Here is a 288,358-nt window from a genome sequence, read left to right on the forward strand (position 1 = left end):
CCGCGGCATGTGGGATCCTCCCAGACCAGGGCTCGATCACGTGTTCCCTGCACCGGCAGGCGGATTCTCAACCACTGCGCCACCCGGGAAGCCCCTGGGCTCCCTTTTGTTAGTTGTCAAATCTGAGTTAATATGGCCCAAAATGGGGATGTTAGGCCAGAGTTATGAGGCTTCTATGGGTCAGGTGTTTAGTTTCAGCAGTAGCTCTGTAGTAGCCTAACAGCTGTCCACCTTTTTAAAAGGAGGTACTTGGTGCCTGCAAAGTACACTGCTGTACTGGGAAATGGCCTGAGTACTCCAGCAGTCACCAGGTTTTCAACTAAATCTGTGGCTTTCATCTTTCCTCTTAGAATTCTATATTATTTTTGTTAGACTACCCAAGAGGAGACAGGGGTCCCTTCTCTCTATGCAGTAGTAGCCCCAGAATGGGAGACTTAAGAGCATTCACAGTTCAATCAAACATCCAACTGCTCTCAATAACACATTGATGTGAAATCCATAAAACATTAGTACATTGAATCCGTTTAGAGGCTCCCTCTACGGGTCGTTTTGATTTTCCTTTCCCATTGCAAACTGCGTCCAAACCTCACCAGTTGAATTCAGGTACTTTCCCCCGATCACGGGAACCCAAACCAAGTAGTGTAAAATAGGTATGTTGCAGGTCATAGCCACAGCCACCAAGAGACTCTGCTCTCTCCCAGCCAAGAGTGTGGGGACATCACAGGAGTGGGAGAGGCTAACCTACAGGGGGAAGGCTGGGTCCGTGAGAACTTTGCTCCTGACTCCTCCTCCAGGGTCAGTGCTGCCTCTTCCCTTGTGTACCTCTTGGCTCCGATAAGCACCTGCAGCTCAGGGACTGTTATTTGGGGTTTTTTGCCCCCCTGCACACCACTGTGCCTCTGCCTCACAGTCCTTGGCACTTTTGACCATTCCTGTGCCCAGGGCTCCCTGTCCCCATGGGGCGAAGTAGGATGGTGACTTAGATACTTATATTCAACAGAGCTAGAAAAGAGGAATCCCTCCCCTCCTCAAAGATCCCCCAGCATACACAGCTTCTTTCCTTAAAGTAGGAGAGGGAGCAAGAGGGATCAGGTCATGTACTACGTTTGCTTCAAGTGGTTACCTGCTTGGACTCCTAATATTTTGGGTCCACTCAAAGCTCTACATCCTTATTGCTGACACCACTTATTTCACCTTTGGGGAAGCCTTTACTCATCAGCCAGCCATACTGCCTTCAGCTGGGGCCACAGGCTTGCTGCCTCACTGTCAAAACATCCTTTCCTCCTCCTGCCCCAGAGAGAATGAGCAACAACCTAAGTACCAAGTGGACAATGTGTTTCAATCCTACCTCTCACTGCTCAGCCTCAAAACATTCATTAACACGTAGGACAACTAGGGACCCTTATTCCTCTCCTCGCTCAGCAACATGTGCTACCAGACCCCAGGTTATCTTCTCATATCCTCACCTGGCCCATGACCTTTCTCTTCTGGAAAGCCTTGTCTGTCAGGATCCCATCCTTGTTACCAAACTGTCAAGAGTAGCCTATGAAGGGTCTCAAATCTTATCCTATTTGCAAACTAACAAGTTAACCTATTATTTTTTCATGGATACTGGCAGATGACATGAGACTCCTGGATCAAAGAACTTTATTACTTATAGTGCAGCAAGCAGCAATGCCAGTTCCCCCTACCCCCTCCCCCAACAAAAGTGACGCAGATAGGCCTTGATGGATGCCTACACGTGCAGTGGGTTGTACATTGGGAAAAGAACCCTGAGCTTGGGGGAGTCAACACTTATAGTGAACAGTGGGCAAACTTGCTCCCAGGGAAGAGACACTACCTCCTCTCTCAAGATGGCTCACGATCAACAGAACACTGAGATACAGCCCAGGAAAACAGTGGTCAGGGTCTTGCATTCATATGAAGCAAGAACGTGCAGGGATGCTCAGGGCTCATGGCAGATTGCCTCTCCCAACACTTTCTCATTCTCCAGTGGGTCACCTTTGACAGCATTATAAACCAAATCCAGGGCACTAAGAGCCTGAATACTGATACCGAATACTATTCAATACTAATCAGCAGTTTCCCAGAGGAGTTTGTCAGTCACAGGGAAATCTCCCCCAAAGAGCCAAAGCTCCCTTACAGCAGCCAAGACCTACTGCAAAACATTTTGAGACCTTTACTGTTGTCTCTGAATGGATCTAAGGTTGGCACGATAAACTGCAGGAGGGGGCTGGCTGCCAGACAATCTAACAGCTGCCATCCCTCCTCACCCAAGCAAACCAGCCAAAGTTCTAACAATTCACCTGGTTTCTGTTCACAGAAGCAGGGAACTTCCCTCCTTTCATGCTTGTGTAGGTGTGTGTCTCTGTAACTGCTGTCTGAAAGGAAGAGGAATCTGCTGCCCGCCAGGGATGAATACTAGTGTCAGCAGTTATAATGGGGCAAATCCGAAGGTGACTGCCAGATTAGTCAGGAAGTCCTCCTGCTCAGAGGAAAGTGAGCACCAACCAGCACACCTTCTGAGCAACTGTCTTTGAACCTACTTCCCAGTACTAAGAGCCTACAACCACCTCCCTAATCCTCATTAGCAGGCAATAATATATTTAAAACATTATTCTGAGAAGGGGGTCATAGACAACACCAGACTGTCATAAAAGATCCATGGCATAAAAAGAGGTTAATTATCCTCATCAATTATTCTTGAATAATTGTGGATATCAGAGGAGTCACCTGAGCACATGTGCTTTCAGGCTGGATTAAGAATATTCTATTTAATAACATTAGAGGCTGTCCGTGGGGACAGGATATTTTACAAAAAATATTGTGGTATTAGCAGTTTCCCCAGATAACTTCATCAGGGAGACAAGGTTTGGGTCAGGGAAGGGGTGTCTAGCCAGGAGTGGTAATATGACAGAGAGTTGGTGAGAGAAAGCTCTAAATTGAGTGGGAACTTGGACCCAGCGAAAAATACAACTTGTGTGTATTCAAAGGACCTTTTGCATTTTCTTCCATTCCATTCGCTTGTTCTGAAGCAAAAAGATTGTTTCTAAAAATACATGCAGCACCAATTGTCAAATATACATTAGCAGCTCAAATTTGCAAATAATGAAAAACACAGCTGTCTTTCCCCACTCTACTCAGCAGTCTTAAATACTTGGAAGACCTAAGTTCTTCCTCGGCAGGTGTGAGGAGTTGAGTCAAGAGGAAAATGTGATGGATGTCAGGGGGAGAGGAAACTAGAAGCTCAGAGAATTACACGGCCTACCCAAGGTATATGGAAACAGAGTATAGAATCCAAGGCTTCAACTCCCTGTCTAGTGATGTTCTGCAGTCCCCTACTGCGTGGTGCTAAATAGGGCAACATTCCCAAGTAAAAGAGGAAAATGTGATAACTGGGATTTCTTATAAGCTGATTACAGTTTTAGGTACCAGGCTCAGCTGGAATTGTATTTATGTAAGACTAGAGGGACAATATTCCTATAGGTCACAGGATCTGGGCAACTGCCCAGTTCTTCTCTGACCATAATGGGAAAATACTAGAAACGGTGCTGCTCACAACTCTGGAGCCAGACACAACAGGTTCAAATCCCAGCTCTAACGTTAGCCATGTGACAAATTATTCAATTTTTGTGCCTCTGTTTCCTCATCTATAAAATGGGGATAATATCAGTACCTACTTTCTTGGGACAGTTGTGAGCACTAGTGAGTTAATACATGTAAAGTACCTGGAACACTACCTGGCACAAAGTAAGTACTGAGTGTCATTACTGTTATCACTGGAAAGCTAGCAGTTCCTCACCTACAGGTTCTCAGGGGCCTCTGACCAGTGAAACAGCCTAGAAACAAAAGGAACCTATAGCAGTAAGACTGTTAACATGCGCTGCTCTGTTCCTTCCATTAAGACTATGACTCCATTTTTTCACATCTTCTTTCCTTTTATTGAAAAAAATTTTAGAAAATGGCAGTTGATAAAAGGCACAAACAAATCAACAGGGATATACTAGTGGAAAACATAGACAAAATAAAACTAAAAATGCCATTGGCTTCTTTAATTGGTTAAGAGCACAAAATGTAACAGGCAGAAAGTCTCTTTTAAACAAATTAAAAAGCTGTGGGTTTTTTCCCCCAATTCTCCCCAAGTCAGATATATACACACCCACAAAAATGGTGTGTGAAGGAAAACTGTCATACACAAGAAGTTGTATCCTGAATTAAGGGAAACAGCTGTTGAAATGGGAATTAACACAATAAAGTCAGCAACAGGTTAACAATTTAAAAAACTGAGTCTTCAAATGCTGCATGGCACAAAGCTATACTATATAAAGTACTGCTAGGTATGAAGGAGGAAGTCTGTACGGTTTTTAGCAAAAATGCTTTTCCAGAAAAGCAAATCAAAACAATGCAATCAGCAGACCAAAGAGGCTACAGCTAGATATCAGAGCTACAACTTCTCATATCTGAGCTAGAAAATTCTATTTATACAGAATGGACTAAAATTTCAAGACAAAACGGACATTTTTTACATTTCTTACTTTATCCATATTAAGTTCTCTGTTTCTTTCTCCCTCACCCCTCAATTCAGCATGATCCAGCCAAAAGATGGCTGCTTTTAGAAGTGGCTATTTTATTTTTCTTTCTGTGGCAAGACTGTCATGAAGCCTGGATATCTCAGGCTCATATGCATCCATGACCAGGGTCCCGCTGTGGTCAAAAAACTTCGCAATGGACTTGGTGAACTCGGCTTCCCGTTGCTGCTTTGTTCTTCCACTGATGAAGGTCAGCTTCAGAGTGTATTTGTCATCGAACCTAAGCAAAGATAACAAATCAAAAACCAAACACAGACATTCAGCCAGTAACAACAGAGCACCAAGTGTTTTTGAAAAATAGGGCTGAGCTGGCTACCAGTGATATAGGGAACATACAGCATTATCCTTTCCAGAAAAAAAAAAAAAATTCCAGGGCACCTTCAGGATAGAAGTTCTGGTTCATAGGCGTTGCCATGTCTTCCCTGATTTAATTACTGTGTGCCTCCTTTACCTTGTCATAGATTGTTAAACCACACGGACCATCTTCTCTTCACTGCTGGCCTTTGCTTCGTTGTTATGCTAGAAGGGTATTCCTAGTAGACACTTTTCTCCAGTCTCACCTGATTAGTGAGACTAATTTGTCTATAGCAAACGTTCCCATTTGTTAAGTTCATACTTGGGCATGAACTTTTCTGGGAAAACCTTCCCAAACTGGGTTAGATGTCTTGCCTTTGTCATCCATGCACCATCAATTAATAGTCAACCCGAATACTGAGTGCCTATCATCTGCTAGGTCTAATGACAGGCTCCTTTGCTGTCAGTGAAATTACCTATTGAAATGATAATTACGTATTTTTGTTCTTCACTAGTCTCAGGGATTCTTTTTTTTTTTTTTAATTTTCACGTATCACTTGTGAAATTTATTTTTTAAATTTTTTGGCTGCACCATGCAGCATGCGAGATCTTCCCTGACCAGGGATCAAACCTGTACCCCCTACATCGGAAACACGGAGTCTTAACCACTGGACCAACAGGGAAGTCCCTGTCTCAGAGATTTTTGAGGGCAAGGATTTTGTCTTATTTTCTATTCTTAGCTTGGAGTTTGTTGGGCAATCAAATTTTTATTGATAAATGAAGAACCCTTGTTTTCACAGATGTTCCCCAATTCCAGGCTGCTCAGTCCTTGTTCCCTGTAATCAATCTAGCTCCAGGTTCTACCCTGATCCCAGGCCAGGGATATCTTTTACTACATGAACTCCAGAGATCCCTTAGCTACCTACACCTTAAGGTATCTAGAAGGCTTTTACTATCTCTACTCATTCAAGAGGGTTTATAACATCAACCCCTGGCAGGCTGACATTTCTCCCCGCAACTCCACCTGTTTCTGTCTCCATTTAATTAGGGCATATTCGGTGGACTGTCAGGCTGGTATTATCTTCAGAGGAAGCAGAGGCTTGAGCTTCTGCTTTTTTCTGCATGTTTAAAACAGGAAAAGCACCATCTACTTTTCAGGATCACTGTTATGGTTATAACAGTGCCTATCATTAACCAGTGCTCAAAAAAATCATAGCTCAATAAATTGTTGTCTAGCCAGTTACTTCCAACCTGGATAGCCAGGAGTAAAGGTCCCTGAATATTTTCGACACCTCAAAAATTTTTCTCAAGCTCTGATCAACTGCTGCTAACTGATATCACAGTAATTTTTGGACTTTCGAGCCCAGTTCCATGGCTCTGATAGCAGGACACGATCTAATGCATTTTTTAAAAGTTACTCATTAATTCAACAAATATTTATTCAGGACCAACCATATATGTCAGGCAGTTTTGGATGCTAAGGATATACATCAGTGAACACAACAGACAAATCTGTCTTTGAGACTTTTATTTTGCTGTGTGAGGGAACCAACAATAAAATAAAAATTATGATATTCTTTTAAATATGGAAAGTCTTCACTAAGCAGATGTTTGAGCAGAGCCTAAAGAGGTAAGAGAACAAGCTATCTGGAAAAAGAATATTCCAGGCAGAGGACACAGTAAATGCAAAGGCCCTGAAGCAAGCACGTGCCCAGAATGTCTGAAGAACAGAAAGGAGGCCAATGCAAACAGAATGGAGAGGGAGAGGATAAAAGCCACAGGAGATGCGGAGTGTGTGTCCATGGGTGTGGGGCTGCAGAGAACAGATAAGCATGGACTTCTAAGCTATGCTTAGGATTTCGGTCTTTCTCTACGTGAGAGGATTTTGCGCTGAGGATTGAGTTGATCTGCCTGACGTTTTAAAAGGATCATTCTGCCCACTGTACTGGAAAGAGACTGTGGGCAGGGAGGGCAGCTGCAGAGGTCCATTAGGACATTATTACAGTAACCTAATTGAGAGATGATGGCCGCAGTGGAGACAGTAAGTGGTTAGAATGAATATAATTAGAAGGTAGAGCTGACAGAATTTGCTGACAACCTATTCAAAGGATTGAGATAGAGGAGTCAAAATGATTCCAGAGTTCTGGTCTGAGTAACTGTAAGGATGGAGCTGCCATCTATTTAGATGGGGAAAAGCAGGTTTAGGTAGGGGATAGCAGAGTTTGGTTTTGGATATGTTAATTTTGAGATGCTTTTTAGGATCCAATGTCAAACAGAAAGCTGGGACATAGCTGGAGTTTGGAGAAGGTCTAGGATGAAAATACAGATTTAGAGATCTTCATCATTATAGATGGTATTTAAAGACCTGAAAGTCTGGGTAAAATTACACATAGTAAGTGAATATAGACAGAGAAGAGCTGCTAGGAACGAGCACTAGTGGCATTTCAAATTCAGAGACAGGGGATAATGAAGACTCACAGAGGACTCTAAGGAACAGAGACACTAAGATAAGAAGAAAATCAGAAGATTACGGTATCCTACAAGCCTAGTTTTAAAAAAAAAAGTTTAACAAGGAGAGAGTGATCCACTGTTCAAATGCTGCTGACAGGTCAAATACAATGAGGAAAGAGAAGTGAAGATAAGCAAATCCAAGAGATGATGGGAGAAGAAAAAAGGGGAGCAGAGAAATGAGAAGACCATGTGAGGAGAATATGTGAAAAGAAAAACAACTTTTTCAGGTGGGAGAAATTACAACATATTTGTATGCCAGAAAGAATAACCAAGCAGAGAGGGAAACATCAAGTAAATGAGAAGGGACAGAATCTACTGGACAAATGGAGAGGAGGCTTCAGATAGGAACTGAGAAGGAAGGCAGAGTATGATGAGCACTGTGAGTGGGTAACGATGGGAGAATTCTGACTGCTGCTATCTTCCTGGAAACAAAAGAAGCTGAGAGTGAAATGGGGGAGGAGGGCAAGAGGTTTGAGGATAGAGAAGAAGGTATGAAAGATCCTCTAGGACAGTGAGAGAGTAACTGCACTACAGAAATGCCACGGAATCTAAGCTAGGTAAGGAGGAAGTGAGACAATGAAGAGAAGAGGATCAGGGGAAAGGTGGCAGGCTCAATGGATTATGGATGCCACTGGGGCTGAAGAACTGTTCGGACAAGAGAACAAGAAGGAGATAAACTAGAAAAATATAAAACAATGGTCAAAGAGTGGGATGCTTAAAAATGAAATTATTGAAGGTAATTAGTTATCAGTAATAGCAAGATCTAGGGTATGTCCAGGGAAATAAGTATTTAAGACATGGCAGAAAACAAGATAATCAGAGGAGAGGAAGTAAAACTAAGAGGCCAGAGTACTGAAATAATCATCTACTTGGATACTGAAATCATCAATCAAGCCTTCTGAAAGGAGCTATGTTAAAGAGAGTGCCAATGAGCCAGGAGCCATCTCTAAGGAAAGAGGAGTGAGCCTGTATTTCACTACAACAAGAAGGAACAGAGGTGGCATATTTCCTTTCCACAGGCAACAACAATATGGCAGTTGGTAAAAGTGAGCAGTGAATGTGAAAAAAATCAGAACCCTCATATACTGCTAGTGGAATTGTAAAATGGTGCAGTTGTTTTGGAAAACAGTCTGGCAGTTCCTCAAGCAATTAAAAAAGAGTTACCATATGATCCAGCAATTCCTCTCCTAGGTATATTATATGAGAATTTGTCCACACAAAAACTTGTACATGCATGTTCATAGCAGCATTATTCTTAAAGGCCAAAAGGTGGAAATGACTCAAAGGTCCCTCAACTAATAAACGGATAAACAAAATGTGGTATATCCATGCAATGGAATATTATTTGGCATAAAAAGGCATGAAATATTGATAAGATGGCTGAACCTTGAAAACATTATGCTAAGTGAAAGAAGCCAGTTACAAAAGATCACATATTACACGTTGATTCCATTCATATGAAATAAACGGAACAGGGAAATGTATAGAGTAGACTAGTGGTTACTTCAGGTTGGGAGAATGAGGGGATAGGGAGATGATTGTTAAAGGGTACAGAGTTTCTTTTGGAGAGGATAAAAATGTTGTAAAGTTGACTGTGGGGGACTTCCCTAATGGCGCAGTGGTTAAGAATCCGCCTGCCAATGCAGGGGACACGGGTTCAAGCCCTGGTCCGGGAAGATCCCACGTGCTGCAGAGCGACTAAGCCTGTGCGCCACAACTACTGAGCCTGTGCTCTAGAGCCCACAAGCCACAACTACTGAGCCCGCGAGCCACAACTACTAAAGCCCACGCGCCTAGAGCCCGTGTTCTGCAACAAGAGAAGCCACCTCAATGAGAAGCCTGTGCACCGCAATGTAGGGTAGCCCCCGCTCTCTGCAACTAGAAAAAGCCTGCGCACAGCAACGAAGACCCAACGCAGCCATAAATAAATAAATAAATAAATAAAAGTTGACTGTGGTGATGGTTGTAAACATCTTTAAAAACACTAGAAACCACTGAACTACTTTAAATAGGTTAACTATGGTATGGGAACTATATTTCAATAAAGCTGTTTAAAAAATACTTAAGTCAGAATGTAAATAATGAAATCAAGATGTTGCTAGGGTCTAGAATTCTGTAACTCTGCTTTAGGGGCCTGGCACAGGGTGCAGATTTATGACAGCTGAGACCAAAATGGCAGCTATGAGTCCTGCCAGGAGATAAGAACTCAGGTGCAACATCAGAATGAAGGTCTGCTTCTCCTTACAGATATCTCCACAAGTTGGTAATGAGAGGCTGTTTGGCGTTGATGCTATACTTACCTTCATATATGTGAGTAACTGTACTTAAAATTTGAGAGCCTACTATGTGCTAGGAACTATACCATGTGTTTTTAGGATAGTGACTGAGAGCATGAGTTCAGATGTGGGCTAAATTCACTTTTGGGCTCTATAACCCTGGAATAATTCATTAAACCCTTTGGGCCTGGGTTCTTATCTTTAAAATGGGTTGTTCTAAGGTTTAAATGAGACAGTGCAGTTGCCACAATACCTAGTATATAGTAAATGCTCAACAGATGCCATCTCTCATAATACTTGGTATACAGTTGACCCTTGAACACTATGGGGCGGGGGGAGGGTGTTAGAGGGTATTAGGGGTGCTGATGCTCTGCGCAGTTGAATATCCATGTGTAACTCATAGTCACTCCTCCATATAGGTGGTTCCTCTGTGTCCACAGTTCCGAATCTGCAGATTCAACCAACTGCAGATTGTGCAGTACTTCAGTATTTACTATTGGGAAAAAAAAGCCCATGTATAAGTGGACCCACATAGTTCAAACCCCTGTTGTTCAAGAGTCAACTATATATACCAGTTGGCATCCTCACAAAAACTGTATGAGTCATTTTTTACTCTATTAAAGCTCAAATAGTTTACCTGTATACCAAAAGTCACACAGCTAGAAAGAGACAAGCTGGAATTTGAACCCAGTTCTAGATACCTAGAAAGACCTGAGGTGTCAGCTGCACAAAGTTACACCCATTGCTGACTGAATTGTGCTTCTCTGAGTTGCCCAGTGCATTGTTTCAGAGATTCCTGATTGCACAGACTGCAGTCAGGATCACAGAAGACATAGAAGCTAATAGGGTTCTTCAAAGACAACTGACTTCATACCTTTGGCCTTTACAGTTACATATATAGTTTATAGTTCTGCTCTCTAATTGGCTCAGTTTATTGGCCACAAGGAAAAAGAGAATCATTCTTTATTCTTCCACCAACGTACTTTCTCCCACAGTTTATCCTCAGAGCACTTCTGTGATAATGGAATCTCAGAAGTGCAATACTAAGGAAAACCTTCTAGTTCACAATCCTTTCTTCATTTTATATGACTAGCACTATGATCTGCAAAGAGTAGGCATACAATAGTCTGTTGATAATGACTAACACGCAGAGAAAACCCAACATCAGGATTTAAGAATCTGTGAGGATAGTCATACCTTTTGAGACTGGATGACAGCTGCCAAATATCATCAGGATCCATCCCTGTGGGATCTTTCCTGTGGGCCACGAGAAAGATGCTCTTCTCCTTATATGAGGTATAAATGGTCAGGATCCCCATCATCACAAAATAGGTTCAGATAAAGTTAAGGGGAAAATACACAAACATACACACAAAAGAGAAATAACACAAACTGACAAGCAAGGGCTACAAAAACTTTCATAATGATAGTCCTAAAGAAGACAGTTTTGTCTTGCTATAGAAACACTGAAAATTTAACTATTTCATTTTCATCCTTATGTTTATGCAAGAGAAGCAAGGCTCTCTCTGGTTAGTTCTGCAAAGAACATCTCAAAAAAGAAGAAAGGAAAAAGGTACAGGGCATAAATCAGCTCTCATCTTTTCTGTTCAAGGACAACATATATAAAGAGATCCTCCAACCTAGTTTGTCAAGACTTGTGCTTATTTCTCTATACAATACAAAACCAATAATCACAGTGGATTTGACCACACTCAACCAATTCCAAGGGTCATTAAAAGAGGAAAACTGACTTCAAATTAGTTTACTATAAGAGTCTCATTCTCTACCAAATGAGCTAGCTGGGTGACTACCATAATTTAGTTTACTATAAGGACAATTACTTCCTCCATACATGCAGGCTTATTATTATACTCAGTTTTTGACAGTATTAACTATCATACTTGAGTACCTGTGTGCCAGAAACTGGCATAAGAGCTTTGTGTACATGTGTCATTTAAATTTTATGAAAGGGACAGGCAGGAAAGTACAGTACAAAGTGTATGAGCTTTGGAGTAAAGCAGTCCTAGATTTGAACTCTGGCTTTTAACCAATGTAACCTTGACAAATTACTCCTTATCCCAAGGCTTAATATTGTCACCTCTAAAATGGGGATAAAACTGACTTTTTAGAATTGTCATGAGATTTAGTGATGGTATATATATTTTTAGTGTACACCACACAGAAGACACTTATAATGGTACTATTATTATGTATAAAAATGACGTGATTATAAAAATGGCAAGATCTTGTTTTGTTTTAAACAAATATAATCAAACAAATGAAATTCCATCAAGGCCATTCTCTTGGGAGGCCATATAACTATAATAAGGTTGCTGTCATTGTTCAAACATCTTTGGAACTCTTTTGAGAACTGTCTCTAGAACCTATGGCATATTCTTTTGAACTGCCTTAATAGTGAAAAAGTTCATACTGGGATGATTTATCTGATACTGTAAGCAGTCAAGGTGCAAATTCTGTGACTATGATTTGAGATCAATTTGGATAATACCACTTTTGATCAGAACCTGCTTCATTCAATGGCTTTCTAACTGCCTCTGAAGAAAAATCCCCGAAGTGGAATTTTTAGAAATATTTCAGGTAGTGGTAAGATTGTTATGAAAAGTAAACTGCCTACCAAAATGATCTGTTTTCAACAACTAGTACATAGCAGTACATAGCAGACATGCAATAGCACGAGGTGGCTATTTAGAATGAGGTAGTCCTATTTAGAATGAGGTAGTCCTATATATACTAATATGGAAAGACATTCAATATATTTTTTAAGTTAAAAAGAAAAGTTCAGTATGTATAGATTGACTTGGGGAGGAAGGAGTGGGGGCCACAAGAAAACTATCAACATATTTAACTTTATATTCTAAATATAGTATAAAATCTCTCATTTGATCTTTATAATAATTCTAAGTGTGTACTACTCATATTTATAAGTAAGCAGCATTCAAACAGTCTCCAAAAAGTAATTATCACGAAAACAACTTGAAATTTCAAACCCAGGTTCTCTAGCTGTTACACAAGCCACACCTATACCTCATGCTCAGTAACTCCCAGTCTAGCCCCTCAGCTTCAAGGAAACCTGACACAGATCTGAACCTCCAAAATCTGATCCTTTCCTAAAACAGGTATACCTTGGAGACATTGCGGGTTTGGTTCCAGACCACCACAATAAAGGAGTGTCACAATAAACTGAATCACACAAATTTTTTGGTTTCCCAGGGCATATGAAAGTTATGTTTACATATACTGTAGTCTATTAAGTGTGTAGTAGCATTATGTCTAAAAAAAACTATGTACATACCTTAATTTAAAAAGACTTTATTGCTAAAAAATGCTAACCATCATCTGAGCCTTCAGCGAGTAGTAATCTTCTTGCTGGTGGAGGGTCTTGCCTCAATGTTCAGATGGCTGCTGACTGAGCAGGGTGGTGGTTGCTGAAGGCTGGGGTGGCCGTGGCAGTTTCTTAAAATAAGACAATGAAGTTTGCTGCATTCATTGACTCTGCCTCTCATGAACGACTTCTCTGTAGCATGCAGTGCTATTTCATAGCATTTCACCCACAGAACTTCTTTCAAAATTAGAATCAATCTTCTCTCAAACCCTGCTGCTTTATCAACTAAGTTAATGTAATATTCTAAATCCTTTGTTGTCATTTCAAAAATCTTCACATCTTCACCAGAAGTAGATTCCAGCTCAAGAAACTACTTTCTTTACTCATCCACAAGAAGCAACTCCTCATCTGTCAAAGTTTGATCATGAGATTGCAACAATTCAGTCACACCTTCAGGCTCCACTTCCAATTCCAGTTCTCTTGCTGTTTCCACATCTGCAGTGTCTTCCTCCACTGAAGTACTGAACCCCTCAAAGTCATCCATGAGGGATGGAATCAACTTCTTCCAAACTCCCGTTAATGTTTGATATTTTGTCTGCTTCCCATGAGTCACAAATGTTCTTAATGGCATCTAGAATTGTGAATCCTTTCCAGAAGGTTTCAATTTACTTTGCCCAGATCCATCAGAGGAATCACTATTTATGGCAGCTACAGCATTACAAAGTGTATTTCTTAAATAATAAAACCTGAAAGTTGAAATTACTCCTTGATCCATGGGCTGCAAAATGGATGTCATGTAGCATGCATGAAAACAACATTAATATTGGTGTACATGTCCATCAGAGCTCTTGGATGACCAAGTGCATTGTCAATGAGTAGTAATATCTTGAAAGGAATCTTTTTTTCTGAGTAGTAGATCTCAGCAGTGGACTTAAAATATTCAGTAAACTATGTTGTAAGCAGATGTGCTGTCATCCAGGTGTGCTGTTGCCCAGACTTTGTTGTTCCATTTATAGAGCACAGGCAGAGAAGATACAACATAATTCTTAAGGGCCCTAGGATTTTCAGAATAGTAAATGAGCAAGGACTTCAATTTAAAGTCACCAGCTGCATTAGCCTCTAACAAGTGAGTCAGCCTGTCCTTTGAAGCTTCTCTCTAGCTATGAAAGTCCTAGATGGCACCTTCTTTCAATATAAATCTGTTTCACCTACATTGAAAATCTGTTGTTTAGTATATATAGGCACCTTCATTAATTATCTTAGTCAGATCTTCTGGGTAACTTGCTGCAGCTTCTACATCAGCACTTGCTGTTTCACCTTGCACTTTTATGTTATGGAGATGGCTTCTTCCCTTAAACCTCATAAGCCACCCCATGTTAGCTTCAAACTTTTCTTCTGCAGCTTCCTCACCTCTCTCAGCCTTCTTGGTATTGAAGAGAGATGGCACCTTATTCTGGATTAGACTTTGGCTTAAGGGAATCTTGTAGCTGGCTTGATCTTCTATTCAGACCACTAAAACTTTCTCCATATCAGGATTAAGGCTGTTTCATTTTCTTATCATTCATGTGTTCACTGGAGTAGCACTTTCAATTTCCTTCAAGAACTTCTGCTTTGCATTCACAACTTGGGTAACCGGCACAAGAGTCCTAGCTTTTGGCCTATATTGGCTTTCAACACACCTTCCTCACTAAGCTTAATCATTTCTAAGCTTTTGATTTAAAGTGAGAGACATATAACTCTTCCTTTCACTTAAACTCTTAGAAGCCACCGAAGGGTTATTAATTGGCCTAATTTCAATATTGCTGTGTCTCAGGGAATAGGGAAGGCCCAGAGGAGAGAGAGATGGAGAGATGGCTGGTCTGGAGCAGTCAGAACACACACAACATGTATCAATTAAAATGTTAGTTGTCTTACATGGGTGTGGTTTGTGGTGCCTCAAAAAACAATTACAATAGTAAAATCAATGATCACTGATCACAGATCACCATAACAAATATAAGGATCATGAAAAAGTTTGAAACATTGTGAGAATTACCAAAATGTGACAGAGATACAAAGTGAGCAAATGCTGTTGGAAAAATGGCGCCGACAGACCTGCTCAACACACAGGGTTGCCAAAAACCTTCAATTTGTAAAAAAAAAAATAATGTACTATCTACGAAGCACAATAAAGCAAAGTGCAATCAAGTGAGGTATACCTATACCCTGGAATGAGTGGCTTGAAGCAACCTGGTCTAATGGGTTAAGTTCTAGGCTAGAAATGAGAAAAGCTGGGTCTCACTATTCCTTTGTGTTTTCCTATTAGGTGCTCACACTTGGATTATAACCTCTACATTAATAACTAAACAGAATCAAAGATAAAATAACTGCATTGAATCTAAAATATCAATGATAATTATGACATAAATTTACAGATGCTCACATTTCATAATGTTAAATCCTAACATGAGCAGGCCCCAAGATGAAAGTTTGTTTTTTGTAAGGAGCAGAGAAGAGTACCAGTAGGGATTTTAAAAAACTGTCAGTCGAAAACAAACCCGAGCTTAAAGGATATGATATAACGCACAAAGCCAAAACAGGTTTGGACTCTGGAAAGGGGTGCATATAATCCCAAATCAAAGCCACTATGGCGAAGAAACAGGAGATGGTACAGATGGTGAGGCGACCGTCAATTAGACCAAAATTCTCCACATACTTGTACTTTTCCAGAAGTACCTAGTGAGAAGAAGAAGGAAGCAAGCTAATAGGAATACCTCCCTCTTTGTATCTGCTTTTATTCTTAATTTCCATGATGAAAGTTATGTTAATCATATAAATGACCAAGTTGTTATCTCCAATCAGAACTTTGCCACTCCGAGCAAAAAAAGATTCAACCTGTTTACAAAGATCCCAGAGAAAAAGTTCATCAACTTCTCATACATTTTTTTTTTTAAATCCTCATCTTCTTCCCTAGAATGAAGCTAAACTTTTCTTTTCCCTTTTAAAATACAGAGATGACCCATCATGGCTGAATGTCCTATATTCCCTCAACCCTCTTGCCTCTAGGCTAATTAACCTCAAAAATGATAGATTACCAGCTTTCTGGAATTCAAAAATTAGAGACTCTGAAGAGAAATTTGAGGTAACTAACAATTATATTTTAACACCTGTTCCCCTATATACAGTGTAAGGATTTTAGAAAATGCTTTCTGGTTCAATTCCTAACACTGAAAACTAAAGTCATTCTAAGTCACAGAAGGAAAAAACCCCGCAAGAGATGTGCCATCAGCTGTATACATACTAACAGGCTCCCCGCTCCCCACCCCCAAAGAAAGTACCTTTTTGGCAGAATCATCCAAAGAATTTTTCACAGCTGATCCATCCCATTTGTCAATTTTTACAGGCTTATCATCAATCTTCCACTGTAAAACAAACAGATAAGTTGTGCGTTAAGAGATATGGCATCTTACTAAAAGTAAAATGAACTACTTCCTTAAGAGCATTCTCAAGTATATATAACATTTATTCTCTCTTCTGATGTTGGACAGCTAAAAGACAAGACACTTGAAAATGAAGTTGAAGGAGACTAGGTCACTAGAATCAGGTGGTACTCGTATGATGTTGCCAGTCTCCATGCTAGAAAGTCAAATGTACAAGGCCAAAACCAGAACACTTACATAGGCTGCAGAGACTACAGTGTGAACTCAAATATCCCATCCCCATTTTACTAAAATGTGGGAATAGAAAGGAATTGCACTTGTTCATCCTTTCATTCTGTGACCACAAAACCCAGACAATATACATCCATGAACTTTCGGATGCTAACAAAATGACGAAGGTCTCCTTTAATACATTTTTGTCTGCTAACAACTTTTATATTTTATCAGCATGTCTTAACTGTAGGAAAACAGCAAATCCAGTGTAGTCTGTTGGAAAGAACATTTTGAACTGAGTCCTATCACCAGTTAGGTACATGACTTTGTTCTGACTGAGAACAAGTTCAGAGATGCTGCATACGAGAAATAAAGATGGAACAAACATCTGTAGAACGTGAGAAGATTTTAAAGGCGTGTAGAAATATAATTCATCAAACTTAATTTTGTGATTCTATATACTATTACACAAAAAAGAAAAACTATTCTGTGAAGTTTGTTGGGGGAAAAAACATGAACTAAAACAGTCATACCTCAAGTGATTAAAACTCAAGCAAGGCCTTTCCCCTTTGTGTCTCATAAAAACAAGAATTTTCTTTGAGAAAATTACTAGTGGAAGCATGTTGTAATAATGATTCTCATAGCCTGCCAGCCTACAAATCAAACATGACACTTAATTTTAAAAATACAAATTGAACCAAGAAGAAATTCACAGGCTATCTAGCTAAATAGCTCACTTACACTTAGTTTAGTAAATCCCATTTTGACAATAGCAAGCAAAAGAAAGAACTTGTACAGCCAGAATCCATAACAGAATTTGAATTATTTGTGAATCAAAGTCATTAAAATTTTTTGGCTCGTTCCAAAAAAAAAAAAAATTATGTTCTCATAGAAACCCAGCCACACATCACTACCTGCAGTGCATCACAGAAAAGAAACTTGCCTCTACAATTCAGAGGATAACTTCTTGGCAATTTTGGGGGATAAAACACAGAAGAAGCCATTACAACATATGCTAAAATAGTCTCAGCTCTAACTCCACTGGTACCTAGAAGGATCTTCAGTAAGTGGTACAGGAACATTTCCAGTGAATTACATAAACAAGAAAGTTTATAATTGATTTCTGAAGAGATAGGAGCATCATCCATTCTGTGTATATGAAAAACCTTAGCCTGTATCAAAGCAAATACCACCTCTGCTGTAGTACAGAGACACATCTGGAAAAAAGGCAGGAGGATGGACATTTTCTATCATTCTCAAAAACTGCCCATCAACTGAAATGTACGATACTGGTCATGTACCCTCTATTGCTATTCAGGGTATTTTAAAAACCATCTTCTCTTCCTCACTCTTCTCTTCCTCAACCCTAAGTGCAAATTACCTTCCTTTTGTAAGGATGTGGTAACTCTGCACACAATTCTTCTTCCCCTCATTCCCTCCTGTGTATTATAGATATGTGTATATTGAGCACAATCAACAATCACAAGTATTGACTTATTTAGTTATTATTTGCACCAACATCATATACACACACACACACACACACACACGGTTTAAAGAGTTCTGTAAGTTATAAAAAAAAAAACAGCAGTCCTGCTTCCCCTCCCCTTAAGACTCTTTCTATTGTCATTTTCTACTCCCCAGAGACAGGCAATAATTTCAACTCCTTTGGCTGATTTTTTGGGTATCCACATCTCTGGGGGGAAAAAAAAAGTTTATATTATTATTTTCAGTTCTCAGCATTAAGTGTACTGACTTTTCACCATGAAAGATGAGATTTAACCACTTCATCCCCTGCCACTTTCACATTTATTTTTCCTGCTCCTCCCTCACCATCTTTTTAATATAGTTATAGTAGATCAATATTGATTTGGTCTTATACCTTAGTTTTTGCTAGATCATTATTTGGAGTTTACAATATGACCATAAATGCTATTCACAGATGAGTCATGTATATTAGGATTATTTTTTCTTTCCTGCATAGCTTTTTGCTTTTCTTGGAGCTACTATTGTTTTTGTTGCTGTTTTTAATCATACAACGTATTTCTCACCAATATATTCTCAAATTCTCCCTCAATTGTTTAACTCTCCTTTCAATATTTGCAATCATATTCAGCATTCTGTGAATTTCATCTTCCTGGAGAAATCTCTCTTGGAGCCTTCGGGACTGCTTCAATCTGGGTGGATTTCTTTCCAGTCCTGCTGTATTAACTGTCATCCTGGAATCTCCCTTTACTATGACCAGGGGGTTCCCTTAACCTCCTCTTGGGCTAATTCTCCTTTTCTTAGATACCATGTCTTACTCTTTTCTTGGTTTACTTATTCCAGCCTCTGTCCATCATCTCCACCCTCCTCCCGCCACCCAAATTCATAAGTTGAAATCCTAAACCACAATGTGATGATATTAGGAGGTGGTGCCTCTGGGAAGTAATTAGGTCATGAGGGTAGAGCCTTTGTGAAAGGGATTAGTGCCCTGATAAAAAGACATGAGAGAACTTGCTTTTACTCTATTTTAACCATGTGAGGATACAAGAAAGTTGTCTGTAACCAGTTAAGAGGGCTGTCACTAGACCCAACCATTCTGGCACCCTGATCTCAGACCTCCCACCCTCCAAAACTGTGAGAAATAAATTTTGGTTGTTTAAGCTATCTAGTCTATGGTATTTTTGTTAGAGCAGCCCAAACTGACTAGCATCCTCCTTTTACAGATAACACTAAGGGTTTAAGAAATTTGCCCAAGGTGAAAGCTAGGAAAAAGCTGGGACTCAATCAAGTTTTCATAATTTCAAAACCTGTGCTCTTTCATTATTCTACACTGCTTCCCACAAAATATAAGGAAAGGAATTATTAGCCATAAAAACAAAAGGACACAGACCCTTGAAATGACAGCCATACAAAGTATCTTGATTCTTATCTAATAAGTTATAGTTAATAACAAAAAAAATCTTAAAAAGATTTTAATCTTGAATATGCCAACAAAACCTGCAGGATACAAAATATTTGGAATTTTCCATTTTCCTCCATTTAAAACCAACTGCTATTTGACTGAAAATATAGTTCAAAAAAAGGCTTATCTTAAAGAAATTACTTCCCTGCCACTATCAACATAAAACACTTTATCAAACCAGCACGCTGATGCCAGACCTGGATGACAAACCATACACAAAGATTATGCATTTCATGGCTTTGATAGAACGTGAGAAAGACTTACTTCAGTTATTCTCCACTGCAAATTTGAATAAAAAGATTTTAGTAGCAGTGAAAACAGAAGTAGAGTTATGCAGTGATAAAGATCTCAGTGGATTGGTTCATAAAGTTCCTTAGCTTGACAACTGGGCAGTAAGACTCAAAGGATTCCTCAATTCACGCTGAAGAGATGAAGGATTCCAGAAGTGAGCTGTGCCAATGGAAGGGCCCTGCTCTGATTTTAAAAGAACTGAACATGGCTCTAAGAAAAATTAATAAACCTTTTTTCTCTCTTCTTTGGTCTCTCTCAGTTTACAAAGTGGATGTAGGCTGCAAAGGGGGAAGGTAGTAGGAGATGAGGCACATGACAGAGGGAGCATATTCTAGATGGCCTTATTTACTAGGCTAGGGGACTTGGGACCTTATTCTGAAACAAGCAGTGGAGAATATTTTAAGCAGGTGAACAACACAATCAAACTTATGTTTTTTAAAAAAGTCATTTTTAGTGGCAACCTAGCAGATGGTCTGGAGGGGAGTAAGACTGGAGATAAACACATCAGATGGGGTCTGATTTAGATGCAGGGCCTGAATTAGAGCAGCAGCAAGGGGATGAAAGGGGATTATTTATGAGGTAGAATTGGCAAGACTTAACATCAGACTAGTTACAAGAAACATGAAAGAGAGAAGATAGAGATGACCATTCTACTAGAATTCTGGCTTAGATAACTCTCTGAGCTGTCATATTGTTTTCCAAGAGAAGGAACAGAGGAGGAAAAAGGATAAATACCCATTTGTATATGATGAGTTTGAGATGTTTAAGCTCTACAGTTACATTGATTTCAGAATTTTCTAAACCAAAATAAGATTATGAAAACTGATGGCAGACTCAGAAGCTGAGATACTTCTTGAGTTGGAAATACGCACCCCTACCTCCCATATGCACTTATTTGGGAAAAGATCAGAAAGCAGTAAGTTTAAAATAAGGAAAAAATGTTCAATTTGGGGAGCAAACGATGTCTGTCTTGAGAATGCTTACTATCATCTAATTTAGATTCCAATTCAGAAATACCAGGATATCTCAAAGAGAGATATTATAGCTCCTGGCAACATACTTAATCTTCAATTTCCATCTATTTTTTATAAAAATGGGCAAGAAATACTGCAAAGAAAATTACTTGCTTAATAGTGGCTTATTATTGGCTACAGTTATCACTGGAGTTAAGCTGGAAGTTAGAAATGACCACACGATAATTATGAGCATGAGTATTAGTGGCAACACCAGAGTAACTGGAGGTAAGTAGACTGGCTCTGGCTACTTAAGTCTAATACACCTAACAGATATCAAAGTGGAGATGACAAGTAAGCATTTAGACATATAAATCTGGGCTCAGAGGAGACGTCCAGGTTGTAAATATAAATGTGGAAGTCATCAACTTAAAGATGGAATTTAAGCCATGACACTGTTTATCTCCTTGGGATGAGTGTACATGGAGAGGGCCAGGGGCTTGCTGATATTTACAAGTCAGAAGAAAAAATAACAACAGTAAAGACAGATAAGTGGAGAAGGAGGAAAACCAGGGCACATGGTGTTCTAGAAGCCACATAAAGATAATATTTCAAGAAAGAAGTGATCGATGAGTCAAATACTCAAGGCCAGGTAATAAGAAAAACCACTACTGAGATTTGACAAGACGGAGGTCAGTACAGAGAAATGGTGCAGGCAACAGCTAAAGAAGGGACTTGGGCTGACAGAGGTTGTTAAAACCTTTGATACCACTGTGTATATAGTGGTAAATAGTTTAAAAAAATAATAGTTTGAAGCTTTAAAGGTTACTCAATAAACCCTGTAAAAATAAAAAGAATGTTTTTAAAATTGAGATCTAATTCACATATAAAACGCACCATTTAAAAACGTACAATTCTGGCCTTCCCTGGTGGCACAGTGGTTAAGAATCTGCCTGCCAATGCAGGGGACACGGGTTCGAGCCCTGGTCTGGGAAGATCCCACATGCCACGGAGCAACTAAGCCCGTGCACCACAACTACTGAGCCCACGCGCCTAGAGCCCGTGTTTTGCAACAAGAGAAGCCACCACAATGAGAAGCCCGCGCACTGCAACAAAGAGTAGCTCCCGCTCACTGCAACTAGAGAAAGCCCGCACAGCAACGAAGACCCAACGCAGCCAAAAATAAATAAATTTATTTAAAAAATAAATAAAAATGTACAATTCAGTGGTTTTTATTATAGTCACAAGGTTGTGCAATCATCACCATCTAACTCCAGAACATTTTCATCACCCCCAAAAGAGACCCTATTCCCATAAGCAGTCACTCCAATTACCACCACCCCACCCCCAGCCTTGGCAACCACTAATCTACTTTCTGTTTGCATGGATCTGCCTATTCTGGACATTTCATATCTATGGAATCATATAATATGTGGCCTTTTGTGACTGGCTTTTCTCACTTAGTATAACATCTTCAAGGTTCATCCATGTTGTAACGTGTGTCAATATTTCATTCCTTTTTATGGCCAAATAATGTTCTACTGCATGGATATACCACACTTTTATGGGTTGCTTCCACCCTTTGGCTATTGTGAATAATGCTGCTACGATCATGTGTACAAGTTTTTGTGTAGACACACATTTTCAATTCTCTTGAGTTTATAACTAGGAGTGGGATATACTGAGTCATATGGTAACTCTTCTTAACTTTCATCATTTTACATTTCCATCAGAAATGTAGGATTCCAATATCACCACATCTTCACCAATAATGGTTATTTTTCTTATTTTATTATAGCCATACTACTGGTATCTCATTGTGTTTTTTTTTTTAATTTTGAACAATTTACCAGCCATTATTGTAATCTTTTTTTTTTAATGATAGTATTTTTTTTAATTAATTAATTTATTTATTTTTGGCTGTGTTGGGTCTTCGTTTCTGTGCAAGGGCTTTCTCTAGTTGCAGCAAGCGGGGGCCACTCTTCATCGCGGTGCGCGGGCCTCTCACTATCGCGGCCTCTCTTGTTGCAGAGCACGGGCTCCAGACGCGCAGGCTCAGTAGTTGTGGCTCATGGGCCCAGTTGCTCTGCAGCATGTGGGATCTTCCCAGACCAGGGCTCAAACCCGTGTCCCCTGCATTGGCAGGCGGACTCTCAACCACTGCACCACCAGGGAAGCCCCTCATTGTGGTTTTGATTTGCATTCTCTAATAGCTAATGGTGTTGAGCATCTTTTCATGTGCTTGCTGGCCATCTGTATATCTTCTATGGAGAAATGTCTATTCACATCCTTTATCGTTTTTTTTGCTTTTTTTAAAATCAACGTTGGGGAAGCAATGACAGGTTCTTTTTTTTTTTAAAAATTATTTATTTATTTATTTATTTTTGGCTGCACTGGGTCTTCATTGCTGCACGTGGGCTTTCTCTAGTTGCAATGAGTGGGGGCTACTCTTTGTTGCAGTGTGCAGGCTTCTAATGGCAGTGGCTTCTCTTGTTGTGGAGCACAGGCTCTAGTAGTGCAGCCTTCAGTAGTTGTGGTGCATGGGCTCAGTAGTCGTGGCTCGTGGGCTCTAGAGCGCAGGCTTGGTAGTTGTGGCACATGGGCCTAGATGCTCCGCGCCATGTGGGATTTTCCCGGACCAGGGATAGAACCCATGTCCCCTGCGTTGGCAGGTGGACTCTTAAACACTGCGCCACCAGGGAAGTCCGACATCCTTTATTCTTTTAAAAACTGGTTTGTCTTTTTATTATCGAGTTGTAAGATTCTTTATATAGTTTAGATACTAGACCCTTACCAGATATGATTTGCAAACATTTTCTCTCATGCTGTGGACTGTCTTTCCACTTTCTTGATAATGTCCTTTGACACGAAAAGGTTTTTAATTTTGATGAAGTCAAAAATAATGAGTTTTGAGATGCTTTTAAAGTTTAGTTTGCAAAACAGTATTAAAAGCCTGCATCTTGTTTCTTTAAACACAAACACACATATCACAGTACTGCCATAAGACTGTTCACCCTCTTTGTCAGAGCTGGGTTAGGGTACAGGCATACTACCCTGTTCGAGTCTGGCAAGCTAAGATCCCATCGAAGAGAGCAAAAGAGTATATATGACCTGTCTAAGGACACACGTTGGTGGGTGACAAAGCCAAGGCTTCAGCCTAGGTCTTCCAACCTCAAAAACAGATGCTCTTTCCACTACTACATTAGCTAGCACATGGTCTGCTCCAGTATGAGAGGCAATGTACTAAGTAAGGTAAGAGTACTGGATTAAGAGCTGGGAAGCCAGGTTCTGGAATTGTAACTAACTCGCTGTGTGCTCTTGGACAAGTTGCTTCATCTTCCCCTCTCCAACTGTGTCCATGTCTATAAAATGAGGAGGCTGAACACATGAACTTCAAGGTCTCCTCATTATAAACATTTTAGAGAAATCACTATTGATTAAGCAGAATAGTTAAAAACCAAACAAGAAAAAAACCCCTTAGTTCTCAACCTGGATGTAACTGTTAAAATGTAGAGGAAATAAATAAATAAACAGCTATGTGTGAAAACATGCAGCTGTCCAGGCCCCACCCCCAGAGAATCTGATTCAGGTCTGGGATGAGGTCCAGAAATCTGTATTTTTAACTAAAACCCCAAGAGTGTCTGATGTAGACAGTCTTCATATGTTATAAAAAATATTATCTAAGGAAGCTGAAATCCAGAGTAACAAGCTAGTTAGTGGCAGCTATACATGTTTTGCTGAGTGCTTACTATGTGCCAGAAACCACTTTTTAAGGTAAATACTATTATTATCGCCACTTTACAGATGAGGAAACTGAGATACAAAGAGATTTATTAACTTGCCCAAGAACATATATCTGTTAAGTGGCAGAGCAAGGATTCAAAGCCAGCCAGCCAGCCTGGCTCCAGAACCTATGTTCTCAGCTACTAAGGTATAAAAGCTGTACTTTAAGATCAGGTTGACAGTTCAGCCAGGAGACAGAAATCCATGTATGAAGTTAAAAGGGCCTGGATATAACTTCTAGAAAGCATGGTTTAATACCACATGTCAATTTTAATAGCCAAAACAATTTTAATAGCCAAAAGAAATCCAGCCAGGAGACAGAAATCCAACTATGAGGTTAAAAGAATTTGGATATAGTTCTGGAAAGCATGCTTTAATGCCACATGTCAATTTTAATAGCCAAAACAAATAAAGCAAACAATTTTTATAGCCTGCTACGGTAGAACAAAATGCTTTGATGTATTTTGGGAAAAATAACTTACTGCAATGATCTAAGTTATTCTGTGATGGAAGCTGGAAGGTTATATTTGCATACCTATCTTTAAGATCAGGAAACTAAAATTGCTTTGTTCTCAAAGTCAGTTTCATAGAAGCAGAAACTCACATCTGCTTAGGGAAAACTACAAGCACATTTGCATCTGTTACATTTCTTCATGGCAAGTAAAACCAAAGCTGCAAGAAATAAAATAAAAACCCTCCAAAAAATCAAGACAAATCAAATTAAAGAAACTGTAAGGTAACAGCCTCTCATTCCCACAGAGCAAAAGCTTCTCTATTCATTCAGCTCCTGCTCCACTGAGAGTAACATTTTTTCCCCATTTTCTCTTCCACAGTACCCTCAGTTTTCAGACAAATAGAGGCATCATCCTCTAAGGCAGTTTCTGAAGACTGGGGTGGCAGATCTGAAGTTTTTTCTCTGCTAAATTCAATGCTGCAAGTATTTATTCTGTGTTGATCACTATAGAGAACGTCTCATGGGAAACCGGACAAATTGGTAGAACAATATAAAACAGTATGTCATATTAAGTGACAGCTTAATTCCCATGTGCAATAAATGCCATAGAGACTTCGTAGGAAAAACAACTCAATGTAAGGCTGAAATGAAGCTCTCCAAGAAAAAGCACCTAAACAGCTCCTGACTTATTTTCTCTCTCCTCGGCCCCTCACTTCTTAGTTAATTCTGCCAAGTGCTCCTTTCTGAGGCGTTTTATATATCTCTGCTACTCAAGTTAGGGGTCCCCTCACCTTATCATTCTATTTTTATAGCCCTGTACAAAGAACATTTACCAATATTATGACTTAATATTTACAACAAGCCTGCAATATGTATGGGCATCCACAATGTACACATAAGGAAATTTAAGTTCAGTGATATCATAACTTATCCAAGACCGTGTAGTTTTTAACATGCTGCACTAAAACTCAAACTTGTCTTTCTTTTTATATTAAACCCCATATACTAGTATGGTATGAGGCCTTATTAGAAGACTTCTAATTTCTACCACTCCAAACTATTCGAATAACTTTTCTAAAACCACTCTTTATATTAGGCTCAAAAACCTTCAACAGGCTTCCTTCTTACTTCTACTTCAAGCAATCCATGCCCTTCTTCATCTGATTCCACCTATTTGTCATTACAGGTCTCTTAGAGCAGCGGTGCCCAACCTTTTTGGCACCAGGGACCAGTTTCGTGGAAGACAATTCTTCCACAGACTGTGGTGGGTGCACGGGGAAGGTTCAGGCAGTAATGCGACCAATGGGGAGCGACAGATGAAGCCTTGCTCGCTGGCACCCCATTCACCTCCTGCTGTGCGGCCCAGTTCCTAACAGGACCTGGGGGTTGGGGACCCCTGTCTTAGAGAACAGTCAGTCAACTCAGTACCTGAGAAACATCAGGCACCGTGTACCTTTGTTCAAGGACATTCTTAACTGGTATGCCGTCTGTCTCTGTCTCTCTCTCAAAATAAGGTCCCAGTTCCACTCTCAAACATGAGGTCTTTCCCTAGGGCTCTCATCCCCTTATCAGTTAGATCTCAGGGATCATTCTCTCACTTTAACTTCTGTAAAAAGTACACATGTGAATACCAAATAGTTTTATGTTTAATATTTTGGGTACCTCATGTCCTATACTCAGCTATACTGAGTACTTTCTGACAGTAGGATTCTTGATTTTTTTCCTCTGCCATCACACCTCTGTATTAGATACTATAGGTTACAGAGATCATTAACGTATATCATCTCATTTGATTCTCCCCAAAACCCTAATATTTCAGTTGAAGAAAGGGAAGCTTGGTGAGGTTAACTGACTTGCCAGTCTTCATACAGTTTGAAACTAGCAGATCTACGTCCAAGCGCAAATCTTATGACCCCCAAACACAGGTTCTTCCAAAACACACTGATGCCATACACTTTTCAGTAATCACTGCCTTAGCAGACTGTCCATGCTTAATGTTTGCTGGTGATGATCCAAGTGGAGCAAAGAGCAAGAGCACTCAATGGGACAGAATGAACATAGGCCATGAGGTGTTCACCCAGCAGGAAGGCAGGATCTGTGTATGAAAATGACCATCAATTCTCAACACTTTCACATACCTTGGAGCGATTTACCATCCCAACTCCCAGAACATGTTCCTATCTCTTAAGAAGGGTTAAGAGTGTGAGAACCATGTAATTCAAAACCAATGACACCCAAAGAGAAGCAAAAAGATCTGGATCCAAACCCCTCGATATGATCATGTATTCATTTCTTAAGCACCTACCATGTGTTAAGCACAGAGAAGTCTGAAAGCTGTTTCCAATTAAAGTAAACAATCCTGACTATTTACTATGTTAAAGACCCCATGCTTAACATTTCTCATCAAACTGGCTTAGGGCACTACAATGAGAAAACTGGAAGGAACCTTAGGGTAAAGGCTAAGTCCCTCATTTTACAGATGAGGAAACAAAACACAGGGAGAACAAGCACATTTCAAGGTCACACAGCTAATTAGAGGCAGAACCAGTACTAGGACCCAGACCTACACGCAATTGTTTCTCTCAAGATGCTATGCAAAGGGCAAGAAGGGCCAACCCAGGAAAAGAATCTTCCTTTTTTTCTTTTCTTTTAAGCCCTTGTTGTTAGGACCACATTAACACAAACAAACAAAAAACAAAACAAAAAAACACAACTGGATGGGTGGAGGGGGAGAAGAGGTAAGCCTGAGCAGGCAGCAAGCTCATGAATACGATTCACCTAGGGCACTTGGTGGCAGGCGTGAGGGGGGAGGGAAGGATGGGGGAGGGTGAAGAAGGAGAGAGGAAAAAAAGATAAATCTTAAAGGCTTCCTGTCAGCGCGTAGGGGAAGTCAATACTCGAAGCTCTGTATTCACAAGTGTGGCGGTCGTGATGGGGAGACTGGAGACTACTGACTTCGAACAGCGGCTTTCATTCAGTCAGGATTCACATTTCCCTGTCGGTAAAATGGGCACATTCAACAGTGGTCCCCAGCACCACCAAGGAAAAGCGATGGCCGCACTGAAATGTGAGAATAATCGAATATTCCTAAGAAGCTGTAGTGGCCGGCATTAAGGACCGAACACTTCCGAAAAGAAAAGAAGTCCTAAAAAGGAGAGAGCCCGGGTTTGAGGTGTGTAGGGAGCGGACTACAAGCGCCCGTAGGGCTCCCACGGTGGGCCAGACGAGAACTCCCCCTGGGAAGCCGCAGAAGGGGGGCCAGGATGGGAAGGGGGGCGAGGATGGGAAAGGGGGCTCGCCGCCTCCCGGGCGTCCCCAGGCCTCGCCTGCCCCCAAGAACCGACTTCTCACCTTGTCCAGCAAGCCGCTGCGGCTACTGCCTGTCCCACAGCTAGAACCACTGCCAGCCCCACTACTGCCTCCGCCACCACCGGTTCTCCCTCCCTGAGCAGCCGCCGCCGCCATCTTGCTTGCTTCTGCGTCTCTCTCCCCTCCTACTTGTCCGAAGCCGATTGGCTGGAGCTGACGGCGTGACGTGCCGCGCGGAGTCAATCGGGATCCGTAGTTGGGGCTGGCTGACGCGAGATTGCCAGCGGAAGTGGCCGCGGGGCTTGCCGGAACTTGTAGTAATTAGAAGCTCCAGTCATCAGTTGCGGCCTACTCGGGCAGCCGCCGCGTCGTGGTTACTAAGGGGTGGAGAAGGTAGTGGCAGGCGCCACCGTGGAGCGGCTCCGAGTTCCCCGGGAGGCTCGCAGGCGCGCATCCCGCCAGACCGGGCCGTCACCCCCGCGGACGTCTCGGAGGCGGAAGCGACGCCGGAGGCAGGTGCGGCTGGAAACTGGAAACTTAGTTTGCGTGACGGGTTAGAGTCTCCCCCGCCCCAGATGTAGCGTTTGGCAAGGAGGGGGCAGGAGCTCGTCTTTCATCCTTCTCTAGCCCTGTAACTGTACGTACTGGTTCTTTGGTGACTGTCATCTTAGCTGTTAGCGTTGTTTTCGTGTTACAGAGAACTCACATTCGCTGAGTGCCTACTGCCTGCCAGGCGCTGCCTGCCAGGCACTGTCTTAAGTGCATATATATCCATCCTCTCATTTAGTCCCCAAACGGACCAGTCAGATGAGGAAACTAAGGAACTTAACCAAGGCCAGATAGCATGTATCAGAACCTAGTTTAGCAGCCAAATTTTAAAAAAAATAAATTTATTTATTTTATTTATTTATTATTTTTGGCTGCGTTGGGTCTTCGTTGCTGCACACGGTCTTTCTCTAGTTGCGGCGAGCGGGGGCTGCTCTTCGTTGTGGTGCGCGGGCTTCTCATTGCGGTGGCTTCTTTTGTTGCAGAGCACGGGCTCTAGGCGCGCGGGCTTCAGTAGTTGGGGCTCGCGGGCTCTAGAGCGCAGGCTCAGTAGTTGTGGCGCACTGGCTTAGTTGCTCCGCGGCATGTGGGATCCTCCCCGACCAGGGCTCGAACCCGTGTCCCCTGCACTTGCAGGCGGATTCTTAACCACTGCGCCGCCAGGGAAGCCTCCAGATGTTTTTTTTTTGACATTAAACCAGTGTCATGCTCCCTTTGTTACCACCTGGGGTCCTTGGACTCTTTAATCAATAGAAATTGGTAAGAGGCCAGGTGGGGAATTCAGGCAAGGCTTTATTTGGGACTCGTCCTGCAGCAGGAGGGAGCAAAACAAGAAACAGGTGGGGGTGGAGGGGTGAGGGGTGGCGGGTGAGCTGGTCCCTTAAATGGAGTGAGGGTGGGGGGGATGGGGGGTGAGGTGGGAGGGGTGCCTTAGGTGGTCTGCCACCCCCTTGGTGATGCTGTGTGCAGGGGTCATGTGCAGCACCCTGCTTTTGCTCCTAACACCTCAGAAGTGGCAGTTGGCTTTTGGCCTTTTTGTGTCTTACTGTTCATAATTTGCCCCAACTGTGCATGCATGCAGTTACTTTTAGTCCCTTCGAGTTTCTTTGTATTTTGTTGTTCAAGGAGATGTTTGTCCAGGTGCAAGCACTCTAGTAAAGGATCACAGGTCTCAGCCTATCTCACCTTTGCCACTCCGCCTTTACAGTTTTAGGATGTAATAATATTCCAGATTTTTATTAATTCTTTTTTTTTACACAAATATTTATTGAGCACCAGCATTGCTTGGAACTGTACTAAGGGATACTAGGGGATCAGAAAAGACCTGTTCCCTACTTTCATGGAACTCCTACTCTAATGACTTAGAGTTATCACATAACAGGACTTAATACACTGTGATCTACTACACTGCTTCATTTTTTTTTAACTCCCCATGAATTCCTCGTATAAGTGTCCAAATGATTGAACAAACTGAGTACCTACTATGGAGCGGTCACTGTTCTGGTCACTGGGCACATACCCCTGAATAACAGGCAAAACACCCGTCTTGATAAAGCTAACACTCACATGACCATAATTATTACTAAAAACTATTAGATGCAGTTTCTTCACCTATGTGAAACAACCCAGTCAGATGCCCCTGTAGCTTTTTATCTTTTTATAACTTATGTTTCAAGACCCAGCTCTAATGTCACCTGCTCTGTGAAACCTTCCCTGATCCTTCTTCCTTCTTTGCAGACAGAATGAAGAACTCCATAGTATTGTGTTCGTGGTTCCATTTAGTTCAGTAAGCACTCAGTTGAGCCTCTTCAATGGACCAGACCCTGTTTGAGGCGCTGGGGATAAAGATATAGGTAGGACCCAGGCCTGGCCTTAGAGAGGCTCACTGAGGTTAGTGTGTGAGGAGTGGGGAACAGACAGGTAAGCAGGCCATTATAATACAGTGTGGCACGGTGCCTTCATTAAGAGGTAGGCTGAGGTGGTAACACAGATAAGGGTCAACCTGAGGAGGGGGATATACAGGAAATTTTTCTGTATGCGTCAGGCAAAGAAGAGGGGCAGAAGTGTGATAGACCAAAGGAATGGAAAAAGCAACTGCATGCAGATGAGAAGCATTATTCTGTGTTTGCATGTGTGTGTGTGTGTGTGTGTGTGTGTCTTACCTTTCAACTTTGTCTTTGCTGGTTTTATCATGCACATGCATAAGTTTATTTTGTGTAAATGGTCATATAAATGATCCTTTCCTTTCTAATTTGTGATTTGCACTTCCTATTAAGCACTCTAGGCCCACCCCATTGTCATAAAATTATTCTCTTGTTCCACCCCCCTGTCTATGTCTCTGTCGCTATTTCTTTTCTATCTGTTTCTGGGATCTTTAGTCCTGTGGTATTTTTCTAGGCTCCAGGTGAGACACATTTTGGAGCAAAGGGTCACAGTAGGATATAATTAATGAGAAAGTTCAAGAGCTCTAAATGGCAAACTAAGAAGGAGTGCAATATCTATTTTACAGGTGAAGAAAAAAAAAAAAAGGAAGTCAAGAGGTCTTTCCCAAGATCAGAGATCAAGTAAGTACTATGCAAATCAGAGCCAAGGTCCCCATATTCTGTAAGTTACTGGAGTTTTCTCCAGAAGTCATCTTCTCTAACATTTTCCAGGCAGCTATTTACTCATTCATTCATTCATTCATTCACCCATCTAGCAGATAGGTGTGATTGGTCACAAGAGGGATTTCCTGAAAGACAGATTGACTGGATGACTGTCTTCCCCATCCAACCATCCATCCATCCCTTCATCTTCCCAGCACATTTTTAATGTGTTCTAGGCTCTATGCTAGGCTCTGGGATTATATAGGTCACTAGGTATTATAGGCCCTATAGCAGGTGGGAAGTTGGTAAGGGGAGAAAACAATTATAATAAAGTGATAAGTGTTATACTAGGAGAAGTATGGAGTATCGTGGAAGCACATAGAAAGGGCCCCCAACCCTTTTCAGGGTGGTCAGGGATCAGGAAATTCACAGTGCCCTGTGTTGAACCAAAGGAGATGTCAAGATCACTCATTCATTCCACAGGTACTGATGGAATCTATTATGTGCCAGGTGTTAGGTACTGGGAGTGAAGAGATGAACACCATAGATGCTGTCCTTCTCCTGGAGGCGCTCAAAGTCTACTTAGGGAGATTAGAAATATGTATAAAAACTCTTGGGCCCTGGGAGTACCATTGTACCCTTCATTTGGCTCACATATGTTTATTGGGTGTTTCCTATGAGCTTTCCAAGAGTGGAAGAGAGACAGTGAATTGGACATGTTTCCAGACTTGGAGGTTCAGAGACCATTGAAACAGCCCCCTCATGATTGTTAGTAATCTTATGAGGTAGGAAGGGGTCTGGCCATGAAAGACTTACAGAAGAAAAACTCCAGAGTTTAGCTAAAACAGCAGTTATGTCCCTCTGGTTGGTTCAGTGAGGACTTTATGGAAGGGATGGCATCTGGACTGGGTCTAGAAAGAAGCTTGTTTTTTCTATTACCTCATTTAATTCTCACAACAATTCTCTGAGGCACAGGTTTTAATCCTCATTTTATATGTGAGAAATCTGAGGCACAAAGAGGTAAAGTGATTTGCAGAAGGTCACTCAGCTTAGTAGTAGAAACTAGTCTCAAATTTAAGTCTCTTGTCTCTAAAATTGTTGCCGCCTCCTACTGCACCCCTCTACTTTTCATATTTGTCACTTCCAGGAAACATTTTCTCAGGACACTTGATCCCAGCTCTCCACTCTGCTCCTTCTTTGTACTGAATCTCTTCCCAGATCCTCCATCTCAGGGTTCCACATTCTTGCCCGGGTCTCCCTTTCCCTGGCCAGGTTCCCAAACCTCTGCTACCCAAATTGTCTGAAGCTATCCCAAAACAGATTAGGGAATGACTGGATCCTTTTAAAGAAAAATCTCAATCTCTAAGAGCTTAAGGTTCAAAAAATTTAGATCTTTGATAAGAGATTTTTTGCCTAAAGGAAGTGGCATTTGAGCTGAATCTTAACGCATGAGATCAGCCAGATGAACAAGGTGGAAAGAGCTATTTTAGGCCAAAGGAACACTAAGAACAAAGGCATGGAAGACCGAATGTGTTTGGGGGAATAGAAAATGATTCTGTGAGCCTCTTGGACAGAATGACTGGAGCTGGAAAGTTAGGACATAGGTCTCCAGGGGCCTTCAAGACCAGGCTCAAGCTTGCTCAGTGGGAATCCAGTCAGAAGACTGTTGCAGTGTTCTAGGTGGGAGACGATGAAAGATTTAATGAAAGCAGTGAGTGTACTTCTGAGCTGGAATTTTCGTGACTCCTGACCAATGGAATCCCATTTCACCAGGCATTATATTTGTCAGACCTCTCTTTCTAAAGCACAGCTTGGGTCATGGCTCTCCCCAACTTAGATACCATCCATGTCTCTCCGTTACCTGCAATGTGGAGCCTGGGCTCCTAGCCTGGCACTGAAGGCCTTCAAGAAGCAGGCACCATCCTTCCCATTCAGCCTTATTGTCCAAGACTCCCAAACACACCTCCTTCCCCTTCCTGGGTCAGGTTCTTTCTTTACTGTGCCAGATGTACCCACCACCGTGCCCTTAATCCTGTGGCCCTTTCTATTAATGCTTATCCTTCTCTCTATCAGAAAACTCAGTTCATCTCTCAAACCCCATTTATCCAGTTCACATCTCATTATTTGCACATCATCTTGCCTAAAGTATGAGAGCCCTCTTCCCTGAACTCAAAACAAAGAACATAGCTAGTGAACACTTAATAAGTACCAGGCACTACCTTACCAACTTGATCTTCTCCTTTGTCTATTAAGGTAGACATTTTACAGGCGAGGAAACTGAGGCTTAGAGGGGTAGAGAATTTTCCCGGTCAGTGAGTCAGGCAAGAGCCAAGATTCAAACCAGGTCTGTCTGAGCCCAAAAGTGATGCTTTTTCTAGTGTTTCACTGAGCTACGGTTGATTTGAACCGAAAAACCCAGGGCCTATCTCCCTTGTTATCTAAAGGGCCGGCCCATTTCTGAAGCAGGACAGTGGGCCTCTAGGGCCTCGGAGCTAGGGTGTGTGTTAGGGGTGGTCCTGGTGGGCTCACAGACTGTGTTGGGGTGAGGGAGCAGCCCTGTCCCTTCTCACTCCTTACTTTCTTGCTTTCCTTGCTTGGCTCTCAGGGACATGGCCTCCTCAGGAGTCTACAAACTGGATGATGGGAAGCCTTATCTGAGCAACTGCTTTCCGGCCAAAAATCTGCTTCGGATGCCAGAGGAAGGTCAGGTGACTTCTCAGATCAGTACGTTTGCCTCACACCCAGCTCCTGCTTCAGAATGTCCCTGACACCCATTTCTTCCTCTTCAGCCCCTTCCCTGCTGTTCCCTGCCCTTACACAATCCCTTCCCTTCCAATCCATCTCCCCCAAGCAGTCTCAGGCAGCCTTATTTTTTTTTAAATTTTATTTATTTATTAGAATTTTTAAATTTTTATACAGTTTTTCCAGGTTACTTTCCATTTACAGATATTGGCTATATTCTCCGCGTTGTACAGTACATCCTTGAGCCTAACTTACACCCAGCAGTTGGTACCTCCCACTCTCTCAGACCCATATTGCCCCTTCACCACCCCCCCACCCACTGGTCACCACTAGTTTGTTCTCTGTATCTGTGGCTCTGCTTCTTTTATGTTATATTCACTAGTTCGTTGTATTGTTTAAATTCCACATAGAAGCAATATCATGCAGTATTTATCTTTCTCTGAGTTATTTCACTTAGCATAATGCCCTCCAAGCCCATCCATGTTGTTGCAAATGGCAAAATTTCATTCTTTTTTATGGCTGAGTAGTATTCCATTGTATATATGTACCACAGCTTCTTTATCCATTCCTCTGTTGATGGACGCTTGGCTTGTTTCCATGTCTTGGCTGTTGTAAATAATGCTGCTGTGAACATTGGGGTGCATGTATGTTTTCGAATTAGTGACTTTGTTTTTTTCGGATATATACCCAGGAGTGGAATTGCTGGATCATATGGTAGTTCTGTTTTTAGTTTTTCGAGGAACCTCCACAGTGTTTTCCACAGTGGCTGCACCAATTTACATTCCCACCAATAGTGCACAAGAGTTCTCAGGGAACCTTCTAAAGTGCACATCTAACCATAGTGTTCCCTTCTGTTTAGTGACTTCTCACTGCTGGTTCCTTTACCTTCTGCTCTAACCCCCCTTATCCTGTTTTACAACCCTTTTCCTTGATTTATGCCCTGTTCCATAGTGTTTCTAATATTTTCACATAGCTTTTTAACATTCGCCCAGAATGTTCCAGCCCTCATCCCAGTTATCCAAACTCCTCCCATCCCACAAGGCCCAGCCTTTCTCCCACTTCTTCCAGTAAGCCGTGTCCAGCTACTCCATCCCTCAGTGCCCATCCTCTCTTGTCAGCCATCTTCCTTTCTGTGTTTCTTACTTGCTGTGTAATTATAGTCTGCCCAGGTCCTAAATAAAATGGCTTAAAGTTGACTCTGCTAAGTAGTTTTTCAAACATTTATCTAGTTAAAGACTCCCCTGGGGCAGGGACTCCTCCTCAGGCTGAGCAGAGTCCTGCTGATGGAACACTGCCGAGAAGTGTGGGTTCACTGGATTGGATTTGCTGCTTTGAAAGGGTAGAGCCAGGGAGAAGTACCCCTAGCTTACCCTAGATGAAATGACGTGCTGGTCACTCTGTACATGGAACAGTAGAAGAACCTTCTCCTCCATTCTGTGCTCCCCACTTCTCTTGAGTGATTTCATTTTTCACACAGAGACCTTCTTTGGCCACCTATCTGTTGAAAACCCTCCCATGGAGCTCTCAGTATGCACTCATGATTTCACATCCACACCCCCTCACACACACATAGATGGACAGATAGAGAAATAAATATAGCCGTATGTATCTGCATGTGTTAGTATATGTACCTGTATTTCCTGGGCCACTGAGGGCAATGACACCTCAGTCGCAAAGAGCATGCCTGCCGCCTAGATGTTGATTTCTAAATACCATTCTGCAGTAAACAAAGCCAGGGCTCCTCAGACAAAAACCTGTTTCTAGGGCTGAGGCAAGAAAAATACATATTGAGCCTGGAACATTATGTGGTGCCAGAACATAAAGCAGTGCTCAGAAAAATGATGGGGGCAATTTGAAAGGACATAGGTGCCAAACTGAAGGAGCGCCCAATGGCCAAAGCTGGAACAATATGAGCAGCAAAATAAATAAAGGTAGAATTGGGTTGTAATCCGTAGAATAAGTAAATAGTCATGATCCCATGCTGATATAATTAAATTGAGAATACATAAATAAGTGGGGGAGAAGGAAGAGTCCTTCCTTACAATAGAATTACAGTTAATAAATGTAGAAGGAATGAAGGAAATAGAAAATTACTTTTTTGGGGGAAAATCACTATTAAAACATCACAATAATAACTTTTACAGGCAAGGAACTTCTATGGATGCTGTATCAGTCAGGGTTCTTCAGAGAAATAGAATCAATAAGATGTGTGTATGTATGTCCGTGTGTGTGTGTGTGTGTGTATCTCCTACAAGTTTTGTTTTCATATACGTATATGTGTATATACATATGGACCAACACACATATATAAATTATGTATTTTTAAGGAATTGGCTTATGAAATGTGGAGGCTGGCAAGTCTGAAATCTATAGGACAGGCAAGCTGAAAACTCAGGGAAGAGCTGATGCTGCAGTCTTAAGGCAAAATTTCTTATTTCTTTGGGAAGCCTGTATTTGCTTTTAAGGTCTTTCAAGTGAGTGGGTGAGACCCACACATCATCAAGGATAGTCTCCTTTACTTCAAGTCAACTGGTTGTGGATGTTAGCCACACCTACAATATACCTTCACAGCAACACCCAGTTAGTGTTTGATTGACTAACTGCTTATCATAGTCTAGCCAAGTTGACACAAAATTAATCATCACAGATGCTAGGATTAGTGGGTCAAAGTATGATGAGAAACAGGATATTTGTATAGTCTTGAGCTATCTTTATTAATTACAAAGGGACTTCTTAGTAACTAAGAAAAACTAAGAGAAACTAAGCCAGTACCACTTTGGCCGAGTGATCAAAATAAACATCACCAGTAATGAGACATATTGACATCATGTATGCCCTGACATTTTGTGCTGAGGAGGGCACAGCATCACTTCTTGCCAAACTGCAAGGCCTTAGTCTAATTATGGGAAAACATGAAACAAACTCAAATTGAGGGACATTTGATAAAGCAGTTGACTAGTACTCTTCAAAAGTGTCAAGATCACACAAGAAAAATAGAGACTACAGAACTGTCACAGTTTGGGGGAAACTAAGGAGACGTGACAACTAAATGAAATGTGAAATCTTGGATTGGATCCTGGAACAGAAAGAGGGCATTAGTGAGAAAACTGACAAAAATCAAAGAAGGACTATAGATTCATTACTAATATTATGCCAGTGTTAATTTCTTGGTTTTAACCATTGTATTATGATTATATAAGATGTTAACATTAGGGAACCTGGGTGAAAGCTGTACAGGAACTCTGTATTATTTTTACAGCTTTTCTGGAAGTCTGAAATTATCTCAAAATGAAAATTTACAGGGGAAAAAAACCTTCCCATGAATACTCTTCCTGCTAAAAGCCTACCCCATTAAAACCCAAACTCCTTATTCTGGTCCTCAAGACCTTTGAGATCTGACTCTGCTGACCTCTGCAGCCTCATCTCTTTTCCCTCAGGTCTATCTCCCCACACACTCCAGGCCTTCCTTCCTGGCTCTGTTGGCGGTTTTGGCACCAACTCAGGCTGGAGGCTCTAGGAGTTTGGGCTATTGGGATAGGACAAAGGTCCATGGCCCAGATGGGGGCAGCCCTGGGAAATGAGTGCCTGGGCTGTCAGACCCAGGATGGGAATAGGAACTGGCTCACCTCAGACGTAGGATGGGAGCTGCATCCAAGAGGCAGGATTAGCAGCAGTGGTCAGGTGAGCGAAGGCGAGCCCTTGAGGCAGGGGTAGCGGGCTATGCAGGCAGAGAGCCAGTGGTCAGGGGCACCAGGCTGGTTCCCACAGCTCTGTGCTGTTCTTCTGTGCAGTCCCAATCTTTCATACATCTGAGTACTGCTTGTGCTCTCCCCTCTGCCTGTGCTCTTCCATCTTTCATACATCTGAGTACTGCTTGTGCTCTTCCCTCTGCCCAGGCTGCTTGGTTTTTCCATCTGCACCTAGTCAACTTTCAACATACAAGATCTAGCTCATGCCCTATGCTGGTAGCTCCCCGCTCTGGGCTTCACAGAACCCTTTACATTATTGAGCTCCTTCGAATCCTCCGTTGTATTCTTCTCCATAGCCCCAACTCCTGGCACAAAGTAGATGCTCAGAAAAGGTCTGAATGGATGATTGTGGGTGAGAGCTGTGGCTCAGGGTAAGTTCAGCAACACTCAGAGTGTGGTAAGCTCTGTGCAGGCCTTGGGAATACTGAGATGAATGAATCAAAGTCTGTGCTCTCATGGAGCTTCCACTCTAGAGGGCAAGACAGACAATAAACAAGCGAACAAATACAATAATTACAGATTACAATGAATAAACTAGTGATGAAGGAGAGAACAGATTCCAGAATGTTGTCATGATTTTTGTTAGGCAGGCTTACTAGTAAACCTCATATTCTTCTTTTTACTTAACATACATTTTCTAGTTCGTTCTACAGCGAGCATGTATTATTGGGTCTTTAAAAAATGCCTGAGCTCCTAATGCAACTTTTGCCCTATAATGATAGAATCCAGGGTATGTTCTGGGAAGATGTAGCCCATTGAGTTGGTGTCACACAATGGGCTTTACCTTTACCCAAGAGATGACAAATGGGGCAATAACTAGCTGGCCCAGGAAAAAATGATCAGCTCTGCTGAGGAGAGTCAGGGAAGGCTTCACAGAATAGGAAATACCTGACCTACAATCTTGAAGGAACAATTAGAGTTTGGAGGCAAAAATGTGAAGGAAGGAATTGGGCAAGTCATTCTACACTTTGAGTCTTAGCCTTTTTGTCTGTAAAATGGGAGCAGTAGCATGTCTTCACTGGGTTTGGGGTTGGGGGCCAATTAAATAAGACAGGTATATAGCCGCTCCCCCTCCCCAGCTGCAGCACGGTATCTGGTGCATATTAGGTAATGAGGAGCTAATTTTTGTTTTAGTATTAAAGATAAACATTCTGTAAGTGCACGAGTTGTGGCTTTGGGGGAGTTTGCTCCTTGTCACTGTTCTGATCTTCTCAACAGGCCGAGGACACTGGTTAGTGGCTCGGAAATGTAGCCTCAAGAAGAAGCCCAGGGGTGTGGTTGAAGCACGAGCTGAAGGTCAGGAAAGCCAGAAGGTTTCTTTTGAGGTTGGAGGAAAGAAAGGGTCTCGACAGGAAAACCAAGTGGACACTCCAGGACACGTGCTGGACCAGGCTTTTCTGGTGAGAGTAAATGCATCCTGAAAGGCTGGCAGCACCAGCTGACGACTGTCTTGGTGGGGGGCAAGGACTTGCCCTGCTTCCCTCTGGTACAGTTACCCCCAATCCACCCCAAACCATTAGAGTGATCTTGGCAAATTGAGTATAGCCAGGATGATGAAGGGACCCAGAGCTTTCTTTATATGTAAAGCTTTCTTTACATCCACCTTATGAGATAGGTATTATCATCCCTATTATGTTGTTGCCATTGTGCAGATGAGAAAACTGAGGGCCCAAGAAGTAATTTGCCTTGGCCAAGGTCCCTCAGCTAGTAATTAGGACTCTGGTTTACCCAGGATTAGAACTACTCAGAATTAGAACTCTGGTCTACCGACTGCAAAGGCTGTGCCTTTATATTTTATCAAGTAAAAAGTCTTAATTGAGCCAGAGAGGCAAAGCAGTAGGTCAGGTGGAACAGTAAATTGAAAAATCGTATTCTAGCACCTAGTAGAGTGTAAAGATTCCTGCTCTGCTCTGGGGAGATCTCTCTAGGAGCAGGGGAACTGGGGAGGTCCCACATACCACAACCTTTGTCCTTTGGGTTTAGTGTCTGGCTGAAAGCCAGGGATGCCAACTAGATATACCCAGTGTCTGGGGCAGGCTTTACAAAGGGGACTGGGGTGGCTGTGTTAGAGACCAGCCAGGTAATTTCACATCTGCTCTGTGCAGTGCTTCAGTGGCTTTGCAAAGCCAATATTCATGTGCAGTCCAGTGCTCATAGCTCCCTAGGAAGAACTCCCTGGCAGCCTACTTTGTTCCCAGGCTTTGCTTATGGTTCCCAAGAGATAAGTTTCTGCACAGATCAGATGTTGAAAGAGAGCTTCAAGGAGGCAGCTGGTTACATCTCCCCTCAAGGTGGATAGTATAAGCTTTTTGCAGAGTCCTGTGGAATTTCTTTGATTATTAGGTCCACTTCTCACTGGGAATGAGGAAGACTGAAGCAGCAGTACTGAGGAGGGGCAGAAGCACTTCCCATAGGACTCTTCTTTTCCCCTTTGTTTTCAACATATACATCCCCCATTAATTGAGATAGCTCGTTACCCATGTTGCCACTTTGGATAGCAGAAGCATCAAGGATGTTTTTCAGAGTAATGGGGTACCTACCCGCCTATTGGATATGAATGTTTCACTGGCACTTCATATTGACCTACTGCACCAGTCCCCTTACTCCAAGTCCCCAAAACACCTCTTTTCTAGTGTTTAATATATGGTCTCAATGATGGTCTCAATACTATCTACCCAGTCACCAAGCAAGTAACTTAGGGTTATCTTTGACACGTGCCTCTCCCTCACCACCCTCATCCCTGCCATTACCAAGCCCTGGTACTTTCATTAGTTGTCAAATCTGTATTCTTCTCTTCATCTGCCCTGCCACCACCCTAATCTGGGCTACCATCATCTTTTATTGGACTAATTCAGTAACTTCCTAACTATTATAGTTTGAACCAACTAGCATGCTTTTGTTTCACATAAAAAGAAGCCAGAGGCATTGTTCTTCTAGGGTAGGTTAATTCATTGGTTTAATGACTTCTTCCAAGTCCCAGGTTCCTCCATCTCTCTGCTCTTATATCCTCGGCACATTAGCTTGTCCTCTTGGGTTGATTGCCTTCATGATCCTGAGATGGCTGCTGAACTCTGGTCATCACATTTAAAGGATAATGTCCAGAGGTAGAAAAGGGATTGTCACTGTCTTATATCGATTTTTAAAGGTAAGAACTTCCCAGAACTGGCCTCCCACCCCCAGCAGCCAGCGTCTCCTTGGCCAAACCTATATCACAAATCCCAACAGTCAATGGTTAGGGGAACATGACCACCATGACTGGATTAGACAAAGTCAAGACTTAGCCTATGGAGCTGGAGTTGAAGGATATATCCACTCAGAGAAATGTGAATGATATTGGGGTTCTTTAACAAGGAAGAAGTAGAGAAGTGGCTCTAGAGAAGCCAGTTAACAATGTCTAGTACAGTGGTCTCTCACCACCCTTTCCTGTCTTATCATCCTTTCTGTGTGTGTCAGACATAGCAATTTTTATAAAATTTCTATTAGCCCCCTGCCAAAAAACCTCTGACAGATTTCCATTGACTATAGGATAAAATCCACACTCCTTTACAGAGCCAACGTGGACACAAATGATCTAATGACTGCCTCCCTAGCCTTACCTTGTTTTTCATCCTCTCAAAAGCACCTTGCTTTCACCTGCCTTGATAATTTTCACGACCCCTGCTACCCACTTTCATGGGACCAGCTCCTACTTAGCACTTAGGTATCAGCTGAAATATTACTTCCTCAAGTGAGTATTTCCTCACTTCCACGCTGAGGTTAGGACCTCCTGTTACTGTCTCCCATAGCATCTTGAATTTCTCCTTTAAAATGTTTATCACATTTATAAATACTTGCTTGCTCCTTGGCTTCCATGCAGTTTTAAGCTTTCAGAAGGCATGGAATATTTCTGCTTCTTATTCATTGTCTTTTAAATTCCTAGTTCCATGCCTAAACATAAAAGGTACCATAACTAAATGACTAACTGAAAAAAAGAATGGGGTTTGATTAAACAGAAATAGAAACTCCAAAGCTGAGATTTTCTTCTAACTTTTTAATTGTGAAGGGCAACATATGGTAGTCCTAAGAGCATAGTGTTTAGTGATTACAGATTTGGATTCAAATCATAGACCTATCACTTACTGGCTGTGGGACCTTAGGGAAGTCACTTTATCTCTTTTAGCCTTGCTTTTCTCATTTATGAAGAGACAATCATACTTATGTCAAAGAGTTCAGTTAGGATTAGGAGAAAGTTTGTTGATATATTTAGCACAAAACATGGCCCAAAGTAGTGCTTAGTAAATATTTGGTGAATAAATGAATGAATGAACAAGCACACAAATTATGACAAATGTATGAGATTAGTAAAGCCCCAGAAATACAGATTTTTTTAAGAGCCAAGTAGAGGAAGTGGGGCCCAGCAAAGACAGAGAAGGAACAAAGAGGCAGGAATCCTCCTAAGAACCACGTAAAGTCAATGTTTCCATCCCCACCTTACAGGTGGGAAACAGAGGTGGGAGAGCTGAGGTGGCAGCTTGATTCTGAGCAGCTCCAAAGCCCATGCTCTTTCCACTGTGCCAGGCTGCCCTCCTCAACAGGGAGTCATTTGTTGTCTTGGCCAATTACATAAGTTTTGTTGGGGCCTTGACGCTGATTGTCTGCACTGTGTTCCAGCTGAAGCACCACTGTGTAAAGAATCCGTCCGACCTATGCAACATTAACGTGAGCGGCCTGAAGTTCTCCAAGGTAAGGCCAGCCAGCAGAGATGTGATTGGGGTGAGCCAGACCTGAGGTAGCTCCTGGCTGTTTGACCATTGTACTTCCAGAGTCCTTGGGGACTGGGAATCTGGTCATAGGGAGGGGGAGGGTCAGACAGGGACTCACTGGGCAGAAACAACATTCACAGACACAATCTTTTGCTATAAATTTGGTGTTGCCATTATCCCATGTGAAGTGAGTTAAAGGAAATAAATAGCCTTATGGAAGTGGTTTGAATGTGCATAGAATTTTACTGGGGTGTGATTCATTGTATGACCCTGAGTTCCCATCAGAAGAGCCTACAGGAGAAATGTCTCTCAGGTTTCAGTGCCAGGAGTGGTAGTGGTTCTCCCAAGATGCTGGTTTGTTCTCAACTCGCAGACTCTGTGACTTACGTAATGAGTCATGTTTCTTTCTTTGCACTGGCTAATAGGTAGCTTGGAGCTAGATTTGTGGCCTACCATTAGCCAGTGTACTGCTGTATACCACATAGGGCATATATTTTCGGTTTGTAGGCTTTCCATGGCATATAAAGAGAGATGCTTATATAATGCCACATAGCAGTTAAAATGTATCAACATAAATAAATCTAAAAAGATCTATGTGTCTCAACACAAGTAAATCTCAAACACATAGTGTTGAGTGAAGAAGGCAGGTTGCCGAATGATAACTACAGTATGATGGCATTTGATACAAAGTTTTAAAACATGTAAATAACACTGTATAAATGGTTTATGAATACACATACATGTAATACAAGTATAAAACAGGTATGGGAGTGATAATCACCAATTCAGGATAGCTGTTATCTGTGGGAGAGAGGGAGAAGAGTACGATTGGGGATGGATACGTTATGGGGAGTGGTGGTGGTCAACTCTCTGTAGTGTTCTGTTTCTTTAAGGAAATTTGAAGCAAAGACAGCAAAATACTAGGATTTATTAAAGCTGGATAGTGGTTACACGGGCCTTCAGGGTAACATTCACTATACTTTTCTGAACATTTGAATTATTTCATAAGAGAAAAAAAAAAAGAAGCAGAAAAGACTTTCCTGCCTTCAACAAGTATCTGCTCTTGTTCTTACCCCTTGAGGTCTTTGCTCCTTCTGACAGCAGCTCTGGAGCTTCAGCAAGGCCTGCAGGCAGGGAACTAATCTTGTGTTCTTTGAAATGCCTTCTCACAGGCTAAGGAAAAGGACTTCAAGCATTTTAATTCTGTGATTTACATCAATGCCTCAGAAAACCTACTGCCTCTAGGTAAGTTTTCTTCCTGAAAACTACCGTCTGCCTCTTGGCTGTCACAGCCAGTCTCTCGTGTTAGAACTGGCCTGTCAGTCCACCTGTGACTGGCCATGCATCCCTTTTTTTGGAGTGCAGTAGGCTGGGTGAGGGAGAACACACAGACCTGATTCCAGCCCGGAGCTGGCACTGCATACTCAGAACATTCCTCTGTGAGCTCCTGCTTCTCTAACTGTAAATGGAGATAATGCCCTTCCTTTTTTCCTCCCCAAGGCAGGATACCTTGTAGACTCAGATGAGATAAGTACAGTCAGCCCTCCATATCTGTGGATTCCACATCCACAGATTCAACCAAATATGGATGGAAAATATTTGAAAAAAAATTCCAGAGAGTTCCAAAAAGCAAAACTTGATTTTGCCATGCACTGGCAACTACTTACATAGCATATACATTGTATTTACAACTATTTACAGAGCATTTACATTATGTTAGGTAGCATTGGTAACCTAGAGATGATTTAAAGTATACAGGAGGCTGGGCACAGGTTATATGCAAACAATGCATCATTTTATACAGGGGACTTGAGCATCCACGATTTTGGTGTCCATGGTGGATGGTGGTGAAGGTGGGGGTTAGGGTGGGAGCGGTGGACCCAATCCCCTGCAGATACCAAGGGACTGCATGTAAGAAATTGTTAAGTCCTTGAAAGCTCCTGTAGGACTGTAAAGCCTTCTTGTTTATTCAGCAGATCCACAGCGACCCCTGCTGGGTGTCAGGACTATATTGACTGCTTGGCTTTTAGAAATCAGTGTGTCCAGTTCCTGTTCTGGTGAGCTCAGTTATAGCAGGGTATGGTCAGTGCAATGATAGAGGGAATCAGAAAATCAACCAGGCCATCAACCGGGCCTAGAGTGTCAGAGGAAACTTCTGAGAAGAAGAGTACATAGGCTGAGACCTAAAACACGAATAGGAATGACTCAGGAATTAGAAGGTGAGAAGGCATTTCAGGCCAACGGAGCAGATGTGGGCTGGCAGTGCCTGATCAGGGGCCCTGAAGAAGCTTTGTATGTGTGCAGGGTATATAGGTAGGGGAGAATGGAGACTAGAAAGGTGGGCAAGGACTATATTATCAGGGGCCCTGGGTGACTTGGACTTAATCCTGCAGGCAAAAGAGAGCCTTGGAAGGCTTCGAAATAGAGAGGCTCAGTGGTGGCTGTGAGGAGCGTGGATTATAAGATGGAAGCCAGGAAACCTGGAAGATGGTTTCATTTTTCCAGGAGAGAGGAAGTGAGACCTCAACCAGGGCTGTGGCAATAAGCGTGGAGGGGATTGAGAGAGTGAGAGAGATTCAAGAGGAGGTAGAATAACCAGACTTGGTAACTAATGGGCATGTAGAGAAAGGGAGGAACCAAGAGGATTTACTGAGACAGACAGCACTACAGGAGAGGCAGGTTTAGGGAGAAGTAAGATGAATTCAGTTTCGAATGCATTGAGGTTGAGGGGTGTTTTTAAAGAAGGATGTGACGAAGTCCTTGCCCTTGAGGAAACAGCATGGTCTGTCAGGAGCATGGGCTTGAAAAACAGGCAGCAGGCATATGAAAAGATGCTCAACCTCACTAGTAAATAAAACAGCATCAAAGTACTATTTTCTGCCTATCAAACATTGACAAAAATGAGAAGGACTGATGACTGCCAGCATTGGTAGGGAAATGGGTACTCTCATAATCAAGTGTAATAAATTGGTGCAACATCTTTGGAAGGTAGTTTGGCGATGTCTCTTAACACAGTCTAGTAGTTCCACTCCCAGGAATTTATTCTACAGAAACACACTTGTACAAGGATGTTCATTGGAAACATCCCGAAAGCACATCTTTCTATTAGGCTCTACAGAACATTCCAACTCACAAAACCGCCATAGGCCACACTTGACACCAGGTTCGCTTAGAAGACTCTGAGTAATTCCACACAGTATGCCAGCGGCACAGCGTCAGCAGTTCCTCTTCAGTGGACTCCTCACTGCAGTTCATGAGCAGTTCACGTAGCTGTTCACGTAGTCATCCATGAGCCATTCTCTGTGGCCCCTAGCTCAGCTCCAAATCAGTGAAACTCTCATTGGGTGGATGCAGGAGCCACTCTGGCTTCGACACCTTGTTCCCCATAGGATCAGGTAGCTGTTGTAACACTCCGTAGACATGGCTCCCAGAGTTCCTGCAGAGGCCATGTCCAGTTATAGGCGTCAGCACACACAGCGAAGCCCAAAGTTACGGTGCCCCCTTAAGATAGTTACAGTTCATTTACAGTTTCTCCTAGTCCAGATGTGGTTTACTAACCTGGGGTCATTTTTACCATAGCAATGTTGCCTAATAACACAGTGACCATACCGTTTGTTTCATGTTACCAAGGGAAGAAGGCTAGAAAGTTAACCCAAGGTCCAGTTCTCGAGCAGAAGGGGAAGAGTGTTCTTAACCTTTTATCCAGATAGTCTAGCGACTATCACTAGGGGAATAGTTAACTAAAATAGGGTATGTCTATACAACAGAACATAATTCAGACATGATGCAGATCTATATGTTTTGACTTGGAACAATCTTTCAGTCATATTGTTAAGGGAAAAAAGCAAGTCACAGTACAATGTGTGTAGTATGATTCCCTTTTTGTAAAAAGCTGTGTGTGTGTGTATGTGTGTGTGTGTGTGTGTGTGTCAGTAGACACATGAGAAAAAGTCGGGTATTATACATGAAGCTTTGAATAGTTACCTCTAGGTGTTGAGATTAAAGGGAACTTTTATGTTTCTATGTTTTTTAAAGCTTTTTGGTGGGAATGTTTCACTTTTATAACCAGAAATAATAAAGATCATTTTTAAAATGGGCTTTGGAATTAGGCTTAGATTCAGTTCTTGGCCCTTCCACTTACCAGCAATTCTATTTCTAGCAAATCACTTAGCCTAGCTAAGCCTTGGTTTCTTCAGCAGTGGAATGGAAGTAGTAATCCCTATTTTTCAGGGTTTTTAGAGATTTAGTGTCCATGTATATAAAGCTCTTTACACAGTGTCTGGCCTAACGCAGTGGGAACCCAGTAAATGACCACTGTTAATATCTTTCTCTTACGTCCTTCACAAGCTACCGTTTCTCTCTTTCTCCTCCCCCTTAGAGGCATTTCACACATTTCCAGTCTTAAAGGAACTGGAGCTCGCATTTAATGGCATCAAAACAGTCTACGTGAAGTATGGAGACTTTAAGTCCTTGGAAGTAAGTTGGAGGTAGGGAGTTTTTGGTGCCCACCTGTATCCCTGTAAGGAATGGGTGTAAGGAGTCTACTGATTAAAACTGTTGGGAAGGGGCTCTCTGGGCCTTTATAGCCACCTTGCTTCAGGGTGTTCCTCTGGGGAGGGTGGTGGAGTTGGTGGTGGTGATAAGGGAGTGGGGTTTGTGGAGGTGGTGGCCAGTGGGTGAGAATATATTATACTTATGGCCACAGGGCATGGTCTTGGAAAATAAATGCCAAAGGTCATGTCCAAAGGAGTCTGTGCAGAGGAGTGGTTTTGAATAGAGTACTATAGAAAGGAGAATTTGAGGGGAGATCTGGATCCAGTGGGGGTTGAGCCATGGAGGTTAAGTGCTAGGCACAGCAAATTAGACCTGCTGAACTAGAGGCGTTATGGACCGATTCCAGAGACCCATCCTGGTATGAGTGAGCCAGATTGGTTCTAATGAGCTCAGATAAGGTTATGGGCCATAGGCCCAGGGATGAGTGTGAAATAAAGTAGAGCTGCTATAAGTTCTATAGCAGACTCTTGACATTTGTACATCCACAGCTGTTTTGTATTCACAAATACAAAAAACTTTGTTTGCACTCTTGGCTTTCTCCTAAATTAAATTTCCCATCGTCACGCATTTTCTATACATGTTCTCATACTTCAAGTTAATCACCTCTTCAACATCCATGAAAACTTTAAGACCATTTTTCGCAGAGAAACAAAGCTTTTGTCACCACCCGAGAGTCTGCATACGTGGAGAGTAGAGAACAGTAGAGCTGGCTTGAGGTGTGGGGTGGGCATCTGGCCAGGCTCACTCACTGAGTAATGGGCTCTTCCCCACATGTTGGCTTTCTAGAAGAGCTTCAGAGTCACACCTCAGCAAAATGTCTGCATGTCATGAGCCTTGGGGTTTACCCCAAAGAGCTGGTAATTTAAATTATTTAATCTACAAACATCAAGAGTCGGCCATTCTTCATAAAAACCTCATTTAACCTGGTCTGGCCAGAGAGAGACCTTCCACAACACTGAACTTTTAAGAGTTGATGCCTTTTACATGCCAAAGTTTTAAGAAGTTTTAACCGCTTGGGATGGTGATCTTCCTAAAATGGATTATAAGTCGTTGCATTTTTAAAGCATGCTATACTGAATGTAATGGTACCTTTTCTCTGTGGTTTCCAGCCATATTGAGGATAACAGTGCTTTACTATGATTTCTGACAGGAGTGGCCCTCATGCTTATCCAGGAAGCAAAGCTCTTGAAAGTCCAATAATACAGGGAGAGGGAGAAAGTAAATCTACAGCAACTGATGCAATTTTGTGCTAGGCTAAAAACATTTTATACCAGAGTTTATTATAGACAGTGGGAAACTGGTTCCAGATGCTCTAGAGATACAGGGAGCCACTTCCCTCACCTACAGGCCTGGGAGCTTATTATAAGCTTCCATCAATTTTTTATTTTGCCTTTTTAAAAAGTAGTTATTGAGCTTCTGTATATCATGCATTGTGCCAGGCATCCTACCTTCCTCACCTTTACCATTTGAAACCCCTACTTCAAGTGCCAGTGGGCCGCAGGGAGGGGACATGACTACAGGCTCTGACCCCACAGCTGACTTACTGGTTGATCATAGTTGACTTTTGGGAGGCCCTACTTCATAGTTTGATAGCAACTGATGAAGATTATTTATCCAGCAGACCAGCCCTACCCAAGGGAATTTATTTACATAAGAGAGCAGACCAAAGTCAAGATGCAGAACATAAATGAGAAGAGGAAATCTGGCCAATCGTTTGTTTTCATCTCTCTGTGGTTTGAAAGGGCTCTCTAAGAAAAAGGATAAACCTGTCAACTGTCCTGAATTTGCAGCTCATGGCAGCGAATACTTTGATGTGTAATAAAACTTGATGTGACTCAGCAGATGCAGCATCCAAGTTAGGGATCTTCTGTCCTTGTTTGCCAGAAAGGCTGTCACCCAGAGTAGAACTCTTCAGGAGTCAGTTTAGAAAAACAGCTTTGTCATGATTTGATTCTCTGCATACGGGCCTGAAAAAGAGTCAGCTGGACCTCTGCCCTGAAAGTCAGGAGACCTCGTTTCTAGTCTTGGTCTGCCACTACTTTGCCATACCTCCTCAGCCAAATAACTTACCTCTCTGGAACTTAAGTTTCCCCCTCTGTAAATTCTGGGCCAGCTGTGAAATTCTGCGACCTGCAGCTCTAAGACTATTCGTTTCTTTGAGCTGCCCTTACTTCCATAGAAAGCAGATTTGGACCCGACATGAAATAGCCAAAGCAGCCAGAGCAAGGGTCAGCAAACTTTTTTGGTAGGAGGCCAGACGGTGAATATTCTAGACTTTGCGGTCCATATGGTCATAACTAGTCATAACTGTCATAACTAATCCACTCTGCTGTTGTAGAAGGAAAGCAATTGTAGACAATATGTAAGCAAAGGGGCAGGGCTGTGTTCCCATAAAACTTTATGATGCTGAAATTTGAATTTTACATAATTTTCATACAATGTTATTCTTTCTGTGTTTTTTTCCTAACCATTTAAAAATGTACAAAGCATTCTTAGCTCACAGGCCATACAAAACAGTCAGCAGGCAGGATTTGGCTTACAGGCCTTTGTTGGCCAATTTCTGAGCTAGAACACTGGTGGAACAGCTCAGTGTGGTTGGAATGGAGTGAGACACCATAGAGTGTGGCGATAGAGGAGCCTGGCGAGGTAACGGAAGAGAGACTGTAGAGAGCCTTAGAAGGACTTTGAATCTTATCCTATGGATAACAGGGATCCATTGAAGGATTTGGAACTGAGGAGTAACAGGGTCTGAACTGTATTTTAGAAAAACCACTGTGGCGTGGCTGCTGTATAAAGAATGGATTGGAAGGAACAAGTATGAGAGATACTAAGGAGGTAGAATCCATTGCTGACTGTCCACATATGTGTATGAAGGAGACAATGATCCCCATCTTTATCTATGTTTATCCAAGCCAGCTTTCCATGTCTTCATCCTTGAAGGCTTCTCTCTGTGCTCCTGCCAAGTGGGATCACCCGTTTGTGTGAACTCTCAAAACTTGGAATTTACTGATGGCAGCATGAACTCGGCATTCCTTTGGTGCTGGGCATCTTTCATGGCCTGTGCAGTCCTATCAAGCTCTCTGTATACCATGGACACTAGTCATACCCAAACCATTTGCAGTTCTCAGAATAAGCAAGGCTGCCTCCTGGCTTCTATACATGCCACTTGCTGTGCTGTATGTCTTTTTGCCCTTAACAATTTGGTGAATACCGACTAGTCTCTGAGGACAGCTTAAGCATCACCTGCTCTGTGAAGCCCGTCTAGACCCCCTGGTAGAGCTCAAACATCTATCCCAGCAGCATTGCTACTTAACAGACACATATATGTATCTAGCTGCCCAACTAGGCTGTGAGCTCACACAGGGTAGGGACTGGTTCAAAGTAAGCCTTCAGTATAGGGGCCTTGAATGAAGGGATTGTGATGACCATGACAGCCAACATTAAGCATTTACTGTGCACTAGGCTTCATGCTAAAGGCTTTACCTACATAATTCCTCATAAAAATCCATTATTATTTCTACTTTATAGATAAGGAAGCTCGGTTAAGTATTGATAATTTGCCCAAGATCACACAGTTAGCCAGGATTTAAACCCAGGTCTACAGAGCCTGTCAATTAAGTACTAAAGTGGAGTACCAAACCCAGTCCTCCTCCAGCAATGACCTGCAGTCATTTGTGTATGTGTGACTGACTGTGTTTCACTGAAGTGGCAGACCAGAAACCTTGTCCCTGCACCAGTGGGATAAGATGCGGAAACTGGCCCCATTCAGTAGGCGTCTATGGGTGTGTGTTGGTGGAGGTATTACTGAGTACTGCTTGCCACACAGCAGGCCAGTAAATTGAGAGATGAGGTGTTGGGGCAAGGAATAGCGACTTTATTTGGAAAGCCAGCAGACCAAGAAGATGGTGGACTAGTGTCCCAAAGAACCATCTTACCTGAGTTAGAATTCAGGCTTCTTTTATACTAAAAGAGGAGGGAGTAAAGTCTAACATTTCCTGGTTCTGGTCAGCCTCCGGAGGGGAGGTGTTAATTCCTTCCTTCCTGCAGTCATTCACAGGTGGGCCTGGTCAGGATGTTTTCCGTGAGATAAAGGTATTTTAGCTTAATGCTCATTACCTGGGAGACAGGGTTCCCAGAGATGGGCCATTACGTATAATTTAAGCTTATAGGCAACATTCCTTTAGTGATTAACTTGTAATAGAGTACAAAGTTTCTTCCCTATTACAGAGGGAGAGGGAAGGGAGCAGACTTGTACATAAGAGCTAAAGTGAGTGTCCAGAGAGGCTCTTCTAGAAGAGGGAGACCAGAGACTGGGATGATATAATTTATCACAATTGCCTTTGTCTTTGCAGAGAGAAACTCAGTTTCCTGACTGGTCTCCTAACTCAAGTCAACTATCTCATGAATCTAGGTGGCTAGTTAGAAGGTGCTTTATGATGAGGTGTCAGTTTGGGTCATTGTCCTCATAAGCCAGTTCATTTCAGCCGGTTTTTTAATGTGCACCTACTATGTGCCAGGTGCTATGCTAGATTATAAGGATACATCGATACAGTGACAAGGTGCTTCACCTCAGAGAGTTTATAGCCTAGTCCACCACTGTGTGCCAGGACCTGCTCAGCACATCCATGTACCAGTACCCTATTCCTCAGGCTTATATCCAGTCATCACAGTTACCTGGCTGACTGTGAGAAATAACCTCAGAACAGTCTAGATAAAGCACCCAAAGTCAGAGGAGGGAGAGATTCCATCTGGCTGGGGAATTAAGAAAGGTTTTATAAGGAGGCAGCTTTTGAGCTGGCCTTTTAGGGCTTGGATTCAGATACATGGAGAAAGGGCATTCCTGAGTGAAAAGCTCAAGCAAAGATCTCTAGGTGGGGTGCGGCAAGGAATGGGGAGCGGTCACTTTGGCCAGTACCACGGGGTAAACAAAGGCTTGCAGTGTGGGGGCTGAGGCTGGCAAATAGGTTGGACATAGTAGAATGACTCTAGTAGACCTTGAAAGTTCATCCTGAGAGTCAGGAGGGTTTTAGCCTGTGGGCGATGAGCCCTCCTGGAAGGTTAAAAAAAAAAAAAAAACTAGCCAGCTCCCACCTCCTGTATGAGCATCATTGTCACGAGTAGTGCTTCTGTTTCCCCATCTTATATCTTTGCGCCATAGTTCCTGGACCTTTCCTTCAACAGCCTGACTGCGGAGGCCATCTGTGATCTGGGGATTCTGCCACACCTCCGTGTCCTGCTCCTCACAGGCAATGGGCTCACCTCCCTGCCACCCAATTTGGCTGTCGCAGAGCAGTAAGTTCTACATCCCAGAGTCTGTCCCATGTGTTTCCCTCCTGAGCCTTTGTCTGGGTACATGTGTCCAAAGAAATAGTCCAAAGCAGCTCAAAGGTCTGTAAGGACAGGCTGTGAGTGCTCAAAGCAGGTAGAATGCCACCTACTGAAGCTCCCAGAAAAGGCACTGGTGGGAACAGAGCCCCAGAGGTTCGGGAGGCCTCAGCTGGGTGTCCCACACTCCTCTGTGCTATTAGGAGAGACGCCGGTGTCTGGAGAGTCACTTTCCCTCCCTCTGATTTGTCACTGGTAAGTTGTGGCTATTGCTCTTGCCAGACTATTCCCCTTCAGGAACCCTCTAAATAAGCTTTGCATATTCCCATTCTGCACATTTGCTGAGCCATGCCTTTTGGCCAGAATGTACTGGTCCTTCCTCGCTTAATAATAGCGATGAGTCTGTCATACAGAGTGAAGTAAGTCAGAAAGAGAAAAACAAATACTGTATGCTAACACATATGTATGGAATCTAAAAAAAAAAAAAAAATGGTTCTGAAGAACATAGGGGCAGGACAAGAATAAAGACACAGACGTAGAGAATGGACTTGAGGACACGGGGAGGGGGAAGGGTAAGCTGGGATGAAGAGAGAGAGTGGCATGGACATGTATAACAAAATATAAAATACCAAATATAAAATAGATAGCTAGTGGGAAGCAGCCACATAGCACAGGGAGATCAGCTCAGTGCTTTGTGTCCACCTAGAGGGGTGGGGTAGGGAGGGTGAGAGGGAGACGCAAGAGGGAAGAGATATGGGGATGTATGTATATGCATAGCTGATTCACTTTGTTATACAGCAGAAACTAACACAACATTGTAAAGCATTATACTCCAGTAAAGATGTAAACAAAAACAAAAACAAATAAGATATAAGTATATAATGTACAGCACAGAGAAAATAGCCAATATTGTATAATAACTTTATGTGGAGTATAATTTATAAAAATATCAAATCACTGTGTTGTACACCTGAAATTAATACAATATTGTAGCTACACTAAAAATTAGTATTAAAAAATTAACGATACGTGTGTAATGCTTACTATGTGTCAGACACTCTTCTGTCACACTAAACATATACTAACTCATTTAATCCTCACAACCCTATGAGGTAAGTGCCCTATTATTATCCCCATTTTATAGATGAGGAAATTGAGGCACAGATAGGTTACATAACTCAACCAGAGTTACAAAGCTAATAAGTGGCAGAGCCAGAATTTGAACCAAGTCCGTCTGACTCCAGAGACCCTGCTTACGACCATTACATTCTCTTCTTATGTAGATTCTGTACATATTCCGAGGGCTATCTCAGACTGTCCTCTTTTCCCTATGAGAAGCCTTCCCATATTAACCATTTTTAAGTGTACAGTTCAGTGACATTAAGTACATTCACATTGTTGTGCAACCACCACCATCATCCTGCTCCAAAACTCTGTTCATCTTGCAAAAATTCCATCAACTTTGACTGATGGTTATGAGCCTTTTAAGAAGAACACCAGAGAAGCAAGAAGAACTACAATCCTGCAGCCTGTGGAACAAAAACCACATTCACAGAAAGATAGACAAGATGAAAAGGCAGAGGGCTATGTACCAGATGAAGGAACAAGATAAAACCCCAGAAAAACAACTAAATGAAGTGGAGATAGGCAACCTTCCAGAAAAAGAATTCAGAATAATGATAGTGAAGATGATCCAAGACCTCGGAAAAAGAATGGAGGCGAAGATCTAGAAGATGTAAGAAATGTTTAAAAAAGACCTAGAAGTATTAAAGAACAAACAAACAGAGATGAACAATACAATAAGTGAAATGAAAACTACACTAGAAGGAATCAATAGCAGAATAACTGAGACAGAAGAACAGATAAGTGACCTGGAAGACAGAATGGTGGAATTCACTGCTGCAGAACAGAATAAAGAAAAAAGAATGAAAAGAAATGAAGACAGCCTAAGAGACCTCTGGGACAACATTAAACGCAACAACATTCACATTATAGGAATCTCAGAAGGAGAAGAGAGAGAGAAAGGACCAGAGAAAATATTTGAGGAGATTATAGTCAGAAACTTCCCTAACATGGGAAAGGAAATAGCCACCCAAGTCCAGGAAGCGTAGAGAGTCCCATACAGGATAAACCCAAGGAGAAACACGCCGAGACACATAGTAATCAAAGTGGCAAAAATTAAAGACAAAGAAAAATTATTGAAAGCAGCAAGGGAAAAACGACAAATAACATACAAGGGAACTCCCATAAGGTTAACAGCTGATTTCTCAGCAGAAACTCTACAAACCAGAAGGGAGTGGCATGATATACTTAAAGTGATGAAAGGCCAGAACCTACAATCAAGATTACTGTACCCGGCAAGGATCTCATTCAGATTCGATGGAGAAATCAAAAGCTTTACAGACAAGCAAAAGCTAAGAGAATTCACCACCACCAAACCAGCTCTACAACAAATGCTAAAGGAACTTCTCTAAGTGGGAAACACAAGAGAAGAAAAGGACCTACAAAAACAAACCCAAAACAATTAAGAAAATGGTCATAGGAACATACATATCGATAATTACCTTAAACGTGAATGGATTAAATGCTCCAACCAAAAGACACAGGCTTGCTGAATGGATACAAAAACAAGACCCATATATATGCTGTCTAAAAGAGACCCACTTCAGACGTAGGGCCACATACAGACTGAAAGTGAGGGGATGGAAAAAGATATTCCATGCAAATGGAAATCAAAAGAAAGCTGGAGTAGCAATACTCATATCAGATAAAATAGACTTTAAAATAAAGACTGTTACAAGAGACAAGGAAGGACACTATATTATGATGAAGGGATCAATCCAAGAAGAAGATATAACAATTATAAATATATATGCACCCAACATAGGAGCACCTCAATACGTACGGCAACTGCTAACAGCTATAAAAGGAAATCGACAGTAACACAATAATACTGGGGGACTTTAACACCTCACTTACACCAATGGACAGATCATCCAAAATGAAAATAAATAAGGAAACAAGCTTTAAATGACACAATAGACCAGATAGATTTAATTGATATTTCTGGACATTCCATCCAAAAACAGCAGATTACACGTTCTTCTCAAGTGCTCATGGAACATTCTCCAGGATAGATCACATCTTGGGTCACAAATCAAGCCTCAGTAAATTTAAGAAAATTGACATCATATCAAGCATCTTTTCTGACCACAACAATATGAGATTAGAAATGAATTACAGGGAAAAAAACATAAAAAACACAAACACATGGAGGCTAAACAATACGTTACTAAATAACCAGAGATCACTGAAGAAATCAAAGAGTAAATCAAAAAATACCTAGAGACAAATGACAATGAAAACACGACGATCCAAAACCTATGGGATGCGGCAAAAGCAGTTCTAAGAGGGAAGTTTATAGCTATACAAGCATACCTCAAGAAACAAGAAAAATCTCAAATAAACAATCTAACCTTACACCTAAAGGAACTAGAGAAAGAAGAACAAACAAAACCCAAAGTTAGCAGAAGGAAAGAAATCATAAAGATCAAAGCAGAAATAAATGAAATAGAAACAAAGAAAACAGTAGCAAAGATCAATAAAACTGAAAGCTGGTTCTTTGAGAAGGTAAACAAAATTGATAAACCATTAGCCAGACTCATCAAGAAAAAGAGGGAGAGGACTCAATAAAATTAGAAATGAAAGAGGAGAAGTTACAACAGACACTGCAGAAATACAAAGCATCCTAAGAGACTACTACAAGCAACTCTATGCCAACAAAATGGACAACCTGGAAGAAATGGACAAATTCTTAGAAAGGTATAACCTTCCAAGACTGAACCAGGAAGAAGTAGAAAATATGAACAGACCAGTCACAAGTAATGAAATTGAAACTGTGATTAAAAGTCTTCCAACAAACAAAAGTCCAGGACCAGATGGCTTCACAGGTGAATTCTATCAAACATTTAGAGAAGAGCTAACACCCATCTTTCTCAAACTCTTCCAAGAAATTGCAGAGGAAGGAACACTCCCAAACTCATTCTGTGAGGCCACGATCACCCTGATACCAAAACCAGACAAAGATACTACAAAAAAAGAAAATTACAGACCAATATCCCTGATGAATATAGATGCAAAAATGCTCAACAAAATACTAGCAAACAGAATCCAACAACACATTAAAAGGATCATACACCATGATCAAGTGGGATTTATCCCAGGGATGCAAGGATTCTTCAATATACGCAAATCAATCAATGTGATGCACCATATTAAGAAATTGAAGAAGAAAAACTATATGATCATCTCAATAGATGCAGAAAAAGCTTTTGATAAAATTCAACACTGATTTATGATAAAAACTCTCCAGAAAGTGGGCATAGAGAGAACCTACCTCAACATAATAAAGGCCATATATGACAAACCCACAGCAAACATCATTCTCAATGGTGAAAAGCTGAAAGCATTTCCTCTAAGATCAAGAACAAGACACGGATGTCCACTCTCACCACTGTTATTCAATATAGTTTTGGAAGTCCTAGCCATGGCAATCAGAGAAGAAAAAGAAATAAAAGGAATACAAATTGGAAAAGAAGAAGTAAAATTGTCACTATTTGCAAATGACATGATACTATACATAGAGAATCCTGAAGATGCCACCTGAAAACTACTAGAGCTAATCAATGAATTTGGTAAAGTTGCAGGATACAAAATTAATGCACAGAAATCTCTTGCATTCCTATACACGAATGATGAAAAATCTGAAAGAGAAATTAAGGAAACACTGCCATTTACCATTGCAACAAAAAGAATAAAATACCTAGGAATAAACCTACCTAGGGAGACAAAAGACCTGTATGCAGACAACTATAAGACACTGATGAAAGATATTAAAGATGATTAAAAAAAAAGAAGAACACCAGATAATTCCCTGGATTCCAAACATATTCCTTTTTGCCCTCAAGGTATAGCAGCAGTCATACCTGTTGTTGGTAATATCAGTCACCTAGCCAATATAATAAACCCCTGTTTTCCTGCCTGTTGATTCAGTGGAATGAGGAGCCTAAGTGGCCACTAGTAAACTTAACTTCCCGTTAAGTGGAACTATTCTTGTGTCCCCTGTAAAAGTGTTCCTCCCTAGGAAACTAAGACCTCTAACTCAAGAGCTCAAAGCTGCAGGAATTACAAGCTGCAAGTGGATTGTTGTGTATAATTATAAGAGGAGCTGCTTTCATTTTCATTCATTCATTCCTAGGCCCTTATGCTCTGGTTGTGAGAAAAACAGCATCAGTCTTGGTTGCTAGTTTGTGTGACACTCCATTCTGTAAGTCCGCACCCCAACCTCACAGTGGGTAGTCTGCTAGGTAGTGCAATAAATAAGTTGTCAAAAGACTATCTTGCCATTCTGTTAGGTCAGCTACTTCTGCATGATGGAGTACATGGTAAAAAATTAAACTCCATGTCTGTGAGCCCATTGTTGTACTTCTTTGCCATGAAATGTGTTCCATGGTTAGAAGCAATGTTATGTGCGCTACCAGAATAATGAATAAGACATTCTCGAAGTCCACAGATTGTGATGCTTGCAGAATATTGTGGTCAGGGATGGAAAATCCATATCTCAAATACATATTTATTTCAGTAAGAGAAAAATCACTGCTCCTTTTATGAAGGCAGGTGTGCACTGTAGTCATCCTGCTACTGGGTGACTGGCTAATCCTCCCAGAAATGGTGCCATGTTAGGGTTTCAGCATTGGCCTCTGCAGGTGCTCGGCAGGGGTGGTAGGCAGATATGCTTTGTTGAGGGGCAGTGTGTAGCCTCCTTCCCTGCTGCCAAGGCCATTTTGCAAGCACCAGGGTATCCAGCTGACATTCATGGAATGGGTCATCTCATCCACCTGATCACTGAGAGTCCCCTCTGCAGTGGAAGTCTTTGGGAGCATTCACATGGGATAGAAATAGTCCTTACACATCCTATTCATCCTGAGAGGTCTGTTCATATGACTTCCCCTCAGACCTCCCTGTCAGCAGTTTTACATTATTTTTTCCAAACTTTGACTCTTCAGCTAAACCACTGCCCGTGAATCAGCATAGACCTGTACTTCTGGCTATCTCGCCAACCAAGGAAAATGAGCAATCAGATATGTTGCTATAGGTTTTACATATTGGGAGGATTTCCCCTCCCCTGTCTTTCAGAGCCACCTTTGTATGGACTTATAATCCTGCAACAGTCTGGTTTTGGTTAGTATCAGCATATCATGCAAAATCATTTGTTAACCTAGCTGCAGATTTTTCTCCTACACCTGATGGTCATAGGACATTTGTTATGGGTTGATGGAGAAGTAACAGTACAGCAGGAGTAGGTATCACAGGAATCTAAGCAATATTAGTTCATGCAACTTTTCCAGATTTGCTTGAGCCTGATCTCCAATGTTGCTTTCATTTGATGAGGGAGTTCTGCACATTCAGTTCATGTTGAACAGCTCAGGAGGCATGGTCACCTTGGTGTCCCATGGTCAGGTGTTCAGTCTCTACCAACATGCAGTAGTAAGCCAGAAACTGTTTTTCATAAGGAAAATAGTTGTCTGCAGAATAGAGCATAACTTTGCTCAAAAATGTTTCTGTAATTGGTGCCTTTAAAAGGTTCTATTCATCGAATGAGCAACCATTAATTTATCATCCAAACCAAGACATAGTTGAGAGGGAAAAGTACCACTATTAATTATTTTGGGATAACAGGTGAAAACTCAGACTGTCCTTGAAAACCAGGGTGTATGGTAACCCTATCTATGCAGCCTTAGACATTTAGAGCACAACTGGACCTACCGAGTAATAACACCCAATGCCCTTGGCCAAAGACATAATGGCCAAAGACATAATGCCCAAAGAGCAGCTTGTGTGGCAGTTGGACTTGTTGCAGAGCCTTGCCTTTCTCTGGATCCCACACAAAACTGGCAGCCTCAGTAAATGGATCAGAATAGCACAAATGTTTTATGCGTAGCTGCCCAAATCAAAAAAGGCCAACAAAACTTTGTGCCTTTTTCTTAGTAGCAGGTGGTGAAAGGTGTCTTTCACATTGGAGGTATATTCCAACATGCTTCAGATACCTGGACATAAAGAAAATTAATCAGGGTGTCAGTTCCTTGAATTTTTACAAGGTTTACCTGCATCCTGTGGTACACTCCATACTGAGGCATCTGAGGTATTTGAATTTCCTGCCCATCAGCTCCAATCAACATGGTGTTCTGTGGAATACCAAAATAATCAAGATCCCTGTGCAATAGATTATAATAGGGCTAAAGAGTTGATGTAGCCCCCAGAGGAGAGGACAAAGATATACTGCTGTCCCTGTCAGGCGAAAGCATACGGCTTCTGGTAGTTCTTGTTCATTGATAAAGAGAAAGAAACATCTGGCACGTCCTTAGCTGTATCACAAGTGCTAGGGGATGTGCTACAGTAAGAAGAGTCTACATATGGAACAGCAGCTGAAATTGGAATCACCACTTGATTGAGTTGATAGTAATCTACAGTAATTACTCAAGACCCATCTTCTGCACAAGCCAAATAAGTTTAACAGGGATGTCATAGGACTCATTATCCTTCTACCTTTCCAGTCTTTAGTGTTTGCAGTAATCTCTGCAATTACCTCAGGGTTGTGGAATTATTTTTGGTTTACTGTTTTGGAAGCAAAATTCCTAGGGCTTCCATTTGGCCCCTCCTATTGTAATAGCCCTCGCTTTGTTGGTCAGTAAAAAAAGTGTGGTTATTCTGTCAGTTGCTTAGTATGTCTATTTATACATTCAGGAACTGGGGATATAACCACACAGTAGGTTTGTGACTTCACTGGGTCCATTCACAGGCTAAATTTCCATTTTCCCATCAGATCTTCACAATCCCCCACTTTGCATGGTGGGCCACCCATGCCTTTCATATCCCCAGGCATTAACACCAATTTGCAGATATTTTCTAGTAACTAGTAATCCTTGAAAGCAGTGTTCATTAGAACTTTCTGTAATGTTGGAAATGTTCTATATCTGCATTGTCCAGTATGGTAGCCACTAGTCATATTGAGCACTTGAAATGTGGTTAGTGTGACTGAGGAGCTGAATATTTCATTTTATTAAGTTTAATTAGTTTTAATTTAAATGTAAATAGTCAGGAACTGAATGAGAGACCATGACTCTCCCTTCGGGCAACTCAAATCACTTTTTTTTTCTCACCAGATCTAGAGTTTTTGGTTATATAGATCACCAATAATTCCAAATCATCTTAATTCATTAACAGAAATTGAAGTTGTTTGAAGCTAGTCTTCAATCCCTGCAAGGAACACACTGTTTCTAGTTCACACTTCCTCCTAGGATTTAGGCCTCCACTGCCCTAACTTAAAACAGGGGCAGTTGATCAGGGCTCCCTTTCTGTAGCACACCCTGGACTCCAGTTTTTGGCCTCCTGGGCTAACAAGGTTGTCAGAATCTCTGCTCAGCTTCTTAGCCTCTCACCCACTTCCATAGTTAGCGGGGAGCCGTAGGGTAAAAGTGGCCCCAAATGGCACATGAATCCCTTTGGGTTTCCTCCTTCTTCTAAATCTTGGTCCCCCAACTTTTCACAGCTTGTTAGTTCCCAGATGTCTTAAAGAAGATTATTTTTAATGTATATATTTTGTCTGGATTTTATAGTTTATACTTAGGGGAGAGTTGCCTCACGTTATTTAGTCTGCAGGACCCAAAGCCTTTCCATTTATTTTGGCTAGGTGCCTGGTATGGAACCATTTTAAACTAAACTTAACTAGTTGGATATTTTATGAACCACTCTGACAATCCAAATTTGGGCTAGAGTTTTCAAGAGGACCAGCCTGCCCTCGCCCCTCCCCTTCTCTGTTCACTCCAAGGTAGTTCTCCCCTGCTCGTGGGATGAGGGGAATGGGTTTAGTTCTGGTTCACTCTGTTCTGAGGGTACCTGTCTTTAGGATCCCAGATTCACGTGGGGGGTTCTCCAATTACATGCCTGCCTTCTCTTTGTATAAGATAGCAAATATCCTTAAGGCAAAAGTGGCTTCTTGTGCTCAGTTTCTGTCTCTGGAGTTTTAGATTGTGGCACACTACTTCCTGACTGTCTTTGCATCTCTTACATGGTTTTATTTATTTATTTTTAAAATTTTTATTGGAGTATAGTTGATTTACAATGTTGTGTTAGTTTCAGGTGTACAGCAAAGTGAATCAGTTATACGTATACACGTATCCACTCTTTTTTAGATTCTTTTCCCATATAGGTCATTACAGAGTATTGAGTAGAGTTCCCTGTGCTATACAGTGGTAGGGCCTTATTAGTTATCTATTTTACATATAGTAGTGTGTATATGTCAAGCCCAATCTCCCAATTTATCCCTCCCCCCTCCTTTCCCCCTTGGAAACCATAAGTTTGTTTTCTCCATCTGTGACTCTGTTTCTGTTTTGTAAATAAGTTTATTTGTACTCTTTTTTTAGATTCCACATATAAGTGATATCATATGATATTTGTCTTTCTCTGACGTACTTCACTCAGTATGGTAACCTCTAGGTCCATCCATGTTGCTGCAAATGGCATTATTTCGTTCTTTTATATGGCTGAGTAATATTCCATTGTATATATGTACCACATCTTCTTTATCCATTCATCTGTCGATGGATATTTAGGTTGCTTCCATGTCCTGGCTGTTATAAATAGTGCTGCAATGAACATTGGGGTGCATGTATCTTTCCAAAGTATGGTTTTTCTCTGGATATATGCCCAGGAGCAGGATTACTGGATCATATGGTAGCTCTAAATGATGGGTCTTTTTTTCTTTTTATACTTTATTCATCATTCTAGTTGTTTTCAAGTGGAAAGTCTTATTACATAAAGTAAGGCAAGTCTCCACCACTCTGCACTTCCTAGTTCTTTACATATAAGAAAAGGAGAATAAATGTACTCCTGCTTACTCCTGCTTACATCAGGAGAATAAATGTACTCCTGCTTACAACTGAAATAATTATTCTTTGAAAGCGATGAGACTCCAGACAACTGCTATGGTCATTTCCTCCCTGCACATCTGTCCACACTCAATATGCTCTATGGATTCCCCTTTTCTGCCAGTCTCTTAAATCTTGGTGGTCCCCCATTGTCCACTCTCAACCCACTGTTTTTCTTAATCTTTACAGTCTTTCTTAGTGGTCTCATCCCTTCCCAAGTCTTAGTTATTTCTCTACTTCACTTCTGTCTTCTGAGCTGTACGCCCATGTATCCTGCTTATCATACCAAACTCATCAGACACATGCCCATGCCAACATCTCCTCCTCCTGCGTCCCTGTCCTCAGTGGTGGGCACTGCTCTTCATCTGCTGTGCAGTTGTGCAGGCTAGAAACACGGTCAGCAGCCTGAATTCTTTCCTTCCTCACCTTGCACATCCATTCAGTCGCCGGATTCTGTGCATTGTACTTCCTAAATTTTTCTTAAACTTGCCCTTTTCTGTTATCCTCCTGTTTGGTTTTAGTCTCCAGTTTCTCACCTCCCAGTCCATCCTCCTCACCATCAGCCAGAGTGATGTTTCTAAAATGCACATCTGATTCTATCACCGCCCTGCTTAAAGTCCTTCCGCAGCTTCCCAACATTCTAAACTCCATTAACATTGATTACAAGGCTTTTCAGGACTTGACTCTGCCTATTTCTCCATCCTCTGTTCTCCTTCCTTTTTTCCATTTCACAACATACCTCATCTATTCTGAACTATTTATATCTCCATTTCCGGGTAGATCACAGTCTGTCTGGGTGAGTTAGGGGAATCATATTTGACCTACTCCATCTTTAGACTGCTCTCTTACTTGTTTTGACTGACAGCTGATACTTTGCCTCTCCCATTAGGCCTATTCCCTTTCCCCCTTGGACCTCAAGAGTCGGCTCTTGGGCTTGACCAGCACAGAGCAGAGGGGCATTGTGACCTCCTTTTTTCTCATCACTATATGCCTAATAATGCCACTTGAAAGAGCACTAGCTTTTAGCAGCCACATCATAAGTCCTTTCTTACACAAACAAGCTGTTAAGCCATGTCTCCCTCATCCTGTGTTTGCGTGGGGGGTTTTCTGTATCTTATCACAGAAGCTGAACTGAATTTGAACAAACATTAGTGTTTGCTAAATTTTGTCTCGTTTGCTATAGTCCTTGGTCTAGTCTGTTGAACAATAATTTTAGCCTAATACAAAGTCTTACAATGTAAAGTAAAAGAAATCCTCTTCCATCATATAGATAGAGGGAGGAACTGACTGGGCCCAGAGATGCTTGGCACCAACTAGAAATCACACAGCAAGCAAAGCAGCAGCACCACCAGAACCAGAGCCCAGGGCTCCTGATCCCCACTCCCATGCTTTTTCTAATATGGGGCACGAGTTCCCATTCCTGAATGGGAATCCAACCACTGGGGCATACTTCTACCTGCTAAAAAATTCCATTAAAACCATCAGATTTTAAATCGTATCAATTCCTTTTGCCAAGAGAAGGTATAATAAAAATAGCACTACTCTGAACAGCTGGAAACCTCGGTTTCTCCGTTACTGACAGACTCCTGCCACTTCAAAAAGCTCTTCTCCCAAAACTGCCACGGGAAGGGCTCACTGGGGGAGTCTGATGCTTTCCTGTGAAGCTTTGCATCTTGTCTTCCTCACCTACCTATTGATGGCCCCCCCTATTTTAAGACATCTATTTTAGAGACAGAATGAAACTTCTCTATGTTACAATTAGAGTTGAACTTTAAGAAGGTTTGTTAGGGGGCTTAAGAGGAATTTTTTGAAGGCTTATTTCTTAGCTGTTTCATATTCCACTGGAGCAAAATAAAGATTGGCCAGTTATTTATAAATCAACAGAGCTTCTGGGCACCGTCCTGTAATTGCTTTCAGGTAGATTAAAACATCAGTGTAGGAAAGTTGGCCCTTTCAGGAAGAGGCAAAGAGTCATCCATGACCCTGAAGAGTACCATGAACTAAAGGCTTCTTTCCTTCTCTGTTGAGTTTCTCTGGTCTTTGGACTTCAAGCCTCTTCCCCCACACCTTGCCAGGGCTCTTTTGGAAACCATATCTGACCTGTGCCTTTTTTTTAGTCAGAACTATCATGGCTATAATCTACAGAAATCCATCAATATTAGAGTAACAGAAAAGGAGGAATTTACTATAAGAACAACGGGGCATCTAACAGCCATGCCTTAGGGACGTACTGAATGTAGGTCCTGAGCATTGTGGAACAGCCCAGAAGTTCTGTCTCTCAGCTTTCACATATGCTCGTCCCTGTGACTCGCTCCATTTGTCTTTACGGGTGAGCACCTGTCTCTCTCTGGGCCCCGTGATGGGCCACACATGACCGCCCAGAGCTCCTAAAAATATTACAGCTCCAGCCACAAAGCAATGATTTTTCTGCTGTTCCTCTCCCTCTCTCGCAGTTCTTAAGAACATGGCAAATTCCCTCTCCATTCTTTTTTTTTTTTTGGCCACGCCATGCAGCTTAAGGGATTTTAGTTTCCCAGCCAGAGATCAAACCCGGGCCCTCAGCAGTGAGAGCATGGAGTCTTAACCCTTAACCGCTGGGCTGCCAGGGAATTCCCTCCCTCCCCATTCTTCATGGTTTCGCTTAAACACTGCCTTCCCTGGGTCCTCCCCACCGGGGTGGGTGACTCCCATCACGCGTCACGCCTGCCTCTGCGGAGCATTTGTCTCACTGTGTGCTGTGCATCCGTCTCCTCCACGAGACTCTAATAAGCACCTTGAGAGGGAGATGTGTTCTTTTTCTCTTTGTATTCCCAGTCCCTGGCTCCACAAATACGTGTTGAAGAAATTCATGAGTGTGAATGAATGAATGAATGAATGAATGAACGACTACACGGCTGGATATATGCTTTCTCTAAATTCATCTTTGAAATATTCCTGCCTTTAGGTGTACTCTTACAATCCTTTTGGACTTTTGAACTCATTGCCTACCTTTGTCAAGTTCTCTCCAGCCCAGCCAACAGCTACCCTTCCACTTCCCCACCCTTTAATCCACAGAGAGCTTGAAGATGTGATGTGAGAGGCGGGTGCTGCAGTGGAAAGGGCCTGGGGTTTGGAGTCTAGTTTGAGCTCTACAACTTTCTGGCTGTGAGATTTTGGGCAAGTGACACTGAGTTTGAATTTCTTCATCTGAACAGGAGATGGATAACACCAGTCCTTCTCAGTGCTATTCTAAGATGACATGTATAAAACAGCTAACAATTCCAGGAATGCAGTAGGCTCGGAAGAAAGGCTGCTTTCCTGTCCTCTTATTGTAGGCACGTCTGTGATTTACATATGTGTATGTGTGTTTTGTGACTGGATATCCCTATGTGTTTGTTTTCGTGTATACAGAGGATGGAGTTGGAGGGAGGAATGAAAACACGATGTGAGTCGTCTGCCTTTTGTGTGCTTAAAAGTAAATACCTAGGCCTCATCCACCTGGGGACACAAATGAGGTCACATCATTGATGGTAGTACCACCATCAATGATGCCACCACTTCCTGCCCCACCTGTGTGATTCAGGACTTCAGCCTGTTAAATCCCACTCTCAAGTGTTTCTGGGAATCCTCAGAGAGTTTGAATTTAAGAAAAGACTTCCCAATTCCATACTGATGTGTGCACTTTACAAAGTCACTTTAGAGGAGAGCCTCACTGCGGCTAGGGATGGTGCCCTTCATCCTACCTTACCCCACTTAATCTCTGCCAAGGGCATTGTCTCCTGGTACTTCCGTGGTTACCACTTCTTGGGGTGACACAGCATACTTGGGAGTCTGCCCTGACCCAAAATTGTGTAGTGTTGTTCCTACAGAATGCTTCCCCTAACTCTGTCACCCTGGTGTTTTCCGTGAACATTACTAGTGCCCCTCCATCCTGCTGCAAACTGGTCTCACTGAGTCCATCAGTGAATATGTGCAACCTTTCTCCATACAAAAGATTGTATGTGTGAGTGGGGTTTGGGGAAGGGGGTCAGTTGAAGAGGGAATTACACCTTTTGGTCCCTCACTGCGGAGACCACTCTTGGGCACTAGAGAAGTTCCCAAGCTGGTTAGGCCTCTTGATTGATTTCCTATCCTCCATTTCTTCCTGGGAATGGTAGCGCTTGTCCCCTGCCCTTGTTCATTACCCAAGGTCTTTGCACCCACAGGGAGGCGTATGTAACATCGCTGACCAGCAAGAGGTACATCCTGAGGTTCCCGGCGCTAGAGACCCTGATGCTGGATGACAACAAACTCTCCAACCCCAATTGCTTTGCCAGCCTGGCCGGGCTCAGGAGGTAAAGCTACAAGCCTCTCTCTGCAGGGCCCTCTATAACCCCCAGCCTTGCTCACACCTTGAGTGCTGCTCTGGAAGCCAAAATGCCTGGGTTTAAATCCCAGCTCCATCATTTATCTCTGCTGTGTGGCCATGGGTAAGTCATCTCCCCTCTGAGCTTTAGCTCAAGCCAAAAAAGTGAGGCATCAGTAAAGATATTTCTGATCATGTGACTGGATTAGAAGCAGTAAAGAGAAAGGAGGGTAGGAGGTGATATGGGATCCTGACCCTAAGAGAGGAGCCAAAAAAAAAAAAAGAATCAGAATCAGAAAGGTAAGTTAAACTCTGAGCTCTACCTGTAGTTGGCCCTCTGTATCTGGGTTTTGTGTCCACAGATTCAACCAACGTAGAACCCACAGATATGGAGGGCTGACTATATTTGGTTAAAGTAATGAAATGCTGGCATTTAAATGGTTAAGTTTTAGATCCCTGGAAAATTTACTTTGGATTCAAATACCATTTACTGAACACTACTTTGTGGCACCGTTTACATATTGTCTCATTTAATCTTCACAAGACCCTTGAAAGGTTAATAAATACTATCCCCATTTTAGAGATAGGGACATTGAGGCCCAGAGAGGGTAAGTCACTGGCTCAAGGTCACGCAAGAGGAGTAACTGTCGAAGCCTGATTCCATGTTCTTTCCCTAAAGTTGCTTGGTAAATGTCCCTGAGGTATCATTACTGCTGTGATTCTATGTTCACTTTCCTTAATTGAAGACTGAAGAAGTTAAGCCTGGACCAAAACAAGATTTTCCGGATCCCGTACCTACAGCAGGTTCAGCTCCGAGATGGGTCTGGAGACTGGGTTGGAGGCAGGGGGAGTCCCAGGAAAGAGCCCCAATCCATGCTGCAGCCCAAGTCGTGGATATTTGAGGCCTCGGATGACCAACCGGATTATACTGTACTGCCCATGAAAAAGGATGTTGACCGGACAGGTTAGTGATACCACTTGTTGCAGATGCTAGCCCCATGGTGTGAATAAGCTTCCAAGAGTTTATTCTGAGAGTCTGTGGCTCCCTGGGGAGCTGCTGCTTTTCAACTGCTGGGCCAGGGGAGATCGCGGTCCTACATGAACTATTTCTATGACTTCCTAACTGGTTCTGTCAGTGAAGATGCTTTTACAACCCAGTTACAAGTGGATTTTTTCCTTTTTATCTCAAATAACGAGAAACTGAGAAGTAAGGCTTTCCAGAGATGGTTAATTCTGGGGTGCATTGATATCCTCAAGGGGCTCAGGCTCTTTCCATCCTCTCCTCTCCATCCTTGGCCTGCTTGCTTGTCCTTCTTGCTTGTCCTTTTAGGCTGGTTCCCATTGAGGTCTCAAGGTTGCTACCACAGTCCCAAGAATCACATCCAGATGGCAACATTTGGAGGCAGAAAATGAAAGAAACGTTACCTTTATTATAAACCAAAATCCCTTTAATGCATGAGTGTATTTGTGGATTACATATTCTGCTCCATTGATCTAATTCTCTATTACTGTGCCAATACCACACTGTTTTTCCTTAACATTTATTTTAAATTGAGGAATAATTTACATAGAGTAAAATACAGAAATCTTGTGCAGAGCTTGAGTTTTTACATATATATACTCTTTTAACTATCACCCATATTACAATATAGAACGTTTTCAGCATCCCATGTGGTACCTTCCCAATCAGTATCTCCTCTAAGAATAACCACTGTTCTGACTTCTGTCACCACAGATGAGTTTTGCCTGATTTGAAATTCATGTATCACTCAACGTTAAATCTGTGGGATTCATTCATGTTGTTGCCTATGTCAGTGGTTCACTCTTTTTTTTTTTCTCTTTTTTATTCCATTTATGCCACAATTTATTTACACTTTTTACTGTTGATAGACATTTTGGTTATTTCTATTTGGGAGCTATTATGGATAAAGCTGCTGTTAACATTTTTTTACACATCTTTTGGTGGACATAAGCACTTGCTTCTGTTGGGTATATACCCAGGAGTGGAATTGCTGAGCCGCAGAGTGTAAAAGTTTGTTTAGCATTAGTGGATACTGCCAAATACTTTTCCAATGGGGTTGTAGCAATTTTCAATCCCATATTAATGTAAGAGATTTCCAGTTATTCCATATCCTCACAAATACTTGGTACCATCAGTCTTTTTCATTTTACTGGTTTTGGTAGATAGGTAGTTATATCTCATTGTGGTTTCGATTTGCATTTCTCAAGTGACTAATGATGTTGAGTACCTTTTTATATGTTTATTGGTCACTTTGATATCCTCTTTTGGAAGTGCTTACTCGCCTCTTGCCTGTATTTAAATTGGGTTGTGTATCCTTTTTGTTGTTGTTGTTGTTGATTTGAGTCCTTTATATATCCTGGATACAAGTTCCTGGTAGATCTGTACATCACAAAAATCTTTTCTCAGTCTGTGGCTTGCTTTTTCATATTACTGGTGAATTTTGGTGAACAGAAGTTCTTAATTTTAATGAAGTTCAATTCATCAATCTTTATATATAGTTAGTGCTTTCTATTTCCTGATCAAGACTTTTTTGCGTGTCTCAAGCCATGAAGATGTTTTTCTATATTTCCTTCTAGAAGCTTGATTATTTTAGTTTTTACATTTGGTCTATGATCTATCTAGAATTAATTTTTGTATATAGTGTGAGGTAGAGTCAAAGTTAACTCTTTTATATGGATATCTGATTGACCCAGCACCATTTGTTGAAAAGACTATATCATTTTCCCTACTGAGTTGTTGGGGAGGCATTGTGGTAAGGTGGGTGACAGTGTATGTATCTAAACGACTGTAGCTTTGTAACAAGTTTCGACAACTGATGGTGAAATTCTACAGCTGTGATGTTATTCTTCAAAATTGCTGCAGGTATTGTAAGACCTTTGCATACAAACAATATGCAAATTCTATGCAAATTTTAGAATCAGCTTATCAACTTCCAAACAAAATCCTGCTGGGATTTTGATTGGAATTGCATTGAACCTACAGACCAATTTGGAGAGAATTGCCTCATTAAAATAATATATCCTACCATTTTTTAGATCTTTTAAAATTCTTCTCAACAATGCTTTGTAGGCTTCAATGGCAAGGTTATGCATATCTTTCATTAGATTTATTCCTAGGTATTTGGTCTTCTTTATGCTATCATCAATGCTATTGCTTTTTATATTTCATTTCCAATATTGAACATGTATCCAGTAACCTTTCTAAATTCACTTATCACTTTTAGTCATTTGCAGGTTCTTTCAGATTATCTATGTTCATGATCATGACGTTTACAGATAATGACCATTTCATTTATTCTCTACCAATCTTATGCCTCTTATGCCTTTTTATTTCTTTATTTCACTGGCTAAGACTTTAGTACGATGTTGAGAGAAGTGGTGATAGTGAACATCCTTATGTTGTTCCCAACCTCAGGGGGAAACTGTTCAGTATTTCAAAACTATGAGTTAGCTGTAGATATTTTTGTAAATGCCTTTTATCAGATTAAAGAAATTTCTTTGTTTACCTAGTTTGCTGACAGTTTTTATTATGCATAGGTATTGAATTTTGTCAAATGCTTTTTCTGCATCTATTGAGACAATCATGTGATTTTTCTTTAATCTATTAATATGGTTCATTACATTGATTTTTTTTAAGTTCAGTTGGTATCTGTCACCATACCTAGTTACAAAAAAATTTTTTTCATGTAATGAGAACTTTCAAGATCCACTCTCCTAGCTACTTTCAAATGCACAATACAGTATTGTTAACTCTAGACATCGTGCTACATTCATTACATTCCCATATATAACTGGGAATTTGTACCTTTTCACCCCCTTCACCCATTTCGCCCACCCCCAACCCCCTGCCTCAGGCAGCCACCAGTCTGATCTTTATATCCATGAGCTCAATTTTTTTGTTTTGGTTTGGGTTGGTTTTTGTGTTTTTCTTTAGATTCCACATTTAAGGGAGATAATATGGTATTTATCTTTTTCTGTCTGGCTTATTTCACTTTACATAATGCCTTCAGGGCCTAACCATGTTGTTGCAGATGGCAAGGTATCATTCTTTTTTACGGCTGAATAATTTACTTATGTGTGTGTGTGTACATATATATAAAATCACATTTTCCTTATCCATTCATCCATCGATGGACATTTAGGTTGTTTCCATGTCTTGGCTATTGTAAATGATGCTGCAGTGAACATAAGGGTGCATTTTATTTTCTTTGGGTAGGTACCAGGAAGTGGAACTTCGGATCATATTGTAGTTCTGTTTTCAGTTTTTTTGATGAACCTCCATACTGTTTTCCATAATAGCTGCACCAATTTACATTCCCACCAACAGTGCACAACAGTTCCCTTTTCTCCACATCCTCGCCAACACTTGTTATTTCTTTTCTTTTTGATAACAGCCATTCTAACAGGTGTGAGGTAATATCTCATTGTGGTTTTGATTTGCTTCTCCTTGATGATTAGTGATGTTGAGCATATTTTCATGTACCTGTTGGCCATTTGCATGTCTTCTTTGGAAAGATGTCTATTCATATCGTCTTGATTGTTTGTTTTTTTGCTATTGAGTTTTCTGAGTTTTTTAAAAACATATTTTTGGATAGTAACCCCTTGTCCAGATATAGAATTTAAAAATATGTTCTCCCATTCAGTAGGTTGTCTTTTCATTTTGTTGATGGTTCCCTTTGCTGTGCAAAAGCTTTTTAGTTTGATATAATCCCACCTGTTTATTTTATATCAATTTTTGAATGTTGAACCAGCCTTGCATTCTCAGGATAAACCCCACTTGGTCATGATTTAACTTGCTGATTGATATTTTGTCAAGGATTTAAAAATCTATGTTCAGGAGATATGTGGGTATATTATTTTCTTTTGTTATAATGTTCTTGTCAGGATTTACAATCAAAGTTATGTGTGCCTCATAAAATGTGTTTGGAGAAATATTCACTGTTTTTCTGTTGCTTGGGAAAGTTTGTATAAGATTGAGATTATATCTTCCTTAAATTTTGGAAGAATTCACCATGAAGCCATCTGAGCTTGGGCTTTCCTTTGTGGGAAGAGGTTGGAATTATTAAAATTCAGAAGCTTGGAAGAGAAGCCCTTTAGAGCTTGGCTGCTGGTGTCTCTGAGCTCAGACGGACCTCATGGAGCTGAGACCCCAAATCTCTGCAAGGAGGAGACTGACTGCCTGGTGCTGGTATCCCTGAAGCTGGTTTATAAAGGTTGGAAAACTGCAAACTGGATTCAGCTGCTGCTGGGGAGAGACTTGCTGAAGCTGGGATGAAGTGACATTACTCCAGCGACATTCATATCACAAGCAGTCGGGAAACCCATGGGAAGCAGACTGGTGGAAGCAAGCCTCTTCTTCCTCTTCCAGCTTTGCAGTCTCCCTCTAGCCCCAACCCCTATTGTCAGAGTCTAACAGGAAAGCAGCTGGCAAAGCAGAAAAGTGGTTTTCAGAACCCCAGCTCCAACATTCCAAAGCAGAATAGAGAAGGGTGGGTTTGGAAGTAAAAAATAATAGCTTAATAATTGGCACAATTATGTTATTCAGATTTTCCCCAAGATTATTTTTGTGTCTACTTGGTTTGCTAACTTTGGAAACAGGTATATTAAAGTCTCTTACCACTATTTTGGGTTTGTCAGTATCTCCTATGTTTCTGGCACTTTTTATTATTAAATTGGTTCAGTTCCATTATGAGGATCATGACTATTACCTAGTACATTGTATCTTTTAATCACTGTAAAATACTCCACCTTATCTTAATACTTTTGGCCTCAGCCTGGGCCTCCGTTTTGTTTGATATGAACACTTATTTTGGAATATCTCAAAAACAATATAACCCTCCTATTTTCCCCAATATGGGTCTTTTACTTTTAATAGAAGAATTTAACTCACTCACATTGTGATTATTGATGTTTTGATTTATTTCTATCATCAGTAGTGTATATTTTCTTTTTTTAAACGTTTAATATATATTTTTTTCCCTTTTTTAAATTAAAATATAGTTGATTTACAATATTGTATTAGTTTCAGTTGTACCTCAGAGTGATTCAGTTATACATATATATGTATATATCTATATTCTTTTTTCCCGATTATTTTCCATTTTAGTTTATTACAAGATAGTGAAAATAGTTCCCTGTGTTATACAGTAAATCCTTGTTGTTTATCTACTTTATATATAGTGGTATGCATCTGTTAATCCCATACTCCCAATTATGCCTCTCCCTTCTTCCCCTTTGGTAACCATGAGTTTGTTTTCTATATCTTTGTGTCTGTTTCTGTTTTGTAAATAAGTTCATTTGTACTATTTCTTAGGTTCCACATATGAGTGATATCATATATTTGTCTTTCTCTGTCTGACTTCCTTCACTTAGTATAATCTGTAGGTCCGTGCGTGTTGCTGCAAATGGCATTATTTCATTCTTTTATATGGCTGAGTAGTATTCTATTTGTGTGTATCACATCTTCTTTATCCATTCATCTGTTTATGGACACTTAGGTTGCTTCCATGCCATGGCTATTGTAAATAGTGCTGCTGTGAACATTGAGGGTGCATGTTTCACTTTGAATTAGAGTTTTCATCTTTTCTGGATATATGCCCAAGAGTGGGATTGCTGGATCATATGGAAACTCCATTTTTAGTTTTTTAAGGAACCTCCATACTGTTTTCCACAGTGGCTGCACCAATTTACATTCCCACCAACAGTGTACAAGGGTTCCCTTTTCTCCACACCTGCTCCAGCATTTATTATTTGTAGACTTTTAGATGATGGCCGTTCTGATTGGTGTGAGGTGATACCTCATTGTAGTTTCGATTTGCATTTCTCTAATAATTAGCAATGTTGAACATCTTTTCATGTGCCTGTTGGCCACCTGTATGTCCTCTGCTTTTTCATTTTTCTTGTATATCTCAGACTCTATGAATTCAGGAGAAACAGTTATCTACCGTGGTCTTCAAGGGCTGTTTTCACGTGGGAGCATCCCTGTGTAGCCTGCTCGTGCCCAGTGTTTTTGGTACGAGGCCTGTGTTTAGTATGGATGCCTGCCACGTCTTTCCTAAAGGTCTGCTGGCCTTTGTCCCCTTGATAGAGGGGGTGCGTGTGGTGTTGTGGTGACCAGAGCCTGCACTGGGTATTAGGCGGGGCCTCCTCTTTGCTCTTTGGTTGTCTCAGCCCTGTTGGGGGCAGGGTCTGCTCCCCAGCTGTTCGAGTAGAAGCCCCCAGATCCAGTTCTAAGCTTTGGTGTGAGGTAGGTGGGACTGGAGTGCTCCTACTGGGAAAAGAGCCACTGAGTGTTCTTCCCTAGGAGCTGTCTGCCAGAACGTGTGATTCTATGATGCCACCTGCCACCCGGTGTGAGTGCCCACAGAGATCACTGTTGCTGGCATTGTCCTGGGTGGTCGCCTCTGCTTAGGAGCTCCGGTATTCAGCTCAGAGGTCCCTCAGGCACGCATGTGCTCTCACAAAGCCGCTGGCGCATAAACCTGCAGGAACTGTGTCCCCTAAGCCCACAGATAGTCAGCTCAGATCGCCCTCGGGCCTGTGTGTGCAGTCCTGGCCCCCAAATCCTCCAGTGAGAACCCACCACAGCTGCATCCCGGGCGCCAGCAGTGGGATTGCCGGTAATCAGCTCAGACGTCCCTCAGGCGTGCATCTGCCCGTGGGGCCACCAAGTGCACAGAACCTGCGGCGACCAGAGCCACACCTGCTGTGAGCACGCTGACAATAAGGCTGCTGTGGTGGACCCATGCCCCTCCTTTCCCGTGTTGACAGTGGGGCTCCTCTGCTGGACTCACGCTCTGTCCTGCATGTGCCCCCAGTTGCGGGCTGGGCCACGCTCCAGGTGCTTCGGGCTGTCTCCGCACAGCCAAACCTAGTCCTTTCCCGGGGTCTGTTCTCTGAAGCCCAAGTTTCAGCACCCAATACGCACACACCAGCAGGCGCGTGTCTCGGTCTGGGAAATGCAGCAGCGTGGCCAGGACCATCTGTGCTGGTCAGTCTCTACACTGTGGGGCTGCAGGCCAGCTCCCACACTCTCCTCTCGGGCCTCTGAATCTCCTTGTCTGTCCTGGCGGACCTCCCAACTGGTGAAGGAGGTTCCCAGGGTAAGGGAAGCTTTCCTCTTTCACAGCTCCCTCCCAAGCATGCAGGTCCCATCCCAAGTCCTCTTCTTCTCCCTTTTCCCTTGCTCCTACCTGGTTACATGGGGATCTTTCTTGCAGTTTTGGTTGTATGAGATCTTCTGCCAGCTTTTAGTAGGTATTCTGTGAGAACTGTCGTGGGAGGAGGTGAGCTCCACGTCCCTCTGCTGCACCATCTTGATTTCCTTCTCCATATGTTTTCTATTTACCATGTTCTTGTCCTTCTTTTGTGCCTCCTGTGAGCACTGAGTGTTTTCTTTTAATTCTACTTTTTCTCTAGCTGTTTAAAGTTATACATCTCATTTCTATTTCAATAGTTACGCTAGACCTTTTAATCCACATATTTAAACTCACCTTTGTCTATCAATACCTAGAATCAACCAAATCCAAGTGTTATTCTTTAATAAGAAAAAAATCTTAATATGTGTTTACCTACTCCGCCCTACCCCATCACTTCCCATAAAGTAATAAACACTAATAATGATTTGAGTGGTTTTAATTTTTTTAACTTATGCATCAACAATTACACTGAGAGACTGAACTTTCAGTTTTACTTACTTCTGTACTCACCACGGCTGCTCAGGTCTCAGATCTTCCTCCTTCTTACATTCCCTGTTGTGTGTCTATGTATAACTTAGGAGCAGAGAGTTGATTTAATAATAAAACTCAGGTTATTAGCACTTTAACCATTAGTCTTTATAAAGCTCCTCTTGCCCTATTTTATTTTTTCTCCTTCATTCTTAATCCCTACCCTCATTTCCCATTTTCATGTAAGTATCTGTTTTTTTTTGCTGGGTATATTTTCCTGGATATATGGATGTATCTTGTAAAATATATATTATTTTGTGTGTAATGTGTTTTTAGTTTATATAATGGTAATAATGCTGTTGAGCTCATTCTGTTACTTAAGTTTTTTCACTCAGCACTGTTTTTAAGATTGTTCTTATTGCCGTATGCCCATCCAGTTCTTTCCTTTTATCTAATGCGTACTATTCCACACTATGCTCTAACCACACTTTAATTCATCTATTCCCTTGCTAATGGACACCTAGGTCACCTACCTTGCGTATGTTTCTTGCATGTACCTCTGTGCCAGAGTTTTTCTGGAATATTTACCTAGGAGTGGTTTTGTTGGATCACAGAAGATATGCGTATGTAGTTTAAAGAAGTGCCACCTGATTGTTCTTCAAAATGGTGGCTCTAGTGTACGCTCACACCAGTAGTACATCAGGGTTCCTGTTTCCTTACAACCTTGCCTGCACTTGATATTCCCCAACTTTTTAATTGTTCTAAGTTCTGTTATTTTGTAGGTATAAAGTGATATTTCATTGTTTTAATTTCAATTTTTCTAAATATTTGTGATGTTAAGTATTTCTTCATTTACTTAGCCATTTGGTTTTCAACTTTTATGAATTTCTATTTCATCTCCCTTGATAATTTTAATATTTTCAATTTCTTCTTTTATTCTGTCATCACCTGTCTGTTTACTTCATCTGTAATGGTAGAGATGACATTTTGAAGAGAAGTTCTTAATTTTGATTTAACTAAATGTATTAGTTTGCTAAGACTGCCGTAACAGAGTACCATAGGCTGTTTGTTTTAAACAACACATATTTATTTTCTCACGGTTCTGGAGGCTGGAAGTCCAAGATCAAGGTGTTGTCAGATTTGGTTTCTTTTGAGGGCTTTCTTCTTGGCTTATAGAAGGCTACCTTCTAGCTGTATCCTCATTTGGTCATCCCTCTGTCTGAATTGTCTATGTCCTAATCTCCTCTTCTTACAAGGAGACCTTTCATATTGAATTAGGGCTATCCTAATGACCTTATTAACCTTAATTACCTCCTTAAAGGCACTGTTTCCAAATACAGTCACATTCTGTGGTACTAGGGTTTAGGACTTCAACATATGAATTGGGGTGGGGGGGAACGACACAGTTCAGTCCATCACACCAAATCTATACAATTTTATCTTATGGTTTATGCCTTTGGGTTCTTGTTTGAGAAGTATCTCCCTTTCTCATAGTCACAAAGATAGTTTCCTATTCTGTATTGCTTTTCATTTTGCTTTTTGAATGATTCTTTCAAAGAGGGTTTACATAGAGTAGATTTTTCTCAGCCCATAAAATATCCAAAATTACCTTTATTTTGTTATCATACTTGAATGCTAGTTTGCTGAATAGAGAACTCTAGCCTTAAAATAATTTTTACTGAAAACTTTGAAGATATTACTCCATTGCCTTCTAAATCCATTGCTGCCAATGAGAAGTCTGGCACCAATCTGATTCCCATCCCTTTGTAGGAAACCTATTTTTGCTCCCTGGAATCTCTTAAGATTTCCCTTTTTTCCTTTGGAAATTTGACTAAGATGCATCTGGGTGTGCAGTTCTTTTTTGTTTATCCTGTTAGATACTTTGTATTCTTTCCAAGATGGTTTCCGTCATCTTGGAAAAATTTTCTTTCTTATCCCCTTTCCATTCTCCATTTTATGAATTGGCTCTTCAAATGGGTCTTTTCTTCTGTACAACATATTTATTAAATATTTTATTTGATTATCATACTTTAAAATTACAAAATTATTAATAGTTTCTCTTCCATAATGACTGATTTTGTTCTAGAATGAAATAGCCTTTTGAATTCCTTAGAGGACATCAATTATTCTATTTAAAGTTTTTATTCTTTTGGTTAAATTTTGTTTTTTTCAGATGCTAGTTCTTCTTTTATATTTCATAACTTTCTTTCATATTGTTAATTTTCCTCAGACATTAGGAAGTGCTTGATTGTGCATCTTTCTCTTGAACAGTCTCCAGTCTGAAATTTAGAATGCATGTTCTGGTTTCTGGAGTTGCTTCCTGTAATTTTGGGGAGGGCCAGGACATGAGTTTGGATAGAGTGCACCTCAGTTCATCTTTCTAGATATGGGGGCTCTCTATCTTCCCAGAAGATCACTGCTTAGCACCTACACTTGTGACCACGGCCCATCTTTCAGCTAACTCCTACTTTGTTCCTTGCACAAACCTTTCCCAAATTCCTTTCAGACCCTTGTCATAGGAGTTGTTTATGCCATGTGATGTTCCACCCATACTATTGCTTATTTCATTTTAATGTAACCTTCTCAGCATAATATCATTAACATGTGGAAGGGATCCCATTAGTCAGGGCAAAGGTGAGCGGTCCCTGCACAGGATCCAGTCCCAGCAGAAGCTTTGCTTTATTAGGTTGAACTGAGCTCTTTATTGGCTCATCTTAGTCTGATGATCCCAAGAAGGAAATCACTCTGCAGCCTCCTCCTTAGTTACTTATCTCTCCTGAATTCACTGTCTTAACACACTCTATTTGTACTAATATAACAAATAGTATTTTCAAATCCTCTGATAGACTATCTTTTATATACATTTTTCTCTTCTAAGACAGTTGGTTTGCCTTCTGATCAATACTGACTGCCCAATAGTTCTGAGGCTCAAAAGAGTGTGCATGTTGCAAAGTCAGGAAGAAGGTCAGTGTGGCTGAAATATAGTGAGTGAGGGGCAGGATAGCATGAGATAAGATTAGAGAAGTAGGCAGGGGCCAGATTAGGCAGGACCTCAAAAGCCTGGCCAAGGAGTTTGAATTTTTTTCTAAGCGCAAAGGGCTTATTACCTGACACATGTCACAGCTGTTCCTCTTCCCATTTAGCACTGAACCTCAGGACCAATGAGTACTCCCTCTAGGAGGTACCCTGCTGCATACAGTGGGTGGTAGACCCAGACCCTGGCCTCTCCGGGGGTCAGTTAGTGCTCTCACCAACCTTCATTCTGTTTCTCTTTTATTTCAGAGGTTGTGTTCTCATCTCATCCTGGATTTTCAACCTCAGAGGTAGGAACTGCCTACTTTATATTTGCATCCTTGAGTCAGAACATTAATTTTAATAAACAAAAATAGGTTAATGGAGCCATGAGAGGCATTTACATATATAACACTGAGGAGGCCCATTCACTGAACCGACCATGTTCCAGGCACTATGCTGGCCTATGGAGATGCAACAGCGGACTCAACAGACAGGTCCCAGACCTCACACTGCCCACAGACTAGCTTCCACTGTTCTCAGATGCTGTTCAGTAGTAATGGTTGCTGCCTCAAGTGATCAAGCTGGCATTGAAGTGAGGCTGCCACCAGGATGAAGCCCAATAGCTCCCTAACAAGAGCCCCCGCCCCAAAGCTAGAGTGAAAAAGAAAAACAAAAAAAAAACCCAAAGCTAGAGTGATCCTGGCCAAACACACCACCATCCGGGGTCTAATCCTTGGTGTCACAGGCCTAGACACTTGATTTTTGTCAGCACAGAAAATTGTCTTTTCTCTCAGGGTAGATGCTCACTAAGCAAGCTCACGAAGACTGACACGGTAACTGAAAATTTATTTATTTATTCATTTATTCATTCATTCATTTATAGTAAGAAGTACCACTATACAGTTAGCCAACCTGCATCCTTGGGACGCAACTCAGTATACCTCCTCCCCACACATACAACTGGGTGAGAAATTATATCAATTGCTATATTATTGCCACTTAACAAACCAACACAATTGTTGACTTCAAACAATAGCAATTTATTATTTCTCACAATTATTTGGGTTGGTTAGGTGGTTCTATTGGTGTTTAGCCAGGGCACATGCCTGCAGCTGGCTGGTTAGCTGGGAGCTGGACTCATGGACAGCTGGCACGGCTTGGCATCCTTTGTTGTCTTTTCATCCTGGACTTCTTTACAGCCTGGTGGCATCAGGGTTCCAAGAGAGCAAGGCTCTGAAATTCAAACAATGGCATTTTCTGTTGATCAAAGCGAGTCATAAGGCCAGTATACTCCTGCAGTACAATTCTGATGCTAGTCACCTGGAATTAGCATGCGTCCCACAAGTTAAAGGCACAGTCCCCAATAAGACTGCCCTCACTTTAGACACTAGCTGCAAGTTTGGGGGCCCCCAGGCTACTTGACCTACTGGCAATAAATTCTAAAGTTCCAGTGATCCCCTCTGGTTCAATAATTTGCTAGAACGACTCATAGAACTCAGGAGAGCACTATACTTACAATCACAGTTTGGCTATAAAGGATACAAATCAGGACGAGCCAAATAAAAAGGCACATAATGAGGGCTGGGAGGGTTCGGAACGCAAAGCCTCTTTGCCCTCTTACTGTGGAATGAGAGTGTGTCACCCTCCCAGCACATCTGATGTGTTCACCAACCAGGAAGCTCACTTGAGCCGCAGTGTCCAGAGCTTTCATTGGAGTTTCATTACATAGCCACGATTGATCGAACCATTGGCCACATGATTGAACTCAGTTTCTAGCCCCTCTCCCTTCCCCAGAGGTCAGGCTGGCTCAACTCCAATCCTCTGATCACGTGGTTGTCTTTATAGTATGACCAGCCGCCATCCTAAGTCATCTCATTAGCGTGAACTCAGGTATGATCCAAGGGTCATGCATAACAAAGACATTCCTATCACTCAGGAGATTCCAGGGGTTTTAGAAGGTCAGTGCCAAGAACCCAGGACAAAGACCAGACAAATTCTTTATTATACAGCAGCCAGTCTAGTTTCAAGGGGTTAGAGATACAGACTCCACGTCTGAATGGGAGGAGCAGCAAGGTCACACAAGGGCATGCATAAGGGATAGAGGGGCTTGTGGCCACAGAATTAGGTTGCTTAGCGCTCAGATCCCAACTGTGTGGCATCTGAGAATGTAGAGAGTGAGTTGAATGGTTGAAACTTTTAGCGGCCTCTCTATCAATGTCAGATACATCCCCCTCTAAGACAGGGCCCTTTCTGTCCCCAGCAGAGCCAGTCATGCCCTCAGATCAGGACATTCCTGCCCCTGGACAGGGCTAGATAACCCCCAAGCCTGTCTGGCTTTTTCTTCTCTGTGCTCCAGTCTGACTTGCCCCCTTTGGCTCACACAGCCTCGCTCCAGGTAGGAAATTGCACAGTTGAGGAGATACCTTACCAGACTACCACCACATTCCACTCAGCCTCTTGGAGATTGCATTCAGATTTTCTTGAGAGGAGAGTTCCCAAGCACCATCACTGGTTTCTGTTTTACTGTCACCCATGATTCATCCGTCTCACTTGTGGCTGTACAAGTTGGACCCCAGGAGGGGACAAAAATACTTGGCCAATAGTAGGTGCTCCAGGGACTTCCCCAGCGGTCCAGTGGTTAAGACTCTGCCTTCCAGTGCAGGAGGCGTGGGTTCGATATCTGGTCGGGGAACTAAGATCCCACATGCCGTGGGGTGCAGCCAAAAACTTAATAAATAAATAAATAAATAAAAAATAAAAAGGGATTGCTGTAAAAAAAAAAAAAAAAAAAAGTAGGTGCTCCACAAATGGTCATTGAATGAGCAAAGGAAATTTAAGTGACTTGCTCGAGACTACACAGCAATTAATGGAGCTTCGATGAATCTAGTTCATCTGAACCCAGTCGTTAGCCCAGCATCTGCCCTGTGATGTCCTTTGGCTCCATCTAACTCAAGGAATCAGTGAGTGAACTGAGTTTGGCATGGTTAATCCAGCGACTTCCATTTTCTACTTGATCAAACATGTTGACCCTAAGGCAGGCTGAGTTGTGCTGAGAGACCATGACGCTGCAAGTGAGCTAGATGCACTGGCTACACCCAGGCCCCACAGCCTGCCTGAAATCGCCCAGGACTTAGCTGTTGTTTTATCTCGGAACGAAGAGCCTCCACTGTAGGATGTGGACTAGCCCGTCAGAGCAGGTGTTCAAGGCTCAGGTCACTCCTGCTCCGTCTCCTCACTAGGAAAAGTCCCCTTAACAATGCAAGCCCTGCCCTTTCACCTTCTGGAGAAACTTTAACCCAACTGTATAGAGGGGCAAGTTCAGGATAAGCCGCTGTAGGGCAGAAAGTGGGAGGTGAGAGCAAAGAGCCTCAGCAGCGGTACACTGCTGTATTGTACGTTGGCTTCAGAGAACTTGAAACTGGAACTTTGGGTGCCAGAGAACTAGCTCACCATGTGACAGGAAGCTTGGAGCCAGAACTCTGGGCCCTTGGTGACATCCCCCCTTATGACCCTGGATGTCTCTTTTGACCCAGCCTCTCTAGAGTGGTCACTCTTTCCACCACACTCCCTAGGAAGGGTCTGTTGGCCCACTTCTTATCACCAGGGCACTTTGACTTTGACTTTCTTTTCCTTCTAAGACAACCAAGGTATGTGCACTTCCTCCCATATTTGAGACTCTTCCCGTGAAGTCACTGAAGGCGAGGAACCAGACGCTGGCCCTGCCCTTCCCAGAGCTGAGGCACCTTAGCCTGGCCTACAACAAGGTGACCCTCTGCTTCTCTACCTCTTTCCTCAGGGGCACAGACGGGAGGGTGGGGTGTGAGCTGCTCTGGCCTGAAAGCCAACCCTCCCGTTCCCTGCATCAACAGTATGCAGGCTCAGGAACTCTCAGGGTAGGGGGAAGCAGAGGGCATGCAGGCCAAGGCAGGAGTCCATCCATTCAGTCACAGATATTGATTTAGCACTTAACATGTGCCAGGCTCTGTGCTAGGCACTGGGGATACAGCTGTGCAAAGAAAGGTTCAGCCTCTGAATCTGAAGACTGATACTGGACAAATAATCACAGTATAAGACTGCTCAGTGTTATGAAGACATTCACAGTGCTATGAAGTAAGTGACAGGGCAGGGGGTCTCACCTAATATTTGGGATCAGGGAAGGTTCTCCACAGAGTGGTGTTTAAGCTGAGATGGGAATCAGTGAGTTTAGTGAGGTGAAGAGTGAGGGTAGAGTGAAGTGAGGAATGTTCTAGCCTAAGGGAACAGCAGATGTAAAGTCCATGGGACAGATTTAACATGTGTTTCCTTAACATGTTTTATGTTAACATATTTTTCCAACAGCCATGTCCTATAAAACTTCCAGTAAACCCTACTAATTGAGCCCTACTCAGGTGTGAAATGCAGGCAACTTTTAAGGTACTCTGCTTACATTCCTTCTGAGGCAAGTGATTAGTACAGCCAAACTTCCCGAGTGTTTTCTTCTAAGAGTTATAATTTTAGCTGTAACATTTAGGTCTTTGATCCATTTTGAGTTAATCTTTATATATGGTGTGAGATAGGGGTCCGGCTTCATTCTTTTGTATGTGGATATGCAGTTTTCTCAACACCATTTATTTATTTTTTTAAATAAATTTATTTATATTTGGCTGCATTGGATCTTTGTTGCTGTGTGCGGGCTTTCTCTAGTGGCAGCGAGCAGGGGCTACTCTTTGTTGTGGCGCGCGGGCTTCTCATTGCAGTGGCTTCTCTTGTTGCAGAGCATGGGTTCTAGGCACGCGGGCTTCAGCAGTTGTGGCTCGCAGGCTCTAGAGTGCGGGCTCAGTAGTTGTGGCGCACGGGGTTAGTTGCTCCACAGCATGTGGGATCTTCCTGGACCAGGGCTCAAACCCGTGTCCCTTGCATTGACAGGCAGATTCTTAACCACTGCACCACCAGGGAAGTCCTTCAACACCATTTATTGAAAAGACTGTTCTTTCCCCATTGAGTGGTCTGCTCACCCTTGTGGAAAATCAGTGGGTCATAGATGTATTATGGGTCCTCCTTTCATTCTTGAAACTGGTAATTTGTGTCTTTTATTTAATTGATCCAAAATAGTTAGAAGTTATCCCTTTTATTGACTCTTTTTAGAAAAACCACTAAGCTAGGTGCTGGTTTCTTTGGATTTCTCTATAGTCTGTTTTTCCATTTCATTGATTTCTGCTCATAACTTTATTTCTGTCCTACTCACAATGAGCTTAATTGGCTCTTCTTTTTCTAGATTCATAAATAGTATAATATTAGATCATTGATTTAGACCTTTCTTCTTTTTAATATAAGCATGTACAGCTATAAATACCTTCTTTAAGCACTGTTGGAGCTGCGTCCTATAAATTGTGTTTTGATTTTCATTCAATTAAAATATTTTTATTTTTTTGTGATTTCTTCTTTGACCCTTGGGTTGTTTAGAAGTGAGTTGTTTTATTTCCAAATACATGGGGATCTTCTAGATAACTTATATTTGTTGAGTTCTAATTTAATTCTGTTGTAGTCAGATAACATAATCTGTAAGATTTCATTCTTCTGAAATTTATTTAAACTTATTTTATGGTCCACCCTATATTCTAGCTTGGTGAACATTCTGTGTGCACTTAGGAAAAAAATGTATATTCTGCGGTTTTGGGGGATAGTGTTCTATAAATATCAACTAAGTTAAGGTGGTCGGTGGTGTCACTCAGATCTTTTATGTACTATTGTTTTATTTGTTCTGTTAATTATTGAGAGCAGTATGCTAAAATCTCCAGCCATGATTGTGGATTTGTTTATTTCTCGCTTTAGTTCTGTCAGTTTTTGCTGCATGTATTTTGAAGCTCTACTCTCGGGTACATATTCCTTTAGAATTTTTATATCTATTTGATGTGTTTATCCTTTTGTTATTATGACTTGTCTTCCTTTGCCTCTAATAATACTCCTTGTTTTAATGTCTGTTTTGTCTGATTTTAGTATAGATGCACAGCTCTCTTATGCTTACTCTCTGCATGGTGTATCGTTCTTTCCTTTTACTCTCAACCTATTTATAGCTTTGTATTTAAAGTGTATCTCACTGAGACAGCATATAGTTGGTTCTTGCTGGGATGCTGCAGCATTTTCTCAGCATTCCTGCTCTATCCTCATCTTGCAGCCTTTTCTGTGTTCCTACACCTCAGAGGGTTTATCTCCACACTCTTGTTCTTCCCCCAGCAGTGACTGCTTTTGCTTGTTACTTAGTGCTTGCTAGTCTGGTGGTAGGGTGCCAGTGGGAGGCCCCTGTCTTAAGTAGGCCCTGGGTTCCTGTGTCTCAAGGATGGACCCTTCTCAGTGGTCCTACCCCTGTCCCAGCAGTAGGTGACTTCTAATGTAATGGGCCAGGTTGAATTCCTCCCCTACCCCAGGAGTAGCAGGTTTTAATTTTTTCCCTCCCCAGATGCAGGGCCCTGGGCCCAACAGGGTTTGCTGACCTTCCTCAGCAACTTAAGGCTTTTGTTCACTAGGGAGCAGGGTTGGCAGGACTTCCTGCCTTTCCTACAATGGCAGCTGCTCTCCTCCTCCAGGCCTACACCCCAAGGAAGGCTTTCTCCAGTCTCCCTCACTGTGTCCAGTCTTTTGCCTACAAGTGGGCGTGAATTCCCCTTGTGTCTGCAGCTCTCAGGAGTTCTATTCTCCTACTGTAGCCCACACTTGGCCTTTAGCAATTCATTAAAAATTTTAGCTGACTTCTTCTTAAATACTTAAATGGCACTCATCATCTCTTCCTCCCACGTTCTGCCACAGGTGAGCCAGGGTCCGTGTCCCATCCCTCCTTGGAGGTGCCCTACTTTCCTTATATTTCAGGCCACTTGATTGCCCTGAGACCTTAGCTCTCTGTTGGACTCAAGAAAAGTTGTGCAGGTGTAGGTTATTCAGTTTTTATATTGTTGTTAGGAGACGAGCAGCAGTCTTTCCTTTTTTCTACATTTCACTTGAGTTTTTAAACATTTTTCCCCTTACATATATCTTTTTGTCTGTGATCAGTTGTCTACTGCCAGAATGTAGGTTCTTTTGAGAGCTGTGACTTTGTTTTGTTTACAACTATTTCATCATCTTTTCAAATAGCACCTGATACATGTTAGGTGCTCAGTATGTTTGTGAGATGAATGAGTGATGTTCTGATCATGTCAAGGAGTACTCAGGCAACCTGTGTTGAAATTAATATTCAATTTATTAAAGTTAAAAATTTTAAAACCAGTTATGCCTTCAAAAAGAACTTATATACATCTAGAATATGCACTTAGAAATCTAGTAATTTTTGTGCCAAAAGTAAAATAATCACTTTCACTCCACCTTTAACTAATATTTACTTACTTCGTAAGTTTGACTATTAAGTTATATTCACCCTAACCCAATGAAAAATTGGGCAGAAATTTCAAGGTGTCATTGGAATCTGAATTTATTTCCAGGGGCATTTAACTCACCTTATGAGGAACAGGCTAACCTGATGGTCAAATTCTGCTTAAAATAATCAGCCAGAATCCTAAGCCCGTATCTTTCAGCTGGGACTTAATTTCACAGAAAATATGACACACGTGCCCTGAATATCTTTCAACTTTCCACCAGTTTTTTTTTTTATATAAATTTATTTATTTATATTTTTGGCTGCATTGGGTCGTCCTTGCTGCCTGCGGTAGTTGTGGCAAGTGGGGGCTACTCTTTGTTGCGGTGCATGGGCTTCTCATTGTGGTGGCTTCTTCTCTTGTTGTGGAGCACGGGCTCTAGGCATGTGGGTTTCAGTAGTTGTGGCACGTGGGCTCAGTAGTTTTGGCTCACGGGCTCTAGAGCGCAGGCTCAGTAGTTGTGGCGCACAGGCTTAGTTGCTCCGCGGCATGTGGGATCTTCCCAGACCAGGGCTCGAACCTGTGTCCCCTGCGTTGGCAGGTGGATTCTTAACCACTTCACCATGAGGGAAGTCCCTCCACCAGTTTTAATTGTAACTTGCTTCAACTTTTTAGCTACCTGATTTGGATGGATGTAATTTTGCATCCTGACAAAATTAAATTCTCCATCCCCCATTTTGTGGTGACTGCTTCTTGACTACTTGATTTGCACAAAAGCGACTCTGCACCCTCTTTAACCATCATTATATAGTCATTTATCAACACATATGAGGTTTATTCGTAGATTCATCTTCCTTCCCTCTTTTTCTACAGTCTAGATAAGAAGTCAGCAAAACTTTTTCTGTAAAAGAGCCAGATAGTAAATATATTACTCTGTCACAACTAGTCAACTCTGCCCTTGTAGCACAAAAGGCAATACATAAGTGAATGAGCATGGCAGTGTTCTAATGAAACCTTATTAAACAGATAGGGACCTATATTTTGGCCCACAGGCTATATCTGCTGACCCTGGTTTTTGTATATTCTTTGGCTAAGAGTGATTCTTAACATTTTTAAATGGTTGAAAAAATCAAAAGAAGAATAATACTTCATGACCCATGAAAATTATGTGAAATTCACATTTCAGAGTCCATAAATAAAGTTTTGTTGGAAGAGTCACCACACTTATTTACTTATGAATTGTCTATGGCTGTTTTTGTGCTACAACAGCGAAGTTGAGTAGTTGCAACAGAGACCGTATGGCCTGCAAAGCCTAAAACATTTATTATCTGGCCTTTGACAGAAAAGGTTTGCTGACCCCTGGTCTAGATGATCAAATGTCAAAGTCCTTCAAGGCCTACTTTGAGTCCCTTTTCTCCTCTTACTCTGTGTTTTCTCCCGAGGCTGGCTTCACATACCCATTGCCCATGACCAATGCCTCACAAACTTATAACTCCTTTGTACCCGAGACCAGTGTATCTACTGTCTACTTGAATTTCTACTTGGAGGTCTAAAAGGCACCTCCAAAAACACATATCCAAAGTGAATTAATGATCTTATCAATTCAAAAATGGATGTCCTTCCATGATTCCATATCGTAGTCAATAGCTGAGTTACTTGAGCTATTGACTCCGTTCAGGTACTTGAGCCAAAACCTGGTTGTCGTCTTTGATACTTCTCTCTCCTGTACATCCCTCCTCCCCACCCATATCTAATCCAAGTCTTGTCAAATTTAAGTCTCCATATTTCTTTTTTTTATGGAATTATAGTTGATTTACAATATTGTGTTAGTTTCAGGTGTATAGCATAGTGATTCAATATTTTTGCAGATTATATTCCATTACAGGTTATTACAAGACTGAGTATAATTCCCTGTGCTATACAGTATATCCTTGTTGCTTATCTATTTTATATATAATAGTTTATATTTCTTAATCCCATACCCCTAATTTGTCCTTCCCTGCTTCACTCTCTCCTTTGGTAACCACAAGTTTGTTTTCTGTATCTGTGAGTCTGTTTCTGTTTTGTATATACATTCATTTATATTATTTTTTAGATTCCAATATAAGTGATATCATACAGCATTTGTCTTTCTCTGTCTAACTTATTTCACTAAACGTAATATTTTCTAGGTCTATCCATGTTGCTGCAAATGGCATTATTTCATTTTTTTTATAGCTGAGTAACACCGTCAGTTTACATTCCCACCAATAGTATACGAGGGTTCCCTTTTCTCCACATCTTCTCCAACATTTGTTATTGGTAGACTTTTTTTTTTTAATATTTGTAAAAATTTATTTATTTATTTACTTTTGGCTGTGTTGGGTCTTCGTTGCTGCATGCAGGCTTTCTCTAGTTGCAGCGAGCAGGGGCTACTGTTCGTTGTGGTGCGTGGGCTTCTCATTGTGGTGGCTTCTCTTTTTGCAGAGCATGGGCTCTAGGCATGCGGGCTTCAGTAGTTGTGGCTCACTGGCTCTAGAGTGCAGGCTTAGTAGTTGTGGCGCACGGGCTTAGTTGCTCCGCAGCATGTGGGGTCTTCCCAGACCAGGCTCGAACCTATGTCCCCTGCATTGGCGGGCAAATTCTTAACCACTGTGCCACCAGGGAAGTCCCATGGTAGACTTTTTGATGATAGCCATTCTGACAGATGTAAGGTGATATCTCATTGTGGTTTTGATTTGCATTACTCTATTAGCGATGTTGAGCATATTTCATGTGACTGTTGGCCATCTGTATGTCTTTGGAAAATTGTCTATTCAAATCTTCTGCCCACTTTTCAATTGTATTATTTTGGTTTTCTTGATAATGAGTTGTATGAGCTGTTTGTATGTTTTAGATATTAACCCCTTGTTAGTTGCATCATTTGCAAATATTTTCCCCCATTCCACAGATTGCCTTTTTGTTTTGTCAGTGGTTTCCTTTGCTATGCAGAAGCTTTTAAGTTTAATTAGGTCCCATCTGTTTATTTTTGCTCTTATTTCTTTTGCCTTAGGAAAGTGATGCAAGAAAATATTGCTATAATTTATGTCAAAGAGTGTTCTATGTTCTCTTCTAGGACTTTTATGATTTCAGGTCTTACATTTAGGTGATTAAACCATTTTGAGTTTATTTTTGTATATGGTGTAAGAGAATGTTCTTTTTTTTTTTTTTTTTTGGCCGTGCTGCGCAGCTTGTGGGATCTTAGTTCCCCAACCAGGGATTGAACCTGGGCTCTTGGCAGTGAAAGCATGGAGTCCTAAACACTGGACTGCCAGGGAGTTCCCAAGAGAATATTCTAATTTTTTTTTTTTTACATGTAGCTGTCCAGTTTTCCCAGCACCACTTACTGAGGAGACTGTCTTTTTTCCATTTATATTCTTGCCTCCTTTGTCGTAGATTAATTGACCGTAGGTGTGTGGCTTTATTTCTTAGCTTTTTATTCTGTTCCATTGATGTATGTGTCTGTTTTTGTGTCAACACCATGCTGTTTTTGATTACTATAGCTTTATAGTATAGTTTGAAGTCTGGGAGGGTTATACCTCCAGCTTTGTTCTTTTTCCTCGGGACTGCTTTGGCAATTCTGGGTCTTTTGTGATTCCATATAAATTTTAGTATTATTTCTTCTAGTTCTCTGAAAAAAGTAATGGGTATTTTGATAGGGATTGCATTAAATGTGTAGATTGCTTTGGGTAATATGGCCATTTTAACAATATTAAAATCTTCCTATCCTCCAGCATGGGATATCTTTCCATTTCATTGAATCATCTTTAATTTCCTTCATCGATGTTTTACAGTTTTCCAAATACAGGCTTTCACTTCCTTGGATAAGTTTATTCCTAGGTATTTTTCGGATGCAATTAAAAAAATTTTTTTAATTGAAATATAGTTGCTGTACAATATTATATAAGTTACAGGTGTACCATAGTGATTCATAGTTTTTAAAGGTTGTACTCCATTTATAATTACTGTAAAGTAATGTCTATATTCCCTGTGTTGTACAATATATCCTTGTAACTTATTTTATACCTAATAGTTTGTACATCTTTCTTCTCTACACCTATATTGCCCCTTCCCCCTTCCCTTTCCCCACTGGTCACCACTAGTTTGTTTTCTATATCTGTAAGTCTGCTTCTTTCTTATTATATTCACTAGTTTCCTGTATTTTTTAGATTCCACAACTAAGTGATATCATACAGCATTTGTCTTTCTCTGACTTATTTCACTTAAAATAATACCCTCCAAGTCCATCCGTGTTGCTGCAAATGGCAAGATTTCATTCTTTTTTATGGCTGAGTATTAGTCCATTGTGTGTGTGTGTGTGTGTGTGTGTGTGTGTGTGTGTATACCACGTCTTCTTTATCCATTCATCTGTTGATGGTCACTTAGGTTGCTTCCATATCTTGCCAGTTGTAAACAATGCTGCTGTGAACACTGGGATGCATGTACCTTTTCAAATTAGTGCTTTTGTTTTTTTCAGATATTTACCCAGGAGTAGAATTGCTTGGTCAATGGTAGTTCTATTTTAAGTTTCTTGAGAAACCTCCATACTGTTTTCCACAGTGGCTGTACAGTTTACATTCCCACCAACAGTGCATGAGGGTTGTCTTTTCTCCACATCCTCTCCAACAACTGTTATATTTGTGTTCTTTTTGATGATAGCCATTCTGAGAGGTGTGAGGTGATATCTCATTGTGGTTTTGATTTGCATTTCCCTAATGATTAGAAGTGTTCAGCATCTTTTCATGGGCCTGTTGGCCATATGCATTTGCTCTTTAGAAAAATGTCTTCAGTTCTTCTGCCCATTTTTTAATCGGGTTGTTTGGTTTTTTTGATGTTGAGTTGTATGAGCTATTTATATATATATATTGGATATTAATCCCTTATTGGTCATATCATTTTCTCCTACTCAGGAGGTTGTCTTTTCCTTTTTTCAATGGCTTCTATTGCTGTGCAAAAACTTTTAGGTTTAATTAGGTTCCATTTGTTTATTTTTGCATTTATTTCCTTTGGTTTAGGAAACAGATCCAAAAAAATATTGCTATGATTTATGTCAAAGACTGTTCTGCCTTTGTTTTCCTCTAAAAGTATTATAGTATCCAGTCTTACATTTAGGTCTTTAATCCATTTTGACTTTATTTTTGTATATGGTGTTCGAGAATGTTTTAACTTCATTCTTTTACATTTAGCTGTCCAGTTTTCCCAGTACCACTTATTTGAAGAGATTATCGTTTCTCCATTGTATATTCTTGCCTCCTTTGTCATAGATTAATTGATTATAAGTGCATGGTTTTTTCCTGGGCTCTCTCTACTGTTGCATTGATGTCTCTTTTTATGCCAGTACCATAATGTTTTGATTACTGTAGCTTTGTAATATAGTCTGAAGTCAGGGAGCATGATTCCTACAGATCTGTTATTCTTTATCAAGACTGTTTTGACTATTTGGGTTCTTTTGTGTTTCAATACAAATTTTAATATAGTTTGTTCTGGTTCTTTGAAAAATGCCATTCATATTTTTTTTTGAATTTTAATATCCTTATTGGAGTTTAATTGCTTTACAATGTTCTGTTAGTTTCTGCTGTACAACACAGTGAATCAGCTATATGTATACATATATCCCCATATCCCCTCCCTCTTGAGTCTCCCTCCCACCCTCCCTATCCCACCCCTCTAGGTCATCAGAAAGCATCAAGCTGATCTCCCTGTGCTATGCAGCAGCTTCCCACTAGCCATCCATTTTACATTTGGTAGTGTATATATGTCAGTGCTACTCTCTCACTTCATCCCAGCTTCCCCTTCCCCCCGTGTCCATTGATATTTTGATAGGGATTGCATTGAATCTGTAGATTGCCTTTGGTAGTATGGTCATTTTAACAATATTGATTCTTCCAATCCAAGAACACGGTGTATCTTTCCATCTGTTTGTCATCTTCTTTTTCTTTCATCAGTGCCTTATACTTTTCCGAATACAGTTCTTTTGCCTCCTTAGGTAGGTTTATTCCTAGATATTTTATTCTTTTTGATGTGATGGTAAATGGGATTGTTTCCTTAATTTTTCTTTATGATAGTTCATTGTTAATGTGTAGGAATGGAACAGATTTCTGTATATTGATTTTATATCCTGCAACTTTACTGAATTCAGTGATGAGCGCTAGTAGTTTTCTGGTGGTGTCTTTAGGATTTTCTATATGTACTATTGCATCAACTGCAAATGGTGACAGTTTTACTTCTTCCTTTCCAATTTGGATTCCCTTTATTTCTTTTTCATCTCTGACTGTCGTAGCTAGGACTTCCAAAACTATGTTGAATAAAAGTGGCTAGAGTGGACATCCTTGTCTTGTTCCTGATCTTAGAAGAAATGCTTTCAGCTTTTCACTGTTGAGTATGATGTTAGCTGTGGGTTTGTCATATATGGCCTTTATTATGTTGAGGTACATTCCCACTATGCCCACTTTCTGGAGAGTTTTTATCATAAATGGGTGTTGAATTTTGTCAAAAGCTTTTTCTGCATCTATTGAGATGGTCATATGGTTTTTATTCTTCAATCTGTTGATGTGGTGTATCACACTGATTGATTTGCGTATATTGAAGAATCCTTGCATCCCTGGGATAAATCCCACTTGATCATGGTGTATGATCCTTTTAATGTACTGTTGGATTTGGATTGCTAGGATTTTGTTGAGGATTTTTGCATCTCTGTTCATCAGTGATATTGGCCTGTAATTTTCTTTTTTTGTCATATCTTTGTGTGGTTTTGGTATCAGGGTGATGATGGACTCACAGAATGAGTTTGGGAGTGTTCCTTCCTCTGCAATTTTTTGGAATAGTTTCATAAGGATTGGTGTTAACTCTTCTCTAAATGTTTGATAGAATTTGCCTGTGAAGCCATCTGGTCCTGGACTTTTGTTTGTTGGACTTTTTAAAATCACAGTTTTAATTTCAGTACTGGTAATTGATCTGTTCATATTTTCTATTTCTTACTGGTTCACTCTTGGAAGATTGTACCTTTCTAGGAATTTGTCCATTTCTTCTAGGTTGTCCATTTTATTGTCATGTAGTTGATTATAATAGTCTCTTATGATCCTTTGTATTTCTGTGGTGTCGGTTTTAACTTGTTTTTCACTTCTGATTTTATTGATTTGAGCCCTCTCCCTTCTTTCCTTGATGAGTCTGGCTAAAGGTTTATTAATTTTGTTTTTCTTTTCAAAGAACCAACTTTTAGTTTCATTGATCTTTTCTATTGTTTTCTTCATTTCTATTTCATTTATTTCTGCTCTGATCTTTATGATTTCTTTCCTTCTACTAACTTTGGGTTTTGTTTGGTCTTCTTTCTCTAGTTGCTTTAGGTGTAAGTTGGGGTTGTTTGAGATTTTTTCTTATTTCCTGAGGTAACACTGTATTGCCATAAACTTTCCTTTTATAAGTGCTTTTGCTGAGTCCCATAGGTTTTGGATTGTCGTGTTTTTGTTTTCATTTGTCTCTAGGTATATTTTTAATTTCATCTTTGATTTCTTCAGTGATCCATTGGTTGTTTAGTAGCATACTATTTATCCTCCAAGTGTTTGTGTTTTTTACAGTTTTTTTTTTCTTGTAGTTGATTTCTAATCTCAGCGTTGTGGTCAGAAAAGATGCTTGATAAGATTTCAGTTTTCTTAAATTTACCATGGCTTGCTTTGTGGCCCAGCATGTGAACTGTCTTGGAGAATGTTCCATGTGCACTTGAGAAGAATGTGTATTCTGCTGCTTTCAGATGGAATATTCCATAAATATCAATTAAGTCAATGTGATCTAATGTGTTATTTAAGGCTTGTGTTTCCTTATTGATTTTCTATCTGGATGATCTGTCCATTGATGTAAGTGGGGTGTTAAAGTCCCCCACTATTATTGTGTTACTATCGATTTCTCCTTTTATGGCTATTAGCATTTACCTTATACATTGGTGTGCTCCTATGTTGCATGCATATATATTTACAATTGTTATATATTCTTGGATTGATCCCTTGATCATTATGTAGTTTCCTTCTTTGTCTCTTGTAACAGTCTTTATTTTAAAGACTGGTTTTTCTTTCGTAATTTTCTTATTTCCACTTTTGGCCTTTTCTTTTTTGCCTAGTGAAGTTCCTTTCAGCTTTGTTGTAAAGCTGGTTTTGTGGTGCTGAATTCTTTTAGCTTTTCCTTGTGTGTAAAGCTTTTGATTTCTCCATCAAATCTGAAGCACTGCCTTGCAGGGTAGAGTATTCTTGGTTGTAGATTATTCCCTTTCATCACTCTAAATATATCATGCCACTTCCTTCTGGCCTGCAGAGTTTCTGATGAAAAATCAGCTGATAGCCTTATGGGAGTTTCCTTGCTGCTTCTTGTATTCTCTCTTTATCTTTAATTTTTGTCATTTTAGTTACAATGTGTCTTGATGTATTCCTCTTTTGAGTTAATCCTGTATGGGACTCTCTGTGCTTCCTGCACTTAGATGTCTGTTTCCTTTCCCGGTGAGGCAAGTTTTCAGCTATTATGTCTTCAGTTATGTTCTCAGCCCCTTTCTCGCTTCTCTTTCTGAGACCCTTATAGTGCAAATATTTGTGCACTTGATGTGGTCCCAGAGGTCTCTAACTGTCCTCATTTCTTTTCTTTGTCTTTTTTTCTGTTCAGTGGCAGTGATTTCCACTACTCTGTCTTCCAGCTCACTGATTTGTTCCTCTGTGTTATATAGTCTACTATTGATTCCTCATAGTGTTTTCATTTCAGTTATTGCATTCTTCATCTTTGTTTGTTCTTTATATTTTCTAATTCTTTGTTTAAAAACTTCTAACTTCTCTCTGTGTGCATCCATTCTTTGTCCAAATTCTTTGATCATCCTTATGATCATTACCCTGAACTCTTTCTCAGGTAGATTGCCTATCTCCACTTAGTTTTTCTTCTGAGGTTTTAGCTTGTTCCTTCATCTGGAACATGTTCCTATTTCACCTCATTTTGCCTAAGTTGCTGTTTTTATTTTTATGGGTTTGGCAAGTTGGTTCTGTTTCCCGACTTTGGAGAAGTGTCCTTTTGTAGGAGATGTCCTGTGTGTCCCAGCAGTACACTACCCTCTCATCACCAGAGCTATGTATGCTGTGCGGATCTTTTGTGGCAGGCTGACTGTGTGCACAGTCTGAGCATGTGGGTGGTCTGCTAGACTTGATTGGCCCCTGGTCCTGTTGGTTGCCAGACCCTGCCTTGTGTGGAGGCTGCCTGTCGCTGGTTCGTAGGACCCAGTCATGAGGTGGCTGACTGCGGAATCTTGGCGCGCCCTGGGTCCAGCTTACTGGTGGGCAGAATCAGGGTCCAGGAGGCCTCAGTCTATTGTGTGTCCACTGGTGGGTGAAGGAAGGTTCTGGGGCTAGTGCTGGACTACTGGTGGGCAGAGCTGTTTCCTGGGGTCTGGTTGCAGGGTGCAAAGGTCCTAGAGGTGGTGTCAGATTGCTGGTGGGTGGGCTGATTCCTAACACAGTTGGTTGTGGGGTCTGGGGTATCCTGAAGTGCATGTCGGCCTGCTAGTGGGCGGGCTAGGGCCCAGCCATTCCCAGGGTAGGATATGGCCTACTAGTGAGTGGGCTGGTTCCGCAGGCTGTGGTTTTCTTGTGGCTGGTGTCTGCCTGCTGGTGGGTGAAGCTGGGCCTGACGCTAGACCAGGTTCTCTGGTGGGCAGGGCCAGGGCCCAGCAGGTCCCAGGGCAGGGTCTGACTTGCTATTGGGCAGGCCATGTCTGCAGACTGGGGGGCTGCGGTTTTCTTATGGCTGCTCTCTGCCCACTGGTGGGTAAAAATGGGCCCGAGGCTAGAGCAGAATCCTTGGAGGGTGGGGCTGGGCCCAAGGGATTATGGGGCTGGGGCCTGTCCACTGGTGGGTGGAGCTGGTTCCTGGGGCCTCAGGTCTAGTGCCTGCACTCTGGTGTATGGGGCCAGGTCCTGGGCCCTCTGGTGGGCAGGGCCATGTCCAGGTGTGGCTATGGGCTCAGGGGTTCTTAAGGCAGCCTGTCTGCTCATGAGTAGGGCTGTGTCCTTTCCCAGTTAGTTGCCTGGCCTGAGGCCTCCCAGTACTGATGTCTACAGACTGTTGAACCAGGGCAGCACTGCATCCTGGGACTAATAAGCTAGAGGGAGGATTCTAAAATGGCGCTTGCCAGCACCAGTGTCCATGTGGCAGAATGAGCTCCCCAGATGGCTGCCACCAGTGTGTATGTCCCCATGGTGAGCTCCAGTTGCATCCTGCTTCTCCAGGAGACTCCAAGATCAGCAGATGGGTCTAATCCAGGCTCGTACCAAATTACTGCTTCTGCCCTGGGTCCCAGAGTGTGAGATTTTTATGTGCTTTACGAGTGGTCTCTATTTCCCCCAGCCCTCTGGGACTCTCTAAAGTAAGCGCTGCTGGCCCTCAAAGCCAGATGCTCTGGAGGCTCATCTTCCCAGTGCAGGACCCCTGGTCTGGGGAGCTCAGTGTGAGGCATGGACCTCTCACTTCTTTGGGAGAACCTCTGCAATTGTCATTATTCTCCTGTTCGTGGGTTGCCCACCCAAGGGTATGGGACTTGACTATATTGCAACTCCACCCCTCCTACCCATCTCATTGTGGTTCCTTCTTTATATCCTTAGGCATAGAAGACCTTTTCTGTTAGCTTCTGGTCCTTTTCATCAATGGTTGTTCCGTAAATAGTTGTGATTTTGGTGTGCCTGTGAGAGGGGGTGAGCTTAGGGTATTTCTACTCTACCATGTTGGCCAATCCCCGGTCTTGAATGATGTTTTCATGTGGGAGCATCCATATGTAGACTGGGTGTACCCAGTGACTTTGGGGTGACGGCTGGATCTGACGTGGATGGCAGCCACGTCTTTCCTCAGGGTGTGCTGGCCACTAAGATGAGGGTGTGGCTGGTGTTGGATTAGCTAGAGCCTCCAGCAGAGTGTGAGGCAGGACTTCCTCTCTGCTCAGTGGCCACCGTCACTCTGTCGGGGGTGGGGCCTGCTGCCCAGTTGCTGGAGCAGAAGCCCTGAGCGTCCAGCTTGAGCTGGCTCCGTTCCCTTTAAGTGTGTGTGTTTCCCTTCTCCCCACCCTGGGGCCTTGCCCTGGAGGAGGGGAGTGCTGAAGCAAGCGGGGCTTGTGCGCTCATAGAGGTCCGGTGCTCCGCCTGTGTAGGCGTCTGCAGCTCCACGCAGCTGCAGCCCAAGGTCACATCTTTTCCCCGTTATGGTTGGCCCAGATCCAGTGCAAGGTTGTGGCATAGATTGGCCAGGGCTGGAGCATTCCCTAGGCTGGGACTGGGGATCACGGTGTTTTGGTTCAGGAATTGAAGCTCTGCGCAGCTGTGGGAAGTTGGGCTGCTTCTGTAGTGCTATTTGAGTAAGTGCGAACAGTCGCTGCCACCACCCACCTAGACCACACCCCAGGCCCCCGAGCCACCTAGATGGAGTCTTTTCCCGGACCTGACTGCCCTAGATCCCGTGCCAGGCTGTGGCACGGAAGAGCGGGACTGGGGTGTTCTCTCGGCTCACACTGGGGAGTGCGGTGCGGCGGCAGCTGCTAGGCAGACCTCTCTCCACCATGTCTGGGGGTGAGCCTGCACCCGTGCACTCCTCACAAGTGGAGTCAAGGCTTCTTCAGCCTTTCTATCTGTCCTGGCATTTCTCCAGACAGCCAAGGGGCTTGTCTCCTCCCTGCAGGACCCCTCGTCCCCTCCGGGGACACCCTGTCTGTGGCTCGACCCGCTCACTCCCCACCCATGCGATCTCCCTTTTCCTCTTAGTCCCCTCCCCGGGGCACAGGTCCTGACCAAGTGCTTTTCTTCTGTCCTACCTGATTACGTGGGAATCTTTCTTGCAGCCTTGGTGGTTTAGGAGTTCTTCTGCCAGTTTCCAGTTAGTTTTCCATGAGAACTGTTCTGCATGTAGATGTGATTTTGATGTGTTTGTGGGGTCAGGTGAGCTCCACATCCTCTTACTCTACCATCTGGATCCCCCTGCTGAAGCACTAGCCTAGGTCCTCATATTTCTAAACATTCATCTCATGGCTTCTAATCTTTGGTCTGGCCCATACTTGCATCCCCAGCCTCATTCTGCACCAGCCACCCTTTCCCTCTGCTTTTAGTCACACTAGCCTTCTTTAAATCCTTCCAACAGGCATTCCTCCTCTTTGCTGTGAGACCTTTCACACATTCTCTTTGTACGGAACATTTCCTCTCTGCATTAGAGTAAGTTTAATACTAGCTGCTGCGACAAACTTAAAAATGTCAATGACTGAACACAAAAGTTTATTTCTTGCTTTTACAAAATCTATTGTGGATATTCCTGGTTGGTAGGTGGCCTTCCACATGATCCTTCAGAGAGCCAGGTCCCTTCTGGCTATGGCTCTGTCATCCCATGGGACCTTAAGAGTACTTTATTGGATCCTATGCAACTGGTGGATAGATGGTTGAGTGAGGGGAGGGTGGTGAGAGACGTAGAGGATCCTACAGGAGGTTTTGAATGGGCTGTACCTGGAAACGGCATTTATCACTTCCACCCAGGTGCACTGGCTAGAACTGAGTCATATGCCCACATCTAGCTGCCTAGGAGGCAGGAAGAAACAGTCTAGCTGTGTGCCCAGAAAGTAGAGGGCATGGCTTCAGTTAATCCAGAGATTTCTTTGACACATACTACATCCCCAGCTGCATTCACTGATTACCTCCTGCCCGTCCTTCAGATCTCAGGGACGCCTTCTCTTACCTCTGTGACTAGGTCAAATCACCCTAGTCCTTCATGTGCCTCTCTTTTGTGGCAGTAATCACTGTTGTAAATTCATGCTCCTTTGTGTTACTGTTTCTTCTGTGCTTGTTTCCCACTAGGTACTGTTCCTCGAGGATAGGAATTGTATCTCTTTTGCTCAGTCCCAACCCAGTGGTTGGTACATGTAGTCATTCAGTAAATATTTGTTGACTGAAGGAACCAAAATGAAAGAAAATGGAGAGGTAATTGCCCCGTGGGCATCTACTGCTACCCAGTGTGGCTCCAGAGGAAGTCAGACTGAAATACCATCCCACTCCCAGCCCTTAGTGCTATCTGTGGGTCCCAAATCTGACTCAACACCTTTCAGTGTGTCTAGGCATCTGAAAGGCCACTGCCCAGCTCCTGGCCCCTCTGATACTATTTCATTGCTAATAGACACCCTGCCCAAGGTTATCCCCAGATGTTCCAGCCACTCTTCTCAACAAGGATTGTGTATTTTTGCCCTTCAGAGGCTGGCCTCATAGGGGTAGGGTGGCGTCGGGGCCCCAGACAGCCACGAGGTCTCCCTTACCCCACTGGCTCTGCTTATCCCTTAGATGCGTGTGTCCCCCTGACCTCCTGTCCCCTATCCCTCCCCAGAACAGGCTTTAGTGAAAGAGACTATCAGTGCTGTTGACAGGCTGACCGGGTGTGTAGAGGTTGCACTGAGAAAGGTGAAGTGTCAGACAAAACGTATCCTGAAGTCAAAGTCCACGCCTTGCCAAATTTCCAGCCTCCTTGGGAGACAAGTGCTAAATGTATTTGTTCTTATTATTTTGTCACCAGCATCCTTAATATTTGGTATAAGCTACCTATCCAGTGTGGAGAAGGGAAAAAAATTCTTACCTTTCAAATGTGTAACAGTGATGGTGGAATTTTGAACAGGAGGGGCAAAGGTATTCTGAGGGTGAACAGGTGAAACTGCAGGATAAGACACTGCCCAGCAGTAAGTCCTGTCCCTAGCAGCCTCACTCCTCCAGCCCCACCCTCACCCCAGACCTAGCAAGCATGCAGCCCTGCATTGTGGGGCCTTGCAGCACTTGGGCAGAGGTGAGGGCGGTGTCAATCTGATGCTCTCCCGCATTCCTTACAGATTGCAAAGGAAGATGCCATTCTGCCGGTAGCTCTCTTCCCATCTCTCTGCGAGCTCATCTTTCATAACAACCCTCTGGTGGCCCATACACAAGGTATGGTACCCACAAACCTGCCCCCTGAACCCAGTCTCCAAGAAGCAACGTGGGCATCCTCATTCCTACCTCAGTGCCGAGCCCTGCTCTGCTCTGCATCGTGGGTGGACAAGGTTCATAGTGCATTGGGGGCTGTAGAAAGCAACAGAGACCTCTGAGCACATGCTCTGCACTAACTCATCCTGACGGCAAACCTGTGAAGCGGGCATTTTTGTCCCCGTGCACAGTAGATGAAACTGAGGATCAGAGAGGGTCACAATCTACCCAACGTCACACAGCAACAAAGAGGCAGCGCTGGGAATGGAGTGCAGAATTATCTAGATCCTGCATGGGCTCTATAACAACACTTTGCTTTGTGGAACAGGTCTGTTGTGACCTCACTCCCCACTTCCCAGTTGGGGAGGAGTGGGAGGCCGAACTGCTGAGCCCTCTCCACCCACAGCATGCTGAATGCAGTAGATGCTCTGTCAGTACTGGAACCCACTGTCAAAGATGCAGCAGCTGGAGGCATTTTAGAATCCTGGGCCTTGGAGTGACACTAGGGTATTCTAATCTCTACTCTACACTGTCTTCATTGCCTTGGGCAAATTCCTTAACCTCTCTGTGCCTCAGTTTCCTCACCTGTCAAATGGGCATAATATAGGTACCTACCTCCTAGAGCTGGTGCGAGAATTAAGTAAGTTTATACATGTACATGAACAGTGCCTGGCACACAGAAGCCCCCAGTAAATGTTAGCTAATAGTAATCTTATTTTCCCACCATGGCTCCAGGGGTCCCTCCACTGCTAAAAAGCTTCCTCCAGGAGCGGCTGGGAATCCACTTAATCCGAAGGAAGATGGTAAAGGCTAAGCATCACATTTTGATGCCTCGGAAGGACTCTCGGAAGGTAAGGCTTCAAAGGCAGGACCCCCCAAGCCCAGGGGGAGTGGAGCCTATTTTAATGCCTGCAGACCAATCTGGCAGCAGAGCTGCTCCCTCCCACAATATCTGGGATCCCTCCGTTAGGTTTGTAGCAGCAGTTTTGTCTTCTCCTTCCCTCGCTCTCTTACATACAGATATACCCAGGAGAGACAAGACAGCCAGCCAGAGACCCAAAAGTCAGAGTAGGGAGGAGCCTGGGAGGGCATTGAGTCTGACCCCCTAACTTTACAGAGAAACTGAGGTCCAGAGAAGACGCTGTGGAGAAGTGGAGAGAAATCAGTCAGAAGACCCAGGTGTGAGTCTGGCTCCATCATTTTTCTAGCTGCCTGAACTTGGGCAAGATTTCCACTCTCTGAGCTTCAGCTTCTCAACTCTAAAACCTCTCAGAGCTGCTGAGAGGACTGGATGAAGCAACAGATATAAAAGTACTTTATAAACTCCCAAAACCCCTACGAATGCAGGTTACAGTCACCTATGGGAATCGTGAGTAGCTGCTCCAGGCCTAGAATACACATCTCCTGCCTGAATCTTGGGAAGCGTTTCCTACCGTTGACAGCAGTCTGCTCCCTCAGTACCTCCCCCAGCTAGTGGTCTTAGATTTGCCTTCTGGGATGCTGTAAAGTAAGTCAAATTCCTCTTTCATCCGAAGGATTTCAGAAATTTCTGTGAAATGCTGCTCCCTCCTGAACTTTAGTCTTCCTACAGCCAAAAGCTGGACTGGGCATTGCTGATCCCGAAAGTTAATTACAGTTATTCCCTGCCCACCCCCCCAGTCTGCTTCTGTACAGCCAAGCTCTTGTCTTGAGCCCTCAGAGGACCAGAGCAGCATGTAAAACCAGAAATAGAAATTCAGAGGGTTTCCATCATCTTTCCCCTTGTCTGTTGCCTCCCCTAAGGATCCTGCTACTTCCCTTCCCATCAGCCAGCTGGGGAAGGGCACAGTCAGTGAGCCGGATGCTAAGTACGTAATCCCCTCTCCCACGTACGGAACACCCATGCTGAGAACTTGCACACGTGCTACCCTGTAACCCTCACCACGGACAAGGAAACAGGCTCAGAGAGGTGAAATAACTTATTTGTTAAAAGGTAGTGTTGGGGTCCAGGGGCACCGCTACAGTTCCAACTAGTAGAGGATAAACACCAAGTATCAGTGGCCAAATGAGAAGCACATCAATGCTTTGTGAATCTAGGCAAACACCATCTAACCTCCAATGCAGGCTAGACTGGAGTGTTGTGTGGCCTGCAGGCAGGTTGGAGATGCCTACATGTCCCCTGTGTGCTCCCAGAGATGGGCTGGATGTATAGCCTTTTACTCACTCAGTTACACAGACCAAGGTTGCTGGCCCTCCCTCATACTAGGCATGGACAAGACAGGGGGGAAATGGAGAACCTGCCAGAGCAGGCCTGGGCCCACCCAACGTGTAACCAAAACGCTGTATGAGGCCTCTGTGTGTGAGAACACAAAGGGAAGATCAAACGGCCTGCCCTTGATGCTCAGCAGTCCAGCCCATCTGGGACACGGGGTCCAATGACTCTCAACCTCTGACCAGTCAGATTATCCAGTCTTCCCTCAGGAAAGTGGTGGTGGGATAGAGAGTGTCCCCAGCACTCCTCCAGCACAGACCTGTGAGAGGGAGGAATAAATGTGGCCCCTTCTCCACCAGCCGGCAAATGACGGCACTTGGTGTTTTGGACACTGAGGCATGAGTTCTGAAAAAAGACTCTGGGTCCCTCAGGCTTCAAGTCTAAACACTGAGATTTTACATATTTCAAAAAGGAAATATTTTCTTAGAATCCTATTTTATAAAATCCTATTAATCCTATTATATAAAAGTCATCCGTCACACTCCCTAGTTTGTTAGGTACATTTGTGCTCACAATCTCATTTGGGAGAACGCTGCGAGACAGGCAGGCAGGGACTATTCTCCCATTTTGTAAGCTCAAACGATAGACTGTGCTTGAGATCTTTCCACTGCACTGCATGCCTGTCAAAGTACAGATATAAGTGGACCAAATACCTTTGACAAAGAATAAAAACAATTCACTGTATAACTAGGGAGGGGAAGCAGAACTAAGCCCAGCTGAGGGAGACTGGGCCCATGGCTCTCTCCTGGCAGATGAGGCAGAGGAGGAGGAGGCGGGAAGGATGACAGGCTTTTGCTAACTAAGGAAGCTGAGCAGTTCAGTGGGAAAGTAGTTATTGCCTTGGGTCTAAACCCTGAGAGAGATTTGCCTTATATAGGGGTCTTTATATAAGGTGCACGGACTAGCACCCTGAAAGGGGCCTGGTGCTGCTGCCTTCCAGAGAATGTGGGACCACCTCCCCCAGGCCCTCCTAGGAGTCCCCGAGGGGAGTCAAGGGCACGGTGGGACACCTTGATCAGAGGAATGAGGCTGCTGCAGGCCAGAGTGATATGGTCAGGCATCTAGAATGAGGCCTGGAGCCTCTGCCACTGAACAACTCTGTGACCTCGGACAAGTCATTTTACCTCTCTGAGCCCCAGTTTCCTTATTTATAAAATGAGGACACTTATTCACTGGGTAGTTTGAGGTGTAAATAAAACTACATGCCACGTACGGGGTACATCGTAGATGCCCAATAAGTGTGGTTTTGCCCCCTCCCTCCCGCTATGAGACCTCACCCAGTGCTTTGACCACTATACCAGTTAGCCTTAGGCTGGTGATATCCAGGAGGAGAGATTCTGATTAGGAAGCAAGCCAATTCAGCCCTTCTCCCATGACAGGTGAAAACCCAAGTCCCAAAGGTGCCAAAGCAGCCTCTGATTCTCCATCACCCACCCGTGACCACAATCAAGTCTTCCTCAAAGGAGATGCTGGAAACAGAGGCAGAGTTGACTAAAGAGCTGCCCGCCACCAAGACCATTTCTGTGGAGCGAGAGATGCCCATCGAGGGCCCGGATGGCCTTCCCCTCTCCCACCGGGCCTTCGTGCCACTGCCTCCCATCTGCTCCGACTCCACTGTGCATAGTGAGGACACATCCCGCCAGAGCGACGCTGCTGGCCGCCTCAGCCCAGACCACCCGTCAGATGAGGACACCAAGAGCACAGAGTCCATCTTCTTGACCCAGGTGCCTGGACCCACCTGCCCCTGCCCACTCGTTCCCAGCTCCCATGGGTTCCTGTCCAACCCTTAGACGGCTGGACTGCTGTAGGCAGCTGGAACTAAGCACAAGGCAGTTCTGGAAACCAGAAAGCAGCAGCCTTGGCCGAGCCTGCAAGCCCCTTCTGGGAGTTCCACTGATCCAGGGCTACTGGCAGGGACACCCATGGGGATAAGTCATGGTCCTGTAGCACAGACAGCATCTGGGATTTGGCTGGGGCGTTGGTCAGACCAGTTTCTTGGAAGGATTTGCTGCTGCCTCTGCCTATCTGCATAAGGTCACCGCACTTCTGATGTTGCACCTGAATCCTGGGAGCACAGGTGGATGAGACATGGGTCCTGCCCTCAAGATGTCCTCAGTCTAATAGGGGAGATGGTCAGGAACCATGCATGCAGTCAGTGCTGAGACTGAGGAAAACTCAGGGGCTGGGAGCCTGGAGGAAGGAGGGATGCCTCTGTCCTAGACCAGGAGGGCTTCCTAGAAGCAGTTCAAATGAGCTGAGCTTTGCAGGCTGAGTAGGAGTTAACAAGGTGAAGAGCTGGGTAGCAAGGACATTCTGGGCAGAGTGAACAGCGTGAAGCAGGGTACAGAGGAAGGAAATTAAAATGGTACGTACAGAACCATGAATGATTCAGTGTAAATACAGTAGAAAGGTGACAGGTAGGAAAAGGGAAGTTTAGGCTGGAGGAGTTGGTAGGGCCCCCTTGAACTTTATTATTGTAACATTATTATCCTCCCTGATCTTCCTGCCTCCAGTCTTGCCCCTCCAATCTGCCAGATCTTTCCAAGATGTACATCCACCCATAAATTATCTAACTCTCTATCCATACATCTCGTACTTGTTCCACACATGACTTATAGTGACATACAAATTCGTACAATATAAAAGTATCTTTATGAACTAAATCAGAACCTTCTTGGAACAAAACAGAGTATAAACAAACAAGTATTAAAAAATAATTGAGATAGTTGGATAAAAGGAAGATATGCACAGGAAAGGAAATAATGAGTGCAAGGCCAATTCTGTCACTCAAATGTGCACATCATGCACTGCCACTCTCATAATAGAGGTCTACTGCCAAAATGCAGTTCGAGCTTCCTAGTGGCCTAAGCAATACAGTCAATTATGAGTCACCATGATTGAAAAAAACAATCCCCCAATTGCCCAGGCTATAACCTCCAATACAGTGTTGTCTTTTTCCTCCTGATCTTAGCAGACAACTGTTCAGTCTTTCATCATTAATTATGATTAACTGTGGGTTTTTCATAAATGCCCTTTATCAGGTCAAGGAAATTTCTTTCTATTCGTAGCTTGTTGAGTATTTTCTATCATGAAGGGGTGTTAGATTTTGCCAAGTGCTTTTTCTGTGTCTGTTGCAATCATGTGGTTTTTGTCCTTTATCTATTGATATGGTATATTACATTAATTGATTTCCAGATGTTAAATCAACCCTGCATACCTGGGATAAATCCCACTTTGGATGGCATATAATCCTTTTTATATGTTGCCGGTTCAGTTTGCTAGTATTTGGTGGGTATTTCTGTGTTTATATTCACAGGGATATTGGTCTGTAGTTTTCCTTTCTTGTGATGTCTTTCCCTAGTTTGGGTTTCAGGGTAATACTGACTTCAGAGAATGAGTGTTCCCTCTTCCTCTATTTATTTTTGGGAAGAGTTTATGAAGGGTTGGTGTTAATTCTTTAAATGTTTGGTAGAATTCACTACTGAAGCCATCTGATCCTTGGCTTTTCTTTGTGGGAAGTTTTTAAATTACTAATTCGATCTCTTTACTTGTTATAGGTCTACCCAGATTTTCTATTTCTTCTTTAGTCAGCCATAAGTTTTAATTAAGGGTATAACTACATTCCTACTGGTTTCATAAAGATGCTTCTTATAACACCATCACAGTAAGGCTAAAAAAGTGAATTCAGACAATGTTCACTGACCCCTTTTAAAACTCTTCCATGGCTTGCCATTACAGTGAGGATAAAGAAAATACAAACAAAAACAAAACAAACACCCTCAGCTTGGCATTTAAAGGTCCATACCGAGCTGGGCCCTGCTTATTGCTCCAGCTGCCTATCTCTTTACGGTACCCTCCAACCACAGCAATATTTCACTCCCCGCAAATGCACTTTGCTGTGTCTTAACTATGCATCTTTGCCCATGCTCTTTCCTGCCTGCAACAGTCCTCCTTTCTCATCACTTGCCGTCTACCTGGGGATGGCTCTCCTGGTTCTTCAAGACTTCGCTCAGGCTAAGGCAACAACCCCTCCAGTGAGCTTCCTGGCCCCCCAGGCTGTTTAGGGCTTCCTGTGGGCTCACCCTGAACCCTTGTGCTCTCTCCTGTGACAGCATTTATCACAGTGTATGGTAACTGTCTATTTTCATGTCTGCTTCCTCTCACCCCAGTCTGGGTTCTTGCCCATAACAGGATGCAGCATGGGGACCCACACAGAGCTCAGAAGTGTTAAGGGAATGCATTTTCTTTTTCTTCTGGGGCACAGGTCAGTGGGCTGTCTTCCTCCATCTTCCAGAGGGTTGCTACAGAGATAAAGGAGAAAGACCAAAGACCACCACCCACAGCACCCAGAGAGGTGAAGAGGACTCAGAAGAAGCTCCCATCTGCCTCCTTCCCCAGAAAGTACCACGGCTCTGAGGAGCTGCTCACAGCCAAGCCTGATCCAGCCTTCACTGAGCCGAAAGGTACGTGAGGAGAATGGCTCCGGGCAAGGGGCTCTCTCCATGGCCCAGAGCAAGTCAGGGCAAAGCCAAGGCGGGTGCCAAGCCTCTTTTCCGGGCCAGGGTGTCATCTTCTGTCTGAATGTCTGTCAAAGGGCCCCTGAGGGTGTTCTGGTTTGGAGCCCTACTTGTCAGGACCCCTGGCCTGGACCTTCATTGGCTTTTGGGGAACCACAGCTGTTCAGAGATTCCAGCCAGTCTGGACCCAACTGCTTTGGTTGGAAAAGTCTCTCCAGGAAGGGTGTGACGAACAAACACCCAGACTGGTCAGATTCCCAAGGTCCTCCCCAGCCCAGTTAATCTCCAAAGCGAACACCCAAAATCCTCCCTGTGTGGTTTGAGACAAGGGAGGCAGTGCCTTCTCCGGCCCCTTATTTCAGACTCTGCTGTATTAACAGTATCTGCAGTGGTGCTCAGCTGTGCTCTGTTGGGTGTCATTCTCTGCAGTGTAACCCCCTGAGGTTAATGGGTTACTTGGGGTTACTCCCTTTCCCCACTCCTATGCTATTTTTTCCATCAGGATCTGTGCACATAGGAAACAAGTATTCACTGAACAAATGATGGAACTTCTGGCACCACAACAGATCAGGGCAGGATATAGGAACAGTGTTTTCTTTTTGGAGCCCCTCATCTTTTTACCCAGGGCTGCTATGAAATGGGGAATGAAGAAATTGGGGGAGGCATCCAGGAGGAGGGGGATGCGCCTTGACCTTGTCTTTTTGCCCTAGGAATCCAGAAGAATGCACAGGCCTTGCAGCACATGTTGAAACATCCGCTCGTGTACCGCTTCTGCAAGCCCAGGCTGGACACTCTTCAGAAACACTATGTTCCCAAGGAGAAACGGGTAAACTTCCACCTCACTGTGTATGTGAACTGCCCCTCAGGACCCCACGGGTACAGAGGTGGCTGTCACCTTGGGACCTTCAAAGAGCCATGCTTTTCCCTAGTGCCCCCAAGTTCTCCCCTGCCTGTCACTGTGACTGTATGAGGAGGTGAGGCCATGAAAGTCTGAGGAGAAGACTGGGATAACACTGTGCTCTCCTACCTCCCGCCAGACCCAGAGGATCCCTATTCCACCCCCCCGGAAGACTCGAGCCCAGCTGCTGGATGACATCCTCATTCGCATGCGGGACCCCTGGAACATTACTGAGGCACCACTAGGTACGGCTCTGACCCCCAGTCCTCAGCTGCCAGGATCCAAGATCTAGCAGTTTACTCACCTGCTGGTATAGGCAAAGGGCTTGTGTTGGAGCAGGAAGGGCCCTTAGAGAGCATCTGCCCCAGACCTTCCTGTGTGCAGATGGAGAAACTGAGGCCTGAGTGAGGCAGAGAGTTGCCTAAAGTCACACAGCATGTTACCAATGGCTTGAGACAGAATCAGAAGGGGATACCTCTGGCTTTCTAGTGCCCAAACTGGAGAGACCATTTTCAGGCCCTCAACATCCTCTTCCCACCCCTCCCACTTTCTGGGGGGCTCTGGACCCAGTCCCCGCCACTTTGGGCTAGGTGGGACCCAGGGTGACCTTGGTGGCCCTCGCGGCTTTTCTCCCTGCAGGAGCTGTCCTGTGCCAGCGGCCAGAGCAGCGGCTGGTGAACCAGAAGCAGTACCTGGAGGCCAAAAGGCTGCTGAAGGAGTTTCGTGCGCGGTACCGGCGGCTGGTGCACTGCTCACTGCGGTCGGTGTTCGGGGCCGCGGCACCACCCCAGGTCCGCCCGGCACTGAGCGAGGGCCAGCCTAAGAAGTTCGGCCGCTTCCTCGAGTTCATGGATGAGTTCTGCCAGGAGCCCACGGCCAGTGACTCGAAAGGCTAGGGCTGCGCACGGGGCCATGTGCACCGCCCCGCCTGCGCCCCACACCCTCCGCAAGGGCTCCGTGCCCTTGACTGCTCCTTGGGACGGGTGCGGGCCTCCGGGCTCTGCTCAGCCTCACTCGCTGGCCGCCGAGAGTGGGGAGCTCATCAGGACCTCCTCTCCCTGGGCCGGGCAGGAACCGGCACGTGGCCCAACAGCAATAAAGAGTGGGTGCATAACGCAAGGTAGGCCTCATGCCTTTTTGGAGCCTAGGCCAGGTTGTCGCACTGGGGAAAGAAACCCCAGCTGATGCGCATCCCTAGAGTCCTGTGGGAAACCTGCCTGAGTCACACAGAGTGGTAACACTGTGTTACCCCACAGAGCTGGGATAAGCACTAGGACGGAAAACAGGGTTGATGAAACAGAGAAACAGCACAGAATCTAAAGCTCAGAGATATTAACTAACTTGCCCACAGCCACTAGTGAGTGAGTGTGTGTGTGTGTGTGTGTGTATGTGCGCGTGCACGTTGGGAGCAGGGCGGGTACAAAACTGAGGCCTCTAGGCCCCCAAAAGCCTCTAGGCTTTCTCTGTTGGGCAGCTTTTTCCACTGTGAGGGCAAATGTGGGGAGAGGGAAGAGAGGATTGGGAATTTCCTTATTAGATGGCCATGACCACAAAGTTGGGACAAGTTGAGGGGAGGGCTTACATGGAGTTTCCCAAGGTTTTCTAATCCAGGACATAAGCTGAAGTCCCATATGCAAATACAGTGGGATGTGGCTCTAAAACAGACCCTGGGACTGTGCAAGGTCAACCTGGACGCAGGTTAAGTAAGCTAGTTCTGGCCAAAGCAGCCTATGGGGTTGCCCCATTCTCATGAATGCATAGTAGTCAGCACCTACTATAGAGGAGGATCAGGAGAAGGCCACTGGGGCTGATTCCAGAGATGTGCATTTGGGTGTGGGTGCTGGGTGTGACCTAGTCACCTGGGCAATGATTTCTCCTAAGACTGCTTTCCTGGAGGTGCCTACAATTCAGACCTGGGGAGCAGGCCTGCAGTTCCCAGGGTCCAGGAAGCAGTGGCATAAGGTTTAAGGACCCACAGCAAGGCACAAACTCCCACAACCTAAGGTGCAATTAAGGCGATTATAGAAATACAGTCTTGTAGCCACAGGTCTGTGGTGCAGTATCTGCTGTATTTCAAGTGCGAGACTATTAGGACACAAGTGTTCGCATATTATCACACTCAACCAACCACAGTCACATACCTGTGGCCAGTTACATATTTACACCAAGCTGTGGTCATACCAGACACATATTCAAGTTCAGACAGTCACATACACGATCACATACAGTCCCATACACATATCAAGTTACAAAGTCAGTTACGTCTCACTCATTCGCACAGGCACCTGGACAGATTCAGGTAATAAACACAGTGCTACCCTCAGCGGCACTCATGTGCTGGGGCATGTTGCTGACTTACCGCGTTGGATCTCCTAGGCCCAAAATCATCCTTCCACTAATGTTAGGAAGGAGAACCCACCCCAACGTTCACACTGTAAACCTCGCTAGGTTTAAGTTCGGGAGATTTGGAATGCTCCCTTCCGCCAGAAACACTATCAAACCATAAGCTCTCAGGCCTGAAAGGCTCCTGGGAACATCCTATCCCAGCCTCAAGGCATGAAGCCTCTTGCAATCTCCCCAACAGATCATTCAGCTCCTGCTTGCACATCTAGTGACAGGGCGCTCATTCCCTACAAAGGCTGTCCCTTCCTTTGTTGGGAAAACTATTGGATGGCTCTAGCCATTGGACTAAGCATCTGCCTAAGTCCCTCAGTAGTCCTAACTCTGCTTTTGGGCCCAGAGTATATCTGCTCTCTCTGCCACGCTGGCCCTTTACCGATACGAGACTATCCTGAAGAGGCTATACCTATCTAGGCCAGACGCTCTTAACTTTCTCAGTTATTCCACATGGGATACCATCTGAATAAATTGGTTCTCCCATCATTCTGAATGCCGAAGCAAGACATTCCAACACAGGGCATCTCCCAGAGCAAAGATAGCACCAAAACTCAAACACACATAGTTTAAGCTCAGCTCAGATTTGCCTGAGATTGCTCTCCAGAGATACGACTGACTAGAAACAGAACATTCATGAGTTTGCTTTACTGTATTCTCAACTTGGGCCTCTCCTCAACCTGGCAAGCCTACACTGAAGAATGCACTTTGGTGTTGTTTAAACAGCACATCATCCCATTTGATGCCTTAGCAGAAGCATCCCTGACAGGGCACACCTGTTCTGAGTCCTCTGTCTTTGTCAAAAAGCTCCTTGTAATGAGCTGGAGAGGAGGCAGCCAGCAATGGCAGTGCCAAGGGTCTGGGCCCCTTCTGCAATCTAATGCAGACAGCAGGTTGAATGAAACCAAAATCCAAACCATTTTCTACTTCTAGGTTGGAGGGGATAAGGCCCTAAGGACAGCTGTTTATACGAAGAACTAAGAGTAAATAGTACATCAGTCACACACAGACAAAAAAATCCATTAGTTGGCATTTAAGATAATCATTTCTCCTTTACATAGTTACCCATTCTCATTAGGACTCGAAGGTTCTGCTGGAGGTTAAGGGTTGAACCCACTGAGGGAAAGCCCTGCTCCTACTGGTGGCACAGCTTGGAGAGGGGGCAGGGCCAACAAGGGAGAATCTGCTGCCGCCGTCTGGAGCCAGTCCCGAAAGCTGCTCCTGAGCTCTCATGGCTTGATCTTTGAGGAGTACATTCCCTGTTTCTACCCCTTATTAAACAAGAGGAAAGGAAAACGAACAAGCCTGGCCTTACCCTGGCTTTGTCCAACTAGTTCTTGACTTAAGACACCAGAAAACGTAGAAAGAGAGCCTGCCCCCAGTTTGAGGTTGCCTCCCACAATTACTGAAACAAGGCATTAAGGAAGCATTTTCTCACAAAGCAAAATGTGTAAATATTTCTCTTAGGAAAAAAAATACTGATAATACATAGAACAATGTGCACATTCAGTCTTGGTACTTTTCCTTCATCCAATTTAACCAATTTCTAAACGGGTGACTTCTGTATATATTCACTGTGGATAACGTGTAAAGATGCATTTCTGGATCATCTTTAGAGGAAAGTCTATTCAGCATCCTCTTTTCCTAGAATCCCACCCCCACCCCTCAAAAAAAAAAAAAAAAAAAAAAAAGACCTGCTTTCTCATTGAGTCACAAGAATTTATAAACAGCTATACTCACTTCTAAAAGCCAAGTCAAAGGAACCAATCTGGGTTGATAAGGAAAAGGCTGGCTGAGAAAAATTAAGTCCCTAAGGAGTTCTTGATTTTCAAAGAAAAGTGAAGGGTTGGATGGGTTCTAATCCTTGGTAGTTTAAATGACGGCTATTCCAATCAAAATATATCACTTCCCAAGATTTCACATTCACATTACTCTCACTATGGGGGTTTTCCCTGCCTGGGTGTGTATTCAGGGGATCTGGGTACATTTTAATTCTAACTGTAAAAAGCAGGAAGAAAAAACTTAAAACAATCATTTGGGTGTCCCCCTCATTAGCAGATTGTGTGTGTGTAACTTAGAGGACTATTCATTCAGACCCTAGACAACTACAGTACAAATATGACACAGGGCACTGAACCTCAAGTTCCTCATTTCTTAAAAAAAAAGAAGAAGGGCATCAGGGGGTATAGTTTGACTTGGATAATTTCCATGCCCATTCCAGCTACCTAACATTTTATAATTATGATCCAGCCTTCATTTTTCTTCCCTTCCTCACCTGCTCGCCTTCCATCTCAATGGAAAGCCATGCAGGAAAAAGGAAAGGAATCCCAAGTTGCTGCCAGCTCTGGTGAGAGGTCTGGTTGGGGAAGAGGTTAGTAGGTTACTAAGTTGAGAGTGAGCCTCCTCTGACCATGTCAGTGACCCAGAACCTTCCTCATTTCTTGGGGCTTTACGCTAAAAGCAGCTCCTAAAGAGATGCTATTGTCCTATAATCACTGGAGGAGAAAAATCATTCTCCACTGGTAAAATTACTTAAGAAATGGAGAGCAGTATTGCAATCAAATTCACAAATACTGATGGGGGTATCTAAAATGTTCAAGGGTGCTGGACAGTACCTTCAATGGGCCATCCAAGATCATCACTATGGTCTTTCATGAAACCATTAACGAGCTCTCCAGCCACACATGCATTCAAATACATTCCAGTAGACACTGAGCTCATCAAGAGCAGGGCTGTCCTTTCCATCTTTATAGCCATGACTTTGCACAGGGTTGGCACAAGTTCGAAGCTCAGGAAATATCTGTCAAATGGAACAAAAAGGACAAACGGCACAGCCTTCGGTCATCAGCTTCACCAGTCAAGCACAATGGCAGCTTTCCATCTTAGTTTGTCTGTTTGTAATAACATAGCAATTAATTAAGCAGCTTAAATCTCTTAAGGGCATTTTTCCTTAAGAGAAAATGAACAAAAAACACAGAAAGCATTCATCACCAGTGCTTCCTCCAGGCAAAAATTTAAAGATTAAGTTTAAAAAAATAAATGAAGCCACTTAAAAAAGGTTTTCCTGGGAAGCTTCAGCCAAGAAGAAGCAGCCTTCTAAAAAGAGGCAATTACATGAAAGGGGCCAGGGGCTAGATACATAATCCCCAGATTTGACATTAACCCAACAGGCCCAGATGACTTCTTTCAGCAGATACAATCAACGGATCATGAACATGTTCCCGAAGTATCTTTCCCACTTGATAAAAAAAGGGCTGAGAGCCCCCTTCTTAGGGCATTACATTTCTTGGATTTCCCATCAGAATGACCTCTACCCTCCAACCTCTCATAACTTCCCCTTTAATAAGAAAAAACACAGAAAGCATATACACAAGGAACAGAGTTAGGAGAACATGGGAAATTTCTATGGTGAATCAGATTCCAGTGATTTGTGAGAAATGTTTGTTTTCTGAGATACCGTATCTTTCATTCTAGCTCACAAACCCTCCCCATCATTGTTTTCCTTTGTCTTTTTCTCCAAAGAATTCACGTCAACAACTCCATTTGTGACCAACTTCACAATCAAGCAACAGGAGAGGGAAATTTTCCAGAAAGAAGTGTTCAGGTTTTAGTTGTTAAGTATGGGAAGCATCTTAAAATACAGATAATACCTTAGTGGTTTTACCCTCCTCCAAAGCCAAGCAGATTAAAGATTAAGCCTCCTCCCTCCTTAACCTAAACTGCTTTGTCTATATTTGAAGGACTGCTGCTCAGCTGGAAGTTTGGAAACAACAACTGTCAATACCATTTGAGGTTCCACAGTAGGTGGTCAGTAAGCTGGATCCAGCTTTTGGAATATTTGCCTAACAAGAAATTTTCACTCTGCACCTGATGCTAAAACTTGTTGCTACTGCTAAGCAATTTCTTAAAATGAAAGTATTATTTGGGGGAAATATTTAAAATATATATCTTTTCTATTAAAAATATTTATCTTTTTTCCAAAACCAAAAATCAGTTCCAACTGAAGTGTTTTTCAAATGACTGAAGATATAGAAAAAGGTGAGAAGTGGAAAAATAAGTGTCTTTGCTACTACCAATGAGACTAGCCTTCCAATAACATTTACTAAGATCGAAAAGGAACTCCATGAAATGGCAGTTAACTGATGTCTTCTCTGAGGGCATTTAGTAAGTCACCCTCCCTGTCCTCTACAAACCAGTGCCAGCTCTTCTATCTTGGGCACCAACATGCCCTCCAGCAGCCTTTGGAGGGCGTATGTTGCTGGTAGGACCTAAAACTGAAGTGGTATGAATATAAAGTACTGATGTATATTTTCTAAACAAACATCTGCACATGTGCACGCACAAACACACAGAACACAGAATACATACATTCAGGTAGGTGACACTCCCCACCAAAGTAGTCACTGAGGAGGTTCCACATATCTCAGTGATTACCAAAATACTTAAGACATCTCTGGAACGCCTCTTTGGGAACTGTTTATGAGCTGCCCAAGAAAACGGCTCTGACTGCTTTACAGATGCACCTCATTTCTGACTCCAAACCCTCTAGGTAACCTACCTTCTCTTCCAGAAGCTTCAAATAGCTTCTGACTAGTTTCAAACTAAAATTCTCTTTCCTATAACCCCAAAGATTAAAGATTTGCTGAGAAGAAGGGAGGCAAATCTCCTGAGAAGAAGCAAAAGTAGGTGATATAGTAAATCCTTTGTGATCTTGATAAGTGAGTCGTTGTTCTGGATCTTAGCTTCTGCCTTAGTAAGAGGAGGAAGTTGGAATAGATGACCATTAACGTCCTTTGCAGTTCGAACATTAGATGTCTAGATGTCTCTAGACTTTGAGGACAGTTCCAGAGATGTTTTCACCAATGGCAACATCATTGGAAAAACTATGCAGCATCCTGCTGAGGCCACCTGAGGGGAACAACGTACATTGGGATATATAAGATCTGAAAGGTTTGTTAAAATGCCAGTCACATGACTTTATAGTAACAGCTCGTACATGCACAGGGAATGCCAGGCCACCTGAGATTCCCTAAAATTGTATCTTAATCCCTACTCTCAATGAGCCCAGATGGGCAGAAGCACCAAGCACCACCAGAGATGCAAAAGACACATGGTGTCAGCTGCTAAGGAAAATAAACCCCAAAGGTCCATGGGACTGAATTTACCAGCTGCATCCAGCTAGAGTCCTTGTTTCCACAGTAGGGAGTTTCAGTATTGTTCTTGCCTGACTTCTGGGCAAATTTTTTGGATTTTAGATCAACACTGCAGATAACTCTTGGCCATATGGAGAGTAACAATGAAGTCCAATCGTAGTTTATCTAACAGAGTGGAACCCCGGGAAAACAGAAGGCTATACACTGTAGGGATGGGGATAATTGCACAGTATATGTTTACACTTCCAGTCAGTCTCAATTATCTGCATGTGGATTTTGCACAACCAACATTCAAAGCCCAGCCAGCTCTCTCTAGGCTCCCCTGGTACGTCCTTGGATCGCTGTCCATTATGGCAACCTCTGAAGTGTGGAAAATCCATGGGATTTGTTGTTGGGAGACCCAGCAGTCAGTCTGGGCTATGCCCTTAGTAGTTGAGAGAACCTGAACATCTGCACTGCAGTTTCATCATCTAAAAATGGGACTAATACCACTTACATGTTAGGTCTCCTGAAAAGACCAAATTAAACAATGACTACGAATGTGGTCTGTCAACTATATAGCATTAATCAAATGTTATTTTTTAAACAAGGAATGTAAATTAACTTTTGTAGAAGCATAAAAACTGATTTAATTAGGAATATTTACTTGTGGCAAGGGTAAGAAGGGGAAACATAATCTTTTTGGATCTGCCAAAGAACTACACTGTTCCACTTCTTTGAAAAAAGATGGAACTAATTTTTATCTGCACGGCTGATATAAAACAATACCTGTTGAAAGAAGTCAGGAGGTCTATCAGTTTGAGAAGGTATCCCCTTTTCCTCTACCATTTCTAACCCTGGCCATTGTGCTCCTGAATCTCATTCCAAGCAGGTGCTGCCAGCTTTGGCCCAGACGCCCTAAGGGGTGGGTCACTTAGGGGGTGAGGAGCGCTTCTGGCCTGGGTCACAGGGAGGCAGAGATGCAGCTCCCTTGGATATATATACTACGAAGGCCCGAGACCTCTCAGAATCATGCTAGACAGTGTTTTGCCATTAAAAGACACCCAAGGTGAGAACACTCATTTCTTCGGGGTGAATGATCAAGCCCAAAGACCTCTGAAAAATAGGCAACACTGTTCAGCGGGTGCTACTTGGCCCCAGCCATGCTACTGGACCGCAAGAGGTACTGATCCACGCTTCCTTTCCGCCGACTCACAGTCCGCCTCTCACTGTCAAACATGCGCTGCAAGTGCAGAGCGAGCTGCCGGTCCTCTTCCTCTTGCTGCAATTTCTGCTCCATCTCTCGCAGTACTGGGTCTGCTGGGGCCAGACCCACCTCACCACTGCTTTGTCGCAGTTTCTTAAGGGAGCCATTTTGTTCCAAGTGCTTGGTCTTACAGCGTCTTTTCCTGCCCCGACGCAAGGAAGGAAGTGGCTCCTCACCTAGGTTGTCTGCCAGAACACCGTTAGGCAGATCAAAATGATTCACTGTCTTCAGCTGTTTCTTTGTTTTGAGGACCCCGCCCAACACACTGTTTTTAGGTAGCACTGAATTAACTGCTGAGATTCTCACAGTTGTTGTTATACAGGTTTTATCTAACTTGGCATCTGGGGATGACCCTGACCCTTCAAACTGCTCTCTCTCCAAAGAAGTCCCACTGGCTCCCACTCTGAGTTCTGAAGAACAGCAGGTTTCTAATGGGATCTCAGTGCTCCTTTTACTGTCACCGCCCTGTTCTGCTTTTGTCTGGCTAACAGAGGGGAAATAATCAAGGTCAGTGGGGGTAGGTCCTGTATACTCAGAGAGTACTTGCCCACTGGACAGTCTTGTATTTAAAGCCAGAAGTGGCTTCTCCTTGCTAGAATGGGTAACTTCAGTGACGAGTAAGTCTTCCCCTGTTTCTGGAGCCAGGGAGGTGAGGGTGGCTTTCGAAAGGGTCTTTTTGATCTGCCGCTCCTGAAAGATCTGTTCCCACTTTTTGAGGATCCGTGGACTGGCCTCATAAGAAGTCTGCTTCTGCAGGCTTCTGTTTAGGTTGCGGGGTGTTGATTTGATGATGAGGGGACTCAGTACACGGCCATCAGGGAGCCTCTTGGGAGGAGTACACGGTGAACAGACAATGGGCTTGAAATGGTTTAGTTCTTCGGAGATGCTGTCGTTGCTCTCAGGGCTGATGGAGCGCTCTGGCTTATGCAAGGAAGCCAAGGATGAGAGGGAGCTGAAGGGCAGACGCTTTTCAATGGTTAAGTCAGGGGCCGAGAGGCAGCGGTTGTTTTGGGTGGACAAGAGGACGCCAATGATAGGGTTGGAGGCTGGGGTCATGGTTGTGACCTGAAAGAGATTTAAAAGATTACAGATACATACATATATATACATATTTTTTTTTCGTCGTAATTCCTTCTTGATGGTAGAGGGATAGGGAGGAAAAGGGTAAGAAAAGGGATAAAGGATCATATGAGCCTAAGAAATGTGGAAAATCCCTAACCTAGAATGCACCCACCATTTGCAGAAATTCCTACATACTTAAAACAATTAATGAAATTGAAAATTCTGGGGAAAAAAAACTCATCCAGAACTTTTAAGAAGGTTCTTCTAGTGGCCCTCATTCCACCCATCTGGCTACTAATTCAAACTCTCTTCCTTCACATCTATTTTATAAAATTCTCCAACATAATCAGTATGCCTAGGACCCATTCTGCCTCTTCTCATCTGGAACAGTTTCTCCTGTGGCCGTGTGCAGGACGGGACTAGAAAGTCCCAGAAGCCTGTGTCTGAGGTCTACCTTGGCTTTGCTGGTTGGGGCTGCTCTCAGTCTGCCCTTCACTCTGTCCTGACCAGTGTCACTGCAGCTCTGACTCCTTTCCATCTTGGAATTTAGGTTCCTAAAAGAGAATAAATAAAAGACAAATAGTCAAAAGTAGCCCATGATTGCTAAGGAAAAAGAATGACAATCTCTTCTGTGCTTTCAAAGCCACGCAGCTACAATAGAAAATAAATTAATTTATTAACAAAATACATTCTAAGAACAAATCCTGTCCAAAGAGAGAGGGAATTCTCCAGAGAGGACATCTGGTTTAAGCCTTTGTTTCCAAACTCAGATCCTGCCTAAGTAACGCAAGACCAATGGCTATTTCACTCACGCTTAGAGAAATGTAGGGACACCTCACCTTCCTTAATAGGGTGGATACAGTATTAAATCACCTTTACAAACAATACATTTTTTTCCTTTGATTAGGCCCAAACCTCTCCTCAAGCAATCTAAATCAGCCATGAAACAAATATTTAAGAACTTATAAAATGCATAGCAATGCACTAGATTCCTATGCAAGGAGTAAAAAATATAGTCTCTCCCTTAATCCATTACATTTGAGCTTCCAAAGGCCTACATCCTTCGGAATTAAGAGGTTTCAAGAACACATGACTTTTCTTTTTTTGTCTTATGCATGCATTACATTATGACTTTACAATGCAAACCAAAAACCAAATTACCTATATTATAACATTAATCTTACTGTGTAAGAATTATGTACAGATGACTGTCACCTGCCCCAGAGACTGTAAGTAGGGATTCTTGACTATCTTATTACTCACCTTTGTTTTCTACTCTCCAACTCTTGCCTAATACATGGCTGGTGAGACTAATGCTTTTACAAATGTTTGCAAGAGATATTTTACCTGTGATACAACTCTGCTCTATAAGCATTTAACATACACTTACTATATGCCAGTCACTGATGAGCACTATCTGGGCACTGGAAATACAGAAAAGAGTGAGGTACAGTCTAGGTCTTCAAGGAATCAGAGTCCAGTGAAGCAGACAAATAATTCAATACAATACAGTGAAATGGTACAACAAAAAAATTATGCCTAAGAATGGCATAAAAGAGAGAGTTATTAATTACCTGGGATGGAGTGAGAGCAGGGTTGCAAAAGCCTTCCTATGGCATATATATTTTGAAGGATAAATAAGAATTTGCCAGAAGGCAAGATGGACACATGGCCACATAGATGATCCCAAACAGAAATTATTTCCTTGAGTGATTCTATTTAGCTCTGGAATGGAATAATCATATCTACTCTTTTGAGCAAAAGATTTAAAATTTTACTATGCCAGATTAGTTCAGAGAAAACTTATAAAGGAGGTAATAAGGTACATTCCCAGAGTTCCTCTCCTCTCCCTACATCTCTAGTGAAGGCCTAGCCTACCTATTCCAGCATTTCTGTGTTATTCCTCCCATTCAAACCCCTCTCATCCTATGTCTCATAGCCACATCACCTTGCTAGATGGCTCCAATCTGATGAACTAATCTATGCTATGGTATTAATAGGAGAAAATGATGGCCAACCTGTATCACATGTTTGCATTGTACCAAGAAAATTCAACACTGAACCAAAAAATAAAAATAATGTGAGAGTTGTACCATCTGGTGGGAGGTATATTTTGGAGCAAGTAGGAAACTTCAACATTACCCTATAAAGGCAGCTGCTTACAAGTCAGCTTGGTTTGTATTTTACCTAGAATAATACTGAAATTCATTTGCATTCCCAGAACTCACACAAACTGTCAGTGGTGCAAGTTACCCAAAAGTAAACTGTACAGTATGTTAAAATGCTGGGATGAATAACATTTACTTTGGGTCAAGAGGAATGGATATAGAGCTGAAAGAGACAGCATTACTATGTCAAATATGTGACTTGTTTCACATGATTCCACTGGAGAAACAAGTACAAACTTAAAGGAAAAGATTTCCTGATCAACATAAGAAAGAACTTTATGACTTTCAGTAGTAAGAGCAGTTCAATGATATCTGCCTTGGGAAGTACTAAGCTCCATGTCATTAGAGGTGTTCAAACTGAGGCTGGATCTATACTTTAAGGTCCAAACATTCCAAAATTTAAAATTAGCTTAATATATATACTTTTTAAAAAACAGGCTATGCATCCATTTTGTCAGCAATAACAGTCAAATTTAAAGACACTGGTGACATGCCCAAGTTATCTGATGTACAAATGACAACTACTTGTTGCTGGGGAGAACTTCTTAACATACCCTCTAAACTCTGTTTTGGTGAGAGAAAAGGCCCAGGGAAGAAACTCACACTTGCAGCACTCAAGCACACTACAAGGACACCTAAATAGTTTCTGACAATCTAAAATCTTTTTGGTAAACCTCAGTATGGCTGAAACCGTCATTATCTCTTCCATTCATTTGATCAGCAGACTTTACTGAGCACCAACTCTGTGCAAAGCACTTGAGACAGGTTGATGAAAAGATAATTTTGACCCACAGAAGCATCCAGTCACTGAAGTTCACCACAACATACCACAAAAGGGCTATAAGAGAGCAGTAATTATACAACTAAACTCTTCCAGTGTTTTCTTTTAAAAGTTTCATAGTTTTATCTCTTACATTTAGGTATCTAAACCAGTTTGACTTAATTTTTGTACATGGTGTGAAGTTGGAGTCCAACTTCATTCTTTAGCATATGGATATCCAGTAGTCTCAGCACCATATGTGAAGAGACTCTTCTTCCCTCCACTGAATGGTCTTGGCACCATTACTGACAATCAACTGACCACAGATGTATGGGTTTATTTCTGGACTCTCAATTCTATTCCACTGATTGATATATCTTCCCTTATTTCAGAACCATACTATTGATTTCTGTAGCTTTGAGGTAAGTTTTGAAATCAGGAAGTGTGAGTCCTCCACCTTTGTTCTTTTTCAGGATTGTTTTAGCTATTTGGGATCCTTTACAATTCCATGTGTGAATTTCAGGGTCAGCTTATTCATTTCTGTGAAAAAAGAGATTGGAATTTAAATAGGTATTGTAATGAATGTGTAAAAAACAAATTGGGAAGTACTGCCATATTAACAATATTAAGTCTTCTAATCCATGAGCACAGAAAATCTTTTCATTTCTTAAAGTCTTCTTTAATTTCTTTCAACGTTTTGTAGTTTTTAGTGTACATGTCTTCCACCTCCTTGGTTAAATTTATTCATAACTATTCTGGGTTTTTGTTTTTGTTTTTTGAATTTTTGTATTTTAATTAATTTATTTTTTATACAGCAGATTCTTATTAGTTATCTATTTTATACACATCAGTGTATACATGTCAATCCCAGTTGCCCAATTCATCACACCACCACCCCCACCCCACCGCCGCTTTCCCCCCTTGGTGTCCATATGTTTGTTCTCTACATCTGTGTCTCAATTTCTGCCCTGCAAACTGGTTCATCTGTACCATTTTTCTAGGTTCCACATATATGTGTTAATATACAATATTTGTTTTTCTCTTTCTGGCTTACTTCACTCTGTATGACAGTCTCTAGATCCATCCACGTCTCTACAAATGACCCAATTTCGTCCCTTTTTATGGCTGAGTAATATTCCACTGTATATATGTACCACATCTTCTTTATCCATTCGTCTGTCGATGGGCATTAGGTTGATTCCTAATTTAGGTTGATGGGTTTTTGTTTTTTTGATGCTACTGTAAATGAAATTACCTCCCTAATTACAGTTTCACATTGTTCACTGCTAATATACAAAAATGCAACTGATTTTTGTGTGGTGATCTTGTATCCTGCAACTTTGCTAAATTTGTTTATTAGCTCTAATAGTTTTTTCATGAATTCCTTAGGATCTTCTATGAATAATACCATATCATCTGTGAATAGAGATGTGAAAGGAAGAATACTTCTTCCTTTGCAATCTGGATGCTTTTTCTTTTCTCCCATTTTTACTGAGATATGTTTGACATATAACATTGTGTAAGTTTAAGGTGTACAATGTGTTGAGATTTGATACACATATATTGTGAAATGATTCCATGGTAAGGATAGTTAACACCTCCATCACCTCACATAATTACCATTTATTTTTTGTGGTGAGAACATTTAAGATCTACTCTCTTAGCAACTTTCAAATACATAATACAGTATTGTTGACTATAATCACCATGTTGTACATTAGATGCCCAGAACTTACTCATCTTACAACTGGAAGTTTGTACCCTGTGACCAACATCTCCCCATTTCCCCCACCCTCTGGCAACCACCATTATACTCTCTGTTTTTATGAGTTTGGCTTTTTAAGATTCCATTTATAAGTGACATACAATATCTGTCTTTCTCTCTGACTTACTTCACTTAGCACAATGCCCTCAAGGTCCATCCATGTTGTTGAAAATGGCAGGATTTTCTTCTTTCTCATGGCTGAATTATATATAAACACACACACACATACACACACACACACACACACACACCCATATCTATCTCACATTTTCTTTATCAATTCATCCACGTATGGACACTTAAAGATTGTTTCCATATCTTGGCTATTGTGAATAATGCAGCAATGAACGTGGGAGTGCAGATATCTCTTTGAGATCCTGATTTCATTTCTTTGGATACATACCCAGAAGTGGGATTGCTGGATCATATGGTAGTTCTATTTTCAATTTTTTGAGGACCCTCCATACTGTTTTCCACAGTGGCTGCACCAGTTTACATTCCTACTAACAGTGCACAACGGTTCCTTCCCTTTCTCTACATCTTTGCCAACACTCATCATCTCATATTCTTGAGGACAGCCATTCTAACAGGTGTGAGGTGATATCTCATTGTGGTTTTGATTTACATTTCACTGATAATTAGTGATGCTGAGCAACTTTCCATGTAACTGTTGGCCATCTGTATGTCTTCTTTGGAAAACGTTCAGTTCCTCTGCCAATTTTTAACTGGATTGCTTGGAATGTTTGCTTTTGAATTGTATGAGTTCCTTATATATTTTGGATATTAACCCCTTATCAAATAGAAAATTTGCAAATATTTCCTCCCATTCCATAGGTTGCCTTTTCATTTTGTTGATTTTCTTTTGCTGTGCAGAAGCTTTTTAGTCTTATGTAGTCCCACTTACTTATTTTTGCTTTTGTTGCTTAGTGTCATCTCCAAAATACTGTTGTGAGACCAATGTCAAAGAGCTTTCCCCTTATGTCTTTTTTTTCCTAATTTTTATTTTTGGCTGTGTTGGGTCTTCGTTGCTGCGCACGGGCTTTCTCTAGTTGCGGTGAGCGGGGGCTACTCTTTGTTGGGGTGCGCGGGCTTCTCATTGCAGTGGCTTCTCCTGTTGCGGAGCGCGGGCTCTAGGAGCGCGGGCTTCAGTAGTTGCAGCATGCGGGCCCAGCAGTTGTGGCTCGCAGGCTCTAGAGCGCAGGCTCAGTAGTTGTGGCGCATGGGCTTAGTTGCTCCACGGCATGTGGGATCTTCCCGGACCAGGGCTCAAACCCGTGTCCCCTGCATTGGCAGGCAGATTCTTAACCACTGCGCCACCAGGGAAGTCCCATCATCTTTCATTCTATTAATGTGGTGTATCACATTTACTGATTTACCTATGTTGAACCATCCTTGCAACCCAAGGATAATACCACTTGGTCATGGTGTATGAGCCTTTCAATGTGCTGTTGAATTCAGTTTGCTAATATTCTATTTGGAATATTTGCATCTATATTAATCAGGGATATTGACCTCTAGTTTTCTTTTCTTGTGCTGTCCTTACTTGGCTTTGGTATCAGGGTGATGCTGGATTCACAAAGTGAGTTTAGGAGTGTTCTCTCCCCTACAATTTTTTGGAAGAGTTAGAGAAGGACCAGCATTAAATCTTCTTTAAATGTTTGGTAGAATTCACCAGGGAAACCATCTGGTCTTGGGCTTTTCTTTGTTGGAAGGTATTTTATTACCGATTCAATTTCATTACTAATTTCAATTTCATTACTCAATACTCAATTTCATTACTCTGTTCAGATCTTCTATTTCTTCACGATTCAATCTTGGTTGGTTGTATGTTTCTAGGAGTTTATCCATTTCTTTTAGGTTATCCAATTTGTTGGCATATAATTGTTCACAGTAGTCTCTTGGGATTCTTTGTACTTCTGTGGTATCACCTGTGATGTCTCCTCTTGCATTTCTGATTTTATTTTTTTGAGCCTTTTTCCTTAGTTAGCCCAGCTAAAAGTTTGGTAATTTTATCTTTTAAAAAAATCAGCTCTCAGTCTCATTGATCTTTTCTATTTTTTTTCTGGTTTCCATTTATTTCTGCTCTGGACTTTGTTATTTCCTTCCTTCTGCAACCTTGGCCTTAATTTGCTCTTCTTTTTCTAGTTCCTTGAGGTATAAAGTTAGGTTGTTTACTTGAGATCTTTCTTTTTTCTTAACATAGGTGTTTATCACTATATATTATGCTTCCCTCTCAGAACTGCTTTTGCTGCATCCCATGAGTTTGGTATGTTGTGTTTCCATTTTTGCTTCTTTCAAGATATTTTTTATTTCCCTTTTGATTTCTTCTTTGACTAACTGGTTGACTAATTGCTGATTAATGCCCCTATATTTGTGAATTTTCCAGTTTTCCTCCTGCTATTCATTTCTAGTTTCACACCATTCTGCTCAGAAAAGATACTTTGTATGATTTCAATCTTCTTAAATTTGCTGACTTGTTTTGTGACTTGTAAGATCTATCCTAGAGAATGTTCCATAGGCACTTGAGAAGAATGTGTATTCTGCTGCTGTTGGATGGAATGTTCTGTATATGTCTGTTTGGTCCATTTGGTCTAAACTATAGTTCAGTTCCAACATTTCCTTACTGATTTCCTGTCTGGATGATCTATCCATTGTTGATTTAAGTAAGCTGCTGGAGTCCTCTACTAATATTGTATTGTTGTCTATTTCTCCCTTCAGATCTGTTAGTATTTGCTTAACATATTTAGGTGCTCCAATTCTGGGTGCATATATATTTACAACTGTTTTATCTTCTTGATAAATTGACCTCTTTTTCATTATATAATGCCCTTCTTTGTCTGTTGTTACCATTTTTGGCTTAAAGTCCATTTTCTCTGATATAAAATGAGCTACTCCCACTCTCTTTTCCCACTTCAGTTTTCATTTGTATGGAATGTCTTTTCCCACCCTTTCACTTTGAGCCTATGTGTATCAGTAAAGTTGAAGTGAGTCACTAGTAGGCAGCATATAGTTGAGTCTTGTTTTTTTATTCATCCAGCCACTCTATGACCCTTTTTTTTTATTAGTCGTCAATTTTATACACATCAGTGAATACATGTCAATCCCAACAGCCCAATTCATCACACAGACAACCCCCCACCGTTTTCCCCCCTTGGTGTCCATACGTTTGTTCTCTACATCTGTGTCTCAATTTCTGCCCTGCAAACCGGTTCATCTGTACCATTTTTCTAGGTTCCACATATATGCGTCAATATACGATATTTGTTTTTCTCTTTCTAACTTACTTCACTCTGTATGACAGTCTCTAGATCCATCCATGTCTCTACAAATGACCCAATTTCGTTCCTTTTTATGGCTGAGTAATATTCCATTGTATATATGTACCACATCTTCTTTATCCATTCGTCTGTCGATGGGCATTTAGGTTACTTCCATGACCTGGCTATTGTAAATAGTGCTGCAATGAACATTGGGGTGCATGTGTCTTTTTGAATTATAGTTTTCTCTGGGTATATGCCCAGTAGTGGGATTGCTGGATCATATGGTAATTCAATTTTTCGTTTTTTAAGGAACCTCCGTACTGTTCTCCATAGTGGCTGTATCAATTTACATTCCCACCAACAATGCAAGACGGTTCCCTTTTCTTCACACCCTCTCCAGCATTTGTTGTTTGTACATTTTCTGATGATGCCCATTCAAACTGGTGTGAGGTGATACCTCATTGTAGTTTTGATTTGCATTTCTCTAATAATTAGTGATGTTGAGCAGCTTTTTATGTGCTTCTTGGCCATCTGTATGTCTTCTTTGGAGAAATGTCTACTTAGGTCTTCTGCCCATTTTTGGATTGGGTTGCTTGTTTCTTTAATATTGAGCTGCCTGAGCTGTTTATATATTTTGGAGATTAATCCTTTGTCCGTTGATTCGTTTGCAAATATTTTCTCCCATTCTGAGGGTTGTCTTTTCGTCTTGTTTACAGTTTCCTTTGCTGTGCAAAAGCGTTGAAGTTTCATTAGGGCCCATTTGTTTATTTTTGGTTTCATTTCCATTACTCTAGGAGGTGGATCAAAAAAGATCTTGCTGTGATGTATATGTCAAAGAGTGTTCTTCCTATGTTTTCTTCTAAGAGTTTTATAGTGTCCTGTCTTACATTTAGGTCTCGAATCCATTTTGAGTTTATTTTTGTGTGTGGTGTTAGGGAATGTTCTAATTTCATTCTTTTACATGTAGCTGTCCAGTTTTCCCAGCACCACTTATTGAAGAGACTGCCTTTCCTGCATTGTATATCCTTGCCTCCTTTGTCATAGATTAGTTGAACATAGGTGCGTGGGTTTATCTCTGGGCTTTCTATCTTGTTCCATTGATCTATATTTCTGTTTTTGTGCCAGTACCATATTGTCTTGATTACTGTAGTTTTGAAATATACTCTGAAGTCAGGGAGCCTGATTCCTCCAGCTCCGTTTTTTTCCCTCAAGACTACTTTGGCTATTCGGGGTCTTTTGTGTTTCCATACAAATTTTAAGATTTTTTGTTCTAGTTCCGTAAAAAATACCACTGGTAATTTGATAGGAATTGCACTGAATCTGTAGATTGCTTTGGGTAGTACAGTCATTTTCACAATACTGATTCTTCCAACCCAAGAACATGGGATATCTCTCCACCTGTTGGTATCATCTTTAATTTCTTTCATCAGTGTCTTATAGTTTTCTGCATACAGATCTTTTGTCTCCCTAGGTAGGTTTATTCCTAGGTATTTTATTCTTTTTGTTGCAGTGGTAAATGGGAGTGTTTCCTTAATTTCTCTTTCAGATTTTTCATCATTCGTGTATAGGAATGCAAGAGATTTCTGCGCATTAATTTTGTATCCTGCTACTTTACCAAATTCATTGATTAGCTCTAGTAGTTTTCTGGTGGCATCTTTAGGATTCTCTATGTATAGTATCATGTCATCTGCAAACAGTGACAGTTTTACTTCTTCTTTTCCAATTTGGATTCCTTTTATTTCTTTATCTTCTCTGATTGCCATGGTTAGGACTTCCCAAACTATGTTGAATAATAGTGGTGAGAGTGGACATCCTTGTCTTGTTCCTGATCTTAGAGCAAATGCTTTCAGTTTTTCACCACTGAGAATGATGTTTGCTGTGGGTTTGTCATATATGGTATTTATTATGTTGAGGTAGGTTCCCTCTATGCCCACTTTCTGGAGAGTTTTTATCATAAATGGGTGTTGAATTTTGTCAAAAGCTTTTTCTGCATCTATTGAGATGATCATATGGTTTTTCTTCTTCAATTTGTTAATATGGTGTATCACATTGATTGATTTACATATATTGAAGAATCCTTGCATCCCTGGGATAAATCCCACTTGATCATGGTGTATGATCCTTTTAATGTGTTGTTGGATTCTGTTTGCTAGTATTTTGTTGAGGATTTTTGCATCTATATTCATCAGTGATATTGGTCTGTAGTTTTCTTTTTTTGTAGTCTCTTTGTCTGGTTTTGGTATCAGGGTGATGGTGGCCTCATAGAATGAGTTTGGGAGTGTTCCATCCTCCACAATTTTTTGGAAGAGTTTGAGAAGGATGGGTGTTAGCTATTCTCTAAATGTTTGATAGAATTCACCTGTGAAGCCATCTGGTCCTGGACTTTTGTTTGTTGACAGATTTTTAATCACAGTTTCAATTTCATTACTTGTGACTAGTCTGTTCATATTTCCTATTTCTTCCTGGTTCAGTCTTGGAAGGTTATACCTTTCTAAGAATTTGTCCATTTCTGCCAGGTTGTCCATTTTATTGGCATAGAGTTGCTTGTAGTAGTCTCTTAGGATGCTTTGTATTTCTGCAGTGTCTGTTGTAACTTCTCCCTTTTCATTTCTAATTTTATCGATTTGAGTCCTCTCTCTCTTTTTCTTGATGAATCTGGCTAATGGTTTATCAATTTTGTTTATTTTCTCAAAGAACCAGCTTTTAGTTGTATTGATCCTTGCTATTGTTTTTTTGTTTCTATTTCATTTATTTCTGCTCTGATCTTTATGATTTCTTTCCTTCTGCTAACTTCGGGTTTTGTTTGTTCTTCTATCTCTAGTTCCTTTAGGTGTAAGGTCAGATTGTATATTTGAGATTTTTCTTATTTCTTGAGCCTATACAAGTAGGCTTGTATAGCTATAAACTTCCCTCTTAGAACTGCTTTTGCTGCATCCCATAGGTTTTGGATCGTGGTGTTTTCATTGTCATTTGTCTCTAAGTATTTTTTGATTTCCTCTTTGATTTCTTCATTGATCTCTTGGTTATTTAGTAACGTATTGTTTAGCCTCCATGTGTTTCTGTTTTTTACGTTTTTTTCCCTGTAATTCATTTCTAATCTCATAGCTTGTGGCCAGAAAAGATACTTGGTATGATTTCAATGTTCTTAAATTTACTGTGGCTTGATTTGTGACCCAAGATGTGATCTATCCTGGAGAATGTTCCGTGTGTACTTGAGAAGGAACTGTAATCTGCTGTTTTGGGATGGAATGTCCTATAAATATCAATTAAATCTATCTGGTCTATTGTGTCATTTAAAGCTTCTGTTTCCTTATTTATTTTCATTTTGGATGATCTGTCCATTGGTGTAAGTGAGGTGTTAAAGTCCCCCACTATTATTGTGTTACTGTCGATTTCCTCTTTTAGAGCTGTTAGCAGTTACCTTATGTATTGAGGTGCTCCTATGTTGGGTGCATATACATTTATAATTGTTATATCTTCTTGGATTGATCCCTTGATCATTATGTAGTGTCCTCCCTGGTCTCTTGTAACATTCTTTATTTTAAAGTCTATTTTATCTGATATGAGTATAGCTACTCCAGCTTTCTTTTGATTTCCATTTGCATGGAATATCTTTTTCCATCCCCTCACTTTCAGTCCGTATGTGTCCCTAGGTCTGAAGTGGGTCTCTTGTAGACAGCATATATATGGGTCGTTTTTGTATCCATTCAGCAAGCCTGTGTCTTTTGGTTGGAACATTTAATCCATTCACGTTTAAGGTAATTATCGATATGTATGTTCCTATGACCATTTTCTTAATTGTTTTGGGTTTGTTTTTGTAGGTCCTTTTCTTCTCTTGTGTTTCCCACTTAGAGAAGTTCCTTTAGCATTTGTTGCAGAGCTGATTTTGTGGTGCTGAATTCTCTTAGCTTTTGCTTGTCTGTGAAGCTTTTGATTTCTCCATGGAATCTGAATGAGATCCTTGCTGGGTAGAGTAATCTTGGTTGTAGGTTCTTCCCTTTCATCACTTTAAGTATATCATGCCACTCCCTCTGGCTTCTAGAGTTTCTGCTGAGATATCAGCTGTTAACCTTATGGGAGTTCCCTTGTATGTTATTTGTCATTTTTCCCTTGCTGCTTTCAATAATTTTTCTTTGTCTTTAATTTTTGCCAGTTTGATTACTATGTGTCTCAGCATGTTTCTCCTTGGGTTTATCCTGTATGGGACTCTCTGTGCTTCCTGGACTTGGGTGGCTATTTCCTTTCCCATGTTAGGGAAGTTTTTGACTATAATCTCTTCAAATATTTTCTCGGGTCCTTTCTCTCTTCTGTCTTCATTTCTTTTCATTCTTTTTTCTTTATTCTGTTCTACAGCAGTGAATTCCACCATTCTGTCTTCCAGGTCACTTATCCGTTCTTCTGCCTCAGTTATTCTGCTATTGATTCCTTCTAGTGTAGTTTTCATTTCAGTTATTGTATTGTTCATCTCTGTTTGTTTGTTATTTAATTCTTCTAGGTCTTTTTGAAACATTTCTTGCATCTTCTCGATCTTTGCCTCCATTCTTTTTCCGAGATCCTGGATCATCTTGACTATCATTATTCTGAATTCTTTTCCTGGAAGGTTGCCTATCTCCACTTCATTTAGTTTTTTTTTCTGGAGTTTTATCTTGTTCCTTCATCTGGTACATAGCCCTCTGCCTTTTCATCTTGTCTATTTTTCTGTGAATGTGGTTTTTGTTCCACAGGCTGCAGGATTGTAGTTCTTCTTGCTTCTGCTGTCTGCCCTCTGGTGGATGAGGCTATCTAAGAGGCTTGTGCAGGTCCACTCTATGCCTTTTGATTGGAGAATTTAATCCATTTACATTTAGAGTGATTATTGATAGGTAAGGATTTACTAATGTCATCTTAGTCATTGTTTTCTAGCTGTTTTGTAGTTCTCTTGTTCCTTTATCCCTCTCTTGTGGCCTTCCTTTGTGAATTGATGATTTTCTATAGAGGTATGCTTTGGTTCCCTTTTTATTTTATGTGAATCCACTGTAGGTTTTTGCTTTGTGGCTATCATGAGGTTTACATAAAACATCTTATAGATATAAGAGTCTATTTTACGCTTGATAACAACTTAACTTCGATCGCATACAAAACTTTACCCTTTTACTCTCCTCCATTTTGTTTCTAATGTCACAAAACATCCATTTTGTTTCTAATGTCACAGAACATTTCAATGTCACAAAACACTTGATGTCTTTTTATATTGTGTATTCATTAACAAATTAGTTTAGCTATAGTTATTTTTTTTTTTTAATTTTTATTTATTATTTATTTATTATGTTTATTTTTGGCTGTGTTGGGTCTTTGTGTCTGTGTGAGGGCTTTCTCCAGCTGCGGCGAGTGGGGGCCACTCTTCATCGCGGTGCGCGGGGCCTGTCACTATCGCGGCCTCTCTTGTTGCGGAGCACAGGCTCCAGACGCGCAGGCTCAGTAGTTGTGGCTCACGGGCCCAGTTGCTCCGCGGCATGTGGGATCTTCCCAGACCAGGGCTCGAACCCGCGTCCCCTGCATTGGCAGGCAGATTCTCAACCACTGCGCCACCAGGGAAGCCCGCTATAGTTATTTTTAATACTCTTGTCCTTTTAACTTTTATACTAGAGTTAAGTGGTTAACATATCACCATGTTAACATTATTAAAGTATTCTTAATTTGACTATATACTTACCTTTACCAGAGTGTTGTATATTTTCATATGTTTTCATGTTACTAATTAGTATAATTTTGTTTCAGCCTGAAGAACTCCTTTCAGCATTTCTTGTAAGTCAGGTCTAGTGGTGGTGAACTCCCTCAGCTTTTGTGTGTCTGGGAAAGTCTTTACCTCTCCTTCATATATGAAGTGCAACTTTACTAGACAGAGTATTTTGGTTGGCAGTTTTTTTTTTTCCTTTCAGTACTCTGAATATATCATCCTACTCTTCTGGACTGTATCATTTCTGTTGAGAATTCTACTGATAGCCTTATGTGAGTTCCCTTGTAAGTTATAATCCTTTTCTCTTGCTGCTTTTAAGATGCTCACTTTGTCTTTTATATTTGACAGTTTTATCATAATGTGTCTGTTGAGCCATACCCTGTAGGCCTGCAAGCCCTGTACTTGCCCAGCCTCAAGACGGAAGAAAGAGCCCAGAGTCAGCAACAGAGACATCAATAGTTTAATGGGATTAAACAGGGATCTCACATGTCTGAAGCAAGGTCCTGGAGTGACACCCCACTGGGTGCAGCAGACAGTGGGCAAGACATGGCAGTGGTCTTCACTACGAGGGGGAGAGGAAGGTTACCAGTTATAGGGGGAATTTATGTCAGGTTGGCTCATCAGTTACCAGGGAAATGAGCAGAGAAGCATGCCCCTTACTGCCCCTTTGATAAGCTGTCATGGTGGAGATGTTCTGATCTAAAGATTAGAACAATCACTAGATGGGGAGGGGGGAGGGGGTACAAGTATATAGGCATTTACTGATTAGGCTCTATGATTAAGAGGGAAGGTCGGTTATGTGAGTAGGGTGTAGGTGAAGCAGGGACTGGTTGAGCAGGGGATGTACAGAGAGCAAGAGAACAGCCATCTTGGGTGGCCTGATAATACAGTGTCTTGGAGAGAATGGCTTTAAGTTGAGTTTGTTTGGTGACCTATGAGCTTCACAAACTTAGATATCCAAATCTCTCCCCAGATTTGGGAAGTTCTCAGCTCTTATTAATTAATTAATTTAGTTTTACATCTTTATTGGAGTATAATTGCTTTACAGTGTTGTGTTAGTTTCTACTGTACAACAAGGTGAATCGGCTATACGTATACATATATCCCCATATCTTGTAGCTCACTGAGCTTCCTTAAAACAGCTAATTCGAAGTCTTTGTTGGATAAATCACAGATCTCCATGTTTTTTGGGATCCAATACTGGAAGACTGTTGTGATCTTTTGATGCTGTCATGTTTCCTTGATTTTTCATGTTCCTTGACGTTTTGCATTGCTGTCCTCACATTTGAAGTAGCAGTCACCTCCTCTGAACTTTACTAACTGCCTTCAGGAGAGAAAAACCTTCCAACAGCTCTGGTAGGGATGCTGGGATTTTCTCAGATCTTCTATGGATACATCAGCTCCTTGCTTTCTCCCTCTGTGGCAAAATTCTCAAGTTTGTATGCCTTCTCTTGATCCTCCAACACACCAGGCCAAAAGCTGACAGCCTCCATTTTGTTTTCCCAAGGGTGGCAATAAAGCTCATTTGTGGTCTCTCCCTTGCCCACGGATTCTAGCTGGCTTTCTACACATGCTTACTGGCCATCTGCCAAAACTCGCTCACTGCCACTGGGAGCACGCACAAGGAACTGGCCACAGGGTGGAAGCATGTGTGAATGAGGCATGTGGAGCGATGGGAGTGCCCATGGGCCAGTTGGGAGGATCCACAGGTGAGGCTTCCCCAGTGACTTGTGGGTGGAGTCTGTAATGTAGTTAGTAAGATCCTCATCCCTTTAATGCCCTCTGAGAGTCCTATCTGCTGCTTTCCCAGACTCTTCCTTCCCCTAGGTCATGTAGATCATGATTCAATACTCTGGTTGAGGCAGGAGAGAAATGGGCTTCTTATACAGTTGGAGAAGCCAGGTGTTCACTCACATGCTCTTACTTTCTCCCACAGGGGCAATCATCAGCCAGGAAAATCTCTCTTGAACCTGAGTTCTGCTGCCTTGGGGTAGGGGTGATGCAGGTTAAGTCAAAGTGTTTCTCTTACCCTCTCTAATGCATCAAAGCTTGTACTTTTTTTCCTCCAATGGTGTGCTGGAATATAGATTCATAAAGGATATTGGTCTGTAGTTTTCTTTTCTTGTGATGTCTGCATATAGCTTTGGTATCAGGGTAATACTGGCTTCAAAGAATGAATGAGTCGGGAAGTGTTCACTCCTCTTCTAATTTTTGAAAGAGTCTGAGAAACATTCATGTTGATTCTTTTTTAAATGCTTGGTAGTAACACCAGTGAAGCCATCTGGTCCTGGGCTTTCTTTGCCAGATGTTTTTTGATTACTGGTTCAACCTTTTCACTTGTTATAGGTCTATTCAGATTTTCAATTTCTTCTTGAATCAGTTAGGTATTTTGTTTCTAGCTAGGTATACAGTATTATTCACGTCTTCTATATCCTTTGTTTATCTTTCATCTGTATAGTCTACCCATCATTGAAAGTGGGTGTTAAAGTCTCCAACTATTAATATTAAAATGTCTACTATTTCCCTTAATTCTTTCAGTTTTTGCTTCACATAATTTATGGACCCATAATTAGGTGTACATGTGTTTACAGCTGTTATATCTTCTTGCGGATTGACCCTTTTATAATTATACAATGCCTCTCTTTGTCTCTTGTAATAATTTTTGTCCTGAAGTCTACGTTGTCTGATATTGTATAGCTATTCTAGTTCTCTTTTGGTCACTGTTTACATCTTTCACTTTCAACCTACCTCTGTCTCTGGATCTAAAGTGAGTCTCATCATATATTTGGACTATACTGTTTTAAAATCCATTCTGCCAATCTCTGCCATTTAATTGGAGAGTTTAATTCATTTACATTTAATGTAATTACTGATAAGGAAGGACTTCTGCAATTTTTCTATTTATTTTCTACATGTCTTATACCTTTTTTGTTCCACAATGTCTCCATTAATGCCTTCTTTTGTGATAGATATCTCCTACTGTACCATTTTGATTTCCTTCTTATTTCTTTAACTATGTATGTTTTAGTTATTTTCTTAGTGGTTGCCCTGGGGAATTACAATTAACATCTTAATTGAAAACAATATATTTCAAATTAATACCAACTCAATTTCAATAGCATACATAAACTTCGTTCCTATATAACTATATTCCCCCAGTGTTGTTATTGTCACATGAAGAGTCACAAAAATCATGAATGTGAAAATATCGTGTAAACCATCAACATAATACATAGATATTATTATTGTAGTATTTGGTCAGGTTAAGATGCTTCAATGCTGGCTGAGAATCATCAGCAGTAAACTTGATAATGTTCCTAAGATTTAAGAGCTCAAACAATACTTTTGCTAAAAAATAGAGGAAGTAACTACTCCTACCACCTTTGTGCACATCCATTTCTATATTCCCAAACCCTCATACAGTGCCTAGCACACAGTGGATATATCCAATAAATTTCTTATAAGTGAATAAAAATATATACAGAAATGCCTATGATATCCTTAAGGAAAGGAAAGAAAACTTCATCATTTATTAGGAATCTATTATCTGTCAGGCACTGTGTGTTTTAAATATACTGTATCTCACTTAATCCATATAGAAACCCTATAAATCAGCATCCTCAATTTACAGACAAAGAACTGAAGGAAGTGATTTTTCCAGGTCACACAGCTGAAGCCAAAGTTTAAACCTGTATCTCCAAGACTCTAAGGCCTGTGCTCTTTCTACCACAGCATACTGATCTTACATTCTACTCTACTCTGCCATAGAATAGACCCAGCACGTCTAGAGAAGTTCTCTCTTCCAAACACATAATGAAGTCATAAACAAGAGACAGCAGCATTGTCTGAAAGGCAACTAGCTTAAAATTTCCACTGCCAAGGGACCAGATGGTTTCTGGGATTTCTAGTTAAGCTAAAAATACCCACAACCACAATGCATCTGACTTACAAGCAAAGAAAAGGAGGAGCAGCCAGTATAAACATGCAGCTGGAAAGCTAGAAGATTTAATGCTTATAAAACACTGCTTAAAGGGTTTTCAAATGGTATTACATGATATAAAACATTAGATAGCTCATGTTATTAATTGCTCACTCATCACTCTCTCTGTCTCTCACATACCCATACCACATTAGTTTTTTAATCAAACTCTCAGGGGTCTGGCAGAGCTGAGTTCCACCAAGAAGCTGAAGGTCTGAGAGGATCCTCCTCCCAGCCCCTAGCCTGGGTGTGTCAGGCCTCCCACCCCCACACACGTACTTGAATAAAAGCAGCAGCTTCCTTAGGCCTAGCTGTAGCTGCCATGCACCCAGAAATGGGTAAGATTTTGTTACGATCCTTCCGTTGTATATTTATTGTTGGGTTATCTGCCTTGTGTATACTAGCATTCTTTCTTTCTTTTTTTTTTAACTAACTAACTAACTAACTAACTAACTAACTAACTAACTTATTTATTTATTTATTTATTTATTTATTTATTTATTTATTTATTTATTGGTGGCTGCATTGGGTCTTTGTTGCGGTGCACGGGCTTCTCATTGTGGTGGCTTCTCTTGTTGCGGAGCACAGGCTCTAGGCGGGCGGGCTTCGGTAGTTGTGGCACATGGGCTCCAGTACTTGTGGCTCACGGGCTCTAGAGCACAGGCTCAGTAGTTGTGGTGCACAGGCTTAGTTGCTCCGCGGCATGTGGGATCTTCCCGGACCAGGGCTCGAACCCGTGTCCGCTGCATTGGCCGGCGGATTCTTAACCACTGCGCCACCAGGGAAGTCCCTCTTTCTTTTTTTAAAGTGTAAAATTTAATGGTTTTTAGTATATTCACAGAGTTATTTAACCATCACCACAATTTTAAAACATTTTCATCACCTCATAAAGAAACCTCATACCCTTTAGCTATTATTCCTAAACCCCGCCTTCTCCTCCAGCCCTAAGCAACCACTGATCTAATTTCTGTCTCTACATGTTTGCCTATTCTGTACATGCACTAGTATTTGTTTGCTGATGGATAGGAACATTGTTTCCTCAGCTGTATTTCAAAAGGCCTAGAGTAATGCAAAAGGATTTGAGTCCCCTCAAACAACAGGATAACTGGACAGCTTCTTACCCACCTCTGTACAACCTTGTGTTTTTTTAGAACAAGACAGGGTATAAATTCTTTAAACAAACAGAAGGAAGGAAGCTTTCTGTTGTAAAGGTAGATCATTTCAAGACAAAGAGCTAAGCACAGAGCCTTCTGTCACAGGGTTCTGACAATGGTTTGCTAGAAAGAGCACAGGTTTGGAGTCAAGAGACACCTGAGTTCCAATTCCATCTCTGTCACTCTACTCAGGTGAGAAGTTCTGGGGCGAGTTACTTAACCTCTTTGAACTGCATTTTCCTTAGCTGAAAAATGAGAATGTTATAAATCTTATAGGATTAATGTAAGAACTAAAGGAAACGAGGTCTGTAAAGTACTGAACATGGCAGGAAGCCCTGGGAAAAAGCTAGCTCCCTGATGCTACCCTTCACCATCCTGCGAGACCCCTCTGAAAACCACCAGTATATTCCTATTTTAGTATGGCAGAGAGATTACTGACACCTCTAAAACCTGCTCCTTAAATTCCACATCACTTCTGCTTAAGCTATCTTCCTTTTCCATCTGTACTCCATACTCTTAACAAGATTTGTCCTCTTAACCAGCTCATCCACTTGATTCGTTTCTATTCTTTTATCCCTCCCCCAACACACACACACACACACACACATACACAGGCACACACACGCACACACACGACCTGCCCCAGGCCATCATCAAGCCTTGTGATTTCTTTTAAATCACTACCTCATTTTTCTCTCATAGTCTCCTATCCCTCATGGTTAATGTTTGGACTATTCCCCACACATAACTTGCTAAGTCTAATCCTGAGATTTTTACAGAACTCACTAACTGCCCTTACCCTTTCCTTTTCATGCCCTGGTCACATTTCCACCACCTTTTAAAACCCTGCTCTAAGCCACTTCTAGACACTTCAGTTTTAGAGGTGAAAAGAATCTTAAGAAATCATTCAGGGAAATCCCCTGCCCAGCAATAGGTAGGGCATAACAACTTGCATTTTACATAAATGATACAGAAGGAGGTCAACTGATTTTACTCAAGCTCACACCACTACTTCCCTAAAACTCCCTAGACTGGTTTCTCCACCCTCACCTCTCTGGTTTGCCTCCTTTCATCAATTCTAAAGCTAGTCCTCCAGGGCTTCCCTGGTGGTGCAGTGGTTAAGAATCCGCCTGCCAATGCAGGAGACACAGGTTCAAGCCCTGGTCCAGTAAGATCCCACATGCCGCGGAGCAACTAAGCCTGCGCGCCACAACTACTGAGCCTGCGCTCTAGAGCCCACGAGCCACAATTACTGAAGCCCGCGTGCATAGAGCCCACGCTCCGCAACAGGAGAAGCCACCGCGATGAGAAGTCCGTGCACCACAAGGAAGAGTAGCCCCCACTCACTGCAACCAGAGAAAGCCCGTGCACAGCAACGAAGACCCAACACAGCCAAAAATAAAATAAATTAATTAAAAAATAATAAAGCTAGTCCTCCAGTATCACATCATTTATGTGTCTGGTATCTGTCCGCTGAAAGCATCTATATTTTCATTCGTTCATTTTAAAAAAGAGGAACAAGTCTGCATATTTTAATTCACTCCAACACTGGCTGGGCATGCAGTTAATATGACTGAGTCTGCAGTCAGTCTCTGTCTCTATCTCTCCTTACACACACACCTTAGAGGAAGCACAGACACTTCAGGTCTCTTTTGCTGCACCCCACTCTGAACCACAGACTCAGGCTTAAAGTATTTGGACATTAGAAAACAAAATAATGTAGTTAATTTCTACTTAATTAAGGCTTAATTATTACTCAGTGTAACACAGATTTTTCTTTTACAGAATCTATAAAAAGGATCCTCATAAGCTACTGCTAATGTATTAAAGAGCTAAAGGCAACTTTATAGTATAAAAGCTTTATCAATGTGGTTATTAGACTCCCCCTAAATCCCATATTAATCCTATGGAATCTAGTCTAAACAACAGCCACCAGCCAATCTGTTTCCTCCACAGCTCCCAGAGTCCTCCCTCCTAGAGACTGCAAGTTTGACAATTCTGACAAAGCCCCCTTTAACCTACCCAAGGGCACAAGACCTATCTCATTAAACATTCCACAAGTATTTATTGAGCCTCTACTATGTGCCAGGCACTGTACTAAGTACTGTGAATACAATGGTAAACAAGATTTTTGTCCCTGCTTGCAAAGGATTTAAAGCCTAGTGGGAAAATGGGCAGAGGCAGCATAGGGATCTATAAGAAAGTCATGGGGGACAAAAGGGTATAGTGGAAAGAGCCAAGAAATCTCAGTTCTAACTCATCGTCCTACTACTCTAGCAGTCTAAGATTTGGCAAGCCATGGTCTCTCCCTGAGCTTTGGTCTTCTCACCCATAAAACAAAGGAATTAGATAAAACAATATTTAAGATCCTTTTCAGTTCTAAGAGTTCTAAAAGAAGATAACAACAAAATAGCAGCAGCTATACTCACTGAAGGCTTATCATATGCCGGTAATCTCACCATTTACTTAAGATACAGTTTTGTACAGAATGGCAGTACTGGCATTACTGCATCACTTTCTTTTTTTCATTTTTTAAACTGGAAGGAGGATAGATGGTTTGATTATATTTCTTTTTATGGTTATACCCTATTCCCAAGAAGAATTTTAAGTGACTTACAGTAAAAATACATAAAGAATGAGCGTTAATAAAGACCATATTAAGTAATAAATATGAGAAGAGTATACCAAAAATTATTTTTTTAAATTATATGCCATGTTGGAAGGCCATGATGACTGAATTGAAAACTCTGTCTTAATTCTAAACTTCCTGACAGCCAAAGCAAAGAGGAAAACACAACTGAACGTGTAGCTCTTAGAAAAGACACTGGCTCAACAGAGAAAGTTTTTCCAGACTGAGCTTTTAGAATAACTTGCAACCACGTTTTTTGTTTGATTCTTCTAGTGGTGAAGAGGGCATGAGGAATGAAGGGAAATAAATTTAAACAAATAAACAAACCAGTTTTTCAGATATTTAAAATAAAAGCCTAACTTTATAATTATATATCTTATGGTTCAAGTTAATTCTTTTCAATTCACATATATTTTATAATTAACTTAGAAATGACCTTGGGTTAACTATTACTCTATGTGCCTATTTGGAAAAAGTTTCATTTTAAAAGGGCTATAGAACTTTATTAATAGTGCTGCAAAACATTCTTTGCTTTGAATGTTTCAAATGAAAATAGACTGAGCTACTGGCAAGACTCCGCCAGAATCTATTGATGGATTCCTTCCAAAATAACCATCCTATCAGGACTACTCACTCTTAACTCCATGCTTTTGGGCTTAAGAAAGAAAAGTTTATAAAGTAGATAAGTAAAATAAATGCAGATTAATTTGATTTAAATACAGATGTAAAAAACTTTAAAGCTTTTACAGATGAACTCTCTTTAGGAAACAAACTTGCAGAGAAAAACCTATTCTTCTGTTATTGCTTAACAGACAGAAAAAAATGCATTTGAAAAATCCCAAAACTGTTAACAGTGCTAATTCTTTTTTTCTTGTGGTAAAATATATATAACATGAAAGTTACCATTTTAACCATTTTAAGTTTACAGGCACATCGCTATGCAACCATCACCACGCTAATTCTTTTTTTAATATATCCATATGCCTCATCTCATTGTTAGCACTAACAACTTCATATTGTTTTCCTAAATATCATTTAGAATTGAAACTTAATATTTTCTTAACTAAGAAGTAAAACATGTTGACTAAATAAGAGATGCAATTCACAGTATTACCATAATAGATTTTCCAACCTAAAGTTTCCATGACATCAGCAAACTATTTCCTAAAAAGATAACCCTATCAACCAAATCCAATTAATTTTTTAAAAAACTGTACTAATAACTGAACTCAGCCCACAACCTTGGATATTTGGAAAAAATAAATGCTGAAATCCATGAATGTACAATACTGATTGCAACATTTCTTAACAATAACATGTTAAGTAAATATTTTCCTATAAATTAATCCCATTGTGACTCAACGATACATACTAAGGGCAAGGATGGGCCAAGGAGCAGGAAAAGAAGATATACTACACATATTCCAGAGCCACACGTAATCAAAAGCACACCCCTCTGTATAGACTTTACATTTTGCCCTTTAGAGAAGAATTTTCTAAGTTCCTTGGTAGGCATTTCTAAGTAACAACATATTAACCTTCTACCCACTTTAAAAGAATGAATTACAGGGGTAGAGACTGGAATTGGTAATAAGTAGTTCACCTATCCAGTGTCCACTCCAATTAATTGGGGCAATTTGGCCTTGGCATCATATTTGGGTTTTAATAAAATTTTCCTTTTTCCCAAGTAATTTCAAATGAAGAGATATTAATTAACTAATCACAGACTGCATAAAGCAACATTTATTTGTTTCAGGGGATATTTATTGTGACTTGATTGGAATTAATATGATCTTTTTCTCTTTTCAGTAGATCCCTCTAATAATCATTAAGATACACCCACTATAAATGGGGAAAAATCCACGTACACATTCAGAAGCTGACGATTCTTAGTCAAGCAATCTTGAATTTTTTAACTTTACAGGGCATCTATAGTTCAAGCTCATATGCAAAGAGCAAGAGTTTCATCATCACCATAAACGGTTAAGTACAATGGCTTACATCTTACGTATTGGGTTCTCATTTCATCAGTCAAGCTACAGTGGCTACAATCCAGTGGCCATTCAACAAATGTCAAATGAGTGAATAAACAGTTTAGGAAAGGGCCTTCCTGGAAGGAGTTACCATCACCCAGAGAAGGGGAGGCATTTAAGAGAAGGAGAGGTTTAGTGAATTTTACTCACAGAAATAACAGGAAATACTCAATATTCTGTAATAACCTATATGGGAAAAGAATCTGAAAAAGAATGAATATATGTATATGTATAACTGAATCACTTTGCTGTACACCTGAAACTAACACAACATTGTAAATCAACTATACTCCAATAAAATTTAAAAAAAGAAAGAAAGAACAGGAAAATCAGAACATATACCAAAAGGATTCAGATATAAAAACAACAGGGATCACAATAGTATGAACTTTATAACATTCTTAAACTTGGTAGATTTTTTTGGTCATATTTATTAGTGAGTAGCAATAAAAAGCCTTAAGATATAAAGGGTCCAGGTATATGTCCATAGGAACAGCAAGAGAGATACACTTCATAGTGCTGTGGGAAGGAGGAGAAGAACCCTAGAAATAAGGGTGAGCAATGCCAGCTTTAAATCAAAAAAGACAACAAAATGGGGTAAAGACTGTGTCTTTTTATATTAAAAGAGAGGGCATGGCACATAGTACCTACTGTCTGTTGAATAAATGATTCCTTCCAGCCTTCCTCCCTTCTTTCATTTCTTCTTCCCTTCCTTTCCCTCCTGCTATCTATCTACCTACCTACCTACCTATCTATCCATCCATCTATCCATCCTTCTTTCCTTCCTTCCACCAAGCCCTTCATTATTCTTCCATCACCCAACATTCATCCAATTCCTCCTTCCTTTCCTCCCCAGGGCCTGCAAAGTCTAAAGGAACAAGAAATGCCTTGACAAAGGTCTTAAAAACTTTTTAGTTTGCCCTCTTGAAACCTATCAATATATATTTTAGTTCCAGGCATTGTAAATAAATCAACTCTGGCCTCAAGTTCCTATTAAGAGAAAAAAGTCCACAAAGAAAATCCATGGATATTGTCTTCAATATCAATGGTTGTTGAAGAAGGCTTTGTTGTTTCCTCCCAGAAAAGAAAGTTCAACTCTGCAGCAGAGCAATTAGTACAATCTTATCCTGAGGATACCCGAAATGGGTAAAATTTACTTTTCTTTAAAATTTCAGGTCGGCCCATTATTCCTAACCCGTATTTGAAAACCAGTTCCCCCATTTTCCCTCACTCCCACCTCCCCCAAAGTAGCTACAACAAACACTTTAAAGCTCCCCCAGTCCCTTTTGTCTCATATCCCAAAATGAAAGAACCCTGACTGAATTCAGTATCAGTCTCTTACCCTGCCAGGAAAGATAAGGAGTAGGAGTTGTTCTTGGAAACAAATGCCGAGCGGTGTGTCTGTATCATCTTGCCTCGAGAAGGTTCTTCATTCTCTGAATCTGAGAGACGTGCAGGACACTGGCAGGAGACAAGGGAGACAACACTGTCCATTTGGGGTTCCCACAGAATCTCCCAAAGCTATTGTTCAAATCTCTCTTTCTATTACATGTTCTCTCTGAGTTCCAATCTATGTTTCCAACTGCCTCTTGGGATCCCAATCTGGATATCCCAAATGCAGCTCAAACTTAATATATCCAAAATCAAACTCAGTATTTCTCTTCTCTAAGTCCCCCTACCAACCCAGTTAGAAGCTTCAATGTCACCCATGACTCTTTCCTTTCCTTTCTTCAAAGTCATTAATAACAACATTGTATAGAGGTTTTGAGTACCCCAACACATCCAAATATTTTATTTCATCTACTCTTTAACCTACCCCACTAAGAAGGGATTATTACCTTTTACAGATGGCAAACTGAGGCTCAGGGTAGTTAATTTGTCTAGAATTGTGGAGTTAATAAGTAGTTAACGTTGGCACTGTGATCCAGAGCATCTGTCTCCAAACTGCCTCCACGTTATTTCTACTTTGCTCCATTCTACTCCTCGAATGTCTTTCAGATCTAACTCTTCTCATGTATACTCATTGTCACTGCCTTTCCTTAGATTCTCATCATCTTCTGCCTTGACTACTGCAATAATCTACTTATGGGTCTTGCTCTCTCCAGCCTTCCTTCCCTCCAATCCCCTCCATGTTATCAAACACACAGACAGAATCCCATCACTCCCCTGCTTAACCGTTGGTGACTTCAGGATAAAGTCTAAATACCTCAGCATGATCCAATAACCTTCAGAAACTAGATCCAATCTTCTTCCAAGTTTTTCTCCCACCAGTTCCCACACAGGGAACTCCTTGAGCTCTACTGTAATCATACTACTTTCTACTCTCCACATGTACCATCATAGTCTTTCAAAACTCCTATTCTTTTGTACATGCTATTAGTCCCTTTGCCTAAGATTCTCCTTCCATATTCTCTGCCTAAAATATTCACTGGCCTTTCAGAGGCATCTTAAATGTCACTTTCGCTTCCAAATACCCTTAGATCAGCTTTTTCCATCTTGCTGACACTCATTCATTTACCTTCATTTTATTTTAGAGTCTCTTTTTGAGTCTTTAAATTTACATTCAAAGTTTCTTTTACGTGTGTCTTTTGCATACACATATGAGGATTTGCTCATGATTCAATATGAGTGTCTTCTTTCTAGGGGGAGCAACTAATCACACTGAACCGTAGCTTCTTATTTAGGAGTCTGATTTCTGCTGTAGACAACAGACTCTTTGAGAGCAAGTGACCACCTTTTCTTTAAAACTTCTGATACCATTATATAGTAGGTAAACAAAAAACGTCTAATAATCTAATGATTAACCAGTTTTCTAACGATTAAATGACTATCAAAGTTAGAGTTGTAGACAGAGGCATGCAAGGCATCTTATGGCTCAGAGTACCCTGTATTCCTTAAATGCTTTGTTATTCTCTAGGTTGATAGGCACATTCATACAACAGGCTATGTTTCCAACAGCCTTTGAGAAACAGTTGAAGGATTACAATTTACAGAGAAGCTTTTCAATTTTGTAGGGTATCTATCACTCCTTAAAGAACCCTGTTGTACAAACTATTCACTGGAGAAACTTTAATAGCACTAACCCATTACCAAATTTATTGGAAAGAAAGAAAAAGTTTTGACATCAACAGACTCAACAGGGGATAAATAATGGCAATTTTTTTTTAGGTCTTTCTGCATAATCAATTCGGTACCAAATAAAAGAATGCTCAAATTCCAGCTCTATTACTTAGCTATCACTGTCACTATAGGTTAGTTGCTTTACCTTTTTGAGCCTCAGTTTCTCATCTATAAAATTAAAAATGATCTGTCTACTACATATATTGTGATAAACCATTAAAAACACATAGTGTATTAGCTCACAAGTAGTAAGTGCTCAACAAAAGACAGATTTTATTTATATCAATTTTAATACTATTAATCTTTTAAGAAAAAACTCTGGTATTATAGTAGGTATATGCCAGGTTCCTTTTAATTGTTGAAAATAAATTTACATTATTATAAATAAATAATTATATAAACAGAAGGTACCCTGACCCCCAATCCCTCTATATTTCTACCCTCACAAAACCTAGAGCCATAAGATAGGAAAATATTTACCTCTCATCTTTAACTTTGGATAAAAACAAGCCTATAGGACAATCGATGCCTAAAATGGAAATCTCTAAAATGATATTTTTTTAAATGTTGTGCCTAAAAAAAATTAAAAGAATGATAATACCCAGCGTTGGCAAGGGTGTGAGGAAATTAGTTTAGCACATTTGTTTACTATTGTTTAATACAAACTTTAAAGTTCAAAGTTTAATACAAACTTTCTGGAGGTCAACTGAATAATAAGTACCAAAAAGTCTTAAAAAGTACACTCCCTTTGATCTGATCGTTCCACTTCTAGTAATTTATAAGGAACTAATGAGACACGTGGATTTCATCACAGCAGTGGTTTAAGACAGCAAAATATCAACAGATTAATTAAACAAATTAATTGGATAAATTCTACAGTAAAGAATAACTAGCAGACCACTAAATAATGATATGGGATTCTTTATTTACATGGAAAGACATCCAGGACTTATAGTTTATTAAAGAAGGTTATAAAACAGTATGTATACTGGGTTACATTTTCTGAAAAGAAAAACAATATATTTTATACACACACACACACACACACACACACACACAAACACACTTAGAAAAGAAGTCTGGAAGGATATTCACCAAAATGTTTATAGGAGTTATGTCTAGGTTATGGGATGACAAGCAATTTTTCACTTTCAACTTTATAACCTTTGGTATGACTATAATTGTTACACCAAATTGTTTTCCAACAATTTGCACTATTGTCAGTATTAACTGCACCATAACAAATCGTAATAAATTAAACATCGTGCCTATTTTATTTTCTTTCTGAACAAATAACTGTTTCTAGAATAAGCACTTTTCTTCCTCTGTTTGGATTCAACTTGATAAACACGTATCAAACACTTGTGATGTGCAAGGTACTATGGGAGATTTAAAAAACGGTAAGACACATTTCCTATACTTAACAAACTTACAAATTAAGTAGAGAAACACAAACACACAAATAACCATAATGTAAGGAAGAATGAAATAAGTCCTATAAAAGTTACAAAGTGAGGAGAGGAAAGTTGAAGAGAATGGATGATGGGAGTGGAGAAAAAAGTGAGGAATCCCTATAGGTTCCAGGAAGGTGACAGCTTTTGAACTGGACATGGAAAGATAAATAGCCTTTCAACAGGTAAGGTCAGTGGAATTTCAATGAGATGAAATGCAAGAGCAAGGATTCTCAGGAGGGAAAGCATAGATTATATATTTGGGGGAAAGCAAACAGCTCTGTTCCCTGGAGTTCTCGGATGTAAGCAAAAATGGAAAGATAAGCTAGAATAATACTAAGGACCTGAATGTTGGGGTGAAGAGTTCTCATTTAATTCCACAGGAAATGGGGAGCCACTGAGGTTTTTGGAGCAGGAGGGTGAAATGATCAGTCCAGCTCTAATCATAATAGTCTCTCTATAAAATATAATCCTTCAGCTGGCTTTCCACTGAGACCACTTGAGCTTCTTTTCAGTCCCAATATGAATGTATCCTTGGCCAAACTAAATGAAATTATTTGTTCAACACCAAAATTTCTTAAGACATATTTAAAGTAAAATTGTAAAAGTCCTCAAAAATATAAAATATAAAAGCAAACAGAAAAAAGGTAAAATCACAAAAATCTAAAACTTAAAGTGTTCATAGATCTGATTTTATTCAATGTACAGGAAATTTTGCAAAACTGGCCATTGCCAATCAGGATTTGTACTTCCTGATTCCTTTTAAGATTAAATTTTAGGTTGATGTAATGAATTTCTACTTCAAAGATTATAGTGGCAAAAGAAAAAATAATTAGAGCAATTTCCCATCCTTGCTATGAATTAATACTAGAGATCATTTCCTGGAGGAAACCTAGATCTGGCAAGGCCGAAAACAATAGGTTCTTTCTATCAAAGGACCATAGTAAAGAGTAAGCTCTCTGTCAAAATTGGTTTGTCCTAAAAAGAAATGCCTTTCTGGGCTGTTTTCCCTGAGGACACTAATGGACAGTCCTGTTGGGGTGAAGAGGCAGAGTTTGCGGTCTTTAGAGACTACAGACAACAGTTGGGGCTATTAGTCAGAAGACATACTATATGCACAAGACTATCATATATTTTATTCTTGCCTTCCTAGATAAACTGTATTCTCTCCAAAAGCAGTCTTTTTCCTTTTGTAGTTCCCAATGAACAGAGCATTGAGAGTACATAAGCATTTCATATATGTTAAACTGAATCTTTTAGAAGGTTGGAATGCAAATGGTTGCTTTTAACAATAATTAAATAGTAACAATTATTATTATTATAACTGGGTTAAAAAACCCCACATATACATTGACAGTCAGCAAATACTATCAATCCAAGAAAGCTTAAGTAATCTCAAATTTTGAAGTTCAGGAAAAATGCCTTTGCAAAGAGTAAACCTAAAGCACAGAGAAATTAAGTAACCTGGCCAAAGTTGTACAATCTGTAACAACGCTGGAACCTGTTTAACAGGCAGACTTCAGGTCTAGAGATTTTTTTCCCCTCTATTCTGGTATGTTGTCTATCTTTATATATGGTAAAGCTTTATTAAATCCACCTAATTAAAAATATAGCCTGAAATACTAACAAGCCTGAATCACAAAACATTTTAATAGATATGACTCTAAAGGTATGCTAAGTACATATAGCAAGTAATAGAAGATGTCTAATCCAATATGAATTACTAAATAAAAAAAAACAAGTATAATCAGCCATTTGAGCCGTAATCAGTGGATCCTCCAAAAGTGCTTTCTTGTATTAGTTAAATATACCATTTACAACATTTTCCAGTAATTTGCTTGGTAAATAAGTAACGAAAAAAAATTCAGGCAAGATTTGGCCCAATTAGAAGTATAATTAGGTTAAGTTTAAACTAAGTAATCTAATACTGAGGACCTACTTTGTAAATAGAACTGTGCTGTTTGGGGCATTATAAAGAGTAAAGGGAAGTAAAATACAAACTATAAGGAAATCTAGTTGAGGATATAACACATACAGAACTCAGATGTCAAATAACAACTCATAAATCAAAATGACAATATATGTATAAAACTTACCACAAGTAGTATACTATACTAGGTTTTTCCTCTCACTCACCTTTTTCCCCCACTGTTCCCCCTTAATCTTTCCACACAAGTCTCATTGTCCCATTCACAAATCATTTTCTCCAGCTCTCCATCTGAACGCTAAGTTCTTCACTACTCTTAAGCTGCACAGTCAATGACTGTTACTGTTCACCAACAAAGGTTTTTCAGATCCACATCACCTGGGCCAACTGCTGATTTTGAGGCAGGTGTCCATCAAAAAGGTGATCTACTTACGCGCTCTAGATTTGTCTTCAGTACTAATGGCTCATCTCTTTTTTTCTGTTCATCCATTTTCCTTTTTCCCATTTCTGTATCCTCTGGTAACAGCCTGTGGATTTGATCTTCAGAGGTTTTCTCCTCTTGTAACTTTTCTTCTCTCAGCTAAAAATACAAATCACACCAAGACAGCAGTTTTAGGCAACTATAGACTTAAAAACATCTTTTACACAGTAGTCTATTAGAACAAACAGGAAAGTTTTGAGACTATTTTCTTATTTGATATAAAGCCCTCTTAATTTTTAAGTCTACTTTTACTTGAATCTTGCCAAACATTCCCTTCATGGCTTAAGATTTAACTGCTCTGCATTCTTGAGCAATATGAAATCACAAAGGCTAAGATAATACACATAATCAAAAAATAAGGTTTATTCACTTAGCCAAAAAAGGCAGAACCTAAAAACTTTCCTTACTCTCATAAACCAGATATAACTGCACTGGACCAGGAGAACAGCAAAGATGTAGGCCACAGAGGGCCAGAGAAGTTGGTCTAGGCAAGACAGGTCTTTGGGCCTACTGGAAACAGAAAAAATGGCTTATCACAGTTCCAACGTCCTACAATTTATGTGGATCTTGTGATCCACAGGATAGGTCAAGATACATGGTGTACAAAGAAAGTTAAGGCAGACTAATATGCTCCTCATTTGGGGGAGGTAGCACAGCATTATGAAAATAAGATGGGTTTTGGAATTTAAAACCTGGGTTCTAGTGGTTCTGTCACTTATTTAGCAGCTATATGATCTTGGGCAAATGAACCACCATATGCTCACCTACAAAATAGGACAATGCTACTTACTTTGCAGATATTGCTGTAAGAAATAAATGAGATCATAATATAAAGTATTTACTGTAGTATCTTGCTATATACTTACAGTATATCAAGAGTTCCCTTTCCTAACCTCCCTTTATTCTCTTTTCATTGCCTGGGATTTTAATAAAATTTAAATGACAATGTATATGAAAACAATTCTAGGCTATCAATATTTTTAATCATATTTATAAAATAAAATTAAAGAACAAATAAATATTTTTCATTGGCTGTCAACTGGGTTAAAAAACAAAAACAACAATAACAATAAACAACAATAAAGATTTAGTCTTATCTTTCCAATTTCTATAGGTATGATTCCAGTAAGCCTGAACTAGTCTTTAACATGCTGAGTCTAATTCAAGAGGTTATGAATATGCAAAGAACACCATAAACAATGTTATATCAGGAGGAGAACACAAGAGGAAGAAAGCTAATCCATAGCTAGGTAGAAAGCAAACCTGAAGTCTATGCTAACTGCCCACATGAAAGATCAATGCCTTTTAATGATCTTAGATCAATGCCTTTTAATGATCTTAGATGACCACAGGCTACAGAGGGGCATTTCACTTTTAGAGGATAGAAAGCGGAGTGGCACACACAAAAAACAGGTTTTAGCATCACGTTATCATTTACTGAACTCTATGTGTCAGATGCAGAGCTAAAGCACTGTTAAATTATCTCATTATCTCTACTTTAAAAATTAAAAAACAAAACTAAGGTTTAAAAAAAACTATGGCAAATTCACAGAGCCATAATAGCCTTGGAGCTGGAATTCAAACCTATGTTTACCTCGGTTGTTCTCAACCAAGGCTGATTTTGCCTCTCAGGATACATCTGGCAATGTCTGGAGACACTTTTGGCTGTCACAACTGAGGGGATAAGGTGTGTGGTGCTACTGGCATCTAGCGGGTAGAGGCCAGGAACTGCTACTAAACATCCGAAATGCATAGGATAGCCCCCAACAATATATACATACACAGACGTTGCTGTTTTTAAAAAACTAAATATTAAATTTCCTGTTTTACGTATTTTAGTGTTATTTTGTTTTGTGCTTAATTGTGTCTACATACTATGTTCTCTGGCTTTTCTAGTGTTTTAGAATGCATCCTTTGCCTCCTAATAATGTTTATGGCTGCTCTCAAAGTTTTTGACAATGAACTTGTGTGTTGTTGGCAAAACAACCTTCTCATTGCCGTGTTGAGTCTCTGCTAACACAGCATCACCTTAAAGCTAAAAATTTACAAAATTGAAAAACCCATATACACATTTAAATCTTCAAATGAATCATGTTGGTGTTTTCTCTATATTGGGTTCTGCAGATGCTTTTTTTTTTTTGTCACTTTTGATGGTTACTTATAAGGACTTGAGAACTTGGTATCTAGGAAAGAGTTTTTATACTCAGCGAAAATGACTGAGAGTGTCAGAAAATAGCATATAAACTTGAATAAGAAGTATCAATAGCTGCTGTTTTATTGAACTCTTCCATGTTTCAGGCATTAAGTTTATAGAGCTTACCTTATCATTATCATTTTATAGACACAAAAATTGACATTCAGTGGTTATTTCCTGAAGTCAGTGTTTGAATATCGAAGAGCTTAGATTTTAAAGCAAACCACTGGCTTCAAATACCACGGTTTCTCAACCTCAGCACTACTGACATTTTGGGCTAGATAATTCTTTGTTATGGGGAGCAGGTCAGAGTCTGAGTAGAAGGCTTATTCATGAATACTTTATTGGGGAGCAGGAGTTAAGGATGGAGTAGTATAACAAGGAGAGACAGCGAGCCAATAAAAGTGGTTGGCTTGACAGTTGGCTACAGAAGACAATATGAGAAACTGTATGCAATGCAGCTCAAGACTATCAATCAGAAGTGAGAAAGGGGGAAGCATATATATATATATGTATATAAATAGACTCCCACATCCTGCTGACCAAAGTTTGCTCCACTGGATGTTAAATACCCCTGACACTGGCTTGTACAACTCAAGTAAGTTCTCATGGTAGGGATTGCAGCAGCAACCACAGAGAAGCCCTAGAGCTAAAAGCAAGAGGCAAGCAGTAGGAGCCAAAACAAAAGAGATCTCAGCTTGTACCAAGTGAAGCCGCCCACCACTGCAAGTGGAATGCTTATTACTGCCCCCATTTTTTTTTTTTAAATTTATTGGCCACACCCAGCAGCTCTCGGGATCTTAGTTCCCTGACCAAGGATGGAACCCATGTCCCCTGCAGTGGAAGCGGGGAGTCCTAACCACTGGACTGCCAGGGAAGTCCCTGCCTCCATTTTTAGATGCTAATTATTAAAGAAAAACTATTGACTTCCGTATGGTAATCTCATTCTCAGCCACACTATCAAGAGTACAATGTAATTTTTTTCCTCAAAATATCTTTACTTTGTCATCATTAATTTTTAAAAATAAACTTTTTTTTTTGGCCAGGCCACGTGGCATGCGGGATCTTTGTTCCCTGACCAGAGATCGAACCCCTGCAGTGGAAGTGCAGAGTCTTAACCACTGGACCGCCAGTGAATTCCCAAAAATAAACTTTTAAAAATCAAAGCATTATACATAATGTACAAATCATAAATGACAAATTATACAAAATAAGCACATCCATGCAACTACCACCCAGATCAAGAAACAATATATTACCAGTACCCCTTGTGCCTATTCCTCACCCCAAAGTAACTATGATCCCAGTTTCCCACACCAAAAAGAATCATTTCACCTATTTCTGAAATTTATATAAGTGGAATCTTATATATGTATTGACTCTGTCTTGCTTCAGTCAACATGCCATTTGTGAGATTCATCCATGTAGTTGCATGTAGTAGGTTGTTCTTTCTCATTGTTTTATAGTATTCCATTGTTTGACTACAAAACAACTTAACAATTCTATTGTTAATGGATATTTGTGTAGTTATTAATTTATAGCTATTTACAAATAAACTGCTATGAATATTCTTGAATATGTATCCTGATACACATACTGTTCTGTGAGGTATATTCTAAAAGAGAAGCTGTTTAGTCATAACGCACGGGTACACTGCCATAGTTTCCCCAAATTGGTTGTACAAATTATACTCCCACCCCAACCTGCAATGTAGCAGAATGACAGTTGCTCTCAACCTTGTTAACACTCAGTATTGTCTATTTTAGCCATTTCAGTTCATATATATTGATACCGTATTATGACTTCAATTTGCATTTCTCTGATGACTACAGATCTAGAGCAGTTTTTCATGTCTTTATTGACTATTTGGAAATTCTCTTTTATGATGTGCCTATTCACATTGTTGCCCTTTCTCCTTTAAAATATTTGGGATTTTCCCTAGTAATTTGTAGGAGTTATTTATATTTTTTGAATATGAGGCAATTTTCAAGAAAAAAAATATACCTACAAGATACATACATACACCCATACACACACACACACACACACACACACACACACTTTTTTTCCCCTCTCACGGTAGCTTGCCTTTTTCACTCTCTTGTTAGTGCCTTTTAAAGACAAGATGCTCCAGGTTTTAATAGTTTAATTTAACATTAGTGTTTTTTATATCCCATTTCAGAAATTCTCTCGTGGTATCTTTAAGGAGCCTATTATTTGACCTTTCACATTTAGATCTACAATCCACTTTGAACTGATTTTTAAAAAATCAACTATGTTAAGGCATAATCTACATATGATAAAATGGTCACATGGAATGCACAGCTCGATGAATTTTGACAAATGTATATATCCATGTAACTGTATCCCTAATCAAGATATAGAACATTTTTTACCACCTAAAAAAGTCCCTTCAAACCCACTAGTGGGAATTCCTTGGCGGTCCAGTGGCTAGGACTCCGTGCTTTCACTGCCGAGGGCCCAGGTTCGATTCCTGGTCAGGAAACTAAGATCCCACAAGCCTTGCAGCACAGACAAAAACAAAAACAAAGACAAACGACAAAAAAAACCCCACTAGTAATCAATCTCCCATGCTACTCAGCCCTAAGCAACCCTTAACCTTATAACTATGACTACAGATTAGTTTTACCTGTTATAAAATCATACAGGGGCTTCCCTGGTGGCGCAGTGGTTGAGAATCTGCCTGCCAATGCAGGGAACACGGGTTCGAGCCCTGGTCTGGGAGGATCCCACATGCCGCGGAGCAACTAGGCCCGTCAGCCACAACTACTGAGCCTGCGCAACTGGAGCCTGTGCTCCGCAACGAGAGGCCGCGATAGTGAGAGGCCCGCACACCGCGATGAAGAGTGGCCCCCACTTGCCACAACTAGAGAAAGCCCTCGCACAGAAATGAAGACCCAACACAGCCAAAAATAAATAAATAAATAAAATTTTAAAAATTTAAAAAATTAAATAAAATAAAATCATACAGCATATATTCCTTTATGTCAGGATTCATTCACAGCATATTTTTGATATTCATCCATATTACTAAGTTTATTATATTATATTCCTTTTATGGATGAGTTATATTCCATTGTATGAATATACCACAATTTGTTTATCCATTCAAGTATTGTACATTTGGGTTGTATTCAGTTTGGGGCTGTTATAAAGCTGTTATGAACATTCATGTCTTTTTGTGAACAGATGTTTTTATTTTGCTTGTCTAAACAGCTACAAGTGGAATTGCTGGGTCAAGTAGTAAGTATATGTTTAAATTTATAAACTGCCAAAATGTTTCCCGTGGAGGTTATACCATTTTACACAGTCAGCCCTCCACATCCGTGGGTTCCACCATCAGTGGATTTAACCAACCACAGATGAAAAATCAAAAATCAATCTGTCTTTGGTGGAACCCATGTACACCAAGCCCACAGATACCAAAGGCCAACTGTACTCTGCGATTTTATATAAGGGACTTGAGCATCCATGGATCTTGGTATCCACGGAGTTTCTGGAACCATTCCCCGACAAATACCGAGGGAGGATTATATTCCCACTAACAATGCATGAGAGTTCCAGCTTATTTACATTCTCATACTCATTTGGACACGTGGAATTCTTAGCCTTTTAATTTTAGTTATTCCAGAGGATGTAGGGGATATCCTATATGTGATTTTAATGAGTATTTCCCTGCTGGTTAATTATGTTGAGCACCTTTTCATATGTTTAGTAGCATGTCTTCTTTTGTGAAGTGTCTATTTTCAATAAAACCTTTTATCCTATTTTTTTAACCTTATTATTAGGTGCATGAGTTTTTTTTTTATAAATTCTGGATAAAAGTCCGCTGTTAGATACACATTTTGAGAATATCTTCTCCCAGTCTTTGCTTTGCCTATTTCTTAAATGAGTGGAGGTTTTTAACTTTAATAAAATTCAATATCATTTTTTTCTTCTGTGATTAGGATTTTTTGGGTTCTTGTCTAGTAAATCTTTGCCTACCCCAAGGTCAATAATTTTTTCTTCTGTTTTCTTCTGCATAGTTTTAGCTTTTACATTTAGTCTATGATGCATTTTGAATTAATGTTTGTATATGGTATAAAGGAGAGATCAAGATTGACTTTTACTTATTCATAGGATATTCAGTTTGTTCCAGCACCATTGTTGAAAAGACTGTTCTTTTGCCACTGAATTACTTTTGTGCCTTTGTGAACATCAACTGACTATATATGAGTGGGTCTATTCCAGGACTATACTCTATTCCATTTATTATATGTCTTTTCCTTATGCCGACACCATAGTGTCTTGATGACTATCATTTTAAAATCTGCAAGTAAAGTCCTCCAATAATAACAGTCATTATTCACAGACAACATGATCCTCCATGTAGAAAATCCACTAGAATCTACAAAAAAGCTACTAAAACTACTAAATGAGTTTAGCACAGTTGTAGGATAAAATATCAAAATATAAAAACCAACAGTATTTTTATATACTCGCAAGAATTATAATACTTACAGTAATATCCAAAAATGTGAAATACTTAAGATAAATCTGACAAAATATCTGGAAAGTGAAAACCACAAAACACTGCCAAGAGAAACTAAAGAAGACCTAAATAAATAGAAGAATACCATGTTGACGGATATGAAGACTCAATTATTGAGATGTCAGTTCTCCCCAGATTGATCTATAGACTCAGTGCAATCCCAATCTTTGTGACTTTGGGCTGGGAAAAGAATTCCTGGATATAACACCAAAAGCAAAATCCACAAAGGAAAAAAAATGTATAAACTGTATTTTTTTTAAATAAATATATTTATTTATTTATTTATTTTTGGCTGCTTTGGTTCTTTGTTGCTGTGCGTGGCTTTCTCTAGTTGCAGCAAGCGGGGGCTACTTTCGTTGTGGTGAGTGGGCTTCTCATTGCAGTGGCTTCTCTTGTTGCAGAGCATGGGCTCTAGGCGCACGGGCTTCAGGAGTTGTGGCACGTGGGCTCTAGAGCGCAGGCTCAGTAGTTGTGGCCCACGGGCTCAACTGCTCTGCGGCATGTGGGATCTTCCCAGACCAGGCCTCGAACCCGTGTCCCCGACATTGACAGGCGAATTCTTAACCACTGCACCACCAGGGAAGCCCTAAACTATTTTTTGAAAGTTAAAAACTTCAAAAGTTAAAGCCATCAAAAGGCTCTAAGAAAATGAAAAGACTGACACACACTGGGAGAAAAATATTTGCAAAGCATATACCTGTTAAGACTTGTATCTGAAGATCTTTCAAAATTCAACAGCAAGAAAATACAAATAAACACATGAAAAGATGCTCAACATCACTGGTCATCAGGGAAATACAAATTAAAACCACAATGAGATACCACTACACACCAATTAGAATTGATAAAATTAAAAAGACTGACCACAGCAAACGTTGACAAAGATTGAGAGAAACCAGAACTTTCATACTCTACTGGTAGGAATTAAAATGGTAAAACCACTTTGGAAAAGTTTGGCAGTTTCTTAAAAAAGGACACACACCTACCATATGATCCAGCCATCTCATGCCTAAGTATTTACCTAAGAGAAAAAAAATGTTATTCTATACAAAGACTTGCATGTGAATGTTCACAGTAGCTTTATTTGTAATAGCCAAGAACTGGAAACAACCCAAATGTCTATTAACAGGCAAATAGATAAACAAATGGTGACATATCTATACAATGAAATAGTACTCTGCAATAAAAAAGAATAAACTATTTATACATGTAACAAGTGAATGAATCTCAAAATAATTATGCTGAGTGAAAAAGCCAAATAGAAAAGCATAAACAACTTATGCCAAAAAGAACAAACAGGTTAATTGGACTTCATCAAAATTTAAAACTTTTGTGCAAAGGACACTATCAAAAAAGTGAAAAGACAACCTATAGAGTGGGAGAAAATATTTGCAAATCATGTATCTGATAAGGATTTAATATTCAGAATACATAAAAAACTCTTACAACTCAACAACCAAAAGACAAACAACCCAATTCAAAACTAAGCAAAAGGGCTTCCCTGGTGGCGCAGTGGTTGAGAATCTGCCTGCCAATGCAGGGGACACGGGTTCGAGCCCTGGTCTGGGAAGATTCCACATGCCGCGGAGCAACTAGGCCCGTGAGCCACAATTACTGAGCCTGCGCGTCTGGAGCCTGTGCTCCGCAACGAGAGGCCGCGATAATGAGAGGCCCGCGCACCGCAATGAAGAGTGGCCCCCACTTGCCGCAACTAGAGAAAGCCCTTGCACAGAAACGAAGACCCAACACAGCCAAAAATAAATAAATAAATAAACCCAAAGTTTAAAAAAAAAAAGAAAAAACTAGGATGTACATTTAAAAAACAAAAACAAAAAAACAAAAAAAACTAAGCAAAAGACTTGAATAGACATTTCTCCAAAGAAGAGATATAAAATGGTCAATAAGCACATGAAAAAAGGCTCAACATCATTATTCATTAGGGAAATGCAAATCAAAACCTAATGAGATACCCACTAGGATGATTATTTTTTTAAAAATCAGAAAGTAACAAGTGCTAACAAGAACATGGAGTAATTGGAGCCCTCATACATTGCTAGTAGGAATGTAAAACGGTGCAGCTGCTGTAGAAAACAGTATGATGATTTCGCAAAAAATTAAACATTCAATTATTCCCATGACCCGGCAATTCCACTCCTAATTATATACCCAAAATAAAACCAGGAGTCAAACAGATACTTGTATTCCAATGTTTATTGCAGCATTATTCACAAGAGCCAAAAAGTGGGAAGGAGATGAAAGGATCAACAAAATGTGATATATGCATACAATGGGATATCCAGCCAAAAAAAGGAATGTAGTACTAAAACATGTTACAATGTGAATGAACCTTGAAAACATTATGCTGAGTGAAATAAGCCAGGTCACAAAAGGACAAATATGATATGATTCCACTTACATATCTAGAATAGGCAAATTTGTAGAAAGAAGGTTAGAGGTTACTAGGACCTGGGGTGATGGTAGAATGGGGAGATATTAATGGGTACACAGTTTCTGTTTGGAGTAATCAAAATATTTTGGAAAAAGAAAGCAGTGATGATTGCACAACACTGTGAATGTACTTAAGGCCGCTGAATTGTACACTTAAAGCGGTTAAAATGGCAAATTTTATGCCATATATATTTTACAGCACAACCTATTATATAAGTATCATGAAGTTCCAGCTAGCTTTTTATCCTTTTAGATACTACAATAAACAATCTGTATGACAGGTTTACTCAAGGCAATATCCTAGTAGGAGGCTTCAACTAGTCTTCTGATTAGAATCAGGTAGTTGAATGTCTAACAGCTAAACACAGGGGCAAACAGAATTCCTAGCCATAGGGCAAGGCGCCATCAAAGGAATAGACGGTTCAGCTCACTAGATTCTTAAATCCTGTTCATGCAAGGGTGGAGATGCCTATAGAATATTTGTAGCTAATCCATATGTCTTGGAATAATATTCATTTCACCACGAAAAATTATTTATCTTCATAATTGTAGAATCTGAGTGATGGGTATACAGGGGTTTTATTGTTCATTTTCTTGTTCTTTTTTAATATTTGTTTAAATATTACACAAATTAAAAATTTAGAAATCATTTATAACATCCATTGTGCAAGTTAAAAAACCTCAGATGCTGGGTGATTATAGAAATAATTGAAGGGCTTATAGGAGCCTATGCAGAGAAAGTTCTGATTATAGTCTCTCAAATGCTAAGTTACTACTCCAGAGTATGTATTCCCTATTAGTACTTCAATGTTAACTAGCCATCCTTAGAGTTTAAAGTAAAACACATATACACCACACTGTTTCAAATGAAATATTTTAAAATACATTTCATAACATCCAGAACATACTTCTTTCTATCATGGATTTTTAACACAAATTGCTTGTGTCCAGTTGCTTGTTTTCAAATTTTCCTTCCCTCAGACACTATGAGCTTCTTTCAACCTGGAACCATGCTATTCATCCTTGATTTCCCCCCTCCCACTTTAGTTCTGGACATAGGGCCTGTATTCAATAAGTTTAATTCCACAAATATTTACAGAGCACTAGAGTCTATGTGTTAGGCATTGCTTTTAGTGCTGAGGATACAGCCCTGATCAAAAATGACAAAGTTGTTTGCATGGTGCTTATATTCTGTAAGAATGTGATTGAAATGAAAGATGTGATTGGACTAATCAATTTTTAAAAGGTCTTCCAACAGATATTCTCTACAATACAAACTATACCTATTTTGGTGACTCTACCAGTCCCCATGCTTTGGGGAGCTTCTCTCAATTCCACAATAAAAGGTAACCAACCCGACAGTGCTATGAACACAGGGCTCGTGGAAAGAGTGCTGCTCAGTGGCATTTTTTTTTTAATTTGGATTTAATTGTTCTCATTAAATCTACATGCTTATCAAAATTCCCTCCATCCCCAACCAAAGATAATGTTCCATATAGCTGTCCCAGGCTGGAGAAGAATTTATGACTTATCTAACACAGTCACACACAGAATGTGGCCTTACAGTGACAGCGCAGATGACAGCAAGAGTTCTCCTCTAAATGGACTGATAATGATAGGATTTTCTCTCTAAAATATATCAGAGCTCTCAAAGGTTAAAATACACAAATTTTCACCACCCCAGCCTCTTTGCCTGTATAGGAAACCATCAAGTTGTGAGAGCATTTATCACACATCAGGCCTCACAGGTGTTCGACAGGAATCACTAATGCTTGTTCCACGTGATGTCTTCAGTTAACCTGAAGCCTTTGGTTTATTTTGTGGAGCAAACCATTCATCTCTTTTTACTTCTGCCATTGCATCAGCCAATAATTTGCTTCCGTCTGGATCCATCTTCGAGAGTTCTCGAAATGCTTCATCCCCCACAAAGCAAATTTCATGTCCATCAGGGTCAGTCAGAATGATCACTTGCACTGTTGCTTTCCCTGGAATGTCCAGACTCATGAGGAGAGTCAGAATCTTTTGGTTCTCCCTTTTTATCAAGTCTTCTAAGTCTGACAACTCTTTCTGGGGGCAAGAAAAGGCAATTCGTCCAAAAGCTGCTGCATGATCAACTGCCCCCTGGATGCCCTGTAGCTCCAGCTTACACTGGTTATCAGCATAGCCCAGCAAAACTCTCTGCTTCTTTTCATCTTTTTCATACATTTTCATTCCCAGCAGATTAGACCAGTAGTTCAAGGACTTCTGAAGATCAGAAACCGCTAGAGTTACTTTTAATACAGGATCTGACTGAGGTGGACTGCGGTTCTGCAAATAGAACTTATATCCTCTGGGGGCTTTGGTTTCAAAAACACCTACTGCAACTTCATTGAGTGGCCACTCCAGCTTCCTGGCTTTGCAGACAGCCTGGCTAGAAGCAAGCGTGATACCCATGAAGTCATTGCCAAGCTACAGTCTTCGATGCCATAACTGTTAAGTCAGTTCTGCAACAAAATGATCATCCTCAGGTCCAAATTTTATCACTGATTTACTCCATTTCCCATCATAAGGCCTTCATCCCCAGGACATCACAATAGAAACACACCATCTGGAAGCGGTTTCCCACTTGGAACACGAAGTGCAGAGCCCTGAGAGTCGCCATGAACACCTACACTACCCACCCCTCACGCGTACAGCGCCGCACTGCCCACAGATGACACCAGCACAGTAATCCCAATGGCACTTTAAAGATTAGAGGCTCATGCATCCATAATTTTCTCATTTTCATATCTAAATTGGTAAAATGGTCCACCATCTTATGATAGTAGACTACAGAAATAATTTGTGAGAGTTGTAGGACCTTCTAGCCTCATGGTGTTTCCTTAATCTTTCCCCTAACACACAACTAACAGATTTTTCCTATAAAATATGATTATATATAAAAACATACAGTAAATTATATGAGTTATACATATATAACTCATTTCTTACATTTTCTAGTTATCTCTGGGCCAAAGGTTCTCAAACTGGGACCCCAGACCCTTAAGAGGATTCACAAAGGTAGCGATGGAAATCTTTAATTTTCAATATATTTTTAACAATCTAACAAATCATATACTTACAGTCCATAAGGTTCTACCCACTAAATACCTCAATAAATAGGTTGAATACATTTTTGTTGCTTATCTAGGGCTTATTCTTTAATAGAAGACATTAACAATATTTTAAATTGTTAAGGGGGTTATGAAAAGAGTATATATTATAAGCTGATAAAGTTGGGGACCACTGCTTCAGAAACACTGCTCCAGACCATGATGAACTTGTTAGATATTCAAACTAATGTCAGAACATTTCAATTTACTTTGGTATCTATAGTGATCAATGCTTTGCATCTTCCATCTGGTTCCTAGGCTCTCATTTGATACTAACAGTTACCACTTATACAGGGTCTAATTGGTGACTATTGCTGATGCTACCCACAAAAAGAAAGTGTTCGGGGTAAGTAAGGACTACTTGATGCTTCCATCTCACAGAATCAAGAAATCATAGCAAATCTTGCATACAAGGCAAAAGCCATGACTTCTACTTGAACAATCACATAAATAGCACCAAAGCAACTATTTGCTCTTATGATTCTTACCTAATTTTAACAAAATCACACTGATGACACTATGCTCTCTTCACTTTAAATTCTTAAACACCTTTCAATTTAAATGTTATGTTTAGAATAAAGTATATGTAAATATTTATGCCAATATAACATTTTACAAATTTTCTCCTTTATGTAATAAAGTGTTTTAAATTACTTCAATATAGGTTTTAAATTATTACATGTGCTCTACAGAAATGCATATAAAATTAATTTTAAGTGTTAAAGTTTATACATAAATGGAACCAGCAGATACTAAGTCATATGTTTAGTTGCCAAGCTAAAAGGCTAAATGAAGGGGCGTGCACTCACAAGAAGTGTAAAGTAAGAGCTCTAAGTCATTGATTATGAAAAGGCAAAGACAGGTCTTCACTGTCCAAAGTTAAAGAAAACTGGGAATCTTTTATGGTTCATACCACTAACTTTCCAGTTTCCAACCATGACTTTTTGACAGTCAGCCACTTCTCGCTCAAATGAACAAATTAAAAAATGTCAGTAATGGATGGGGGTTACTTTGTGCTAGATTTTTTTAAATTCCAAATTTTAAAGAATAATAATAATTCTTATATATGGATTACTATGTGCCAGGCACTATTTCACAATAACCCTATAAGCTAGGTACTATGGGGTCCATTTTACAGACCAGGAAACTAAGAAGTGGAGAGATGAACTAACTTGCCCAAATTCACATGGAGAGTCAGGATTTGAACTTAGACAGATGGCTCTTAAGCACTTTAATAAACTGCCTCTCACAGCTAAGGGCAAAATAGCACATCATTTGTATTGTGATTTACTGAGCACCTGCAATTTTTTTTTAAAGTTTGAGATAAACAAACAAAAAGTTGACTCTCAGATGTAAACAGCAAAAGGAGGTTTTAAACTCTCATCTGAATCCAGAAAAATAAAACCAAGCTTGCAATTTTACTCAAAGCAGATTACCAGTGAATTTTTACACAGATTTGGATAGAGATGGGAAATTTTACAAATTATCTTGTGGAATCGTTTTTAATATCATATTTTTAAAAGTGATTTCTGATTCTTGAATGGTTTGGCTTTAAGTAAAATATTGGCACGCATGTAATATATCACAATGATATTTTCTGTTATTTTATATCGCCATTAAAAATGTTGGCATGGATCGAAATACACTGATATGGAAAGCTTCATATGATATGTTAAATAAAACGGTCAGTAAAAATGGCATGTAAAGTGTGATCCTAAATCTATTTTGTAAAAAGTCTTAAGCTTAAGTTTATGATAAACATTTTTCCTTCTAGTTTTACTGACATACAATTGACATTGTATCTCAATTGACAGCACTGTACAAGTTCAAAGTGTAGCATAATGATTTGACTTACATACATCATGAAATGATGACCACAGTAAGTGTAGAGAACATCCATCATCTCATACAGATACAACATTAAAGAAGAAAAATTTTTTTCCTTGTGATGAGAACTCAGGATTTACTCTTAACTTTCTTCTTTTTTTTAAAAATTAATTAATTTATTTATTTTGGAGGGCACTGGGTCTTCGTTGCTGCATGCGGGCTTTTTCTAGTTGCAGTGAGTAGGGGCTACTCTTTGTTGCGGTGCACAGTCTTCCCATTGTCGTGGCTTCTCCTGTGTGGAGCACGGGCTCTAGGCACGTGGTCTTCAGTAGTTGTGGCTCGTGGGCTCTAGAGCACAGGCTCAGTAGTTGTGGCACATGGACTTAGTTGCTCCGCGGCATGTGTGATCTTCCTGGACCAGGGCTCAAACCCGTGTCCCCTGCATTAGCAGGCAGATTCTTAATCACTGCGTGACCAGGGAAGTCCCTCTCTTAACTTTCATATACAGCAGTGTTAATTATATTTATCATGTTGTACCTTATCTCCTTGGTACTTATTTATCTTATAACTTGGAACTTTATACCTTTTGACTGTCATCATCCAATTCCCTTTCCCACCACCTCCTGCCTCTGGTAACCACAAATTTGATCTCTTTTTCTGTAAGTTTGCTTGTTTGTTCTTGAAGTACAACTGACCTACAACACTATGTTAGGTCCTGTTACACAACATAGTGATTCAATACTTCTGTACTCAAAAGGATCACCATGATAAATCTAGTTATGATCTGTCACAATACAATGATATTACATAGTAATTGACTATATTTCCCCACACTGTACATTTCATACTCATGACTCATTTGTTCTGCAACTGTAAGTCTGTACCTCTTAAGCTCCCTCACCTATTTCTTTCCTCCCCTCTCCCCTCTGGCAACCACCTGTTTGTTCTCTGTATCTATAACTGTTTCTGTTTTGTTATGTCTGTTCATTTGTTTTGTTTTTTAGATTCCACATATGAGTGAAATCATACAGTATTGGTGTCTCTCTGTCTGACTTATTCACTAAGTGTAATAGGGGTGGGGCATGTTTGGCAGAGGATGTACTACCCCCATTGTATTCCCACTTCAGCTTGTTTCTTCACAATGTTTCCAAGTGTTTGGGGGACCCTACCCCTTTGCCCCCTTTCCCACCTCCCTTTGTGCTCTGGAGGCCCAGAGGAATTGGTAGCTGCGATTTGTGTTATTTCCTTCTCTGAATATAACAGTCAGAACAAAAAAAATAATATCCAAAGATATTTTGGTACTAACAGCATGATCTACAGCAAGAAAGATAAGATTTGGCTCCAATCCATGAGATTCCAAGGAGAGAGACAGCCAAGACAGTGTAAAGAAGAATAAGAAAAAAGACTTGATAAATATTATCAAGGGCATGAAAAGTTGAAAGCACAGTAAATGTACAAACAACAAAGCCGCCCAACAGAAGACAACTTAAAAGTGTGGAGGCTACAACTAGCAGACTTCAAAAAGCTCCAGAAGATGCCCCCAAAAGAGAAGTGAGTCCCTGAGTCCTGAGTTGGTGGTGGCTGCATCTGCTGTTGCAGACTCTCCCTTTTGACAAGCAGACGACCAAGTCAGAGCTGCTCCAGCAGCACAAGGAAGACTCAAGGGCACAGAAAGAGGGCGAAAGACCTAAAATTAGTTTCAGTAACATCATATCAGCTACGAAAGTTGCCAGATCTGCCTGCCCCAGCTAGAGTTAGTACAAGACTAGTGAATCAGATGCAGTTTGATGAAGGAGCTGATGATGATGTTGGTCAGGAACTTCAACCTGATCTTAAGACCACTGAGCTTAGAACAAGTTTTAGGAAAAATATATTCAAAGGCAAGAGGCTTAATATTTTTGGGCTTAAGGCAGTTACTAAAGAGGCACCTGACACACAGAGACAGCACCTTCACTTTGGATTGTGGAATTTGCGAAGCAGTTGGCGCAGTCAATGAACAGTCCTTTCAGAACGATTCCGAAGAGATGAGCCAATGGACAGAAGAGGAGAACCTGTGGGAGTCCCAATTAACAATGAAGCAGGTTTTGATGATAAGGGTTCAGAATTTCGTGAACATATATTTCTGGATAAATACCTGGAGGATTTTCCAAAACAAGGATCAACTCGCCACTTCATGGAGCTGGTGACCTGGCCTTTCCAAAAACCCATATCTGAGTGTTAAGCAGAAGGTCGAACACGTAGAGTGGTTTAGAAATTATTTTAACGAAAAACAGGACATTCTAAAAGAGAGTGGCATACAGTTCAACTGGAAATTTTTATTTCAAGCTATTGGAGATTGGTATTATAACCAAATAAAATAATTTGACTAGAAAAAAATATGATAAACATTTAAATATGGTTATTAGGTGGCAGAATTACTGGTAATTTTCCCTTTCTCCTTTAAATCTTATAATTTTTTTTCTTTTTACAATTCACAGAATTTTATAATTCTGCTTACTTTTATAAATAAGAAAAAATAAAGCTGTTTAAATTTACTATAAGCTTCACTAATCAGATACTTGAACAAAATGTTTTATTTTGTACTAGGGACAGAAAAGTTGTGACTGTTTCTAGAAAATTCTCTCATTTGGCTTTCAAGTAGCACTGAAATGATTTTATTTAAACTAGTCTCTAAACCATATAAAATATTATACTAATGTAGTAACCTTATAACTATTGATCGTCTCCTCTCATAAATGAAAGAGACAAGGAAAAACAGGGCATTACAGATATAACATGAATAACCTGCAATTCTAATTAAATTTGATCATGCTTTGAATTTCCCAAATGTGTTGTTTTCTTTGAAAAGCATATAACTTGATAAAGTTGTTTCTCCTTGTCTGGGTAGTTGTAAATAGCAAAAAACAACCACGTTAACATTTTCAGATTTTGAACATCCTATAAACTAAACAGTTGTTCCCTCGCGCAGTCAAAATTAAAACATTCTTTTGAAAGTTTTTCCTTCTTAGTACCATACAGCTTACCTGCTCTTAAAGATGTACTATGAGATTCTGTATTTATTTCTTATTCTAGAAAGAAGCACATCAGCACATACCCAAGTATGCATTTCCTCAAAGATTACATATTAACATTTCAGAGGAAGAAGAATAGAAAATAATGTAGTAAAAAGAACGCTAGAAATCTTAAAATACATCTAGTTCTATCATGAACCAGCTGTATATCCTTACACAAGTCATTTCTCTTAAAAGAAGGGGCTTTGAAACTGGATGATCAACAATTCAATCCGTATGTAATAAATATATAAGTGCAAGATATTATATTAGAAGTGGTGGAGAGTTAAAGAGACTAAACAAACAGATCCATCTTGAAAGATTTTACAATCTAATAGGAGAAAAATTTTTTAAATAAGCAAACAACCTGCTGCTTCCATGGTACAACAGAACATATTTTAATAAATACAAGCTTCTTTTAAAATAAGTAAATTAAAAAAATAAGGGAAAGGCCAGCTCAATATTCAGCTCATGATGCACTGTACAGCCAAACAGATTTAAGTGAAATGTTCGAGCTTTAATAAAGTACATTATATTTTACAGTTTATGGCAGAAAAATAATAAAAGGAACTTTAAAGATATATTATTTCAAAGATAATTAGGCCCTAAAAGTTTACTTACCTTTAAAAAAACTCCTTCAGAAAAGTTAATGTCTGCCTTATAGAGTCATTACTCACTTCAGTAACCCATTGACCGTATCTGATTACTCTGTGCTCTGGCTAAGGACTAGAACTGCATGCTTACTACTTGAATAATTCAGCCAGCAATGGGGAGAAAATACTCCTCAAAAACGAACCAGTGGTGAGGGAGAAAAAAGAAAATGGATAGGTCAGGAAACCAATTCAGAGAAAGCCTAAACCACTCATGTGATCCGCAGAATTATCAAAAGTAGTTCATCTTTCCCACTACAGAAACAAGGGAGATAAGCAGTCTAGAAGCAAAGGCTGTTTTTTTTTCCCCTAACTTTAACCTTTCAGAGTCTAATGATTCAAAGAAGACAAACAAGGGCATGCTGGATTATATGTTTCCAAAGTCTAATATAAAGCAACTATTATTTAACCATGTGGTCAAAGTTAAGCACCTAACGAACTGTATAAGCAGAAGGAATAATGGTGTAAATAATAAGCTTAATGCAACCAATATATAGAATTTATAGGGATGAATCAATTATTTCAAAACACAAAATGACTAACAGTCAATCTTATATAGATTAGAACCATAAAGAGATCAATATTGAAATAATTTCTCCATAAAACTTATTTTTTCATTTCAACATATATTTACTGCAGACAAGAATATAACAAGATGGGTGGTTGGGATTGACATGTATACACTGATGTGTATAAAACTGATGACTAATAAGGACCTGCTGTATAAAAAAATAAATAAAGTTAAATTTTAAAAAAGAGAATATAATAAGAATATAAATATTCAAGAATGAATACAACAAAATTCTTTCCCCAATCAATGTAACAAGATGGAGGACTGAGCACATGCTAATTTTCTCCTTCTACTTAAAACACCATAAAATGTCAGAAAACTTCTTTTTAATAGAATACATCTATAAAAGCACAGAAAAAATAGCATGCCATTAGCAATCAAGATCACAAATATCCACAAGATGGAACTAGTTTTCACACCTAAAGGTTATAAGAAAGCAGTTCACAGAAAACCTGTAAATGGCCAGTAAGCACAAGACGCTCCTTCTCTCTAGTAACCAGGGCAATGTAACTTAAAACAATGAGATATTTTATTCAGCAGATAGCAAAATATTAAAAATAATGATAAAGGCTTAGCAAGGATTTAAAGAAAAGGGACTCTCTTTTACTGTTGGTAAGAGAGTTAAGTTGAAAAAAGTCTTTTGAATATCCACCAAAATACAAAGTGTATATACAATCTGACCTGCACTTTCACTTCTAGGAATCTAACTTAAAGGCAGTATTTGCTCAGATATGTTCACGTATGTTTAGTGCAACATCTCTTCAAAACTGGGGGAAATGGAAAACAATTTAAATGATCGATGGTTAAATGAATTATGCCTCACCCACACTATGAAATACCATTCAGTATGAAAAAAGTACCTATATGAAAGCACCTGCTGCCCCTCCACAAAAAAAGCACATATTGTTAGAGGAAAAAAAAAAAAAAACTGGCTACAGAATAGATCATATTATTCCTCAAAATTCCTAGCTTCTTGGAAGTATTTACCATCAGACTGTAATACCCACAACCCCTCTTTGAGGTAGTCACGGGTCAACTCCCCTTATTCACAGAAAACCTTAGCACTTAAGTTTCTGCCCAGCTACTCCAGTGATATTCCTGAAGATTTCAATATCAGTATATTCTCTCAGTTTCTTCACTTCCTTCTAGATAAATCTTTTCTTCCATCCTACTTCAGTTACCTCCTCCCATAATCATACCCTAAACTCTGTCATGTTCAATAACTAAACCACCTCCCAGTCTCACACTTAACCCTCTCACATTTAGACCACGACTTCTAGGTTTCCAACTTCACTTATATGCTAGTCACCCTACTTTTATAATTCTTTAGCACCATCAAAACTTCCAGTCCACTGACTCTACCACTCTCATTGTCCATCATGTCCTCAATTCCTTCCTCAAACAACCTCCTTAAAATAACCATGGTCCAAAACTACAACAACTTCCTTGTATACACCTTCAAGTCCACTGCATCATTCCCTCTGTCATACTTTTGGTAAAATCCTAACCCTTGTTAAACCCAACCCATTGCTTACTCCAAAATTATTCTAATTGGTCTTATTTCCATTCTTGTCCCATGAGGCAGAGACAGCTAGCTGCCTACCCAGTATTCATTCTTTCATTTCTTACTAAAACAACCCTAGGGATTTCCCTGGTGGTGCAGCGGTTAAGAATCTGCCTACCAATGCAGGGGACACAGGTTTGATCGCTGGTCCAGGAAGATTCCACATGCCACGGAGCAACTAAGCCCGTACACCACAGCTACTGAGCCTGCGCTCTAGGGCCCGCGAGCCACAACTGCTGAGCCTGCATGCCACAACTGCTGAAGCCCACGTGCCTAGAGCCCATGCTCCACAAGAGAAGCCACCGCAATGAAAAGTTTGTGCACCGCAACGAAGAGTAGCCCACATGTGCCGCAACTAGAGAAAGCCCACGCAGCAACAAAGACCCAACGCAGCCAAAAATAACAATAAATAAACAAATTTATAAAAATAAATAAATAAAAGAACCCTAATTTTACTTAGGAAGTTAATGTACCCAGCTAAAACACTATGCTTCCCAGCTTTCCTGGCAGCTAGAGGGAGTCTGTGACACTAAACTACAAAATACAGGTGAAGTCACTGGGTGCGGCTTTGGAGAAGGCTCTTTAAAAGACCCAATTCAGCTGACATATGCCCTTCCGCCTTACCTTCTGTCTAGATGGGATTCTACAGAAGGATCAACGATGGTTGATCCACATCACAAGGAGACAGGCACACTTGAAGATGTCTAAACAGAAAAACAAAAGGAGCCTGAACCCCTGCTGTCCTAGAGCTGCCATAATCAGCCCTGGACAGCTTACCTCCAGCTTTTTGTTACTGGAGAAAAGTAAAACTCCTAATTTATTTGAGTCACTATTTTGGGGTCTCTACTATTCACAGTAAATCCAATTCCTAATTCTTAGACCCATTACAGTTTATTCCCCACACAACAACCAGAGACCTTTTAAAAGTATAATTCAGATCATATTACTGGCTTCCTTTAATGTTTATAAAACATTAAATTTCTACATGTAGAATGATTATCTCCCAAGGTATCCTTCTCTCTCCCAAGGTAAGGACCCTAAAATAAATTTAGGGTCCTTACCAAGCAACTAGGCCTTCTTTGATCTGGCCCTCTATCTCTCCCAACTCACATCTTACCAAATCCCCATACCACCCTTCCACCCTTCCACAACTTGTACACTCAGTTAGAGCCACAGTGTTCCTTAAACAAGCCAAACTTGTTTCCGTCGCAGGGCCTTTGCATTTGCTGTTCTCTTTGCTGGGAATGCTCTTTCCTCATTAAGTTTACTTGGCTTGCTCCCTCATCTCTTTCAGGTAGCAACTCAAATGTTGCCTTCTCTGAGACTTTCCCTGATCACTGTATCGAAAACAGTCTTTTTGTGTCTCAAGTTTCCCTTCCACTCCCCTCTAACTCTCCTTACCCTGCTTTATTAATATATATTAAATTTTTTTTGCTTATTTACTATACATCTTCCCCACTGGAATGAAATCTCCCTGAGGTCAAGAACCTTGGGTGTCTTCTTCAGCATCATATTCCTAGTACCTGGCACACAGTAAGGACATAATAAATATATGATGAATAAATGAATATACATCATGATCTTATTTATACTAAAAAAGACTAAAACATATGTGTGTGTGTGTGTGTGTGTAAATATATAAAGGATCTAGGATATACACTAAACTGTTGACACTAGTTATCTCTGGGGAAGAAAGTAGAAAATAAGAAAAAGGAGAACTTTCACATTTTGCTCTGCATATTTCTGCATAAAAAAGACAAAATTAACTACAACACATGGCAGGAAGAAAATATTAAACATATTTAGAAATATAAACCTATTTATAGAATCATAAAATTTAGAAACATAGTAACCTCAGTAAGCATAACACTACACCATGGGTAGAGGGATCTATGATTAATAAGCAAACATCTTTTAAAAGAACTAGAATTAGGGTAATAAAATTTCCTGTTAACTTTTTATAGCCCTTATAAAGGTTTTTACTGTCATTTAAACAAAATAATAAAGTATACTAAATAAAAAGTGTATTACACATCAAATTAGTAATGATGAGTTGTATAGAATTAATTTCCATCGCTTGCTCAGTAGAAATTTTTAAACATCACCCTCCCCCAGGGATTCATCTAGATAATTATATATTTGTTTTGTTTCAGAAAATATGCATTCTAAGAGACATCTTTTTTATCAAGTTCTCCATCCAAATGTCTAGTGCCTTAATTTTTTTTACTTTATTGAGGCCTATTTTTACATATTATATAATTCATCCATTTCAAGTATATAATTCGATGATTTTTAGTACATTTACCAGGTTGTGGAACACACCATAAATCAGTTTTAGAAATCTTCATCGTTGTAATAAAATCACTCATGACCATTTACTGTTAATCCCCATTCTCACCCCTTCTCAATCAACCATTAATCTACTGTCTGTCTCTATACTTCTGTCTATTCCTAGACATTTTCTATAAATGTAAACATATAATATGTGGTCTCTTTTATCTGGTTTCTTTCACTGAGCATCTTTTTGAGGCTCATCCATCTGGTAGCATGTATCAGTGGTTCATTCCTTCTTATTCCTGAATAGTATTCCATTATATGGGTATGCCGTATTAGTGCCTTTTGATTTTATGACTTGGGATTTCCATTTTCCAGGTTATACAATGAGTGTAGGATAACCTGGGTACTTGGAGTATGGGTGGGGGGAAACCTATTTAACGTTTATTTAACACAAATGACACAGGTGAGTGTTTTTCAAACCCAATCCAGTTTATGCAGAATGAGATTGTCCTAGCTTCGCTCAACAGCATTATGCTATCAGTCGCTTTTAAAGCCATTTTCCTGTCCTTCCTTCTTAACAGGAATGAAAGAACAGTTCCCCAAGGTATCCTTCTCTCTCCCAAGGCTTATAAAAAATCTCTACACTCACTAGGCCTTCTGCTTTACCTCCTTTTTCTACCTCCAAGTCCCTGTTTTCTCATTATCTTCAAGCTGACAGCTTCAAAATTTCCATATTCTCCAAGTTTCTGAAAAGTTATATTAAAACTAAATATCTGCATATTCTGGAATTTTATTTAAGAGAAATTTGTGGTTCTTTTGATGTAGCCCCTGAGAATAATTTGTTTCTATGTGGAAAAAAGCTTTGTAACTGATTTAAAACGAAAAACAAAAAAACTCACAACACCGATACAAAAGGAGCATGAGGACCCAAGTCAACATTTGACACTCTCATTTAAAAGAAAAGATCAGAAATATACAGTAATTAAGCACAGCTTTTTATCTTTTCTTTTTAACATGACCTTATTAAATACTGATTTTTTTTCATTCAGTCTAAAATGCCACCATAATGTTATTGTCTTGCCTCTGTTTCATGATGATGTCTGATTCAGATTAAGTGGATTATTTGCCTTTATAAAACATTAAATTTCTACATGTAGAATGATTATCTAATCATTTATGAACTTGGGTAAGGGATGGTGGTTCAGGGAGAGGGCTGGGGAAGGATGATTCAAATCTTATAACATACTTCTTATTACCAGTCTTTCTGAAGTCTTAATTTTCCAAGTGATTCCCAGACTATTAGCTTGAGAACATCAAAAATAAGATGATGTGGACACAGCTAAAAGCTTTCCCAATGGTAAACGTTCTCTAACTAGAAAATTATTCCACTACCCTTACCAGTCTAAGTTACAGTTCTTCTGGAGTACTTAAGAGAGTGAAAGCAGTAAAAGATAATACCAGCTACATGTAATTAGAAGAACCTTGCAAGATCAAGAAAAATAAGACAAACTATTATTATTAAAGCTTAAATAAATGTTAGCTTTTATCTAACACTTAAATGCCAAGAACACCTCTCTTGGTGGCGTTATTGCAGCAGGTGTGTGATAGGCCGTGTGAGCTACATTTTCATCTTTGAAAGGACAGCTTAAAAGGGGTTCTGAGTTAAGGTTTACTCTACTTCCATTATAGCTACAGAATCTAACTAGACCAGTGTAAGGTAGGGTACAGAAAGACAGGCTCTGCATTATAAATTTTAAAAATCCCTAGTAAATCAAAACTCCCACTAAGCATTCTTTAATGTCATCATTTCAATTAACTTTAAGAAAATGAATGGCATAATGATATGTATACTGTTATACTGTACCTTTCGCAGGCTTTCATATTCCTCACGAAGTTCCCCAGGCTTGCTTAATTTGATTGGTGCTCTGAATATAAACTCTGGAGGAAAGGGAAAAGAAAACACTTTTTAACAAAACTTTCTAGGAAGAAACCAAGATCTTGTCCTACTGCTGCCCCCACATCATAAACCACATAAAAATTGTGGTCATCTTCCACAATTTGAATACTCATTCATTTATTTAACGAATACTTATTAAAGGGTATAAACCAGGCACAGTTCTAAGCACTGGGGAGAAGCACTGAACAAATAAAGTCCTTACTATCATGGAGCTTACAATATTGTGGGGGGAAAGAGACAATAAACAAACAAGTGTGTGTATATAATACAACTGGTGGTACTAAGGGCTATGGAGGAAAATAAACACAGGCTGGAAGATTACTTTATCAATATATAGAATGGTCTGAAGGGTCTCCTTGATAAAGTAACATGTTAAAAGACCTCAAGGAAAACTATATTTAAAGCTCCTAGTTCAACGTTACCAAGTAACATTTTAAATAGCTGAAGTTTTATTCATAATACTTTGTTACTAATGTTTCTTTCTACTTCTTTTTCAACATTGCCAACAGACTATTTTCCTGTATACAACTTATAAATATTTTCAGGATATAACCGATTTTTTATCCTCAAAGCCTTCAGTGGTTTTGATCAGCTTACAGAATAAAATCAAAACTCTTCAACATGTCACTCAAGGTTTTCCAGAGACTGATCACAACTTTATCTTTCTAAAGCACTGTGTCTCTCATCTCTTGACTATCTGGTTACAATATATATATGCCATATACTTCTAATCCTTTTATGCTGTTTCTCAGCTGAAATTCTCTTTTCTCCCCTTCTCTATATCCAGGCCCACAGGAGGCACACAATACACACTGGTTATATAAATGATAAAAATCCAACTTAAGAACAGGAATAAAAGATAAGTCCTAAATGCTATCAAAAAGGAAGGAGAAAATATGCACTTCTCTCTCCTTAAATGTACACAACACTTCGATATACCCCTATGTATATTTAGCGACTTAAACACAGTATTTATTTGAAGACTTACTAATAACTCTATATCCCATTCAGGTTGATAATATTTGTTGTAGAAAAGTGGGCTCCTCAAAAAGTTGACTTTTGTCCTTTTTCAGTTGTCTCAACTACCTTAAAAAGACTCATATACACCAGAGAAATGTGGAAGATTCTTAGACAGAAACACTGGACGTAATACAGATGCAGAAAACAGTAACTTAAAGCTCTACCAAGCTGCAGAGAATTATTAGAACCGGGGCTTGGGAGGCAAACACTACATCACCTTCACCCACTTAAACAAAAAGTCCTGATGACTATTTTAATCATATCTCTTAAGTACATTTCTAATTATAGGCAAATAGTGTCTAAAACCAGATGCTTTAAAAGAGGAGGGGAAGAAGGAAGAGAAAAGCAAAACCCTTAAGGCAAAAAAATACTTTTAATCCATTTATGGAGAACCTATTACCTGAACGATACTTTATATTTTCTCAGTGAATCTTCACAGAAACTTTATAAGGTAGGTATTATACCCATTTTACAATAAGGAAAATGAGAGGTTAGTGACTTGCCCAAGGCCACACAACTAGCACATGGCAAAATTAAGAGAAAAAGAATTAACAGGTATAAAGAGGGAAATTACATAATGATGAAAAAGGCAACCCATCAAGAAGCTATAATAATTATGCACTTGTATGAACCTACAGCAGAGCAAAAAAAAGATTATAAGAGAAATTAATAAATCCAAAATTATAGTAAAAAATTGTAACACACCACAATTAAAAACAGGTAGATCAGGAGGATCAAGAGGTAATAAAAATAAAGAAAAATTGAACAATAAAATTAACAAACTTGATTATCTATATTTATGAACTCAATGAACAAAATATATATTCCTTAAAGCAAACAAGGGACAATTAAAAATACACTAGGACTCAAAGAAGTTGCAAAAAATTTCAAAGTATTCATATTATACAGACTTTGCTCTTGGATCTTAGCTGCCATTTTCCAAGCCAAGTTCTGTAGCTACCTGGCTGATTACTTTGGATTACTCAGTATTCTTTCCCAATAAATTCCTTATCTGCCTAAATTTGGCAGAGTACATTTCTGCTGATTAAAACTAACAACCACTGGCTGATTCTATTTTTCACATGGTACTATGAGATGACTAATAAACAAAACTCTACTAAAACTGGTTAAGAAAAAAAAGGAAAGAGACGACAAATTAATACTAAGAATAAAACTGAGGACCAAATTAGAAATATCAAGGCGAGTTTAAATCTCCAGCAACTATCAAATTAGAAATATCAAGGCGAGTTTAAATCTCCAGCAACTATCAAAACAATGTTATAATGAGTGATCTTGCACATACATCATTTTGCATGTCTGCAAGTATATTCACAGATTAAACTGCTGGAATCAGAACTGCTGAGTCAAAGAATATGTGCTTCTGTAATTCTGACAGACAATACCAAATCACCCTTCATAAAGCCTGTACAGATTTATAATCCCACCAGTGATGCATGAGAGCGCCATTTCCTCACACCTTTCCCGGCACAATGAGGGTTGAAATTTTTTAGCTTTGCCAATCTAATTGGTGAAATTCTGTATCTTATGCACTGAATGAGTGAAACTGAATACTTTTCACATGTTTGAGTAATTTGCATTTCCTTTGATGTGAAAAGTATATACATTTCCTTTACTCCTGTTGGAGTTAACTTTTTCTTCTTGATTTGTTAAAGCTCTGTCTAGGTAAGGAAAATTACCCTTATGTCACATGAATAGCAATACTTTTCCTAGTTTATCATCTGTCTTGACTTTGCTTATAGTGGTGATTTTTGTGTAGTTATATTAATCAAACTTCTCCTTTATGGCTTCTGCATTTTGTATCATATTTGGAAAGACCTTCCTCAGGCCAAGATACAATAACAAATTCTACCACAGTTTCTTCTGGTACAAAGTATAAGATTCTTCTCATATCTACTTTTAAAAATTCTAAATCTGTATATTTATTTGGAAGCAACATAAGGAGCATAATGTTATTCAGTCTTTTACTAAGTCTACGATCCAACACAAGGGACCAAAAATATTTTAATGATACACTAGTAAAAATGATTATAATTTTTACTTACTGTTAGAGAATTTGCTTTCTCTAAAATAGTTCTTGCTGACATTTAGAAGAAAATGTCCAAAGAGGTTAACATCTTCATTATATAGTGTAAATAATACAAAATTAAAAGCCTGATCCCCAAAACTTAGAAGCTTCCAGAGTCTTGGATAAGTCAGTCTCAACTTCCTCTTCTGTAAAACCAGAATAATACCTATTATGACAGGCCATTATGAGGATCAAATGAATATAATGAGAGTGAAAATACTTTGTAAACTATTTTCAGCCAGTAGAGTGGCATGCAGTAGAATCTGGTAACTATAAAATTGTCTCTGGTGTTGGTGAGATAAAGAAATGGTAGTTTGGTTTGATTTATTTGCAAGTACAACTTACAAGAAACAAAGATAATGACCCAACTGCTTTGATACATATATTATACGAAAAGTTAAATTCACTTTGGGATACTTAAGAAATCTCAAAGTTCATAATACAAGGCCAAGTAGGAACTCGGCACACTGACTGAAATATTACTATGCCTTGACTCATTTGAGAGTGAAAGGTAATGGCAGGGGTAGGGGTGGAGTAGTAATTTATATTCACCAAAATTAGTACTGATATAGATTAGCTTACTCTTGGATTAAGATTAATGATGTTTAATGCTTTAAAAATACAAAATGCGAAATAGTCACTTTTTGCAACTTCTTCCCCCAACAGGATTGTGCTACATTAACTGGCATCATGCCCAAAAGCTCAAAAAATTACATAGTCAACAAAGTAACTCTTGAATACAAAAACAGTTAAGCATAACAGGTCATGAATTGGTCCGATATGACATTAATTTAAATATTTAAGCCTATTTCCTATTTTAGTAACGCCCTCTAGAAATGTCAACAAGGCAAAAAAAAAATTCTTTTTTTTTCCCTACTGGCTTGCAAAAAGCGCATATTAGGTTCTGATACCTGCTCTGTCAATTAAGTGAGAATATTTAGATATATCAAAGCTTCTCTTTGCCTTGGTCTCACCTATCAAATGGAAATTAAAATACTGGCCAAACCTACCTCATAGGAATGCAGAAGACCACAATTAATAGTAGTAGTAGTAATCAGTGAAGAATCCCTATAATAAATAAAAACAGCTAACATTTAATAAGAGCACACTATATGCTAAATGTTGCACACATACACACACAGAGAATGCAGAAAAGACTTAACAATAGCAGGCCTAACTTAAGATAGGCCTAACCGATCTTAAGGCCTGCTTACAGGGTTGGCCCTTGGCTGGTGCCTAGGAACTTGGATTTCAGGAGAGTTCCCACCCTCTCTGATTAGGTACAGGTTCATTGTACCTAAATTGTTTGTAGTACAATGTAGTTATGCTGAATACCTTCTTTCCTGATGGGATTCTGGAATTTTGGTATATGCTAGGCAGACAGTCCTTACCTGATCAGCCACTAATAAACACTCTGGGCACTAAGTCTCCAAGAAGCTTCCCTGGCTGGCACCATTTAACACATACTGTCACAACTTGTTGCTGGGGGAAGTAAGCATGTCCTATGAGACTCAACTGAGAGAGGACTCTAGAAGCTTATGCCTGGTTTCCCCTGGACTTTGTCCCATGTACCTTTTCCCTTTGCTGATTTTAATCCGTATCCTTTCACCGTAATGGATCACAGCCATGAGTAGGACTACGCTGAGCCCTGTGAGCACTCTCAGCGAATCATCGAACCTGTGGCGGGGGGCCGGGGGGCGGGGCGTCTTGGAGCCCTCCTGAGACACACATACACGCATATCACGGACTAAAATCTCTTTAGATCTCAGTTTCTACTAGAGAAATGAAGTCAACACACTAGATAACTTCTAAAGTTAATGATTCAACACAGGCATTCCTTGTTTTCTTGCACTTCACTTTCTTGCACTTCACAGATACTGTGGTTTTTACAAATTGAAGGTTTATGGCAACCCTGTGTTGTCAGATGATAATTAGCATTTTTTAGTACTAAAGTATTTTTAAATTAAGGTGGGTATATTGTTTTTTAAACCATGAGGCTATTGCACACTTAACAGACTACAGTATAGTATAAACCTAACTTTTATGCGCACCGGGAAACCAAAAAATTCATGTGACTCGCTTTATTGCAGTATTCACTTTATTACAGTGGTCTGAAACCAAACTCTCAATATCTCCAAGGTATGCCTGTAATAATATTTTTATTTCATTTTCATTTACTACTCAACAGGTTTCTCTAAATTCTGAAATACTCTATTAAAGTTTAATATACTAGGTAAAAATGATATTAGGATTTTAAACTTATATAACAGTAGCTATAACATGAAAATAATTTCTTTGAAGCCTTATGAAATATGGTTTCACTCCACCTGGAAAAAGGTCAGAAAAATGAAAATCTCCCCTTTTAAATCAAAGTCTTTTACAGTGTCTCTTAAAGCTTACTGGAGAACATGTATACACTCAACATTATTAATTATACTAAGATATTTATCAGTCATGATTAACCTTTCAGGTTCCCTGACTTTTAGTACAGAAAGAACACTCATTTATAATAAAATAGTTCCTGTCTGCTGATGCGGGACTTGACTTTTCTTAATATTCTCTTTACTTCCCTCTGCCTTCCTAGAGTCATATGTCAGCTCCCTCCACTCCAAAAGTTGAAATTGTGATTGAAACTCCTGCAATACTATCATAAAATCAGAGCAACAGGAGAAAACCTAGATGACTTGGTATGGTGATGCCTTTTTAGACATAATATCAAAGACATGATTCATAAAATAAGTAATTGATAAGCTGGACTTCATTAAAATTAAAAATTTCTGCTCTGCAAAAGACAATGTCAAGAGAGTGAGAACAAAAGCCACAGATTGGAAGAAAACATTTGCAACAGATGTATTTGATATAAGACTGTTATCCAAAATAAACAAAGAACTATCAAAACTTAATCAGAAAACAACCTGATTTTTTTTTTAATGGGCAAGAGACCTTAACAGACACCTCACCAAAGAAAATATATGGCAAAGAAGAAGACACAGCAAATAAACAAATGAAAAAAACGCCCAACATCGTATGTCATTAGGGAATTACAAATTAAAACGAGATGGCACTACACCCCTAATTAGAAGGGCTAACATCCAAAACACTGACAACACCAAATGCTGGTGAGGATGTGGAACAACAAAAATTCTCATACACTGCTGGTGGGAATGCAAAATGGTAGAGCCACTTTGGAAGGCAATCTGGCAATTTCTTACAAAACTAAACATAGTTTTACCATACAATCCAGTAATTGCACTCCTTGATATTTACCGAAACGAGTTAAAAACTTACATCCACACAAAAACCTGTAAATAAATGTTTATAGCAGCTTTGGCCATAACTGCCAAAACTTGGAAGCAAACAAGATATCCTTCAGAAGGTAAATGGATAAATAAACTGAGGTACATACAGTGAAATTAATTAAAGAAACCTCAGCTAAAATTAGAGTAGGGACAGGCCTGTAGGGGGAGCGGTCATGCCCCCCCATGCATCTGTCAGTTACTCCAAATAGGAAGAGCTATACATCTACACCTATGACAGGAAGGTGTTGCTTACTTTACTATCCAGCAGGAAGAAGAAAACTTCTCTCCACCCAAAAACAGCTCCACCAGTCAGATATGCAGCAGCTCAACTGATGAGAAGCCTCCATACTTTGGACTCCCAGCTTCCTCCAATGGACTCTTTGGTTATTACAGCCCTTCCCAACTCCCCTCTTTTCCCTATAAAAGCAAATTCCGCTTCCTTGTTCTCTGGATTTGTCTCTGGTCTGCCATAGTTTGCATATCCCAAACTGCAATTCCTCTGGCTATTCCCAAATAAACTCACTTTTGCTGGTAAAATAACTGGCTATTATATTATGAAAGTTGATAATCCAGACAATGGAATATTATTCAGTGCTAAAAAGAAATGAGTTTTCAACACTGATGAAAAAAGTCGGAGGTAACACAAACAGCTGGAACGATATACCAGGTTCTTGGATTGGAAGAATCAATATTGTCAAAATGAATATACTACTCAAGGCAATCTACAGATCCAATGCAATCCCTATCAAGTTACCAATGGCATTTTTTCACAGAACTAGAACAAAAAATTCTATAATTTATATGGAAACACAAAAGACCCCAAATAGCCAAAGCAATCCTGAAAAAGAAAAATGGAGCTGGAGGAATCAGACTCCTCAACTTCAGACTATACTACAAAGCTACAGTAACGGAAACAGTATAGTACTGGCACAAAAACAGAAATATACATCAATGGAACAGGATAGAAAGTCGAGAAACAAACTCACATACCCATGGTCGACTAACCTATGACAAAGGAGGCAAGAATATACAATGGAGAGAAGACAGTCTTTTCAATAAGTCTGGGAAAACGGGACAGCTACATGTAAAACAATGAAATTGGAACACTAACACCACATACAAAAATGAACTCCAAATGGATTAAAGACCTAAATTCAAGGCCAGACACTACAAAACTCTTAGAGGAAAACATAGGCAGAACACTCTTTGACATAAATTGCAGCAATATCTTTTTTGATCCACCTCCTACAGTAATGAAAATAAAAACAAAAATAAACAAATGGGACCTAATTAAACTTCCTCTGCACAGCAAAAGGAACTATAAACAAAACAAAAAGACAACCCTCAGAATGGGAGAAAATATTTCCAAACAAAGCAACTGACAAGGGATTAATATCCAAAATATACAAACAGCTCATGCAGCTCTATGTCAAAAACAAACAACCCAATCAAAAAACAGGCAAAAGATCTAAATAGACAATTCTCCAGAAAAGATATACAGACGGCCAAAAAGCACATGAAAAGATGCTAATTACCAGAGAAATGCAAATCAAAACTACAATGAGGTGTCCCCTCACACTAGTCAGAATAGACATCATCAAAAAGTCTATAAACAATAAATGCTGGAGAGGGTGTGGAGAAAAAGGAAACTCTCCTACACTGTTGGTGGGAATGTAAATTGGTACAACCATTATGGAGAACAATATAGAGGTTCCTTAAAAAACTAAAAACAGAACTACAATATGATCCAGCAATGCCACTCCTGGGCATATATCTGGAGAAAACTCTAATTAGAAAAGATATATGCACCCCAATGTGCATAGCAGCACTATTTACAATAGCCAAGACATGGAAGCAACCTAAATGTCCATCAACAGATGAATGGATAAAGAAGATGTGGTACTTATATACAATGGAATATTACTCAGCCGTAAAAAAGAATGAAATAATCGCATTTGGAGCAATATGGATGGACCTAGAGATTATCATACTAAGTGAAGTAAGTCAGAGACAAATATCACAGGATATCGCTTATATGTGGAATCTAAAAAAATGGCACAAATGAACTTATTTACAAAGCACAAATAGTCACAGATGTATAAAACAAACATGGTTACTTGGGGGAAGGAGAGAGGAGGGATAAATTGGGAGACTGGGATTGACATATGCACACTACTATATATAGAACAGATAACTAATAAGGACCTACTGTATAGCACAGGAAACTCTACTCAATACTCTGTAATGACCTATATGGGAAAGAATCTAAAAAAAGAGTGGATATATATATATACATATAACTGATTCACTTTGCTGTACACCTGAAACTAACACAACATTGTAAATCAACTATACTCCAATAAAAATTTTAAAAAATAAATAAAATGTATTATGATTGGAAAAAAAAAGAAAAAAAAAGAGCTTTCAAAGCTATGAAAAGACATGGAGGAACCTTTAACGCATATTACTAAATGAGAGAAGCCAATCTGAAAATGCTACATACTGTATGTCTCCAACTATATGACATTCTGGAAAAGATAAAACTTTAGAGACAACAAAAAGATCAGAAGCTCCAAGGATGGAGAAGGTAGGGATGAGTAAGCAGAGCAGAGGATTCTTAGGGCAGTGAAAAGACTCTTTCTAATATTATAATGATGGACAAATTTCATTATACATTTGTCCAAACCCACAGAATGTACAACACCAAGAGTCAAATCTACCATTCTGGTGAGTGACAGTGATAATGGGGGAGGCTATGAATGTGTGGGGGCAGGGATCATATGGGGTATCTCTGTACCTTCCTCTCAATTTTGTTGTAAAACTAAAACTGCCCTAAGAAATAAATTCTTGGGCTGGGGGGGGGGGGGGTGGCGTGGGGGGGGGAGCACAGCAACAGCGCGTCAAAAGCAGCAGAAAAGGCAACATCACTCTCCTTAGTCCAGAGGAATTAGTCCCCAAACCCACCAATCCCTCCACCAGAATCTATAGGGATTTTCAAGTGTTTCAGTAGCACAGAAACAACCATTCACCCTTCCTTCATCTCACAGAAAAGAAATACTAGAAACTATTCCAGGTGTCACTCAGCTGCTGAGTATTTTAGTATTTATAAATTTATCCAGTGGTGGAAGTACTTTCTTAATGCCTGTCCTCTGACAACTACAGTTGATCCTTGAACAACATAGGTTTGAACTGCGCAGGTCCACTTATATGCAGATTTTTTTTCAATAAATACATACTATGGTACCATATGATCTGCGGTTGAATCTGAGGTTGGTTGAATCCACTTATCCACATAAGGTTATACACAGATTTTCAACTGTGCAGGGGGGTCGGTGCCGCTAATCCCCATGTTGTTCAAGGGTCAACTGCACCATGTTTAAAAGAGAAACTCTCTAAGGATATGATACCCTAAGAATGACAAACACACATGGCCAATGACCAAAGCTGAGTACTACATTCAGTCTAATGTGAACTGTAGGAGCAGCTATACTTCCTTGATGGTCCTTCCTGAAAAAGATTTTCTCTAGGGTGGGGTGATTGGTTATTAATAAAGGCAAACAAACAAAACAAACTATAAGACTAGCATTTTGCTAACTGCACCAAACCCTCAGGAATAAAGTATCATTGTCAAAGAATCCACACTCAATACAAAATTAGAAAAAGAACCTCACTGAACTATATTGGGAAGACGCTACCCCAATAACTCTCAAATCCAAAGGTAAACATCCCTTGGTACCTGGCTATGCTTGAGTTTTTACCCCTGTACGTTCAATTTCTTATTAGTGCAGCAGAATGAAAAAGAACTTTGGACTTAAGAGTCCCAAGATCTTGATCCTAATTTGAATACTCCCACTTACTAGTTATTTGTCCTTGGGCAAATAAAAAAATCTCTTTGCTAATTTCCATCTCTACCTCCATGACCAGTATCATTCTGATGTCTGGCAGTTATATAGAACTTTCATTATGCCAGGCCCATTTCTAAGCACTCTATATTTTAACTCATCTAATCTTCATAATGACAATGGGGAGATGCTATTATCCCCACTTTACAGATGAAGAAACTGAAGCACAGAGCATACAACTTGCCCAAGGCTACACTGCTGTAAATGAAAGAGCTATGATTTAAACTCAGGCAATCTGGCTCCAGAATCGGTCTCCTTACCCACTGTTCTTTATTACCTCTTTAATATTAAAAAAAAAAAAAAAAGAAAGAAAAAGAAGCTGAACAGCCCTATATGACAATGGGAAAAGGACATGAACAGTCAGTTTACAGAAACATAAATTCAGATGACTTGTAAACAAATTAAAATATGTTCAATTTCGCTCATTTCAAGATATTACTACTTCTGAAACAAAACACTTTTATATATCAGATTGGCAAATATCAAAAAAATTTGATAAAGACAAGAGTTAGCAAGGGTATTCGTTATCTTAATGATGTATCGTACATGTGTACAAAGATGTACAGACAAGAATATTCACTGCAGATCAATCACAATACTAAAGACTGGAAACAACCTAAATGTCCTTCTATTTTAGAATGACTGAATAAATTATAAGTGACTGGGATGCAATGGATCCTTTCCTATACTGTCTGTTTTTATTCCTGGTCTGGCTTCTTGGTTTACCACGTAATTTTTGTTAGAATGCCATTCATTGTGTTATGAAAAACTATAAAGGCTGTGGATGATATAACACTCCTACAGAAGATTCACCATCTTCTCTGACAGGCAATTAGACTAAGGGTAGATCACCTCACAATCCATTCAGGACATGAGCTTATTCAAGGTTGGCTGCAAGCTTTGTAAAGCTTGAAAAGTTTGATCTACCCTAGTTTGTAGCCCTCCAAGGATCCAACTGAGAGTTAAGGGTATCTTCCAAGCCTGCCTTCCTTGGAAGGTCCTCAACTTTTCTCTCCTCTCCTCAAACACTGAAGAACAGCTAAAAGAGTGCTCTGCTTTTCATTAGGCTTCTGGGAAGCTTCTTAACCTTTTACCCTACACAGTTAAAGAATCTGCAAACGCCTCAAGAGAAAAAAAAGCAGGTGGAGAGGCTGGGGCGGGGAGGAGTGGGGGCGGGGAGATGCACCTCCCTTCTCTCTGGGATCTTGGCCTCTCAAGTTTTGGCTGCCTTGGCAGCCCTGAACTATAATTTTTGTATCCCTAGCCCCATGAAGAAAGCTCTGCTGGCTTTTTTGCCTCTTAATAGCTATACTCTCCCTTTGCCAAGAATCCACAAATGTCTGAAGTCCTGGCTGCCTTGGCAATTTACCAATGCCTTCATATAGATTTTTTTTTAAATCAGGCTTTTCTAGTTATTCTCAGCAGGAGTTTTGGTCTGCTACAATCTGCTCCATCATAGCCAGAAGCAAAATCTACATTCTTCATAAGCAGTGGAGAAGACAAGATTTTCGTCATGAAACCACAAACCATTAATAAAGAGGGAACAAGCAGTGAGGAAGAAGACAAAAGGAGAAAATATTCTTTTAAGAAAGTCAAGAAAGAAATCTAATAAAGGTAGAAAACGTGTGGTCCAAGTACTAAAGAAACTTACAATCTTACTAGGGAACGAAAAACATACGTGAGTGAAACTACTATAGAATGTCAAAGAGTTATAAAACTAAACACCTGACTGCAGCTCAGAACAGAATGAGGTAGAGGTACACACAGCAAAAGAAGACAATGAATCAAAGTACATCTTCTACAACAAAACCTATGTAAGTGCAAAGATACACAGGAAACAAGAGGCCATTATCCATACTAATCTCAAGGTTACCTGTTTATACTACCCACCAAACTTCTGAACTATCTTCAAATGGAATATTCGAAAGGAGAAAGTTCAATGTTAAATTAGGCATACCATTTAGAAGTAGGAAGGTGGAAACATGGGGAGTGAACCACAAATACGTTCTAAAACCAAACTAAAGTGCTTTCCATTTTATCTACTATTTTCTTGGTTTACTCCTTCTAACTCTCCAAGAGTGCAGATGACAGCCAAGTACCAACTGTCTTAGACTAACGCAATTGCTCCTGTACCTACTTGCCCAAGACATTAACAATTTACAGTAGGCAATATAAAGAGCGTTTACCTGGAAAGAAGAGGAAGTGCACAGAGAAAAAGTTAAAAGTTAAGAAAATATTCATATCAAATTTTAAAGCTGCTTACCTAAGTACCATAATTAACACCACAGATTACTGCTATAGTAACTCAAACTGTGTTTTAAAACTATCCTTGGCAAAGAACTAATTAAATCAAGATGTCACAACTCACATACCAAGAACTTAAAACATGTTTGTAAATTTCAACCTAATAATTTCTAGGAATCTTAGAAAATAATCTAAAATACAGAAAAACTTTTACATAAAAACATTTTCATTGAAACATTGTTCATAATTGCAAAACAAAAACTGAGAATAACCTAAATGTCCAATATTGAGGGAATGATTAGGCTAATTACGGACAGTCCATACAATGTACTATTATCCTGGCATCAAAATTATATAGAAAGATTTTTTTAATAATATGCAATATTGGGTTTCCCTGGTGGTGCAAGGGTTAAGAATCCGCCTACCAATGCAGGGGACACGGGTTCGAGCCCTGGTCCGGGAAGATCCCACATGCCACGGAGCAACTAAGCCCATGCACCACAACTACTGAGCCTGTGCTCTAGAGCCCGCGAGCCACAACTACTGAGCCCGTGAGCCACAACTACTGAAGCCCGCACATCTAGAGCCTGTGCTCTGCAACAAGAGAAGCCACCACAATGAGAAGCCTGCACACTGCAACAAAGAGTAGCCCCTGCTCGCCGCAACTAGAGAAAGCCCGCGCACAGCAACAAAGACCCAACACAGCCAAAAATAAATAAAATAAAATAAATAAATTATTAAAAATGCAATATTGCTTTAATTAGATAGGAAACCATTTACGTTAAATGAGAGATGCAGACGCCAGACTGAATATGCCTTATAATTTCAAACGTGAACATTAAATAACAAATGGAAAAAGAAATAACAATATAATTGTAGAAGTCACAAAGGGAGAAGAAAATATTAATGATAACATATCAAGTTATCATACATAAGTGTGTAAGAATAATGAAAACCGTTATCAGAGATCAGGAAGTTAAAGAGGGAAGTGAGCAGTGAGGAAGAGGGAGGTGCTGTGGGAAGAGAAAATACACCAAAAAAATGCATGAAACCCTTTCCCCAAAGCACTTATTAACACAGCTTATTAGCTAAGACAAAGTCATAAAAAGTTGTAAGAAGAGATTTAAATAATTACAGAGACTATGACAAATGCAAAGTCACAAAATGAACAATTGCCAAATGCATCTTACAAGCAAATGTTCCAACAGACATCTGTAGGAGCAAGAGAACAAGGGCTGGGAAGCAAAGTCAAGGCTTTAGGAAGGTTGGATGAAGCTGAGTCTAACTGGTAAAACTTAGATTAAGTTAAAAGACGGAAGGGTACGTTCCTGGTGGTCCAGTGGTTAAGACTCCGCACGCCCAACGCAGGGAGCCCGGGTTCGAAGCATGCCACAACAAAGAGCCTGCACGCCACAACACAGATCCCTGTGCCACAACTAAGACCCGGTGCAAGTGGTTAAGAATCCACCTGCCAATGCAGGGGACACGGGTTTGAGCCCTGGTCTGGGAAGATTCCACATGCTGCGGAGCAACTAAGCCCGTGCGCCACAACTACTGAGCCTGCGCTCTAGAGCCCGCGAGCCACAGCTACTGAAGCCTGTGCACCTAGAGCCTGTGCTCCTCAAGAAGAGAAACCACCGCAATGAGAAGCCCGCGCACCACAACAAAGAGTAGCTCCCGCTCGCCACCCGCACGCAGAAACGAAGAGCCAACGCAGCCAAAAATTTAAAAATATAAATAAATAAATTTGTAAAAAAAAGAAAGACCCAGGGCAGCCAGATAAATTTTTTTTTAAGTCTTTAAAAAAAAAAAAAGATGAAGAGCAATCCATGTGAACAACAAAGCATGACCAAAGTGTGATAACACTACTGAACTGCACGCTTAAAAGGTTAAGACGGTAAGTTTCAAGTTATGTGTTTTTTACCCCAATTTTAATTTTTTTTAAGTGTGAAGGCTAGATAGTAAATAAATACATTCTGCTAGAGCAGAAAGTTTATGTAGGAGAGTTGTATAGGCCAGAAAGGGTAGGTTGGGGCCAAATTATAGAGGACCTTCAACATTAGGCTAGGGAATCTAAACTCATCCTGTCATCAACAAGGATACTACCATATTTAATCTTATTAATATTAATAAAACTATTAATAAACAATAAAACTTCAGTTATCCAGCATGCTTGGGGAATAAGATGTTCCTTAATTTTATGTGGTAACAATGCCAAATTTGGGCAGGATCTTCCCCATACACAGTTACAGCACTTCACCATCCACACGTGTTTGCCGGATAACGTTCAAAAGTACAAAGATCCCAGGCTGTGGAGACCAATCAGACTCCATCACTTATCAGTGTGACACTGGGCACACTACAACTTCTCTAGCCTTCAGTTTCCCCACTTCCCAAATAAATTGTTATGAATGATTAAATGACATGATTTAAAGTAATGTCTTGTACAATGCTGGATATATAATTGATATTCATTAAGTGTTAGATACATCCTTATAAGGAAAAATTCTACTTAATCTTTTCAGGGATAGAAATTTCTCAGAATTGTAGGAAAGTATAAGGGATTCAATGAAAAAAAATGGCATCAGAGATTTTTTTTCTCTATATATAAGTGGGACAACTAGATAGTGCTTATTAACTGCTAATAAAAATTAATGATAAATATTCAAATTCCAAGTTGCATCTTGCTTCCTTAGCTTAAAAAATTAACCTGATTTGTACCTCGATCTGGAAAGAATAATGAGTCTTAAGCAGCCTAAGTCTGTGTAGACTTACGGCCAGATAGTAAATATTTTCAGCTTTGCAGACCAAAAGACAGCTGCTCAATTCTGCCACTGTAGCATGAAAGCAGCCATAGATAATATGAATAAGTATGGCTGTGTTCCGATAAAAATTTACAAAAATAAGCAGTAGGCTGGATCTGGCCTGCTGAATGTAATTTCCTAACCCCTGGTGCTATAGATTGAATGTTGTGTCCCCTACACAATTTATACGTTGAAACCTAATCCCCAATGTGATGGTATTTGGTGGTGGGGTCTTGGAAAGGTGATTAGGTCATGAGGGCAAAGCTCTCATGAATGGGATTATGGCGCTTATAAAAGAGACCCCAGATTTCACTTTGTCATAAAGCAGAAACTAACACACCATTGTAAAGCAATTATACTCCAATAAAGATGTTAAAAAAAATAATAAAAGAGAGACCCCAGAGAGCTCCCTTGCCCCTTCCACCAAGTGAGGACACAGCAGGAAGACTGCCATCCATTAACCAGGAGGCAGGCCGTCACGAGACACTGAATCTGCCAGTCTTGATCTTTGACTTGCCACCCTCTAGGACTGTGACAAATAAATTTCTGTTGTTTTTAAGCCACCCAGTCCATGGTATTCTGTTATCACAACCCAAATTGACTAAGACATCTAGATTAGAAAAAGACAAAGTAAGAGAGTAGAGATCAATAGAATTTGCAAAAGCAGGTATTAGCCAAGAGTAGAGTCAAAGTGTAAGGTTCCTTGTTGAATCCAGAAATGGCCCAAACAACAGGCACAGCAAGGCAGCCCACACTGGATCAGCACAGTCCAAGCATGAGGCACACAATAAGGGAGGTGGCAAAAGCAAATGTAGGTACAGGAATGCTGCAGAGATGAAGGCCGTGCAGACCTAGGCAGACCAAGACCATGTGGGTGTCCCCATCTCTATATCCACCACCACCCTGGACAAAAGCCTTTGGACTTAATTTCTGCTCTTTTTGAGGTGAAGAATCATCCACAATAGTCCACAAGGTGGAATGGTACCAAAATTAGAAAGAGTGTAGGATTTCGAACCATACCAACCTGCATTCAAATCTACTACCCACTGGCTTTGTATCTACCAGTATTTATCCTTGCTAAGCCTGTTTCTTCATCCATAAAATGGGAGTAATACCTACCTTAACAGGGATGTTTACCTCATCTAATCCTCCAGTACCCTCTTGGTACAGATTCTGTGCACATTAAAATGGTAGCCTAACTGGCGGGTCTCTTAAGACTCTTTGCCTTTCTATCTTCAACACTGCTTCCCTAGTTCTTTATAAAGCAGAGACCTGACCCTATCATCCTCCTGCTTAATAACTTTCATTGGCTTCCCTCTGCCTCCAAGATTTATAAACAAGACTCAGTCTACCACCCCATATTTTCTCATATTCCCTCAATACTCTCCCCTCCCCAGCCTTCACACAGTATCACTATTCCTAGATATGCCAGACCCTGTCTCTTTACATATGCCACTTCCTCTTCCCACAATGTTTTTTCTCTTTTTCACTATATGATAATTAGTTCAAAGCCCTGTTTATTGCCCTCTCCTTTGCAAAGCATTTCTCACTTAACCCAGGGAGAATTACATTAGCCTTCTGCAGGTCCTCACAACATTCTGCACTTACCTCAATTGTAGCAGGATTTATTACCTGTGTTATAATTACTTGTTTCTGCCTCTGATTCCCCAAACTAGGAGATTTTCTTGAACCCATGGGGATGATCTCTAGGTATGTGTCTCAGTATAAAACAGTGGCTTAAGATTTTTTTTGTTGAATGTACCAATGAGAAAGTGCTTTAAAACCAGCACCATTTTGTACTAAGATCTTTTAAAGAATTTGCTGTCTGAAGGAAGATCAATTTGTAAAGCTTTTCTTTATAATGAAACCAAAAGTAAACTTTAGTAAAGTCCAAGTCAACACCAAATTAACAGGGTCCAATCTTTTGAGGTTTTATCATAATAGTTTTACAGAACCAAACACTAGACAAAACACAAGAGAAATGGCAAAACAGAAGTAAAGGGAAAATAGGTCCACTGCTATTTAGAAAAATAAAAACCAAAACTGGATATAAGTTGTCTTCAGACTTAAAAATTTAATTGTACACACATGTAATGAGGAAGACTAGCTCAGTTCTGTTCTGAGAACTGAGTTCCTCATCCTGAATCTGTAGTTCTATTGCCTACAGGATAAGCAAGGCCAATGCAATCTTTGAGAGCATTAATAAGAATTTAGCATCCAGATGGAGAGACGGTAAACCTCACTAAATTTTGCACTGGTCAGGCATTATTTAAAGCATGAGGGTCAATTCTGAGTGGCATATTTAAAGATGAACAGAAGGATAAAGGAATCATGATATATAATCAAAAATCTTTTTTTAAAGGATTTTTTTTTAGGACTCTTTTTCCTTTATTAAACATTTACTGAGTATCTAAAACATTCTAGGTACCATATTAAGTGCTGAATACACAAAGACATAGTCCCTGACCTCAAAGAGTTCAGTGTAATGCCAGAGACAGACACACAAACAAGGAACTGAAATCCAGTGACATGACGAATACACATACTCACGTGGTGGCACAAAGGAAGGCAATCAACTCCTATTTGAGAAAAAAATTCACAGAGCACTTGTTTCACCTGAGTATAATCTGACAGAAGGATAAGAGGGAAGACTATTCCAGACAGAATAATCATAGGTGACAAAAGGTCAGAAAGGTTTCAAAAAGCATACTATATTACAAGAACTGTAAGTAGTGTAGCATGACCAGAAATTTGGGAAAGGGAGAAAGAGGACCAAAGAGATGAATTTGAGAAGTTTAGCCTAAAAATTTAGATAGAAAAAATCATGGTCTTTAAATATTTGAATATTGAAACTAGGGAAGAATATTTTGATTCACTAGAAACTTAACTTTCAAACAATTAACATTGTCCAAAACTAGACAGCAATGAGTACAGAGTCACCAGAATGGGAGAAATATCCCTGTTCATGTATAAGTTCCATCTTCCCTTGGTATTCTAGATCTCATCCCTAGCTACTAACGATACTGAGAATCATTCCAGGTGTTTTATTGGCCTTTCAGTTTCCCTCTTCTGTGAAATGTCTATTCAAATCCCCTCACCATTTTTCTAATGAGGCGTCTGTCATAGTGATTTGTAGTTCTTCATATATTTTGGACATTAATCTTTTGTTAATTATTACATTGGAAGTATTTTCTCACATTCTGTGGTTCATCTCCCTACTTTATCTTTTATCATACAGAAGTTTTGATTTTAATGTGACCAAATTATCAATCTTTTCCTTTACTCTGTATTTTTTGTTTAAAGAATTCTTCCTATCTCATTTTCACAGATACTCCTAGTATTTTCTAAGTTTTATAGTTTGACCTTTAATCGATCTGGTATTAACTTTCTGTGTATGGTGTGAGGTAAAGATCTATTTTTCCTTGTTTTCTGTAAGGTTAGCTAACTATCCACAACTGAAAATATTTTTGTCCCATTGATTTGTAATGCCACCTGTCATCTACCAAATTCAAATATATGAGGCCATGTTACTGGACCCTTAATTACTTTTTAAACTATTTAACCTTGCTTCAGTGTTCTTGGCCACTAATCATTCGTATTGACAAGTTCCACTAAAAAAAATTAAAATTAAAAAAAAATTCCCTTCTATTCCAAGTGTTCTAGCTTTTAAAATAACAAATGAATGGTAAATTCTGTCAAATGCTCTTTTGAGCATCTACTGAGATGATCATATGGTTTTACTCTTTATTAATATGGTGAATTACATTAGATTCTTAATGTTAAACTGAACTCTCATTCCCAAAATAAATACTACTTGATTGTGATTTAAAAAAAAAAAAAATACACTACTAGACTAGTGCAGATTTCACTTGGGACTTTTAAAATCTACATTCATTGGCCTATATTTTTCCTTTCTTATACTGTCTTTGTGGGATTTTGATATCATGTTGTAAAAGCCCCCCAAAATGAGTCTAGAAACATTTTTTATTCCCTGGAATGGTCTGCACAAGGATTATCCATCCTTCAATATTTGGGTAACCTGTAAAACCATCTGTGCCTTGTGTTCCTTTAATGGATAGAATTTTTTTTCCTGCTTTTTACTATGAAAATGACTCACATATTTATTAGAGACACCAGTACAATGAACCCCAACATATCCATCACCCAGCTTCAACAGTCAACCCACTGTCAATCTTATTTCATCTATTTCCCAAATCTTTACTTGTTCCCTCTCCCCTTGAATAAATTGTTTTGAAGAAATCCCAGACACCATATCATCTTACCTATGAACATTTTAGCATCTCTCTTAAAAGTAAGGACTCTTTAAAATATGTAACCAGAAAAAAGATTTCACACTAAAAATTTAATAATCTTTAATACCAACAAATATCCAGTCAGTATTCAAATTCCTATCAAATATTTTTATACAGTTTTTCAAATCAGAATCCAAATTAGTCCATACGCTTAAATTGGTTTTGTCTTTTAATCTGCAGGCTTCCCTTCTATGTATTGCTTTTCTCCCCTTCTTCGTCACATATTTGTGGGGAAAAAAATGGGCCATCTGTCCTGTAGTTTCCCACATTCTGGATTTTGCTCACTGCATCCACATATTACTTAGTGGGTAGATTTTACTACTCAATTTCTTTTTCAGTTACATTTCTATTAATATTTTCTACTTATTCTTGACTCAGCTGCAATAGGTTGTATTTTTTAGGAAACCGACTATTTTACACAATCTTCCAAATTCACGTGCACAAAGTTTTCCATATTCAATATGTATGGGTTTTTAGAAATCCTTAGCATAGCTATAGTCATATTCCCTGTTTCATTCCTAACATTGTTCATGCTTTCTTGCGTTTCTTTTTCATTGACCAATTTTGCCTGAGATTTGTCTATAACATAGAGCCTATATTAATATCTTCAATGAGTTAGATTTTGGTTTTATTAATCCTCTTCACTGTTTTCTACTCCATTAATTTCTATTCTTATCTTTATTCTTTCCTAACTTCTACTTCCTCTGGGTTTAATCTGCTGTTACTTTCCTAGCTTCTTCAGTTGGCCACTTAATAATTTTCAGCCTTTCTTCTATTCAAAAACCGTACAGATTCTAGGACATAAATTTTTTCATATTAATATTGCTGAAATTGGGATGTTTCTTACAATCAGTCTTACAATCACCGTCAGTCCGGCAAGCAGTGATGGTGCAACTGTCATTGCTTATATATGTATGAACATGAACAACTAAAGAATAAGCTTGCAAAAGTAGTAGTTACTTGGCAGTTATCCCTGGTGGCATGACTAGACAACTGTAACTTCTCAATGTTAGTCAATAAACCTATTACAGACCATCTGACAAAGAACTATGAGTCTCATCTGAAAACCTTTTGTTGATACCTGCTGGCCAGCTCAAGAAAACATCAGTATCAAAATTTGATGGGTGCCAGCAATTTGAAAGAAAATGCTGGAGATAGCATTAAGAAATGTTCTATCACCAATGCTCTCAATGACATAGTGAGCAATACTATGTAGAAAAACACAAACCTCTGTGATTCCATCAGAAAGTGATTTAGAAGAATCAAACTCTGCATATGAAGTCACAGGAATATTCTACTAATTTGTTACTTCACTTCCTTTTATAAATATATGCATGAGTGATATGCTAAATCTATATCTAAGTAAACATGTAAGAGTTCTTTCAGTAAGCATAAAGTTTCAAAGTCTAAGTGATAGGAAAGCACTGTATTTGAAAAGTAATAGTCCATCTCACAAATGATGACATCTTAAGATTCAATGAAATATGATATAGGCACTTAAATTTTCCTCTTAGGAAATTAAGGAAACACTCCCATTTATCACTGCAACAAAAAGAATAAAATACCTAGAAATAAACCTGCCTAAGGAGGCAAAAGACCTGTATGCAGAAAACTATAAGACACTGATGAAAGAAATCAAAGATGATACAAACAGATGGAGAGATATATCATGTTCTTGGATTGGAAGAATCAACAGTGTGAAAATGACTATACTACCCAAAGCAATCTACAGATTCAATGCAATCCCCATTAAATTACCAATGGCATTTTTCACAGAATAAGAACAAAAAATTTTACAATTTGTATGGAAACCCAAAAGACCCCAAATAGCCAAAGCAATCTTGAGAAAGAAAAATGGAGCTGAAGGAATCAGGCTCCCAGACTTCAGACTATACTACAAAGCTATAGTAATCAAGACAGTATGGTACTGGCACAAAAACAGAAATATTGATCAACGGAACAGGATAGAAAGCCCAGAGATAAACCCATTCACATATGGTCACCTTATCTTTGACAGAGGAGGCAAGAATATACAATGGAGAAAAGACAGTCTCTTCAATAAGTGGTGCTGGGAAAACTGGACAGCTACATGTAAAAGAATGAAATTAGAACACTCCCTAACATCATACACAAAAATAAACTCAAAATGGATTAAAGACCTAAATGTAAGGCCAGACACTACCAAACTCTTAGAGGAAAACATAGGCAGAACACTCTATGACATAAATCACAGCAAGATCCTTTTTGACCCACCTCCTAGAGTAATGGAAATAAAAACAAAAATAAACAAATGGGACCTCATGAAACTTAAAAGCTTTTGCACAGCAAATGAAACCATAAACAAGACAAAAAGACAACCCTCAGAATGGGAGAAAATATTTGCAAATGAAGCAACTGACAAAGGATTAATCTCCAAAATTTACAAGCAGCTCATTCAGCTCAATAACACAAAAACAAACAACCCAATCCAAAAATGGGCAGAAGACCTAAATAGACATTTCTCCAAAGAAGACATACAGATTGCCAACAAACACATGAAAAGATGCTCAACATCACTAATCATTAGAGAAATGCAAATCAAAACCACAATGAGGTATCACCTCACACCAATCAGAATGGCCATCATCAAAAAATCTAGAAACAGTAAATGCTGGAGAGGGTTTGGAGAAAAGGGAACCCTCCTGCACTGTTGATGGGAATGTAAATTGATACAGCCACTATGAAGAACAGTATGGAGGTTCCTTAAAAAACTAAAAATAGAACTACCATACGACCCAGCAATCCCACTACTGGGCATATACCCTGAGAAAACCATAATTCAAAAAGTGTCATGTACCACAATGTTCATCGCAGCACTATTTACAATAGCCAGGACAGGGAAGCAACCTAAATGTCCATTGACAGACGAATGGATAAAGAAGATGTGGCACATATATAAAATGGAATATTACTCAGCCATAAAAAGGAACAAAATTGAGTTATTTGTAATGAGGTGGATGGACCTAGAGGCTATCATACAGAGTGAAGTAAGTCAGAAAGAGAAGAACAAATACCGTATGCTAACACATACATATGGAATCTAAAAAAATGGTACGATGAACCTAGTGGCAGGGCAGGAATAATGACACAGACGTAGAGAACGGACTTGAGGACACAGGAGGGGAAGGGGAAGCTGGACGAAGTGAGAGAGTAGCACTGACATATATACACTACCAAATGTAAAACAGATAGCTAGTGGGAAGCAGCCTCATAGCACAGGGAGATCTGCTCAGTGCTTAGTGACCACCTAGAGGGGTGGGATAGGGAGGTTGGGAGGGAGACACAAGAGGGAGGGGATATGGGGATATATGTATACATATAGCTGATTCACTTCGTTGTACAGCAGAAACTAACACAACATTGTAAAGCAATTATACTCCAATAAAGATGAAAAAAATTTTTCCTCTTAGTACTGCTTTGCTGTATTCCACAGATTTTGATATATAGTGTTTCCACTGTTATTTAATTCTAAATATTTTCCAGTTTCCATGATTTTGTTCTTCATCCATTTATTTTTAGTTTATTTTTGCTTTTACTTTTTAAATTTCCAAACATGGATAGGAGGTGAGGGGAATCAGTTATATTTGTTATTAATTTCTAATTTTATTGTATTGGGGTCAGAAAACATGGTTTATATATCAAGCTTTGGTATTTGTTGAAAATTTCTTTGTGCCTAATTACATAAATTACATAAAATTACATAAATATTTCACATTTAATTAAAAAGAATGTATATTCTCTAATTTGGGAAATGTATCGTTCTATATATACATAGTAGATCAAGTTATACATTGCATTTCTTTTCTTTTAGTGATTATCCTTCAATTTTTAATATGCATCTGACTGAAAGATGCATATTACCCCTATAGGAGTGATCTTTCTAGAATGCAAAGATGTACTCCTCTTTCAAACTCTTCCGTGGATCCCCCTTTCTTAGCATGGCATTCAAAGTCCACTATTATCCAGTAACTGCTTATTTCTGCAATTCTGCCTCCTTCCACTCTCCCACATGTACTCTATGCTCCAACTACCCATATTTGCAATCCCTAGAACTCTCCTTTTGTTTCACACTCTTATGCTTTTAAAAGTACTTATTTCCCTCAGTTTCATCCTGCCTTCATCTGCCTACTGAATACTCATGGTCAAGTGTCTGCCTTTCCAGGAAGCCACTCCTGACCCATCCAAGCTGGGTTCTCTTTTTTTGTGAAAAGAGCTAACATTCGTTGAGCTCTTTATATGCTAATAACTCATTCAGTCTTAACAACAACCTTATGATTTTGCTACCACTACTATCCCCATTTTCAAAATGAGGAAACTAAGGTACACAGAAGTTAAGCAATGTGCCCAAAGACAAACAGCTATAAATGGCAGACCTGGAATTTGAACACAGATAGTCTGTCTCCAGATCCTGCTCCATTAACTTGCTCGATTAATATATACCATATTGCGTCCTACAATTATATCTTACGTTACAGTTATTGCATTTATTACCCCACATTCCAGTTACACGTTTATATAGCAATCTTCTCAACTACACTGACCTTAATAGACAGAATTATGCTTTATTTCTATTTGCAGCCCCAGTGCCTAGCACACAGAAGGCCCTCAACTCAGATGGTTACTAAATTAATGAATAACTAAAGGAAACATCCCCATAGTCACTGCATTAGTCCAGCCCGTCTTCACCTCTTGTCTGAACTACTAAAACAGTCCCCTAACTAGACTCCCTTCCTCCAGTTTCTATTCCCATCTTTCCTCCACACTCCTTCATCTGCCTACTGAATACTCATGGTCAAGTGTCTGCCTTTCCAGGAAGCCACTCCTGACCCATCCAATACTGTCTTTCTAAAGCACATTATGACAGTGTCATTCCATTACTTAAATATTTTTAAGGGCTCCACACTGTCTATAGGATAAAGTCCCAAATTCCTTCAGCATGACATACCATGACCTTCATGATCAAACTTCTGTAGTCTCTTCTCTCCTCCTTCCCCACTCCAGCCCCACATTCCATCTATATTTAACTTCCTGGCAGTCTCTGAATATGCCAAATGCCTTCATGCCTTTGTGCGTGCAGGTTCTTTTGCCGAGAATGGCCATCTCCTCTTCCCTCACCTGGTGAACTCCTATTCTTTTTCCAACACACAGAGCAAATGCCTTCCTCAAGTTTCCTCAAAAGACTGTCAGTTATCCCACTGTTCTATTCTTCTTGGCATTATGCATTTACCTCACTTACCACTTTGTATTATTATTTGATAAGGTGTGTTTCCCCAACAAGACTGTGGAATCTTAAAGGACAGGAACCACGTCTTACTCATCTTTTTTATTGTATTCTCTTACACAAGTGTGTACCCTAAATGCTCACTGAATTAGTGGAATGAAATTTGACAAACATATCCTACATCCTACACTAAAGCAAACTCAGATTCAAATGAATTCAAGGCAGTCAAGTCTTCTAAGATTAAATGGAAGTTAGACAGGGAGTAGAAACATGAATGAAAAACAAATATCACCTAAATTCCTGCTGCTCAATCCCGAATTCTACAGAATGGAGCTATTCTGTCAACGGTAATTAAGGCTTAGTTTATGAGGTAATCTCATCCTGAGTTTTAAAAAACACAAGGCAAATATTTCCACATTAGTAAAACATATAAGGACACTCAAATTCTGGAATATGTGTTACTAGGATAAAAAGTTGAGTCATTTTACACATTTTAAGACAAATCCCTTCAGACAAGGGAAATTCCTGTCCTTTTACACTACAATCACATGATTTCATTATTCATTAGTCTTACATGCAATTTAGGTTTGCACACATAGCAAACATTGTCTGCCAGCTGAGTAATAAACCAGAACTACTTGTTTTTCACAGAAAGAAGAAATTTTTTTAATGGATAAATGTCAACCCTAAGTGAACAGGGAGGTTGGGGTGGGATAAAGGGAAGGAATAAATGGGGCACTATTCAATTTTTTTGAATTATTCAATTTTTGAAATGCACTTTTAACATTACAAATAGAAAAAAAATTAAACTGCCAATTTGAAAGATTCATCAGCCTTTGTCTAGCTTTTCTCTTCAATTATTACCCATGGTAAAAGGAAAAAGAACTGTCCTAAAAAGGTTTTGGTTTCAAGTTCAAAGGCAGCATAATTTAGAATGATCATCCTTGATTTCAAATCAAAAGACTAAATGAATTCTTAAAGTTAATTATTATCAATGAGGCTTGGGACTTCCCTGGTGGCACAGTGGTTAAGAATCCACCTGCCAGTGTAGGGGGACACGGGTTCAAGCCCTGGTCCGGGAAGATCCCACATGTGGAGCACCTAAGCCCCTGCGCCATAACTACTGAAGCCAGCGCGCCTAGAGCCCGTGCTCAACAACAAGAGAAGCCACCGAAATGAGAAGCCCACGCACCGCAATGAAGAGTAGCCCCCGCTCACTGCAACTAGAGAAAACCCGCGCGCAGCAACGAAGACCCAACTCAGCCAAAAATAAGTTAATTAATTAATTAATTTAAAAAGAGTATTATCAATGAGGCTTAAGTGTTCTTATATTTGTAAATCTACCTATGTATGTCTGTATGGTAAATCTTTTTTAAAAATCAATGGACCAGGACTGTTTCTAAATTTAGAATATAAGCTCTAAGAGGGAGGGATCTTTGACTATTTCATTCACTGATGTCACCCAAGGATCTAGAACAGTGTCTGGCACAGAGTAGGCACTCATTACATACTTGCTGAATATTGCTCAATATGGTCCAAATACTTAATATGTCAATACATACAATGAGCTGCAGATCCTCAAAGAACATACAGTTGAAGTCTAGGTTCATCTTGAAATGATCACCGACTTAGCCTTCAACACACACTGCTGCACAAATTAACTGATACTGTATCCAGAAGCAAACTGACAGTGTATGTAAGAATAAAATAAAACACTTAATACAGAAGTTATTAAGGTTCTGAACTTTAAATCTTGCCAAGAAGCTGACAAAAAACAAAAATATCACCAGCACAACCAAAATTTTCAACACACACAAACTCTTCCACTTTTTTCAGAAAAAATTCCAAAATTCAATTTGATTCAATTCCAAAAGAGCCATGGGACTTCATTAAAAAAAAAAAAAAAAAAGTAAGAATTTCACTTAAATACCAGTGAATTTACTACAAAATTTTATTTCCTGTTTTATAAAGCAGGTCTGCCCTTTCTTTTATCAATTGACCTAATTATGCCAAAAGAATACTGCTAAGTAATATACTTCTGTATTTACCTAAAATTGCTAATTTTGTTGCTGTTTCCCACTCATAAAAGTGTGATGTAATTATTATGAAACTGGTATTTTTACTCTGTCTATTACAAACCATCATGAACATTTAACTGTGAATTAGGTTATGTTTTAGCCCTTATTTAAGGGTTAGCCTTTCAGCCCTTGTTATCTGCTACTAACCCACAATGACCTGGTCACTCTCTTCTCTGTTCTGGGCCTCAGTTCTCTCTTCTGTAGAATGAGGGAACTGGGTTAAAACAAAAGTACTTAACCTTTTTTTTTGCAACCCTTGGAGAATCTGGTGAAAGCTACAGGTGAACTATTCATAAAAATGTACATATACATTGTAAAACAATTTTATAAACAATAATTCATAATGGTAAAAGACTGGAAACAACCTAAATATCCACCAATAGATGATTAAGTAAATTATGTTACATCCATTCAATGAAATTCCTTGTAACTATAAGTACAATGAAGAAACCTTCTATGTACTGATATGAAAAGATATCCATCATGTATTGTTATATGAAAAAAAGCACCAGTGCATATAATATATAACCTTTTATGTAAAAAGATCAAAAAATAAAATAAATATATTTGAATTTCCATGTATAAGCATAACGAAACTGTGGAAGAATCAACATGAATCTTTGGTGAAAATGGGAAATGAAGAAAGGAGTAGGAGGAACCTTTTCATTGTATACTTTCTTATATTTTTGTTTGAATTATGTGAATTGCCTATTAAAGCTTTAAATTAAAAAATATTGCATATAAACTCAAGAGGTCTAGACAACTTGCTAAAGCTAGAAGATTATTCCCAAACCCTGTTCAGCAATACTCTTCTATAATGTTTTGACTTAACAAGCATGTAATTATATACACTCAATGATACAACAATAAGAACATTTAAGGAAAAATATTTTTCATGATGGTCCTCATACAAACATATAAAGTAACTGGTGGATATTCAGTGACTCAACAGAGCCTAATTTGAAATCTCACTTTATATTGTTTTTCTTAATCACTGATACCCAAATTTCTTCAAGGAAAAAGTTTGCACAAATCATCAAGTCATACACCCTCTCATGGTTCAAATCTCAGACCTGATATTCCACAAGGGAGTACAGGCTTCGGAAATAGAAATTTCTATCCTACGGGACCATATCAATAGTACTAGTATGGAGACCAGAGAAATACTGTCTTAATTTTTTTTACCATAATCTCAGAATTTGAAGCAAATTGAATAGCATAGATGATGTTTGGGGAGGTCTTCATCCCTTTTCTGAGCAGGAATCAGGTGGAACTGGGTTTTCATCCTTGGGCAACTTACTTAACCTCTCTTGGCCTCAGTTCCATCTATAAAATGGAAATACAAGTACCTATCTCATAAGGATGCTATGAAGCTTAAAAGGAATAATAAGGAACACAGAAAGTAAGACAGAAATAAAAATAAGGTATCCTAGGACAGTGGCAGGTGTCTGACTGCTTGAATCAAAACAGACTGCATTCTGGAACCTGTAGTTTCTAGTGACTGCACTTTCATACACAAGCAATGTCTCCTTTTCCCTACTGAAAATAGCACATGGCAGAATTCCCAACTCAAAAGGTGCAAATATCTGTTCTTTCCTAATTATGTTTCTTGAAAAATCTCTTCCTAGGTAAGCTTTTATCAAAGAACTCTAGCTGTTGTGTTGACTGGGTGTGTCTCAAAGAGTCCCAAGTTATAACACAGTTTTGTTTTGTGTTTTCAACAGGGCACTTTCTATGTCAAGCTCAGCACCAAAGAGTGGCAGGCTGCTGGGGGGTGGGGACGGGGACGGGGGGAAGGCAAAGAAGTTGAAGACAACAGTCCTTCAACGGACTCCTAATTGCCAGGAAAACCTACACTGCCATCGAGACAGACGCAGCCTCCGCCAACCAATCTCCGCTTCCAAAACTTTTAAACCCCATCCATCTTTTTTTGTAGAGCACTGCTGGAGCTTATTATTAGTTATTATAGATATAAATAGCCGTCATTTATTACGTCTTCTCTACGTGCCAGGCTCTTGCGTTTTTCAAGATTTTGTGAAAACTGCACATATGAGCTCAGACGCTCAAGTCTGAAAAGCTCCCTTCGCATCCTCAAAATCAATCTAATCTGCCCCTCAAACTCCGTATATGCCACACCTCTCACTGACCCATTCAGGCCCAGGGATCACATCTTTACAAGCAATTCAACCCCAAGCTCTTCACCCAACACTAAATCAAGCACTTCTCGGATCCTCCACTGCCCCTACAAAGTTCAGTACCCTCCTCCACTCACCAATTCCAACCTGGCCCTAACTTGTTCCAAGAAATGCTATGGCTCCCTCCAAACTTCTGACTCCAAATCCATCGTGCCCGTACTTCATCCCGAAGTTCAAAATTCAGAAACACATCTGCACCTGGGGAGAGCCCGGTTCCAACCCTACGAGAACTCTCGACACCCGCTCGAGCAGGGCCAGGGCCTGGGACCCTCCACCCCCTAACCAGGCCAGGCCGAGGCGCGGCGGCCTCGCTCCGGACCCCAAGGGGAGGAGAGGAAGCTCCACCTGGCTCCGCGGGCGCGGCGCGCGTCTCCTGCTCGGGCCTGGGCCCCGCGGCGGCCGCGCCCCCGTCACGACGCGGGCGGCAGCGCTCGGGTGGGCCGCGGCGGGCGCGCTCGCCCAGCACCTCAGCGTCGGGCTGCCAGTTGTCGCGGGCCCGACGGCGGGCCCAGCCCGGACCGCGGACGCGGCAGCGCGGGCAACCCGGGCCCGCCGCGTCGGCGGCGCGTTGGGCGCAGCCTCGGCACAGCGAGTGGCCGCACGGCAGGGCCGCCGCTTCCCCCGGGGTCTCCAGGCACCCAGCGCAGTCCGACTCCTCCGACCGCGGCGGTGGCGGCGGCTGCAGCAACGGCGGCGGCAACACCAGCAGCGCGGGGCCAGAGGCCGGGCCCGGGGTCCCAGTCTTGGCTGCCGCCATCTCGTCACAGCGGCCCCGCCGACCCCGCCGATTCAGAGCTGCCGCTGCCGCCGCGGAAGAGGCCCGAGTACTCGGACCTGCCGCCGCCATCTTGTTTCCCGTTTGTAGGGAGAGTCCGTTGCGAGGGAGAAGAGTAGAGGGCGGGGCAGTGAGCGGCGGGCACCGCTATATACATATTCATGAGGGGCGGGACTCCAGAAGAGGGTCTCTCGAGACCTGGTTGGCATGAGGTGAAACCTCATTAATATTTATTAGTTATCCTTTATCTGTCTGGTCTTCGGCCTTGCCTTCTAGTCTTTGCGATTTCCTCTTATTGAGCCAAATTAAGTTGAGGACTGAGGGGATTTATTTGGAAACTGAAAGATATTAAACTTTGTGAAGTAATTACACTTATTTATCCTGCAATACCCTGATAACTGAGGCTAATGTGATTGGGGAGTATGTGAATTACTCAGAACCCTGCCTCTGCTTCATAGCTTGTTGTGACTGAGACCAGTCCTACCCTGACCAGCAACTAACTGCCAAAAATAGCAGCTTCTTGTCAGTCCACATCTCAGTATACTCTCTCTCCAGATTCCTTCCTGAAACTTCCCTCCCTTGGCTGGCAAAGCCACACTTTCCTTGGTTTTTTTCCCCCCTCTCAGCTCTTTCTCAGACTCCTTTCTTGAGCCCTCCCCCTTGTTTCGGGCTTAAATGTGGGTATTCCTCTAGGCTCAGGCCTCAGTCCTCTACTCCTTTCTGTGTATTGCCCCCCCAGCCCATACCCCACCTCACATGTTCTTCCAGCTGAAACTCTCGAATTGATATCTGCAGTCCAGACATCCTGAGTCCAGCCCTGCATAGTCAACTGCCTGATGGAAGCATCATCTTGGATGTCTGCATCCCTCATGTACCAAACTAAAGTCACTGTCTTCCACCCTCCTTTCAAAACAGCTCTTCTTATTTCCCTCATTCCAGTAAAGATACTATTATCCCAGTTCCTCAAGCTCCAAACCTGGTAATCTTTACTTCTCCCTCATCTCCCACATCTGTCAGTTTCTTAGTTCCGTCAATTCTCCCACCAAAATGACCATTTTCCTACCTATCCTCTCCTCTTCATCCCATTCCCACTGTCCAATTCAGGTCTCATCATCTCTCACCTAGATTATTGCAGAAGCTTCTACAAATTGTCTCCCTGCCCACAGACTCTCTTCCTCCAATCCATCCTCCATAGTTCTTAGAGTTACTTCCTAAAGGACAGCTCTGACCACACCATTCCTGCTTGACTTAGTCACTGAGTGAGGTGCTCAGACTTTGGTGCCAGTCCCCTTTCTGGATGCAGAGGGTACAAGAGAAACAACGGCTTCCCTCTGACAGAGAGAAGGTTCTGCTACAGCAATTCTCCCACCCTTGGCTTTTTTTGCACTAAAGTAGATTTGGAGCAGGAAGGCATTCAGCAAATGGCATTTCCTCTTGGGAATCTTTATAAGAAAGCACAAGTTTTGTATGGAGAGCAAAAAAAAAAAAAAAAAAAAAAGTAACATAATATAATGGAAGGCATCAGAGGCCCTGGGTTTCCATGAGATTGCCTGGAAACAGTGCCTGAGCTGATAGTAAACCAGTCCAAGGCAGAGTGATTGGTGGAAGTCAGCAGAGCAAAGAAAGAAGTGGATTCCCAAAATGAGAACGAGATGGCTAAAGGACAGTGAAGAATTGAAGAAGGGTCAATGAGTAATTGAAACAAGGGCTTGTGTGCACAGAGGCCCAGACAGTCAGAATCCTGACAAACTCAGAAGTATGGCTTCATCCAGGCTGTCCTTCCAAAGGTCCTCTTCATTTCACTTCCCACTTGAGGTTCTTGAGGATGCTTTGCCCAGATTCTGACAAGGAAGGCCTGTGGTCCAGAGATCAAGCCAATTACTCTTAGAAACGGGGCCCTTGGTATGGGCTGTTCACTCTTGACAGTTTGGGGCTCTCAATCTGAAGTCTACTTTCTATTGGAGAAGCTGAACCATAGCAGTGTAGCATGCTTTCTTGAATACAAATAAAGACAGGAAATTTCTTTTTGCAGAGGGAAAAAGCAAGAGTTCTGAGTAATACTAGACCAAAAGCCAGGAAATCTAGGATTGGTCATGACCACTTTCTCCATTTCATTAATTTGGATAATTTCAAACAGATAAATTCTCTCTGGACCTTATTCACCTCATCTTTAAAACAAGTGTACTGGAATTCAGCAGTTCTCAACCTGGGATACACTTCAGAAAGACACACACATGTGCACACACGAACACACACATATATACACATATGCCAACGTCCCTTTTCAGATCTACTGAACCCAAAAACTGAGGATGGGATGCCAGCATGTAAATTTTTATAATGCCATAGGAATTCTAATGAATACTCCTAGATAATACCACTACAATAAATAAATTCAAAGGTCCTTTCTAGCTCTAACATTCTAGAAGTCTGACTCCTAATTTCCAGTCTCTTCTCTCCTCTATGCTGTTGCCAAAGTAATCTTACTAAAGCAGTATCTGTGACAGAAGGCAAGGCAAATCTAAGAAATTTGGAGAGTTATTCACTATGTGGGAAAATGAGGGCGATGAGGATGGTTTTAAAGTGTCAAGCCTGGGAAGCCTGAGATTATGATCTCAAATCACAACTAACAAAAGAGAGTAACTGGGAAGGAAAAACAGTCTGAAAGATGAGGGCATGGTAGACATTTTGCTTTATTTAGTTACCATCAGCATCCAAAACTTCCTCCTGTTTGGGGGAATGACCCATTCTGTGCAGTTTTGCTGAGACTAGGGAAGCTGAACCAGGGAGAGAGCCTTCTCCCTGCCCCGGGGCAGCCAGAACATGAAATATGACCTAGGCTCGGCCACGTGGCCACTCCTCTCTGAACTTTGAATCTTCAGGGGATGACACAAAGGCATATTGACAAGTTTAGAATTATTCACAGGAACGGAGACAGTAGGTGTCCAACCACAGTGGGTCCCTTGGGGGTTGGGGTAGAGGGGGGAGTGTCTCTACCGTGGTGATGGTGGCCATGCCAGATTGTTCCTGAGGCATGAACTTGGCCGTAGTGCCTGCTGCCTGGCCTTCCTAGGTTACAACCCATTTTCCACAATCCAGCTTGCCAGCCTTCCTGTCAACTCTCTATATCCTTTGAGTAAATGTCTTTTTTTTTCCTTAAATTACTCACAATTTCTGTTGTTTGCAGCAAAGTACTCTGACTGAGACGCTGGTTTGTTGTTTTTAAAATGTCACCTGAAAGGACTTCCCTGGTGGTGCAGTGGTTGAGAATCCGCCTGCCAGTGCAGGGGACACGGGTTTGATCCCTGATCCGGGAAGATCCCACATGCCGCGGAGCAGCTAAGCCCGAGCGCCACAACTACTGAGCCTGTGCTCTAGAGCCCGCGAGCCACAACTATGGAGCCCATGTGCCACAACTACTGAAGCCCGCAGGCTCTAGCGCCCGCGTGCCTCAACTCCTGAGCCCACATGCTGCAACTACTAAAGCCCGTGCGCCTAGAGCCCATGCTCCGCAACAAGAGAAGCCACTGCAATGAGAAGCCTGTGCACCACAACGAAGAGTAGCCCCTGCTCGCCACAACTAGAGAAAGCCTGCGTGCAGCAACGAAGACCCAATATGAAACCATCTGAGAAGCTTAGTCAGACAGCCTAGAGTAGAAGAAGCCCAAGTTGCATGTGTTGCTTTTTCCCGAAGCCCCCACCTGTACCACAGCCCACCCAGGGAAGAAGGACTTACAGGCTTGCTCGAATGCAGTCACTGAGGATGCCCACTGGAACAGGTCGCGGTGCAGCCACACCTACAGTGCTTCCTCTCCAGCTGTCTTTTCTCTGCCACTCCTGCCATACTTTCTGACGATTGCATCACTGCCAAAATTCCCTGCCATCCTCCTCATAGTGTGTCCCTAACTAGCACTCCATGGTCCATACCACCGCCATCACTTTAGCTCTCCTCATCCACATCACTGCAAACCTACCCTCTTCCCTCCAGCTGGAGGCTCCAGCTACTTCCTGCTGGACTGAAAGACTCAGATGTGAAGCAAAGCTACTTGGCTTCACTCCAGGTGGAGACAGGCTGTTCCTCCCTGTGGGCCCCCAAACCCCTTTTTGCCAGCCCAGGCACTGAGTCCCTCCTGAGGCCTCAAACATCTAGGAAGGAGAAGGCTCAGACCCTCAGACCCCACCAGCCCCACCCCTCCTTTGCCCTGCTCATCTCTCCTGGTGGCCTCTTCTTCCTGTACTCTTCCTCCCTCAAGCCAGATTTCCCCTTGTGATTTGGCCTCCTTCCCTTTTCCTTTAAAGGTTCTTGCTACATTCTTATTGTCTGTCACTCATCTTCAGTTCCTTCCCTTTTCTTTCAGGGGAAGAAGTAGTTCTTTTTGCAAAGCTCATCCTTCTACCTGTCGTCTTTCCAGCCTCCTCCAGATTCTTTCCAAATGCTCTACAAATACAAATAAGACTTGGTTCCTGCCCCCCTCAAGGTCACAGCCTAACAGAGAGGCAAAACTATACATAAATAATTATCACAGAAAAAAAAGAGACAATTATAACAGAATTACAAGCTCTAAAGCTGAGACACGTACAAGGTGCTATGGAAGCAGAGAGCAAAGTTGGTGAGGAGGGGGCAGTAGGAAAAGTTTCCCAGAGGAGGAGACATGTGAGCTCTGTTTTGGACGATGAGGAAGAGTTCACTAGGTAGACACAGGAAAGGCATTCCAGGCAGAGGGAAAACAAGAGCAGAAAGTTCAGGATCTGTGTGCAACTAATGAGGAATTTGATGTGGCTAGAACACTGGGTTGGACATGAGGCTAGAAAATTGGAGAAGAAAAGGAACTAGAATTTATTGAGCAACTACCACGTGCTAGGCACATGCCCAGCAGTAATCCATCTATCTCATTTAAACCTAAAGTAACCCTGTGAGCTGAGTATATTATTATCTCCATATTACAGAAAAATAAATTCAGGCTGTTGGGGGACCATTGAAAAGTTTAATATTTGGACCAAGGGAGTGTTAGGTATAGATTTGTATTTTATAAGGATACCTCTCGATCTTATAATTACCAGTGAGGAATAAAAATAATCTAAGCAGACTTCATCCCACCTCCATGGATTTGAGATGTCATTGGAGAAAGTATAGTGCACTTAACATTCATATATTCAACAAGTATCTAGAGAGTACCTACTATGTGGTAGGATAATATAGGTGCTGAGAATTCAGCAGTGAGCAAGGCAGGCAAGGTGTGGATGCTGGGCCAGCTTTGGTGGGACCAGCTTTAGGTACAGTATTTGGCACATTCTAGATGCTGCGGAATGAATGAATGTTATACCCTTAGTTATGTCTTTAGTGTTTAGCAAGGTTCAAAGAGCAGTGCATTGCCAGAAAAGAAAAAAATCTGTTTAACCAACAAGCACGTTGGTGGAGAAAAATAATTCTTTAATTTCTTTAAACTTCCCCCTCTAGATATCTATAAATCCACCTAAAATCCACAGCTGGTTTCACTCTCTCTCTTTCGCTCTCTGCACCTCCCTCCCATCCCCTTGGTCTTGCTTCCTCTCTTCCCTACCCTCAGGCTCTGGCCCAAGATTCCAAGCAAAGAATTCCCTCTTTTATTTGGTTGTTCTTCTCTTAAGGGAATAGAGGTGGCTCTAAGAAATCCTTTAGGTTCAACATATAGAGAATAAGGAAATAAATGGCCCTTCTTAACTTCACTTCAGAGTGAGACACCTAAAAGGCAAAACTTTGGGGTCCATTGGGAGCCCACATAGGTCAAACTTCTGGGACACAGAACAGGTGGAGCAGGGTGGAGAGAATATCCGGAGAGGCAAACAGAAAATATACAGCACATTTTCCATCTAGTCCTGCCTTCTTCTATTTTCTGTCTTGCAGCCAGAATGAATGATCTTTCTAAAGTATGAATCTGGGGGGCATGGAGGTGGAGGCAGAATTAGATGAAGGTGATCAAAAAGTATAAACTTCTAGTTATAAGATAAATAAGTACTAGGGATGCAATGTACTACTTGATTAATGTAATTAAACTGTTGTATGTTACATATGAAAGTTGTTAAACCCTAAGAGTTCTCACCACAGAAAAAAATTTCTTTTTTTTAAATTTTGTATCTATATGAGATAAGGGATGTTCCCTGAACTTATTGTGGTAATCATTTCACGTTATATGTAAGTCAAATCACTATGCTGCACACCTGAAACTTATACAGTGTTGTATATGAATTTAATCTCAATAAAACTGGAAGAAAAATATAAAGCATGAATCTAAAAAAGAATGAGAGTAAAAGACAAACTTTTCTCTGCTATTATTGATTACCTTTTACAGTATAATAACATGTCTTATTCTAGTCTGTTTTTCTCATCTCATCAAAGAAATCCTTCTGCTACCTTCACTTTTTCTGGACCGAGTGCCCCAGAAGGAGGGGCTCATGGCCCTACTCCAGGAAAAGAGTGGGAAGGAGCAAAAACCCTCATTTTGTCATAAATAAATGGGTGGATAGTAATTCTGACCAGAATGAAAAATTTGCCTCTGCTTTCTTCTGGATGTTCAATTGCTCTCCTGTAAAATATGTATCAGAAAGCCCAAGGGGGAGGGGTAGAGTTGGAGGACACTGGGGTTCAGGACTACAACTTCAAATTCATCTGTCCTTAGACTCGAATTTGGCCAAGAGGGACAATGGATTATGTACTCATATCACTGTCCAATTCTTCTGAACCCAAACTAGCTGGAGACAAGAGGCGGTGCTCTAAGGATCGGTTTCTTTCCATGTGAAATAAGAACAAAGCGAGAATGGAGGAGTACAATTCCTCAATTATTCTGAAAATAGAAAAAAAAATTTGCCTCAGAGAGAGTACTGTGATGGGAGCAGAATAAAAAGTCAGGGGGGGCTACAAAAGAGCCTCTAAAGATTGACTTCCACTGGTTTGAATAGAAACAGATATGAGATGGATTTAGCTGGAGGCCGAGAACAGAGAGCATGATCTCCCAAGTTCCTTCGTCCTGAAGGAGGATAGGATTCTATACCAATCCACCAGTGACCAGCTGATTGGTTCTCTTCTAGAATGGTCATTGTTCCACAGTTCTTTGTTTACTAGGCTCTGGGCTCTGCTATCTCCACCCGGGAGAAAAGCCGGGTCTCCCGGGATTGTGATGTCGCTGAGCGACCACCAGGGGGCAAACCAAGACTACTGAGCTCTCCCTGCCATCTCTTACACCCAGTTTCCATGGAGCCAAACTCGGAATGTCAGAGCTGGAATCCGCTTTAGAAATCATCCAAGGCTTCTGATCAAACATCTTTCTTTACAGGGAAGAAAGGCCTAAAGAAAAGAAATCATTTGTCAAGGCCACATAGTGAATTAATGGTAAAGTCGGAACCAGAAACTAAGTCTACTGGCTATTCCAGTCCTATACGTGTTCTACCACACCAAGCTTTCTCCTGTCTCATATTTAATTCTAGAATACACTGGTTTTTAATAACATCCTTTCCATAAAAAGGACTTGTCTCTCTAATTAGATTGTAAATCCTTGGGGCCAGGGACCATGTTTTACCCAACATTGTACATCTTCTCCTTCAGAACCTAGCATGTGCCCCTGTAGGCAGCCTATGCCCAATACCAGGTGCAGGATTTCAACAGATATTGTGAAACTGCTATGTGGTAGGCCCAGCAATGGTTCCTGAGAACACAGAGATGAAAAAATATTGTCCCTGTCCACAAGGAGCTCACTATCTGGAGGAGAAGGCAGATATGTCAACAAATGACTATAATTCAGGAGATGAGTTTTTAACAGTGGTGTAGACAAAGTGAAGCACAAGAAGAGGAAGTGACTAACTACCTGGATGGGATACAAAACTGGGTCCTAAGGAAGAATGAGAACTCATCAAAGACAGGGAATGGGAATTCTAAATAGAAGGAATAGTAGAATAAGCCAACACACAGAGACATGAAGATATGGTGTGTCAGGTGAAAACGATTGGTTTTGAGTAACTGGAGCTTAGTATATATAAGAAGCTGGACTGGGGATGGAGTAGCAAATAAGGCTAGGAACGAAGTTTGAGGTCAGCTGTAAAGTTGATGTCTATTCATTCACTCATTCATTCTACAGACCGTAAGTACCCGCATGTGCCATGCGGCACTGTTGTAGGTTGTGAGATGATATTAAAAGTGAGAGCAGTAATAATAATGATGAAAATACAAGCGTGGTTGAATTCCGAGGATTTGGAGTCTTGAGTTTAGGGTCCATTCCTCACAGGAATCAGATAATCCAGATAAGTATTCTATCCTCCATTTATTTTCATTTATTAAAAAAATATTCAGTAAGCCCCTTCTATGTGCTAGGCACTGTTCTACCAACTAGGAATAAAACAGAGATCAAGAATTAGGGTCCATGGGACTTCCCTGGTGGTGCAGTGGCTAAGAATCTGCCTGCTAATGCAGGGGACACGGGTTCGAGCCCTGGTCCAGGAAGATCCCACATGCCGCAGAGCACTTAAGCCCCTGCGCCACAACTACTCAGCCTGCGCTCTAGAGCCCGCGAGCTGCAACTACTGAAGCCCGTGCACCTAGAGCCCATGCTCCGCAACAAGACAAGCCACCGCAATGAGAAGCCCGTGTACCACAATGAAGAGTAGCCTGTGCTCGCTGCAACTAGAGAAAGCCCGCGCAGCAACAAAGACCCAACGCAGCCAAAAAAATTCATTAATTAATTAATTAAAAAAAAAAAAATTACGGTCCAGGCTGTTATAGAGCTTTCATTGCTCATGGCAGAGGCAGATAGTATAATAATGAAGAAATACATTGCAGATAATGATGTGACACAACGGAAATAAAATAAGGCAATATGATAGAAAATGACAGGAAGGGGACATCATTAGACAGGTTGCACAAAGGAAACCTCATTGAGGAAGTGACATCTGAGCTGAATATAGTGTCAGCCGGGGGAAAAAAGCTGAGGGAAGAGCATTCCAAGCAGGAGAAACTTCCAGGCCAAAGACCCTGCCAAGGGTCCAGGCAGCTTGGTGTACCCAGGCACAGAAAGAAAGCCAATGTACTAGAACCTTGCAGGCCCCAGCAGGATGGTCTACAGTTAGAGGGCAGGCAGAGGCCAGGTCATGGAGGGGTTTTCAAAATATGACAAAGGGTTTAGATTTTATTCTAAGTGCACTGGAGAGTTTTTAAGCAAGAAGGTGACACTGAATGATTTACATTTTTAAAAGATAACTCTGGTGGTTCCTCACTCTACCTTTGGGTGGATACAGTGCCTGCCACTGTCTGGCTATAGAACCCAAGTCGTGTGGCACTGTTTACTGGTGCTCTAGCTACATCTTCACAGACCTACGGAAAGAAGTCTCTGAGGACAAGCTGCTTTTCAAAAGTCTCCCTGAGCTTGGAGGAGGTAGGAACAGAAGATCCATTCTCCTTGGCGCTTGGTTAGTGATGACGCCAGCAGTGGAGGAGGCCTCTGGTCGGTTGCAAAGCTTAGGACCTGGATGAAGGATGCTCCCACTCCATGCCTTCCGTTGAAGACACTTTGTCCCCACTCAGTTTCCCTCATGAGGGTGTGTGAAATTAAGGGCTATGTGTTCCCCCATCCTGCTTTCCCGATACCTCCTCCATCAGAATCTCTGTGTGCAGGCTGTCCTGGGAAGAGATGGCCCACTGACGGAGGAAAAAAAGGACTTAGGAATATTCACATAGCCACATAAGTACCCATACAAATAAATATGGGTGAGCCTCACGTTCATTCTACAAACATTTATTTAGGCCAACTACATGCACAGTATCTGGAGATCCAAATGAACATGTCCTAAAATAACGGTAGGTCTTAAATAAATATTTTTTACATGGATGAATAACTCTGACCTGGCTGAAGAGTAGAAGTGGAGTGGGGACTGTTCACTTTACAAATAACATCAACTTTAACAGCTCCTATAAATAAGACTCTCCTCTTAATGTATCTAAATTGGACACAACTTTCAAGAGTCAATTTGTTCACCCTTTTCAGGGCATCACATAAAGGCAATGTACTAGAGTTGGCTTATAAGGGCTTGGGAGAGCCCAGTGGTAAATTTTCAGGAATTTTGCAAGCTGATGGTTAAACTCGATCGTTACTAAACAGTAACTTATATAAATTTATAGTTAAATAATTTATATTTAAAACATTCAAATTATTGCCTCCTAATTATTTTACTACATTTTACTATCAATGTTCTTGACGCTATTTACATTTATTGTATCTGTATGATGGAAGCACTGCATAATGGTGTCCTACTGTGCATCTCAACTCCGCATCCAATGATGTTCATCAGTAGCCTGAAATTGGCCCTGATGGGAATATTTACACCATGGAAATTGGCAAATGCTATAAACCAGGGCTTTTTTCCTTTGCAGAACTGGTTGTTAAACGTTTATCAGCATACCACTGTTGTAGTATGTATTATGTAGTCCTCTTATATTGATTCTTATATGGTAAATCTGCTTTTAGAATCTTACTTACAGAACTAAGTTGACTGAGTTAAGAAAACTTTCCTTGACTCTGAACTCGATGGTCCTTATTGCTATATTAATTTTACATAATCAAGCAGCCTGCAGTCCAGGAGGAGGCCTGTTGGCCACAAATAACAAGTCACAAAAGGACTGTTTGAAAGAACAAGAATTCTGTTCAACAAACCTTTATTTAGCAGCTACTATGTACAAAACTGTGTGCTGAAAGCTAGGGAGGATATTAGACAAATAACAGTGAATGTCCTCACTTTAGAGGAGGTGACATAAAACCTTTGGTGATACAGTGCAATAAGGGCTATAATGGAGATACAGAAGCATGGAGGAAAGAAGGCCATTAGAGGGACTTCAGCGAGAACCTAGATTATAAGGATCAGTGTCTGTCTTGTTCTCCACTGTGTCCCTAGCACCTAGCACTGTGCCCAGCACAGGGTTGGCTCTCAATAACTATTGGATGAATGAAGGAGGTTACCTTGATCCTGGAAAAATAAGCCAGACAGATAAGAGTGGGTAGAGGGAGGTGTTAGAAAAAAACATACTGTGCAGAGGCGTAGGGAGAAAAGAGCTCAGCACATCTGAAGAGAGAGAAAATTTAATGTGGCATGAGGGGTCCAGGGGCCAGAACTGGTAAAGATGAGAGTACGGAAGAGTTCTCTGCCTCACATCTCTGTAGAGATCTCAAAAGACCAAAGGACTTGGCTTGTTCTGTGCAGCCCTGAGGGCAGAGCTAAGAGCAAAGAGGGGAATCTCAGAGAATCAGATTTCAGTTAAAGAGCTTTCTAACAGAGCTGTCCAACAGTGCAATGGGCCACCTAGGAAGGCTGTGAGCAAGTTCCCTAAGGCAGAAGCAAGCAGGTGCCAGACAAACTTGGTGCAACAAATTGCTATGGGTAATTTTTTTTCCTGACTAGATTTTGGAAAAATTTATCAAATCTCCTTTTTAAAAGGATATTAGATAATATATGGACAACCATCCTCAACAGCATTTCTACAGATGACACAGAAACTTTCCTCAAGAGCTTGTTTCTTATGTCAATCACTGATTAAAGCTGAGGGCAATAGGGGTGCTGAAGGCTCTCCCATGAGAGAATAATATCACTGAGGTCTTCATTCCTTCATGAAGCAATTATTTACCCAGTATCTTTGTGTATCAGGGACTTTGCTAAATGCTGGAAATATAGATATAGATGAAAACAAACAAACAGGGCTTCCCTGGTGGCGCAGTGGTTGAGAATCTGCCTGCCGATGCGGGGGACATGGGTTCGAGCCCTGGTCTGGGAGGATCCCACATGCCGCGGAGCGACTAGGCCCGTGAGCCACAACTACTGAGCCTGCGCGTCTGGAGCCTGTGCTCCGCAGCAAGAGAGGCCGCGACAGTGAGAGGCCCGCGCACCGCGATGAAGAGTGGCCCCCATTTGCCGCAGCTGGAGAAAGCCCTCGCACAGAAACGAAGACCCAACACAGCCATAAATAAATAAATAAATAAATAAAATTAAAAAAAAAAAAAAGGAAAAAAAAACAAACCCTTCCCTCAGAGTGCAGGGTAGAAATGCAAATATTTACACTTCAACAGTTAAAATACAAATTGCTACCAAAAATTCACTTTGCCTGGGGGACTCAGAGAAGGCCTGAGAGAGAAATGCCTCAGAGCTGACTTTTGAAAAGTAAAACAAAATTCACTAGATGAAGGAGGAGAAAGATAGTCCAGGCAGAAGGAAAACATATACAAAGCTATGGAGGTGTGAAAATGCACGGCCAGTTTGGGAGGTGAGTGGCTGGTGAAAGTATAGGGTAGGTGGCAATGGTGAGTAGGAGCCAAAATATGTGTGGTCTTGAATCCAATGCTAATGATTTTGGATTATAATCCATAAATGATAGGAAGTCAATAATGTTTTATCTTGTTATATATTTAATAAACTTTTTATTTTGGAAGGGTTTTAGATTGACAGTAAAGTTGCAAAGATAGTACAGAGTTTGTATCTAAGAACCATAGATCTTTCACCCTGTTTCCCCCAATGTTATCATCTTAGATAGGCATGGCACATTTGTCAAGACTAAGAAACCAATGTTGGTACATTACTATAAACTAAAGTATGGACTTTATTCATCAGTTTTCCCACTAATGTCCTTTGACTGCCCGAGAATCCAATCCAGGATATCACATTGCACTTAATGTTATATATTTTTTATTTCCAATAATGGGTTTTAAGTGGGAAAATGATGTGATCAGATTTGTCAGTAGAAATGATCAACATAATCCTTATGGCAGGTGTGAAGAAAATAGATTGGAGGGGCCACACTAGGGACAGAAGACTTGCTAAGAGGCTGTTAAGAAAGTCCAGTAGGGGATGAAGATGGCCTGACCTCTGAGGACAATAAGGATGGAGAGGAGTGTTGAGACCTTTTTTGTCTCGTGGTAGAGACCTTTCCTGAAGTAGAATGGACAGGATGTAGGGGAGGCCAATTTCAATCCACCTCTTTTACCTAAGACATGAATATATGTGTAGAGCAGACTTTAAACAAAGATGGAGAAAGGAAAAGAGCTCTGTCCCAAGTCCTTGGGATGAGGTTATTTCTGCAATTAAACACTAAAATGGGAATTCCCTGGAGGTCCAGTGGTAGAACTCGGCACTTTCACTGCCAAGGGCGAGGGTTCAATCTCTGGTCAGGGAACTAAGATCCCACAAGCCTCGCGCAGAGTGGCCCAAAAAAGGGGGGCGGGGGGGAGGGAGGACGCAATTAAACACTAAATTTAACTCTGAGTGCCCTGAAAGCCTAAGCAAAAAGGGAAACTCAAGGGAGAGGAAGTGGCTGGCCATGTTGGAGAAGGAGAAATTAAGCCTGAAGGGCACCCAGGGGCAGATCATGTTTGTCTCTATTTCGGAGAGCCCTGGGGAAACTCTGTTTCTGGGATCAGTGGTTCCTCCAGTGCTCTCTGTTCTTGGAGAGCATGGACTGGCCACACAGCAGATGGGGAGCACAGCCTTAGCCCAGGAAGTCATCTTTACAGACACAGTCAGAAGTGTTTCAACCTGGAAATGTGATTCCCTACCAGAGTGGGATGTGATTCAACATCCCATCTTATCTCTTACTCCTCCCAGTCTTCTCCCCTCCAACATTCACTGGAGTTCCCAGCAGCTCTGCAAGAGAAGCTGGGCAGGAAGCTGAGGTCCAAATTGGGGATGGATGAACTTACACAAGATGTCCAAGCTAGGGAGAGAGCCAGGACAAGGGCCCTGCCCTTTTGAGTGTTTCTTATCTGGACTGAGCTGGTGGTTCTCTTCTTAGGTCCTATTAATTCATACACTCATTCAACACGAGGTATGGAGCACCAACCATGGGCTGGGATGGGGAGCTCTAGGCTTTGCCCTCCCAGAACTCACCTTCTGGTAAGAAAGACAACACTTTGACAAAAAGCTCTTACTCAAGAGGACTGAGTATGACAAACATTATCAGAGGTGCAGGCCTCACCTGCAGAGGCAAAGGAGAGATTGTGTCCTGCTTCAGGACTGGGAGGGGGAAGCAGAGGAAGACTCCCAGAGTAAGAACCAAGGATCCCTCTGGGCTGGATTTCAGCTTGGGCATGGTGTCTGTGGGTTCGGGGGTGGGGGGTAACTGCTAAAAGCATTCCAGGCTCCTGGAATTAGGACCCCTTCCTTTCGAGATCTGAGTGCTTTGACGTTCATTATCTCATTTCATGTTCGAAATAATTGTGGGAAGACGTTAAAATATCAAAAGATACTGAAGATACTAAGATCCCAATTTTAGTATCGGGATCTGGGAAACAGACTCAGGTGGAGTGGCCAAGTCCACAAACAGAATTAAGAAGAGCAAGTGTCCCGATTTCATCCAAAGGCGGAGTTCCGTGCACGCACCGCCGAGTTCCCTAACCTGAGCGCCTCTCGGTTCCTCAGCCCGCTTCCCCTCCCCGACTCGACATCGCATCCTTCCCCACCCCCACGTCCCACCTGAAGCCTAACTGGGTTCGGTCCTCTTGCACTCTGGGCGCCGCGGGGAGTCAGGGGTTAAAACCCGTGGCCCGGGTGGCTCCTTCCCCCTCCCCAGCCCCCTCGCCTCCACTCGGCGCCGCGCCTGGAGCGTCTGTCCCAGAGACCGGCACTAGAGAGGAGGGGGAAAAGTGGGCCTGTTTCTCGGGTGGCCAATCCACCGAGCCCGCGGTGCCCCAGAGGAGGCGCCAGCGCTAGGCCAGCGCCAGGCCGGGGCTGCCTGCTTCCCGCGGCAAAGTACAAATGCGCCCGAGCGCGGCGCCTGGCGCCCTTGGCGTGCACAGCCGGCCCGCGCGTAGCCTCCCCCAGCGGCCGCCGCGCCGTCGCCGCCGCCGGTACCGCCGCCCCGCCGGGCCCCAGGACCCCGCGGCCCGACCCCGAGCCCAGCGAGCAGAGGGCGCCGGCCGCTTCTAGCCCGCACGCCCGGAACAGCCCGCCGGTCCCGCGCGCCTCGCCCAACGCTGCGCGCTCGGTGGACCCCTGTCCTCTCCTGTCTTTCTTCTCCACCCCTCCCTCTCACCTTCTCCTTTGCTTTAATCGCTTTCCCCTCTTGCATACCTTCCTCTATCCCTCCATCTCTTGCCCTCCGTTCTCTTTCCACCTTCCCCTTATTCCCACCTTGGACCTCTCTTTTTGTCCTCACCACCTTCTTCTCGACGCTTCTCTGAATCTCCACTGTAGCAGCCGCCCTCCCTGGGTCTGTGCATTGCTTTGCGGCCCTGTGCCTCAGTGACCCCCTCATCTCATTTTCTCCCGACTCCCCCTCCCGGCTCAGCGCCTGGGGGCCTGGCCCTGGGCAAGGAAGGATGGTTCCCGAGGTAAGGGTCCTCTCCTCCTTGCTGGGACTCGCGCTGCTCTGGTTCCCCTTGGACTCCCACGCACGAGCCCGTAAGTAGCGGGGTGGGTGTGCTGGATGGCAGAAGAGGGATGGGAGACCCGGGATGCGCGGGAAAGTGCCAGGACTTGGGACCCCAGACTGTTCTGACAGCCATCCAGGGAGCACCTGTACCGGGAGGGTGGAGACTTCTCTGCAGACCAGTATGGGCTCATGAGTCTGGGAGACTGGGGGGAACTTGGCAAGACTCAGAGCCAAGGGGGCTGCAGCCATGGACTCGAGGAGGAGGGAACTGAGAGCAGTGGGAGAGAGGGCAGGGCACTGTGCTTTTTGTGGGGGAGGTGGTATGCTTATTCCTAGTAGAGAGTCTGGTATGTTTGGCTGCAAGGGTCTGATGAAGGCGAAGAGGCTATTGCATTTAAAGAGAGCCAGTGGAAAGAAAGAAGAGCTAACTAGGATAACTTTCCCATTACTTTTCTCTTTTGATGCTCACAACACTCCCATGAGGTGGGTATTATCATTTGCATTTTACAGATGAGAAAACTTAAGCTGAGAGAAGAAACGCGCTCAAGTTTACAGAGGTAGTGAGCTATCCAAAGCCAGGACTCTCCAGTTCCAAATCCTATGCCTTCTTCCCCCGTGTCCCACAGCATGTGGAAGGAAGCCTGATTTGGAGTTGTGAGACACTGGGAGGTAGCAGGGCACAGTGAGATAGACCAGGGTCTTCACTATCCCAGATCTGTTGAATACCAGCTGGTAGGAGGCAGGCATGGAGGGCATGTCTCAGAGCCTCAGTTTGCTAATCTGTAAAATGGGAGTGAAAAATCCTAGGACTGTTCTGAGGATTAAATTCAAGAAAACATGGAAAGCAACCAGCACCAGCAACTCGCTGGTCCATGGTAGGTTCTTGAAAAACATGTTCCCTAATTCATGCTTTTCCACTTAGACACAGCGTAACCGCAAACAGTTTATATAATCTCTCTGAACCTCAGTTTCCTCACTGTTTCCACAATAGGCTGGTGGACCGCCTCCCCATCTTCTGCCAATCTCTCGGAATGCTGTGAGGATGGAAAACAAAACCAAAGATTCTCTTAAAAAGAAGGAAGGAGCTTAGTTCAAACCCTGACATACCCAATAAAGAAACCGAGGCCCAGGGCAGTGGTCTGCTCCAGGTTACACAGGGCGGAGCCTAGGATGAAACCCCAGTTTCCCAGCCTAGAGCTCTTTCCTCTCCACAGCTCAGCTCCCCCATCTCTGCCTTCTTTTGCACGTGACTTTCTGGAGCCGGCAGTGCTGGATTTTGTTTCATTCTTGTCTCTGATCATGAGGGCAGGCTGCATGTCTGGTCGTCTCTGGGCTGCCAGCAGCATGAAACTCATAGAAGTCCTTAGTAACAAGTCCTGAAAAGAGCCCAGGGTTGGTTCAAGTCCTGGCTCTGCCTCTTAGTAGCTGTGTGACTTTTCATAAGTGACAACTTCTCTGAGCCTCAATTTCTGCATCTGTCTAAGACCCATACTCACCTGGAACCCGAACACTTCATGGGAGGATTAAAGGAGGTGACTGTGTTAAGTGCCCAGCACAATGCCTACTACTCAATCAATGTCTCCTTCCCCTCCTGGAGCCCTGGAGGTTTCCTCCTAAGTACCTTCCTGTTGTTTCTTAAAAGAGACTTAGCACAGGAAGCCCTCCATGCCTGCCTCCCTTCCACTTGGCACATGGCTCTTAACCCCCAAGGCTTTTCTCCAAATTTCGTTGCCCTGGATGTGTCTTAGAAAGATGTCCTAGAATCAGATCTTTCTGCAGATTGCTCATGTCCTACCCACACCTCTCCTCCTTGCCTCCCACAGTTTGTCAGCCCTCTACAGCCTTGCTTAGGTCACACCTCTTCCAGCAAACTCTCCCTGCCACCTGATGCACTCTGATCTCCCCTCCTCTGTGCCTCCACTGGCCTTTGGGCCATGTTTCTCACTAGGTGCTGCCAGTATTCCATCTCCCCTAGTCTGGAGCCTGGTTCCCGACATGCAAGAAGAACCTCAGAGCAGAACTGTTGAGTTAATGTGAGGTGGACTGGTAGTCAGAGGGGTGTAAGATTCTGGGATGTCAAAGCCAGAAGAACCTTTGAAAATCTTCTACCCCTCGATGTACCAATCCTTATAGTTAAACTGAAGCCCACAAAGGGGGAGTGACTTGCCCAAAGTCACAAAGCAAATTTATTAAAGCAAAGAACAGAGGCCTGGATCCTAGTCCCCGATTTGTCACTTACTGGTTGTGTGAATTAGGACAAATCACTTTCCTTCTCTGAGCCTCATTCTGTGTAGTACTAACAACCTATGAATCTAGAAACAATCCTATAGTCATTTGCCCAGATCTTATGTGAAGATCTCCTATGAAGACCCTCATCTTAGTTTAGTAAGTTTAGTTAGTAAGGTCTCGGGCCTGTTATAGGTAAGAAATCTGCTGGTGACATCTTAGGTGCTTTCAGAAGTGGTACCAACAGATGGAAATTCTCAAGCCCGTGTGGTGTCTGACTCCTGAGGTGGCCCAGTCCTGCAGAATGCCTAGGTCCTGTGAACATGCGTGGCAGCTTGCTCCTTATTTAAAGCACAAGGGTATTCAAACAAAGGTCATTCTATCCTTGGCTCTATTTCCAGCCACAGATTGAGCCTTGATCCTAGCCCAAACTGAATCTCAACGCCAGCCACAGGCTGAGGCCTAATCCTCAAACACTGCCATAGATCAAACCCCTATTCCATTCCCAGCTAGAGCCCTTAGCCAGGGTGAGGTCCCTGACCTGGTCACTGACCAGTACTGTTGCCAGTCCCAGGCTGAGCCGCATGCGTACATGATGTCAGTCGCTTTGGGCACCCACCCCTCCCTTCTGTCTGTGGAACAAGAACCTGCCTAGTACCTTGACTCCCTCTCCAGTGCTCTTTCTCCTATGTCAGCTCCTCTTCTTTGTGCTCTTTCCTTACTAATTGTGCCCTCCACACCCCCCTTTAAGGTGTCCAGCACACTTCTGCTTTCTCATCTCTCCCTCCAGCCAATCCTGACTTCAGGAGAGAGTCAGTTATCAGGTAAAAGCATCGGCTCCTCTATTCTATCTCCAAGGGTTATATATACTATGGGAATCAAAGTTTTTGTTCCCAGGTGACAAAACCCCAGACCCCATAGGCAGAGATGGGGTGGGAAGGGAGCTCCCATGGTATGATATGGTACAGAGGGCAAACTTGGAATCAGGAGGTCAGGGCTCCAGCCCTGGCTCTGCCACCAATTCCAACTGTGACCCAGGGCAAATTGCCTTTCTCTGCCCCTGAGATTTCCCCAGCTGTAAAGTGAGATGGTTGGAGTCAAATAGATAATCATTGAGGACCATTCCAGCTTTAACATCCCATGAATCTAAGACTCTAAGAACCAAAGATGCTGTTGCCTTGGTTCTGAGTCTGCTCTGACCTTTGGAAAAGGGAGCTGGGAGAGTGTGGGTCGGCAGCCTGGTACTCCTGCCCTGCCAGGGAGGACTGGATAGACAGACTGATTCTCAGACACCAAGAGAAAGTGCCTAGAGGGCCTGGCACAGTGAGTACAGAGGGCTGACATCTGGCTCCAGTCAGGCCCCTCTCTGGGTCTGTCTAGGAGGTTCTGCACCTCCTCTCTCCCACCAGTAGAGGTCTCTGTCTCACTCACTGGCTTGCCGGCTGCCGAGCCGAGCAGGGCAGCAGCTGTGCAGTTGCTCCAGCTGTTGCACCTGTTCCAGGACTGGCCTCTCAAGTTCCCCCAGCCGCTGGCCACGGTGCCAGGCTCTGGGAGAGGGACCTTGAATCCCTTGGACTCCCAAAGAAGAGGACTGGCATGGGAGCAGTGCTGCTGGGAGGTGCAATGCAGAGATCATTGAAGGCATCCCCCTGCCTCTGGGCAGGATCCCATCCCAGAGAAGGCTGTTCCACACTCTTCTGTTGCAGTCAGGATTCTTCCTTGTGTCTCAGCTAAATCCTTTTGTTTGCAATTTAAAGCCATTTCTTCTGATCCTGTCCCTTAGTGTATGGGTTTACCTATAATCAGCCCCCACCTACCCAGATCTGAAGACTGGCATTGGAGTTCTTGCTAGCAAAAATCAATAATCTTAGACAAGTCCCAATCCCTTTCTGGGACTCAGTGTCCACATCTGTAAAACAGGGGATTGGACATCATCTCTCAATCCCTAACTTTCTAAGATTCTGTGAGTCTATAAATGTACACGTCCAAGGCAGAATGGAATATAAATAGGGTCTTCTATGCCCCCTGACCTTTGCCAGGCAACAGAGCTGCCTTTCCTGGTTTGAGGACTCTCTCCTTTGAGGTCCTTCTATGCTCCTGAACATCTGCCATGTGCCAGGTAAGAATTCAGCTTCAGGGAAGTGAGGGCCCTTTCCCCAGGTTGCACAGCTCAGCCACTGAGGAGCCGAGGTTTGTACTTCTGATTCCCTTCGGAGGCCTCCCCCATCGAGTGCCAGTGCCCAGAGCAGAGCTTATGTCTCAGAGGGGAGCAAGTTTGTTTGTGTGAAAAGGGAACTATACATAAATAAAGTATGGCTGATTGGGCGTGAGGGAAAAGATGTGAACATTCTCACATTGCCTCGCAGGCTGGCTCTCTCTAAGGTTTCCTGAGTTCTCTCAGGCTGGGGACAGGCCAGCCACAGTTCCAGCCCCAGCTCCACCTGGTGCCATTTTCGTGGTCTTATCCAGCCTCTCCTGCAGCCCAGAAGTTTCCTTCTTGTCTTTTCTGTCTCTTTTTGGAAGAATTCCCAGCCACACTACCCACTCCTGACTACTCCATAAGAGAGCTTTATCGCAGCATGAGGGTTTCAAGGCAGAATGTGCATTGACCTTGGATGGGGCAGCTTGGGAATTTTGACTTACACGTGAAGATCATGGAATTGCTCAGCCACATACCTCCCCAGGCTCCTGGCCTTTTTGTACATGGTGTTTGGTTTGGTGGGTAATTTGGGAGTTCAGATGATGGGAGATGGAAAGGGGAGGTCAAAGGCTAATTCCCATTAGGTGGCAAGATCAAAGTGCCTAAAGGGATTTGGCTCTCCTGTCACATCCTGAATTTCCCTTTTTGTTAAAGCAAGAGGTTTCCAGGATTAAGGGCCAGCAATCCCCTCCTCTTCCAGAACCTCCCTCAACTCCATTCAGCCTCTCCCTGGTCTCTCTGATGTTTAAAGCACAACATCATGCATTCATTTATCAAGTGCCAACTCTATGTAGCCTCTGCACGGAACACTGAAGATACAAAAATGAATGAGATCTGGTCCTTGCTCTCAAGAAACTCACAGTTTAGTAAGGAAGAGGAACCCATTCAATAAGTATTTCTAATCTAGTATGATGAAAATTGTGACAGAGGGCTGAACTCAGTTCTGTGGGACCCCACAGGAAGGACTGGCCAGTGGCCCGGAAGGTTTGGGTGGCTTCACGGGGTGGCATCTAAACAGGCTTTGGAAGAATGAGGAGTTGGTCAAACGTTGGAGATGGGGGATCACATTCCAGGTGGAAGAAACAGTGTGTGTAAAGGCACAGAAGCCTGAAGGAGCGTGGGTGGGGGCTGGATGGGGGGAGTGAGAAATTTAGCAAGAGAAGGTGAGGCTTAAAAAAGGGCCACCACAGAGAGTTCTGCTGGAAAAGCAGGTGGGAGCCTGCTCGTGACAGGCTAGGGTGACGTGATAACATTGTGACAGATCCCAGAGTCTGATAAACGTTGCTACCCTGAATTCAGATTAGGTCAACCCGTCTCTACCTTGTTAACTCCTTCAAGGTCCAGCTCAGGCACCTTCTCAGGGAAGCCTTCCCTCAAGCCCCCATGCTTCCACTATTTTAGAACTTGTCAACTGTATGTATCCTATCTATCTGTCTTCTTCATTAGGCTGTAAGCTCCTTGAGGGTGGGGTGGGTGTCTTATTTAGTTACGTACCAGGCCCATGGACATGTATGACTTGATATACAAAATGCTCAATCAGTGAATGAATAGCAGGAACTAATGTTACTATTACTAATGATAATAATACATCAAAACTAATGACAATAACATTTACTGCCTGTTGTGCTAAGAACCCCACATTCACCTGTTTATTCAGGCCTGAAACCTCAATCCCAGCCTTGACTGCTCTTTCACCCTCTCCACCCACATCCAGTCTGTCTGAAAGCCTACCTACTGTACCTACTTAGTGTTCCTCAAATCTGTACTTTTGCCAATCAGCACTGCTCCTGCCTTGGTCCAGGCCAGCATTATCTCAAAACAGATGACTGTAACAGCCTCTCCCTGGTCTCTCTGCCTCCAGTCTTGCTCTCCAAACCATTCTCCATTCCTGCAGACGCAGTGATGATTCTAAAATGCAAACCTGACCATGGGCACACCCCAGTTTAAAGCCTTTCTGTGGCTTTCCTTTGCCCTTGGGGGTCTCAAGGCCCTTCGTGAGCCTCTGCCTCTTTCTCCAGCCTGATCTCTGGCCTCTCATCCCTTCCCTCCCATTTTCTCCTCCAACCTTTCTGACCACTTTCGTGGCCGTATTCCAGCCCAGATCTGTGTAGGCAGAGGTGGTGTTGAGGGAGTCTGGCTTGTGAGTGGGGCTAGGAGAGTGCAGGAAACCACAGGAAGCAAGGTTGGTGAGGTTGAGACCTGGGAGATTTGACCTTAATGGCAGGCACCATGATGTTCATGCCCTAATAGAATTCTGGGAGTAGAAGGAATACCATGAGGAACGGACTGTTAGGGAAGTTTGGGGTCAGCACCCAGGTCTGCTTTCTGTCTGTTCGTTTTTAACCTACCATTTAATTGAGCATCTAATACGTGGCAGGCATTAGGCATATTACACATATTATTTGATTTAATTCTGCAATAACCCCCAAAGATTATTACTAATCTCATTGAACAGATATGGAAACTGAGGCCTGGAATGTTTAAATAGCTTGTCTAAATGCAGGCTGCAGATAAAAGCCAGATCCAATTTGAACCCCAGCCTATTGGATTCTGAAGCCAGAGTTTGGGAACTACATACACACTGGGTGAGGGGTTTTGAGGGGTATGAGACCTGTCCCACTTTAATTCTTCTTTGTCTCTCTAAAGCCTGGAACAGGGCCAATCGTCCTCCTCAAACAGAAACTTCCTCCACTAATGTCTTTTTCCTGGGTTAGACATCACTGGCGGGGCACGTTAACTCCGAAAGTCCCCTGAGAGAAGGCGCAGCTGGCCCCTGAGTTGGAGAAAGAGATGATGGGTGGGATGAGATATGGTGGCGGGGTGGAGAGAAGAAGCAGGGCAGGCCTCAGGCCAGGGCTGGAGTGGGAAGGCCACAGAGGACCAACAGAGAGTGGATGGGAAGGGAGGGGATATGAGAAACAGACTTTGCCTCCTTCTCCATGTCATCAGGATCGGCTGCACTGGCTACCTGAGCCTCATCCTAGCCCCCCTTGGAGCCCCTGAGAGCCTAGGTGTATGGGACCATCAACACATCCGAAATCATGGAAGCCTGAAATGATCGAATCTTAGAAGCACAACATCCTACAACTCTAGAAGCTTTGTGTTCTAATGAAATGTAGAATCTTAGAAACCTAGAACCTTGGAATCTTAGAATTTTGAAATCATGGATTCAGAAACTATCTGTACAGTAAACCCGTGAAGATCCAAGTTCACCCCCACCCCTTATTTTGCAGATGGGAAACTGAGGCTCAGAGAAGGAAAGGAAGAGTCTTCCTCAACATCACACAGTGATTTTGTGGCGTAAGGAGGCTAGAGCCCCTTCTACCAGCCACGTGCAAGGATGGGGCGAGTGCCAGGACTGCGGGGACGGAGGCAGCCTGAGGTCTTGGCAGTTCTTCCTCCTGCCTGGTTTTGGCGTGGCCTTGGGCACTCACCTCCCTAGAAGAAGAGGGAACTCTGGGCAGTGCTTCTCACCTTGGAGGGCGTGGTGGGCCTGGGACTCCTGGGGTTGGGGGACGGCTTGCCAGGCCTCCACATTCTTAGCTGCTGCCAGGTCCATCTGTGGCGGGGAGGGACCTCCTGGCCTGGGCATGGGCTGAGACATTCTCTCTGTCTTCATGCTCTGAGCCGGCGGGAGAGGGGGAGGGGTTGCCAACTGGCACAGGGGCCGGGCTACAGGGCCGCCCCAGAGAAGGTGGGACAGGTTTTCTTCAGCAGCGAGGCTAAGACGTAAGGCCGCAGCGGTGTTGCAATCGCTCCCTTCTCTGGCGGGGGAGGGACTGAGGAAGAAAGACATTATTCAATCCTCGGAGCACTGGGCTGGCTCTGCCGAGCACCCCAGCTGGGTCCGTGTTCTGCCCTCTCTGCCAGCAGCGGCTGAGAGATAAACACAGCTCATTTGATACGGGCCAGCCGGGGCCTTGCTGGGAACGGGACCTGCTGTCTGATCCCCCCTCTACTATGCGGGGCTGGAGAGTGGGTGGGGAGCAAACCAAGCCTTGGCCGCCCCAGTGGCCACTGAAGCGCAGACTCTGAGGGCATCACGACCGCGGCCTCAAATCCTTGTCTTGGGGAGGCCCAAGAGGCAGAGCAGAAGCAGTGCAGGGAGCCGGGGAGGCTGCTCTCAGCTTCTCACAAAGGAAACTTTCTAAAGCTCCGCAACGGCCCTTAGCTCCTGTCCTCCGCTCCAGGCCATCCCCAGCACGGAGAGGGGATTCTGGCCTCGCGGGTGAGCTGCCCTCGCTACTGTACTGCTTTCCATGCTCTGTGATTCTGTGAGTTTAAACATCTAAGAGAATGATTCAGAAAGTGTGAGACTCTAGAAAGTGTGCAGGAGGAGGCATGAAAGGCAATCCCCTCTAGATTCTAGACCAGTAGGGGACCAAGAGAAAAAAATAGCGAATGGGGGATGGTGGCCCGTGGGACCGAGAGAATAAACCTCTAGGCCCTGAGTTTGAGCACAAAGCCATGGCAGGTGAGGTGAACTAAAGGGATCTCCGCTTGGGAACCTGGGGTCCTGGGTTCAAATCAATAGGTGGGTGGCCTCAGGCAAGTCACTCTGTCTTTGTGATCCTCCGTTTTCTCATCCAGTTTTCTTATAATCATGGTAACGATCCCAATGACCCTGCAAAACTGACCTTATCCTCTTGAATCTTGAACAGACGACAATGTCCATCTTGCAGGGTCATTGTTACCATAATTATCATAATAATAGCATTCAGCTAAGTGTCAGGAACGGGGCTAAGTAAGCACTTTCCAAGCATTATTCAATTTAATTCTCAAAACATTGATGTTAATAAGATAATTAAGTAATTTACGTAAATAGAATATCATCAACAAATGTTGGTTCCTTTCTCCAAATTTCAATCTCATTTAATTCAACACGTCTTTATGGATACTTAGCTTGTGCTGGGCCTCCCAGTTTCCCCCTGAAAGAGCTTAGATTATTCTTTGGATAATGGAGAGGTTTTTGTAGGAATGATAGCAACCCTTCTGGGTTGTAAAAATCATCAGGTACCTGTATGGAGGAGGGTTGGCAGGGATAGGGCCAGAGGCAGAGGACCACAGCAAGGGGGCCTCAACGCCTGAGCTGGAGCCCTGACCTGGGGCTGGGTGCTGAGCTGGTGAGAAGTGAGGACATGATTGTTCTAGACAGAGCTCGAAAGACTGGGCAATTGACGGGCTGTGGGAGGAGAGAAGGGGTGGAGGTCTCAGGAAAGCAGGATTGCAGGAGAGATATCTAACCCACATAAGGAAATAAACAATTTTAGTCATTCTTAGAAGCATTCATCTACATATTGACGACTGATACGCAGATTACAAAAGTAATCAAGTGATGTGCACAGTACCAATGACTATTTTTAAGGATATTTAAAAGTCAGTTTTCTAACAACCTATCACTAGGCAGCACTTTGTTTTCCCAATTCAAGCACTTTCCATCAGAGCTCAATGAGATATAGGGACATAGTAGAGTATGAAAGCAAGAAAGCTGCTGTCAGTGGCTTTATTGGAAAGATAGGTCACATGGCCCAGAGAAGGGGTGTGTGTGTGTGTGTGCGTGTGTAGGCAGGGGAGCAGCAGAGGGCAAGGGAGGGGAGGGTGCAGAGATGTAGTAAATAAATAAGCAAAACAGGACAAAGGAAAAGGAAGCAAGTGTGATTATGAGGGCAGAAGGAGCACTGCATCGTGAGTCAGGAGACTTTGGCTGTCATCCCTGCTTGATGACTGACTTACTGTGTGTTTTTCGAGGTGTAGTTTGGCCTCTCTGGGCCTCAGATTATTCATCTAATTATAATAACTAACATTTACACCACAATTTAAATCTGTAAAGCATGTTCACTGCTTAATCCCCTAACCACGCTGTGAGAGAAGTGTTAAGGTTCAGAGAGGGACAGTGACATGCCCAAAGTCGCACAGCAAGTGTGTGGTCAAGCTGGTATTCAAACTCAGACATTCTGGCCCTCTGACTAGGAGAGCACGTCCTGTGGATTCTCTTTCACTTGAGCGGTCCAGATGACATCCTTCCTAGAGCCAGAAAGGAGGGAAGAGGCAGGGACTTCAGGCTGGAGCCTCCTGGGACTGATAAAGCACTGGTTGGTTTGCCAGGCCCAGACATGTTCTGCCTTTTCCACGGGAAGAGGTATTCCCCCGGCGAGAGCTGGCACCCCTACCTGGAGCCCCAGGGCCTGATGTACTGCCTGCGCTGTACTTGTTCCGAGGTAGGTTCCTCTGGCCACCTGTGACAGGTATGTCTGGGAGACCTCCAATGAAGGCACCCCGGAGGGAGGGAGGACAGCCTGACTCTGAGGGTCAGGGGCACTCTGGAACTGGGCCCCCTAGAATTGTGCTCTGTCAGCAGCAACTGAGGGACTTGGGGCCACACCACCTCACTACTGGGTATCTATAGGCATAGATGCCTACTGTGCATGCCTCCCAGAGATAAATCACACAGTGGGTCGGTAGCTGGGCTGGGATGAGGACCCAGGCCTCCCATCTCTCATCCAGCCTTCTTTCCTGCTGGTGCCAGCCTCCCTGTGCCCATGCAGCAGAAGACAGCCTTCCTGACCTGACCTCCTAATCCTTCCTTTCCTCGGGCTATCTCCTCCAACCACCTCTCTTGCCGCCCTGCCTTAGGATGCGTTCTCCCAACACCACTGGTCCAAGTATTTATTCTTTGCAGCTTCACCCAAACGCCACCTCCACCAGGAGCCTTACTTGATCCCTCACCTGGAAGTATTTTCTTCTGGGAGGCCACCTAAGTTTCTCTGTCCCTTTCTCCTGATCACTGTTGGCCAAGTAAAATGGTTGTCTGTGTCTGTTAGTTACTGCCTCACCTAGATGGAGCCCTGGGAGTAGGTCTTCCTAGGCATTCACTCATGCCCATTTCGGGGTCTTGCAGAAGGCTATACCAACTGGGGCAGAGACCAGATCTTCTGTTAACCTCTGTCTCCCCCCAGCCCACCCCAACCCAGTACCCTCCACAGGCCCTTGTACAGTCAACCGGGTGGAATAAACGAGAGCCCCACGTGGTCCAGAATTCCCAGACCAGGTATGGGGTTAGAGGATGGCGAAGGAGGGAGTGATTGAGAACAGGGGTCCCCAACCCATGGTACCGGTCTGCAGCCTGTCAGGAACTGGGCCACACAGCAGGAGGTGAGCGGTGGGCGAGTAAAGCCTCATCTGCCGCGATGCTCCCCATCGCTCACGTTACCGCCTGAACCATCCCCCCCATTGCTCGCATTACCACCTGAAGTAATATTCCCGGCCCTCACCCTGCCCCGTCCGTAGAAAAATTGTCTTCCACGAAACCGGTGCCTGGCACCAAAAAGGTTGGGGACTGCTGATTTAGGAGGCTTGAACCCCCTCGGCCCTGGCTCAGCTGCCAGTGGCCCAGTCTCATTGGTGTGAAGTCTGCAGCTCTCTCTGTCCAGGCGAGGGTGCTGGGGGGAGGGAGTACCTAGCTCCCAGCTGCAGCCAGCCCCTTAGCTCCTCTCTTTCCCTGCACAGCCAAGGCTGTGAGAGCCTCCGTTGTTAAAACAATCCTCAGGGTGGGAGCAGAGAAGAGCTTCTGAGGAAACACTGGGACATGGAGGGGGCATGGGCCAGCCCCTCTCCTGACTCTGACCACTGGGGTCTCACTCCTCCTGGGGTCTTTCCCTCTGATTCCCCACTGCTTCTACCATGCTGGCCCCTGGTCGAACATGACGCCAGTGGGAGCACAACCCCCCATCCCTGCTTCCCCTTGGTTTTCCTTAGCACATCTGAGGCCAATCAGCTTTTTCAAAAAGAACTTTGTGAAATATAGCCAAAAAACAGGAAGGAAACCATAACAGAAAATTCCAGACATATCATGCGGTCCAGTTGACAAAGTCCAAGTTTTGTGATCCAGTGGAGCTAATTCATTTCTCCCTCCCCAGAGTTCACACATACACAGTTTCCTCACCCCAAGGGGCTGTAGCTGGCATCCCCCCAATACATCCTGAATCCCTTCCTTCTCTCCATCATCGCTGCTCCCCCCTAATCTAAGCCACCTTCCTCTCTCACCTAGGCTGCTATGTGAGCATCCCATGAGGTCTCCCTGTACCCCTTTCTAATCTGTCCTCCGCACAGCAGCTAGAAGGATCTTTTCTGAACAAAAAACTAATCATGTCATTCAAAAGCTCTTAAAACCCTCCAATAGCTTCTCGTTGCACCTAAAGTAAAATTCAAATTGCCTGCTGTGGGTGCTATGTGATATGACTCTGCCTTATTCTCCAACCTCATTTCCTACCTGCACCAACACTTCAACTCATTCCGACTTGTTCCTCCACCCGGAATGTTCTTCCCCCAGATCTTCCCAGGAACGGTTCCTTCTCATCTTGCAGTTTATAACATAAAGTTGCCTCCTTATGAGGCTTTCTCTATGGCTGTTTCTAAAATAGTCTAACCTTGTTAACGCAATCACATTACCTTGTTTTATTCCTGTTATAAATTTAACATCTGACATGATCTTGTTCCTACTTATTTATTTTTTATAGTCTGTCTCCCCCTGCTAGGGGGGGAGCTCCGTGAGAGCAGAACTCTTGCCTCTCGCTCACTGCTATGCCCCTAGTGCTCAGAAGAGGATGTGGCGCCAGCTGTCATGCACTAAACATTGAGTGAATGAATTAGTCCCCGCCCCCTCCACCAGAGGCACTTTCATGGAAAGTGCACAGACCCTACACAGTGCTCACCTGCTGTGTGTCTTAGGCAACTTGACCTCTCAGAGGCTCTTTTCTCGTTTTGAAATAGTGGATAATAAATGGTATCTACCTCTAGGGTTGTTGAGAGGATGAAGTGAGAGAATGCATTTCTATATAACATAATGCCCATACCTAGTAGCCACTCAATAAATGGTAGTTATGACTTTCCTGAGAGGCACCCTTTGGCTGCAAGGCCTCCTGCCTTGCCCCTGCCCTTTCGCCCCCCTAGCCTGTCTCTGCCTTACTTCCTGCTGCATGTCGCTCATCATCTCCACCCCTTGGTTCCTTCAAGGCCAGAATCAAGAGAGAGATTCTAACTCTTCAGACAACACAGTTCCTCATACTTTACCCTAGTTTCTCACCTGAGGGGCTCCGTTCACCCTCTGGACATTTATCAAACACCCCTGTGTGCCAGGCCTCTAGAAGTCCCCTTTTGGAGCTCAGACCAATCCTGTGGACTCTAGGATGTCCCTTAGCACTGATTAATCCTTGTGATCACCTCTGGCCATCTGGGGAATCAGTGACCCCAGAGAGACTAAGGCCTGCTCCAGGGTTCTCCATGAGGCAGGAGGCTGCCTTGGGAGAAGTGTTTCGGGGGCACTCAGCTGGGGCTGGAAACACACTTGCCAACTCCAAAGTTTAAACAAAGCTGGCTCCATTTGACTAAGGGAGAGACCATCTCTCCTTCCCCTCCTGGCTCTCATTCACTCTCTCATTCGTTCATTCTAACTTCAGCAGGCACTCGTTTGGAGCGAGGCCCTGTGCCCACAATTCAGAGATGAATAGAGTGAGGCTTGGCCCTTGTTCTTGGGAATTCGCGGTTGAATAGAAGAGACAGATGTAATGGTTTGTTACAACACAGGGCAATGCCCTTACAGCAGAGGGAGAGGAAAGTGTGGGACGTCTGTGACAGGCTGACACACTGCCTGGGAAAACCTCCAGTGGTGGCCTCTCCCTCCAGTTCTGTTTCTGCTCATCTCTCTGAATGCTTCTCTGCCCCTTCCCTCTCGTTTGCTGTATTTGAAAAAGTCCAAGATTTCAGGCCCTTCCTCTGGTACCAATCCCAAGGCTTTGTGTGGGATCAACCACACCTCCCAGAGACTTAGAGAGCAGATCACAAAGCCCTGAGTCTTCTCCACATCCTGTTTCTAGCTGTGTCCCCATCCCTGTCACCTCCCTTTGTGTGTCACTCTCCTCTCTTAGCCCTGAGGCTCAGGTCCAGAGGTAAAAGAACAAAGCCCTGGAGTTAAAAAAGCACAGTCAAGATCAATGTTAGAATAACCCAGTCTTTTACTTGTATTTCTCAAATACCACAAAGGGACACAAGATCTGTGCAAATCCAGGCACACGGTGCCCTCCTGCGTGGTGGGGAGGGACACGGATGGGCGAGCCAGACAAATGAGCGGGGGAAGGGGAGAGACTGGGCACACGGAGTTTATCACTTTTATCCCATCGCAGGCTTAAAACGAGTACAGTGCCCTGCAGTTGGGAGGGGGTTTGGGGAGAGGACGGTGGGAGACAGTGGCTCCTTGGAACTAGGACTGACCCCTGTGTCGCCTTCAGAGTGCCCATGTGAGCTGCTACCGCCTCCACTGCCCGCCTGTCCACTGCCCCCAGCCTGTGACCGAGCCACAGCAGTGCTGCCCCCGGTGTGTGGGTAAGTAGCCGCGCTCCTGCCCTTGTGCCAGCCTCCCGCTGGCCCCTGACCCTTGACCCGCTCCTGGCACAGGCCTCCAGCTGAAGGAGACCCTTGGAATGAGAGGGGCAGTCTTCAGACACCAGAACTGTTGAGACACCAGACACCAAGGTGCTCAGGGGAAGACATCCTCCATGGATCCCCAGGGAGGGCTGGGGTAGCCACAAACTTCTCGTACTTAAGCAGCTGCGTTTGGCAGGAAGACAGAGAGAATGTGGAAAATAGCTGAAGGAAAATGGGCATGCTTGGCCTGTTGACGGCACACATGGTCTCCTATCGCTCTTGGGCTGGCGGCCAGAGCCTGAGCGAGTGGACGTGCCTTGTGTAAGTGCAAGTGAGTGAGCTGGGGCTGGGAGGCCCTGCAGGGTCACCCCAGGATTACCACCAGGGGCTGGGACTGGCCGAAGGAGTTGGAGTACATGTACTCTGAGATTCCTCCCAGGGCTGGGGTTTAGGGATGCTGTGCGCCATGATGCTAAATGTCCATGACTTTAAGAACCTGCTAGGAGCCTCTGAGACTCGGATTCTAGGAAGCAGAGGTAAGAGAGAGGAGAGGAGAGGTGGTCTGGGAAGAGACTGGCATAACCAAGTGGCAAATGAGGAGCAGCCAGTGGGGAGAGCAACTCAGAAGGCAGAGACACGTTGAGAGGAGCATCCACGTTTAGTAGCGTCGGGAAGGTGATGCGTATAGCTGATGCACTTTGTTGTACAGCAGGAACTAACACAACATTGTAAAGCAATTATATTCCAATAAAGATGTTAAAAAAAAAAAAGGTTAAGTTGGGTGAGAAAATAAAAAGAAGGTGATGAAGGGAGGGAGGCTCCAGATTGCAGCCTCAGCTCCAGACTCTGGAATCATGGCTCTCCTGGGGAGCTGGGGGCCTGTATGGAGTATGTATGTAGAGGGGCTCCTTTTCCAAGTGGGACCCCAGTAGGGATCTGACCATGACTCCAGCTTGGGTCATAGTTTCCTGATTCTGGGTTCCCTAGGGGAGCAGAGGCTTTGTGCTTCATCCTGACCAGTGAGGGGGGCATCACGCCTCCTCCCCGGCTGAGGCTGACCCCGGGAGTCCTGACCACGCCTTGCGGACTGTGCCTTGGCCCAGACCCCTTCTTCCTCACAGCCTCCCTCCCTCTCTCTTTCCCAGCCTTGCCCCTTTGCCTGCCTGGTCTGAGAGTTGCTCAAGACTCAGCTCAGCCATCAGCCCCTTCAGGAAGCCTTCCCTGACCACCCTCCCCGGCTGAGTTAGGGGCGCCTCCTCTGTGCTGCCACAACTTCTGTGCTTCCATCGCCCTAGCCCATACCACACCAGTGTCACTGCTTGGGGCCTGTCTCTACCCAGTGAGACTGTCAGTTTCCTGATGGGAGGGGCCGGGTCTTATTCGCACTCCATTCCCAATGTGTAGCATGGCGCCTGGTGCAGAGAAAGTGCTTAGTAAATATGTCTTGAAAGAGTGAGCAGGTTGTGACCACCTAAAGGGGTGGGATAGGGAGGGTGGGAGGGAGACACAAGAGGGAGGAGATATGGGGATATATGTATATGTACAGCTGATTCACTTTGTTATAAAGCAGAAGCTAACACACCATTGTAAAGCAATTATACTCCAATAAAGATGTTAAAAAAATAAAATTAAAAAAAAAAAAAGAATGAGCAGGTTCTCCCTGGACAGGAGGCTTACCCCTACCCAGTAGGGTGAGGGCCGGCTGATTGGCAGGTGATGGGGAGGGGGCTCTGGTGGCCAGGGAATGGCAGGAGCTGACACCAAGCTTACACAAGCACAGTCCATATCATACCAGCTGACTCCACTAGGATGAAACTCCATGTGGGACCTTGTCTTGTTCACTGTTGTATCCCCAGCACCTAGAACAGTGCCTGGCACTAGGAGGTGCTCCATGGATGCTTACTGAACGTTGAATGAACTCACACAGGTCCCCACTGAGTGGGGCTCAGTGTACCTGAAGCGTCTGGCCTTGCCTTCTTGCTCCGATCAGCGCCAGCTCTGAAACTGAGGGGCTCAAAGGCCATGGGAGGGAGTGACATAGTCAGACATAGGTGTCCCGGGGACCTCTTTGTTCACTGATAGGAGGTCTGGCTGGGAAGGCTGAGGCCAGAGCTTGGTTTAAATGATAGCAAGGGATAGGATACAAAAATTTCAGAAAAGTGACCCAGTTAGGTCTAGCGAAGCTCTTAGACCATTTTCTCCTTCCTCCTTCCCCTCCCCACCTGCAGAACCTCACACCCCCTCTGGGCTCCGGGCCCCGCCAAGGTCCTGCCAGCACAACGGGACCACGTACCAACATGGAGAGATCTTCAGTGCCCACGAGCTGCTCCCTTCCCGCCTGCCCAACCAGTGTGTCCTCTGCAGCTGTACCGTAAGACCTGCTACTTCCCTTGAGCACAGGCCAGTGGTCTGGGCCTGCAGAGCACAGTGGTGTGGACCGGGGGGGTAGGGGGAATTGTTCCTCCTGGTCAAAGGACAGTGAAAGTGAATGGGCTCAGGGGGAAGGGAACATCTGGGACTTGGTATGTCCTGCCTTTCTCCGGGCTCCGCACCCTCCTAAGCTGCCTGGTCACCTTGCACTGACATTTGCCATTACTGTGTCCCCCAGTAGACTCTGCACTCCTTGAGGGGAGGGGATATATTCAACTCATTTCTATATCCTCCACTACGCCCAGCTCAGGGCCCGGCCCACAGATGTCTGTAATGATTGTTGAATGAATGAGTGAGTGAATGAGTGAATGAGTAAATGATCAGTTATCAATCCTGGGGCACAGAGACAGGGCCAGACTGTTTGCAGCAAATGTAATTTAATCTGAAGCTGCTTAAACTCCCCTGCTGTGGTCGGAGTTGGGCCCAGGGACAGGCAGGGCTGAACCAGCAGTGTTATCAGGGGACAGAAACTGAAGCCAAGCAGGGCCTGAGCTGGAAAGTCTTCCCCTCCTCCTCAGGGGGGGTTCTAGGCCTGACCCTGCTGCATGTTTGCAGGTGCCCTTCGGCATGTCACCCTCATCCTTGGGCTTAGCGCATCTGTGCTTTGGTGGGAGAAACTCCTGCCCTCCTGATTTCCCTACTGCCTGATCATCGAACTTCTCTGGGCCTCAGTTCCTCTGAGTGTGTAAGGGAGTCTGACCAGGTGATCTCCAAGGTCCTCTCCATTTAAGATAATAATCTGATTCAGTGGTGATGAGAGGATAAGAGACCGAGACCCATGTTTCAGCTCCAGCTCTGCCATGGTTCCCTGTGTGACCTTGAGAGAGTCACCTCTCTCTGGCCTGCCTCCCATCTTTTCAGTGAGAGGATCTCATCCCTCCAAGAATCTGAATTTTAAGGTATCTGTGCTGCAGAGCAAACAACTTATAATAACAAGAGTGACCACTTAGAAATCAACTGAGAGAATGGTTATTTTTGCAGGGCCTGGGCCTCTTGCAGTGAACTAGTACACTGTACCTACTAGGAAATGCCTTATGTTTATATACAGCATCCCAGTGGCCCTATGAGGGGGATATCACTATTCATATTTTTTAGATAAGAAAACTGAGGCTCAGAGCAGTTAAGCAATTTGCCTAAGGTCACACAGCTAGTTAAGTGGCAGACTCAGAATTCAGACCCAGGGCCACATAATTCCAAACCCACATTCCTTTACCTGCATTGTGTGGCTTCCTGTGAAGGGATGAGCACCTAGATTAGGAGGGGCTGTGAGAAGAGACAGAACTGATGGTGGTGGGGTGGTGAGAGCATTCTTGTGACCCCTTGTCTCCACTCCCTGGATACTTGGGTCTCCCCTTCTTTCTTCTGATCCCTGTTTATATGGGACTGGTTTGAAGGATCAGAATCCTTACTTCTGAGACTCACTGGAAAAGGAATAGGGAAAGGACTCAAGGTAATATCACTTCCTCCCAGGTACACATTGTGCCTTGCAGTTTAACAAGGGTTTTCGTAACCATTCCCTCATTTGATTTCACAACCCAGATGGGAGTGTCCCCATTTCACAGAGTAGGAAACTGAGGCCCAGAGAAGAGAAGTGACTCACCTAAGGTCATCTGGTCTCTGACTCCCAGAAGGCCCTTTCTCCTGTAGTCTTGCCTTTGCAGGCTGGGTCCTGAAGTTTGGGGACCTCGAGTTTCAGTAAGAGCAAGATGAGCCCAAGTAGTCATGCACACGTCCCCTCCTCTATGCTGGGCTCCCTGTTCTAGGCCAGGGGAGAAGGACACTGATAGCAGTAGGAAAAGCCTGAAGACGGGGTTCTAGCCCATTCTGCCCAGTTGTGTCTCTGACTTCAGAGGGTCCAGGCCCCTCCGCAGTCTCTCCCCATCTGTAGGATGGGAGAATCTCACCTCACTGGGTTGCTGTGAAAGCCTAGGGAGAGACTGGGTACAAAAACACTTTAGAAGCTGAAGGGTAACTGTTACCTCAGGGCCTGGAGTAAGAGTGGGAGGGGTACAGGGACCCCTCCTCTGAGATGGCTGGGCCTTGCCCAGGACACTCTGCTGCTCCCTCCCTCCCCACCTCAGAGGGCACCTCAAGGCCATTTGCCCCCAGGGCAGGGGCTCTCCCAGCCCCTGGGCTGGTCCTCATCAGAGCTCATCTCCCAGCTCCTGTTTGCTCTGTCTGTCAGGAGGGCCAGATCTACTGCGGCCTCATGACCTGCCCAGACCCGGGCTGCCCTGCGCCCCTCCTGCTGCCCGCCTCCTGCTGCCAGGCCTGCAAAGGTGAGTCTGTTCCTAGATCCGCAGTGCCCGCCCATCCCACCGCAGGGACCTAGCCATGGACTGTTAGGGGGGAACCTCAGGGGACACCAAGCATGTAGCAAACCATTCTTTCCTCAGGGCGGTGGCTTAGCTGCAGCCTCTAGAAAGCTAAGCCTGTGTCAGAGGCTGATGTGCATTATTTTTTATTGCAATCTCAGGGAGCAGGAAGGAGGGGAAGGGAGAGTGAAGCAGGGAGGGAGGGAAAAACAACACAGGAATGTGCTGGGGGAGCTGGCCTTTGCTTGAGATCAAGTGTGACCTACTGCTCTAAGTGGCTTCTGCTCCTCAGAAAAGTCTGGAGGTGATAGCGGAGGAGGAGGAATTTGCCTGCCAGCCACCAGCTCTCACCGGTCAAAGATTCACCCCAAGGCGGGGTGATTCCCTCACACTCCCCGGTTGTGCTAGGCTGTCCTGGGAGCGGGAGGTGGGAGTGGGGCAGGGTAAGAAGTGGGGGCAGAGACATGGAGGAGGTGTGGCACGAGGGCACCCGCTGGCAGGTTGAGTCTGAGGGAAGCTGGCTGGAGCCCATGTGAAGGGGGAGTTGCTGCAATGCCTGCAGTGAGGGGACAAAACCCCTGCAATCAAATGAGGCCAAGAGGATCAGAAGAGGCACAAGAGAGGGGTCTGTACAGGCAGTGACCGTGTCTCTTCCCGTCTTCCTCATGGCAGAGCTGGGCACAGGCCTGGGCTCACTGGAGCTCAGGGCACCCGTGTCAAGCAGAATCCAGGCAGCATCTCGGTAGAGCACAGAGAGAGGCAGCACACTGACGAGTGCGGGGCAAGCAGCTTGGGCAGAATGAAGTGCACGGGCGGCCGGACTGTGCCCTGTGCGCAGGACTTGAGGGGAGTGCTCCACTGTAGAACGTTTCCCCAGATGCTGGCACTGTGGAAGGGCACCGGACCAGGAGCCAGGTGGTCCCAGCTCAGTCCTGGTTCTTCCAGCTGATTCCTGCAGAGTCCGTCCCCTCTCTGGGCCTCAGCTGTGCTGTGTGTGCACTGAGAAATTGGCCTTGGTGATTTCTAATGCACAGGCTGATTCCAACGTTCTGGATCTTTGAACCCAGAATGCTCAGTGGTAGTAGACACTCTGTATGTGAGGCAGGGGTGAAGGGGAGAGAATCCCACTCAGGGATCTAGGAAGCTGCAGGACTCCAGGGGGTTTTGTGTGCTGGTGCCCCAGGGTGTAGGGGATGGAGGAGTCCTAGGCTGTTCCAGTTGGAGGGGCAGAGGGGCTAGAGGGCAACCACGGGAGCATATAGTGTAGACCAAGTCTGGTGACTTCATGCGTGGCTGGGCAGAGAGGCTGCCCAGGGGACTGCAGCTAAGCAGGCTGGGATTCAGAGCCCTTGGGCCATCCGTGACGACACTGAACAAGATGCTCTGGCCCAGCCAAGTGGTTCAGTCTTAAGTGACCAAGAGGCCAGTGTGGGGAAACTGAGGCAGTGGCCCAGTTGTAGGGACTTCATCAACCCAAGGGTAAGGCGACGCTATAATGACAAGTAGGAATAAGTCCCCACTGGGACAAAGGGACCTACTGGTGTGGGGGGCTGCAGAAGTGGCAACAGGCCTTGGAGGGGCAGAGCCTAGAGGTGGTGGCCTGCAGGGCTCTGGCCCCAAGGCTGAGGAAGCGGAGGCTGACCCGACTCCCTTTGGGTTTCCAGATGGGTCAAGTGAGAAATCAGCTGAAGAGGACGCCACGCAGTCACCCCGTGGGGTGGTGAGTGCACAGCTTTAGGGACAGGGTGGGGAGAGGAGGGGAGGGGGCTGGTATCCAGGGCCTAGATCTCCTTGCTCTGGAGCAGGCAATACCAGTTGTGGTCCTCATTTCTCATCTGTGCCCTGGGTCAGCTCCATTAGCCGCCACCAGGTTCCAGGCCCTCTCCTTAGACTTCCATCCCGGCTCCCACCGTGGGCTGATGAGTCAGGAGGGGTCTGGGAAAAAACACCACACAGGGCAGGAGCAGGCCCCAAGCTTCCCGATTTCCCTCCTGGAAAATTCTGACGCTGCTCCGTCCAGAGCCTGTGTCTGTCCTTATTCAGGCCGCCTCTGGGCAGCATGCCCCACCCTGGGGAGTGGCCTCTGACTTGGGCCAACCTTCCCCATCTAGCTCCTGAGGTACCAATTCTTTGTCTGGGGCTGCCTCACTGTTGCTGGCTCCATCTTGACCCCTCTCGATCTTGGTCTAGAGTTAAGTTGAGCTAACCTGCCCAGCGCTCTCTGGTCAGAGAGGAAAGAGGTGGGAGAATGGGCGCACACACTGACTCACGTCCCTGTCTGCCACCTGTGCTATGTCTATGATGTGAATAGCTCCACCGGCTCTTTCCTCCTGGGTCACCTGGACCCTGGGGGACTCGAAGGGGGGAGGGGATTCCCCTTCCCAGAGACTCCCCGGGGGTCTGAACAAATGAGCTCTCCCTTCTCCCCTGCCAGCTCACCCCCACTTTCCAGACTGGGCTTTGTCTAGCGGGTCCTGGGCCATGGGACCTGACCATGTCATCCCCCTTCCTCCCCATCCTCTCCCCAGGAGGCAGCTAAGTGAAACCCACCAGACTTAGTTCCAGGCCCCGAGCAGCTACTTACTGACTTGCTGGATGCCGTGGGCAAGTCACCAATTAGGGGGCTGGGCTCTTCAATTCCTTTCTGCCTCTATTCTACTTGACAAGCATTTCCTGGGTGCCTCCTGTGTGCCTGGGCCTGTGCTGGGGCCTGGGACACAGTTTCCAATCTAGGAGCTCTTGTGGGCTCAGTCCAGCCATCAGAGGACTGACTCAGAGACTGTACAGTCAGAAAGGGGCTGCAGAAGAAGGCATGTGAGTGACTCAGGGTCAGTGACGGGGTGGTAAGCTCTGCCCCTTGCCCCCAGCCCACTTGCTCCTCTCCCACGGCCTGGAGCTCCCAATCCCCAATCTCTGGACTGGGGAGTCCCTGCCCTGTTAGGCTGCCTTCACACACACACACCCTTTGTTCTCACTGCCAGCCCTCCCAAGACCTGAACTGGAGGGGTGGGGTCTCGGGATGTTGGATTCCAGGGACTCAGGAAAAGAGGCTCCCAAGACCCATCACCTCCGGACAGGGCCTGCTCTCAGTCCTCCTGCCTTTGGGATTCCGGGGCCTGGTGGGATCTTCAGAGGCCCATCCCCTGTCCCATCACCTAAATCTTCTTGGACAAAGACGAATTTCCTGACTCTCATCCTCACTACATTCTCACCTTCCATTTCTTACATATTAAGTTCTCCAGGTCCCTGATCACTTATGTCTCCCAGATCAAGACCTCAGCACCCTTGCCCATCTCAGCCCCAAGGCTCTGGCTCTGCCAGCCTGAGAAGGGCTCAGTGGAGGCTGGATTTCCAAACCACTATCCTCTGAGAGTTTTCAAAGGCCCATTGCCTGGGAACACCTTCGACCCCATCCAGATCTTCTTTCTACCCAGAGCCTATGCCCTGTCTTCCCTGGGCCGTCACGCTCAGTCACTCGAGCCATCCTCAGGCCTCTCACCGCAGCCTCTGTCTGGCTGCTCCTGCGCTGGCAGTGGCCTGTCGGTGAGCTGCATCCTTCCTGCCCTTTGCAGAGACATTCCCAGGATCCGTGTTCAGGGGACGGTGGGAGAAAGAGAGACCCGAGCACCCCAAGCCCCACTGGCCCCAGCGCCCCCCTGGGCTTCCTCCCTCGCCACTTCCGACCGAAGGAGGCAGGCAGCACGACAGTCAAGATTGTTCTGAAGGAGAAACATAAGAAAGGTGGGAACTGGAGCCTCTGCCGACCCCTGAGGTGGGAAAGGGGGGCCCTGACTGTTCCCACTTCCCATCCCTGCACCTCCACCGAGTAGTTCCCCAATCTCAACTTGGCCATGAGCTTGTAGACCCCTAGAACGTCGGGTCTAAACCCCCATTTGACAGATGAGGACACAGGTTCAGAGTATTGAGTCAGAGACAGAACCAGTCCTGGAACCAGGACTACGGGCCATACAACAATATTTTTTTTAGCATCTGCCATGTCTTTGCTGGGAATTGAGGGACACAGAACAGAGAGATGAAAATGGTCCCTGTCCTCCAGGAGCACATAGACTAGTAGGGGAGACAGACATGTACATTAATTATTATAAGATAAGGAAGTGGTGAGGGCAAGTTTCTGATGAAGGAAGGAGGAAGCAGAGCTGGGCTGCAGGAGGATGGTTGGGATGGATCAGGGAAGGAGGCTAAGGGAACAACTGGCAGCAGAGGGGGAGGAAAGAGGCCTCACTGCAGGGCACCCTGATTGGTGGAGCGGGAGGGGCTGCAGAGGCAACTGTCCAGCCCCTCTCTGTACAGATGGGACACTGAGGCTGAGAAGGGAGAAGGGACCTGACAGAGCTCACATGGCCAGGCAGTGACAGCACTTGATCACAGGTCTCCTACTGTCAGGCCATCCCTCCCCGTGCCCCACTGGAGGTGCCTGTGAACAGCAGGACTCTCCATCTTCGGCAAGAACTTACTGGCCCATCTCGGCCCTGAGTGCTGAGATGGGGGATGTCAGGGACAGAGGCCTGGTTTACTCCCTGGCCTCCACTTTGCAGGCAGTGTGGCTGGGCCAGACTGCTGGAGCAGGGGCGCCCCAAGGACCTACTCCCAGCCGCTACTGGACTCTGACCCGAGTCCGAGGCACTGACCCTCCTCCCTTCCTGCCCTCCCAGCCTGTGTGCATGGCGGGAAGACATACTCCCATGGGGAGGTGTGGCACCCAGCCTTCCGCTCCTTCGGACCCCTGCCCTGCATCCTGTGCACCTGTCAGGACGGCCGCCAGGACTGCCAGCGGGTGACCTGCCCCACTGAGTACCCCTGCCGTCAGCCCAAGAAAGTGGCTGGGAAGTGCTGCAAGATCTGTCCAGGTACAAAGAGAGCCTGGGGGCAGGGAGGGCACTGGCCAGAGTGAGCCATGGGTCTCTCTCCCCAGAGCACAGACACTGGGAACATCTCTGACATGGATGGGGCGTGGACTCAGAGCCAGGGGATGTAGGGGTTATTACATGCACAGAATGTTAGAAGCACAGCAGTGAAAAATGCCCAACTCATAAAATATTAGACTTATGGAACCATCTACTGTTATAGATTCAGAGACTTTCAGACATACATAGAATCAAATAATGTCCTGGATTCTGTGAAGTCATAAAATATTAGGCTATTAGGACTTTTAAGAGGAATGGCCAACATTTATTGAGCACTTACCATGTGCCGGGTAGGTATTTTGGCTGAATTCATGTAATCCTCACCAAAATGGACAAGGCAGGCATCTTTATCTCCATTTTACAGAATGAGAAGATAAATACCTTGTCCCAGGTCCCAAAGCTGTAAGTGACAGAGCTGGGATATGAACCCTGTCTGTCTTATTCCAAAGACAATTCCCTCTTTTAATTTACTTATTTATTTATTTTGGCCGCGCAGCACGGCTTGCAGGATCTTAGTTCCCTGACCAGGGATCGGATCCCGGGCCCACAGCAGTGAAAGTGCCGAGTCCTAACCACTGGACCGCCAGGGAATTCCCACAAAGACAATGCTCTTGACCACTGCTGTCTTCCTTCAATCCTCATCAACATATGGGAAAACTGAGACCCAGAGAAGGGAAGGGAACTTCCTAAGTCACACAGCAAAAGAGCAGTGGAGCTGGAACTGGAACTCCTTCTAGAACCTGTCCCGTATCACACTCATCGTCATCATTACTGCCATCGTCACCTCGATCCCTCCCAAACCTTTCATTCTATGTGTGTTCAGAGTGAGCCTGTGCTGGGTGGTATGAGTGACTCAGAAGACTTGGAGAACATGATTCCTGCCCTTCACCCTGTGGGTTTATTTTAGAGAGAAAACATACCCAAGTGAAACAATTACAAGGCAATGCAAGGCAGTGTGGGATTAAGGGCCTGAGGGAGAGGCATAAGCAAGAAGGGTTTTACAAGCTACGGGTGGGAGGAAATGGTGCGCTGAGCTGTTCCAGGTGGGCTGCCTGGAAGAGGTGGAAGGTGAGCTGGGCCCTGAAGGGTGAGAAGTTTCCTGACATGCTAATCAATGGGAGGTGAATGGGGGAGAGGCCCCCTCTCTCTTCCCTAGAGACCTCCTTCTCTTCCCAGGGGCACCAGAACTTTCCCAAGGATCCTATTGACCCTGAGGGGGATGTCAGACCAGTGGCCCCTCTTCCTGGGCTACCAGGGGTGGGGAAACAGAGTGTTCACAAGTTCCTTGTCTCTCCCAGAGGACAAGGCAGACCCTGACCACAGTGAGATCAGTGCCACCAAGTGTCCGAAGGCGCCGGGCCGGGTCCTCGTCCACACGTCAGTATCCCCAAGCCCGGACAACCTGCGTCGCTTTGCCCTCGAGCGTGAGGCTTCTGATCAGGTGGAGATCTACCTCTGGAAGCTGGTAAAAGGTGAGCAGTGGCCCACTCCCCCTCTGGCCTGTCCCCCTTCCTTTGCTCCAGACCCGCCAAGGGTGTTAAGGGAGTTTTGTTGATCAAGTGCCTCTGGCCCAGGAAGACCTGCCTTGGGCCACCTTCCAGCTTTGAGTCCCAGATTCCGAGATAGAGGGAGACTGATTCTATCTGACAATTCTGATAAGCTCACCCACTCTGAAATGCCAGGGCCTTGAAGTGCTCCCTCTCCTGGGGGAAAGGGGTTTTTACACTTTGTGAGGAGCCAGGACAGAGTAATGTCTACCCTGATAAAACAAAGAGCTGTCTATTGGTAGACTTTCAGCAGACTGGGAGGAGAGATCTTTTCAGGCAGGTGGGCCCTCACAGCATCCTCAAATCCTCAAGGCTAGTCTCATTCAGCCTTTTCTATAAGGTGGATTCTATCCCTCCAAGGTAAGTCGACATCAGAATATGTTTCTCATTCTGTGAGAAACTCACCCTGTTCATCAGGCTGCCAACTGAAGGTCAAGAGTTTTCAGTGATAAGGGAATTGCCGAGAGTTCAGTTTCGGGGCTCTTCTTGTAAAACATAAATCCCCTGGATAGAGTAAAACAAATTAAACCCTTTAACTGGGAATTAGCTCTAAGGTCAATTTACTGATGTGTTTGGCTGGCAGTGGGGAGGTGGGGGAGATGGGGGGTGGTGAAAGAGGGGATGATAATAAGAATGATGACAATGATAATAACAACCAATGTGTGAAGCACTTTGGAGTTTACAAAGTGCTTTCACGTTCATTATCTCATTTGATCCTCAACGATCCTGAGAGTTAGGTATTATTATCCCCATTTTACAGATGAGGAAACTGAGGCTCAGAGAGGTGAAGTACCTGGCCCAAGGCCACACAGCCAGTAAGTGGAGGACGGGAGCTAGAGCCCAGGTCTTGTGACGTCAGATGCGGCTCTTTCCCTGCTCTACTCTGCCCCCTGTCGTAGAAGGAATGGACGAAGAAAGCGGAGCTGTTCAGCCTGGAGAAGAGAAGACTCAGGGGGACAGGACCGCTGGCTTCATGGCTCTGAAGGACTGCCCCAGGCAGAGGGAGCAGTTGTGTTCTCAGTGACCACAAGGGTCAGAACAACAAGCAGGGGCTTTGGAATCAGACAGACCTGGGTTTGAATCCCGGCTCTGCCATTTCTTAGCTGTGTGGCCTTGGGCAATCACTTGACCTCTCTGGGCCTCAGATTTCTCTTCTGTTAATGGGGGAGAAGGGGTTTTGGAGGATTAAATGAAAGAATATAGGTACCACCCCTGACCTATAGTAAGTGCTAAAAATGTCAGCCTCCTTCTTATCCCGCCTCATCAGTTGGTTAGAATTGCAGAGAGGCAGGTTTCAGTTAATGAGAGGAAGCACCTTCTCAACCATAAAGCCTTCCTGCAGTGGAAGGGAGGAAGCAAGTTCCATTCACGCAAGTGTGCAAGCAAGGGCTGGGTGGGGATTTGGCCACTGGCTGAGGAGTAAGTTCAATAACCTTCATGATTGTTTTGAGCCTTGAGATTCCATCTTTCCCTGGACAGGTGGGGCTGCATGTTTATGCTGGGCCTCCTCCCACCCCTCTGTGACCAAAGAGAGTAACAGGCCCAGGCTCTGTCCTCAGGACCTCATGGCTCTGTGCCCTGGGTGCAGGAAGAGCTCCCTGGGAGCTGAGCTGGTCAGGGAAGGCTTTGTGGAGGATGGGCCTGAGCTGGACAGGATTTAGAAAGGCAAGAGGGGCACACTACAGGCAGGCCGACAGTGACAGCCTCAAACTCTGGTGCCAGAGCCCATGTTTACATGCCTGGTGCTCTGTGATTGGTATTTAGCAGGTACTATATATAATGTGCTTCAATTCACCCACATATAAGAAAGCTGAAGGGTATGTATTAATGCCCCATTTTGCAGATAAGAAAACTGAGTCTGAGAGGTAAAATGACTTGCTCAAAACCACACGGTTTAAACAGTAAAGCAAAGATTCAAACCCAGGTCTTACTGTCCCCAGTGCCGCCTCCACAAAGGTAACCTTATGCTTTTAGGGAAGGGCCTAAGGAAGGCCCAGGATGGCAGAGAAGGAGGCATGATAGCTCAAGGCAAAATCTCATTACCAGGCGGCCCAGCAAAAAGGAACAAGGTGGGGAGGACTCTTCAACTTCACAATGCCAGGCCCTGCCATCCTGTCACTAGCAAACCTTCCCCCACCCCCGCCCCGCTATCTCCTGAGCCTCTGGGTGCCTGAAATGCCCCATCAGCCTCCCTGTCTGTTACCTCCCTGTCCCAGACTGTGAAAGTCAAAACAAACTCTCCCAAGGTCTGATCGTCAGTGGGAAATCTTTCCTGTTTCCTCACCCAGACAAGTGGAAACAGCAGGCCTTGGGGGCCAGGAGAGGAAGAGGGCAATTGGCCTGGACACAAAGTGAGCAGGTGAATGCTGAAAGCTGGGCTGAGGCCACACCACAGTGGGACCAGCCCCAGGCCCAGAGTCTGAGCAGAGAGTTGGCGCAGGGTTAAAGGGCTTTTTAGAGTCTAGAATTTCAGAGTAGAAGGGACCTCAGGGGTCTCAATTCCTCCCCCAACCCCAGGAAGGAAGTCCCCCTGCAGCCTCCCTGATGGTCTCTAGCCCCTGACTGCACACACCCCCTCCCCACCTCCAGACAGGTCGTTCACTTGCCATTCTGGGCATGGCTCTACCCAGAGAGGGTTCTTCACACTAAGCTAAGCCTGTCCTATCTCTTGGAACTCGCCCACCACTGCCACCTCTGCCCGGGACACACAGAGCCCAGCCACTCTCAGGCCTGGCACGCCCTTCAAAGAGCAAGAGGCACAACCATGACCCTCAGGCAAGCTCTTGATTCCAGGCCCAAGATCTCAGACCTTTCAATCATGCTTTATAGGCAACAGCGTGGGGACCTGCCCTCATCCCCGTTACCTCTCCAATTTGTGTTTGGGGGTTTGTGCAGTGGCAGGACTGGAGCACCAGGACCTGTCCCCATCTCATGCTTGTGATGTGGCCTGGGCCTTTGGAGCAAGTCTCTCCCATATTCTGGTCCTTGGCATCTGGACTGGGGGGCCTGAAGACAGTGCTGGGCATTCCCAGCTTCCTGGGCCTCAGTCCCAGGACCAGTGCTGTCTCTTCCCCTCGGTGGGATCCCACTTGGATTCCCATAAGCAAGGCCAGTTCTTGGTTTTCTTGAGGGCGGTGCTGGCCTAGCAGAGGTCTTGCTGTCACATCTGTTCTTTCTGGCCACAGACCCCGGTGGTAACAGCCGGCACGACATCAGAGCCCATGTGCTCAGGGCCTCAGCGCCATGTGTGGTGCCTGTGCTCCCCAGGGGATGCAAACATCAGGAGATCCAGCTAATACCTCATTCCCCCTCAGGGCCTGGCCTACACAGGGTACACATATATTTGCTTATCCATCCATCCATGGATTCATTCATTCATTCATTCAGCATGCCTAATGTGGGCCAGGTGCGGGGAACCCAAGAGGAACACCCTCCCCGAGTTCCCAGTCTGGTAAGGGAGGCAAGAGCAGACACAATGATAGCACATTAGAGATAGGAACAATCACAAACAGAAGCCAAGAGCTGTGGGTAACCCAAGGAGGAAATTATAACTATTTGGGGGAAGAGGGAGAATCGAGGAAGACTTCCCAGGTGAGGCTGGGAGGATGAGTAGGAGTTCACCTGTGGCAATTGGAGAAGGTGTTTCAGCAGAGGGGGCAGCATATGTAAAGGCTTGGCCCCCTCAGGGACCTCAAGTAGCTGATTAGGACTGGAGCACAGGCAAGGCCACTCAGAGAGATGGGGTAAACTGAGCCTTGAGCTGAAAGGGAGACTACAACGCTGACCTGTAGTGCTTGGGTGTCTGAAGCAAATCACCTATTGATTTTTATCATACGTTCTATGTCCAGAAAAAAGCTTGACCAGGCCCTACAGGCCTGGCAGCTTTTCTTCCTTCTTTCCTCCCTCCCTCCTGCCTTCCCCCTCTCTGCATTGTGGACAGGTGAGTGGTGTGAGAGCAGGAAGGTGACGGTGACAGGAGCAGGGTCACAGAAGGGGAATGACGGGGTAACATGCATATTTTCCAATGACCACAGCCAGGATCATAGATTAGAGGTGGGGTTAAAGGGGTCAGAAGTCTAGTGCAGTGACCCAGGCAAGGCATGATGGGGCCTGAATGGGAAGGGTGACAGTGGGGATGGGAGAACAGATTCAAAATATTTAGGGAATTTAGTCCATAGGATTTGGTGTCTGGTCAGAAAGGGGGAGGGGAGGGAGGTGACGGGGTCTGTCCCAGGTCTAAGTCACCCTGTTTCACTGACCACACACCCTGCCTTTCCTGCTCACGCCCTTGTCTCTGCCCTCAGGAATCTTCCACTTGATTCAGATCAAGAAAGTCAGGAAGCAAGACTTCCAGAAAGAGGCACAGAACTTCCGGTTGCTCACTGGCACCCACAAAGGTGGGACCCTGGGCTGAGGACTGGGGCCTGGGAAGAGAGCCGGGCTAGAAGCTGGGGCCTCCTGGGGAGTTCCAGGCTGCTGGTGCCGGGAGGAGGGCGGCTGTCAGCCACAGACGTCAGTTCCCGGCACAGGAATCCAGTGGGCGTCTGGGCCAGAGATTTCCCAACTCAGACGCTCTCGGGAGCTTGGGAGCGGGAAGGTAAAGCAGAGCCAGCTGGATTTGGTCTTGGGGGTGAGGGAGACAGGGCTGTCAGAGGTGGGGCTCTGAGCCCCTAAATCCTGGTGCTGCTTAGCGTCTCTCCACTGGAGCCTTTCCCACTGAAACCTTCTAACCACGTTCCTTCTGATGCCCTTAAGTTGCTCTACACTCCCCTGAGGAAGATGGACCCAGGTGGGTCTTCAGGTGGGGGAGAGGAAGTCACAGATGGGAGGGTCACCAACAGGAGTCAGGGTACCAGCCCGGCCCACACGTGTTGGTTGTTTGAAGGCGGGGTCATGTGTCAGAACCCTTTGGGATTTGGGGTGTGATGGGGTCCCCACCTCCCTCCTCCCTGTGGGCTCCAAACCCAGGCTACACAGTCCTCGTTGTCCTAAGTTTGCCCCACCCCAGTCACCCTGTCTCTGCTGTGCACATGCATGCACACACACACACCACACACACACACACACACACACACACACACACACACACACACACACCCCTGCACATACACATACAGCACACACCCCTACACACACACGCGACTCTTCCTCTTTTCTCCATGCAGGTCACTGGAACGTCTTCCTAGCCCAGACCCCGGAGCTGAAGGTCACGGCCAGTCCAGACAAAGTGACCAAGACCTTATAGCAAAGACCTGAACAGTTGCAGATGTGAGCTTTATTATTTTTGTTGTTATATATTAATAAATAAGAAGTTGCATTACCCCTCAACCCTGCCTGCTGAGTCCATATCCAGTCTCCACGTGCTCTCACAGTGACTGCAGGCAGGCAGTCACTGTGAGAACTGTGGTTATCCCCATTTCACCGGGCTGGAAACTGAGGCAGAAGGGGCAGAGACTGGCCCGTGTCCTCACGGTGAGTTGTTATGAGAGCCAGGGCTAGTTCCCCCAGCCTTCTGACGCAGACCCTTGTCTGCCATCGTGGCCTCTCCCCTGCTCTGTGCTGCTTCTGTGCCCAGCCCCCAACTACGGCGCCTCCTGCTTTTGTGGGCCGTCCCCCTCCCATAGCTCTTTGGCAGTGAGCCTAGGAAGGGGGACTGACTGGAGTTAGCCAGCGGAGGGGGGTGCATGGAGCCTCAAAGTGCTTTCCCAGCAGATATTCCAGGGATCCTTACAATTGTCAGCTACACTTTACAATGAGGACGCTGAGTTTAGGGAGGAGCAGTAATCTGCCTGAAGCCACAGAGCAGGGTGGTAGCAGATTTGGAATTGGATGCCTCGTCTCTTGCTCCAAGCTAGCACTCGTCCCCGTTCCACCGTGACCAATGTTATAAACCCAAATATTCTCACCTCAGAGGATTTCCAAGACTTGGCAGTCAGATTGCCAACCCTGGCACCACGGTCTGGGAAGAAAGCCTAACAGTTACAATTAAAGACAACATCAGTAATTTATCCTGCCCGCGTGTACAATTCCTTGCCATTTCAAAGATGTTTTAATGCCCATGAGTCTACTTAAGGTGAACTAGTATAGGAATTACCCCCATTTTAGAGAGGAGAAAACAAGAGGTTCAGGATCGGCCACTGTCTTCCCCAAAGCCTCACAGTGATGAGTGGTGAAGCCAGAACCAGAATTCAGACCTACTGACTCCTAGACCTGTGCTCTCATCCCACGGCCACGCCCACTCCCACCCCAAGCCTGATTGGAAGCCGTGGAGAGACAGTGTCAAGTGGCCTTTTGGTTGGATTCTGCCACCTGCAGCCACTTAGAGGGCTCTGCTCCGAGCCCTGGTCTTGTACCTGGGCGTCTGAGGTCTGGGAAGTCGTCTAAGCAGCCTCCCAATGCTGCCCTTACTGAGCAGGGATGGGTATCACCCTCCCCAAACTCCCTCTGCCAGCTCCCAGGGGGCCTGGTTTGAGAGGCTGGGGTTTGAGGAACATGGTTGGAATCTCCCCCTCATCCTCTGAGTCAAAAGACATCCAGCTCCTCCCAGCCTCTGCCTGTCCCTCCTGGAGAAGACTCGTCATTCTGGCCTTGTTTGCGCACCACGTGGGGTTAACTTGGAAGTCCAGGCATGGCTTCTGAGCCTCCTGAATTTAAAGCATAGGAGCCAGCCATTCACACCATGAACTGGTCATCCTTCAACCTAGCTCAGATGTCTCCTGCTCAGTGGGGCTTTTCCTGCCACGCCACCCCCACCCCTGCTCCTGCACAGGGTCCCCTCCCCTCGGCTGGAGAATGGGGTTGAAGGCAAGGCTCTGTAATCAGAGGCATCTCCGGGGCCTCAGGACAGGAATGACTTCCCTGTATACTTTTCCTGGTGTTGCAGGCCAACTGCCTTCCTGGTTTCTCTGATGGACTTATCTGAAGCCTGTGATGTTCACCCCAGATCTTTCCCACCATGGGAGCATGTTCAGCCCGTCAGCACCTCCGGACTTTGGTCCAGACTTTTCTGAGTGTGTCACCATAAGGCTTGCCTTGGGAATCTCTAAGCAGCTCTCCCAGGGCTTTACATCACTCTGAGTTGTCTTCTCCTTCCCTGTATTCATTCATAAAACACTTTCTGATCTACATTGGCCTAGGCCTTGTGCTAGATGACTGACACTGTGTAAGGAACCAATATGGCCCTGCCTGTCCCTAGGGAGCCAGACTCTTGAGCAGGAGATGAGGCCTCACAACACCATGAGTACAAGGGCTGTGACAGCAGGGCTGTGGGGACCACAGCCCCTGCCCAGATGGAGGACACTTCAGCTAGCTCTGAGGGATGAGCAGGAGTTAGAAGAAAAGGTGGAGGCAGGGAGAGGGGGGTGGGACAGTGGTACAGGAAGAGACAGCTTCATGGAAGACGAAAAGCAGCATCTTACAAGGAGAACCACAAACAGCTCACTGTTGCTGGATAATAAAATGTGAGGCAAAGAGCAGAGGGAGGTGAGGCTGAATGCCCAGCCGAGAAGCTTTGGCATCATCCTGAGGGCAGCAGAGAGCCCTGGAAGGGTTTCAGTGCTTTGGTCAGATTTGTGGTTTAGAAAGCTGGCCCTGCCTGCTGGGTGAAGCACGGTGTGGAGGAGAGAGGCGGAGATCAGGTAGGGGGCTGCTGTGGGATCCGTGGAAGGGATGACAACGCCTGGGCAGGAGAGAGGCGACGGGGATGGGAGAGAAGGCAGAGCTGAGGAAGAGGGGGGAGTCCGGGTGCAGCTGGTGCCTCACGTGGTGACTGAGGGGAGAACCCAGGAGTTTCAGCTGAGCTGAGTCTCAGGAGAGAACCCCAGCCCTTTGGGTATATTATGGTCTGGAGAGGAGGCTGGACCAGAGACAAGGATTTGGGAGCTGTTGGCCTGCAGGTGGTAACTAACGCCAGGAGATGGGAGACATTGGCCTGTAGAGTGAAAAGAGAAGGGTCATTAGGACAGAGCCCCGGGGCATCAGCAAAGGAACTGCATGGAGGCGAGAGACAAGCCAGGAGAGTGCACGGCTGAGAGTCCAATAGGTGAAACCTGGAAAGGGTCCTCAGCGGGGAAAGGGGGCTTCTGGTGACCGTGGCCGTGGGCAATGTGAGGGGAGCTGGGAGGCAGGAGCAGGTTGTGGAGGGCTGAGGCGGTGTCTGGGAGGTGAGGAAACAGAAGAGCCTTTGAAGAACTTGGGTGGTAAAGGAGAGGAGAGAGGCAGGGCAGTGGCTGGCAGTGAACATGAGATGGAAGAAGGGGGTTTTTCAGGCGGGAGAGATGTAAGCAAGTCTTGCTGATGAGGAGACCTCACAGGAGAGGGAAAAGTAGAAGAAATAGGAGTGAGGATGGAGGAAGGGAAGATTTAGGGACAAGTTAAAATCCATTCTTCCTCAGCCACTAACTCGTTGCATAACCCTGGGTCTCCCCATGAGTGTGACGGGGGAGAGGGATGCGGTGGTCTCCTGGGGCTGTCCAGCTCTATCCCTGATGGGGCTCTCTGAGACTGCAGCAGGCAGTCCTGTGGGATCCACTATCTTGGTGGCCAGGCTGGGCTCTGGATGAAGTAGGGACATCCCCTCCCACATGCACGGTCAAGTCCGTTGTCTCGTCTAATCCCCGGAACAACCCAATGAGGTGGGGCGTGTCAACCACATTATGGAGATGAGGAAACTAAGGCTCAGGGAGAGGAAGTGACCTAATTAAGATCACACATTAGTAAATGGAAGGCTTGGATTCCAGCTGAGGTCTGGAATTCTGCACCCTCATGGATCCCAGAGCACTGGAGGGGCCAGGTCCTGGGCTGGAGCAGGTGCAGGCTCTGCTCCACTCAACCTTCCCAGGTAGCTTCCTGGCCCCTAAACTTGATCATCCTATTATGAGGCCAAGCCTGGCCTCCAGGTTTCCTGGAGAGGCTCCCTCCTCCTCCTCCTCCTCCTCCTCCTCCTCCTCCTCCTCCTCCTCCAGCAGCTGTGAAGCCACCTCCCCCTGTCCCCCAACAAACCCTGGGCTCTGGGAAATGGCAGTATTTCTGAGAAACAGGACATGGCCTGTGGTTTGGGACTGGCCTGGGGGTGAAGGAAGGCCTGGGGCCCCACCAGGCACAATGGCATCTCTCTCCAGGGCAGGCCCGGCCACCCTCCTTCCCTTCACCCTGGTGCCTGGAAGACACCCACTGCCTGCCTTCTTCACCCACAGGGTCAGTTCGTGGAAGATGAACAGGAAGCGCCTTAGGAGGTTGGCTGAAGTTGGGAGGGGCTGGGGGGTTGTGGGTTTCTGTGCACAGGGGTTATCTCAGACCTTCTATAATGGGAGTTAGGACCTGGATCTCTGGTCCCCAGCTCAAGGCTGTTTGAATGACCACATGACACCTAATGTCTCTCCCCACCTTCTTCCATCCCTGGCACAAAACAGAGCCCACATAACTTGCCCAAAGTCAAACAGCAATGAAGAGTTGGAGCTGTGACTGGAACCTGCAGGGTCTGACCCCAAAGTCTGCCCTCTCCCTCTGCCCCATGATGTCCGGGATGAGGATGAGATCTGTCTTCTCGCCAGCTCCCCTGCCACCAGCCTCTCCTCTCCACGCTTTCCCCTTCCTAGCAAGTCTTACCTATCAAACCAGAATGATCTTTTAAAAATACAAATCTTACCCTGTCTCCCCTCCATTAAGCCCCTCCTTCAATGGCTTCCCTCTGCCCTCAGAATAGCACTGAAACTTCCTCTCCCGGCCCTTCAGGATCTGATTCCTGCTGCCTCTTCAGCCCTAATTCCCCCACTTTTTCTTCCAGCTGCATCCCAGGGTCCGGTTTGCTGCCCCACCTGATCAAGTTGGGATGGGTGTGGGCTCTAGGAACACCTGGATCACAGGATCCGACACCATCAGGATGTTCTCTCTCTGTTGCTCCCTGCCTATCACCAATTTCTTTCCAACCAGCTCTTTCAAGAAGCAGATATACCGTGCACTGCTCAGCATCCTGATAGCTCTCAATTAGATAAGATACAAAGGTTCTTCCCTTCCAATTCCAACAGAGAGATTCTCGGGGAGAACTTGGATTGGTCCATCTTGGGTGATCAGGAAGGAGGTATTAGAATCATATGATTGGACTGGGGGAGCAGTTCCCCAAATAAGGGGGTGGACAGCACACACATGGTCACAAAAGGAATCCCTGTTCCCAGGCTGCCACTGCTACACCTTCAGACCATTTCTTAAGCCAGTGTCCTCTCTTCCACACCTTAAACATGCTGTTCCCACTTTCTAGAATGCTTTTCCCTATTTTCTGCCTATAGTGGTCCAGCTTAGACTTTAAGCCCTCCTCAGAATAGCCCTCCCTGGTTCCCTCTGCTGCCCCAGTATTGCACACTCTTCTGTAATTGAATTCATCCTTTTGTACTGCAGTGATCTGTTCCTGAGCCTTTCTCCCACTGGTCAGTAAGCTTCTTGAGCCAGAGACCACATGGTGGTTATCTTTGTATTCCCAGCCCCTAGCATAGCCCTAATAATACGTACTTATTGAAGAAGGAAAGGAGAGAAGGAAGGGAAATAATGACGATGAAGACAATGGTGGTACAACGTGGTTGACTGCTGACCTATAGTAGGTGCTCAATAAATGCTGAGCCCTCGAATAATCGCCACTACCATTTTCACCACCATCACCACCAGTGCCACCACCATTATTGCCACCTCCACCACCAGGACTACCCCTCTCATTTGCAGGGCCCAGCCAGGAATACAAATAGAGCCTATTTATCATATCCTAAATATTTAAAAGCTATAAATCAAACTAACAAACCATTAAATAAATATGTTCTATCTTCCTACCTTGACAAACATATTCTCTTAATGACCTGGAAGGCCAAGTTCAAATTTTAAAATTTCTGACTTCTCTGAATTCTTTGCTAGAGCATGGAAGCACAGGAAGACCAACCCCCTGGCTTCTAGCTCCTGGCACAACTCTCTTCTCATTCCAGCTCTGTCCTGAACTATGAGGAACCTCAAACACACATAGACTAGGTGGAGATACCCTAGTCTACATATCTTTGGTGGTTTTAAAACATGTCTAGAAATGTTTTTATACTCCTCTCATTGAGAGGTGTGGCCCATGTGCCCTCCCCTTAAGTCTGGGTGGGCTGTGACTCATTTGTAACCCAATAGATTATGCTGGGTGACTTCCAAGGCTAGGCCAGAAAAGGCAACGCAGCTGCGTCTCTGTTTACTAAGATACTTGCTCCAAATAAGAAATCCAAGTGCTCTGAGGCCGCCATACTGTGAGGAAGCCCAGAGCACATGGGGAGCCTATACATGGATGCTCCAGTCAACAGCCACAACTGGCCTCCCAGCCAACTACCAGCATCAACCATCAGATATACAGATAAAGACCCCTCCAGATGATTCTAGCCCCCAGTTACTGAGTCTCCCCAGCTGATGCCCCAGACATTATGGAGCAGAGACACACCATCCCCATTGTGCCCTGTCTAAGTTCCTGACTCACAGAATTCATAAGCATTAAAAAATAGTTATTTTACAAATAATTCTTAAGTTTGTATTGAAACACAAAATACCCCAAATAGCCAAAACAAGTTTGAGAAAGAAGAACAAAGCTAGAGGTATCATGCTTCCTAATTTCAGACTACACTATAAAGCTACAGTAATCTAAACAGTATGGTACTGGCACAAAAACAGACACATAGATCAATGGAACAGAATAGCCCCAAAATGAACCCACATTTATATGGGCAATTAACCTACAACAAAGGAGGCAAGAATATACAATGGGGAAAAGACATCAGCTGGGAAACCTGGACAGCTACATGCAAAAGAATCAAACTGGACTACTTTTTCACACCATATGCAAAAATAAACTAAAAATGGATTAAAGACTTAAGTGTAAGACCTAAAATCATAAAACTCCTAGAAAACATAGGCAGTACGCTCTATGACATCGATCTTAGCAGTATTTTTTTGGATATGTCTCCTCAGGCAAGGAAAACAAAAGCAAAAATAAACATATGGGACTACGTCAAACTAAAAAGCTTTGGCACAGCAAAGGAATTTATCAACAAAATGAAATGGCAGCATAAGTGAATGGAAGAAGATATTTGCAAATGATACATCTGATAAGGGGTTAATATCCAAAATATACAAAGAACTCATACAACTCAACATCAAAAAAAGAAACAACCCAATCAAAAAATGGGCAGAGGATCTGAATAGTCATCTTTTCCAAAGAAGATATACATATGGCCAGCAGACACATGAAAAGATGCTCAGCATCACTAATCATGAGGGAAATGCAAATCAAGACCAGAATAAGATATCACCTCACAACTGTCAGAATGGCTATTATCAAAAAGACAACAAACAATAAGTGTTGGCAAGGATGTGGAGAAAATGAACCCTTGTGCATTGTTGGTGGGATTGTAAATTGGTGCAGTCACTATGCAAAACATTATGGCGTTTCCTCAAAAAATTAAAACTAGACCTACCATATGAACCACCAATTCCACTTCTAGGTATTATATTTATCCAAAGAAACAAAAATACTAATTTAAAAAGATATATGGGGACTTCCCTGGTGGTCCAGTGGTTAAGACTCCACGCTACCAATGCCAGGGGCCTGGGTTCGATCCCTGGTTAGGGAACTAGATCCCGCATGTCACAGCTGGAGATCCCGCGTGCCACAGCTAAGACCCGGCATAGACAAATAAATAAATAAATAATAGATAAACATTAAAAAAAAAAAAAAAAAAAAAAAAAAAAAGATATATGTACACCAATGCAGCATTATTTATAATAGCCAAGATATAGAAGCAGCCTAAGTGTCCATCAACATATGAATGGATAAAGATGTGATATAGATAGATAGATAGATAGATAGATAGGAATATTTCTCAGCCATGAAAAAGAATGAAATCTTGCCATTTCTGACAACATGAATGGACTTAGAAGGTATTATGCTAAGTGAAATAAGTCAGAGAAAGATAAATACCACATGAACTCATTTATATGCGGATTCTAAAAAAACAAACAAAACAAAAACAGACTCATAGATACAGGGACCAAATGGGTGGTTGCCAGAAGGGAGGGAAGTGGGTGGTGGGCAAAACAGGTTTAGAGGATTAAGAGGTACAAACCTCTAGTTATACAATAAATGATATTTATTTATTATGTAATATACAGCATAAGGAATACAGTCCAAATATTGTAATAATTTTATATGAGGACAGACGGTTACTAGACTTATCGTGGTAAACATTTCATAATGTATGCAAATGTCAAATCATTATGTAGTATACCTGAAACTAACATAATATTATACATCAACTATATTTCAATAAAAGATATTTAAAATTCCCTCCCAAAATAGTTGTTTTAAGCTAAGTTTTGGAGTGATCTGTTATGTAGCAATAATAACTAGAAAAATGTCCAAGTTTCATCCAAACCCTCCCCCCCTCCCCAGGCAAACTACCCCTCAGGCTTAGAGAACAGACCTAGGGAAGAGGACTGCACAGTCCTGGAAGCAGACTCAGGCTGTTTGGGCAGAGAATACCAGGGCCCTGGGTTCCCTGGTCTAAAGTCGGGGGTGGGGGCACACATCCTTTTGATCCCACAGATTCCTTGTGCTATATGGGTAGGGGTGCAGCTGAAAGAGGGTCAGACTGGGGCCCTCTAGAGGGTGTGGCCCAGGATGGGGTCCCCCTTGCCTGGGCCTAAGGGTTGTCCTGCCCTCCACCATCACCACCACCACTATCACCACCCATTACTACCAGCACCGGTGATGCAATGGTCCTCTGTGTCCCAATGTACCCTCAAAGAGATCCCAGTCTGGTGAGGGAGAAAGACATAAACATGACAATTGAGAGTGACAAGCACTCTGATAGAAGAAAGCACGGTGGGGGGCGGGGGGCGGGTGCTGTGAGAGACCATGGTGATGAGGAGAGGGGTTTCAGAGAAAGCATCCTGGAAGAGGGGATACCTAAGTAGAGACTTTAAGGAAGCAGCCAGAGAAAGTGGGGAAATCACATTCCAGTCCCAGGAAAGAGCATGTTCAGAGGCCTGGAGACAAGTAAGAGTGGTACATTCAGGGAGTGCAAGCAGACCAGCCTGGCAAGACGGTTGGGCTGGGCAGTGGAGGCAGGTGGTACAGGCAGCAGAGAGTGGCGGCAACAGCCTCTAGAGAAAATCCAGGAGAGGTAGGCAGAGGCCAGCTCTTCCAGGGTCCTCAGAACAGGAATGGTGCTCAGGGAGGATACCCTCACATGGCTGTCAATGCTGGCACCTATTCTGATTGCCCAGAGCCTATTCCAAATCAGTAATAATTCTGAATATCACCCCTTTTTTGTTTTTCTTTTTTTTTGCCTGGAAGTGTTTTCAGCAAGGAGGTGACTCAATCAGATTTGTGTTTTACAAAGATCTCTCAGGCTTCTGTGGGAGAAAAAGCCTTGGAGGGAGCCAAGAATGGAAGCAAAGCCATCCATGAGTAATTTATCTCAACTATCATGAGAGAGATGATGGCAGTAAGGACTAGGGTGTGACAATAGAGATGGAGAGAAGTCGATGGGGTTCAGCACCATTTAGAGGGTAGAATCAAGGGAAGCAAAGGTGAGTGAGACATGACCTCTACCTTCAGTGAGCTCACAGTGCAGCAGAGAAGAAATGGTGTGAACATACATAGCAATTAAAATCAGCTCATTTCTGGGGATTTCCCTGGTGGTCCAGTGGTTAAGACTCCATGCTTCCACTGCAGGGGGCACAGATTCGATCCCTGGTGGGGGAACTAAAATCTCGCATGCCATGCAGTGCAGCAAAAAAGGAAAAAAATCAGCTCATTTCATCTTCACTATAAATATCAGAGGCAAGTACCAAAATTACTCTTTTGCAAATGAGGAAAAGTGATGTTCTATGGCAGATACTGTTGGTTGCCCACCTAGTAGCCATTCCCCAACCTCCTCTTTGCTAACAGAACCCCATCTGGATAGGTGCTCAGCATCTGGAGTGAACCATGACTGACTTAAGTCAGCTTTGGCAACCCAACACCCCTCTGCCGGTTACTGGTCTAGGGCTGAGCCCATGACCCCATTTCTGGTGGGGTGGGGGGGTGGGGGGAGATTTTCCTCTGCATAGTAGAGAGTCACATGAGGAGAAAGCCTTTTTGCTGATGCCCTCCCTTTGCTTCCTGCTTCAAATGCTATCGTTTAAGGACATGAGACATGGAGCTGCAGCAGCCATCTTGTGACCATGAGGCCAAGGATTATGGAAGCCAGCAATGCTAAAGAAGGCTGTAGAGAACAGAATCCTCAATGACACCGATGACCCACACTGAGACAATCTGGGGATCACCTACATTTTTTTTTGTTGTTAAGAAAACAACATATATCCTCATAGCTTAGGCTGCTGTAGCAGTACTGCCAATGACCCTTTAATATTTTCATAGATGCTGGCTTCCAATGTGCTTTCACTCCCAACAGCCAGCATCGGCTTCTCCTTGTCCGAAGACCGCCCGCAGGCTGCTGGAGCCCACTTTGCCTGTGAGTGTGGGAATTTACACCCCCACCCACTCAAAGGTGCCCCTTAACCAATGATGGAATAGTATGGAGGTGTCAGTCCTCCAGCTGCCTTGCACTGATCTGTACAGCTCTGAGGAGTGATCTGTACTATCCCCAGAGCTCCTTTGCAAGATGGAGCCAAAATTCCCCCTTGGGGGACTTGGCTTGATATAATACTTGCCCTCCTGGCCCCATTTCTATACTTCCCTACTACTGGTTTGTCTTGGAAATAGTTCCTAATACATCGCTTTCATATGACTCCTTGTCTCAAGTTCTGCTTCTAGGAATTCCAACCTAAGAGAGTGACCACTGGTCAGGCTTCTGTACTTGCAGCCTAAAGCATCCTAACAGACATAACCCAGCAAGGTAAAGGTCTCCTAGCAAGTTTGCTCAAGTCTAGGTTTCCTGCTTGCAAATTCTACTTTTTTAATGCACTAATTAATAAGTTGATGATTAAAAACTTAATTTTGTAAAGTGCTATACTCTAAGCATAATAACAATGGCAACTAATCACAACCATTTACTGAGCATCTCCCATGAGCCTGGGAACAGGCTAAGGCTTTACCTTGGTGACCTCATTTAATCTTTACCAGAACACTATAAAGTGGATACTATCAGTTTTCTAGGCTGAGTAACAAACTACCACAAATTTAGCAGCTTAAAACACATTTATTGGGCTTCCCTGGTGGCGCAGTGGTTGAGAATCTGCCTGCCAATGCAGGGGACACGGGTTCGAGCCCTGGTCTGGGAAGATCCCACATGCCGCAGAGCAACTAGGCCCGTGAGCCACAATTACTGAGCCTGCGCGTCTGGAGCCTGCGCTCCGCAACAAGAGAGGCCACGATAGTGAGAGGCCTGCGCACCGCGATGAAGAGTGGTCCCCACTTGCCACAACTAGAGAAAGCCCTCGCACAGAAACGAAGAACCAACACAGCCATAAATAAATAAAAAAAAAAAAATAAATAAAAAAAAAAAAAAAAAAACAAACACATTTATTATGTGCGGGGCATTGGGCAAAATAGGTGAGAGGGATTAAGAGATACAAACTTCCAGTTATAAATAAGTTGCAGGGACATAATCTACAGCATAAGGAATATAGTCAATAATACTGTAATAATTTTGTATGGTGGAAGATGGTTACTCGACTTGTCATGGTGATCACTTTATGATGTATTTGATTGTCAGATCACTATGTTGTACACCTGAAACTAACATAATACTGTACATGAACTATACTTTAAAAAATACATTTATTATCTCACAGTTTATATAGGTCAGAAGTCTGGACACAGTTTAGCTGGGTTCTCTGCTTTATGGTGTCACCAGTCCGCAATCCCATGTCAGCAGGGGCTGTGGTCTCATCAAAGACTCGACTGGGGGAAAGATCCACTACAAAGCATTCTCAGGTTATTGGCAAAATTCAGCTCCTTGTGGTTATAGGACTGAGGTCCCTGTTTTCTTGCTGGCTGTCAGCCAGGAGCCACTCTCAGTTCCTAGAGACCACCACATGCCCTTTTCATGGGCCCCCTCACAACATAACAACTTACTTCTCAAAAGCCAGGAACAGAGAGTCTCTGACTCCAGGGAGGGTCTGGTTCCTCTTTTAGGAACTTTTACTTGATTAAATCAGGCCTAGGCAGAATAGTCTTCCTTTTAAGTAACTCAAAATCAACTGATTTGGGACTTTAATCACATCTGCAAAATCCCTTCACCTCTGCCATACTCCACAGGCCACAAGCAAATCACAGGTTCCACTCACACTCAAAGAGAGGGATTATACATGGTGTGAAATCATGGGGGCCATCCTATGATCTATCCACTACACAAATATTATCCAAATTGTATAGTTGTGGAAACTGAGGCAAAGAGGGATTTTAGGAATCTTACCCAAAGTCATACTGCCAATGAGTGGAGGTGGAATGTGGTTTCAAACCAATGCACTCTAGTTCAGAACCCACAGTCTTAACCATGATGCTGCAGTGACTGCCCCAAGCACTTTCCCTTTCCCTACATCCCTGAATCCCCTCAATAATCACAAGGAGGAAATAGAGTCTCAGAGAGGTTAAGGAACTTGCCCAAGGTCACAAGGTGGTAGAGTCATGGCAACAAACCTGGTTTATCAAACTCCCAAATCCAAGATCTTAACCAGTGTAGATGATAGGTAGTGCTTTAACAGAGGACTTAAGAGTGCTGGAATAGTTCATAGGAGACTGAGGCAGGGGTGGGGTGGGGCAGGGCAGGAATGGAGGAGGTAGCCCTTCAACAGGGTAATAAAGAAATGACAGAATTTATCTATTTGAAAATGGGGGAGGTGGGAGAGGGAGGAAGTGTATGTCCAGCTGGGACGAAGGCAAGGAAGCAGGAAAGCACAGCTGTTTGGGACAGGGTGGGGATGGAGGGTTGTTTCGGACCAAGATGGGGGACTGTGAGAAAGGAGGCTGGAGATGGGGCCAGGACCCAATTTGGAACATTAGGCTGAGGAGTCAGAATTTTATTTTGAAGGCAATTAGGATTTACAGAAGGGTGTTGAGCAGCAGCAGCCGTGCACAAAAATGCCTTTAGAGAGGTTGCTTAATGGCAGTGTGTGGGAGAGGGGACTGTTTAGAGTTTTCTTGCCCCTAATAGCCTTTTCCACAAAAGGGCACCTTTAGTCCTCCCAAAGCCCAAAAAGGGAGGGTGGATGAGTGAGGCTGTGCCATTTTATGGGCAAGGACACGAGGTCTATTGAAGGACATGCTGCTCTATGAGGGGAATGAGACTCAGTAGTGGGGCCCAATGTCCCACTTCAGGCACGGCGCCGGGGAAATGGGGCCCAAGGATTATATTTTTTTCCCTACAGACTATGGCTCATTCATCCTCTGCACATCCCAGATTCACCCACGAGAATCAACATGGGGATCGTTTGAAATGTGGATTCTGGGACCTACGGCCATAGGTTGTGATTCAGCAGGTGTGGAGTAGGGCCAGGTTTTGGTATTTTAAACAAGCATCCCAGGTGGACCCGAAGGTCCTGGCTACCCTTTATGAAACCCTCAAGAGTATAAGAGTCTAGGACTTCCCTGGTGGTGCAGTGGATAAGACTCTGCACTCCCAATGCAGGGGGCCCGGGTTCGATTCCTGGTCAGGGAACTATGATCCCACATGCATGCCACAACTAAGAGTTCACGTGCCGCAACTAAGGAGCCAGCCCGCCGCAACTAAGCCCCAGCACGACCAAATAAATAAATAAATATTTTTAAAAAAAGAGTATAAGAGTCAAAACCTCAGATAGAAGAACGCTGCCCATGATGGGGCCTTCCCCCTCTAGGCCCCCTCCTCCCATTCCTCTGCCTCAGCCCGTCATATCCGACCTCATCACAAGCCACTGCCTCAAGTACCAACCCTTCAACTCCTCCTTTACAGGGCAGTCCAAGTGAACTTTCCGAAGAGCCAATCTGACCTTCTCACTCCTCAAACCCCTTCCACACAAATGAAAGTCCTTATCTCCCCGGCCCACCCCTGAAGGATGCGACACACCAGCTTTTTGCGACCCTGTTCCCCCTGCCTGGGCTGCCCTGGTGTTTCCGTTCCCCTGGTGAACACCTCGACTTGCTTAAAGACTCAGCCTTCTCTCCCCTAAAAAGGGTTTTTGATGCCTTGTCCCAAGGCTCGCCCGGCTATTTTCGGATGTAAACCCTCCCAGCCACACGTTAAGGGCTGGCTGACCAGGTGAGTGCTATTATTAATGGGGAAACTGAGGCTCAGAGCGCCAAGAACGTACCCCGGGTCCCTCGGCTGTAAAAGGCGAGATTCGAACTCGAGGCGGCGTCCTGGGAAAGCTCCACTTCCCGCGGCTGCCAGCAGGGGTACGCGGAGGCCGGGGGATCCGGGAGGCGGGAGGCGGGGACGCTGGAAGAACGGGGGCTTTGATTCCCATCAGCCGGCGCAGACCCAGACACTAATTAAAATCGCCTGGGCCACGGGGGCGGCGGGGCGGGCACAAAGCCGGCTTTGACCGGGCGGCGGCGGTGCTGGCGGGCGCGGGTCCGCGCCGCACAGGGGCCGCTTGTGGGACGTGTTTGTTTTTGCTCGTAAAACGCGGCAGCCGAGTGGTGCCCCGGCGGCAAGGGGGGGGGCCCGGAGCCGGGAGAGGGCCCCTGAGGCCACGACCGACCGCCCCCGCCCGGCCTGCTTCGAGATCGACGGCCCTTGACACGCACCCCACTCTGGGGGCCCCTTTGGACCAGTCCCTTCCCTCTCGGAGCCTCAGTGTCCCCATGTATTTATTACGTGGTAATGATGGTAACCGAGTAGTATCACTAAGAATTAATATTTATTGAGCGCTTACTGTACTCCAGGCCCTGGGCTAAAGCTTTTCCCACTTCATTATATTTCTCCTAACTCTGTTAATAGCCCCATTTTACAGATGGAGCCCAGAGAGATTGAGTGCCTTGCCCAAGGTCACAAAATTCTAAATGAAAGAGCCAGGCCTGGAATCCAACACTGGGACTCCAGAAGCTAGAGGAGGCTGTCTCCCAGCAGAGGGAGACCAGGGCTAGGGCCAGCTGGGAGTGTCACAGGAAGGTAGGTTTCAGCAGGAGGAATTTCCCTGGTCAGAAACTGCTCACTGCCTGTCAAGCTGCCTGTCAGAGTGAGCTCCCCAGAGCTGGGGTATTCAAGTAGAGCCCTAAACAGGAGCAGTGTGGCTCTCTGAGGTCCCTTCCTGGCCGGGTCTCTAGGATCCCCGGCGTATGCACCAGTGGAACTGCCCTGCTGGGAGGCACCTCCCATCCTGGGCTGTACTGGGTGGTGGGGTGGGATGGGGTAGTGTGTGTGCCTGCAGGGGTGCAGGTCTGTGTGGGTCGGTGGGCACCAGGGAGAGGAGACCAGAGCCTCCTCCTTGGGAGCCCCTGTGTTTGGAAGGATCCCCTGGCCGCTCAGGTCACAGAATCACTGAACCGTAGGCTCACGCTGTGGGCCTTTACACCAGGGTCTCCTGTGATGAGAACTTGCTCCCACCACGTGGATGTCCCTTCCACCCACTTTTCACCTGCCCTCTACTCATCCTTCAGTTGTCAGTGCTAAGCAGGTTGTACTCTCAGCACCCACAGCTTCTCCTTCGGTAACGTCCCACCCCACGCCCTGACCCCGACCCCAATTTGGGGAGCTCCCTGTGGGGAGCGCTGTCCCCTCCAACCACAGGGGTAATGATGTGCACAGGGTCGCTGCCTCCCCTGCCAGACTGGCGCCCCTGGGGATGGCACTGTATGGGCCTTGCTTAGCTCTCTGCCCCGAGTCCCCTCCCTTCATGAACTGACCCTGGGAAGATACCCTGATTGAGTAGTATTTCCTCTGGTGCCTCAGGATCAGGGCTCAGCCTAGGCCAGAACAGGCTCAGTGAAGACCTGGCAGGGGACTTAGGGTGAGGGTGGGTGCCATCAGAGAGATGCGGAGCCTGGTGGGGGCCTGAGTTCCACCCCCCCGGGTGGGGTGGGGTGGTGACAGGCCAGGCAACTGACAATTTCCATCCAGTGACATGAGCGCTGACAGAGGGGGTCCTGTATCTGGGGACCTCCCCCTCTGAGACTGGGCCTCTAACAACCTGAGCTGTAAGCCTCTCCACCTCCCTTCCCCCCACATCCACCCCCCATTTGCCCTGTGTCTGCAGATGGCTGGCTGGGGAGGGCTCCGACCTGGATGGGAGTCCCCCACTGATCCCAGGCACCTGTGAGGAGAAGCACACTAATGAGGAGGAGGAGAAGAACAAGGAGGGAGGGAGGGTTTCTCAAAGACTCTTTCCCTCCCTAAGCCCTGGGAGCCAGAGCTTGGACAGAGACACTATTAACACGGAATTTGCAAACATGGCTTCTAAAAATAGCGCCAGCTGGCAAGGCCCACCTGGCACAGGCTGCACCTTTGCGGCTGCTGGCCCACTCCCCTCAGAGCATCGCCTTGGTCTGTCAGCGAGCGTGTCACTCTGCCCTCCCCCCATCCGTCGTGAGGGCGGCCACAGCCCTGGGTCCAACCCAAGGGAGGAGATGAGACTTGTCCCAATCTGATGGGGGAGCGGGATGTACGGGCTGAGGGGAAAGACAGTCTTGCCTATAAGGTGGTTGGAGGAGCTCCCCAAATCAGAGTAGAGGTCAGGGATGAGGGGGCGAGGGGGGTAGAACACATCTGTACAAAGAGACCGAAGTGGTGTTTAAACTCCTGCAAAAGAAAACAGCCCAATCAGAGTAAAAAATACCAAGATGAAGGAAGAAAACAGGAGGGGAGGAGCGCGGGGCCAGAGGAGTGGTTCATGGATCCAGATGGGGGTGAGGACGCGGTCACCTCCCAGCAAATCCTTGGGGCCTCAGAACCGAGAAGCAGACTGAGAGCTCCTCTCGTCCAGCTCCTTCATTGAACAAATGAGAAAACTGAGGCCCAGATTGGTAGTCTGACTGGCCCTGGGTTCCTCAGCAAGCCAGTGGCAAGACTGGGTCTGCTGGCCCGATGCCCTTTCCAACAGGCCCCTGGCCTCCCTTTCTGCTGGCTGATGGAATGACCATCGTTAATAATGAGTCTCAACATGCTCCTTTTCCATCACTGACTTATTTAGAAAAGATTTACTGAGCACGTGTTGCCTGCCAGCCACTGGGTTCACAAAGGTGAACTGGACAGGCAGGCCCCTGCTTTCTGGTTAAGTTCCATTACAGTCTAACTGCAAGATCTGCTTAGGTGTGCACAGAGCTCTGCAGTGTTCAAGGTGCTTTCACGTGAACTCACAAAACAGAATACATATTGTATTTCCCAGGTGACTTGAGGAAACCGAGGCTCGGGACACTTAATAACTTGTCCGAGGTCATGCAGTAAAGTTGGGACTGGAGCCTCCCCATGTTACTTCAGGAGGCCTTGGGTTCCTTCTAAATCAGTGGGGACAGCCTGTAGGAGGCATTACTTGCCTCTGGAAGCCTTCTGTTCTGGCTGTCCCCATGGATGAGAGCTAAGAGTGCACTGGGATGTCCCATGACCAGAAACACCAGATTGCCCTCAGTGACCTTGCTTTTGGTTGGATTCAGTGGCATCCCCTGGACACATTACATAGGTAGATCCTGGCTCTTATAGACTCAAGGCAAAGCCTGGCCTCTCCCTATTAGGTGGCTTCTCCCTGATCTCTCTAACCCTCCCATGAATCAATCAGACCAGATGCAAATGCCATTTCCTGGAATGGGAAAGTAAAGCCAGAGCTGTTATCTTCCTGGCCCTCACACAGGCCCCATTCAGGGTCTAGAGCAGGAAGGGCTAGCGGTCAGCAACACAAAGACACGTGACCTCCCTCGAGGGGGCCTGACTGTGCTGGCTCCCTCACAGCAGCCCCTGGGCATTGCCCCCTGTGGTCTCTAGAGCCCCAGGCTCACCTGGGGTGGGGTCTGCGGACCATTTCTTCCTCTTTTTTTTTTTTAACATCTTTATTGGAGGATAATTGCTTTACAATGGTGTGTTAGTTTCTGCTGTATCACAAAGTGAATCAGCTATACGTATACATATATCCCCATATCCCCTCCCTCTTGCATCTCCCTCCCACCCTCCCTATCCCACCCCTCTAGGTGGTCACAAAGCACAGAGCTGATCTCCTTGTGCTATGCGGCTGCTTCCCAGTAGCTATCTATTTTACATTTGGTAGTGTAGATATGTCCATGCCACTCTCTCACTCCGTCCCAGCTTACCCTTCCCCCTCCCACTTCCTCTTTTGACGTCACAGTGAATTCTACTCTGCAAAGGACTCATTCCAGGTGGGCTTATCTGGGGCCTGTGCAATCACTCCAGCCATTCCCCCACACCCACAGGGGCGCCTCACCACATCTATACCTCCCCACTTGCTGCCTAGAACTTTCCAGAACACCATGATGCAACACTTGCCTTGAGTCCCCAGCTATCACACACCTGGTGGGCTGACAGGGCTCTGACTGTGAACCCTGGGAGTCACTGGCTGTTTCACCCCGTTCACGCTCCAGATTCATCTGCAATAGAGAGGCAGCTCCTGCCTCAGAGAGCCTGCTACCTGCATAGCCCCTGCTGATGAAAATGGCTACTGTGGACACATAAATTGCCAGGTTTGAGTTATATGCCCCTTCTACCCTAGCCACATCTCAGGCTAAAAAAAACCCATCCCTAAGCTGGACCTCAGAGAGATTAGTGTTCTTTGAGGTGCCCTGGCCTGGGAATCCTGCCCCCTAGGGGCACTCCAGGATAAGTAGAGGCAAAGCCAGTCTGAAGGCAGTAAGGATGTTCACAGCCTTACCTGTCCAGCATTTTCTTCTGGTGAAACAGCTACCCTGTGTCCTTTCAAGGAAGCAGGGGTTGGGCAGGTGTTTGCCCAGGGAAGGCCACTGATCCATCCAGAGGTGGGGAGAACATCAGCTCACGGGTTCCCTGGGCCCCAAAGTGGTGTCTGGGAACGGTTGGCCAGTGAGGTGATCAGCTCACCAGTGGTGAATAGCTCAGCCTGTCTGAATGCACCCTCCAGGGGTCTGGACTGGGCTGGTCAGAGCAGTGGCAGGTGAGAGTGGAGAGGGCAGAGGGCTGCCTTGGTGTCTGAGCTCTTCCCACTTCCAGACAATGTGTGCCCACCCCACGCCCAGAAATGGATTCCTAAGATGGCTTGAGAGAGCCTGTGCTCCTTGCAACCAAAATGCTTGTTTAGCTAACAGATTCTGTCATTTAGGGGGTTTAAATGGGAGGCCCAGAGAGCAGGCAGGAAAGAGAAGCAGAGGCTGAGAGAGGCTGGGTCATGGAACCAGGAGAGGCTAAGGTGGGAGCTGAGGCTGCACGTCAGCTGGAGGGGCTGCTCGGCCAGCAGAGCTGCAGTTTAGACGCCGATATCAAAAAGGCCATTCCTCCCGAGAAGTCCTGTGCTCCCTCACCATCCCCACGTGTACCCACAATAATCAGTGGCTCTCTATTCCTTGCAACCTGAGCAACCCAAACTTAGCCCTGGACTCCTGCACCAACCTTCGGGCTGGAAGGGAGAAGCAAGCCCCAGCCATGGCATTAACTGCCAGGTGACCCAGATAAGTCACTCAGCCTCTCCCAAGCTCAATTTTCCCATCTGGAAATTGGGGCGACCAATCCCAGTTTCTCCATAACCTTCCGCAAAACATGATGTTGGCAGGGGGCGGGGTTGTGCGAATAAAATGAGATCACAAATTGGAAACCACACAGAGACTCAGCATCCAATTACACGTGATTCATCGTTTATGACCTCACCCGCGTGAAAACACCAAATGGCAAATCCTTGCCTTCTTCCCTCTCTCAGGTTAGCAGATTCTTCCGTCATTTGGTCAGTGGGTACAGAAAAAAAAAAACCCTTGGGTACCTGGCACCATTTGGGTCTGAGGGGGCACAAGAGAAAAATACCCCAGCACAGCCCTCCAAGAGCTCATAGTCTGTCCAGGAAGATGGGATTCACACAGAACATAATCACCACCGTTTTGGGGAGCACCTACTCTATGCCGGCGCTGTGCGGTGGGCTCTATACATGATATTTCATGGAATAAATCAATCCCCTCAGGTGGCTGGTATTATCCTCAGTCCACAGATGAGAAATTGAGATTCCGGGAGGCCGCTGGGAGGCTTGTCCCACCCATGTCGTACTGTTAGTGGCAGAGAAACTGGGCTGAGCCCAGTAGGAGCTGCCTCTGAGTGTGTGGTCTTTGCAGCATCCCTGGCTGCCTGTGGATGTTATCGAGAGGGGTCTGGATGCAGCAGGAGGGGCTGGCCCCTGTCACTCCCTGATGTCTGCTCTGGCCAGGCCTTGTGCCAGGTACTGGTGTCCAGAGCAGAATCTTGAGCTATTAGCCCTGAAGAGCATGTGGCGTGGCCAGAACTGCCTTTCAGCTCCGCATCTCTGGGTGTTCCCTCCCAGGACATCTGCTCCCATTCTGGCACATCTGACCCCTCACCGGTAAGAATCGCAGCTCCTGTGTGTGCACGCAGCTAGCTCCTCAGAAAGACTGTGGGCTCTGTGTTTGACAGGTTAGAGAGAACGAATCCCCCTCACCTTTGACCCTCCATGGGGTCAAGCCCTCGGTGGGGAGCGCTTAGCAAGGGCCACGGAATCGGGTGCAGCTCAGGGTCTTGGCGGCAGCAGCCAGTGGGAGCCCAGGCCACCTGCAGAGGTCACACAGGGGTCACACAGGTGCCACGCGCTGCAGGCGAGTGTGGGCAGGCTCTGCACTGGGTGCTCGCCCTGCACCGTCTTATTTAACCTGCACGTTAAGTGGTATTGTTATCCAATTTTACAGATGAGGACATGGAGGCTCAGGGACATTTAGTGACTTGCCCAAGGTCACACAACTAGTAAACGATGGAGCTGGGCCTCCATTCTGTCTCCTGACTCCCTGCATCCCACAGCATCCTTTTGGGTAAAGATCAAATTCATCTGGTGTTCAAGACTTTTTGCAGAATGACCTCAAGACCATCAAGCAGACTGGTCTCTCTCCTCACTGTACTCAAGCAGAACTGCTCATTCCCACCAACACACATCTGTGTCTCAGAAAACAAGACAGAGGGGACACGTGAACGCAGGAGGAGAGGCCATGTCTCCTTGGGGCTTGTGGGTTTCTTTCTCTCTAACTGCATGCCAGTTTGGGCAGACAGTCAGCGGGAATCAGGCGACGGAACGCCACAGACTGCACGTTACCCTGGGCAAAGCAGAGTCCCTCTGTGCTCCGGCTTCCTTCCGTCTGGGAGGAGTGGGCTCTGGATGATCTGAGACCCCACCAGCTCTGACCCTCTTCCCCTGAAGAAGGGAAGGTGCCAGGTCTCGGTCCAGCCCTCTCACACCCCTGCTGCAGGTGCTCCGTCACTCCAGATGGAACAGTGGCAGTCACCAGCACTCTACCCCCAACACACAACACACCAGTTCCCTGCAAGCAGGCTTTGGGGAGTGGTCCAGCCCTGGCGGGTGCTACTTAGTAAGAAAGCCTTCAAGAGCACTGGGACAAGAGGCAGGAACCCCCGGTTCTGGTTCTTCTCTGTCGTCCACTCTGCAGAGCCATGTGGGCCAATCAGTTCTCCCCTCTCAGGCTATTTCCTTGGCTGTAAAGTGGGGGGAAGAGGGGATGCTAAATGGCCTCTAAGTGTACTTCCAGCCCTGATAATCAAGGAGCTAGCTTAAGTGGAGGAATTCCAGGCATCAGCGGGGAAGATGGGAGGGACTTTATAACCCTCGGGCAGCAGGGCTTTCACCAGGAAGCAGAGCTGCTCTGTGCACCTGGGCAGCTGCATAGTCTGGTTGAGCATCACAGTAGAGGAGGGGGAGCGGCCTAGATAAGGAGAGGTGCCAGAGACAGGATGTGGGAAGACAAAGGAAGGGACTGACAGGAGAAGGCAGTGAGGCTGAGAGGGGAGAAAACAGAGAGGTCGAGCCCGAGAAGGAGGATGGAGAGCACAGAGGTCAGACAGGTGGGGAGGGGGTGGGGAAGGGGTCGCACTGAGCCAGGTCCTCAACTGCACACCTGGGGCAGGAACCACCAAGCGTGGCGTGACATCGCTAGGTCACCAAGAGCCAGACGTGTGGAGTTGGAGCCAGTCCAAAGCCACTTTCTATTTTCCATAAGAAAGAAAAAATAGAACCGCTGACTGAGGGAGGGTTGGGGATCCTCTGATGTTTATTCTGCACTCTTCTGGAACTGAATTGTAAAATCACAGTGACATCAACTAAGTAAAAGCAATATGCATAGAGAAAAGCCTGGAAGGACCTCTTGTCAGGGAAGGAAGGAATACAATGGGAAACGGGTGCACCAGACTTCGATTATATACATGACAGCTTATTTCTCAAGCTGAAGGGTGGGTACATGGATGTCAATAATATTACCCTTATACTTTTTCATATGTAAAATATTTCACTTTTAAAAGCTCCCTGTAAGGAAATTTGCCAAAATCTTAACAGTGATTCTTCGGGAGTATGGAATTATCATGATTGTTATTATCTTCTTTTTGCTTTTGGTATTTTCCAAATGTTCTACATTGAGCAGATATGGAAAAAATAGCTAAACCTTTTAAAATAAATAGATACACTCCTCCTGCCACGACCATAATTTTAATCCTCAGTGGAAACTAAACACAGCTATTTGAGCCACCTCATCCTCATGTTCTTTCCCTCGCAGATTCCCAGGCTCAGTAAATCACAAGCGTCCTCTTTCACTCTCCATCTCTGCCCTAAAGCTGATGTTTCTCCAAAGTAAATCTTCCAGTCCTCTTAGTTCCCCAAGCCCAGTAACCCTCTAAGTTGAGAGGGAAGACATTAGGTTTATAATAAGAAAGATATGCGTTTGAAACTTAGCTTCAGTAGCTTCTGGTTGGTCACTTAACTAAATCTCATTTCCCTATTTGTAAAATGATGGAAGATTTCCATGAGGATCAAAGGAGATGATATAGGGACTTCCCTGGTGGTCCAGTTGTTGGGACTCCACGCTTTCACTGCCGAGGGCCCAGGTTCAATCCCTGGTTGGAGAACTAAGATCCCACAAGCTGCCGGAGTGGCAAAAAAAGGAGGTGATACATATAAAATATTCAGCACTAATTAGCAGTGCCTGGAATATAGAAAGTATTTAATAAATTGTCATCATCATCATCTTCATTACCATCATCATTGATGACTGTCTACCGCTTCCTCTAGGAAACCTTGACTTGATGAGAGATTTCAGTCTGAATTGGGCATCAAGCTGGCCTCCTCCTCCTGGCAAAACATCTGGATTCTAGTCTCAACTCTGTCACTAACTGTGTGACAGGGAGGGCAAGTTCCTTCTCTTCCCTGTGTCTTAGTTTCCTCATCTACAAAATGGTAGGATTGGACTTCCTGCTCTAATAGTCTGTGACTGGGGTAACCATACAGTTTATCCTTCAAACCAGGATACTTCTGAGAGTGAAAGGAGGTGCTATCAGTAATTACCCTGGGATGACAGGTTTAAGCCAGGACAGTTCGGGGAACATTGGCAAGTCCAGTCACTCCACCCTCGACAGATCCATTACCTCCTTGCCCACCAGTGTGGTAGGCAGAATAATGCCCCCCCACCCCCCCACACACACAAACAGCCACTTCCTAATCCCTGGAACCTGAGGATTTGTTAGATCACATGGCAAAGAGAATTAAGGTTGCAGATGAGCTGCTTGAGATGGGAGATTATCCTGAATTATCTGGGTGAGCCCAGTGTAATCGTGAGATTCTAACACATTGAAGAGGGAAGCAGAAGAGGGAGTGACAGAGTGACGCAGTGCAAGAAAGGCTTGGCCAGCCATTGCTGGCCTTGAGGAAGGAAGAGGGCCGTGAGCCAAGGAATATGGGAAGCCTCTAGAAGCTGGAAAAGGTAAGAACATGGATTCTCCCTAGAGCTTTTAGAAAGGAATTCAGAGCTGCCAATGTCTTGATTTTAGCCCAGTGAGACCCATTTTGAACTTCTGACCTCCAGGACTATAAGATAAAATACATGTATTGTTTTAAGCCACTAAGTTTGTGGTGATTTGTTACAGCAGCAATAGGAAACTAATACGCCTAGTATGGCTCAGTGGGTCCATTTGGCTGGCTGTTCCAACAGTGCTGTCCTTGGACCGTAAGAGAACTAGTCTAAGCTCCAGGGGAGCTGGATTCTAGTCCCTGCTCTGATACTAACTCACCCTGGGACCTTGAACAGCTCAGGTAATTCCTCTTGGGCCTCCGTTTTCTCTCTGTAAAATGGGGGTTAACACTCCTGCCTCATCTCTCTTTGTGGGGGGTGGGGAGGTGGGGTTGTCGAACATTCAGCGATCCATGTTATGCTCAGTTCTGTGCTGGGGGCTCAGCTCTGTGCTGGGGAGGAGGGCACCTAGGTGAACCACACTAATCCCAACCCCATCCCTGCTCTTGAGAAGCTCCCATTCTGGATGGAGGAACAGACAGACACGTAAGCAGATAATTAAAATACAATGCGATGAACACAAAGATAGATCGTTATGAGCATGCAGAGAGGACATATATAGACCCACCTGCTGGGAGGATGGTCAGGGAAGGCTTCCTGGAAAAGGTGACACCAGAGCTGGGCCTTAAAGGATGAGTAGGAGTTAGCCAAGTAAAGGAGACAAGGAAGATTGGGAAGAAGGGGAAAAGAACAATCCAGACAGAGAAAACGACAGAAGCAAGACCCCAGCGATATGAATCAGCATGGCCTGGGGGACAGAGGTACAGACAGCCTGGTGGTGGTGACTTGGAAAGCCTGAGTGTAAACGGGATGCCACAAGGATTAAGTGGGATGATGGGCGAAGGCGTGACATGAGCATAAGGTTGCATTATGGGTCTGTGTGTTCCCCAGACCAGTGCTGGGTCAGGAGATGGTTTGTAATGTACAATTCCTCTTGACCTGGCTTGAAGTGATCCCTTCTGGTTGTCTCATCCTCGCCTTTCCCCCAGACATGTGCCAAAGGCCTGGCAGCTTCCCCAGGGGGATGGGGCCATGCAAAATTATAGCCACTGCAAAGAAGCCGGTGTGACCTCAGGAGCTGGGTTTCATCATTCTGAAATCATGCTCCTGGCCTAAACAAGAGCCAGAGAGGAGGGGAGGAGAGGGTGGGAAAGCAGAGTGGGTGGCAGCAGGTTTGGGCAAGGTGCCGGGGCTGGAGGAGAAAGCAGCTGGGACCAGCAGGGGATGAGATTCCAGCTTGGGTGCCATCCGTCATGCTGTGTGACCTCAGGCCAGGTCCTTGCCCATTCTGGGTCTCTCTGGGCAGCACGAGTCCTTGGCGTAGTTCCCAAGGCCCATTCCCACTGGAGCCTCCTTGCAGAGGGCAAGAGCCTTCAGCTTTTCTGGTCATTCCTGTAGATGTGGCTCTTTGTGGGTGAGTAGGAGCCCAAACCAGGCCCATTAGGCTGTATGTCAGGGCTGTTCTGAAGCATCCACATTTGCAGGAGAGACATGCCTCTGTGAACCCATGTGAAGCTAATTGACTCCTGTCAGGATCAGACCTATGGCGATATCTCTAAGCTTTGGGTTACCTAGCACACACTGCCCAGATGTCCTTCCCACTTCCATTCTGCATATTTGGTCAGTTCTTTTTTTTTTGAATTTTATTTATTTTTTTATACAGCAGGTTCTTATTAGTTATCCATTTTATACATATTAGTGTATATGTGTCAATCCCAATCTCCCAATTGATCACATCACCACCACCACCCCCTCGCTGCTTCCCCCCTTGGTGTCCATACGTTTGTTCTCTACATCTGTGTCTCAATTTCTGCCCAGCACACCGGTTCATCTGTACCACTTTTCTAGGTTCCACATATATGTGTTAATATATGATATCTGTTTTTCTCTTTCTGACTTACTTCACTCTGTATGACAGTCTCAAGATTCATCCACGTCTCTACAAAGGACCCAACTTCGTTCCTTTTTATGGCTGAGTAATATTCCATTGTATATATGTACACATCTTTATCCGTTCATCTGTTGATGGGTATTTAGGTTGCTTCCATGACCTGGCTATTGTAAATAGTGCTGCAATGAACACTGGGGTGCATGTGTCTTTTTGAATTATGGTTTTCTCTGGGCATATGCCCAGTAGTGGGATTGCTGGGTCATATGGTAATTCTATTTTTAGTTTTTTAAGGAACCTCCATACTGTTCTCCATAGTGGCTGTATCAATTTACATTCCCACCAACAGTGCAAGAGGGTTCCCTTTTCTCCACACCCTCTCCAGCATTTGTTGTTTGTAGATTTTCTGATGATGCCCATTCTAACTGGTGTGAGGTGATACCTCATTGTACTTTTGATTTGCATTTCTCTAATAATTAGTGATGTTGAGCAGCTTTTCATGTGCTTCTTGGCCATCTGTATGTCTTCTTTGGAGAAATGTCTGTTTAAGTCTTCTGCCCACTTTTAGATTGGGTTGTTTGTTTTTTTAATATTGAGCTGCATGAGCTGTTTATAGATTTTGGAGATTAATCCTTTGTCCGTTGATTCGTTTGCAAATATTTTCTCCCATTCTGAGGGTTGTCTTTTCATCTTGTTTGTAGTTCCTTTGCTTTGCAAAAGCTTTTAAGTTTCATTAGGTCCCATTTGTTTATTTTTGTTTTTATTTCCATTACTCTAGGAGGTGGATCAGAAAAGATCTTGCTGTGATTTATGTCAAAGAGTGTTCTGCCTATGTTTTCCTCTAAGAGTTTTATAGTGTCTGGTCTTACATTTAGGTCTCTAATCCATTTTGAGTTTATTTTTGTGTATGGTGTTAGGGAGTGCTCTAATTTCATTCTTTTACATGTTGCTGTCCAGTTTTCCCAGCACCACTTATTGAAGAGACTGTCTTTTCTCCATTGTATATACTTGCCTCCTTTGTCATAGATTAGTTGACCATAGGTGCGTGGGTTTATCTCTGGGCTTTCTATCCTGTTCCATTGATCTATATTTCTGTTTTTGTGCCAGTACCATATTGTCTTGATGACTGTAGCTTTGTAGTATAGTCTGAAGTCAGGGAGTCTGATTCCTCCAGCTCTGTTGTTTTCCCTCAAGACTGCTTTGGCTATTCAGGGTCTTTTGTGTTTCCACACAAATTTTAAGATTTTTTGTTCTAGTTCTGTAAAAAATGCCATTGGTAATTTGATAGGGATTGCATTGAATCTGTAGATTGCTTTGGGTAGTATAGTCATTTTCACAATGTTGATTCTTCCAATCCAAGAACATGGTATATCTCTCCATCTGTTGGTATCATCTTTAATTTCTTTCATCAGTGTCTTAGAGTTTTCTGCATACAGGTCTTTTGTCTCCCTAGGTAGGTTTATTCCTAGGTATTTTATTCTTTTTGTTGCAGTGGCAAATGGGAGTATCTCCTTAACTTCTCTGTCAGATTTTTCATCATTAGTGTATAGGAATGCAAGAGATTTCTGTGCATTAATTTTGTATCCTGCAACTTTACCAAATTCATTGATTAGCTCTAGTAGTTTTCTGCTGGCATCTTTAGGATTCTCTATGTATAGTATCATGTCATCTGCAAATAGTGACAGTTTTACTTCTTCTTTTCCACTTTGTATTCCTTTTATTTCTTTTTCTTCTCTGATTGCCGTGGCTAGGACTTCCAAAACTGTGTTGAATAATAGTGATGAGAGTGGACATCCTTGTCTTGTTCCTGATCTTAGAGGAAACGCTTTCAGTTTTTCACCATTGAGAATGATGTTTGCTGTGGGTTTGTCATATATGGCCTTTATTATGTTGAGGTACATTACCACTATGCCCACTTTCTGGAGAGTTTTTATCATAAATGGGTGTTGAATTTTGTCAAAAGCTTTTTCTGCATCTATTGAGATGATCATATGGTTTTTATTCTTCAATTTGTTAATATGGTGTATCACATTGATTGATTTGCATATATTGAAGAATCCTTGCATCCCTGGGATAAATCCCACTTGATTGTGGTGTATGATCCTTTTAACGTGTTGTTGGATTCTGTTTGCTAGTATTTTTTTGAGGATTTTTGCATCTATATTCATCAGGGATATTGGTCTGTAATTTTCTTTTTTTGTAGTATCTTTGTCTGGTTTTGGTATCAGGGTGATGGTGGCCTCATAGAATGAGTTTGGGAGTGTTCCTTCCTCTGCAATTTTTTGGAAGATGTCTTTTGCTATTTATAACAAGCCCCTTTCAACCACACCTGAATTGTTGCCAGGGGACCCCCACCCTGGATTAGAGGGTTGGAACTTTCAGTCCCACCCCCCCTGCCAGCTGACCTCTGACCTCTGGGGAGGGGCGAGGGGCTGGAGTTTGAATCAATCACCAGTGACCAATGATTCAATCAATTGTGCCTACATAATAAAGCCTGTATAAAAAGCCCTGAACTACAGGGTTTAGGGAGCTCCTGGGTTAGTGAACACATCCACATGCTGGGAGATGGGGATGGGATACCCCAGTTTCATGGGGACAGGAGCTCCTGCACCTGGGACCCTTTGAGACCCTGCTCTTTGTACCTCTTTATCTGGCTGTTCATTTTTATCCTTTATAATAAACTGGTAAATGTAAGTAACTGTTTCTCTGAGCTCTGTGAGCCACTCTAGCAAATTAACCGAACCTGAGGAGGAGGTTGTGGGAATCACCAATTCGCAGCTAATCAGCCAGCAGCACAGGTGGGGGTGGTCTTGTGCCCAGGTAGAGGACATCAGAATTGCGGTAATTGCTTGGTGATGTTGGAAAACACACTTCTGACCTGCCTTCAGGCACCTTCACCTGTGGCCTCTGCCAACCCCTGAGCCCTACCCCTGCTCAGCCTGCGGGTTAAGGCACGGGAACGCCGGCACTGTCCCCTGAGCCTGTCTCCCTCCTCACCACAGAGTGGGCTTCCGGGTATGCCTCTCCCCACCTTGTCTGCCCAGGAAATGTCTCCTCAAGTTCCCTTTGAGCTCCAGGCCTTCCCTGACCGGCCCAGGCTGGGGGTGGAGGGGGCATCCCCTGGGCCTCAGGAGGCCCCTCCCCTCGTTTCCCTCCCTCCTATACTGGTCACTCTGGTGGCAGGTGCCCATTCTGGTGTCTCCTCAACCAGACCGGGAGCACCCGAGGGCCAGGCGGAGCTGGTAAGTCGTGTCTGTGCTCTGGCGTGTGCAAAGGACATGGTGCCGGGCCTAAGTCCTTAGCCAGGTTTCAGGGAATGAGGATGAATGTTGAAGGGAAGAACAAATGCTCCAGAAGGTTGCCTCAGGAGGGGCAGGAGGAACTCCAACACAGGGCCGCAATGGAAGAGTCGTTTTGCAAAAGGTGACATTCTTTCTGTGCCCGCTGCTACCCATTAGTGGCAGAAGTGGACCTGGCATTGCGGCTGCTGACCCCCTTCCCTCCCCTGTGTCCCTGCCCCCTGCCCAGGGAGTCCGGCACAGAGCAGGGGCAGGAAGCAGAGGCTTAGCCTCAGGTGGAAGCCTCAGGCCGGTAGGGCTGGCCAGGCAGCTCAGGGAGGTGAGAAAGCAGTGGCCTTGAGGGGAAGAGACTGGAAAATAACAGTAATGGGGAGAGGTGGATGGCTGGGAGTCTTGGAGTCTTGATTTCTGCTCTCCGCCCCATCGCTCGGCCTCAGAGAAGCTCCCCTTTCTGACCTTTCAGGTTCTTGTCTCTCCGGGCCTCAGGTTCTTCAACTGAAAATGGGCAAACAGGCTGGACGAGGTAGTGGCTGAGGTTCTCCCTCGCCCTGGCCAAGAAGCTTTGAGAAGACTGTGGCCGCCTCAGAGGTGCTGTATGAGGGGACTGTCTCCAGGCTGGCACACAAATTGCCGGGGCTCACATCTAGCCAGGCACTGGGGAGACGTGTCTCTGGGCGTGGAAAGAACTGGAAGGAGCTTCCCCAAGCCTCCTGTGCTGGACCTTGTCCCGCAATGCTGGCAGGCCCAGTGCGGCCCTCAGCTCTAATGAGGCCCGCCACCTGGAGAGCCATAGAGGCCCAGCTTGGCCTATTTTGTGGTGAAGCCATGGTCACTTCTCTGCCTAACCCTGAGGTGATACTCCCAAACGTGGCCTGGGGGCTGGGCAGCACCCTTCATAGGCCACCTGGGACTCTAAGGGGTACATCTGGCTGGTCAGGGCCTGAAGGAAGCTCCAAGCCACAGGGGCCCAGGGACCAGGTCTCTGACCATGTGGACAACCTCTGTCAGCCCCGCATTCCCTGGGTCCCGCCTGGCCAGGACAGGGCCTGCTGTCCTGGGCCCGTGCCTGCAGCCATTCCCTGGGCCCTGATTTCAGATTCAACTGGTGAAGACAGGCCTCCTGGGATGAGCCAGTTGGCCCCTCCCTGTTATTTGCGTCTCAAAGTTGGAAAAACTACGCTGTGCACCTGGCAGTGCTTGCTGCTGCTGGTTTTTCTTTCTCCCTTTTTTTTAAGAAACAGAAAGTAACCCCTGTGCTTACTGCAACCAAATCCATTTTACTGGTCTTCTGCATCTGCCACTGCAATAATAATAATCCCTTACATCTGGTGAGTCTTTTACAGTTTACAAGCACTTTCTTATGCTTTCTCCTTTTTCAGTCCAGGCAACAGTTTGGGGAGGGAGAGAGAGCTGGCATTATTGTCCCTGATTACAGGTGAGGAAACTGAACCTCAGACAGTAAGATCAGCTGCCCAAAGTCATGAGCAAGATGAAACTAAAGCAAAGAACCTGGGTCCTCAGACCCAAGTCCTCAGTTCTTTCCCTTGCACCACACACCCCTCTTGTCTCTTGAATACTCACGGTCTCAGACAACCTCTTCCAAAAACCAGAAAGGGCAGAAGGCTCAGGTGCACCCCTGCCCCTGGCTCTTTTTATTTCTCAACTTTTTCCCTTGGTAAACTTAACCATCGCCTCACCTTAACTATCACCTCTAAGCCGATGACTCAAATCTGTGCTTCCCTCTGAGACCTGAGATCTTCAGAGCCTACCTGGCCTCTCCAGGTGTCTTTAATGTTCCCACCTGCCCCTCGCTCACCCAGTTTAGAAAACTCAGCATTACTTTAGTTTCTTTGTCTTTCACCTTCTAAATCCAGTTGGCCAGGTCCTGGCCATTTAACGTAATTCATTTATTCATCCAACAAATACTGATTGTATGCTACACCTTTCCAGTCTACTCTGCATCCCATTGTTACATAATACGCAGTCTTGTGTGCCTGGCTTCTTTTGCTTAGTATAATTTTTTTAAGATTCATTCATGTTGTAGCATGTGTCAATACTTCATCCCTTTTTATGGCTAAATAATATTTTGTATAGATATACCACATTTTATTTATCTGTCATCAGTTGATGGACATTTGGGTTGTTTCTACTTTTTGGCTATTACGAATAACTGCTGTGAACATTTGTGTACAAGTTTTTGTGTGGACATATGCTTTATTTCTTTTGGGTATATACCTAGGAGTAGAATTTCTGGGTCATGTGGTAACTATATGTTTAACTTCTTGAGGAACTGCCAAACACTTTTCCAAAAGGGCTGCACCATTTTACATTCCCACCGGCAAGGCATGAGGGTTCCAATTTATCCACATCCTCAGCAACACTTGTTATTGTCTTTTTTTATTATAGCTGTTCCAGTGTGTGTAAAGTGGTTTCTCGTTGTAATTCTGATTTGCATTTCTCTAATGACTAATGACGCTTAGCATTTTTTCATGTGTTTATTGGCCATTTGTGTATATTCTTTGGAAAAATTGTATTCTGATTCTTTGCCCATTTTTCAGCTAGGTTATTTGTCTTTTTACTGTTGAGTTGTAATAGTTCTTTATATATTCTGGATGAAATTCCCTTATTAGATAAATAATTTGCAAATATTTTCTCCTATTCTGTGGGTGGTCTTTATTTTCGAAAGCATCCTTTGAAGTCCTATTTAACTATCTTTTCTTTTGTCACTTATGCTTTCGGTGTTTTAAGCAGGCTTTGTCTAACCCAAGATCACAAAGTTTTACCCCTGTTTTCTTCTAAGAGTTTTATCTCTCATGTTTAGCTCTATGATCCATGTTGAGTTAATTTTTTTTTTTTTGTAATTTTATTTATTTATTTATTTATTTATGGCTGTGTTGGGTCTTCGTTTCTGTGCGAGGGTTTTCTCTAGTTGCGGCAAGTGGGGTCCACTCTTCATCGCAGTGCGCGGGCCTCTCACTATCGCGGCCTCTCTTTTTGCGGAGCACAGGCTCCAGACACGCAGGCTCAGCAATTGTGGCTCACGGGCCTAGTTGCTCCACGGCATGTGGGATCTTTCCAGACCAGGGCTCGAACCCGTGTCCCCTGCATTGGCAGGCAGATGCTCAACCACTGCACCACCAGGGAAGCCCGAGTTAAATATTTTTATTAAAAACTTTTAAATTGTGGTAAAATATCCATAACATAAAATTTACTATCTTAACTCTTTTAAAGTACACAGTTCAGTAGTGTTAAGTACATTCTTATTGTTGTGCAACCAATCTTCAGAAGTTTTCATCTTGTGAAATTGAAATTCTTACTAAAGAACTCCCCATTCCCTCCTACCTCCAACCCCTTGCTTTTATGTATAGTGTAAGAAAGGGGCCCAACTTTATTTCTTTGTGTGTGGATATCCAGCTGTTCCAGCACCATTCGTTGAAAAGACTATTCTTTTCCCATGAAGTGTCTTGGCACCCTTGTCAAACATCAGTTGACCATAAATATAAGGGTTTAATTCTGGACTATCAATTCTGTTCCATTGATATATATGTCTATACTTATGCCAGTATCAGCCTGTCTTGATTACTGTATCTTTGTAGTAAGTTTTGAAATCAAGAAATATGACAAATCCAACCTTCTTCTTTTTGAGACTGTTTTGACAATTTATGGTCCCTTACATATCCATATAAATTTCAGGATTAGCTTGTCAATTTTTGCAAAAAAAAAAAAAGCCATCTGGGATTTTGAAAGAGATTGCTTTGAATGTGTAGATCAATGTAGAGAGCATTCCCATCTTAACAATATTAAGTTTTTTGATTTATGAACATGAGATGTCTTTCCACTTATTTAGGTCTTTAAATGTGTTGTGGTTTTCAGAATACAAGTGTTGCACTTCTTTTTTTAAGTTTATTTCTGAATATTTCTGTTCTTTTTGTTACTATTCTAAATGGAACTATTTTCTAATTTCATTTTCAGATTGTTCATTGCTAGTTTGTAGAAATATAATTGACTTTTGTATATTAATCTTGTATCCTGAAATCTTGCTGAACTAGTTTATTAGGTCTAATAGTTTTTTAGTGAATTCCTTAGGATTTTCTACGTAGAAGATTATATCATCTGAATGTAGAGATAGTTTTACGTCTTCCTTTCCAATATGGGTCCCTTTTATTGCTTTTTCTTGCCTAATTGCTCTGGCTAGAACTTCAGTACAATGTTACATAGAAGTGGTAAGAGACATCCTTGTTCTTGATCATATGGGGAAAGCTTTCAGATTTTCACCATTAAATATGCTGTTAGCCGTAGGTTTTCATTGATGCCCTTTATCAGGTTGAGGAAGTTCCCTTCTATTCTTAATGTTTTAGTGTTTTTTTTTTATCACGAAAAAGGGCTGGATTTTATCAAATACTTTATCTGACTCTATTGACATGATCATGTAGTTTTTATCCTTTGTTCTGTTGATGTTATATTGAATATTAACTGATTTTTCAGATGTTTAACCAATCTTAACATTCCTACGATAAATATCACTTGGTCATGGTGCATAATCCTTTTTATATGTTGCTGGATTCAGTTTGGTAGTACTTTGTTGAGGGTTTTTGCATCTATACTCATAAGAGGTATTAGTCTGTAGTTTTCTTATGATGTCTTTGGTTTCTGGTAGCAGGGTAACAATGATCTCATAGAATGAGTTGGAAGTGTCTTCTCTTCTAATTTTTGGAAGAGTTTGGAAGAATTGGTGTGAAGTCTTCTTTAAATGTTTGGTACAGTTCATTCCTTTCTATTTCTGAGTTGTATTCCATTATGTGAATATAGCATAATTTGTTTATCCATTCACCCGTTGATAGATATTTGGGTTGTTTCCAGTTTTTGAATAAAGCTGCTATGAACATTAGTGTACAAATCTTTATATAGACATATGTTTTCGTTTTCTTGGGTAAATATTTACAAGTGGAATTGCTGAGTCATTTGGTAGGAACATGTTAACTTTATGAGAAAGTTCCAGACTAATTTTCAAAGTGATTGCATCACTACACTTTACACTCCCACCAGCAATGTATTTTGCTTATTCCGCATCCTCACCATGTTAGGTGTTGCCAGTCTTTTAAATTTTAGCCATTCTAGTGGGCATGTTGTGATATCTCAATGTTTTCACTTATATTTTATTGATAAATAATGATATTAAACACATTGAACATGTGTTTATTGGCCATTTGTTTATCTTCCTTTGTTCAGACTCTGTTTGTATCTTTTGCCCACTTTTAAAAAATTGGATTTTAGTTGGGTCTTCTTACTGTTGCACTGTAGGAGTTGTTTATATATTCTGAATAAAAGTCCTTTGTCAATATGTAGATATAGAGATAGATAGGTAAGTGTATAGTGACTATTTCCTCTGTCTATGGCTTTCCTACTCATTTTCTTAATGGTGTCTTTTGATGAGCAGAAGCTTTCAATTAAACTTTAAATTTTGATGAATTCTATTTTATTGACTTCTCTTTTATGGTTATTTCTTTCTGGGAGTTGTCTAGGAAATCTTTGCCTATCCAAAGATCATTAAAATAACTACATTTTCTTCTAGAAAACATTTTCATAGCCAATTGTTTCAGCACTGTTTGTTGAACAGACTTTTCTTTCCACATTGAATTGCTTTTGCGCTTTGGATGAAAATCAATTAACCACTATTTCTGGACTAAGTATTCTGTCCCATTGATCTATTTTTTCCATCTTTATACCAGTACCACACTGTCTTGATTACTATGGCATTACTGTAAGCTTAGAGATCAGGTAATGTAAATTCTTCAACTATGTCTTATTTCAAGCCTGCCATTTGTGACAACATGGATGGACCATAGATTATTCTAGATCTTTTAAATTTCCATATAAATTTTTTCCCAGTTTTACTGAGAAATAATTGACATATATCACTGTATAAATTTAAAGTGTATGGCATGATGGTTTGATTTACATATATTGTGAAATGATTACATTTCATTAACATCTATCATCTCATATAGATACAATAAAAAGAAAAGAAAAAAGTAATATTTATTTTTTATTTATTTATTTATTTATTTTTGGCTGCGTTGGGTCTTTGTTGCTGTGTGCAGGCTTTCTCTAGTTGTGGCGAGTGGGGGCTACTCTTTGTTGCGGTGCGCAGGCTTCTCATTGCAGTGGCTTCTCTTGTTGCGGAGCACGGGCTCTAGGCGCACAGGCTTCAGTAGTTGTGGCACACAGGCTTCAGTAGTTGTGGCTCGCGGGCTCTAGAGCGCAGGCTCAGTAGTTGTGGTGCACGGGCTTAGTTGCTCCACGGCATGTGGGGTCTTCCCGGAGCAGGGCTTGAACCCATGTCCCCTGCATTGGCAGGCAGACTCTTAACCACTGCACCACCAGGGAAGTCTCTGAAAAAAGTAATTTTTTTTTTGACATTAAATTTTGCTCTTCATTTTATTGCACTTCTCAGATGATGCATTTTTTACACGTTGAAGTTTTATGGCAACCCTGAATCAAGCAAGTCTATTGAGACTATTTTTCCAACAGCATTTGCTCACTTCATGTCTCTGTCACGTGTTAATAATTATCACAATATTTCAAACTTTTTCATTATCGTTATATTTGTTATGGTGATATGTGATCAGTGATCTTTGGTGTTACTACCATGACTTGCTAAAGGCTCAAATGATGGTTAGCGTTTTTTAGCAATAAAGTATTTTTTAATTAAGGTGTATACATTTTTTTAGACATAATGCTATTACATATGTAATAAACTACAATATAGTATAAACGTAATTTTTACATGCACTGGGAAACCAACAATTTTGTGACTTACTTTACTGCAATATTCACTTTATTGTGGTGGTCTGGAACAAAACACACAATATTTCCAAGGTATGCCTGTACTGTGAACAACATTGTGGCCATACGATCAACAACTTGGATCAGCACACTTTTCCTATAATGCGTCAGGTAGTAAATATCTTAGACTTTGGGGGTCCCTACTGGAACTACTCGAAAAAGTAATTTTTAAATTTATAAATGTTATAAGAGATGAAGAATTAATACCTCCACCTCTCCTTCCTCATCCTCTTCCCCAAATTTTATCATACTTTTAATTATATTGATAATTAGCTTTTGCATCATTATAACAATGTTATTGTTCACTGCAGAACATATTAGAAAACTGTGATTACACATCTTTTTTTATTGTTGTTGTTAATTGAAGTGTACTTGACCTACAACACTATGTGAATTCCAGGCATACGCCATATGATTTGATATTTCTATCAAATCATACATTACAAAATGATCATGATAAGTCTAGTTAGCATCTGTCACCATACAAGGTTATTACAATATTATTGACTATATTTCCCATGCTGTACATTGAATCTCTGTGACTTCTTTGTATTGTAACTGAAGTTTGTACCTCTTAATCTCTCTTGCCTATTTCATTCATTCCCCTACTGCCTCCCCTCTGGCAACCACCTTTTTGTTCTCTGTATCTATGAGTCTGTTTCTGTTTTTTAGATTGCACATAAAAGTGAAATCATACAGTATTTGTCTCCCTCTGTCTGACTTATTTCACTTAGTATAATACCCTCTAGGTCCATCCATGTTGTCACAAATGGCAAGATTTCATTCTTTTTCATGGCTGAGTAGTATTCTGTTGTGTGTGTGTATTTGTATGTGTGTGTGTATATACATATACACATACACACACACACACATCTTTATCCATATATCTTTCAGTGGACACTTAGATTGCTTCCAAATCCTGGCTATTATAAACAATGCTGCAATGAACATTGGTGTGCATGTATCTTTTTTAATTAGTGTTTTTATTTTCTTTGGAAAACATCCAGAAGTAGAATTGCTGGACCGTATGGTAGTTCTATTTTTAATTTTTTGAGGACCCACCATACTGTTTACCATAGTGGCTGCACCAATTTATAATACCATCAACAGTGCACAAGGGTTCCTGTCTCTCCACATCCTTGCCATCACTTATTATTTGTTGTCTTTCTGATGATAGACATTCTGACAGGTGTGTGGTGGTATCTTGTTGGTATCTCATTTCCCTGATGATTGGTGATGTTGAGCATCTTTTCATGTGTCTGTTGGCCATCTGTATGTCTTTGGAAAAATGTCTATTCAGATTCTCTGCCCATTTTTTAATTGGGTGGTTTGGTTTTTTTGATGTTGAGTTGTATGAGTTCTTTGTATATTTTGGATATTAATCCCTTGTCAGATATATCATTTGCAAATATCTTCTCCCATTCAGTAGGCTGCCTTTTCATTTTGTTGATAGTTTCCTTTGCTGTGCAAAAGCTTTTTAGTTTCATGTATTCTCATTTGTAATGGTAATGTAAATTCTTTACCTCTGTTCTATTTCAAGATGGATTTATTCTAGGTCTATTATATTTCCATATAAATTTTAGAACCAACTTGTCAATTTCTTAAAAGAGGACTACTAGAAATCTGATTGGTATTGCTTTGAACCTATTGATCAATCTGGGGAGAATTGGCAACTTAACAATACTGGGTTCTTCCAATCCATGAACATGATATCTCTCCATTAATTTTGAATTTGTTTAATTTCTCTCTTCAGTGTTTATGGTTGTTTTTTTTTTTTTTTAATTTTTATTTATTTATTTTTATTTATTTATGGCTGTGTCGGGTCTTCGTTTCTGTGCGAGGGCTTTCTCTAGTTGCGGCAAGTGGGGGGCACTCTTCATCGTGGTGCGCGGGCCTCTCATTATCGCGGCCTCTCTTGTTGCGGAGCACGGGCTCCAGACGCGCAGGCTCAGGGCTCAGTAGTTGTGGCTCACGGGCCCAGTTGCTCCGCGGCATGTGGGATCTTCCCAGACCAGGGCTCGAACCCGTGTCCCCTGCATTGGCAGGCAGATTCTCAACCACTGCGCCACCAGGGAAGCCCGAGTGTTTATGGTTTTTGATGTAGAGGTCTTGCACATATTTTGTTATATTTATTCTTAGATATTTTGTTTTCAATACTACTATGAATAGTATTTAAATTAAAATTTTTTTCAGTTCCTTATTGTTAGTGTATATAAATACAATTGATTCTTATATGTTAACCTCGTATCTTGTCACTTTACTAAATTCACTTATTAGCTCCAATAGTTTTTTTGTTTTTCTTGTTTGTTCGTTTAGATTTCTTAAGTTTTTCTATGTTTGTGATCATGTTTTTTGGAGAATAAAGACGATTTTACTTCTTCCTTTTTGAAGGCATACTTTCCTTTTGTATGTCTCTTATTTACTTTTCTTGTCTTATTGCATTTGCCAGAACCTCCAGTAATATAATATTGAACAAATAATGGCAGATATCACTGCCTTGTTACTAAACTTAATGGGAAATGTTCAGTATTTCACCATTAAATATATAATTAGCCATAGGTTTTTCATAGATTCTGCTTTACAGATTTAGAATATTTAGTTCTATTTCTAGTTTTTGGAAAATTGTGTTTTTTCCTTTTCATCAAGAATATGTGTTGAATTGTGTAAAAATATGCGTGGTTTATTTTCCACATGCACTTGAAAAGAACAGGTATTCTGCAGTTACTGAGTGCAGTGTTCTGTAAATGGCAATCAGGTAAAATTGGTTGATAAGATTTTTCAAATCTTGTGTATTATTATATTGACTGCTTTTTCCCCCTGAATATGGGTCACACTTTCCCATTTCTTCACATATCTCATTTCTTGTATTTGTTAGATAATCTATTCTAGCAATTCGGAAATCTGTTCTTTCTTCTTTTAGGGGTTGTTGTTGCATTTGGTTGTTTAGTAACTTGCCTGGAATAAATCTGTGGATCTTGTAGTGTGCAGCCACTAGTGTCTTTCTTATTATTTTTTAAAAATTTATTATTATTATTATTATTTTTGGCTGCGTTGGGTCTTTGTTGCTGTGTGCTGGCTTTCTCTAGTTGTGGCGAGCGGGGGCTACTCTTCACTGCGGTGCACAGGCTTCTCATTGCAGTGGCTTCTCTTGTTGCGGAGCACGGGCTCTAGGCACACGGGCTTCAGTAGTTGCAGCACATGGGCTCAGTAGTTGCGGCACACTGCCCCTAGCGTATGCAGGCTTCAGTAATTGTGGTGCATGGGCTCAGTAGTTGTGGCCTGTGGGCTCTAGGGCTCACGCAGGCCTCAGTAGTTGTGGTGCACGGGCTCATTTGTTCTGTGGCATGTGGGATCTTCCCGGACCAGGGATCGAACCTATATCCCCTGCATTGGCAGGTGGATTCTTAACCACTGCGCCACCAAGGAAGTCCCGCCACTGGTGATTTTCTTATTTTTTGTTTTGTTTCTTGAATTCTTGTCTTTATTTTTAAGCCTTGCTTCCTAGGGATTGCCTCCGTGTCAGCATTGCTAAGTAGTCAACCAGTGACTGGTTAGAGTTTGCACTCAAACACCTTAAGCCCATAAGATTTTTGTTTTCTTCAATGGCTCTGTGATGAATCTAATGTATGGGTTAGACAGCACATTCAAAATCCTGGCAGTTTACAAGTCTGTTGGGCACTCTCATGTCCCCTGTACCTGCATACATGGCTTCAGGTTCTACCAGGAATATGTAGATAGCCAGAGCACTCTTTGGTCTCTCCTGCACATGTGCTTTGCTGAAACTGTTTGGGAGCTTATCAAGACCCACAA

General features: G+C 42.8%; 4 protein-coding genes, 2 long non-coding RNA genes and 2 pseudogenes across 36 annotated transcripts; 4 read left to right on the forward strand and 4 right to left on the reverse strand.

Moving 5' to 3' along the window:
* Positions 1–4,025: 4,025 nt before the first annotated feature.
* SPCS2 (signal peptidase complex subunit 2) lies at positions 4,026–28,584 on the reverse strand. The gene is made up of 5 exons (XM_082411327.1): positions 28,425–28,584; positions 16,331–16,414; positions 15,568–15,728; positions 10,868–11,002; positions 4,026–4,809 (listed from the first exon to the last, which is right to left on the reverse strand). The coding sequence occupies exons 1-5, from the start codon at positions 28,536–28,538 to the stop codon at positions 4,623–4,625; spliced, it is 681 nt and encodes a 226-aa protein (XP_082267453.1). The 5' UTR covers positions 28,539–28,584; the 3' UTR covers positions 4,026–4,622.
* Positions 28,585–28,651: 67 nt separating this feature from the next.
* XRRA1 (X-ray radiation resistance associated 1) lies at positions 28,652–108,750 on the forward strand. 24 transcript variants are annotated; one of them, XM_082411236.1, is made up of 19 exons: positions 28,652–28,898; positions 31,438–31,492; positions 34,119–34,216; positions 39,223–39,404; positions 42,655–42,726; positions 43,919–43,991; positions 47,125–47,222; positions 52,459–52,592; positions 66,796–66,924; positions 67,682–67,899; positions 78,905–78,945; positions 82,276–82,401; positions 99,836–99,929; positions 100,701–100,816; positions 103,596–103,940; positions 106,481–106,679; positions 107,444–107,559; positions 107,771–107,876; positions 108,271–108,750. In XM_082411236.1, the coding sequence occupies exons 3-19, from the start codon at positions 34,123–34,125 to the stop codon at positions 108,525–108,527; spliced, it is 2,400 nt and encodes a 799-aa protein (XP_082267362.1). In that variant the 5' UTR covers positions 28,652–28,898; positions 31,438–31,492; positions 34,119–34,122; the 3' UTR covers positions 108,528–108,750. The 24 variants fall into 24 exon arrangements, with proteins under 24 accessions (XP_082267362.1, XP_082267376.1, XP_082267365.1 ...); XM_082411247.1 differs by lacking the exon at positions 52,459–52,592 and having other exon boundaries at positions 28,823–28,898; positions 47,125–47,233; XM_082411259.1 differs by lacking the exon at positions 103,596–103,940 and having other exon boundaries at positions 28,823–28,898.
* RNF169 (ring finger protein 169) lies at positions 93,164–202,242 on the reverse strand. 2 transcript variants are annotated; one of them, XR_014250430.1, is made up of 7 exons: positions 201,697–202,242; positions 172,058–172,131; positions 147,882–148,028; positions 142,293–142,411; positions 117,941–118,040; positions 112,641–117,489; positions 93,164–98,913 (listed from the first exon to the last, which is right to left on the reverse strand). XR_014250430.1 is itself a non-coding variant. In XM_082411266.1 (6 exons), exons 1-6 carry the CDS (start codon positions 202,196–202,198, stop codon positions 116,305–116,307), a joined length of 2,127 nt encoding a protein of 708 aa, XP_082267392.1. In that variant the 5' UTR covers positions 202,199–202,242; the 3' UTR covers positions 109,682–116,304. The 2 variants fall into 2 exon arrangements, 1 of the variants encoding a protein (XP_082267392.1); XM_082411266.1 differs by lacking the exon at positions 93,164–98,913 and having other exon boundaries at positions 109,682–117,489.
* Positions 148,035–163,310, reverse strand: LOC309637159 (glyoxalase domain-containing protein 4 pseudogene; annotated as a pseudogene). The gene has a single exon. The product of its transcript is annotated as a glyoxalase domain-containing protein 4 pseudogene (transcript).
* LOC309636432 (small ribosomal subunit protein mS31 pseudogene) lies at positions 162,932–168,527 on the forward strand (annotated as a pseudogene). Its single transcript has 2 exons — positions 162,932–162,953; positions 163,435–168,527. The product of its transcript is annotated as a small ribosomal subunit protein mS31 pseudogene (transcript).
* On the forward strand, positions 173,168–182,775 carry LOC309637178. The gene is made up of 2 exons (XR_014250445.1): positions 173,168–174,370; positions 174,414–182,775. It is a non-coding gene; the product is annotated as an uncharacterized lncRNA (long non-coding RNA).
* On the reverse strand, positions 184,586–200,874 carry LOC309637173. Its single transcript, XR_014250440.1, has 2 exons — positions 196,696–200,874; positions 184,586–196,632 (listed from the first exon to the last, which is right to left on the reverse strand). It is a non-coding gene; the product is annotated as an uncharacterized lncRNA (long non-coding RNA).
* Positions 202,243–216,982: 14,740 nt separating the features above from the next.
* On the forward strand, positions 216,983–251,970 carry CHRDL2 (chordin like 2). Of its 5 annotated transcripts, XM_082477382.1 has the most exons (13): positions 216,983–217,525; positions 228,028–228,140; positions 232,206–232,299; positions 234,570–234,712; positions 236,957–237,050; positions 238,751–238,806; positions 240,659–240,827; positions 241,760–241,954; positions 243,310–243,483; positions 244,319–244,373; positions 247,863–247,955; positions 248,724–248,826; positions 250,442–251,970. In XM_082477382.1, exons 1-12 carry the CDS (start codon positions 217,444–217,446, stop codon positions 248,812–248,814), a joined length of 1,359 nt encoding a protein of 452 aa, XP_082333508.1. In that variant the 5' UTR covers positions 216,983–217,443; the 3' UTR covers positions 248,815–248,826; positions 250,442–251,970. The 5 variants fall into 5 exon arrangements, with proteins under 5 accessions (XP_082333508.1, XP_082333510.1, XP_082333507.1 ...); XM_082477384.1 differs by lacking the exon at positions 244,319–244,373; XM_082477381.1 differs by lacking the exon at positions 250,442–251,970 and having other exon boundaries at positions 248,724–248,886.
* The last annotated feature ends 36,388 nt before the right edge of the window (positions 251,971–288,358 follow it).

Source organism: Balaenoptera physalus, assembly GCF_965194825.1.
Source record: "Balaenoptera physalus genome assembly, chromosome: 10".
In the NCBI taxonomy this organism is placed as follows: Eukaryota; Metazoa; Chordata; class Mammalia; order Artiodactyla; family Balaenopteridae; genus Balaenoptera; species Balaenoptera physalus.

Bases quoted from the DNA above. Each gene is read 5' to 3' on its own strand.
- SPCS2 (XM_082411327.1), bottom strand. From the start codon at position 28,538: ATGGCGGCGGCGGCTGCTCAGGGAGGGAGAACCGGTGGTGGCGGAGGC. The intron at 15,729-16,330 runs GTACTTTCTTTG...TCTTCTCACTAG, and splicing joins TGGATGATTCTGCCAAAAAG to GTACTTCTGGAAAAGTACAA. The intron at 11,003-15,567 runs ATATCCTTTAAG...CTTTATCTGAAC, and splicing joins TTGGCTTTGTGCGTTATATC to CTATTTTGTGATGATGGGGA.
- XRRA1 (XM_082411236.1), top strand. From the start codon at position 34,123: ATGGCCTCCTCAGGAGTCTACAAACTGGATGATGGGAAGCCTTATCTG. The intron at 39,405-42,654 runs GTGAGAGTAAAT...ACTGTGTTCCAG, and splicing joins TGCTGGACCAGGCTTTTCTG to CTGAAGCACCACTGTGTAAA. The intron at 82,402-99,835 runs GTGACCCTCTGC...CATTCCTTACAG, and splicing joins TTAGCCTGGCCTACAACAAG to ATTGCAAAGGAAGATGCCAT.
- RNF169 (XM_082411266.1), bottom strand. From the start codon at position 202,198: ATGGCGGCGGCAGGTCCGAGTACTCGGGCCTCTTCCGCGGCGGCAGCG. The intron at 142,412-147,881 runs GTAAGTAGATCA...GTCTCCTGCCAG, and splicing joins TGAAGACAAATCTAGAGCGC to TGTCCTGCACGTCTCTCAGA. The intron at 118,041-142,292 runs GTAAGAGACTGA...ATTCTCTTTTAG, and splicing joins TCCTTATCTTTCCTGGCAGG to GAACCTAAATTCCAAGATGG.
- CHRDL2 (XM_082477382.1), top strand. From the start codon at position 217,444: ATGGTTCCCGAGGTAAGGGTCCTCTCCTCCTTGCTGGGACTCGCGCTG. The intron at 243,484-244,318 runs GTGAGCAGTGGC...CCCATTTTACAG, and splicing joins CCTCTGGAAGCTGGTAAAAG to ATGAGGAAACTGAGGCTCAG. The intron at 244,374-247,862 runs GTAAGTGGAGGA...CTCTGCCCTCAG, and splicing joins GGCCCAAGGCCACACAGCCA to GAATCTTCCACTTGATTCAG.